Source organism: Mirounga angustirostris, unplaced genomic scaffold (genome assembly GCF_029215605.1).
Source record: "Mirounga angustirostris isolate CCGP_5_RB_7025 unplaced genomic scaffold, mMirAng1.0.hap1 SCAF_11, whole genome shotgun sequence".
NCBI lineage: Eukaryota > Metazoa > Chordata > Mammalia > Carnivora > Phocidae > Mirounga > Mirounga angustirostris.
In genome coordinates, this window is record NW_026991719.1 from 127,122,658 (window position 1) to 127,373,491 (window position 250,834).

Genomic DNA, 250,834 nt, shown 5'->3' on the forward strand with positions numbered 1-250,834 from the left:
CCTACACTTATACCATTTATACAGTGAATTAATCTACAACAAAGGAAGCAAGAATATACAATGGGAGAAAGACAGTCTCTTAATAAATGGTGCTGGGAAAACTGGACAGCTACATGCAAAAGAATGAAACTGGACCATTTTGTTACAATGTACACAAAAATAGATGTAAAATGGACTAAAGACTTTCTTAAATTTTTTTTCAAGCAAAATAGCCTTTATTCAAAAAAATTTTTAAAGATTTTATTTATTTGAGAGAGAGAGAATGAGAGATAGCATGAGAGGGTGGAGGGTGAGAGGGAGAAGCAGACTCACTGCTGAGCAAGGACCCCCATGAGGGACTCCATCCCCGGCCTTCAGGATCATGACCTGAGCTGAAGGTAGTCGCTTAACCAACTGAGCCACCCAGGTGCCCAGTTTTTATTCAAATCTAATGGAAACGGGTCACTATACTTTGCAAGACAGGGAAAAACAAAATTTAAAAAATCATTTTCTTTTCTTTTTTATTATAAAACAATATAATCGCAATACCAGAATATGGAACTCTACAGTTTATTCCCTATGGGTCACTGCAGGTATCAATTTTCCTCGACTGTGTATTCATAACTTTGTTAAGTCCAAAAGTATGAAACCAAAGTGGTAGGAAACTTAAGACTTCACACTTTCACTAAATGGCAAACATCAAAGGGCGTCAATTTGAGGACAAAAATGGCTGAACTCACTGTACCTACCTATGTCAGCATTCCAGCCTGCAAGCCGTCCAAGTTCTGAGCTCCCTGTAGGAAAGGCCAGGCTGAGGCCCGTGGTGGTTTGGATATTCTACTGTGGGCTGTGAGTAAAGGGGGTTTTCAAAGAAAAGATTGTTTTCAGTCGAGCAGGAAGGCCTGGCGCCAGGAGGCTTTACAGAGAGGAAGCACTTAGATTGAACAATTGTAGACACACCATTAGGGGAGTTAAAAATGTACCGCAGTGACATATGTTCTACTTGGATCACTTGTGCTACGGCGACAAAACATGTACAAAAGACTTCTCGGGGAGTTCCAGCTGTGCTCCTAGCCAGTTAGGACCTCGCGTGGGACCTGGATCTAGACCCAGATGGCGATCTGGATGCAGACCTGGATCTGGACTCAGACCGAGACTGTGTTTTTGAAGCTGACTTTGATTTGGAGTGTGATTCTAACAGAGGGTTGGGTTTGGACTTGGAATTGGACCTTAAATTTTTAGTGACAAATTTAATTTATTTAATACATCTAAGATCATTCATATCCTCTGTTTCAGCTTCTGTCCACTTTTGTAGCTTGTATTTTTTTTTTAAAAGATTTTATTTATTTATTCATGAGAGACAGAGAGAGAGAGAGAGAGAAGCAGGCTCCCAAGGAGCAGGGAGCCCGATGCGGGACTCGATCCCAGGACCCTGGGATCATGACCTGAGCCGAAGGCAGACGCTTAACCATCTGAGCCACCCAGGCGCCCTGTAGCTTGTATTTTTTCAGGAATTTGTCCATTTCATCTAAATTTTCAAATATTCTTGCATACAATTATTTACAATATTTACTTATTACATTTTGCCCAAATGATAAGTGGTGATATGCTCTTTTCCATTTCTGATATGGCTGACTTGTTTTCTCTCTTATTTATTTTCTGGATCTGTGTAGCTGGAAGTTTATCATTTCTGTTTGTTGTTTGTTTTCTATTTCATTACTTTATCCTCTTTATAAATTTTCTTTTCTTCTACTTCATGTTTACTTTGTTCTCTTTTTTTTAAAGTTTTTATTTAAATTCCAGTAGCATACAATGTAATTAGTTTCAGGTGTACAATTTAGTGATTCAACACTTCCGTACATCACCCTGTGCTCATCACAGCAAGTGCCCTCCTTAGTCCCCATCACCTAGCTCACCCATCCCCCCCCCCACCTCCCCTCAGGTAACCATCAGTGTGTTCTCTATAGTTAAGAACCTGTTTCTTGGGGGCCCTAGGTGGCTCAGTCATTAAGTGTCTGCCTTTGGCTGGGGTCATGATCCCAGCATCCTAGGATGGAGCCCCGCTTTGGGCTCCCTGCTCCGTGGGAAGCCTGCTCCTCTCTCTCCCACCCCACCTCCTGCTTGTGTTCCCTCTCTCGCTGTGTCTCTCTCTGTCAAATAAATAAATAAAATCTTAAAAAAAAAATCCGTTTCTTGATTTGCCTCCCTCTCTTCCCTCCCCTTTGTTTCTTAAATTCCACATATGAGTGAAATCGTATGGTATTTGTCTTTTTCTGACTGACTTATTTCATTTAGTATTTTTCCTTCCTTTTCTAGCTTATCAATCATTAATTTTAGACATTTTATCTTTTTTCCCCAAATTTAAACCTTTAATTTTTCTTCTAACCTCTGTTATTTTAATTCTACAATTTTTCATATGTTGCATTTTCATTATCATTCAGCTAGAAATATTTTCTAATCTCCCTCATTTATTCTTTCACTCATGATTTATATTTAGAAGTGTGTTTTAAAATTTTCAAATATTAAGATTTTCTTCAGTGTATTATTATTTATTTCTAATTTAATTCCACTATGGCCAGACAACTTCCTCTGTATAATTTCAATCATTTTATATTTATGGAAACATGTCTTATGGCCTAAAATACAGTCTACCCTTGTGAGTGTACCATGTGTACTTTAGAAGAATGATGTGTATTATGCAATTGTTTGGGATAGTGTTTTACAAATATTAAGTCAAGATAGTTGATAGTGTTGCTTATGTTATATATATTTTTACTGATTTCTATTTTTAGTTGAGTCAATTGCTGAAACATGGACAGCAATAAATGGACAATAATTGTGAGGTTGTCCATTTATTGCTGTCAAAGTATATTTCATGCATTTTGAGGCAAATATACATATATCATTATTATGTCTTCCTGATAAATTGCTCCTTTTATCCCTATGAAATGTCCCTCTTTATCTCTGGCATTACTCTTTAACTTGTAGTCTATTTTATCTCATATCAACATAGCCATGCCAGCCCTCTTATGCTTACTGCTTGTATGATACATCTTTTTCCAACCAATTACTTTCAACTTATCTGTATCTTTATATTTAAAATGTGCTGTTTTGAGGTAGGATATAATTATATTTCTTTTACATATGGATAATCTCTGAATTTTAATTGGAGTGTTTAGACCATTATTATTAATATGATTGAGTTTGTTTACCATTGTAATATTTTTACTTTGTCCCCTCTATTTTATTGTTCCTCTGTTTCCTGTCTTCTTTTAGATGTTTGCAATATTTTAAGTATTAAATTTTATTTATGATCTTTTTAGATAATGTGTTTTCTGTGTGTGTATGTGTGTGTTTTATTTTAATGACTTCTCTAGGGATTTAAATATACATTATCAATTTTTCATAGTCCACTTACAGTTAATATTGTACTACTTCTTGGAAAATGTAGACACCTTGGAAACACATAGATCTCTTTACATCTCCTGACTATTCTTTATGTTCTGGTTCTCGTATGTATTAGGACTACATACATTAAAGAACTTTCAAGAAAATGGGTGATGGGTATAAGGAGGGCACTTGTGATGAGCACTACGTGTTATGTGTAAGTGATGAATCACTAAATTCTATTCCTGAAACCAATACTACACTATATGTTAACTATAATTTAAATAAAAACTTGAAAAAGAAAATTATCAATGTTTTAAGTCCTATTTTTCTGGGCTTGCTGTAACTTTTGAGACTAGGGAAAAAACCCAAACTGTAATATTTTAAACATATCATTTGGCTATGTAAATGTCTGCTTAAATGGGACAATGATGAGTTGTCATTACTGTCAAATAAGGTTTTAGTAAATTGCCTTTTTTAGGGGAAATGGATTGAATGATATTAAGGTTATATATATCATTATTTTATCAACTAAGACCTTTAATAAATATATCATTATGATTGATATTGATGAAAATGAATAAAAATGTATTTTTCAAAAAAGTTATAATTTTTGTTTTATTTATTTAAAGATTTATTTATTTACTTTAGAGAGAGAGGATGGGGAGGGGCAGAGGGAGAGGGAGAGAGAAACTCTAAGCAGACCCTGCACTGAGACCTGAAACTGGGCTCGATGTCATGACACTGAGATCACGACCTGAGCCAAAACCAAGTCGGATGCTTAACCTATTCTGCCACACAGGTGCCCCATAATTTGTGTTTTAAGTAGGCATATGTATTTTATTTTATTTTTTCAACTTCTTATTTAAATTCTAGTTAGTTCATATAGTGTACTATTGGCTTCAATACTACACACTAGTGTAGAATTTAAGCATATGTATTTCAAAGAAATTATGAGGGGAAATCATCATTTTATTTAACCACCTATTTACCACTTCTGATGCTCTTGATTTTGTTCTGGAAGATACATGTTTCCCTTCAGCCTCAAGAATTTCTTTTAGCATTTCTTGTAGTGCCGGTCTATGGGGCATGAATTCTCTTAGTTTTCCATTTTTTTAAAATTTCTTTTATTTATTTATTTCCTTATTTTATTTATTTATTTATTATGTTATGTTAATCACCATACATTACATCATTAGTTTTTGATGTAGTCTTCCATGATTCATTGTTTGCATATAACACCCAGTGCTCCCTTCAGTACATGCCCTCTTTAATACCCATCACCAGGCTAACCCATCCCCCCATGGCCCTCCCCTCAGAACCTTCACTTTGTTTCTCAGAGTCCATAGTCTCTTATGGTTCATCTCCCACTCTGATTCCCCACCTTCATTTTTCCCTTCCTACTATCTTCTTCTTTTTTTTTTTTTTTTAAACATATAATGTATTATTTGTTTCAGAGGTACAGGTCTGTGATTCAACAGTCTTACACAATTCACAGCACTCACCATAGCACATACCCTCCCCAGTGTCTATCACCCAGCCACCCCATCCCTCTCATCCCCCACCACTCCAGCAACCCTCAGTTTGTTTCCTGAGATTAAGAATTCCTCATATCACTGAGATCATATGATACATGTCTTTCTCTGATTGACTTATTTCGCTTAGCATAATACCCTCTAGTTCCATCCACATCATTACAAATGGCAAGAATTTGGGTTTTTTTATGGCTGCATAATATTCCATTGTATATATATACCACATCTTCTTTATCCATTCATCTGTCGATGGACATCTTGCCTCTTTCCATAGTTTGGCTATTGTGGACATTGCTGCTATAAACATCAGGGTGCACGTACCCCTTTGGATCACTACATTTGTATCTTTGGGGTAAATACCCAGTAGTGCAATTGCTGGGTCATAGGGTAGCTCTATTTTCAACTTTCTGAGGAACCTCCATACTGTTTTCCAGAGTGGCTGCACCAGCTTGCATGCCCACCAACAGTGTAGGAGGGTTCCCCTTTCTCCACATCCCCGCCAAAATCTGTCATTTCCTGACTTGTTAATTTTAGCCATTCTGACTGGTGTGAGGTGGTATCTCACTGAGGTTTTGATTTGGATTTCCCTGATGCCGAGCGATGTTGAGCACTTTTTCATGTGTCTGTTGGCCATTTGGATGTCTTCTTTGTAGAAATGTCTGTTCATGTCTTCTGCCCATTTCTTGATTGATTATTTGTTCTTTGGGTGTTGAGTTTCATTAAGTTCTTTACAGATTTTAGATACTAGCCCTTTATCTGATGTGTCATTTGCAAATATCTTCTCCCATTCTGTCAGTTGTCTTTTGGTTTTGTTGACTCTTTCCTTTGCTGTGCAAAAGCTTTTTATCTTGATGAAGTCCCAATAGTTCATTTTTGCCCTTGCTTCCCTTGCCTTTGGTGATGTTTCTAGGAAGAAGTTGCTGCAGCAGAGGTCGAAGAGGTTGCTGCCTGTGTTCTCCTTTAGGATTTTGATGGACTCCTGTCTCACATTTAGGTCTTTCAACCATTTTGAGTCTATTTCTGTGTGTGGTGTAAGGAAATGGTCCAGTTTCATTGTTCTGCATGGGGCTGTCCAATTTTCCCAGCACCATTTGTTGAAGAGACTGTCTTTTCCATTGGACATTCTTTCCTGCTTTGTCAAAGATTAGTTGACCATAGAGTTGAGGGTCCATTTCTGGACTCTCTATTCTGTTCCATTGATCTACGTGTCTGTTTTTGTGCCAGTACCATACTGTCTTGATGATGACAGCTTTGTAATAGAGCTTGAAGTCCAGAATTCTGATGCCTCCAGTTTTGGTTTTCTTTTTTCAACATTCCTTTGCCTATTCAGGGTCTTTTCTGGTTCCATACAAATTTTAGGATTGTTTGTTCCACCTCTGTGAAAAATGTTCATGGTATTTTGACAAGGATTTCATTGAATGTATAGATTGCTTTCGGTAGCATAGACATTTTAACGATATTTGTTCTTCTAATCCATGAGCATGGAATATTTTTCCATTTCTTTGTGTGTTCCTTAATTTCTTTCATAAGTGTTCTATAGTTTTCAGAGTACAGGTCCTTTAACTCTTTGGTTAGGTTTATTCTTATGGGTTTTGGTGCAATTTTAAATGGGATTGATTCCTTGATTTCTCTTTCTTCTGCTTCATTGTTAGTGTATAGAAATGCAACTGACTTCTGTGCATTGATTTTATATCCCTAGACTTTGCTGAATTCCTGTATCAATTTTAGCAATTTTGGGGTGGAGTCTTTTGGGTTTTCTACATAGAGTATCATGTTTTCTGCAAAGAGTGAGAGTTTGACTTCTTCTTTGCCAATTTGGATGCCTTTTATTTCTTTTTGTTGTCTGATTGCTGAGGCTAGGACTTCTAATACTATGTGGAACAACAGTGGTGAGAGTGGGAATCTCTGCCGTGCTCCCTGACCATAAGGGTAAAGCTCTCAGTTTTTCCCCATTGAGGATGATATTCACTACTGGTTTTTCCTATATGGCTTTTATAATATTGAAATATGTTCCTTCTATCCCCACACTGTGAAAAGTTTTTTTTTTTAATCAAGAAAGGATGCTGTATTTTGTCAAATGCTTTTTTCTGCATCTATTGAGAAGATCATATGGTTCTTATCCTTTCTTTTACTAATGTGGTGTACCACATTGATTTGTAGATGTTGAACCACACTTGCAGCCCAGGAATAAATCCCACTGGGTCGTGGTGAATAAATCCTTTAATGTACTGTTGGATCCTATTGGCTAATATCTTGGTGAGCATTTTTGCGTCCATGTTTATCAGGGATATTGGTCTGTAATTCTCCTTTTGGTGGGGGGTCTTTGTCTGGTGTTGGGATCAAGGTAGTGTTGGTCTCATAGAATGTGTTTGGAAGTTTTCCTGGCATTTCAGTTTTTTGAAACAGCTTCAGAAGAAAAGGTATTAATTCTTCTTTAAATGTTTGGTAGAATTCCCCTGGGAAGCCATCTGGCCCTGGGCTTTTGTTTGTTGGGAGCTTTTTGATTACTCATTCAATTTCTTTGCTGATTATGGGTCTGTTCAGCTTTTCTATTTCTTCTTGTTTCAGTTTTGGCAGTTTATATGTCTCTAGGAATGCATCCATTTCTTCCAGATTGCCTAATATGTTGGCATATAGTTGCTCATAATATGTTCTTATAATTGTTTGTATTTCTTCAGTGTTGGTTGTGATCTCTCCTCTTTCATTCATGATTTTATCTATTTGAATCTTTTCTCTTTTCTTTTTGATAAGTCTGGCTAGGGGTTTATTGATCTTATTAATTCTTTTAAGGAACTGGCTCCTAGTTTCATTGATCTGTTCTACTGGTTTTTTATGTTTTTTTTTGTTTTGTTTATTTTTTACTTCTATGTCATTGATTTCTGCTCTAATCTGTATTATTTCTTTTCTCCTGCTGGATTTATGCTTTATTTGCTGTTCTTTTTCCAGATCCTTTAGATGTAAGGTTAGGTTGTGTTTTTGAGACTTTTTTGTTTTTTGAAGGTCTGTATTTCTATATAATTCCCTCTTAGGACTGCCATTGCTGCATCCCAAAGGTTTTGAACTGTTGTGTTTTCATTTTTGTTTGTTTCCATTTATTTTAAAAATCTTTAATTTCCTGGTTGACCCATTCATTCTTTAGTAGGATGCTCTTTAACCTCCATGTATTTGTGGTCCTTCCAAATTTTTTCTTATGGTTGACTTCCAGTTTTAAAGCACTGTGGTCTGAAAAGATGCATGGTATTATCTCAATCTTTTGGTACCAGTTGAGACCTGATTTGTGACCCAGTATGTGATCTATTCTGGAGAATGTTCCATGTACACTCAAGAAGAATGTGTATTCTGCTGTTTTAGGATGAAATTCTCTGACTGTATCTGTGAAGTCTATCTGGTCCAGTGTGTCATTCAAAGCCCTTGTTTCCTTGTTGATCTTCTTAGATGATCTGTCCTTTGCTGTGAGTGAGGTGTTAAAGTCCCCTAATCTTATTGTATTATTGTCAATGAGTTTCTTGAATTTTGTTATTAATTTGTTTATATATTTGGCTGCTCCCATGTTAGGGCATAAATATTTACATTTGTTAGAACTTCTTGTTGGATAGACCCTTTAATTATGATATAGTGTTCTTCTTCATCTCTTATTACAGTTTTTGGTTTAAAATCGAGTTTGTCTGCTATAAGGTTTGCCATCCTAGTTCTTTTTTGATGTCCATTGGCATGATAAATGGTTCTCGATCCCTTCACTTTCAATCTGGAGGTGTCTTTGGGTCTAAATTGAGTCTCTTGTAAGCAGCATATCAATAAGTCTTGGGGTTTTTTTTTTGTATCCATTCTGATACCCTATGTCTTTTGATTGGAGCAATTAGTCCATTTACATTCAGAGTAATTATTGAAAGATATGAATTTAGTGCTATTGTATTACCTGTAAAGTCACTGTTCCTATAGATTGTGTCTTTTCCTTTCTGGTCTTTGTTACTTTTGGGCTCTCTCTCCACTCAAAGGATCTTTAATATTTCTTGCAGGGATGGTTTAGTGTTCACAAGTTTCTTAATTTTTTGTTTGTCCTGGAAACAATTTATCTCTCTTTTTATTCTTAATGACAGCTTTGCTGGATAAAGTATTCTTAGTTGCATATTTTCCCCATTTTATCCCATTGAATATATCATGCCAGTCTTTTTTGGCCTGCCAGGTCTCTGTGAACAGGTCTGCTGCCAGGCTTATGTGTCTACCCTTATAGGTTAAGGACCTCTTGTCACAAGATGCTTTCAAGATTTTCTCTTTATCTTTGAAATTTGCAAGCTTCACTATAATATGGCAAGTTGTGACCTATTTTTGTTGATTTTGAGGGAGGTTCTCTGTGCCTCTTGCACTTGAATGCCTGTTTCCTTCCTCAGATTAGGGAAGTTCCCAGCTATAATTTGTTGAAAAAACCTTCTGCCCTTTTCTTCCACTCCTCATCTTCTGGGACCCCTAATATACAGAAATTATTTTGCTTTGTGGAATTGCTGAGTTCTATAAGTCTCCCTTCGTGATCTAATAGTTTTCTTTCTCTCTACTTTTAAGCTTCCTTATTTTCCATTATTTTATCTTCTATATCACTGATTCTCCTGCTTCATTCATCCTCATTTCTATGGTATCCACTTGGGACTGCATCTCAGTAATAGCATTTTTAATTTTGGCTTGACTAGATTTTAGTTCTTTCATCTCTACAGTAAGGGATTTTCTAGTGTCTCCTATACTTTTTTGAAGCCCAGCTAGTATCTTTATAATCGTTTCAAATTCTAGTTCAGACATCTTACCTATATCCATATTGATTAAATTCCTGGCAGTGAGTACCACCTCCTGTTCTTTCTTTTGGGATAAATTTCTCTGTCTTGTCATTTTGTCCAGAAAAGAAAGGAAGAAAAAAAAGAAACAACAACAACAATAAGAAGAAGAACAACAACAAAACTTCAGGTGACATCATTTTAATTAGAATCTCAGAAAGAGAAGAGAAAGGGTGATGCAGAAAAAGTGTTTAAAGAAATGATGACTGAGAACTTTTGAAAATTAATGACAGACACCAAACCACATTTTCATAAACTCAGAGTACTCTAAACAGGAATGAAGATGCTAAGCATATGATATTCAAACAGCTGGAAACAAAAGACAAAGAGAAAATCTTGAAGGCAGAGACAAAAGAATAACAGACTGCCTGTTGGAAACCATGCAAGTCAGGAGACAATAGAGGGATCACTTAAATGTGTAGAAAGAAGAAACTCTTAATCTAGCATTCTTTGCCCAGAAAAAAATTCTTTTAAAAATGAAGGTAAAGGGCGCCTGGGTGGCTCAGTTGGTTAAGCGACTGCCTTTGGCTCAGGTCATGATCCTGGAGTCCTGGGATTGAGTCCCGCATCGGGAGCCCGCTTCTCCCTCTGACCCTCCCCCCTCTCATGTGCTCTCTCTCTTTCATTCTCTCTCTCAAATAAATAAAATCTTAAAAAAAAAAGAAGGTAAAATACTGTATCAGAGAAGCCAAAACTGAGATAATTCATTGTCAGAAGGCCCAGTCTACAAGATAAAAGGAAGTTTTTAATGCAGAAATAATACTGTATCAGATAAACGTGGGACTGACTACATGAGGAAATAAACAATGCTGAAAATGAAATAAAATTTAAAATTGAATTATTTACTCTTTCTTATGTTTATTGGTTTAAATGATAACACCATCTAGGGAAAATAGTAGCAATTTATTATATTTTCATAACATATATAAAAGTGGAAGTTATTCCAACTAAAGCACAAAGGATAAGAAGAACTAAAAATTGGGAATATACTGTTGTAAAGTCTTATACTCCTTGTGAAGTGGGAAAATAATATTTGCTAGTAGACTCTGATTAAAATATGAATATCATACTATGAGTAACCACTAAAAATTTATTAAAATGGAGTATAAATAGTACATCAAGAGGAGATAAAATAGAAGTTTGAGGTGTTCAGCTAAAAGAAGAGAAAGCAGAAAAGGAGGAATAAAGAAACAGAGATGACATAGAACAATTAGAAAACAGCTATCAAGATGGCAGATTTTAATTCAATCGTATCAATAATCACAGTAAGCATTAAATGTGAAAAGTCTAAACATACCAGTTTAAAGGCAGAGAGTGTCATATTGGATTAAAAAAATTCAAGACCCAACTGTATGCTGTTTACAAGAAAACTACTTTAATTATAAAGACATACATAAGTTAAACATAAAAGGATAGAGAAAGATATATAATGCAGACATTAAACAAAACAAAACTATAGTGGTTACACTATCAGACAAAAAAGTCTTCAGAAAAGGAGTATTAACAGGGATATAGAAGGACATTACACATGATGAAGGGATAAATTCTCCAAAAGACATAATCTTAAGTGTTTATACTCTTTACAACAGAGCTTCAGAATCCATAAGGCAAAATCACAAATTACTGTAACTAAAAAAAGTATATAAGTCTACAGTTATAGTTGGAGACTTCAACACTTCTTTTGTAGCAGCTGGTAAGACAAGTAAACAGAAAATCAGTAAGGATATAGAAGACTTGGGGTGCCTGGGTGGCTCAGTCAGTTAAGTTTGGCTCAGGTCATGGTCCCAGGGTCCTGGGATCAAGCCCCACATGGGGCTCCCTGCTCAGCTGGCAGCCTGCTTCTCCCTCTCGCTCTGCCCCTCCCCCGTGCTCATGCTCTCTCTCTCTTTCTCTCTCTCTCAAATACATAAAATCTTTAAAAAAAGAAGACCTGAACAACAAGACTTGGTTTACATTTATAAAACACTCCACCTAACAAAAGCAGAATACAATTTCTTTTCATGTACACATGGAATATTCACCATTATTAATCATACTTTGTGCCATAAAACAAGCCTCAATAAATTTAAGATTATCAGTCATATAATGTTCTTTATAAATAGAAGAAACACTTCTCAACTTATTTTATGAGGCAAGCATTACTCTAATACCAAATCAAAGATATTACAAAAAAGAAACTAGAAGCCAATATTTCTCATAAACATAGATGCAAAAATACTCAAAATATTAGCAAATCAAATCTAACAATGTATAAAATGCATAATATATCATGACCAAGGTGGTAGTGGTTTATTCTAGTAATGAAAGGCTGGTTCGACATTTGAAAATCAATGTAATTCACCATATTAGTAATATAAGAAAAAGTATATGATAATTTAAATAGATGCAGAGAAAGCATCTAAGAAAATTAAGCATCTATTCATGATATTTTAAAAACTCCCAGAAAGCTAGGACTAGAGGGAAACTTCCTTAACATGATAAAGGGGATACAGTCAAAGCTGACAGTTAATACCATACTTAATGATGAGATGGAATGCTTTCTCTGAAAGATGAAAAACAAAGTAGGGAAATACTTTCTTATAATTAATGCTTATTCAACAAAATACTGGAAGTCCCAATCAATGCAATAAGGGAAAACAAAAATAAAATGCATAGAGATTGAAAGAGAATAAATAAAACTATGTACTTTCAGGTGACAATTATTTAATGAAGAAAATACCAAAGAATCTACAAAAAAGATCCTAGACTTAATATGTGAGTTTAGCAAGGTCATAAGATACTAAGTCAGCATAGAAAATTCAATTATATTTCTATAGACAAGAAGTGCACAAATGGGTTTCAAATTTTTTAAAATACCACTTATAATAGCACAAAAATGAAACACTTAGATATAAATCTAATAAAATATGTGCACTGTCTGTATGCTGATAACTAAAAAACATTGCTGAAAGAAATCAAAGAAAGCCTAAATAAATGGAGACCTATACCATATTCAATATTGAAGATTCAATATTGGTAAGATGTCAGCTCTCAATTTGATCTTTAAATTCAATACAATCCCAGAAGTCTTTTTTTGTACATAATAATGAATTTATTCTAAAATTTTCATGGAAAGTGAAAGGAACAAGAATAGCCAAAACAATTTTGAAAAAAAGACAAAGTTGGAGGACCCATGCTATCTGATTTCAAGACATACTATAATGCTACAATAATCAAGATAACTGTAGGTGTTAAGACTGAAAGTATAGACACATAGGTCAACGGAACAGAACAGAGAGCCCAAAAATAAATACATGATTTTTTTAAAAAATGAAAAGAATTCAAAGTATAAGGTGTAGCCCTTTCAAAAATTGGTCCTGGAACAATTGGACATTAATGTGCAAACAAATTCTGTTGTATACCAACTCATAACTTACACAAAAATTAACTTGACAGATTAACAGATGAATGATAAAGAAAATGTGGTATATACATACAATGGAATATTATTTTGCTTTAAAAAGGAAAGAGATCCTGTCACATGCTACAACATGCATGAACCTTGAAGACATCATGCTAAGTGAAATAAGCCAGTTACAGAAGAACAAATATTGCATGATTCCACTTATATGAATTATCTAAAATAATCAAATTAATAGAAGAAAAGAATACAGTAGTGGTTTCTAGGGGCTAGGGGATAAGAAAAATGGAGAGTTGTAATTCAGTAAGTTTCAGTTATCCTAGATGAATACGTTATAGAGATCTGCTATATAACATATTGCCTATAGTTAGCAATATGGTATTGTGCACTTCAAAATTTGTTAAGAGGGTAGATCTCATGTTAAGTATTCTTTTTTGAGTTATTATGTTAAATTAGCCAACATATAGTACATCATTAATTTTTGATGTGGTGTTCAATGATTCATTAGTTGCGTATAACACCCAGTGCTCATCACAACATGTGCCCTCCTTAATACCCATCACCCGGTTACCCCATCCCCTCACACCCCTCCCTTCTGTAACCCTCAGTTTGTGTTAAGTATTCTTACACACACACACACAGAGCACAAGGAAACCATGGGAGGTGTTTGATATGTCTATTACCTTGATCGTGGTGATGGTATCACAGGTGCTTGTATATTCCAAACTCATCAAATTACACACATTAAATATATACGTTCTTTGTATATCAATTATATCTCAATAAATCTGTTAAAAATTGATTCAACACAGATCATAATCTTAATTGTAAAAACCATAAAACTTCTAGAAGAAAACAAGAGAATATCTGTATGGTCTTGAGTCAAGCAGCGTTTTTAGATTTGACATTAAAAGTAAAATCCATTTAAAAAAATAATTAATTACAGGGCACCTGAGTGGCTCAGTTAGTTAAGCATCTACCTTCTGCTGGGGTCATGATCCTGGGGTCCTGGGATCGAGTCCCTCACCGGGCTCCCTGCTCAGCGGGGAATCTGCTTCTCCCTCTCCCTCTGCTGTTCTCTCTCTCTCTGTCAAATAAATAAATAAAATCTTAAAAAAACCATTAATTTGGCTTCATTATAACTTAAAAACCACTTGTACTGCAAAGGACACTGTTAAGAGAAAGAAAGGACAAGGCACAGACTAGGAGAAAGTATCTGCAAATCATTTCTGGCAAAGGACTTATCTAGAATATATAAAGAATTCTCAAAACTCAACATGAGAAAATAAACCAATAAAAGTGATCAAAGTAACTGAACAGACACTTAACCAAAGAAAATATACAGATATCAAATTAACATATGAAAAGAAACATATGATTAATCATTTTGAAAATGCCATTTGAAACCACAATGAGATACCACAGCACATCTATTACAAGGTTTAAAACTTAAAAACCTGGCAATACCAAATTCTGGTGAATATGCAGAGGAAGTGGAATGCTCATACACTGCTGTTGAAAATGCAAATTGGTATAGCCACTTTGGAAAATAATCTGGCAGTTTCTTCTAAAAATATGCCTATCAGGTGATCTGGAAATCCCTGTCCTAGACATTTGCCCAGAAGAAATAACAATTTATGCTCACTCAAAAGCCTGTATGTGATGATTTATAGCAGATTTATTTATAATCACAAAAAAATGGATACAACTTAGCTGTCCTTCAACAAGTAAATTGATTGTGGCACATCTAAAAAATGGAAAACTACTCAGCAATAAAAAGGAATAAACTGTTGATTTATGCAATAATATGGATGACATTCAGTAGCAGCAAGCACACTTAACATTCAGATCTTGGTTTCTAAATACCATTCTCTAATAAAGGAACCAGAGCTACTTGGAAAAATGAGTGATTACTGGGCTGGGGAAGGGAAAATCTAAGATGAGCTTGGAGAATCTTGTAAGGCCCAAAACTAACTGATCAAAAAAGGAGAGATGAAGTCATACTGAAAGGGCAAAGGAGCCAATCTGAATGAGTACTTCACACTTTTATTCCAAAATAATATTTCATTGAATGAATATACAATGTTTTATTTATCCATACATCAATTAATAGACTTTTGTGTTATTTCTTCTTTTTAGCTATTATGCATGATTCTGCTAATATTGTTCTTGTACAAGATTTTGTGTAGACATATGTTTTTATTTCTCTTTGGCATATACCTAGAAGTAGAGCTGATAGGTAATATTTTAATTCTATGTTTAACAATTTGAGGAATGGCCAAACTGTTTTTCAAAGGAGTGGCCACCATTTTACAATCCCACCAGCAGTGTATAAGGGTTGAAATTTCCTCATATTCTTGAAAACTCTTGTTAATGTCTGCATTTATTGTATCTATCCCAGTGGGTATGAAATGGCATCTCTTATATTTTTGCTCTGCATTTCCATAATGACTAATGATGTTGAGCATCTGTGCTTATTATGCATTTGTTTATAATTTTTCTGGAGAAATGTATATTCAGATCCTTTTCCCACTTTTCAATTGGGATATTTATTTTTATATTATTGAGTTGTAAAAGTTCTTCATGTGTTCTGGATAAAAGTCCTTTATCAGGATACATGCAACTCAATGTTTATAGCAGCATTATTAACATTAGTCAAATTATGGAAACAGCCCAAATGTTCATTGACTGATGAATGGACAAAGAAGATGTGGTATACACACACACACACACACGTGTGTGTGTATATATGTACACACACATATATATACAATGGAATATTACTGTCATAAAAAAGAATGAAATCTTGCCTTTTGCAATGACATGGATAGAGCTAGAGAGTATTATATGCTAAGTGAAATAAGTCAGAGAGACAAATACCACATGATTTCACTCACATGTGGAATTTAAAAAACAAAACAAATGAACATACTGGGGGAGAAAGAGAGGCAAACCAAGAAACAAACTCTTAACTATAGAGAACAAACTGATGGTTACTGGAGGGGAGGTGGGTTGGGGGATGGGTTAAACAGATGATGGATATTAAGGAGGGTACTTGTTGTGATGGGCACCAATCGTCGTATGTAAGTGGTGAATCACTAAATTCTACACCTGAAACTAATATTGTGCTGTATGTTAACTGGCTGGAATTTAAATAAAAATTTGGGGGGAAAAAGAATGAAATCTTGCCATTGGCAATGACATGGATGGAGCTAGAGAGTAGTATACTAACTGACATAAGTCACTCAGAAGACAAATATGTGATTTCACTCATATGTGCAATTTAAGAAACAAAACAAATGAGCAAAGGGGGAAAATAAGAAAGAGAGGCAAACCAAGAAACAGACACTTAACTACAGAGAACAAACTAATGGTTACCAGAGGGGAGGTGGATGGGGCATGGGTTAAATAGGTGAAAAGGATTAAAGAGGGCACTTGTGATAAGCACCAGGTATTGTATGGAAATGTTGAATCACTCTTTGTACACCTGAAATTAATATTACATGTATGATAACTAACTAAAATTTAAATTAAAACTTTTTAAAAGTCCCTTATCAGTTCATGATTTGCAAAATTTTCCTCTCATTCTGAGGGTTGTCTTTTCATTTTCTTGACTGTACCATTGACAGCACAAAAAATTTTAATTTTGATAAAGTCCAAATTATCTATTTTTTATTTTGTTACCTGTTTTTTGTCATCAATATAAGAAACCATTGCCTGACCCAAGATAGTAAAGATTACTCTTATATTTTCTTCTAAGATTTTTTCTTTTTTAAAATATTAATTCCAATATAGTTAACATACAGTGTTATATGTTTCATTCTTTTTCATGGCTGAATACTATTCGTGTGTGTGTGTGTGTGTGTGTGTACCACTTCCTCTTTATCCATTCATCTATTGATAAGCACTTAGGCTACTTCCATAATTTGGCTATTGGAAATAATGCTGCTATAAACATCGGGGTGCATGTATCCCTTTGAATTAGTGTTTTTGTATTTTGGGGGTAAGTACCCAGTAATGTGATGGGTGGATCATAGGGTAGTTCTATTTTTAACTTTCTGAGGAACATCCATACTGATTCCCAGAGTGGCTGCACCAGTTTGCATTCCCACTAACAGTGCAAGAATTTCTTTTCCTCCACATCCTCGCCAACACCTGTTTCTTGTGTTGTTGATCATAGCCATTCTGATACGTGTGAGGTGATAGCTCATTGTAGTTTTGATTTGCATTTCCGTAATGGTAAGGGATGTTGAGCATCTCTTCATGTGTCTGTTGACTATCTGTATGTCTTCTTTGAGAAAATCTATGTTTATGGCTTCTGCTCATTTCTAAATTGGATTATTTGTTTTTTGGGTGTTGAGTTTTATAAATTCTTTATATATTTTGGATACTAACCCTTTATCAGATATATCTTTTGCAAATATCTTCTCCTATTCTATAGGTTTTCTTTTCATTTTGTTGATTGTTTTCTTCACTGTGCAGAAGCTTTTTATTTTGATGAAATCCCAATAGTTTATTTTTGCTTTTGTTTCCCTTGCCTCAGGAGACATACCTAGAAAAAAATTGCTACCACCTGTGTTCTCTCCAAGGATTTTTATGGTTTCAGGTTTCACATTTAGGTTTGTAATCCATTTTGAATTTATTTTTTTGTATAGTGTAATAAAGTGGTCCAGTTTCAATTTTTGCATATTTCTGTCCACTTTTCCCAACACAATTTGTTGAAGATACTGTCTTTTTCCCATTGGATATATTTCCTGCTTTGTCAAAGATTACTTGACCATATAATTGTAGGTTCATTTCTGGGTTTTCTGTTCTCTTCCATTGATGTATTTGTTTATTCTTGTGCCAGTACCATACTGTTTTTGTTAATACAGCTTTATAATATAACTTGAAGTCTAAATTTATGATGCCTCCAGCTTTGCTTTTCTTTTTCAAGATTACTTTGGCTATTCAGGGTCTTTTGTGGTTCCATACAAATTCTAGGATGGTTTGTTCTAGTTCTGAGAAAATGTTGTTAGTACTTTGATAGGGATTGTATTAAATGTGTCAATTGCTTTGGGTAATATAGACATTTTAATAATATTTGTTTTTCCAGTCTATGAGTTTGGAAAGTATTTCTTTGTGATGTCTTCAATTTCCTTCATCGGTGTTTCATAGTTTTCAGAGTACAGGTCTTTCACTTGGTTATGTTTATTCCTAGGTATCTTATTATTTTTGGTGCAATTGTAAATGGGATTGATTCCTTAATTTCTCTTTCTGCTGCTTCATGACTGGTGTATAGAAATGCAACAGATTTCTGTACATTGATTTTTGTATCCTGTGACTTTACTGAATTTGTTAATCAGTTCTAGCAGTTTTTTGGTGGAGTCTTTGGGTTTTCTAGATAGAGTCATCTGCAAATTGTGGAAGTTTGACTTCTTCCTTGCTGATTTGGATTCCTTTTATTTCTTTTTGTTCATCTGACTGCTGTGGCTAGGCCTTCCAGTACTATGTTGAATAAAAGTGGTTACTGTGGGTTTTCCATATATGGCCTTTATTATATTGAGGTATGTGTCCTCTATCCCTACTTTGTTGAGGGTTTCATCATGAATGGATGTTGTACTTTGTCTAATGCTTTTTTCTGCATCTATTGAAATGACCACATAGTTCTTACCCTTTCTCTTATTGATGTGATGTATTATGTTAATCGATTTGTGAATATTGAACCACCCTTGCAACCCAGGAAGAAATTCCCCTTGTGTGTGGTGAATGATTTTTTAAATGTATTTGTTGGATTCAGTTTGCTAGTATTTTGTTGAGCATTTTTATACCTATGTTCATCAGGGATATTGGCCCATAGTTCTCTTTTTTACTGGCATCTTTATCTGGTTTTGATATCAGGGTAATAATGCTGGCCTCATAGAATGAGTTTGGGAGTTTTCCTTCCTTGTCTATTTTTTGGCATAGTTTGAGAATAGGTATTAACACTTCTTTAAATGTTTGGTGGAATTCACCTGTGAAGCCATCTGGTCCTAGACTTTTGTTTCTTGGGAGTTTTGGGGTTTTTTTTTTTGTTTTTTGGTTACTAATTTAATTTCTTTGCTGGTCATCAGTTGGCTTAAATTTTGTATTTCTTCCTGTTTCAGGTTTGGTAATTTATATGTTTCTAGCAATTTATCCATTTATTTTAGGTTGTCCAATTTGTTGACATAGTTTTTTAAAATAATATTCTCTTATAATTGTATTTCTGTGGTGTTGGTTGTTATTTCTCATCTCTCATTTGTGATTTTATTTATTTGAGTCCTTTCTCTTTTTTTCTCGATAAATCTGGCTAGAGATTTATCAACCATCTACTGGTTTCATTGATCTGTTCTATTGTTTTTTTTTAATGTCTATACTATTTATTTCTGCTCTTTTCATTATTTCCTTCCTTCTGCTGGCTTTAGGTTTAGTTGTTATTTTTCTAGTTCCTTTAGGTGTAATGTTAGGTTGTTTATTTGTGATTTTTCTTGCTTCTTGAGGTAGGCATGGATTGCCATAAACTTCCCTCTCAGAACCACTTTTGCTGTATCCCAAAGGTTTTGACCATTGTGTTTCTTTTCATTTGTTTCCATGTACTTTTCTATTTTTCTTTTATTTCCTAGTTGACCCATTCACTATTTAGTAGCATGTTATTTAACCTTCCTGTATTTTTTCTTCCCAGATTTTTTCTTGTGGTTGACTTCTAGTTTCATAGCACTGTGATGACAAAAGGTGTATGATATGATTTTCATCTTGAATTTGTTGAGGCTTGTTTTGTGGGCTAATATGTGATCTATTCTGGAGAATGTTTTGTGTATACTTGAAAAGAATGTGTATTCTGGTGTTTTAGGATGGAATGTTCTGAATATATCTGTTAAATCCATCTGTTCAAGAGTGTCATTCAAAGCCACTGTTTATTTGTTTATTTTCTGTTTCAATGATCTGTCCACTGATGTAAGTGGGGCTTTAAAGTCACCTACTATTATTGTATTATTGTCAATTAGTTCTGTTATGTTTGTTATTAATTGCTTTATGTATTTGGGTGCTCCTTTGTTGGGTGCATAATATTTACAATTGTTATATCTTCTTATTGGATTGTCCCCTTTATTATTATGCCATGTCTTTCTTTGTGTCTTGTTATGGTCTTTGTTTTACAGTCTATTTTGTCCAATATAAGTATTGATACCCCAGCTTTCTTTTGATATCCATTTGCATGATAGATCTTCTCCATCTCCTCACTTTTAATCTACAGGTGTCTTTAGGTCTGAAATAAGTCTCTTGTAGGCAACATATAGATGGGTCTTGGTTTTTATCCATTCTGTCACCCTATTTCTTTTGATTGGAGCATTTTGTCCACTTATATTCAAATTAATTATTAATAGATATGTATTTATTGACATTTTATTATTTGTTTTGCAATTTTTTTCTGTATATTTTCTCTGATCCTTCTTGTCTTTCTCTTTCATGGCTTGCTGGTTTTCTTTTGTATTTTATTTGGATTTATTTCTCTTTATTTTTTGCATATTTATTAGTGGTTTTTGATATATGACTACCATTAGGCTTGTATACAACATCTTCTGCATATAAGAGTCTATATTAAGCTGATAGTTATTTAAGTTTGAACACATTCTTACTCCTCTCCTCCCCACATTTTAGGTATATGTTGTCGTATTTTACATCCTTATATTTTGTGAGTTCCTTGATTGATTTTTACAGAGATATTCATTTTTACTGCTTTTGTGTTTCCTACCTTCATACTATCACTTTTGGTCTGTCCTTTCCATTCCAAGACTCCCCTTTAATATTTCTTGCAGAGCTGGTTTAGTGTCCAAAAACTCCTTTAATTTTTATTTGTCTGAAAACTCTTTATCTCTCCTTCTGTACTGAATGATAACCTTTCTGGATAGAGAATTCTTTTCTGTAGATTTTTCCCATTCTGCACTTTGAAAGTATCATGACATTCCCTCTGGCTTGCAAAGTTTCTGCTGAAAAATCCCTTGCTAGCCTTATGGGTTTTACCTTGTAAGTTACTGTCTTCTTTTGTCTTTCTGCTTTTAATTTTTTTTCTTTATCACCATATTTTGCCAATTTAATTACAATACGTCTTGGTGTGTGTCTGCTTTTGTTGATTTTGATGGGGTTCTCTGTGTCTCCTGGGTCTGGATATCTGTTTCCTTCTCCAGATTAGGGAAGTTGTCAGCTATTATTTCTTTAGATAAATGTTCTGCCCCTTTTTCTCTCTCTTCTTCTGGGACTCTTATATTATGAATGTTATTACATTTGGTGGAGTAACTGAGTTCCCTAAGTCTATTCTCATTTTGTGTAATTCTTCTTTCTTTTGTTCAGCTTGATTACTTTCCATTACTATGCTTCTAGGTCATTAATTCATTCCTCTGCTTCTTCCAGCCTGCTGTTCATTCCATCAAGAGTGTTTCTCATTTCACTTATTGAGCCTTTTATCTCTGATATGTTACTCCTTATCTCTTTGTGAAGAGTCTCACTCATGCCTTCCACTCTTTTCTCAAGTCCAGTGAGCATCCTTATGATCATTACTTAATATTCTCTATCAGGCATGTTATTTATATCTGTTTTGCTTAGATCTCTGGCCATGGGCTTGTCCTGTTCTTTCATTTGGGATAAATTTCTTTGTCTTCTCATTTTGTCTAAGTCTCTGTGCCTGTTTCTCTGTTTTAAGAAAGGCAGCTACATCTCCTGTTCTTGAGGGTAAGGACCTTAGGAAGCAGAGGTCCTGTATTGCCCTGCCATGTAGTGTCCTCTGTTCCCCCAGGGCCTGACACTTCCAGGAGTGTCTCCAATGTGTGCTGCACGTGCTGTTTTTTCCTGGATGCTTTATCTTTCAGGCCAGTTGTCTGCAGAGGCTCTCTTTGCCTGTTGTGGGCAGTGTTTGGTCCCTGGCCTGAATGTGGTGCATTTTAACTAGGTGTGTTCTGGTCTGTTTGTGAAACAGACCAGACTGTTGAGACCTGTCACCACCCTGACAGAACTGAGGCTTCACAAAACTCCCAGGTTGGGAGATGTCATGTGAACAGGGGTTTGGGCCAGTCTTCTGGGGGAGGGGGCTTGCCTCCCTCAAACTGGTGTGAGTGTGACTGTGAAGGGTTGTTCCACTGAAGCATGGGAGGTTGGGACTTGGTGTAAGCAAGTTAAGTAATGTCTGCTCTGTGCTCTTTCCTGCAATTGACTCTTTGCTTATGCTGAAGGGTGGAGGAAGGAAATGGTGCCAGCCAGGTTTTTTTTCCCCCAGAGGCATATCTCTGGGATGTGTTCAGAGATGAGCAAATAACCTTCCCACTGTGTGCCCCAGGTGCTCTTCAGATCTGTTTCCATGCTATATTTCCATGGGTTGTTTGCCTGCCCTCTCTCTAAGAGTAGCCCCAGTGCCTTTCAGGCTCTATCCCAGCCATGCTTACTGACCTTTAAAACTCTATGCTTTAAGCCCTGCTGGTTGCAAGAACTCACACAGTTTGGCCCGTCTCACTTTCCAAGCCAATTGCTATGGGTATTTATTTTCTCTGGATGCTCCCCTGCATGCTAGTCAGTCTCTCTCACCCTTCTCTGTGACTGCAGCTCCCTCCCCACTGCAGTGGCCATGATCTGTTTCTCTCCCAAACCTCACCTCTGCACTTTCTACTTTCTTCACTGTGGTCTCTTCTCTACCTATAGTTGTGGAGTTTGTTCTGCCAGTCTTCAGGTCAATTTTTGGTATATTTAGGAGGATTTGATAGTTGTATTTGTAGGACAAGCTGAGCCTACGGTCCTCCTGTTCCACTACCATCTTCACAAGCCAGATTGTCATCTTCTAAGATTTTTATAGTCTGATCTGTTACATCTATGTCTATATTCATTTTGAATTGATTTTCTTGTATGGTATGAGGTAGGGGCACAAATTTATTATATGGATGTGGATATCTTGTTGTCTCAGTACCATTTTTTGTAAACACTATCTTCTCCCATGAAATTGTCCTGACCTTCTGTAGAAAATCAATTGACCATAAATTAAAGAGTTTATTTCTAAGCACTCAATTCTATTCCATTGACCTATTTATTTGTTCCAATGCCAATACTACACTGTTTTGATTACTATAGTTTTGCAGTATATTTTGAATTCACAAAGTTTAAATACTTGTATTTTGTTCTTCCTTCTCAAGACTGTTGTGGCTATTCTGTGCCTCTTGCGTTTTCATATGAATTTTAGGAATTGCTCATCAATTTCTAAAAAAAAAATCCAGTTAGGATTTTGATGGGGATTACATTGAATCTACAAATCAATTCGGGGAGTATTGCCATGTTTACAATCTTTAGTTCTCTGATCCATGAAAATGGAATGTGTTTCCCTTTATTTATTTCTTCTTTAATTTCTTTCAACAATGTTTTATACTTTTCAGTGTATAAGTCTTGTATGTGTTTCATTAAGTTTATTCCTAAGTATTTTATTCTTTTTGATGTTATTGTAAATAAAATTGTTCTTAATTTCATCTTCAAATTGATCATTGCTAGTGTATAGAAATAAAAGTTGTTTTGGTATATTAATTTTGTTTATTAGTTCTAAATATGTGTGTATATGTGCATGTGTGTGTATATTCCTTAGGAATGTTTATATACAAGTTTAGGTCAGCTGTAAATAGATTGTTTTACTTCTTCCTTTCAAATATGGACGACTTTTTTTCCTTGCCTAATTGCCCAAACAGAACCTGTAGTGCAATTTTTTAAAATTTTATTTTATTATGTTATGTTAGTCACCATACAATACATCATTAGTTTTTGATGTTATGATCCATGATTCATTGTTTTCGTATAACATCCAGTACTGCATGCAGTACGTGCCCTCCTTAATACCCATCACCAGGTTAACCCATCCCCCCACCCTGCTCCCCTCTAAAACCCTCAGTTTGTTTCTCAGAGTCCATAGTCTGTCATGGTTCATCTCCCCCTCCGATTTTCCCCCCCTTCATTTTCCCCTTCCTTCTCCTAATGTCCTCCATGCTATTCCTTATGTTCCACAAGTAAGTGAAACCATATGATAATTGACTTTCTCTGCTTGACTTATTTCACTTAGCATAATCTCCTCCAGTCCCATCCATGTTGAGTAAAAGTTGGATATTCATCCTTTCTTATGGCTGAGTAATATTCCATTGTATATATGTAGTGCAATGTTGATTGAATAGAAGTGGTGGGAACAGACATTTTTATCTTATTCCTTGACTTAGAGTAAAAGCTTTCAGTCTTCCACCATTAAGTATGATGTTGAAAGTTGAGTTTCATAAGCTTAAGCTTACCATTAAATGATTAGTCAAGGTCACTTTTTATCCATGCAGTAGCTAAATATATTTGTAGATCAACCACCTGTGCATCTTCCTTAGTTATTGTCTTAGAAGCCCTAAATGTTTTTTGGTGGATAGAGATACAGGACCAGAACTTTTATGCTTAATATTTGGAATTTGGTTCTTTCAGTGAACCAGTGTCATATTGTAAAATTATGCACAATGGCCTCTTGGAATATATTATTAATATTTGGTAACCCTACTGTGATATATATAATGAATAAACATAGGAATATATCTTTCTTTAGATTTTCTGCTGTTTTTTCAAACTTTCAGCCAAGCCTTTTCTTTTTCTTCTCTCTCATTTTAAATATTTTATTAATATTTTTTAAACTTTACATTATAATCAAATTCTTTCCTTTTTACATTTGAAAAACATTGAGCTTATTTTGATTGTCAGAAATCTTGATTACCTTCTTTTAATCTAATTGAGTGAGGCTTTTAAATTTTCTATTTCTGCCTTTGTTTCTGGCTATCTTAAAATAGATTACTAGGAAGTTTTCTGCCTTGATTCTCTTCCAATAAGAACTATGATTTTTGTCCTTAGAGTAGTTTACTTTCTCCTGATTATAAATGAGTGCTTTAGATTTTCAGTGATTTCTTTCATGATGTCTTCATTTTAGCCCACTCTTGTTACATTCTCTTTCTAGGCTGTTTCATAACAGCTTTCTCTAAATTATTTTTTTAAAGATTTTTTCATTGGGGGGGGGCAGAGGGAGAGAATCTTCAAGCAGACCTCCCACTGAGTGCAGAGCCAGATGCAGGGCTCAATCCCACAACCCATTAGATCATGACCTGAGCCAGAACCAAGAGTCAGATGTCCAACTAACTGAGCCACCCAGGTGTCCCCAGCCTTCTCTAATTTAGTTGTATAGGTATAATGTTTTCTTGAATATTGTTGATAATATTATTTAAAACATTTTCTAGAGGGTATTATGCTAAGCTAAAGAAGTCAATCAGAGAAAGACATGTATCATATGATCTCACTGATATGAGGAATTCTTAATCTCAGGAAACAAACAGGGTTGCTGGAGTGGTGGGGGGTGGGAGGGATGGGGTGGCTGGATGATAGGCATTGGGGAGGGTATGTGCTATGGTGAGCGCTGTGAATTGTGTAAGACTAATGAATCCCAGACCTGTACCTCTGAAACAAATAATACATTATATGTTTAAAAAAAAAAAAAGAAGATATTAGGAACGGAAAAATGAAGGGGGGGAATCGGAGGGGGAGACGAACCATAAGAGACTATGGACTCTGAGAAACAAACTGAGGGTTCTAGAGGGGAGGGGGGAGGGGGATGGGCTAGCTTGGTGATGGGTATTAAAGAGGGCACATACTGAATGGAGCACTGGGTGTTATATGCAAACAATGAATCATGGAACATTACATCAAAAACTAATAATGTAATGTATGGTGATTAACATAACATAATAAAATTTAAAAAAATAAAACCTTTTCTAAAATATTGATTTTTTCTTTTACAATGATCTATTTCATAAGAATGTTACTTATAAGATCAATTTCTTTTAAACTTTCAAAAGTTTTCATACATCAAGAAAGGAAGGGTGTTTGTGATTACATAAATGAAGGTAAAATAAAATCTTCAATATTTATTCTTAAATGACCTAGTAGAAAATATTATTCAAAATAATAATATCAACAATATATTGGATGACTATAGCTTATGAATAAGCAATGTTATAAGGCATGGAAGAAAAGACTTATAATTCTTTTGTTATTATAAGTTGGTCACATTGCCTGTGAAGCAGTATAGTATTATTTGAAAGTGGATGTAGATTAATTGTAAATGTATATATATTCTAGGGCAATGACTTAAAATTTTTAATAACTATAATTAATATGTTAAAAGGAAAGAAAATGGAAACATATAAAATGCACAATTGAAACCAAAAAAGCAAAAAAAGAGTGGGAAAGCTAAGGAAACAAAGAAAAAGGACAAAAGATAGAAAACGGTTGCAAATAATGTAGATGTTAATCCACTATATCAATAATGATTTCAAATGTAAATAGTCTAAATGCACCAATTAAAAGGCAGAGACTATCAGAGTGGATAAACAACCAAGACCTAACTATATGCTATCTACAAAAAACCCACTTTAATATAAAGACACAGAGAGATTAAAAGTAAAGGGATGGAGAGTGATATACCATTGCTAATACCAATCAAAAGAAAGCTAGAGTACCTATATGAATTCAGATAAAGCAGATTTCAGAGCAAGGAAACATTTCAGGGATGAAGAGGAGCATTATATGACGATAAAGGGGTTAATGTTCTAAGACACAACAGTCCTTAATGTATATGTGCCTAAAAACAAAGCATAAAATACATGAGGCAAAAACTAATAGAACTGCAAGGAGAAATAGACAAATCCATTTTTATAGTTGGAGACTTCAACATCCCTCTCTCAGAATTTCACAGATCCAGAAGGCAGAAAATCAGTAAATATATAATTAAACTTAATAGCACCATTAATAACTGGATCTGATTGACATTATAAAATGCTTCATTCAGCAACAGCAGACTACTAATTCTTCTTTTTTTTTTAAGAATTTATTTATTTATTTGAGAGAGAGAGAATGAGAGAGAGAGAGCACATGAGAGGGGGGAGGGTCAGAGGGAGAAGCAGAGTCCCTGCCGAGCAGGGAGACCGATGTGGGACTCGATCCAGGGACTCCAGGATCATGACCTGAGCCGAAGGCAGTCGCTTAACCAACTGAGCCACCCAGGCACCCCATAGACTACTAATTCTTCTTAAGCCGATGTGGAATAGTCACCAAGACAAATCACATTCTGGGCCATAAAATATAACTTAATAAATTTAAAAGAAGAAAAATCACATAATGTTTGCCCTTAGACCACAATGGAATTAAATGGACTAGAAAACTTCCAAATATTTGGAGATTAAACAACACACTTCTAAATAACACATGGATGTGAGCTGAAGTCTCAAAAGTAATTAAAAATATTTTGAACTAAATGAAAATGAAAATACAGCTTATCAAAATTTGTGGGATATGGCAAAAGTAGTGCTTAGAGGGAAATTTATAGCATTGAATGCATATATTAGAAAAGAAGAAAGATCTAAAATCAATAATCTAAGCTTCCACCTTAGGAAACTAGAAAAAGAAGAGCAAATTTCATCCAAATGAAGCAGAAGAAATGAAATAAAAATAAGGTAAAAATTAATGAAATTGAAAACAGGAAATTAATAGATTTTAAAAATCAATTAAGAAAACCCCTCTAGCCAGGGTAACTAAGAAAAAAGAAAGAAGACAAAAATTACTAATATCATAAGTGAAAGACGGGCCATCACAACTGATCTTGTGGATGCTAAAAGGATAATAAAGTAATATGAAAAGCTAGCATGCAAATTTGACAACTTAGATTTAATAGACTAATTCCTTAAAAGACACAATATAACAAAACACACAAAGAGAGATAGGTCATTTGAGTAGGCTTATATCTAATTAAAGAAATTGAATCAACAATTAATAAGTCTTCCCAAACAGAAAGCACCTGCCCCAGATGATTTCCCTGGGAAATTCTACCAAACATTTAGGGAAGAAATGATATCAATTGTCTACAACTTTTCCAAAAAATAGAAGAGCTAACACTTCCTAATTCACTCTATAAGTCCAGCATGATCTTAAACACTAAAACCAGACAAAGACATTACTAGGAAGGAAAACCAAAATATGCAACTGGTGATTAACTAAACTCAACATCTGAAACTAATGATACACTCTATGTTAACTAATTAAATTTAAATAAAATAAGATATAAAAAATAAAAATAAATAAAATAGATCTAAACAAACAAACAAATGAACAACAACAACAACAAAAACAATGATTGCTCATGGACATAGATGCAAAAACCCTCAACAAAATACTAGCAAATTCAATGTACAGAAAGAATTATGCACCACAGCCAAGTGGGATTTATTCCAGTTATGCAAGACTGATTCCACATTCAAAATCAACTAATGTTCATCATCAAAGGATAAAAAAGAAAATTATGTGACAACATCAATAAGTGCAGGAAAAGCATTTGACAAAGTCCAGCACCCATTCATGATAAGAACTCTCAACAAATCAGGAATAGGGAGAAAGTTCCTCAACTTTATAAAGAACATCTTTAAAATCCTGTGGCTAACATACTTAATGGTGAGGAACTAGATGCTTTACTACTGAGATAGAGGACAAGATAAGAATACTCCCACTCACCACTCCTCCACCCCTATTCAACATTGTTCTCCAAGTCTTAGCTAATGCAATAAGACAAGAAAAAGAAGTCAAAGATATACAGATTTGGAAGAAGAAATAAAACTGTCTTTATAGATGATATGCCTGTCAATGTAGAAAAATTGACCAAAAAAACAACAAAACAAATAAACAAAACTCCTGGAACTAATAAGAGACTATAGCAAGGTTGCAGGACACAATGTTAATACACAAAAGTCAATTGCTTTCAAATATACCAGAAATGAACAATTATAATATAAAATTTAAAACACAATGCCATTGACATTAGCACAAAAAATGAAATGCTTAGGTATAAACCTTACAAGATATGTACAATATCTATATAAGGACACAGACAAAAATTGCATGATTTAACTTATATGTGGAATCTAAAAAAGTCAAACTCTTAGAAGCAGAGATAGAATGGAGGTTGCCAGGGGCTGGTGGTGGGAGAGATGTTGGTCAAAGGATACAAAGTTTTAGTTATGCAGCATGAATAAATCTCAAGATGTAATGCACAGCATAGTGACAATAGTTAATAATACTGTATGTATACTTGAAATTTGTTAAGAAAGTAGATCTTTTTTCTTTTTCAATTTTCATCTACTCTCTTTTTTATTTTATTATGTTATGTTATTCACCATACATTACATCATTAGTTTTTGATGTAGTCTTCCATGATTCATTGTTTGCATATAACACCCAGTGCTCCATGCAGAATGTGCCCTCTTTAATACCCATCACCAGGCTAACCCATCCCCCCACCCTCCTCCCTTCTAGAACTCTCAGTTTGTTTCTCAGAGTCCATAATCTCTCATGGTTCATCTCCCCCTCCGATTTCCCCCCTTTCATTTTTCCCTTCTTACTATCTTCTTTTTTTTTTTTTTTAACATATAATGTATTATTTGTTTCAGAGGTACAGGTCTGTGATTCAACAGTCTTACACAATTCACAGTGCTCACCATAGCACATACCCTCCGCAGTGTCTATCACCCAGCCACCGCATCCCTCCCACCCCCCACCACTCCAACAACCCTCAGTTTGTTTCCTGAGATTAAGAATTCCTCGTATCAGTGAGATCATATGATACATGTCTTTCTCTGAAAAAAAAAAAAAAAAAAAGAAAGTAGATCTTAAGTATCCTCACCACACACTCACTACTGATGTGAGGTGATGATATGTTAATTAGGTTGATTATGGTAATTACTTCACAATACAACATACATCAAAACATACATTGTACACCTTTAAATACATACAATTTTGGGGCGCCTGGGTGGCTCAGTCGTTGGGTGTCTGCCTTCGGCTCAGGTCATGATACCAGGTCCTGGGATTGAGCCCCACATTGGGCTCCCTGCTTCACAGGGAGCCTGCTTCTCCCTCTCCCACTCCCCCTGCTTGTGTTCCCTCTCTCGCTATGTCTCTCTCTGTCAAATAAACAAATAAAATCTTAAAAAAAAACCATACAATTTTTATTTGTCAATTATGCTTCAATAAAGCTGAGGAAGAAAATAAAAAAACCCTAAATAAATGGGGAGATAGTCCATGTTTATGGATAGGAAGACTTAGTAAGGCTAGTAAGAATTAATCTATAGATTCAGTCAAAACCCCAGTCAAAAATCCCAGCAAGAAGTGAAATAAGTCAAGCAGAGAAAGTCAATTATCATATGGTTTCACTTATTTGTGGAACATAAGGAATAACATGGAGGACATTAGGAGAAGGAAGGGAAAAATGGGGCGGAATTGGAGGGAGAGATGAGCCATGAGAGACTATGGACCTGAGGAACAAACAGGGTTTTGGGGGGGGGGGGATGGGTTAGCCCGGTGATGGGTATTAAGGAGGGTATGTACTGCATGGAGCACTAGGTGTTATACGAAAACAATGGATTGTGGATCACTACATCAAAAACTAATGATGTATTGTATGGTGACTAACATAACATAGTAAAATTAAAAAAAAAAAATCCCAGCAAGTTATTTTGTGGATACTGACAAATTAATTCTAAGGTTTGCACAAAATTTATACCTTCTACAAAAATTAACCCTAAATGGATCATAATTCTAAATTTAAAATACAAAACTATGTAATTTCTGGATGATAACACGGGAGAAAATCTTGGTGACCTTGCAGTTAGTGATAACTTTTTAGACACAATACCAAAAGTGCAATCTGTGAAAAGAAAAGTCAGACTTCATTAAAATTAAAGACTTCTGCTCTGTGAAAGACACTGTTAAAAATAAAAAGATAAGACACAGACTACAAGAAAATATTTGTAAAATACATCATATATTATAAAGGACTTGTAGTCAAAATACACAAAGAACTCTTAAAACTCAACAATAAAGAAACCAAACAACCCAGTTACAAAATAGGCATAGGACCTGAACAGACATCTTACCAAAGAAGATCTACAGATGGCAAATAAGCATACGAAAAGATGTTCAACATCATATATCATTAGGGAATTGAAAATTAAAATGACAATGAGATATCATTACATGCCTATTAGAATGGCTAAAATCCAAAGCACTAACAACACCAAAAATATCAAGAACTCTCATTCATTGCTGGTGGAAATGCAAAATGGTATCACTGCTTTGGACACCAAATAAAACTAAACATACTCTTTCCATATAATCAAGTAATTGTGTCCTTGGTTTTTACCCAACAGAGTTAAAAACTTATATCCACACAAAAACCTGCACACAAATGTTTATAGCACTTTTATGCATAATTGCCAAAAATTGGAAGCAACTAAAATGTCCTTCAATAAGTGAATGTTTAATAAACTGTGGTATATCCAGACAATGGAGTGATTAAAAAGAAATGAGTATAAATCCATGAAAAAACATGGAGGAAACTTAGATGCATATTATTAAGTAAGACAAGTCAGTCTGAAAAAGCTACATACTGTATGATTCCATACTATATGGGGACTATAGTACAGTATATGACATTCTGGGAAAAAGACAAAACTATGGAAATAGTGAAAATATCAGTGGTTGCCAGGGGTTCAGGAAGATGGAAGAGGGATGAATTGGGGGTTCACAGGGTTTTTTGGGGGGCAGTGAAACTATTCTGTATGATACTGTAATGGTGGGAACATGACATTATGCATTTGTCAAAACCCAGAAGTGTACAGCACAAAGAAGGAACCCTAATGTAAACTGTGGACTTTAGTTAAAAATAATATATCAGAATTTGTTCATCAATTACAACAAATGTACCACACTAATGCAAAATGTTAATAATAAGAGAGACTCTCTGTTTCTGTCTCTCTATCTCTCTTTCTCTGTATGTGTGAAGGGGAAAATGAGAATTCTCTGTACTTTCTGTACATTTTTTTCTATAAATCTACAACTGCTCTAAAAACTAGGGTCTAATAAATATTTAAAAATTTATCCAATCTTGGATTAAAGTTTGGAAAATCCTTTTGTCAGCCCAGTTGTAATAGATAAAAATAGGATATCAATAGGTACAAAAGCAAATAAAGCATATATAAAAATTTAAAAAATTAAACTAAATTAAATTCATGAAATACTATGAAAACTCTATCCAAATATAAAGTCAAAATGTAAAAGTCAACTCAAAAGGTTATAAAAAGGACACAATAAAGCAAAAAGAAGAAAATGACAAATATAAAAAGCAAAGTAGGTAAATTATAAAACTGAAAAATTGTAAATAATTCCAAGAAGGTGATCTTAGAAAAAAAGGCAATGAAGTAGAAAAATCTCAGGCAAATATAGTCAATGTAAAACAATTATTGATTATTATCAGTAGTTCCAATTAATTGGAAAGAAGGATAATATAGTAGATACAGAGGGAAAATTACAATATATAAAAATACATACTTTTGAAAATCTCAAAGGGACAATCTTTTGTAAGAATATAAGTTACCTAAATTAAGTAAAGACATATAAAAATGAATAAACCAATAACCAACAAAGAAAAAGGGGACCTGAGCCCTACAAACTTTTGGATAAATTTTAGAAAATGTCAAAGAAACAGTTAATTCAAATCCTATAGAAATTATCCCAGAACACAGGAAAATATTGAAAGATACTTCATTCATTTTATGAAGCTAGCAAAATCCTAACACAGAACACCAAGAAATGTATCACCAATAAGGTTATTATAGATCTATTTTACCTATGGATTTATGTGTTAAAATTATAAATAAATAAAATACTGGCAAGTTGAATTGAATGGTATATTGAAAATAATATGCGAAAATATAGTTATGTTAGAAATCTCCTATCTCAGTCTTTTTTTTTTTTTTTTAAAGATTTTATTTATTTATTTAACAGAGAGAGAGAGCGAGAGCAGGAACACAAGCAGAGGAGTGGGAGAGGGAGAAGCAGGCTTCCCGCAGAGCAGGGAGCCCGATGCGGGGCTCGATCCCAGGACCCTGGGATCATGACCTGAGCCGAAGGCAGATGCCTAACAACTGAGCCACCCAGGCGCCCCTCCTATCTCAGTCTTTTAGTAAGTATGTGCTTCTGGGCTGTGACCTTCACAAGTGCTTCAAGCTAGAATAGGGTATTTATTTTCCCCTACCAGGAAGAATAGAAAATTCTGGAGTTTGGTATTTTCCTTTCCTCAAATCAATTAGACTCTGGTAAAATCCACACTGGTTAGGCTCTGGTAAAGTTGCTTCTCTTTTTAAAAATTTTTATTTAAATTCCAGTTAACATAGAATGTAATATTAGTTTCAAGTGTACAATATAGTGATTCAACACTTTCATACAACACCTGGTGCTCATTACAACAAGTGCACTCCTAGTTCACCCATACCCACCCCCCAGTCTCCCCCTCTGGTAACCATCAGTTTGTTCTCTACAGTTAAGAGTCTGTTTCTTTGTTTGACCCCCTCTCTCTCTATTTTCATTTTACTCATTTGTTTTGTTCCTTAAATTCCACATATGAGTGAAATCATATGGTATTTTTCTTTCTTTGACTGACTTATTTCACTTAGCATTATACTCTCTAGCTTCATCAACATAATTGCAAACAGCAAGATTTCATTTTTTTATGGTTGAGCAACATTCCATTGTGTACATATACTACATCTTCTTTATTCATTCATCAGCCCATGGACACTTGGGCTATTTCCATAATTTGGCTATTGTTGATAATGCTGCTAAAAACACTGGGGTGCATGTATCTCTTCGAATTGGCATTTTTGTATTCTTTGGGTAAATACCTAGTAGTGCAACTGCTGGATTGTAGGGTAGTTCTATTCTTAACTTTTTGAGGAACCTCCATAATTCTTTCCAGAGTGGCTGCACCAGTTTGCATTCCCACCCAAAATGCAAGAGGGTTCCCGTTTCCCACATCCTCGCCAACACCTGTTGTTTCATATGATGTTGATTTCAGCCATTCTGACAGGTATGAGGTGATATCTCAGTGTACTTTTGATATAGTAGTTTCTCTTGAGGACAGAGCTTTGTTAAGGAGAATAGAACACTCTGGGTCTATTTAAAAATCATTAGTTTTCCCCCTCCCTCTGATGGAAACACGAGAGGATTTTTCTTTTTAATATTTTATTTATTTATTTGACAGAGGGAGACACAGCGAGAGAAAGAACACAAGCAGGGGGAGTGGGAGAAGGAGAAGCAGGCTTCCCGCCGAGCAGGGAGCCCGATGTGGGGCTTGATCCCAGGACCCTGGGATCATGACCTGAGCCGAAGGCAGATGCTTAACGACTGAGCCACCCAGGCGCCCCCGGATTTTTCTCTGATCTTTACCATGGTGGGATTCTCAGGGGTAAAACTCTTGAAAGTGTGGAGTCTCCCCTAAGGCTGGACCTCTAGAACTTTTTCATCTCTCAAACTAATCCATGTTTAGTCTCCAACAACCAGCCAATTACCTTGTGTTTCTATCCCATACTGGCTTCAGTGCAGTTTCTGCTCCCACTAAGCTATGATTCTCTATACCCACCTGTCTTCTCTGCTTTTCCAGTTTTTGTGGAGGTGGCTTGCCCTGTGACTTCAATTCTCTGATGGATCTAAGAAGAGTTGTTGATTTTCAGTTTTCAGCATTTGTTTCTGGTTGTGAGAACAGGAATGGTGACTTCCAACCTCTTTACATGTCAGTCCAGAAACCAGGAGTTTTTTATTTAATTTTTATTATTTATTAAATGTAATTATGTTTTAAGAATTGTATCTGCCCAACATATTTAAAGTGAAGTTTAAAATTTTCCAGGTGTTTCCATTTTGTTTTTTATTTTTATTTTAATTAAATTGTGCTCAGAGAATTTGTCCTTTAAGTCCTATTTTTAAAATTTTTGCGTTTGCTTCATAGCACATTATACAATAAATTTTATAACTTTTCTGTAGATCTTTAAAAATAACTTCTAACAATATGCTAAATTTGTTCAACGTTGTTAATTAATTATATTACTCTATGTTCTTATTTATTCATTCAACAAATACTTGTTGGAAATCAATATGATTCAGGCAGTGTGTTAGTTACCTGTGAAACAATGATGAACAAAATAGAAAAAATCTTTGGTTTTGTGAGATTCACAATCTGGAAGTAAGGTGCAGACAATTAAACAGACAACTATAATACAATCTGAAAAGTGCCATAATAAGGATCATATAGAGTTTTATGTAAGAACATAGGAATGACAGATACAGACTAGGGAGTCAGAGACTTTATTGGGAGAAATTATGACCAAAATGAGACCTAAAGGATGAATAGAAGCTAACCAGGAAAAGGGGAATTAAAAAGTGTTTCAAATATGTTTGAAGAACAGGAGGTGATAGTTAGCAATACATTTTTTTAGGAACTTAAAGAATTTCACTGTGATTTGGGACTAGAGGGCAGGGTGGCAAAATGAGACTGGAGAAGGCCCAAATTATGTGAAGACTTTTGCTCATATTAGGGAGTTTGGAATTTGTCCAAAGATAAGTAAAGAGCCATTGAAAAAATTTAAGCTGGTGAATGATGTGATTTTAACTGTGTATTAGAAAGATTCTCTATTGAAGTCTTAGCTACAGCAATCAGACAACAACAACAACAAAATAAAAAGCATCCAGATTGGCAAGGAAGAAGTCAAACTTCCACTATTTGCAGATGACATGATACTCTATATAGAAAACCAGAAAGACTCTACCAAAAGCCTGCTAGAACTGATACACAAATTCAGTAAAGTCACAGGATACAAAAATCAATGTACAGAAATATGTTGCATTTCTATATACCAATCATGAAGCAGCAGGAAGAGAAATCAAGGAATTAATCTTTTACAATTACACCAAAAATAATAAGATACCTAGGAATGAAAGAAATTGAAGATGACACAAAGAAATGGAAAGGCATTCTATGCTCAAGGATCAAAAGAACAAATATTGCTAAAATGTCTGTATTACCCAAAGCAATCTACACATTTAATGCAATCTCTATCAAAATACCAACAGCATTTTCCACAGAGCTAGAACAAACCATCCTAAAATTTATATGGAACCACAGAAGACCCCGAATATACAAAGCAACCTTGAAAAAGAAAATTGAAACTGGAGGCATCATGATTTTGGACTTCAAGTTACATTGCAAAGCTGTAGTGATCAAGACAGTATGGTTCTGGCACAAAAATAGGCACATAGATCAATGGAACAAAATAGAAAACCCAGAAATAAACACATAACTGTATGGTCAATTAATCTTCAACAAAGCAGGAAAAACTATCCGATGGAAAAAAGAGTCTCTTCAACAAATGGTGTTGGGAAAACTGGACAACAACGTGCAAAAGAATGAAACTGGACCACTTTGTTACACCATACAGAAAAACAAATTCAAAATGGATTAAAGACCTAAATGTGAGACAGAAAACCATTAAAATCCTAGAGGAGAATACAAGCAGTAATCTCTTTGACATTGGCCATGGCCACTTCTTTCTAGATATGTCTCCTGAGGCAAGGGAAGCAAAAGCTAAAATAAACTATTAGGAGTACATCACAATAAAAAGCTCTGCACAGTTGCAAATGATATAGCCAATAAAAGGTTAGTATAGAAAATATATAAAGAACTTGTAAGACCCAACACACAAAAACCAAATAATCCAGTTAAAAAATGGGCAGAAGACATGAATAGACATTTTTCGAAAGAAGTCATACAGATGGCCAACAGACACATGAAAAGATGCTTAATGTCATTCATCAGCAGGGAACTATAAATCAAAACTACAATGAGATACCATCCCACACCTGTCAGAATGGCTAAAATCAACAACACAGGAAACAACCAGTGTTGGTGAGGATGTGGAGAAAGGGGAACCCTCTCACACTATTGCTGGAAATGCAAACTGGTGCAGCCACTCTGGAAAACAGTATGGAGGTTCAAGAGTTAAGAATAGAACTACCTTATCATCCAGCAACTGTACTACTAGGTATTTACCCAAAGGATGCAAAAATACTAATTCGAAGGGATACATGCACCCTGATGTTTATAGCAGCATTATCAACCATAACTAAATTATGGAAAGAGCCCAAATGCCCATTGGTAGATGAATGGATAAATAAAATGTGCCATATATATATATATCTATATATCTATGTATATATATATATCTCAATATAATATTCCATTATATATATTATTCAGCCATCAAAGAGAATGAAATCTTGCCATTTGCAAGATGTGGATAAAGCTAGAGAGTATTATGCTAAGTGAAATAAGTCAGCCAGAGAAAGAAATATACCATATGATTTCACTCATATGTGGAATTTAAGAAACAAAAGAAATGATCATAGGGGAAAGAAAGAGAGAGGCCAACCAAGAAACAGACTCATAACTATAGAGAACAAAGTGATGTCAGCAGAGGGGAGGTGGGTGGGGGGGATGGGTGAAATAGGGGATGGAGATTAAGGAGTGCACTTGTTGTGATGGGAATTAAGGAGTGTACTTGTTGTGATGAGCACCAGGTATTTTATGTAAGTGTTGAATCACTAAATTGTACACCTGAAACTAACATTACACTGTATGTTACCTAACTGGAATTTTAAATAAAAACTAAAAAAAAAATGAAGATTCTCTGCCTTCAAAATGGAGAATGAATTGGAGTAGGAAAATATAGGATGTATTTAACCCTAGATTATTACCACTTCCGGTTTTATTTTTTAATTCAATTTGAATTCTCCAAGTAATATGTAAAACTATCCTCTCACCTTAGACAAAAATTGATTCAAAATATATCATAGACTTATATATAAAATGTAAGACTGTAGAAGTTTTAGAAAGGTAACAGAATAAAATCTTTGGGACCTAGAAATAGACGAAGCATTCTCAGACATGATAGCAAAAGCACAATCCATAAAAGAAAAAAATGGATAAATTGGACCTCATCAAAATTAAAACTTTTGCACTGTGAAAATAATGTTAAGAGGAAAACTCAGGGTGCAGATTGGAAGAAAATATTTGCAAACCACATATCTGACAAAGGACCTGTATCTACAATGTATAAAGTGTGCTCAAAACTCAACAGTAAAAACAGTTAATCCAATTGGAAAATGGTTAAAAGACATGAACAGACATTTCACCAAAGAGGATGAATAATATACAGATGACAAATAAGCACATGAAAAGAGGTTCACTATTTTTTTAAAATTTTATTTTATTATGTTATGTTAATTACCATACATTACATCATTAGTTTTTGATGTAGTGTTCCATGATTCATTGTTTGCGTATAACACCCAGTGCTCCATTCAATATGTGCCCTCTTTAATACTCACCACCAGGCTAACCCATTACCCCACCCCCCTCCCCTCTAGAACCCTCAGTTTGTTTCTCAGAGTCCATAGTCTCTTATAGTTCGTCTCCCCCTCCGATCTCCCCCCCATTCATTTTTCCCTTCCTGCTATCTTCTTTTTTTTTAAACATATTTGTTTCAGAGGTACAGGTCTGGGATTCATCAGTCTTACACAATTCACAGCACTCACCATAGCACATACCCTCCCCAATGTCTATCACCCAGCCACCCCATCCCTCCCACCCCCCACCACTCCAGCAACCCTCAGCTTCTTTCCGGAGATTAAGAATTCCTCATATCAGTGAGATCATATGATACACGTCTTTCTCTGATTGACTTATTTAGCTTAGCATAATACCCTCTAGTTCCAACCACATCATTGCAAATGGCAAGATTTTGGGTTTTTTGATGGCTGCATAATATTCCATTGTAGATATATACCACATCTTCTTTATCCATTCATCTGTTGATGGACATCTTGGCTCTTTCCATAGTTTGGCTATTGTGAACATTGCTGCTATAAATATTGGGGTGCATGTACCCCTTCAGATCCCTACATTTGTATCTTTGGTGTAAGTACCCAGTAGTGCAATTGCTGGGTCATAGGGTAGCTCTATTTTCAACTTTCTGAGGAACCTCCATATTGTTTTCCAGAGTGGCCGCACCAGCTTGCATTCCCACCAACAGTGTAGGAGGGTTCCCCTTTAAGAGGGTCACTATTATTAGCTGTAAGGGCAATGCAAATTCAGACCACAATGCAATATCATCACAGACCTATTATAATAGTCAAATGAAAAATAGTGATAATACCAGATGCTAGTGATGATACACAGAAACTGAATGTCTAATACATTTCTGGTGTGAATGCCAAATAGTAAAGGTTCTATGAAAAACATTGTTGTGGTTTTTTATAAACATTCAATTACCATAAAACCTAGCATTTACACTCCTGGACATTCAACCAAAGAAATGAATACTTATATTCATATAAAAACCTGTGCATGAATGTTAATAATAATAAATAAAAATAGAAAAATACTGGCAACAACTCAAATGCTGTTCAACATGTGAATGGTTGAACAAGCTATTTTACATCCATACTATGGAATACTACTCAGCAATAAATATGAAAAAGCCAATTCCAAAATGTTACATACTGTCTGGTTCCATTTATATAACATTCTCAAAATTACTAAACTACAGAAATAAAGAACAGATTAGTGGTTGCCAGGGGACAAGGATGGAGGTGGGGTGTGGTAGGGGGTGAGTGAGAATACAAATAGGTAGCACAGAGGAGTTCCTTTATGGTGATGGAACAGCTCTGTATCTTGATTGTGTTGATCGTTACACAAAACTACTCATGGAATTAAATTGCATAGAACCAACACACACACAGAGATGCAGATTTTAAAATAGTGAAAACTGAATAAATTCTGTGGTCTAACAGTAGTTTACCAATGTCAAATTCCTGGTTTTGATATTATACTAAATTATATAAGATGTCACCATTGGGGAAGCTGGGATAAGTGTTCACAAAATTTTATAGACTATTTTTGTAGCTTCCTATTTCAAAATAAGTTTTAAAAAAATACTTTCCTAGATTGTGAAGAAACACTTAAGAAAATTAATAACAAAAACCTTGAATTCAATCCTCAGTTGTGACATGTATTATTTTTTTCTCAAGACAAACTACTGTGTTCTAACTGTAACTGCTTCAAATTATTTTGGTCATAAAGAGAACTGAACAAAAAAACTGCATTGATCAATGCAAATGCATCAAAAAATGTATAACTCCTCTTTTAAAATATCACCACAATCTGAGGTATATTTTGGATTATTTCTCTTCTGAAAGTCAATTTGATTTTTAAAAACAGTTATGCATCATCAGAGTCTTATACTTGTGAATAAAGCACATTGGAACATATAATTTAGGTCAGACATAAGATGTATCTTTGGAACAGTAAGACTATTTTCTTTTGTATTTCCTACCTTGTCACTTAAGGCAATAAAGACAAGTCCAAATATGCTTCAAATAATAGCAACTTGTGAGAATGTCAGGTCTGGAGACACCTGTGGTGGGGTGGGATCTCATGGGGCCAGGAGACATGAGATTTGGTTTGTTATCTCCGCCCTTCTTAACTATAGGATTTTAGGCAAGCCATTTAATCTCTTTTAGCTTTATTTTCCCTCTTTATAAAACTGGGGTCATTTTTCTTGTTCTGCTTACTTAAGAGGGCTGTTATGAAGATTGTGAGAGAATATAAATGCAAGCAATTTGTAAAACTGTAATGTGATATAGAAATATAAGGTGTCACTAAGGGTAGTATTATATTAAAGGTATACCGACTTAAAAAAAAAGAATTAAGAAATCACATAAGTCTAAAATCTCTTTGGGTCACTATTTCCGATTACATTCACTTCTCCTCCACCCCAGAAGTCACTACTGCTATAAATTTAGTATGTACCATTTCATAATTCTTTTTTATTTTATGCACACATATATGTACTTATAAAAATATATGTAAATATGTAGTATTATTTTTGCATGCTTTCTACATAAATGTTATCATACAGTGTGTGTCATTCTGTAGCCTGCTTTTTTCAGTCAATGTTATATCTTAAAGATATATTCATATTGATACATACAGCTTTAATAAATTTATTGTGACTGTGGCATTCCATTTGATATACAATTTTTATTTAACTATTTCTCTATTATTGGACATTCAGGCTGTTTTCAAATTTTTGCAGTATTGTAGAAAATATTCTTGTACGTCTCCTCATACACATGTATGTTTTTCTCTGGGGAAGAAATAAAATTAATGTGTCATAGATTAACGTTTTGAACTTTACTACAACTACCAGATTATACTCCAAAGTTGCTGTACCAATTTATACCTCTATCATTTCCCCACACCTTTACTAAAATTAGATCTTCTCTTCCAAACTGTAACCTATAAAAAAAATCAATCCACCTTATGGCAGTCTCAGCGTGGTGTCATGTTCAAATAAACACTTGTCTAAAATCCAAAAAGAAAATAAAATAATTACATTTTATTTTTGCCTCTTAAAATACTTTTTACAACACACAGCAAACTATCTTTAAAAAATAATTTTCACCCATTTACTTGCCAAAATCTCCACTCATCATGGCATAGTAGATACTCCAATCTCTCTCTCTCTCAAAATTACCTAAAACACTGATATCCAGCCCAAGTTAATTTTTTCTTCTTTTAGTAATTGTCTACTCTTTCCAATATAAATCAAACAAATCCTGGTTTGTTTCATTTCTCTCTCTTAACCATTATCCCGATCTTTGGAACAAAGTCCAAGAACAGAGTGTGTAAGGGCAGAATTCTCTTAAGTGGATGTGTGGAGTGTAAGTTGTAAGTACTTTTATTTTAATTCTTTTTCCTATCAGACAAGCTAGAGCAAAGTGCAAGACTGGTTTTAAGTTTGAACTTTAAGCAGGAAGAATGTCTTCCCACAAGATGGGGTTTTTAAATTCCTCTTTTATTTACACAGTACACAGAAAAACGTAGGTCCTGAAGAAAAAAAAACATAGCTCCCAGGGAGATAACAGATAAGAAGCACTCAGATCAGAACAGCTGCATCAGGAAGTATTAATAAAACTCTTTCTAGTTATGATTACTCTGCTCATACAATTTCCGTTTCAATAATTCTGAGCCCTTCAGCAGGGCTTGTGGTATTTCCATGATTGGTTAACAAATATTTCTAGAGTTCTTCTTGTGTGCAAAGTCCAATATTGTCTAGTTGTGAGAGAGGTGGAGCAAGCAAGGAGACACATGGTGTCTGTTCTTAGGGACCTTTTAGTTTAGTTTCAGAGTGTCATTGTGGCATTGTGGTTAAGCATACAAACTCTGAGGTCAAACTGCATGGGTGACATGACTTTATCACCTATTTGTGTGACCTTGGGTAAATAATTTTAGCTCTCTGAGTCTCAATTTCCTTATTTATAAAAGTAATAATAGTACCTTATCTCACAGATCTATTCTGAGAGAAACAGTTTTTCCTGGTATATCTTATGTGAAAGGAAAACAAAAACATATCTATCTTTTCTTTGATTCTCACTCATTCTTCTATCTGGGAAATGCAAATCAAAACCACAATGAGATACCATTTTACACCGACTAGGATGGCCATAACAAATTTTTTTAATGGAAAATAACAAGTGGTGAGGCTGTGGAGAAATTGGACCCCTTGTTCATTGCTGGTGGGAATGTAAAATGGTTCAGCCCCGGTGAAAAAGTTTGACAATTCCTCAAAATGTTAAACATAGAATTACCATATGACACGGCAATTGCACTCCTAAGTATATACACAAAAGAAGGGAAAACAGGTTTTCAAGCAAAATCGTGTACACCAAATTTCATAGGATTCCTATTTATAGTATCCAAAAGTGGAGGACAACTTAAATGTCTATGAATAGATGAATGGATGAAGACAATGTGGTCTGTTCATACAATAGCGTATTATTCAGCTTTAAAAAGGAATGAAAATCTGACACATGTTACAATATGGATGAACCTTGAAAGCATTATGGTAAATAAGTCAGACACAAAAGGACAAATATTTCATGTTTCAATTTATATTATATGTTTTATATATTTACATTATATTAAGAAAAAGATGTGTTTGCATAGCCCAATTTTCTCTTCTCTTCTTGGGAGCTGGACTGCCCACAGAAATAATGCAACACAGCAAGGTATGCAATTTAGTGTAGCCCAGTGCCTTTGGCAAGAGAGGGGTATAGAGAGGAGAAAAAAGAGAGAAGAGAGCCTAACACTCAAGGTATCTTGCCACTCTGGGACTTTGGAGGTAAACCGACCTATTAAACCAGGTAGAGGTCTGGGAAAATTGTTTGAATATTCAAAAAGCATAATTCAAGGCAACTCTGAAACTCTGGTGGTTTGTGTGCATGCGTGTGTGTGTGTGTGTGTGTATTCCTACTGTAAAAATTCTGGCCAAATGTTATGAATAAGCAAGAGTGTTGGAGATAGAAGAACAGCATGAACAGGTAACATCTTATCATAATACTGTGCTCTTGCAAGGTCAGGCACAATATTATCTGGAAGATCTAAGTTAATTTGTGTGAAAAGAAGCCAACCTGCCACAGTAACAGGCAAGAAGTGGTTAATCAGCAACCAAAGGGCTCTTGCTTCCTAGGGCAATTGAGGTGACATTTCCCTTCAACATTCCTGCCATCTATATCTCTGCAAAGTGTGGTATTGGTTTCACTTCAGATTCCAAGGGGAAGGGACCTTTCCTAGCAAATGCATTTTAAAATGTTTCTCTCGGTGTCATGTTGTACAGAAAAACACTAATCCCACAGAGAGAATTAGCCACACACACACACACACACACACACTCACACACACACACCAAACAGAAGAAAAAAGTCCGACATGAGCACAGACCCAGAACACTGAAGTCAGAGACAGAGCCACAACCTCACACAACCATTGCTCACACTGTAGAGGGAAACAAAGTCTTCCACAGAAACCTGCTGCACCACTCTCAGCAATGGACTCTTTTGGCTTGGCCTGGGCCATTCTCTTGTGGATTGTTTCATAGCAGCCTTTCCAAGTAATGCCTAGATTTTCAGGCTGCCTCAATTCATTGGATTGGGCCTTGGGGGCTTTTTTTGATGTGCATCTGATCAAATTGTATTCTAGGAAAACATGGATCAAGGAAGACTAGAATGGTAAAGTACTGACTGCAAAACTCCTTTACTAACTTCCAATAATGTATGAATTCATGTCTAAGGAACACAGAAACACCTTAAATTCCTAGTCTCTTGCCACCACTCAAACATTGCTTATGGAGAACAGAGAGATCCAATGCAACTCCAGTCTCAGGAAGAGCTCTAGAGAAAACCATTTTTGTCTAAGCTGGAGAAACTCACCTCATCCAAGACCAACTTTAATTCCCTAAATTTTGTTTAAATCAAAGAATAGGCAACTAGAAGGGATAAGCTACTTGGTGTTCCATAGATTGGTTTTCTTGGAGAGTGGTAAGGGTCTTTCACCTATTACCTAATTGTTTCTGTCAGTAAGGATGCATCAGAGACCCTGTTGTAATAAAGTTACACCACTACTGAGGAACCCATGAAACGGGGTTGGTACAAGGAGCATCATGAAGCATAGCTATTGAGAGCCACTGACAACTTTTTAACGGTGTGGCTGTATTATGCTATAAGCGAAACAAGTCAGAGAAAGACAAATACCATATGATTTCAATCATATGTGGAATTTAAGAAACAAAACTGATGAACATAGGGGAAGGGAAGGAAAAACAAAAGAAGATTAAATTAGAGAGGGAGGCAACCCATGAGAGACTCTTAACTCTAGGGGACAAACTGAGGGTTGCTGGAGGGGAGGTGGGTAGAGGGATAGGGTAACTGGGTGATGGGCATTAAGGAAGGCACTTGATGGAATGAGCACTGGATATTGTATACAACGGATGAATCACTAAATTATACCTATGCAACTAATAATACACTAAATGTTAACTAATTTGAATTTAAATAAAATCTTAAAAAAATAAAGGTGTGACTGTAAGCAATCAACAGGAATAACAAAAACTTCCAGTCAGCAGGGATCACCTGTGAGAGCAGCAACTAAATGTTCAGGCTTGGGAGACCTTACTATACTAACATACCTGGCCTTGTCTTCCAAACAAAAATCATCCTTGACATCAGAATTGACTACTAATATATCAGTAGACTTCTAATTGAACAGATAAAACAATTTGGCCTTGAGCAATTTTCTAACCTCATTGAGCATCAATTTTCCCATCTGAATATAAGAGTGTTTACCGTTTAAGTTTTTTGTGAAGCTTAATTGCGATAAAATATGTAATTAACCTTGCATAATGCTTGGTACATAGTAAGCACCAAAGGTTATTAATATTATTTTCACTAGCAAATTTAGTAAGGCTGAAGGCTCTGAAACACTGGGTAGGAATTTGAGCCAGCCATAGAGACCTTGAATTGTAACCTGGCCTTCAGATTCCTCATCAGGAGGGTGGGACCAGGAATAAGAGCGTTGCACTTGGCACAAGTCCAAACTGCATGACTGCACAAACACTGTAACTGTTCTGTATTCAGACACATTTGAAAGGATTTTTCCAGCATAAATTTCTAAATGTGCTGCTTGTTTTGTAATTCAATCTAGGGCAGCAGCAGCAGTGCTATATCATTATTTACATTTCTGCCTTTCAGTCTTGGACCCAAGATATTTGCAGCAGTATGAATTGGCTCATAACAAAATTCTTCTCTTCAAAAAGCATTTCACATTACTTTCTCTCATACCTGTAAGCAAAGAAATATTAATAATCTTTTACATTGATTTGTTTCTGGGACATTTGGTCAAAAATAATTTATAGAAATGAACTGGTTTAGACACTATGGGGAATTTGACATTAAATTCTTCCTATTGCTTTGATTTTAAGAAATTATTTCAGTAGAGAAGAGCTTCATTAGCAACATGTTTCTAATATTTCTTTTAATATTGTTCTAATATAGTTTCTAATATTGTTATTGCATTTTTTTCATTTTAATGAACAAAAGACAATACAAAGGCTTTCTAAACAATCGGAAAATCTCCTCACCTTAAATTAACTTTTCTATTTTCTAGGATTTCGTATCTCCAATAATAACTTGGATATTGGTTAATCTTCAATTTATAATTGTACAGAGGAGAAAAATATTTTTACTTATGTATTTGTCAAGCCTTAAGAGGGTTCCAATAGTGACCAGTTACTTTTCACTCTACCCTGTTGTGTTTAGAGTATTGCATTCTCTAACATTAATAAATAACTACACATTTGCATTAGTCTTTCTTCACTAAGATGCCCTCAAGTTCTGGAAGGACTAACCGGGTTGATCTATAATGGACTGTTGTATAACCCCAATGAATGAACTCTTGCAGAACCTGCAACTAATTCTAGACTAGAAGCATGGGAATAGTTTTTGAGGGATGGATGATTGGCCATAATTTTGTAAGAAGGCTGCTGGAAACGTTCAGTTTACATACAAAGTTTCCAGGTACTATATTTCTGTATTTTTACTTATTTTTCATTTACTGCTTTGAATTCTTCATTGTCTCCTTTTGGCTCCAAGCTGTGGATCTGGGATCATATGTATCTCTAAACAAACTTTTAGCCCTTAAGTGCCCACAGGATTGCATCCTTTCTGAAGCATAACAGAATTTTTCTCTAAATTAAAGGGAAATCACATTTAATGGCTCTTGATTCAAAATTAATTTTCTTTCCTTAGATGCCTAAATTACCCCAGTGCATAATTACAGAATCTTGCTTTGAAAAGGGCCCTAGCGTTTAATCTAATTGTCAGCTCTTTGCAGGATTCATTATTACAGAATCAATGGTAGTTTGTAAATCAGACTCTAATTGAGTACTTACCTGATAAGGAAGACTACTTTATTAGTTGTTAGAAAAATATTTCTTAAAATAAGACCCACCTCCCTAAATTTTCTTTGAGGAAAGGTTTATAGTCCAATATAAGATTTCCCTATTTTCATTTAAAATGTTGTACTATCAAAAGGTACATTTATCTCTAAATGGATCAAATATGGCATATTTTAACAGGAAGTATTCATAGTGGTTCTATCTCCATTAATCCATATTCCAAAATATTGTCTAGTCTTTAAAGCTACCAGCCCTGATGCAGCATCCCAAATATCAGTGCCAAAACCAGAAGTGCATTCTCCTATTACATTAATAATATTTTACAGTATGGTGGCAGGAAATGCACTTTCAGTTCGCTGGCTATAGCTATTATACTATGTGGAAACAACTGCCTGGAAGTCAGCCAGGTCCCTTGGCATAAAGGCCAACCCTGAGTAAGGCAAAGGTAATACAAGAAGGGAAACTATGCCACCACACCGAAAGCATTTTTGAGACATTCTAAAGCAGGGCTTCTCAAATCTTTGTGGTGGACCTTTTTAAAAAATTATTATTCCAATCTGCCATAGACTTTTGTGAAATAGGAAATCATGCACTTGAATGTAGCAGCAATGTCAAAATGCTCTAAAAATTTCTAAATACTTTCCATTAGCATATTTGATTAATATACTTATGCTTGTATGATTTGTATATTTATCATATTTATCAGGGATTGACAACAGTTTTAGGACTGGTATTAGTCTGTGGAACACACGCTGAGTAAGAAAGGCTGAGAATTACATTTGGCAACCTAATCCTTTCAGCATAGTTCGAGTGACATGCTAATTCAAGCAACCCTGCTGCTGGTAAGCACCAAATGTGTGTGTGTTAAATACAAATGAGTGGCCAAGCTTAAGGATATAGTAAATACTTGGTTATGCTGAGCCTATCAGTGAAACCAATTGCCATTTATAAATCATGTTTGAAGTAGTTTAATTATGAAATCTTGGCTAATCATATGTGTAAGGGAAAATATGTTTGCCTGGTGGTAGGTTATATCAAACATCATTTTTTCAATTAGGTAATCACCAGAAATAGAGTTCAGGAAGTGGCATGGCCACAAAGACAAAAGAGAGACCACCCAAAAAGTAAGTTTTCCAGAACTCTGGAATAACCTTAGGTCAGAAGTAGCAAAAAGTAGAAGGGAATGGGCCATAAAATGATAGATGGTATATTTAATTAAAGAACTGAGGAATAGTTACATGATTTGCCTTCCTCTGTCACTGGTGTTTGCTTCAGGATGAAAACTTTTTTATTTTTTTTTTTTAAAGATTTTATTTATTTGAGAGAGAGAGAATGAGAGACAGAGAGCATGAGAGGGAGGAGGGTCAGAGGGAGAAGCAGACTCCCTGCCGAGCAGGGAGCCCGATGCGGGACTCGATCCCGGGACTCCAGGATCATGACCTGAGCCGAAGGCAGTCGCTTAACCAACTGAGCCACCCAGGCGCCCAGGATGAAAACTTTTTTAAATGAAGAAGTCTGACATTGAAGGCTATCAGGTTGGGCATTAGGGCTGATGAGCAGGGCAGTACTTCATGGAGTGTCTGCTACATGGAATCACAAGACTGATTAGAAGCTAATCATCTACCATGAAGGGGAAATCCTGGTTTTCCCCAGCTCCCATGTACAATGAACTAGGGATATAGAAATCAGATTCTGTATTAACTGCTAAGGGAATAAAGATTTTCACATCTATAGAGAATATGAATTCCAGCTACAAACACTTTTTAATCTAGGTCTTCATTTATAAATATAGACAGGCAACCAAGATTCACCAAATATTTACTGAAAAGTAAAAACACTGAAGGGAGTCACCAGACTCAACCAACTTAGTAACTAATGTCCAAGAAATAGTAAATGGAGAAAACAGAAAAGAACTATAAATATGCTTAAATAGTATTTAGAGAAAGATTCATCACCCTCGGAATACATCATTAAATAATTCACATTCATAAAATAAAAATCAGCTCCTGTTCAAAAAAGGGAAATAATCAAGGTTCTTACTTGTTTTTTTAATATTTTATTTATTTATTTGATAGAGAAAGACAGAGAGCAAGCACAACCAGACGGATCAGCAGGCAAAGGGAGAGGGAGAAACAGGATCCCGGCTGAGCAGAGAGCCCGACGTGGGGTTCGATCCCAAGACCCTAGGATCATGACCTGAGCTGAAGGTAGACCCTTAACTGACTGAGCCACCCAGGTGCCCCTGGGGTTCTTATTTGTAAATAATATAATCCATATAAGTTTGTCTAAGAATAAGAAAATATTTATTGAGTGGCTACTATGTGCCAACTACTCTTTTAGACATTGGAGATAGGAGATACAGCAGCAAGTAAAACAAAGTCCCTTTCTTATAGAGCTTGTATTTCAGTGAAAGTCCAGAGACTGCAAAATTATATGGTTCAAGGGGATCCTTGGTGGCACAGTCAGTTAAGCATCTGACTCTTGGTTTTGGCTCAGGTCCTGATCTCAGGGTAGTGAGATTGAGCCTTGCGTCGGGCTCCGCTTAAGTTTCTCTCTCCTTCTGCTCCTCCCTCCCTCAAATGAATAGATAAATCTTTTTTTCAAAGAGCATATGACTCAGGTAGCGATATCAAGCAGAGTAAGGGACACAGCAAATGACAGGGGCATATGTATGTGTGTCTGTGACTATGTGAGCACATTGTGCGTGCTATTGTAGAGGCCAGCCAGAATAGGCCTCTCTGATAAGGTAATATTTGAGCCAGGAATTAAAGAAAGTGATAAGGTGAGCCAAGAGGATAGAAGAAGGATGTTCTAAGCAGAAGAAGTGTCTAGGGGTTTTTTGATTAATAGTAAGGAGACCAGTGTGGCTTCGGCACACTGAATAAAGAGTGGTGGAAGTTGAAATGAAAGCAATAGGAGCAGGCCCAGTTATATAGGATTTTGTAACTCATTGTATTTTGGCTTTCATCATGAGATATATGGAAAGCCATTGTGTGGTTACTAGCGGAAGACTGACATAATCTGACTTACATTTTAACAGTCTCACTTTGGTGGCTGTGTAGACAATAGGCTAGAAGGAACAAAAGTGTAGGTAGGGAGACCAATTAGCAGGTTATTAGAGTGATACGGAAATGAGATGATTGTGGCTTAGAGCAGGGTGTTATCAGTGGGAATGAGGATATATGGTCAGAATCTGGGTATATTTAAAAGGAAATATGGACAGGATTTGGTGATGGATTAAATTTGGTGCATGAGAGAGAGAAGACAAGAATAACTCCAATATTTTTGCCTGAGGAACTAGAATAACTAAGGTACTATTTATTATAATGGAGAAAACTGCAGGAGAACCAGTTACTTTTTTTTAAAAAGATTTTTATTTATATATTTGACACAGAGAGAGACAGTGAGAGAGGGAACACAAGCAAGGGGAGTGTGAGAGGGGAAGCAGGCTTCCCGCTGATCAGGAAGCCCGATGCGGGGCTCGATCCCAGGACCCTGGGATCATGACCTGAGCCAAAGGCAGCTGCTTTAACCACAGCCACCCAGGCGTCCCAGAGAACCAGCTTATTTTTGTTGGAGAATGAAGAGCTGAGGTTTTGGACGTGTTAAGTAGGAGACATCTATTGAACATCCAAGTGGAGACATTGAGTAGGCAGTGGGTTATATTATTCCGAAGTTCAGAGGAGGAATCAAAGCTATAGATATTAATTTGACAGCCGTCTCTATATAGAGCCGTCTCTATATATTAAAGCCATGAGACTGGATGATAACAGCTAAGGAATGAGTGTGGACAGAAATGAGAAGAGGACCAAGGACTTAGTCTTGTGTTACTTCAGTATTTTGCAGCTGGGGGCTAAAATATCATTAGAGAATATGGAGAAGAAATAACCAGTGAGATAGGAGGAGAAGTATAAAGAGGTATCCTGGAGGCCAAATAAATGAAGTGTTCCAAGAAGGAGAGAGTAATTGACGATGTAAATAATACTGACAGGTCGGGGCGCCTGGGTGGCTCAGTCGTTAAGCGCCTGCCTTCGGCTCAGGTCATGATCCCAGGGTCCTGGGATTGAGTCCCACATCGGGCTCCCTGCTCTGCGGGAAGCCTGCTTCTCCCTCTCCTACTCCCCCTGCTTGTGTTCCTGCTCTCGCTATGTCTCTCTCTGTCAAATAAATAAATAAAATCTTAAAAAAAAAAAATACTGACAGGTCAACTAAGATGAAGACTAATAATTAACCTTCAATATTAGCAATATGGAGGTCATTGGTAAAATTAGGGGTAATTTGTTAAATAGGGTTATCTGTTAAGTGTGAGAATGGAAAACTAGAGATTGAGGGCTTTTTAAAAAAAGCTTTTATTTTAATTCCAGTTAGTTAACATAGAGTGTTACAGTAGTTTCAGTTGTACAATTTAGTGATTCAACATTTACAAAAAGCACCTGGTGCTCATGACAAGTGCACTTCTTAATCCCCATCACCTATTTCACCCTTCCCCCCACCTATCTCCCCTATGGTGACCATCAATTTGTTCTCTATGATTACAAGTCTGTTTCTTGGTTTATCTCTCTTTTTTTCCTTTCCCCCTCTTTGTTTTGTGTCTTAAATTCCATATATGAGTGAACTCATATGGTATTCTCTGACTGACTTATTTCACTCAGCATTATTCTCTCTAGCTCCATCCATGTCGTTGCAAATGGCAAGATTTCATTCTTTTTATGGCTGAATAATATTCCATTGTGTATATATATATCACATCTTTTCTTTCCTCATATCTTGGAGTAGCATTCAGTGTAGGGCTGGAATAAGGGTAAGGGTTAGGGTTAGGGCTGTGGTGAGGGTATGAGCCTATTGTACTGAAGTTCAAAGACCTCTACAGAGGGTTAAGTTTAGGGCAAGGTTATGGTCATGGTGAGGGCTTAGGGTTAGGGGTTAGTGGTTATCATTAGGGTTAGGGTTAGGGTTTGGTTTAGGATTAGGTTTTCAATTAGAAGAATACTCTCTACCTCCATCCATGTCTTGCACAGGACAAGATTTCCTTCTTTGTGGCTGAGTAATATACCATAGTATATACACACCAAATCTTTTCTTTCCTCAGATCTTGGAGTAGGGCTTGACATATGGTTGGAATAAGGGTCAGGGTTAGGTTTAGGGTCAGTGTGAGGGTGTGGGAAAATTGTCCTGCTTTTCAGAGACTTCTCCAGAGAATAAAACCTCAGTCATCTTTGGGGTGAGAATAAACATGGCAACCATCCACCCAGCTGAGGTAAAGATGGAATTTGGTATTCTAAATACTCTTTAAGTGCATATTCAATTGGTCCTTCTCTTTTGATCTCTATGTTCACACTCATTTTCAGAAATACTACAAATTCTTTAAGTTTTTATTTAACATATAGTGTAATATTAGATACAGTGATTCAATACTTCCATACAACACCTGATGCTAATCATAACAAGTGCCCTCCTCAGTCCCTATCACCTATGTAACTCATCCCCCCCCACCCCTCTCCCCTCTGGTAATTATCAGTGTGGTCTCCACAGTTAACAGTATGTTTCTTGGTTTGCCTCTGTTACTTTTTTTCCCCATTTGCTGGCTTGTTTTGTTTCTTAAATTCCACATATGAGTGAAATCATATGTCATTTGTCTTTCTTTAACAGACCTATTTTCCTTCAAATAATACTCTCTAGCTCCACCTATGTCATTGCAAATGGCAAGATTTCATTCTCCTTTGTAGCTGAGTAATATTCTGTTATATATATATGTATGTATATATATATACAACATTTCTTTATCCATCCATCAATTAATGGACACTTGGGGTGCTTCCATATCTTGGCTATTGTAAATAATGCTGCTCTTAACATAGGGGTGCATGCATTCCTTTGAATTAGTGTTTTTGTATTCTGTGGGTAAATATCCAAGTGCAATTGCTGGATCATAGAGTAGTTCTATTTTTAACTTTCTGAGGTAACTCCATACTGTTTTCCAGAGTGGCCATACCAGTTTGCATTTCCACCAACAGTGCAAGAGGGTTCCCCTTTATCCGCATCCCCGCCAACATCTGTCGTTTCCTGACTTGTTAATTTTAGCCATTCTGACAGCTATGTTGATTTTAGCCATTCTGACAGCTGTGATGGGATATCTCATTGCATATCTATTGCATTTACCTGATGGTAAATGATGATGGACATCTTTTCACGTGTCTGTTGGCCATCTGGATGTCTTTGTAGAAATGTCTGTTCATATCCTCTGCCATTTTTTAATTGGATTATTCATTTTTGGGTGTTGGCTGGGTAATTTGTTTCTTGGGTGTTGAGTTTGATAAATTCTTTATACATTTTGGATACTAACCCTTCATTGGATATGTCATTTGCAAATATCTTCTTCCATTCTTTAGGTTGCCTTTTTGTTTTCTTGATTGTTTCCTTTGCTGTGCAAAAGCTTTTTATTTTGATGAAGTCTCAATAGTTTATTTTTGGTTTTGTTTAAACACCCTTGACTCAGGAGACATATCTACAAAGAAGTTCCTATGGCTGATGTCAAAGAAATTGCTGCCTTTGTTCTCTTCTAGAATTTTTATGGTTTCACATTTAGGTTTTTAATCACTTTCCATTTGTTTTTGTGTGTGGTGTAACAAAGTGGTCCAGCTTCATTCTTTTGCAGGTAACTGTCCAGTTTTCCCAACACTATTTGTTGAAAAGACTGTCTTTTTCCAATTGGATATTCTTTCCTGCTTTGTCAAAGATTAATTTGCTATATAAATGTGGGTCTATTTCTGGGATTTCTATTGATGTATGTGTCTTGTTTTTGTGCCAGTACCATACAGTTTTTGGCATTATAGGTTTGTAGGGGTCTTTGTGGTTCCATACAAATTTTAAGATGTGTGAAAAATGCTGTTGGTATTTTGATAGGGATTGCATTAAATGTGTAGATTGCTTTGGATACTATAAACATTTTAACAATATTTGTTTTTCCAATCCATGAGTATGGAATGTCTTTCCATTTCTTTATGATGTCTTCAATTTCTTTCCTCAGTGCTTTATAGTTTTCACTTGAATTTATTCCTAGGTATCTTACTATTTTTGGTGCAATTGTAAATGGGATTGATTCCTTAATTTTTCTTTCTGCTGCCTCATGATTGGTGTACAGAAATGCAACAGATTTCTATACATTGATTTTATATCCTGCAACTTAACTGAATTCATTGATCAGTTCTAGCACTTTTTTGGTGAAGTCTTTTGGGTTTTCTATATAGAGTATCATTTCATCTGCAAATAGTGAAAGTTTGAATTCTTCCTTGTTGATTTGGATGCCTTTTATTTCTCTTTGTTCCTCTGATTGCTGTGGCTAGGCCTTCCAGTACTATGTTGAATAAAAATGGTGAGAGTGGACATCCTTGTCTTGTTCCTGACCTTAGGAGACAAGTTCTCAGTTTTTCCCCATTGAGGATGATGGTTGCTGTGGGTTTTTCATATATGGCCTCATTATGTTGAGGTATGTTTACTCTATCTTTATTTTGTTGAGGGTTTTTATCAAGAATGGATAATGTACTGTGACTAATGTTTTTTCTGCCTCTATTGAAATAATCATATGGTTCTAATTTTTCCTCTTGTTGATGTGGTGTATTGCATTAGTTGATTTGTGAATATTGAAACACACTTGCAGCCCAGGAAAAAAATCCCACTTGATCATGGTGAATGATTCTCTTAATGTAGAGTTTAATTCGTTTTGCTAAATTTTATTGAGAATTTTCCCCCCTTCATTTTTCCCTTCCTGCTATCTTTTTTTTTTTTTTAACATATAATGTATTATTTGTTTCAGAGGTACAGGTCTGTGATTCAACAGTCTTACACAATTCACAGCGCTCACCATAGCACATACCCTCCCCAATGTCTATCACCCAGCCACACCGTCCCTCCCACCCCCCACCACTCCAGCAACCCTCAGTTTGTTTCCTGAGATTAAGAATTCCTCATATCAGTGAGGTCATATGATACATGTCTTTCTCTGATTGACTTATTTAGCTCAGCATAATACCCTCCAGTTCCATCCACATCGTTGCAAATGGCAAGATTTCATTCCTCTTGATGGCTGCATAATATTCCATTGTATATATATACCACATCTTCTTTATCCATTCATCTGTCGATGGACATCTTGCCTCTTTCCATAGTTTGGCTATTGTGGACATTGCTGCTATAAACATCAGGGTGTATGTACCCTTTCAGATCCCTACATTTGTATCTTTGGGGTAAATACCCAGTAGTACAATTGCTGGGTTGTAGGGTAGCTCTATTTTCAACTTTTTGAGGAACCTCCATACTATTTTCCAGAGTGGCTGCACCAGCTTGCATTCCCACCAACAGTGTAGGAGGGTTCCCCTTTCTCTGCATCCCCACCAATATCTGTTGTTTCCTGACTTGTTAATTTTAGCCATTCTATCTGCTGTGAGGTGGTATCTCATTGAGGTTTTGATCTGGATTTCCCTGATGCCGAGCGATGTTGAGCACTTTTTCATGTGTCTGTTGGCCATTTGGATGTCTTCTTTGGAAAAATGTCTGTTCATGTCTTCTGCCCATTTCTTGATTGGATCATTTGTTCTTTGAGTGTTGAGTTTGGTAAGTTCTTTATAGATTTTGGATACTAGCCCTTTATCTGATATGTCATTTGCAAATATCTTCTCCCATTCTGTCAGTTGTCTTTTGGTTTTGTTGACTGTTTCTTTTGCTGTGCAAAAGCTTTTTATCTTGATGAAGCCCCAATAGTTCATTTTTGCCCTTGCTTCCCTTGCCTTTGGTGATGTATCTAGGAAGAATTGCTGCAGCTGAGGTTGAAGAGGTTGCTGCCTGTGTTCTTTAGGATTTTGATGGACTCCTGTCTCACATTTAGGTCTTTCAACCATTTTGAACAACAGTCTTTTCAACAAATAGTGTTGGGAAAACTGGACAGCAACATGCAGAAGAATGAAACTGGACCACTTTATTACACCATGCATGAAAAATAAACTCAAAGTAGTTTTTCATAATATTCTCATAATTGTATTTTTGTGGTGTTGGTGATTATTTATCCTCTCTCTTTTTGGTGATTTTATTTATTTGATTCCTTTCTGTGTTTTGTGTGTGTGTGTGTGTGTGTGTGTGTGATAAGTCTGACTAAAGGTTTATAAGTTCTGCTGATTTTTTCAAAGAACCCCATGTCCTGGTTTCATTGATCTGTTCTATTGTTTGTTTTGTTTTGTTTTAGTTTCTATATCATTTATTTCTGCTCTTTATTGTTTCCTTTCTTGTGGTGAATTTGGGTTCTTTGTTGTTCTTTTTCTAGTCCCTTTAGGTGCAATGTGAGGTTGTTTATTTGTGATTTTTCTTGATTCTTTAGGTAGTCATGTATTTCTGTAAACTTCCCTCTTAGAACGTTTTTGCTGAATCCCAAAGGTTTGGGACCATTATGTTTTCATTTTCATTCATTTCCATGTATTTTTTTATTTCTTCTTTTATTTCCTGGTTCAGCCATTCATTGTTTAGTGACATGCTGTTTAACCTCCATGTATTTGTGATCTTTCCAGACTTTTTCTTGTGGTTGACTTCTGGTTAATAGCATTGTGGTCACAAAAGGTGCATGGCATGATTTTGATCTTCTTGAATTTGTTGAGGCTTGTTTTGTGGGCTAGCATTTGATCTATTCTGGGGAATGTTCCATGTGCAGTTGAAAAGAATGTGTATTCTGTTTTAGGATGGAATGTTCTGAATATATCTGTTAAATCCATCTGTTCAAGTGTGTCATTCAAAGCCATTGTTTCCTTGTTGATTTTCTGTTTAGATGATCTGTCCATTGATGTAAGTGGGGTGTTAAAGTCCCCTACTATTTTTTCATTATTATTATTAGTTCCTTTGTATTTGTTTTAATTGTATTATGTATTTGTTGCTCCTATGTTAAGTGCATAAATATTTATAATTGTTATATCTTCTGTTATATATCTTTTATCCCCTTTATTATTATATGGTGTCCTTCTTTGTCTCCTATTACAGTCTTTGTTTTAAAGTCTGTTTTTTCCAAAATTATTATTGCTACTCTGATTTTCTTTTGACATCCATTGAATAGTAAATATTTCTTCTTCATCTCACTCTGATTCTGCAGGTGTCTTTAGGTTTAATGGATAAAGAAGATGTGGTAAATATATACAATGGATTATAACTCAGCCATCAAAAAGGATGCAATCTTACTATTTACAATAATGTGGATGGAACTGAAGGATATTATGCTAAGCAAAATAAGTCAATCAGAGAAAGACAACTATCATATAGTTTCACTCACAGTGGAATTTAAGAAACAAAACAGAGGATCGTAGGGGAAGGGAGGAAAAAATAAAATAAGACAAAATCAGGGAGAGAGACAAACCATAAGAGATTCTTAACTATAGGAAACGAAATGAGGGTTGCTGGAGGGGAGGTTGGTGAGGGGATGGGGTAACTGGGTGATGGGGAGGGCACATGATGTAATGAGAACTGGGTGTTATAAGCAACTGATGAATAACTGAACTCTGCATCTGAAACTAATGATATACTACATGTTAACTAAATTTAAATAAAGTGAGATATTAAAAAAAGAAAATGAATCTCTTGTAGGCAGCAATATCTTTTCTTATTCATTCTGTCACCCTATGTCTTCTGTTTGGAGTGTTTAGTCCATTTACTTTCAGAGTAATTATTGATAGATATGTATTTAGTGCCATTTCTTATTTGTTTTGTGGTTGTTTCTGAAGATTTTCTCTGATCCTTTCTTGTCTTTCTGATTTGCTGATTTTCTTTAGTGATATATTTTTATTTCCTTCTCTTCATTCTTCACATATTTATTAGTGGTTTTTGATATATGGTTACCATTAGGTTTGTATATAACATCTTATGCATATAGCAGAAGTCTATATTAAGTTGATGGTCATTTAAGTTGAACCCTTTCTCTTTTCTCCTCCCCATGTTTTAGGTATATGTTGTTAATTTTATATTCTTTATTGTGTGAGTTCCTTGACTGATTTTTTTTGCAGAAATATTCATGTTCACTGCTTTGTATTTCCTACCTCTACATTGTCATTTTTGGTATCTCCTTTCCACTCAAAGAGTCCCTTTAATATTTTTTGCAGAGCTGTTTAGTGGTCATGAACTCCTTTAGTTTTTGTTTGGGAAACTCTTTATCTCTTATTCTATTCTGAATGATAGCCTTGCTGTATACAGTATTCTTGGTTACAGATTTTTTCATTTAGCATTGTGCTACTCCCATCTGCCTTGCAAAGTTTCTGTCAAAAAATCTCCTATAAGCCTCATGAGTTTTCCTTTGTAAATTATTGTCTTCTTTGCCGCTTTAAAATTTTTGTCTTTACCACTATATTTTGCCAATTTAATTACAATATGTCTTGGTGTGCATCTGCTTTTCTTGATTTTGATTTCTCTGTGCCTCCTGGATCTGGGTATTTGTTTTCTTCCCCAGATGAGGGAAGTTGTCAGCTATTATTTCTTCAACTAGTCTACTCCCTTTTCTCTCTCTTCTGGGACTCCTATATTGTGAAAATTATTAAATTTGATGGAATCACTGAGTTCCCTGTCTATTCTCATTTTGTGCAATTCTTTATCCTCTCTTTTGTTCAGCTCCATTACTTTCCATTACTCTGTCCTCTAGGTCACTAATTCATTGCTCTGCTTCTTCTAGCCTTCTGTTCATTCCCTCTTGTGTTTCTTATTTTGTTTATTGATGTGTTATTCCTTATCTCTGTTTTAAGGGTCTTACTGATGTTTTCCACTCTTTTCTCACATCCAGTGGGTGTCTTTATGATCATTACTTTAAATTCTCTATCAGGCATGTTACTTATATCTGTTTCACTTAGATCTCTGGCGGTGGTCTAATTCTGTTCTTTCATTTGGGATAAATTTCTCTGTGTTCTCATTTTGTCAAAGCCTCTGTGCCTGTTTCTCTGTGTTAAGAAAGTCAGCTAAATCTCTTGCTCTTGAGAGTAATGGCCTTATGAAGAAGAGGTCCTATAGTACCCTACCATGTAGTGTTCCCTGTTCTCCAGGGTCTGGAGCTTCTGACTGTCTCCAATGTGTGCTGCATGTGCTCTGCTGCTTTGTTCTGAATGTTTTCCCTCAGGCCAGTCATCTGCAGAGGATGTCTTTGACTGCTGTGGGCAGTGTTTGGTTCCTGGCCTGAATGTGGTGCATTTTAACTAGGTGTGTTCTGGTCTTTTTGTGAATTGAGACCTGTTGCCACCACCACTGGACTGAGGCTCCACAAAACTCTTAAACAGGAGATGTAGCATGAACAGGGGTCTGGGCCAGTCTTGGGGAGGGGGCCTACATGCTGGGACTGAGGCAAGCTAACTGGGAGAGGTGGTTCCATGGGAGCCCAGGGATTGTGTAGGTGAGGCTTGGTGTAAGCAAGTTAGTAGTGTCAGTGCTGCCCTGGTTCCCACAGGTGGCCCTGCCTATGCTTATGCTGAGGGGTAAGAGATGGAAATGGTGCTGGCTAGCCTTTGTCCCCAGAGGGGTCTCTCCTAAATGCTGCCTTTCTGGGATGTGCTCCAAGATGTGCAAATTACCTCCCCACTGTGTCCTTGTGCTCTTCAGGTGAGCTGCTTCCCTTGTCTGCTCTCCAAGAACAGCATAATACCCTCAGGGTTCTATCCTAGACAAGCCTGCTGACCTTTAAAACTCAGGGCTTTAAGCTCAGCTCATTGCAAGAACTCATGAAATTCTATCACTTTCCAAGCCAATTGCTATGGGGATTCATTTTCCCTATGTGCTTCCCTGTGTGCTAGTCTGTCACTAAACCTTCATGATTACAGCTCCTTCACCCACTGTAGTGGCCATGATCCGTTTTTCTCCCAAACCATGTCTCTGCACTTCCTACTTTTTTGGTATGGCCTCTTCTCTACCTTTCATCATGGAGTTTGTTCTGCCAGTGTTCAGGTCAATTTCTGGGATATTTGGGATGATTTGATAGTTATCCAGTTGTATTCATGGGATGAGGTGAGACTAGGATCCTCCTACTCCATTGCTACCTTCCCACACCCCCTAGATATTGGAAGTTTAAGGAGAGAGTAGATGGTATACAATAGTCATCTAGAGAACGTGTTATGAAAATGTCATAGCATTCCCAGGCAGTGCTAAAGGCCCTCTGAGGTTAATAGTCATGAATTTGAAGATGAAAATTAAATGGAGATCAAACCAGTTAAAATGAAAACAGAGAAAGTGAAGAATTGGGTTTAAGCGGGTTTGGGATTTTTTTTTCTGGAGAGTATAATGAATGGAAAGAAGAGCAAAGGAGTTAATGGTATATGCCTGGGAGTTATTGTAATAGTGGACCATGAAATATAAAATTATAAAAAGGAAAGTAGTAGTAAAAGGTCAATGGATTGGAGTTCCCAGAAAGGTCAAGAAAATATTGAAATTGGGACATTACAAGGAGTGAGCAAAAAAGAAAAGGGAAAATGGCTTGAGAAGGAGGATGTTAAAATTGAGACTATATACATAGTGCAGTTATTTATTAAAGGAAAGCAGGAAAACCAATTTTGAGGCTCAGTTTCCAGAAACAATTGCCCAGGGCCAATGCCACAGAACTGGTCTGATTCGAAAAACTGTTGCTACTGCATTATATGCCAACAAATTGACTTTACTGCAACAGCTACTGCTGCCAGTACTGATGTCACTACTTTATTAAGAACTTGACCTTGCAATCTCTGCCATCCTTCAAAGCCAAGTTCCTTCACTGCTATCTATTCCAGCAAAATAGAAACCACACAGTACCACGTTATTCATGTCTGCAATTCCAAATCAAATTCTCATGCTAGGGCATCTGATTGGTAGACACTAAGTCATATTCTTACATCTTAGTTTCAACACAGACAAGAAGTTTGAGTTTTGACTTTTACATTTGATAGGTAAATATTATAATGCAAGAATTTCCCAAATATCAAAAGGCCATTCATGATATGTTGGTCAGACACAATATGACAAAATTTTACTATAGATATTTTTAGAAATTAAAAACATAATTGTCAAAAATTTACCCATTGCTAAAGGAGTGAGTATTCATGCAACTAAAACTAGAGTTATACTTTAGTTGAAGATTGAACACAGAGATTCTCCCAAGATGCAACACAAAAAGCAAAAAGTGAAAAGATAAGAAAAATTCAGAGACATGCAGATCTTTCTGAGAATCCCAATATTTATTTAATGAGAGCTTCAGAAAGGACAGCAAGGGAACAGAAGGGAAGATAAAGGAGAGACAGATAGGCAGACAGAAAGAAAAGGAAAGAAAGGAGAGGAGAGGAGAAGAGACGGGAGGGGAAGGGAGGGGAAAGGAAGGGAGGGGAGAGGAAGGGAGGGGAGGGAAGGGAAGGAAGGGGAGGGAAGGGAAGGAGAGGAGACGAGAGGAAAGGAAAGGAAAGGAAAAGAGAGAGAGGAAGGAAAGAAGGAAGAAGAAGGAATCAAAGAAATGCTGTACTAAAATGTCCTTAAATTGAAGAATAACTTATATCTTTATAAGTCATTATATAAGACTTTAAATCTTAGGATAAGATTTAAAGAGTCCACCAAAGGGACTCTGGTGAAGACGGTGGAGTAGGAAGATCCTGAGCTTACCTTGTCCCATGGATACAACTAGATAACACAGCATCAGTGTAACTAACCCAGAAAATGACCCAAAGACTGGCAGAACAGACTCTCCACAGCTAAATGTAGAGATGAGGCCACATCAAAGAGTGTAGGAAGGGCAGAGATACAGTCAGGAGCTAAATAGATCCTCGACTGCCCACAGGAAGGAGGATGCTTCAGGCATAGAGAGGGGACAAAAACACCCTCACTCCAGGCACCCCAGGCTTGGGGAACCCACAGGGGGAAGATGAATCCCCATAACATTTGGCTTTGAAAATCAGAGGGGCCAAATTTCAGGAGTTCTTATAGTTAGTGGGGTTTAACACCTGGAACTTTAAAAATCAGTGGGCTTTGCTCTGGGAGAGCTGAGAGGGTGATAGGAAATTGAGTCCCCACCCTTAAAGAGATAGCACAACAGACAGGCCTGATAGATATATCACAGAAGCAGCAGTTTGAAAAACACCTGGGGTGTATAGGAAGGAGATTTATTTACTAATTTCAGAGCATGTGCTGAAGGAGCAGGGATCACTGGGAAACTTGTTCAGGAACAAAGGAGCTGTCAGTGCCATTTCCTTCTCCAGTCCCCTGCCTTGACACAGGCACACCTGCAGGAACCAGCACAGTGCCAACACTCACTACCTAACTTGCTAACTGTGTACCCTACTCCCATGTTCTCTTGTGGACATGCTCCCTCTGGCCCCATGTTTTCTAAAGCTGTTCTAGTTCCCCTCACACAGCAAATTTGCACAAACCTTGCTAACACCATATGTCCTGCCCATGTGCATGATTCTGTGGATCTGCCCCCTCCAACTTGGCCTGCCTTGGTTCCCAGTGGCTGCAGGTCCCATCCCACAACAGACTGCAATAAACCTTGATGGCACCATGTGCCCCACCCCCATGTTCTCCTGCAGACCTGTCCCCTCTAATATGCCCTTGGCCAGAGCCCATCCAAAGCAGTGTCACAAGCCTGGGGTGTGCAAGCAGCCCTGACAGGGGCCAGCATCATGCCAAAGTGACTCCTACCCTGGGGAGAAGGGAAGATAATCACACACACTAGACTGCAGCTCAAGCAGTGGGCTAGGGGCAGACATCTGACTGCAGGCCCTGGCCACCAACAAAAGCTTCTCAGAGAAAATTCCCTGCAATTCAGTACTGTTGCTTCTATAGCAAATGCCTGGTCTGACTAAACTCAAGCCCAAGGCAACCCCAGACTGGCCCATAAACAACATGGGGACCAAACCCTGTCCACAACAAGCAATGAGAGCCATTTCAGATGGCTGGACTAAAGGCAAATGTAGCTCAGCCACGACAGTAGGGCACACTCAACACACATAGTAGATATTCCTGAAGCACCAGGTTCTTCCGAGCACTACACTGCAAGACACTACAGGATCTTTTCTCCATAAGGTCACTACTTTCTAGAGCAGGAGATGTCGTTGACTTTCTGAACACATAGAAACAGACACAGAGAGTTAAACAAAATGAGGAGACAGAGGAATATGTTCCAAATGAAAGAACAGGACAAAATCACAGCAAGAGAGCTAAACAAAACCAAGATAAGTAATGGAGAATTTAAAGTAATGATCATAATGATACTCACTGGACTTAAGAAAAGAGTGGAGGACTTCAGTGAGACCCTTAACAAAGAGATAGAAAATATAAAAAAGGAAATAATCAAAGATGAAGAACTCAATAACTGAAATTAAAATTAGATGGAATAAATAGTAGACTAGAGGAAGCAGAAGAATGGATCAGTGACCTGAAGGACAGAGTAATGGAAAGCAACCATGCTGAACAGAAGAGAGAAAAATAAATAAAAAATGAAAACAGACAGGAAATTCAGTGTCACCATCAAGCATAATAATACTCAATTATACAGATCTCAGGAGAAGAGAGAGAAAAGAGAGCAGAAATTTTATTTGAAGAAATAATGTCTGGAAACTTCTTGAATCTGAGGAAAGAAACAAAAATCGAGATCCAGGAGTCACAGAGAGTCCCCAAGGAAATCAACCCAAGGAGGTCCACACTAAGACACATAGTAATTAAAATGGGAAAAAGTAATGATAGAGAGAATTTTAAAAGCAGCAATAGAAAAGAAGATAGTTACATACAAAAACCCCATAAGGCTGTAAGCTGATTTTTCACCAAAACTTTGCAGGCCAGAGGGAATGGCATGACATATTAAAAGTGCTGAAAGAGAAAAATCTGCAGCCAAGAATACTTTATCCAGCAAGGCTATCATTCAGAATAGAAGGAGGGATAGAGTTTCCCAAACAAACAAAAACAAAAGGAGTTCATGACCACCAAACCAGCTCTACAAGAAATGTAAAAGTGGACTCCTTGAGTGGAAAGAAAAAACCATAAGTAGGAGTAAGAAAAGAAAGAAGCACAAAAACAATAAAAATAAGTATATCTATAAAAATAAGTCAAGGGATTCACAAAATTATAAGATGTAAAATATGATACCATATACCTAACATGTGGAGGTGGGGAGAGGAGTAAATAGTGGGTTCACACTTAAGCAACCATCAATTTAACATAGACTGCTATATGCATAAGATGTTACATGCAAACATAATGGTAACCACAAGTCAAAAACCAGTAATAGATATGCAAAAAATAAAGAGAAAGAAATTCAAGTGTGTCACTAAAGAAAGCCAACAAACTGTGAGAAGAGAGAATAGGAGAAGAAAGGAGCAGAGAACTACAAAAACAATCACAAAACAAGAAACAAAATGCCAATAAATACATACCTATCAATAATTACTTTAAATATAAATGGACTAAACACTACAATCAAAACACATGGGGTGACAGAATGGATAAAAAAGCAAGACCCATCTATAAGCTGCCTACAAGAGACCCATTTTATTTTATTTTATTTTTTATTTTATTTTATTTATTTTTTACAAGAGACTTATTTTAAATTATTTTTAAAGATTTATTTATTTGAGAGAGAGAAAGAGTGGGGAGGGGGCAGAGGGAGAGAATCTTCAAGCAGATTCCCCACTGAGCATGGAGCCTGAGGTGGGTCTCAATCCCAAGACCCATGAGATCATGACCTAAGCCAAAACCAAGAACTGAATGCTTAACTGACTGACCCACATAGGCACCCTGAGACCCATTTTAGAACTAAAGACATCTGCAGATTGAAAGCGAAGGGATGAAAAGCATATTACACAAATGGAAGTGAAAAGAAAGCTGGGGCAGCAATACTTATATTGGAGAAAACAGGCTTTAAAAAAAAGACTGTAACAAGAGACAAAGAAGGTCATTATATAATCATAAAGGGGACAATCCCCCAAAAAATAATTGTAAATATGAAGCCAACATGGGAGCACCCAAATACATAAAGCAGTTAATAACAAGCATAAGGGAACTAATTGATAGTAATACAATAGTAGTAGGGACCTTGAACACCCCATTTACATCAATGGACAGATCGTCCAATCAGAAAATCAACAAGGAAAAGTGGCTTTGAATGAAACATTGGACCAGATGGGTCTAACATATATTCAGAACAGTCCATCCTAAAACAGCAGAATATACATTCTTTTCAATTGCACATGGAGCATTCTCCATAATAGGTCACACATTCGGCCACAAAACAAGTCTCAGCAAACACAAAAGGATGAAAGTCATACCATGCATCTATTCATCACAATGCTATGAAACTAGAAATCAACCACATGAAAATATCTGGAAAGAACACAAATACCTGGCTGTTAAGTAACATGTTACTAAACAGTGAATGGGTTAAACAAGATCTCAGAGAAGTAATCAAAAATTGCTGGAGACAAATGAAAATAAAAACACAACAGTCCAAAATCTTTGGGATGCAGCAAAAGCAATTCTAAGAGGGAAGTTTAAAGCAATCCAGGCCTACCTCAAGAAGCAAGAAAAATCTCAAAAGGCTGAATCTTACACCTAAAGTAGCTAGAAAAAGAAGAACAAACAAAACCCCAAAACAAGTAGAAGGAAGAAAATACTGAAGATTGGAGCAGAAATAAATGATATAGAAAGTAAAAAAGCAATAGAACAGATCAATGAAACCAGGAGCTGGTTCTTTGAAAAGATCAAAAAAATCGATAAACCTTTAAGCAGACTCATTAAAAAAAGGGACAGGACTCAAATAAACAAAATCAGAAATGAAAGAGGAGAAATAAAAACCAACACCACAGAAACACAAAGGATTATGAGAATATTATGAAAAATTATATGCCAAAAAATTGGGCAACCTAGAAGAAATGGATAAATTCCTGGAAACATATAACCTCTCAAACTAAATCAGGAAGAAATAGAAAATTTGAACACACAGATTACCAGCAATAAAATTGAATAAGTAATTAAAGAACTCCCAACAAACAAAAGTCCAGGACCAGATGGCTTCACAAGGGAATTCTACTAAACATTTACAGAAGAATTAACACCTATTCTACTGAAACTTTTCCAAAAAATAAAAGAGGAAGGAAAGCTTTCAAATTTATTCTATGAGGCCATCATTACCCTGATACCAAAACCAGATAAAGACACTACAAAAAAAGAGAACTACAAGCCAATATCTCTGATGAACATAGATGCAAAAGTCCTCAACAAAATATCAGCAAACTGAATCCAACAATACATTAAAAAAATCATTCACCATGATCAAGTAGGATCTATTCCTGTGATACAAGTCTGGTTCAATATTCGCAAATCAATCAATGTGATAGATTACATCAACAAGAGAAACCATATTATCATTTCAAAGGATGCAGAAAAAAGCATTAGACAAAGTACAACGTCCATTCATGATAAAAACCCCCAACAAGGTAGGCTTAGAGGAAACATACCTCAACATCATAAAGGCCATATGTGAAAAACCTACAACTAACATCATACTCAATTGTGAAAACCTGAGAACTTCGCCCCTAAGGTCAGGAACAAGACAAAGATGTCCACTATCATCACTTTTAATCAACATAGTACTGGAAATCCTAGACACAGCAATCAGACAACAAAAAGAAATAAAAGGCATCCAAACTGGTAAGGAAGACATACAATTTCACCCTTTGCAAATGACGTGATATTCTATATAGAAAACCCTAAAGACTCCACCAAAAAACTACTAGAACTAATAAATGAACTCAGAAGATCGTGGGATACAAAATCAATATTCAGAAATCCATTGCATTTCTATTCACTAATAATGAAGTAGCAGAAAGAAATTAAGGAATCAATCCCATTTACAATTGCACCAAAAATAATAAAATACCTAGGAATAAACTTAACCAAGGAGGTGCAAGACCTGTAGTCTGAAAGCTATAAAACTTTGATGAAAAGAATTGGACACAAATGGAAAGATATTCCATGCCAATTGATGGAAGAATAAATATTGTTAAAATGCCCATACTACCCAAAGCAATCTACAGATTTAAATGATTTCTATAAAAATAACAATGCGTTTTTCACAGAGATAGAAAAACAACCCTAAAGTTTGTATGGAAGCACAAAAGATCCTGAATAGCCAAAGCAACCTTGAAAAAGAAGAACAAAACTGGAGGGATCACAATCCCAGATTTCAAGATATACTACAAAGTTGTAGTAATGAAAACAGTATGGCAGTGGCACAAAAAAGGACAGATTAATGGAATAGAATACAAAGTTCGTCAGTAAACCTAAGATTATATGGTTAATTAGTCTTCAACAAAGGAGGCAAGAATATGCACAAAAAAGACAGTCTCTTCAACCAATGCTGTTGGGAAAACTGGACAGCTACATGTAAAACAATAAAACTGGACTGCTTTCTTACACCATACACAAAAATAAACTCAAAACAGATCAAGGAACTAAATGTGAGACCTGAAACCATAAGAATCCTGGACAAGATCACAGGCAGTAATTTCTCTGATATCAGCCATAGGAACATTTTTCTAGATATGTCTCCTGAGGCAAAGGAAACAAAAACAAAAAAGCAAAATTAAGTATTGGGACTACATCAAAATAAAAAGCTTCTGTACAGTGAAGGAAACAATCAACAAAACTAAAAGCCTACTGAATGGGAGAAAATATTTGCAAATGATATATGTAATAACTGGTTAGTATCCAATATTTATAAAGAACTTATACAACTCAACACCCCAAAAACAAATAATCCAATTTAAAAATGGGCAGAGGACCATGAATAAACATTTCTCCAAAGGAAACATACAGGTGGCCAACAGACATACGAAAAGATGCTCAACATTATTCATTATCAGGGAAATGCAAATCAAAACCACCATGAGATATCACCTCACACCTGTCAGAATGGTGAAAATAAAAAACACAAGACAATAGGAATATGGGGAAAAGAGCACTTCCAAAGACGATCTCCAAATGGTCAAAAAGGCATACAAAAAGTGCTTATAAGCAAAAGTAACACTGCCACGAGATACCGTCACATGCATACTACAATGTTTACAAGGAAGAAGACAGGCCAAGTGTTGGAAATAACGTGAAGCAACTAGAAAGAACTCTTAACATTGTTAATGGGAGAATCAATTAGTACAACCACTTTGGAAAATTGTCAGTGGTAGCCATAAGTTTGAACATGTGTATACCTTAAGCACCAGTGATTTTGAGTAAGCTTCTGTTTACTTACAGCTAAAATGAAGACAGTATTTCACAAAGTTATTGTAAGTATAAAATTAAAAGTGTTTATATTTAAAAAATTAAAAAAACCACAAGAAACAAATGTTGGCAAGGATGGTGAAACCCTCCTGTGCTGTTAGTGGGAATGCAAACTGGTGAAGCTACTCTGGAGAACAGTATGGAGGTTCCTCAAAAAATAAAAAATAGAATTACCACATGATCTAGTAATTCTCCTACTGGTTATTTACCCAAAGAATATGAAAACAGTAATTCAAGAAGATATATGCACCCCTATGTTTATTGCAGTATTATTTGCAATAGCCAAATTATGGAAGCCGCCTAGTGTCCATTGATAGATGAATGGATAAAGAAGATGTGGCATATATATATACAATGGAATATTATTCAGCCATAAACAAGAATGAAATCTTCCTATTTGCAACACAGTGAATGGATTTAGAGAGTATAGTGCTAAGTGAAATATTCAGTGAAATACAAATACTATATGATTTCACTCAAATGTGGAATTTAAGAAAGAAAACAAACAAGCAAAGGAAAAAGAGATAAACCAAAAAACAGACTGTTAGCTATAGAGAGCAAACTCATACTTACCAGAGGGTGGAGTGGGGGAGGGGAAATGGGTGAAATAGGTGAAGGGGATTAAGAATACACTTAGCATGGTGAGCACTGAGAAATGTATAGAATTGCTGAATCACTACATGGTATACCAGAAACTAATATAACACTGTATACTACAATTAAAATTTTTAAAATATATTAAATAAATACACAGTCCACCAAGTCTCAAGAAGGAAGAATGGTAAGAATGGCACATATCTAGATAGATCTTAGTAAAAAATTTAAATTCTAAAGTCAAAGAAAATATTCTCTTCAAGTCATCTTTGTGTAGTACATAAACTACACATTCCTATGGTATAGCTCTGCCTGATCACTAACTCATCCATACAGCAAAATAAATTCAAATGGACTGAAGATTATCAAAAAATATGAAATCATCCAAATATAAAATTACTAGAAGAAAATATGGGGAGATATGCTGCAAAACCGAGAAGTCATAATCCCATAACAAAAAAAGATCAATCAGTTTGACTACATAACAATTTAAAATATTTGCAAAACATGAATTTATAAATGAAGTTAAAAAGCCAATGGGAAACTGATAAAAATGTATCTTTATGCTAAAGGCCTAATTGCCTTAATATTTATATATTAATATTTAAATGTATATATTAAGTTCTTATAGGTCCATAATGAAAACACAACTCAATAGAAAAATGGACAAATAATATGCAAATGCAGTTCTCAGATTGAGAAATATGATTAGCCAATATTTATGTGAAAATATGTTGACTCTTACTGTTTTTAAAAATTCACAATATCATTTTTATTTTTCAGATGGAAAAATGTCAAGAAATGTGATATACTTTGTTAGCAAGAATGTTAGAAAAAGAGCATTCTTCTAAACTCTTGGTGGCAGTGTAAATTGGTGCCAGTTTTTTGGAGAACAATTTGGTAATATTAAGTAAAATTAAAATACATGTATTCTTTGTCCCAGCATTTTTCACGTTAGAAATTTATCCTACAAATAGACTAGCACAAATATCCAAAAATATATATAAAGGTATTTATTGCAGTGTTGTCTGTAATACAAAAAATCCTGAAAACATTCTAAACGTCTATCAGTCAGAGATTACATTTTAATATAAATGAAATCATACAATATGTGGTCTTTTACTTCTGGTTTCTTTCATTTATTGTGACTTTTAAAGGTTCATCCACATTGTCGCATGAATAAGTACCACATTCCTTTTTGTGGCTAAACAATATTCCGTTGTGTGGATATACAACATTTAATTTATCCAGTCATCAGGTTGTGGACATTTGGGTTGTTTCTACCTTTGGCTATTCTAAATTATGCTGCTATTAATATTTGTATACAGGTTTTTGCGTGGATGTAGGTTTTCAATTCTTTTGGATATATATTTAGAAATAGAATTTCTATATCATAGAAGTTCATTTTAACATTTTGAGTTTCAAACTGTTTTTCAAAGTGGACCATTTTACAATCTTGCCATCAGTATATGAAGCTTCCAATTTCTCCATATCCCTGTCAACACTTGTTATTGTCTGTTGTTTTGATTTTAACCATCCTAGTTGGTAAGAGGAGGTAATTAATTGTGTTTTGCTTTGCACTTTCCTAATAACCAATGATGTTGAGCATCTTTTCATGCACACATTCACTATTTGTATGTCTTCTTTGGAGAACTGTCTATTCAAATCCTTTGCCCATTTTTCAATCTAGTTACTCGTTTTTGTTGTTGAGTTTAAAGATTTCTTTATCTATTGTGGATGCAAGTTCCTTATCAGATACATGATTTGAGAACATTTTATCCCATTCTGTGTGTTGTATTTTTAGTTTCTTGACGATATGTTTGTTAGCAAAAAAAGTTTTGATTTTGGAGAAGTGCAATGTATCTATTTTTTCTTTTGTCATTTGTGCTTTTGTTGTTGTATCTAAGGAAGTTTTGCATAATCTGAGGTCATAAAGATTTACTCCTATGCTTATTTCTAAGAATGTTGCTTGTAGTTTTGGCTCATACATTGTGTTGATAATCCATTTTGAGTTGATTTGTGTATATGGTTTGAAGTAGAGGTCTAACTTCATTCTTTTGCATGTAACTATTTGGTTGTCCCAGTGCAATTTGTTGAAAAGACTATTCTTTTCCCCCATTAAATTGTCCTGACCCTCTTATAGAAAATCAATTAACCATAATTGTAAGAGGTTATTTCTGGACTCCCAATTCTACTGCATTGATGTATATGTCTATTCTTATGCCTGTACTACACTGTCTTGATTCCTACAGTTTTGTAGTAAGTTTTGAAGTTAGAAAGATTGAGTACTCCTATTTTGTCCTTTTCAAGATTGTTTTTGCTATTCTGTGTCCCCTTGAATTTCCATATAAATTTTTGGATTCATCAACTTCTGCAAAAAATCCAGCTAGGATTTTGATAGGGGTTGTGTTGAATCTGTTGGGGAGTACTGCCATCTTAATAAGACTAACAAGTCTGATAAGAAGACTTATTAAATCTTCTGATCCATGAACACGGAATGCCCCTCTATTTATTTAGGTCTCCTTCAACTTTTTTCAACAATATTTTGTATTTTCCAGTGTATAAGTCTTGCACTTTTTTTTTTAAAGATTTTATTTATTTATTTGAGAGAGAGAGAATGAGAGAGAGCATGAGAGGGAGGAGGGTCAGAGGGAGAAGCAGACTCCCTGCCGAGCAGGGAGCCTGACGAGGGACTCGATCCCGGGACTCCAGGATCATGACCTGAGCTGAAGGCAGTCGCTTAACCAACTGAGCCACCCAGGCGCCCTGAAGTCTTGCACTTCTTTTGTTAAATTTAATCCTAAGTATTTTATCCTTTATGATGCTATTGTAAATGAAATTGTTTTCTTAATTTCATTTTCAGATTCTTCATAGCTAGTGTATAGAAATACAATTTATTTTTGTATACTGATCTTGTATCTTGTCATCTAGCTGAATGTGTGTGTACCTTTGTGTGTGTGTGTGTGTGTGTTTTAGATAAAGAAATTGCTCAGGAAGTCTGTTACAAATAATAATCACAGGCTGTTGGGTAATAGTAGTGGAGAAAAGCAAGTCATTTGTATTGTTGAATTGTAATCCATTGTATGGATATAACCACTCCACCACTCATCCCCTGTAATTGGTGCAGAATTTGCAATAAAACTGTAAAAATTGTTTGGGTCCTGATGAACTCACATAGTCTAACTGGAGAGTAAAGAGATTATCAATGCCTAAGATTCAGAATTAGTAAAAAAGTGAAAGCAAAGTCCTTTCTAATTCATTCCTGCTTAACTCCAGTTTCTCTGAATTCCTTCACATTTTGCTTTAGTAAAAGCAAAAGTTAAAAAGAGTACAATCTTCTCAGTTAGCTGAAAGCTACTTTAGATGCAGTTACTCTTCCCATCCTTCCTTCCCTCTTTATTTGCTTCCCTTGCTCCCTCTTTATTTACAAGGCATGCAACAGACATCAGTCCTACTCTAGAGAAACAGTATGGTGTGGAAGTTAAGTGCATAAGCTCTGGAATCAGACTGCCTGCGTTTAAATCTCATTTATGCTATATTTTTGCTGTTTGACCTAAGGTAACTTACCTTTAGTTCTCTTGACCTCAGTTGCCCCATCTTAAAATGGAGATGATTTTGGTGCCCCAACTTGGAGAATTTTTTTTTAGGATTTTATTTATTTATTTGAGAGAGAGAGAGAGAGTGTGAGTGGGAAGGAGAGGGAGAGAGAATCTGAAGCAGACTCTACACTGAGCACAGAGCCTGACATGGGGCTCAATCCCAAGACCTCAAGATCACGACCTGAACTGAAACCAAGAGTCAGACACTTAACCAACTGAGCCACCCAGGTGCCCCTGATTCAACAATTCTGTACATTACTTAGTGCTCACCATGATAACTGTACTCTTTTTTTTTTTTAAATTTTATTATGTTATGTTAGTCACCATACAGTACATCATTCGTTTTTGATGTAGTGTTCCATGATTCACTGTGTGCCTATAACACCCAGTGCTCCATGCACTACATGCCCTCTTTAATACCCATCACCAGGCTAACCCATCCCCCCAAGCCTCCTCCCTTCTGAAACCCTCAGTTTGTTTCCCAGAGTCCATAGTCTCTCATGGTTTGTCTCCCTGAGGAATATATGTATAAAGTATTTAGAATAGTAACAATACACTGTTAATGCTCAATAGATGCTAGCATTTCATTAATGTTACATGTCAGTTTGCACATAAGGAGACAGACATAGTTATCTCCAGGCTGGGAATATTTAAAAATGAGTAAACAAAATATCCCATTTTAGCCTTAGGGCATCTGTATTCTCTTGACCTATTGAGGGAGGAGATTCCTAAAAGATTCTTTCTTGGGGGGCGCCTGGGTGGCTCAGTCGTTAAGCGTCTGCCTTCGGCTCAGGTCATGATCCCAGGGTCCTGGGATCGAGCCCCGCATCGGGCTCCCTGCTCAGTGGGAAGCCTGCTTCTTCCTCTCCCGCTCCCCCTGCTTGTGTTCCCTCTCTCGCTGTGTCTCTCTCTGTCAAATAAATAAATAAAATCTTAAAAAAAAAGAGAAAAGATTCTTTCTTAAAAAAACTGGAGACATGAAGAGGAAAATGCCCAGAGGAGATAGTGAAGGACACCAAGAAAGCAGAGAAGAGGGATAGGAAAGAGAAGAAAGTTAGAAACAAAAGAAACCAAGGAGGCCAGATAGAGGAAAGAAGGTAGTTGGGGAGAGGGAATAGAACAAGAATAAGGTTCATGAGGTTGGGGGGGGTGGAGAGAGAGAGAGAGAGAGAGAGAGAGAGAGAGAAGGGAGGCCGACCTTGTAATACAGAGCTAAGAGCTTTATTGAAGTTTAACAGAAAAGAAACCTTGTTTGAAAGGAAGAGACTGGCTATATTTAGTACTGGGTAGGATGTCAGTTCTGAAAATAAACTGCTCCCAGAACCAAATGTAATCCTCTGTGCTGTTGTCACCTGCAGCAGGCTGGCCTCCCTTCCAGGGGAATGAGGAACATGGACACATCAGCTACCTTAGAGTTCCTGACATTGACAAGGACTTGCTTTGCTCCATTATCAAGTTTTAAAACTTCTGATTAATGTGGGGAAAAAAGTAGTATAGGTGGAGAAAGTGAAATGTATGTTAGTATATATGTGGGGCAAGGAAGTGTCCTGCTAAATAAACCAAACACCATGTGGCCAGATGCTTAATACAACATTTGCTACTTCCATGGTACAATCCCAATACATGAATGTGAGCCCTGGGGCCCAGGAGGAAGTGTGATAGGCCATAGAGAAGGATACACCTGAGGTACACTATAAGTGGCATAGAGATAAGTCCTGTGGCGATATCATGCATATACAACTTAGGGAGCTCACATAGGGCATGCAGACAGGCCAAGGTCAGGCTACATTAGGAAAAGACAGAGACCTAAAGTACTTTTACACACACACACACACACACACACACACACACACTGTGTTGGGAAAGTATAGGTGATGCCTTTCACTGAAATGGAAAAAACAAAACAAAACAGGATAAAACAGGTATTTCAATGGGAGAAGATGTACTTTTTTTAAGAGCAAACTCTACCCCCAACATGGGGCTCAACCTCACAACCCCAAGATCAAGAGTCACATGCTCTACAGACTGAACCAGGCAGGTGCCCCTGTGGAAGAAAATACCACCAGAGTTCCAGGATTCTAAGTTTCAATTCTATCTTCTCATCACTTCCACTGTTACCCCTCTCTAGTCTGGACTGTTTCAGCAGCCTCTTAGCTTGCACCCTAAGCCCCTCTCCTGAATATGTACTCCACAAGGCAGCCAGAGAGATCGTTTTAAAATTACAAGTCAGATTATTTCAACTCCTCTGGATCCGGCCCTCTTCTACCTCTCCGGTTTCCTTTGCTACCAGTATCCCCTCACTTCTTGCAGTCTAGGCATGCCGACCTTCTTGCTCTTCCTAGAACATTCCAAGCACATTCTGGCCTTGGGATTTGCATTTACACTACCCTCCATGCGGGAGATGCTGTGCCCATATAACCAAATGGCTTTTTTTCTCACTTTGTTTGAGAATCAGCTCAAATGTCACCTAATGAGAGAGACTTTCCATGACGCCATACATGAACTAGCAACCCCCTTACTTTATATCACGTTTGTTGGAAAAAGAAAGATGATGGGTGGAAATGTCTGGTAAGCTGTTAGATATCTGGGTCTAGAGTTCACCTAGGAGGTCTGGACCAGATTTGGGAGTATTCATCACTGCAGGCAAGGATAATAGTGTTTGATAATGGTCTAGAGGTAAGGGAAAACATGGTGTATTCAAGGACCATGTGTGAGTTTTTGAAAATGCAGATTTGTTGGTCTCACCCAAGATCTTTTGAATAAGATCTCTGGAGGTGAGACTTGGGAATATGTACCTTGGTAAAGTTCCACATATTATACTGATGTGCAGCCATGGTTAAGAACCACTGCTTGAAAGATACATGCACCTGCACCAAATATACTGATAATCTCCACAATGCCAAACCAGTGGATATTTTATCTCATTTGACAACTCTGTTGGAATTGATAGTTGATCACTCAACTTCAAACACTATACTTCCTTGGTTTCCAGGCATCATACTCTGATTCTCCTGCCACATGTCTGACCATCCCTTCTCAGTCTATTTTATGGACTTCTTTCCTGCCAATCCCTTATATATCTGTGATCTCCATGGTTTTGACTTCCATTCTGTCATTCTAACATTCCAAACACTCCTACTAGGCTCATCCATTCACATGACTTAAATCTGTGTACTACCAGTACCCATATTTCCATTCCTGATCCATATCTTCTCTTTTTCAAATTTTTATTTAAATTCTAGTTAGTTAATATACAGTGTAATATATTAGTTTCAAGTGTAGGATTTATTGATTCATTACTTGCATACAACACCCAGTGCTAGTAACAACAAATGTCCTCTTTAATCTTCATCACCCATTTAACCCATCCCCTCACCCACCTCCCCTCCAAGCAATCCTCAGTTTATTCTCCATAGTTAAGAGTCTGTTTTATGGTTTGCCTCTCTCTTTTCTCCCCTCTATGTTCATCTGTTACATTTCTTAAATTCCACATATAAATGAAATCATATGATATTTGTCTTTCTCTGGCTGACTTACTTTGTTTAGCATAATACACTCAACTCCATCCATGTTGTTGCAAATGGCATATTTCATCTTCTTTGTGGCTGAATAATATTCCATTCCATTGCCTTTCATCCATTTTAGTTTATTTTTGTGTATGCTGTAAGAAAGTTGTCCAGTTTCACTCTTTTGCATGTGGCTGTCCAGTTTTCCCAACACCACTTGTTGAAGGAACTGGGTTTTTTTTCCATTGGATATTCTTTCCTACTTTTGTGAAGATTAGTTGAATATATATATATATATATATATATATATATATATATATATATATATATATACCACAACTTCTTTATCCATTCATCAGTCAATGGATATTTGGGCTCTTTCCATAATTTGGCTATTGTTGATAATGCTTCTATAAACATCAGGGTGCATGTACCCCTTTGAATCTGTATTTTTGTATCCTTTGGGTAAATAAGTAGTAGTGCAATTGCTGGGTTGTAGGGTAGTTCTATTTTTAACTTTTTGAGGAACCTCCATACTGGTTTCCAGAGTGGCTGCCCCAGTTTGCATTCCCACCAACAATGTAAGAGGGTTCCCCTTTCTCCACAACGTTGCCAACATCTATTGTTTCCTGTGTTGTTGATTTTATCCATTCTGACGGGTGTGAGGTGATATCTCATCGTGGTTTTGATTTGTATTTCTCTGATGATGAGTGATGTTGAATATCTTTCCATGTGTCTGTATTAGCCATCTGGATGTCTTCTTTGGAAAAATGTCTACTCATGTCTTCTGCCCATTTTTTTAACTGGATTATTTGTTTTTTGGGTGTTGAGTTGCATAAGTTCTTTATATTTTGGATAACAACCCTTTATCAGGTATGTCGTTTACAAATATCTTTTCCCATTCTGTAGGTTGCCTTTTACTTTTGTTGATTGTTTCCTTCACTGTGTAGAAGCTTTTTATCTTGATGAAATCCCAATAGTTTATTTTTGCTTTCATTTCACTTGCCTCAGAAGACATATCTAGTAAGAAGTTGCTACAGTCACTGTCAAAGATGTTTCTGCCTTTGTTCTTCTGTAGGATTTTTATGGTTTCCTGTCTCACATTTAGGTCTTTCATCCACTTTTAGTTTATTTTTGTGTATGGCATAAGAAAGTGGTCCAGGGCGCCTGGGGGGCTCAGATGGTTAGGCGTCTGCCTTCGGCTCAGGTCATGATCCCAGGGTCCTGGGATCGAGTCCCGCATCGGGCTCTCTGCTCCTTGGGAGCCTGCTTCTCCCTCTGCCTCTCTCTCTGTCTCTCATGAATAAATAGATAAAATTTTTAAGAAAAAAAAAAAAGAAAGTGGTCCAGTTTCACTCTTTTGCATGTGGCTCTCCAGTTTTCCCAACACCATTTGTTAAAGTGACTGTCTTTTTTCCATTGGATATTCTTTCCTGCTTTGTTGAAGATTAGTTGACAATATAGTTATGGGTTCATTTCCTGGTTTTGTATTCTGGTCCATTGACCTTTGTGTCTATTTTGTGCCAGTACCATACTGTCTTGATCACTACAGCTTTGTAATCTAACTTGGAGCTCAGAACTGTGATGCCCCCAGCATTCTTTCTCTTTTTCAAGATTGCTTTGGCTAGTCAGAGATCAATGAAACCAGGAGCTGGTTCTTGGAAAAAATTAATAAAATTGATAAACCCCTAGCCAGGTTTATCAAAAAGAAAAAAGAAAGGACCCAAATAAATAAAATCACAAATGAGAGAGGAGAAACAGTAACCAACACCACAAAAATACAAACAATTATAAGAGAGTATTATGAAAAATTATATGCCAACAAATTGGACAACTTGGAAGAAATGGATAAATTCCTAGAAACATATTAACTAGCAAAACTGAAGCAGGAAGAAATAGAAAACTTGAACAGACCAATAACCAGCAAAGAAATTGAATCCATAATAAAAAATTTCCCAACAAAAAAGTTCAGGGCCAGATGGATTCCCAGGGGAATTCTACCAGACCTTTAAAGAGTTAATGCCTATTCTTAAACTGTTCCAAAAAATAGAAATGGAAGAAAAACTTCCAAACTCATTCTAGGAGTCCAGCATTACCTTATTCTGAAACTAAACAAAGACTCCAATAAGAAAAGAGAACTACAGGCCAATATCCCTGATGAACATGGCTGCAAAAATTCTCAACAAAATACTAGCAAATCGGATTCAACAGTACATTAAAAGAATCATTCATCACGTTTAAGTAGGGTTTGTTCCTGGGTTGCAAAGGTGGTTCAATATTCACAAATTAATCAACATGATATACCACATTAGTAAAATAAAGGATAAGAACCATATGATCCTCTCAATAGATGCAGAAAAAGCATTTGACAAAGTACAACATCCATTTTTGATAAAAACCCTCAACAAAGTAGAGATAGAGGAAACATACTCGTGAACATCATAAAGGCCATATACAAAAAACTCACAGCTAATATCATCCTCAATGGGAAAAACTAAGAGATTTTCCCCTATGGTCAGGAACAAGACAGGGATGTCCACTCTGGCCACTGTTATTTAACATAATACTGGAAATCCTAGTCTCAAAGATCAGACAACCAAAAGAAATAAAAGGCATTTGAATTGGCAAGGAAGAATTCAAACTTTCACTATTTGCAGACAACATGATACTCTATGTAGAAAAACCTGAAAGACTCCTCCAAAAAACTGCTAGAACTGATACACAAATTCAGTAAACCTGCAGGATACACAATCAATGTACAGAAATCTGTTGCATTTCTATACACAAATCATGAAGCAGCAGAAAGAGAAATCAAGGAATTGAGCCCATTTACAATTGCACCCAAAACCATAAGATACCTAGGAATAAACCTAACCAAAGACATAAAAGATCTGTACTCTGAAAACTATAGAACACTTACGAAAGAAACTGAAGATAACACAAAGAAGTGGAAAAACATTCCATGCTCATGGATTGGAAGAACAAATATTGTTAAAATGTTTATATTACCCAAAGCAATGTACACATTTAATGCAATCCCTACCAAAATACCAACAGCATTTTTCACAGAGCTGGAACAAACAATCCTAAAATTCATATCAAACTGATCCATATCTTCTCATAAAGTCAAAACCCACGTATAATTTTGCCTGGATTACCATTTATATACTACATGGGCACCTCAAACCCAACATTCTCAAACCCAATTTTTTAATATTCCTTCCATATTTCAGTATATGGCATGATTAATACCTCATATCTAATAAGTCACTAAGTCTTGTTTATTCTATATTCTGCATATCATCCACTTTTCTTCATCCACACTGACCCTACCTTGATTCAGGCCACAATTATCTCTCATTTGATTTAGTGACAGATTGTATTGCAGTTTATATGTTTACATGTCCATTTATTCTATCAGACTGTGAGTAATGAGAGGCTAAGACCACTCATTTATTCATTCAACCAGTATGTATTCATCTTTGTATCTTTCATATCAAGTATATTCCCTGACAGTAAGTAGATGCTCAGTATATGTTTGTTTTATTGATTTACGTTGAAACTTACTATGTTACAGATGAGAAAAAATGGTGAAGATGAAAATAGGTGAAAGCCACACTGCCAAAGCCACACAGATTAAGATACTAAAATCTACATTTCCTTACTCTTAGTCCAGTTTTCTTTCCACAGAATGACTTTGTCCCTACCTCCTACCCTTCTATGCTCTCCTAAATTATTTTTTTCTCTCTGACTTTTCTATACCATTCTCTCATTATTGGTCATATTGCTCCTATATTTGTTTGCCAGCTTCTATGGGAAAAATCATTATCACCATCCCTATAGGCTTTTTGGTTAAGAATCTGTATTTCCTTGGCATTGTTTACTTCTTTTGGCATCATCACTGCTGAATCAGGATGACCATAGGTCAGCTTTTCATCTGACATTTCTAAAGATTTCCTCTTGACTTCAGTAGAGTATGGATAAAACTGGCCTTATATAGGAACTTGCAGGCTCTCAAATGGATTTAGTGGCAGTCTGGGAAAAACAGAATGAGGAAAAACTTCCAGAATTTGTGTAGAATACGTGTTTTATGTAGACAAATTAAGAGAGTATGGATTATAATTATAGGTGACAGAAATTGATATTTTATTGGGTTTATGGATGAAGATTCTGATAATGATTATTTTAGACACTGTATTGGACTATCATACAAATTGGTTTTTTTATGTATAATCTATTTCCACTTGCTACAATTTAGTAAAAACTAAGTAAGAAACCTAAATAAGCTCAGTACATTCTAGGAATATGAAGAGAATATGTGGGTGGTGCCTTCTAGAGAAAATTTCTGCTCCTAACTTGTTCAAGCTATGAGTATAGGGGACCCTTTTAGAATGGCTTATAAAACATACTGTTTTCACATCTTTGTATCTTCATTAGTTCTTATATCTGCTTGTAATTGTTTTCATTCATTCTTTCATTTATCAAATATTTCCTGAGCATCTACTCTGTGCCAGGCATTATGCTGAGTTTGGGAGATTCAGTGATGGTTCTTTTTGCAGTTCATTCTGTCATCCCCCTCTTACCTCTTGGCTTTTGCACACATGCTATTCCCTCTGGCTCTAATGTCCTTCTCATCCTTCAAATTTATATTTAAATATCACCTTTTCTAGGAAGCATTCAATAACCCCCTCAATATTGGATTAGATGTATTTCCTCTCTACTCCCTTCCATAGCACTTATTCTTTATTACATTTGTCTGTTTGCTACCTTTCCTACCAAATTCTGAGCCCCTTGAGACCAGGGATTCATTGATTAATTATAATTAATTAATAGCATATATAATCTAGTATCTATATTAATAACATAGAATTTATTTTTATATATTAATTTATTACTATATTATTATACTGTGAGCCTATATTAAGGCAACAATGAAAATAACTGAGATTATTCAACCTTCTCACCTCTTAGGATGATACCCATAAAAAATAATAATTAGGTTAATGATCATTCATTCAACAATGCCTTCTATGGGCCACTCACTAAGTGCTGATTATTCAACAGCTAAATTTCCTACTCTTGTGGAGTTGATGACACTCAAGTGGGTAGGGAAAGATGTTTGTTCTGTGTCAGATACTGTTCTAAGCATTTAACATGTTCTAACCCATTTAATTCTCACAACAACCCTATGAGGTATATTTGTAAGTTGTACTGATCTTACAAATGAGAAACCAAGGCCCAAAGAGATTAAGTAACTTGGCCAAGGATATATAGCTGGCAAGTGGCTGATCTGGAATTCGACTCAGGTTGACTCATTTCAGAGTTTACACTCTTAATCACTACACCACAGAACCCTCTCATCTGCAAATCTCTTCAAGGATTTTTGCTCTAACTTTTCCAAATTACTTGATATCCCTGAATATTCCATGTCATTATATACTCTTTTGCCCACCAAAACACCAGTTTAGGTAACTGTCCTCTTCTTTATCACCCTTAATTATAATTGTCTGTCCCCCATTCTAGACAGTGATCTCTTTGAGGGTAGATATAACATTTATCATATTTGTCTTCACTGTTGTATCCCCAGGGCCCAGCACACTGGTCACTCAATTAATGCCTATTAAATGAATAAATAACTGACTCTTAGAAATCAACATAAATATGTTTATTTGTGCTTTAAGCTGTTGTGTTTCTGAAAGATTATTTGCAGTTTTATGATTTTTGAAAAGATACTGGCATAGTACAATTATATACAGAAATTGATGTTGAGACATTACAAAATTCACTATGTGATGTCTGACAACTTGTTTTACAAACTTGTTAGAATCAGTGTATTTCAGGAAACATGCTTTCTTAGCTCTTTAGTTAATGGTGTGCTTTTCAGGAAACACATTTAGACATATTCATTGAATTGTCTAAGATCATACAGCTAGTTAGTGACAGTGTTGGCCTAGAGCAAACACAGGTCTCCTGTCTCCCAATCCAATGTTTTTTTTCTCTTTATAGACACCTTGCTGACATTAACGCAAATCCAGTTGAATTTGGAAATACTGTCTTAGCACAGATCAACCCGCCTATTTCTTTTTTTTTTTTAAGATTTTATTTTTTTATTTTTTAGAGAGCGAGCGAGAGAGAAACAGCATGAGAGGGGAGAGGGTCAGAGGGAGAAGCAGGCTCCCCGCTGAGCCGGGAGCCCGATGTGGGACTCGATCCCAGGACCCTGGGATCATGACCTGAGCCGAAGGCAGACGCTTAACCATCTGAGCCACCCAGGCGCCCTCAACCCACCTATTTCTAAAAGCCAGTAATTTCAAAAAATAAATAAGTAACCTTGAAGAACACCAGAAAAATCACTCTGCCCTCCAAATATCTTCCTTACTACTATGTTTTAGAAATCTCTAAGTTATAGTTTTATAATTAATTAAACACACCCTTCCATACTTAGAGCAAACTGGTTGTCCAAATCATTTCTGATAAGACAATTAAGTCAAAAAGATTTTGAAAGAAGGTAAAGTATCTAACAAAGTCTACTGAATAACCAGGACAGAACATAGATGAGAGTGTTATAGGAGTTACAAATGTAGAAATAAGTTCGGGTATTAGTAAAAACTATCATAGAGCTTTAGAACAGAAAGGAGCCTTAGAGCCAGGGAAGTATTCACAGAAGAATTAGGACCCCAAAGTAGAAAATGAATAAATATACACAAGTCATGTGAAGGATACATATGGAAAGCTGGATTGGTATCTTAGAAGAGTCAAACACTCAACTTATCTTATGTTGAAAGGTATGTTGAGAAGTGGAATGTATAGAGTCAGAATAACTTGATTGACAGGCAAAGCAATTTAAACTTAATGCTCTAGGAATTAGAAAGAAGTTTTTGAACAAAGGAATAAAGTATGAAAATAAGCCACATTTAAGAAAGATATATTTGGCATATATCTGCTCAAATTTAAAAATGGAGCTTAAAAAAATAAAAGGATTTCAAATTGAAATCATCTCTCCCTCTCCTATGGGCTTCATTAGGGTGAGAACAATTTCTTAATTTTCTTAATGTTCATATTTACTGTTCATTGAACACTTACTATATGCCAGACACATGATAAGACTTTCAAATGCAAGACCTTATTCAATCTATAGGAAATAGCACAATTCTGTGATGTGGGGACTATTGTTACCTTCATTTTATAGATGAATGGAGGAAACTGGTTCAGAGACGTGAATTGAGATGTCCAAAGTCAGATAGCTCATAAATTTAGGAGCAAAAATTTGAACCCTGATTTGTTTGACCCAAATCTAGTTAGTTCAGTACTTGGCACATAGTTGATGTGCAATAAATACCTGTTGAAAAAATGGGTGAATGAATATATCAGTAAATCTTTCCTCTTCTGCAGATAAAACTACAGATTAGCTTTAATGTTTTTCATGATCTTGATAAGCTCAAGTCAATATTAAGAGTAAAGAAGATGTTTGAGCCATAAAAGAGAAGAATTTACATAGGCAAATCTCTTGACTCTAGAAATTCTGATTAGGAAGAGAACTGGATTTGCTTAGAAATTATATAGACACACACACGCGTATGTATGTACGTATATGTGTGTGTATACACTATACGTACCTACCCATCAACAAAAGAGTTTGGAGCACCTTTGACACACACATACACATATGAGCATGCAGACCCACACAACCATATATATTTTTAATCCCATGCTTTCTTTTGTTTTCTTAATCCTCCTGAGAGGGTGTAAATAATAGAATGTCAGAGCTAGAAGGGATCTTAGCAATTACCTAATCAGATCTTCTCATGTAAATGTAGAAATTGAGGCACTAGAGGGAGAGTAAATTACAAAGGTCACACAAGGAGTTAGAGTAAGATTAAGAATCTCAGTTTCGTGACTCACACAGGTTTGTTTTACTCAGAACTGTCACCATTTACCATCTCATTTTTATAGATGGGGTAAGCAAGGCATCCTAAGAATGTTGATGATCAAGCTCTTGCTACTTGTCCATTGAAGCAGGACTTGAAATCAGATCTCTTTTATTTTAAATATGAGACTTGTTTTCATGCAAGTGCTTCTGTTTGGATGCCCAAAAGGAAGACCCATTTCTACTTAATTAGTGGACTGAGGATAATTTACAGAAAACTTTGTCCTTCATTTTAAGAGAAAATGTCCAAAGCTGCTTTATTTTCAGAAGACTGGCAGTCCTAAGGAGGCTGCATGAAGGCAGGGATTCTGTCTTCCTTATTGAATCCACAATACCTAGTACAACAGAAGGCACAAAAAAATTTTTGTTGATTATATGGCATACTAAAGGCAGAAAGGGAAAGTAAGTTGGGTAATGGTTTCCCAATGGATGATGGATGGACAATCATTATTCGTGCTGAAAAAGTGGGAATGAATGCGGGTAAGAGTGGGAGAAACCCTTAAACAAAGGAGAAGCTCTATCTGATAGAAGCTGCAAGGGCTGAGTGGTTTGGTAGGACTGTGATCGGCAGAGATATTTAAATGAGGCCTCCTTAAAATTGTTACTTTCCACCCCACCCCCATTCCCCTTTAAATTTTGTTTCAGTCATTACCCAAGGACCGGATACAGAGATTCCTATGGGGAGTTCTAATGGGTCGATTCAATTTCAACTGGATGACGCCACTTAGCTAAGCATTAAGAGCTACAGCTCCGGGAAAGCAAACGACACAGAGAAAGAGAGAGAAAGAAATTATAACAAGGAGCAATAAATCCCTTTCCTCCCATCCTCCCCTATAATCCATTCACAAGACCTTCAGAAATCATGTACATTCACAAAACAGCCAGCTAGCTGAGCTGAACACACTGCAATTTCACTCCCCTCCCCCCGTCTCTGCAGATTATATACCAACACACCCTGAGCTATATAAATAATCACACACTAGCGGTATCTATTGCTCTGTTGAGATACCCTGTGTCTACAACTGCAGTTTCTGCTGCTTCGGTTCATCCGTCAGATTGGAGGAGACAGAGGCGGAGGCGGAGGCGGAGGCAAAAGAGAAAGAGGGGAAGGAGGTAAAGAAGGAAGAAGGGGAGGAGGGAAGGGGGAGGGAAGAGGAGGGGAAGGAAAACGCTGAAGGAGGAGGGGGAAAAGAAAGAGGAGGAGGAGGAGAAGGGGAGGAGAAAGAGGCGGAGGAGGAGGGGGAGGAGAAATAGAAGAAGGAGGAGGAGAAAGAAGAGGAGGAGGAGGAGAAAGAGGAGGAGGAGATGAACAACTTACCCTGCTGAGCTTTCTTTGGGGAATACGTGCATCAAGATTTAGATCTGCATGTAAAATCTATACAAAGTATCTGCCACTACAGGTCTGACTCTCCTCCCCACCCCACCCCCCGCACCACCGTTTTTTTTTTTTTTTTTTTCTTTCCGTTTTCTGTGCTGTGTCAGAAAGACCGACACAGAACTATCTCTGTTTCTGGCTCCACTGCCAGTGAAGGAGTTTTCATTCAGACTTTCCGAAGAGAGGTGGAGAAACCTAAAGACTCAGGAGAAGAAGAGGTCTTTTGAGCCAAATGGGGCATTAGTTCTTCTGCTTTCCTCAGCATGGATAAACCTTTTCCTCAAGGTAAGCCATAGAGATTAGCTCTTAAAGACCCTAGAATTCTTTCTATGCAATGCATAGATTGCCATTCATTCCGGCCATCGTGTGTGTGTGTGTGTGTGTGTGTGCGCGCGCGCGTCTGTGTGCGCGCGCGCGCGCGCGTGTGTGTGCACGCGTACAAGAGCAAACGCATGGGTAAAATAAAATGAAAACCATTTAAATTTGATTTAAATGAATCAGCTTTTGCAGAAAACTATCCGTATTGGAAATTTATAAATCAAAATGGAACTTCAAAATAACCCTTTTGTAGCCAAATGTCAATTTAATTTTTAGCTTGTTGACCTTTAAACGCATTTTGGTTCTTGCCTAAGCCCCTTATAGCGCAGCCTAACCACCCAAGCTGAGGACGTAGGGAGAGCCCGTGCTGAGGCCAGTCTGGCTGCCCAGCGGGCATCCTGTCAGCGTGGGGCTAGTCTGCTATTGGCTCACAAGTCTGGGCTGTGCATCGTTCAGATTTCATCACATCACCTTGCCCTGGGTAGAAATGGCGCAAGCTGACACGGCATAACCCCCTACTTACATTGAGTCAGAGCAGTGATTTAGAAATCTCTGGATCCATGCCTGGGTGTGTGTGCACATGTCTCTGTGTGGCATACGGAAATTTTGTCAAAAGTGAGAACCTGTGAGCATGTCCAGTTAGCCAATAGGCATTTGATAGGACCTAGTACAGTGGCTTACACTCCCTTCCATTCCTCTAGCTAATTATAATTAGCATTCACCTCTGCATGTTGCAAACCAAGTTGGATGAACAGAAAACAGACCTTGAACTCTTAAACAGAAAATCTATTTTGAAATGCAAACTATTGTTTCTTTTCTGGGTACATTAAAACCTCATTGTAACATAATGTGCTATTACATGAATTTGGATATACCAGGTGTTAAATCATGTTCCCAACAAGTCAGCTGCATACATACATACCAATAAGGCACAGACTAGCATTTTATCCACAAGGAAGTATTAGTCTTCTTCCCTGTACCTCTAAATAAACATGTACTAAGACCTTATTCTATGCATTTTTGTTTCTTTGTGTTCTGTTTTTAGGTCTTTCTAGCTGTGAAACAATCTAGATAGTGATCTGAGTGCCTTGGATTTGGAAGGTTTTTATTCAGAGTTGAGGAGTTGGGTAGTGAGGAATTAAAAAACCTGAAGGAAGGAGACTAATTCTTCCTGAAAGACTTTTTGAGACAGAGACATGCAACCAACAAACCCAGCATAAAAAAACTTAGAGCCTCAGAACAAGAAAGGGCTTTAAAAGCCCTCCTTTAGTGCCCCTCATTTTGTAGATAAACTGAGGCTTGGGATAGAAGTCATTTGCCCACAGTCACACAATAAAGTAGCTAACACTAGAACTTAAAATTCTTGTATCTTGTAAAAGGATATGGTGTTTAAAGAAAGATTCCTGCTTCTTAAGTGAACAACTAGCATTTTCTTCAGGATTAGAAGTGTGTGAATTCATTTGATATTACAACTTTTCCCTGTAGTGCTCATCACTAAAACACCTATATCTTTAAAAATGCAAGGTCTTAAAGCTGCTAGACTCTCTAGTTTGAAATAAACTGCTCTGAGTCTTAATGAAACTATTAAAGTAATGAATACTGCTAGGGTAGCAAAGTGACAAGTTAAGAGTTAAATGTGGTGAGAACCTGGCAGCTCCAGCAAGATGTATGTGGTAGGAGGGAGGCCCAGTCAGTGGCTGAGAGGTTAGTAATGTAAACTATATACAACTTGGTATTTGTAAGGGGGGAGTGCTTTGATAGAGATGCAAATGCTTTTGCACAGAGAGGGATTTTTGGAGAGCAGACTTTGGAACAGTAGAACTAAGAAAACATATAAAGCCATAGCAGAAATTCCCCCTATGTTTGCTTTCAGTTATTCTGAGAAGGAGTGTATATAACAGCAGAGCACAGAAAAAAGTAACACACCCCAGAGCTGTTACACAGTAAGGTACAAAACAGCATTGAACCCATGGGAGTGGGAGAAAACAGGAGCCAAGCTCTCCTTCTCTCCCCTCCCTTCTTTGAAATTGAGGTTGAGTCATATTGTATCAGAAAGGATTTACCAGAGAAATCAGAACTGTCTGAGGGTGTTAGCATAGTAGGGCTTTAGATAGGGAAGTTTTCAACTTTAGTCTCAACATGGCAGATTTTAGGTTCCAGGGAGTAAATACATTTTCCTTTCATTAACGAACAACATTTCTTGAATAGATTTAGCTCTCTAGTCCCTAAGTTGGCATAAGAAAAGAAATTTCTGTTTAGGTTGAACAGAAAATTTCAGGGCTACAGAAAAACTGTTGAGAAAGCTAGGAGCACCTGGCCAGAGGAACTGAGATGGGAGTGGGTTTACAATGCATCATTCATTACTGCAGAGGCACTACGTGACAGAAATCACTAGATCCCACCAATGTGCAGCCAAGACTTGTAATCACCTTGGCTCCTATTTAATAATATGTGATATGCAGATTCTCTCTCTCATTGAATAGAATATGGAACTGACCAACAGCACAGTTTCTTAACTGTTTTTGTTCACAATGAATGGCCCTTTAATGAGTGGATTTCTGAATCATAAACATGCAGTAGTAGTTTTTCATCTCATCTATGTAGCAGCTCTTGCCTGTTTGCTTCTCAATCTTTCCCCCTCTTACCTTTCTGTACAGTATCTACTTCAGTTCGTCCTGTTAGCCGGATCGGATCGGCAAACATTTTATTCTCATTCAATACTGCTTTATCCTTCTCTACACTCTGATTTTGCCCAGGTCCTCCTTCCCACTGTATTGCAGATTTTCCACAGTCCATTCTAATAAAAGATTTTGCAGGTCAGGAGGTCATCCTGTTAAGCCCCTTGTAAACAAGACAGTAGTACCTCATCATCCCAGACCAATGCCCAAAGCTTCCTTTAATTATACAACCCAGCAGCTCAACTTTTCAGTCTCACAGCAATCTAATCAATATCCAGATACACCTTCTCAACTTAAGCACCATATACCCTTCTGCTGCCAAGACAGAATCCCCTTTGAACATGGTTCTGAGTCATTTCTATTATGACCTAGATTCCTCCAAGCTTAGCTTTTCAACCTTCTGGGCATGTCCCTGAGATACCTAGTGATATCTTTGGAATCCCATAGGATTATCTTTTGTAACTTTGAGACCTTGTATGCCTTCCTTTGAGTTATTGATTCTTGGAATTTCCAATATGTTTTGAATCTAATTTCCTTTGGGAAATCAATTAGTCTAAAATGCATCCAGTGTGTTTGTTACTGTTCTTATAGTATAAAGGACACAAGGGGCCCCATGCATTCTTTATCTGATCAATGGGGAATAAATCCATTTCTTATAAATTTGTCAAAAGACTCTTCCTGATGCAAAGTATCTACATGCACATACCCTGCAAGTCAGCTGAACAATGTGTCTTTGTTTATTTTTTTAAGATTTTATTTATTTATTTATTTGTCAGAGAGAGATTGAGCACAAGCAGGGGGAGCGGCAGGCAGAGGAAGAAGCAGGCTCCCCGCTGAGCAAGGAGCCCCATGTGGGGCTCTCTGGGATCTTGACCTGAGCCAAAGGCAGACCTTTAACCGGCTGAGCCACCCAGATGTCCCGTGTTTTTGTTTATTTAGGTGTTCGAATGAAAACTACTTTTTCCTTTCCAGTGCTGAGATTGTGAATCTTAGCAAAGTACAGTAAAGGTAGATGTGGGAGGCTTCAGGGGCCTGAGTCCAAGTAAATAAAAGAGACATAAATTTTGCTTTTGAATGCCAAAATGAAAAAGGGCATGTTCCTTAGTTCACCCTCAAGGATTGGAGATATAGAGGTGTAGATGAAGAGAAATTTTTGTCAAATTGTGTAGTTATAGAATTATAGAACATAATGGGGTAGGGTCCCTCAAAATCACCTAGTATACCCCTATAATTATATAGATAGTGAAATTGAGGCCCACACAAACAAGTGATTTGACAAAAGTTTCATAGATATTCGAGCCTTAGAATGTCCGTAGTGTTTATTTGCATTCTCTTGTGTTGCATTAAATAACACCAAAACAACCAGCTAAAAAGTGAAATTATAGTCAGACTGGTTCTTTTCTGTGATGTGCCAGAAAAGTTATTTTTAACCAAATTAAATCTTCTTTTCAAAAAGCGAACAGATGTAAATTCAACTAAACAGGTTTGCATGGGGATATAGCCTCAAAAGGCAATGAGTCTGGTCATATTATTAGCCACTGAGTCCTTTATGAACGGCATCCTTATTTTTCCTGTTATCGAGCTTTGGGCGCATTTCAGTGTCGTGTTTGCTTGCTTATGGAAACCTAATCAAGCACTATCCTCTTTCACTTGTTCATTTCTATTACTCATTCAAGCTTTGCATTCCATACAGTAGTGTGAGTAATCGATCTATTTTGAGGAGGCCTGAAATATGATGGATTTCAAATACATACTTTATTCGTGCTAGTGTTTCCTAGGTCCTAATGCCTCCAGAATGACTCTTGGCTTTGTGCTTAGGTTTTCTTGTGTACACTTTTTTGGCCGTTCAGTCTTCCAGGTGGTGTAATACAGTGATCTACTGTTTGTATAATATTTTCCTCATGGTCACCATTATCAGTATTAGGCTCCATCAGATCCTTCAGGGAATGACCACCCAGCTCTTCCTGATTGTGGTATGACAGAGACATAAGCATATGCTTTCTAGATATTCAACTTGGTTTAAATAGGTACAGTTACAGGTGGTATTTCAAAAAATTCAGGGATCATCTTATATGGTCCCCCCATCCCCAGTGTTCCTCACACATATATAAAAGTTTGATTCTGGAGCCACACTGCCAGTTAGAAAGAATTATCTCCTCAATAAGTTAAAGTAGACCAAAGGTGAGGAGAACTGCAAGATGATTAGTCTCGACTTCCATCTGCTTTGGGGAAGTTTTTTTCCTATTATTCTACAGAGAGCCTCTTGCCTGCCTGTATTCATTGAATCAAGCAATTCCTTGCTCATCTGTTTATTATGCGTATCAGAAATTTCACTGAAAGGAGAATATTTATATACCATCAATCAAATATATATATATATATATATATGTACATTGTATATATGTCTCACACACATACACATGCAACTTCTCATGGAAGACCTTTGAGGCTTTTTCTCTTACATTAGCATCACTTCAGGCTGTAGCCTTTGCATTTGAGATTAGCTTCCATTTTTATTAGAATTTTGATGCTCAAGGCCTAGATTCCTCTGTTAGCAAGCATCTGAATGAGCTAGCTTCTCCTGTGACCCTAGTCATATGATGAAATACAAAAGGAATCAATGATGTGAGCTTTGCTCCCAGAGTGCTTTATAGTCTGGATGGGTTGACCAGATTTGCCTGTGAAGATAGTGGATAAGGTCAATTACAGAATGAAGGTGTAACAGGAAGACTACCCTAAAGTAACTGAAGGTAGTGGTAGAGATAGGGCTGGAGCCTTGTTAGTTCCCTGCAAAGTAGTCATGTGTGTGTCTTCTCATGTATTGTTTCTATTTCTTCTCTCCTAGGATTTTCTGATGTGCCCTAAGGTCCATGTAACTACAAGGGCTATTTATCACCACAAGTGCCACCCTGACCCCAAACCACTCAGAACTCAAGAATCAAAGCAAAATGGACGCCGCAGTGACAGATGATTTCCAACAAATTCTCCCTATTGAACAACTGCGCTCTACTCATGCTAGCAATGATTATGTGGAACGGCCTCCAGTGCCCTGTAAACAAGCCCTCTCCAGCCCCTCCCTTATAGTGCAAACCCACAAATCTGATTGGTCGCTGGCTACCATGCCTACTGCTCTTCCCCGCAGTCTCAGCCAGTGCCATCAACTGCAGCCCTTGCCGCAGCATCTGAGCCAATCTAGCATCGCCAGCTCAATGTCCCATAGCACCACTGCCTCTGATCAAAGGCTCTTGGGCAGCATTACGCCCTCACCTTCAGGCCAGTCCATCATCCGAACGCAGCCTGGAGCAGGGGCCCACCCGAAGGCTGATGGTGCTCTGAAGGGAGAAGCTGAGCAATCTGCTGTGCACCCCAGTGAGCACCTCTTCATTTGCGAGGAGTGTGGGCGCTGCAAATGTGTCCTCTGCGCAGCAGCTCGTCCTCTCCCCTCCTGCTGGCTGTGCAACCAGCGGTGCCTTTGCTCTGCTGAGAGCCTCCTCGATTATGGCACTTGTCTCTGCTGTGTTAAGGGTCTCTTCTACCACTGCTCCACTGATGATGAAGACAACTGCGCTGATGAGCCCTGCTCCTGTGGGCCTAGCTCTTGCTTTGTCCGCTGGGCAGCCATGAGTCTCATCTCCCTCTTCCTCCCTTGCCTCTGCTGCTACCTGCCTACCCGTGGATGCCTCCATCTGTGCCAGCAGGGCTATGATAGCCTCAGGCGACCAGGCTGCCGCTGTAAGAGGCACACCAACACTGTGTGCAGAAAAATCTCTTCCGGTAGTGCAGCATTCCCCAAGGCCCAGGAAAAGTCCGTATGACCTTCCCACCACATGGATCCAGAGCTTTCTCCTTCTAACTCCCAGTAGTAAAGTGTAGGCCTCATCTTTGAAGACGGGGAGAAGGAGGAAAGCAGCCAAAGTTAAGGCCTCACCAGTTTTGCTCCTGCAGTGTCAGGGGAATGGCCAAGTCCATCCTGGTGCAGGATGCCTTGTTCTTTCTCACAGTATCTATCCCACTCCTCTTCCACCTTTGTACACCTTGCCATTGTAGCCCTGTGGCTGTCATGGCAAATTCAGGTGATATATAGGCATGAGATTCGGACACTGAGGACTGACAGAGCCAGCAACGTGGAGGTCTAGGGGCTTCGCAGCAGAATGCCTCTTGATGCAGGCTCTGAGCGTCACTCTACTTTCCACAGGCCTTTGGAAACTGTCTTCTGAGATGGTTTTCACAGGTCCACGTGGAACAGTGTTCAATGTTCCAGGGAATCTGACCCCTTCTCCCTCTTTACTGCCCTTCTCTTCTTTAGTCTTTTTCTCCCTCTCTCCTCTTCTTCTTTGTTCCTTTCCCCTTCATTCCCACCCGATTTTTATTTTTCCTCTCTTTTCTTTCTCTCTCCCTTCCTTCCACTCCTTTCCTCTCTCTCTTTCCGACTAACCCATTCTCTGCTCATATCTCTATCTTGTTTGATCGGTCTTTGCCTCTCTCTGCCTGTCCTTCTTTCTCTACTCTGTCCAGAAGTGCTGTTTTTCCATAGGTGTTTCCTTTGACGCCAAACTTTGCCATGCTACACTACTTACTAAATTTTATTAAGGGAAACGGATTACTGTAATGAACTGATCACGAGCAATAGTCTATATCCTGACGTGTGTGTGTGCATTCATAACCACACTCACCTGTTTGTGAGCATATGAGGCAAAACTTATCTTACATTTCCAGGTTTCACTAGTTGGAGTTTTACTCCCTTTCCCAATCATCAACTTATAGTACTGACAGATTCCACTAGCATGCGGAGTAGGATAGTAAATCAGGATGCTCATAACTTTGTATGTCTGACCCAAGTGCCAAAGGCAGACGTGCTTTATAGCTAAATGAACAAAACAAGGGATACTATAGAGGTCTGTTCTCTCTTAGAAGCTAACTGCCCTGAGACTGCATGGCTCAGGCCTTAATTATGGACATAAAAAGTCATAAAACTTTAGAGCTGGAAAGAATCTTAATTGTTAATCTAGTTCAATGCCCTTATTTTGCAGCTGGGAAAACTGAGGCCTGGAGATAGGAAGGGATTTTCCCAAGGCCACACACTGAGTTCATAGCAGGGTTGGGACTGGAATATAAGCCTTCTGACTCCTAGTTCAGTATTCCCTAGCCTACATCACATCAGGTCATGGGACTTTTCTCCTAGGACTCTATTAACAGTGACAGAAAGCCATTGCCATTCAATTTTTCTGGAACCATGCCAAGTTAGGGTGGTGGTCTTTATGCCGTGCACGGTGGGTAGCTACTTAACTATCAGGTGTTGGGGCTCCACCAGTGGACATCACCTTTGGCTCTGTCACTTGTAGAAGCTCAAGTGTGGAAAACAAAGCAAAGCAAAACAAAAACAAGGAACCCCTAACCAAGCTGTATCTTCGCCTTCTCTTTGCTACACATGTTGTGCTCACTCCTGGCTTTGTCTGCAATGGCAATTGCCTGAGAACCGAAATTTCAGCAACAGTGGAAACCTGAGCTGAAAGACATATGAAGCAGAGAACTGACTGTGTTGTGAATCCACTTCAACGGGAAAAGGCTGCAGTGGGGATGGCAGGCTCCTAAAGACAGCTGTTAAAAGACACAAGAGTTAGATCCAGTTTCCCTCTGTAAGCGGATCCAAAATTCACCAAGGAATTCAGAGATTGAGGGCACTTGCTTGAAATCAAGGTGCTCCAACTTAGTTTAAGACTTCCAGACTCTAACTTTATATATCATCTCTTTTAAAGCGTGCATGGATGTGTATTGCCGAGTGGAGAGGTGGGGAGAAATGTAGAGTCATACACAGGGGGAAGAAGAAGGGAACATCCACATCCCTTTGTTGGATATATGCTATAGAAGGATGTGCCACTTACTTTTTGTTGGTTCTGAATCTTCCTGAAGTGTACTGACATTTGGGCTGCACACAGGCCCATGCTTTCACTTTCGCCTCCTCTTCTAGAATCGCTTTGCTCTATTTTTGTATATACAAATATGTTATGATGATTACTAATAATGTTAATGATATTGCTGCAAATGGTGCCATATATAAGGTTTGGCTTCTTGGAACATTATAAACCCAAACCAATACCTGTAACCTCTTAAGTTGCTTTCAGATCCTTCCATTTTAAGTAAGTTCTTAAAATCTTACAAGTCTGCCTGATTGAACTTTGACTTACCTATTCCTAAAAGCTGTGCCCAGTTCTCTGGGTCCGGCTGGATGGTGACGAGTAGCAACACACACTTCTCCCCGCTTATGCCTGAAATTTGCTTAGAGCTGAGATATATAAGGATTCTATGACACTAGTGCATTGTTCCTGGAGCTAAAGTTATTCTATGGATGTTTGCTTATTAGTTTCAGGGCCCCAAACAACACAAGTCCCTCTTCCTCGATAGTTCCTTGATATCCCAATCCTGCAGTCCTTACTCAGGCAAATTGTGCACTGCCAGAGGGGCCCTGGGCTCTGCCATACACCCAGAAGAGCTCTTCTCAGTGTATTTCTAAATGGCCTTACACTTGGTAGAAGAAACTGAAGGGTTACTCAAATGCAATTGCAATCTGCAATCTGCTGCTGAGTCAGGGCTTTCACTTGTGTCCAAGTTGGCCTGATACGGGCTGCATCTGGTTTACGTATAGATGGGTCCTGTTGGGGTATGTGTACAGATGTGTGAGTGTGCATATGTACCCTTCTGTGAAATTTTATATATATATATATATATACATATATATATATACACACACACATATATGTATATATGTGTGTGTGTATATATATATGTGTGTGTGTGTGTAAATATATATATTCACACATCTCTATATATTTTAATGTATTGCACATGTATATTTAAAATATATATGAAAGAACTCTAAATCCTGCAGAAAGCCTCTGTTTTCATTATTTTTCTACCTTGTGTCATGTACTGTATAAACAGGAATATTTAGAGGGTGTTTCCTGCTTCGCATTTTTTTGCAGTTAAGTCATCTGTTACCCCCTACTTCTACTACTTTCCATATATTGGTTCCCTGATACATTTCACATGGCTTAGTCAAGAGTTTTCCTTTGATTCCAGCCCATCTTCCCTCATCACGATGGCTATAATAAATATAGTGAACATTTATATAGTGCTTACTATGTGCTAAGCACTATTTTAAGCACATTGCCTATATTAGCTCATTTCATTCTCACGTTAACTTTAAGATGTAGGTACAGTTACAATTGCCATTTTTCATATGAGAAAACTGAAGCACAGAGAGGTTAATTGACTTGCCAAAAGTAACAAAGCTTGTAAGTGAAGGAGCTAATATTTGAACCTAGGCTGTCTGAGTCCGAAGTCCATGCTCCAGAGGTAGGTATAGAAGTCTGGAATATAATGTAAACCCTTCTGGTATAACAAGCCTCAAACAGTGAATAGTCCTTTGCCTAACTCCAGTTTATCTGTAGCCTAGGAGTAGAAACAAATGTGCTCCTATGTTAGGAGTGAAGCAATAGTTACAGACATCATATCTTAGCTGTCTTGGCTCCCAAGATGGTGGCATTACAAACTTCTCCACTACTCCCTCTGAAAACATGTTTGCAGCCAGTTGCCACTTCTCAGACAGTTTACAGTGCAGAACTAGTAGAGAAATATTTTCACTGTGCAGGAGAAGGTAAGAGTTAAGAGTGTAACTTTTTCTTTATAGGCCCAGGAAAACTAATTTGATTTGTTTCTGCAGAAAGTAGAACTAAAACTATTTTTGGAATTTGAGATCAGTTGGAACTGTTAACATTTAAGTTCATTGATTATACTGAGTGTATTCTTCTGATTCAAATGTAAGCAATCCACTGATGACCATTGTTCAGTTTAATTTCTTACCTTTTCCCGTCTCCTCCTTCATACTGGCAATTCTTTATATCCTGATACTATTTCAGAGCCAGAAAGAATCTCTTAAAGAGCATCTATTCCAACGTCAACATTGTATAGTTGGGAGAAAAAGATGCACGGAGAGGGAATGTGACCTGTCCAAAGTCACATAGTTCTGAATTTGGGTGGAATTATGACCTATTTCCAGATATCTGGGTTTCTTAGAAAATAGAACTTGAAGCAAAAGCTTATGTGCAATCCCAAGGAAGTAAGAGTAAGGAAAAAGAGTAGTGAAGTAGGGAAGGAAGGAGAGCAAACATAAAAGAATGTATCATTGTGTTGGCTACAATCTGTTTCATGACAAGCTAATTTCTCAGTTTCTTATGACAGGCCATATTGCATCTCCATATAGGTCATCTGGGGGAAGAATGGAGAAGAATTTATCTCCTGCCTACTATCTCATTAGTCAAATACCTTCCCTGTGGAATATTAACTCCCCTACACTTCTGGGCAGTACATGTGTAGATGCCCAAGCATGTACCTTGGCATCTCACACCTCAGAAGCAAGGGCTAGCATAGTGGCTCCGCTACACACAAGGCAAGTGTGTGGATATAGGAAGACGTATGAACTTGAGAACCTATGTATTCTTTGACTTGCTTTGAAGGGCTTCCTTCTGCATGGAAATGAAGTCCCTGTTTCAACTAGAGGAGTAGCAAAGTCTCAAAATACCCTTCTTCTTACCGTAAGAAGAAACTTTATCTTACTGAACTCTTCAAAAAGCATGTCTAATCCAGTGCATGTACATGAATGCCCTTATAATCATTTAGGCTTCATCAGCATAATAGCAAGAAAACTGGCCAAGTTAATAAATTCAGGAAAAAATGGCTAAGCAAGTTATTTTGCAACATAAAAATGAAACATTCCGTTGGTCAACTGAATCTTTTTCTATTTCAGCCACTAATTACGATGATATCACATAGACACATTCTAAGTGCTATACTATCATTTATTCTCATAAACAATAGTTCCCCCGTGCCCTATAGACCATTCTTACATGAAGTCAAAGCATCTAGTCAATAAAAACATCCCATTGGTATGGTTTCATATCTATGGACAATGTCATAAAAGCATTGAATGCATTTCACTGATTGAATTCTTGCCTTTTTCATGTAAAAAAAGATGACCATAGGAAAATTCTGAAAAATTTTCCAGGTAAATAATGAAATCATGCTATCACTACAAACAATACAGCAAAACTCTCCTTTAATGACATCTACTTTACTGAGTCCAGTACTGAGTCCATCTACTTATTTCTCAGTTCTCATGTACCTGAGTTACTAGCACCAATTGACATAGTTGTTCATTCTGTCCTCCTAAAAACACTTTTATCACTTGGCTTCCAGGATACCACATTCTTCTGGTTTTCCTCCTACTTCACTGTCTGCTCCTCCTCTGTATTCTCTGCTGGACCCCCTCACTTTCTTCACCTCTTCATACTCAAGTATCCCAGCAATTGTTCTTTGAAATATGCTCTTTGGCTACCGTTTCCATGATGAGTTTCAAAATTATATCTCCAGCCTGGACTACTTTCTTAAACTTCCCACTCATATATCCAACTGCCTGTTTCACATCTCTACTCTGATATCTAGTAGGAATTTCAAACATAACATGTTCAAACAAAGCTCTTAATCTTTCTCTCCTCAAACCTGACCTTTGCAGCATTTCCTATCTTTTTTAATGCCAATTCCAAATTTCTAGTTGCTCAGATAAAAAACTGTACTTACCCACTAGGCATTTTATCAGTTACAAATGTAGCTAAAATTCTGAACCTCCAAATCCTCAATTAGCCTTCTACTCTGATGATTTAGCATATGGTCATTAGTACCTCTTTGAACCTTTGGCCTAAGGTTTGATAAGACTAAAATCCTTGGTCCCTTTATCCTAATTTAGGCCCACATCCTTATCTTGACCCTCACGCTGATCGACACACTACCAGTGTTGCTATTTTCAAAGGCCAGAATGACAAGACACACAGCCCTCAAGGGAAGACATCTTGAGAACGACACCGTTCATTGTTTCGGGATCTTGAGATCGCAATCAAAGTTATATATGTTACTCCCAAATGTATTTACTGGCCAGTCTCCTAGAAAAGTAGTAATCTTGACCCACAAGTTGTCATTCTCCAATCATTCAGGCAATTCTTTTGACTATACCATATAATTGTCATGTTTCTGATGGTAAAAGCCACAGATGACAAAGATCTGAAAGTCTCCAAGTCCTTTAGCAACTAACAAACACTGCTGATGCAGGTTACTAAGGAAAGAAAACAGAGACAGTCACTTAGGCAAACACACTAGTTTTATTAATCTAGGGCTTTAACTTCAAGTCACCTGTATGTTTTCCTTCTGTGAAAAGATGAGGTGAACTATACAAGCATTCTGAAGGTTCATTTTGAACATATGTTCTAAGGCTTAAACTAAAGGGACACTGAATGACTCACTTGGCCCTTTTCTCTTAGGTCCATGCTTTGATCTTAGCTTTCAAAGTCTTACCACTCTGATGACAAAAACAAAACAAAACAAAACAAAAAACAAACAAACAAAAAACTGAAAAGGAAATCCAAGGAAAAGAATATTAATTTTTATAATATCAGAGATTAGTTGGTAACAATTTTACTCTATGAAAGGGACCTTTTCCAATGGGAGTGAAGGCCTCCCAAGTAGAAGTCTCCAGCTATATTAATACATGAGCTATATTAAAGGAAAGAAAGAAAAAGTAGTGAGGAGTAATACTAAATGTGGGTTGAGAAATTTTTTTAAAAGGTTAAGAAAACGAGCCATATGAAAGAAAAAAGCTCTGTAATCAGTTTGTTTCTCTCATCTAAAACTCCATTTCACCAGCTTCTTGAACTCCTTTTTGTCTTTGACCTTTATCAACACTCTTCTTTCTTTTTCAAGCTCCTATAGCACATCTGCTGGAATGATTCCTGTGTGTGTGTGTGTGTGTGTGTGAGAGAGAGAGAGAGAGAGAGAGAGAGGAGAGAGAGGGAGAGAGAGATGTGGATGGAGCCTTGAGCTCTCCCCTAGAGGTTCAAAGTTAAGAGTATGCCCATAACACTCTCAGCCTTTCAAACTCCCTTCTAGGACATGTCCCAGAGTTCCTGGATCTTACACTAAATGTCGAGCTTTCTTTCCTTCAGAAATACCAGACTGGATTTGTGGCTTTCTCTGGATTGGCTTCTTTTCAGTCAACATGGTGTTGTGGAAATCACAGTACCCTGAGACCAATTAAATCAAAATCTTTGGAGGTAGGGCTGAAGAATGGATTTTTTTTAATTTCCTGGATGATTATAATATGCAAACAGGGTTGAGAAAGCCTAATCACTTCATTCTACAAATGCAGATACTGAAGCTCAGAGAGGGGAAGTGACTTAATCATAACCACATAGTGAGTTAGAAACAAAGTTAGGAGTTATAAAAACCCAGGTCTCCTGACTTTTAGGCCAGAGGTCTTATCTTCATACTACACTGCTTCTCTTTCTCTGCTGTGCTTTCTGGACCTTTGTTTTTCTCATTTGTAAAATGAAGATAATAAATCCTAGAGATATTGTGAGAGTCATTAAAACAGACACATTTCTAATGTACAAGGTTCTGCACAAATATGGAGGAATGTTACACTTGAGGGAATTAATATACAACACATATGTGAAGCTGAGTCTATAAAATAACACAATGAAAGTAGTTTCCTATTTTATCTTATTTTTTGAAGATATTTATTTAATTTAATTGAATAACAGAACATTATTTCTGAGAGTATGTAAGATAGATATTCATGATAATGTGTGAAATAAAGCTATAAAACTAAAATACAAAAAGAGTCTGGTATAATCTAATGGAATTTTTACCATCCGCCATGATAGAGAATTATGCACATTAGATTTAAAAGTAACCAAACGCGTATTTTATTAAATATATATTACTGGGAGTAGTCTTTCCTCCTAATGTATACTTAAGTCTCTGAAATAGATGGCAGGCCACATTTTACTGTTGGGCAGAGTCACTGCTCATGTGTGACATACCCTCTTGCTTTCCTATTTTAATCAGTCAATTATTTGGGTATTGTGTATTGTGTCTACCTAATAACATATATCAAGAAGGACCCCTTGTGTGGGTTGTGTGTACCTTTAACCTTAACTTGGTGTCAGTGACAAGAAATTCAGAGTTGATGAGAGAGGTCAATCTTTTCTTTCTCTTTCCCTCACTGCAATTGGAATTTAAAAAAATATAAAAGTAATGAGATATCTGGGCTTCTTATAGTCAGTCAACTACAACATGGCCTTAGGACTGAACTAGCCCAGGGTTTCTATGGGACTTGTAGATTCGATTCCTGAGGACTGTTAGGGGTTTGGAGGGAAGGGATTTAAAAAAAAAAAAAAAAGTGTCTCTTCTGAAAGGCAGGATGCATGGAAAGGCAAGGGGAGGGCTTCTAATTAGGAGGAGCTCCTGCTAAAGAAGCAAGACAGGAGGGAAGAGGTTTTCTGATTTGGCTGATCTGAGGAAGTAGATTATTTGGCAGTCTAGTATCCCCAGAATGATCTGTAACCACAAAGAACACATTTTCTGAATTCCAGGGCCCCAGAACAGAATTCTAGATCCATTCTTGTTTTATCCATCCCAGATATTAGGAATTTCCAAAGGGGGCCACTTCTATTCCCCTAGGAGTCATACATCTGGCTACTTGTTTATTTGGTAAAAATGGAATTCTGTACCATTTATAAAATGGACCTCTTGTGTCTTCCTTATTTTGAAAGTATAATGCACATTCCTAATTCATCATTCATTTTTGCCAATGATTTTTAAGTATTTATTTGAAAGTTATTTTTAAATACAAAAATATATTTATTTAACAAAGCACTCCTTCATCCTTTTATTTCAGCCATCCTAATAAATTAAAAACAAGCCATGATTAAAGTAGGTATTTCTATATGTCACATTACAAACTAGTTTTAAAAATCTACTTAGTAGGGATGCCTGGGTGGCTCAGTCGGTTAAAAGTCTGCCTTCTGCTCAAGTTATGATCTCAGGGTCCTGAGATTGAGTCACACATCAGGCTTCCCTGCTCGGCAGGGAGCCTGCATCTCCTTCTCCCTCTCCCTCTGTTTCTCTCTCTCTCTCTCTCAAATAAAAGTAAAAAATCTTTAAAAAAATCTACTTAGTATATATATCATCATTTCATCTTGAAATGCCTCCTTTTTAAGGGGGAGGCAGAGAGACAAGGAATTTAAAAGAATCAAGAGGCCTAAAAGTATAGTGATGGTTGCTTATAATCCAGACCTGCCTCAGGGAGGGGTTACCTTTCAGGTAATTAAGAGATGACGACCTATGCTTAGGAAAACTTGGGTTGTTAGAAGCCATGTTTCAGGGGTATGATTTCCTAGAAAATATGACCCAAAAAGCTCCTTGCTGATGAAGTGCTTGTATTTTGCCTGACAACAATTAACACAATAACCTAGGATGAGCTGCATAAAATAGCATGTGGACAGAGTGAGCAAGCAGACTATCTCTAGTTCTAATGAATGGTCAAATTTGATTGTGCATTAATAGTAGGAACATTGAAATCTATTTCAAGAGAACTTCAAATAAACAGAATGGAGATTGGACCTGAGGGGAATAAAGGGTAATTACTCCATAAAAGACTAGAGCATAAGCTAAGCAACATTAAATTTAGAATCAGAAGATAAAAGTAATAAGACACAAGACAGTATGAGATGAGAGAAGACAACCTTGATGAATTTCACCCAAAGAATGATAGGTTGCTCCACTCTGTGTTAGGCACCTTTGGTAGGTTACTTAGGCTTTCTGTGCCTGGTTTTGAACCCAGAAACTGTGACTCTAAATATTTTGTGCTCTTAACTCCTATAATCTACTTCTTTTCAGTATAAAAATGGCTATATGAGTAGAGTCATAGGACGTCCCCATTTGCCTGGGACAATCTCAGTTGATACCTGTTTCCCAGAATATTTAATAGTGCCTTCTTATATTCTGAGAACTTATCCTGAAATAACTTGGATGTAATATGTAAGAGTATGCTTAATCAGCTAACTTTGATAAAATCATTGCATAAAAAGAGTTCTGGATAATTTCAGTGTTGGCCCATTGCTCCTATTATCCTCAAACACCATCCAAAATTGATCTCCTCCTGCCCCCCTTTCTAAAGCCCTTCTTACCCAGCTTGCATTTCCTGGTCCATCATAGCACCTTTCACCTTTTTTCTCCCTAGCACACTTGCTTTAAAAAAATCTAAACCTAAGTTCATTAAAACCACTTGTTCCACATTTTCATCTAAAGAGGAATGTGGTTGGAGAAAAATACACAACCACAAATTTCAAGTGAGCCCACAGTGCCACCAGACATTTCTACTTTATTTCTCTCTTCAGTTTATTTTCCAAATTTCAAAAAGGCTATCTCATACTTCTCTCATCACACGTCAAATACCACCACCTCCTTCATACCTTCACTCTGTTTATGACGTTGCCACATATCATTTAGAAAATAGAGGCATTCTCTCCCAAACCTTCTCCAGCCAGGCTTTTTGAACCAGTCCTCCACTGAAATGGCTTTTATTGATGTCACCAATGATTCTACCTTTCTAAATCCAATGGTAAATTCTCAGTCTTCATCTTACTCAACTTGTCAGCAGCACTTGTCCCAGCTGATCATGCCCTCTATCCTAACTTACATTCCCCCAAAAGCCTAGCAGAGCCTGAGATAAGGACTTGCATGCAGTTAGTTTATTTGAGGGACTGATTCAGGAAACAGGAAAGGGGACCAAGAAGAATGAATCAGGAAAGGAGGCACTATCAATTCAAGGGTATGTTATTAGTCTGTTTACCACTGTAGGCAACTGTGAATTATTCCCACTGAGGACTCCCTTTGGAACTGTATAGATGAGCTTTAGAATTCTCCATCAGACATAAAATAGAGGAGTGTTTATCCATCATATTTTATCTCCCATTGACCAAGGGTAATCTGAGAGAGTATTAACTCACTGGCACTGGTAGGTTTGTTCATGAACTAGAATCACTGAGCAGGCCCCCGCAGTTGTTCTACCTGGTGATAGCAGAGAAGCCACAAGGCAGGAAGAAATAGTATAAGAAACAGCTGAATGAGGTAGCATCAACTTGCCCCTGCATACAGCTGCTACAGCAATGGCCTGAAAAAGGTGGTCCAGGAGCATGTGACGTGGGGCATAAAAGACGTTCAACACACCCTCCTTCTCGAAATATATTCTTTACTTGTCATCCCACAATGACACCCTCCTAGTCTTCTTCCTGCCTCAATGATCTCTCCTTTTCCAAGTCCTTTTATGGTTCTTCTTCATCTCTCTGAACTCTAAATATTAGAGTGCCAAAAATTTCAGTTCTTAATCTTCTTCTCTTCTCTATCTACACTCGCTTTCTTGGTGATCTCATCTAGTCTCCTGCATCTAAGCACCATTTTTATATACTCATAGTTCCCAAACTTATATCTCTAGCCCTGAGCTCTCCCCCGAATTCCAGACTGCTTTCTTAAAATCTCCACTTAAAAGTTTAATAATAATATAAAACAACATATTTAGGTGATAAATGATTTCTATACTCTTGAAAATCGCTTCTCTCTCAGTTTCCCCCATCTCGGTAAATTATGACTCCATTCTCCCAATGACTCAAGCCAACCACTTTGAGGTATCCTTGACTCCTACCTTTTCCTCATATCAGTTGTCCAACAAATCCTGTTAGCTCTACCCTCAAAATAAATCCAGAATTTGACCACTTCTCTCTATTATCACTGCTACTACCTGGTCTCATCCACCCTTATCTCCTCCCTTGATAACTGCGGCAGCTCCTTGATTCTACTCTTGACCCCTCCCCAAAGTCTAATCCCAACAGAGAAATCAGAGTGATTGTTCTAAAACTGAAGGCTGGATCTTGTCATTCTCCTGCATAAAATCCTCCAGTGATCGTCCCATTCACTTAGAATCAGATTCATAATTTCTATCATGGTTATAAAGCCCTACTTTTCTCCTGGTATCTATATGGCCCAGTCCCTAGCTTAAATCAGGAGTCCACTCAAATCTCACTTCCTCAAGGAGGACTTCCCTGACCATCTTAAATCGGCATTGCTCACCATTCTATCCTCATTTTGCTTCATTTCCCCCCCCCATAGGATTTCTTACTACCTCATTATTATATTTTATTGTTGAATGAATAAATAAATGGATATCATGGTAGTTAAGTTGGAGCAGCCTTTCTTTTTTTATTTTTGTAAGGTTATTTTTAAAATTTTTTAAAGTTTTTATTTGAATTCCAGTTAGTTAACATACAGTGTAATATTAGTTTCTGGTGTATAACTTAGTGATTGAACACTTCCATACAACACTGGGTACTCATCACAACAAGTGCCCTCCTTAGTCCCGATCACCTATGTAACTCACCCCCCACCTCCCTTTGGTAACCATCAGTGTGTTCTCTAAAGTTAAAAGTCTGTTTCTTGGTTGGCCTCTCTGTTCCTTTTTTTTTTCTTCCATCTGTTCATGGGTTTTGCTTCTCAAATTCCACATATGTGTGAAATCATATTTATCTTTCTCTGACTGACTTATTTCACTTAGAATAATACTCTCTAGCTCCATCCACGTCATTGTAAATGGCAAGATTTCGTTCTTTTTTGTGGCTGAGTAATATTCCATTGTACATATATACCAATTTTTGTTCCCCTTCAGGTCTAGTATTAGGGTTCAATTTAGGGCCAGAATAATGGCTTGGGTTAGGATTTGGGCTACTGTGAGGGTATATGCCTATTATCCTACAGTTCAGATACCTCCCCAGACAGATAAATTTAGGATTAGATTTAGGGTTAGGGGTTAGGGTTAGGATTAGGTTTTCATTTAAAATAATGCTTTCTAGCCTCATCCGTGTCATTGCTCATGGCAAGATTTCATTCTTTTTTATGGCTGAGTAATATTCCTTTGTATATATGCCAGATCTTTTTTTTTTTTCCCTCTCGGATCCAGGATTAGGGTTTGGTTTAGGGGAAGAACACAGGTTAGGGTTAGGGTTGGGGCCAGGGTGATGGTATGTGCCTATTTCCTGCAGTTCAGAGACCTCTGCAGAGGGATAAGTTTAGGGTTAGGGTTATGGTAGGGCTAGGTTCAGGGGTTAAGGGTTAGTGGTTATGGTTATGGTTATAGTTAAGGTTTGGGTTCAGATTAGGTTTAGAGCTAGGGTTAGGGTGAGGGTGAGTGTATATGCCTTGTATTCTGCAGTTCAGAAACCTCTCCAGAGAATAAAACCTCAGACTTCTGTTGGTTTGAGCATAAACATGGCAACCATATTCTGGCTGAAGTAAAGAGGGAAATTGACACTATAAATACTCTCACCTGGATATTCAATTGGTCCTTCTTTTTCAATCTCTATCTTTGCACCCATTTTCAGAAATACTACAAATTCTTATTTTAAGTTTTAATTTTCATTCCAGTTGGTGGACATATAGTGTAATATTAAATTCTAGTGTGCAATATAGTGATTACACAATTCCATATAACACCCACTGCTCATCACAAGTGCCCATCTTAATCTCCATCACTTATTTCACCCATCCCCCACCTATCTCCCCTCTGGTAATCATCAGTATGTTCTCTATATTTAAGTCTGTTTCTTGGTTGGTCTCTCTCTTTTCCCCCCCATGATCGTTTGTTTTGTTTCTTAAATTTCACATATGAGTGAAATCATATGGGCAATATTTATCAAAGTCAACAAATATTGACAAATGTGCCTGTGTGCCACACATTGCTTTATGTATTATTCCACTGTGTTCTCTCCCAAAACTCTTCCCTTGCCCTTCTATTTTATTTTTCCACTTCTGGAACTAACACCCTGAAATTACACTGCTTCCCCTTCAGCACTTTCTAGTGGTTGCTGTTTATTCTCCCATATATGACTTCACTTCGTTCACAATGCAGCCTAGACTCCAGGGAGATTAAGATTTGAGTATTCTCTTCATAAAAAGTGTTGGTTGAAATTGTGTGGGTGTATGATCTCTCTCTGGCAGAAAGTATACACTGGAGAAATGCAGAACACTAATAGAATCTTTCCTTTAAAGTGATGACTATTGTAATTAGAGAAAAGAAAGAGACTTCTACTGGTAAGAGTTCCAGTTACTAACAAATTACTCCAATTACTAACAAAGGCAGGTTTACCGGGCCTCTTTAAAGTATTTCTATAAATGTATGTTTGGAAATAACTATGGTATAAAAATAATACATACCAATTGTCAAAAATCCTCTATGTTGCAAGTATAAAATCTAATTTTCATAACAACTTTATGATATAGATTTTTTTATCACTATTGACAACAGATATGGAAACTGAGGCTTTGGAAAGTTAAGTGATTTCTATAAGGCAATACAGTTAACAAGGTTTTTTCTAGATTTATTGAGGTACAATTGATAAATAAAAATTGTATAATTCAGTGTAGACAATGTAATGTTTTGATATATGCATATATTGTGACATTAGTACCACAGTCAAGCTAATTAACATAGCCATCACCTCACATAGTTTTTGTTTTTTATTTAAATTCAATTTACTTAACATACAGTGTATTATTAGTTTCAGAGGTGATTTAGTGGTTCATCAGTTGCATATAACACCCAGTGCTCGTTACATTAAGTGCCCTCCTCGATGCCCATCACCCAGTTACCCCATCCCCCCACCTCTCCCCTCCAGTAACCCTCAGTTTGTTTCCCATAGTTAAGAGTCTCTTGTGGTCGGTCTCTTTCTCTGTTTTCATCTTATTTTTCCTCCCCTTCCCCTATGTTCATCTCTTTTGTTTCTTAAATTCCACATGAGTGAAACCATATCTTTGTCTTTCTCTGACTGACTTATTTTGTTTAGCATAATACCCTCTAGTTCCATCCACATCATTGCAAATGGCAAAATGTCATTCTTTTTTGATGGCTGAGTAATATTCCATTGTATAAATATACCACATCTTCTTCCATCGACAGATGAATGGATAAAGAAGATGTGGTATATATATACAATGGAATATTATGCAGCCATCAAAAGGAATGAGATCTTGCCATTTCAACGATGTGGATGGAACTGGAGGGTATTATGTTGAGTGAAATAAGTCAAACAGACAAAGACATGTATCATATGACCTCACTGATATGAGGAATTCTTAATTGCAGGAAACAAACTGAGGGTTGCTGGAGTGGGGGGTGGGGTGGGAGGGATGGGGTGACTGGGCAATAGACACTGGGGAGGGTATGTGCTCTGGTAAGCGCTGTGAATTGTGCAAGACTGTTGAATCTCAGATCTGTACCTCTGAAACAAATAATGCAATATATGTTAAGAAAAAAAAAAGAAGAAGAAGAAGAAGAAGGTAGCGGGAGGGGAAGAATGAAGTGGGGGAAATCGGAGGGGTAGACGAACCATGGGAGACGATGGACTCTGAAAAACAAACTGAGGGTTCTAGAGGGGAGGGGGGTGGGAGGATGGGTTAGCCTGGTAGTGGGTATTGAGGAGGGCACATTCTGCATGGAGCACTGGGTGTTATGCACAAACAATGAGTCATGGAACACTTCATCTAAAACTAATGATGTAATGTATGGGGATTAACATAAGAATAAAAAAATAAATAAATATACCACATCTTCTTTATCCATTCATCTGTCAGTGGACATCTGGGCTCTTTCCATATTTTGGCTATTGTGGACATTGCTGCTATACATTGGGGAGCATGTGCCCCTTCAAATCAGTATGTTTGTATCCTTTGGATAAATACCTAATAGTGCAATTCTTGGGTAGTAGGGTAGTTCTATTTTTAACTTTTTGAGGAAATTTCATACTGTCTTCCAGAGTGGTTGCACCAGTTTGCATTCCTAGAAACAGTGTAAGAGGTTTCCCCTTTTTCCACATCCTTGCCAACATCTGTTGTTTCCTGAGTTTTTAATTTTAGCCATTCTGACTGGTGACCTCACATTGTGTGTGTGTACGTGTGTGTGTGTGTGTGTGTGTGTGTGTGGTGGGAGCACCTGAGATCTAGTCTCAGCAATTTCAAGTATACAATATAGTATTAACTTACATTGTTATACATTAGAGCTCTAGAACTTATTCATACCACATAACTGAAATTTTGTACCCTTCAAATTCCCCATTTCCTCCACCTACCAGCATCTGGCAATTACCATTTTACTACCTGCTTATATGAGTTTGACTTTTTTATATTCCACCTATGAGATCAGGCAGTATTTGTCTTTCTGTGTCTGGCTTACTTTACTTAGCATAAGGACCTCCAGATTCATCAATGTTGTCACAAATGGCAAACTTTCCTTCTTTTTTAAGGGTGACTAATATTCATATATATATATAAATTTTCTTTATCCATTAATCCACCAATGGACACTTAAGTTGTTTCCATATCTTGGCTACTATATGAATAACCCTGCAATAAACATGGGAGTGCAAATATCTCTTTGAGATACTGATTTCATTTCCTTCAGATATGTACCCAGAAGCAAGATTCCTGGATCTTATGGTAGTTTCATTTTTAATTTTTTTGAGGAACCTCCATACTGTTTCCATAGTGGCTGTACCAATTTACATTTCCACCAACAATATACAAAGGTTCCCAATTCTGCACAGTTGATCAACGTTTATTATCTTTCATGATTTTGATAATGGACATTCTAACAGGTGTGAGGTGATACTTCATTGTAGTTTTGATTTGTATTTTCCTGATGATTAGTGATGTTAAACGCTTTTTCATATACTTTTTGGACATTTTTATGTTTTCTTGGGAGAAATGTCTATTTAGGTCCTCTGCCCATTTCTTAATCAGGTTATTTGGGGACTTTATTGTTTTGTTTTGTCTTGTTTTGTTTTTTTGCTATTGAGTAGTGAGTTCCTTATGTATTTTGGATTTTAACCCTTATCAAATGAATAGTTTGCAAATATTTTCTCCATTCCATAGGCTGTCTTTCACTCTGTTGATGGTTTCCTTTGCTGTACAGATTTTTAGTTTGATACAATCCCACTTATCTCTCTTTGCTTACATTGCTTGTGCTTTGGATGTCATATACAAAAAAATCACATTAAGTTTCTGGCTGATTTGCTTGTCTGTTGCTTGCCACAACCAGTATCAAGATCTCGAGCTAGCTGTTATGCTGGCCTTTCCTGTTAGTTTGTCATTGAGATTGTTCTTGTTTTCAACAATACCAGTCATGGCTTTTTCTATGCCCAACTCTAACTCAGGACCACTTCCTCCAGCAGTGAAGTTGCTGGTCCTTATGACTTACCTCATCTCTGGAGAATTACCATGGCATGGAGCTGGAGGTGGGTATAGGAGCAGTTCCAGACTAAAATGACACAAACTTTCATCATTCTTATTGAGGTTTAGTAGTTTTTCTTGAATAGACTCTTCTCAATTTGTTTTACATGTTTGGCTAGTTTACAGATTTCTGTAATCTTAGTTTTTGAAACTTTTGTCTAGTTTTATTGGGGTTTTTTTGGTGAAGTGGACTTGCCCACGTCCTCACTCAGAATTTCTGGAAGTCCTGCCCTAGATCATTGATTTTTTTTTTTTTTTGCTGTTTTGGGATGAAGTGTTTTATAAATGTTAATTGAACCATTATTAGTGTTTAGTGTTGTTCAAGTCTTCTTTATCCTTACTGATTTTCTGTGTACCTATTTTATCATTTACTAAAAGAAGTATGTTGATATTTCCAATTCTAATTGTACTATATTTCTCCTCTCATTTATGTCAGAGTTTGCTTTATGTATATTCAATGTCTGTTTTTAGTCATATACACAGTTAAGATTGTTATGTCTTCTTGCAGAATTGACTCCTTTACCATTATGTGGTATCCTGTTCATCCCTGATAATATATCTCATTTTGAAGTCTACTTCATCTGATATTAATATAGCTATTCAATCTTTCTTTTGTATAGTATTTGCATAGTGAATTTTTCTATATCCTTTTAACCTATGGCTTTAAATCTAAGGTTGTTTTCTTGTAGGCACATATAGTTCTTATATAGGCATATATAGGTATTTTATTGTAATATTTTTTTAATTGTATTTTTTAAGCCATTTACATTTAATGTAATAATGTGGTTGATGTAATTCTACGTTCTCACTCTTTGTTTTTAATTTGTTCTATCAATTATTTATCCCTTTTTGTCTTTTTTTCCTTCTTTTGTGTTGAGAGGTTTTTTTTTTATTGTTTTGCAATTTATTTCCTTCATTGCCTTATTAGCTTTACCTCTTAATTTTTTTTTTAACCATTTGCCCTAGGGTTGACAATATACATCTTTGACTTATCAGTCTGCCTTTAAATGCATTACACTTTCAGGTTCAGGATAAGAACTTTACAACAACAAACTTCCATTATCCTCCTCTCATCATTAGCGTTATTGTTGTCATAGACTATAATTCCAAAATACATTATTAGTATTTCTAAACAATTAAAATTTATTTTTAATCTATAAAGCTCAATTTATGCTTTTTGATGTACAATTCTTTGAGTTTTGACAATTGCATCAAACTGTATAACCACCACCATGATCAGGATATTGAACTGCATAACCACCACCATAATCAGGATACCCCTAAAACTCTTTCATGCAAATCCTTTGTAGGTAACTCATGTCTGCATCCCCAGACCCTGGCAACCACTGGTTCGATTTCTGTCTCTATAGTTAAGAGTTTCATGAATGTCATATAAACAGAATCATGCAGTATGTAGGCTTTTGAGTCTGGCTTCTTTAACTTGACATAATATATTTGAGATTCATCTATGTTTTTGTATGTTTCACTAGTTTGTTTCTACTGTATTCACTTGCAATTTGAAGGACATTTTAATTGTTCCCAATTTTCGGCAATTGAATAAAGTTGCTCTCCATATCCATATGCAGGTATTTATGTAAATAATATGTTTTTATTTCTAATGAGCAAATACTTATTAATGGGATTCTAGGTCATATAATAAGAAGTGTATGTTTAACTTTATAAGAAAATTTCAAACTGTTTTCCAAAGTGGCTGTACCATCACTCACCAGGAATATGTCAGAATTTCAATTGCTCCAAATCTGCATCAGCACTTGGTACTGTTACTTAAAAAATTTTTTTAGCTACTCTAATCAGTGTGTTAGTCCTGTCTCATTGTGATTTTCATTGTATGCATGTTTTTCTTTTTTTTTTTTTAGATTTTTATTTATTTATTTGAGAGAGAGAAATAGAGAGAGATTGAGAGAACAAGTGGGAGGAAGGACAGAGGGATCATGACCCAAGCTGAAGGCAGACACTTAACCAACTGAACCACCCAGGTGCTATGTATGCATGTTTTTCTTCAAACTATTGAGCATATTATAATATTTATCATACTTGTTCAAGGTATTTGCCTACTGATTACATTATCTCGAATATTTCTGTGACTGTTTCTATTCTACAGTTTTCCTCCTGGTATGAGTAACATTTGCATGCCTAATAATTTTTCATTGACTATGAGAATATTTTTGAACAATGGACTTCATTGTCTTTTTTAAAGAGTGTTAAAGTTTGATAAACTTTTGTGTCAAGGTGATTTCTTGAGATTTCTTTTTTTAAGTTCTGCCAGAGAAAGTCTAGATAGCTTTTTCTTTATGGCTAATTTACTAAGGTGTGACTCTTTTTGGGGTTTCTACTGAATGTCTAACATTTATCAGAGGTATTTTTACTCTGGTTGGTCGGAACTCACATAGCTCTCAGTTCTGTGTGAGCTCTGGGTAGTTGTTATTTGATTTGTGTTGTGGGGGTTTCGTCATATACATGTGTGGATTGATGTTTAACCAAAGACTTACGAAGACCCCTATACAAATATCTGGAGAGGTTTTCCTGACTAATTCTCCCCTCCTCAGTTCTCCACCCCCAAAGTTCTAACATCCCAAGCATCCTCAAACTCAATTCTCTGTCCTGTCAACTCAGACTGATGTGTTCTGCTTGGTATTCTCCCAGCACCATGGTCCAGAAGGTGTCTCCAAGCACAAAATCCTAATAGGACCCACTTTATTTGTTTTCCTTGTTTTAGAGGTCACAATCCTTTGCTCTTGTTTTCCAAAGTCTGAAAACTGTCATTGCATATATATTTGTCCACCTTTTTCATTGTTTATAGTGGGAAGATAATTTCAAATGTTAAGGTTTGAGTTTGGATCTCAGACATTTTCTTTTTTCTATACTCATACCTTAGGTGATATTATCCAATCTTATTGCTTTATATAATATTTATATCTTGACACATCTCCAAAATTTATTTTCCAGCCTGGACTTCTCTCAAATCCAGATGTATATAGTCAACTGGCATATTCACTTGAATGTTTAATGGACATCTGAAGCTTCACATATTTAAAACTAAAGTCTTGAGGAGAGAAAGGGAAGTGAGTGAGGAGCTGCCACTAGTCTTGCCAGCTCCCTGTCCTTGGACTCACTCCAACAGATAAAAACCCAGAGAATAAAGAAGAAGCATAAATTCAAACAAGTAGCTGAGGCATATGAGGTGTTATGAGATGCTAAAAAACAGGACACCTAAGACAAATACAGCAAAGAAGGATTAAATGATGGAGGTGGAGGTGGAGCTCATTTTGACAATCCGTTTGAGTTTGGCTTCACATTCTGTTGCTTAGATGACATTCTCAGGGAATTTTTTGGTGGAAGACGTCTGTTTTCATTAGACTTCTTCGAAGACCTATTTGAGGACTTTTTTGGGAGTCTAAGAGGCCCCCCGTGGAAGCAGGAGCCAAGGAACAGGATCACTTTTCTCTGCCTTCAGTGGATTTCTGTCTTCTGGAGAGGGTTTTCATCTTTTAATACAGAATTTACTTCCCTCAGGTTACCAGATCATGGCCTCACTTCATTCTTTTCCATGGCATTTGGTGGTAGTGGGATGGGCAACCTCAAATCTATATCAACTTCACTAAAATGGTTAACGGCAGAAAAATCACTACAAAGAGAATTATTGAGTGGTGAAGAAAGAGTAGAAGTTGAAGAAAACAGCTAAGTCCTTAATGATAAATGGTAAGGAGCAGCTGCTACACTTGGATAACAAGCAACTCGATGCACATATGTCTGAGAGTTACAGAAGGGAGGGAGTGGGGGGATGGGGTAAGTGGGTGATGGGTATTAAGGAGAGCACGTGTGGTGATGAGCACTGGGTGTTATACACAACTAATGAATCGTTGAACACTACATCAAAAACTAATGATGCATTACATGTTGGCTAATTGAACATAATAAAAAAAAATCAATGCACACGTGTGACAGAAATGTTACCTATAACCAGCACCATTGAGGATTAACAGGAACATTTTTTTTTGAAGATTTCAAACGACCTCCACTTTCAGCATAACTGTAACTAATCTCAAGTATTTATACACATTGGAGCCCTATTTGTCAGAAACTTTTGAATTTATTGTTAGGACCACATAGTAGGACATTAATTTGGGGGGATTTTGTTTTTTTGGTTTTGTTGAGGTTTTTTTTATTGTTGCTTTTTGCTTTTGTCTTTAAAATTGTTGTAAATCTCTGTATGCACTTTGCTTTTTATTAAACATAATCCAAGGTGGCCATGATTCTTACACTAACACCAGCATGGACCTGCTTTTCCGTTGTGTTTCAAATGTGGCCCAAGTAGTCAGCCTGCTGTGAAGTTAACATTGCCAGGATGAATCTTCCACAAAAATAATTTCAATTTTTATCAGTATTTAATAACGAGAGATATTAATGCATTAATGGTAATAGATTTTTCATTTAATATAAATTGAGGATGCTTTTCTAGTTGTGAATGAATGATGACAATTTAGTAAGTTTTTTAAAAATATTTTATTTATTTGACAGATAGAGACACAGTGAGAGAGGGAACACAAGCAGGGGGAGTGGGAGAGGGAGAAGCAGGCTTCCCGCTGAGCAGGGAGCCCAATGGATGCGGGGCTCCATCCCAGGACCCTGGGACCATGACCCGAGCTGAAGCCAGACGCTTGACAACTGAGCCACCCAGGTGCCCCAGACAATTTAGTAAGTTTTAAAAATTGTTTAAATATGTAACATCAAGCTTAGGTTTAAAAAAGTAAAGCTGGTAAACTGGATCTTTGTCATTTGCTTAAAAAAATGCAAAGGTGTTTGGTGCAAAAAACCAAACCAAAACAAAACAAAAAACTCAAAAAACCCTAAAGTCTTCATTCCTTTATCCTTTCTTTCCAAACCTTCTTCTATACCAGTGTCCATTTACATAAGTGACAACTCCATTATTCTAGTTGTTATGTCCATCCTTGAGTCTTTTCTTTTTCTAACACCCCACATGTTAGAACTTCTATCAAGAAGTTCTTTTGGCTATGCTCCTCAAAATATATAGAGAATACAACCCCCTTTTATGACCTGAACTCCTACTACCCCATCAAAGCTTGCATTATCTCTCACCTATATTACCTTAATAGCCTCCTAACAGATTTTCTTGCTTCTGTTACTGTACTCCCCACATTCTATCTCCTCAGAAAAACCAGAGTGGTTCTGTTAAACGATAAGTGAGATAACGTCATATCTCATCTCAAAATCTGTAATAGCTTCCCAGATCATTTTCTTTCCTTGATCATTCCACCTTAGCAGGGCCAGGACTAGAGTGAGGCAAAAGAGGAACCGAATGCACAAAATTTAAGGAAGCATTCATTCTCAGGGTCGTGTGAGTGCTTAACCCTTGTCCTGGCCCTGTACTCTAGCCATATCAACTTCCTTGCTGTCCTTCAAAAATCCCAAGAATGTTTTGGCCTTGGGTCCTTTGCATTTGATGTGCCCACTGCTTTGAATATATTCTTCCGCCCAGTACTTGCATGTTTTGCTTGAGCTCTTCATTCAGGTTGCTATGAAAATCGCCTTGTCAATGAGGCTCTACCTCACACTCTCACTCTGTTATTCTGTCCCTTTATGTCTCTCTAGTTTTCTTCTTAGCACTTACCACCACTTAATACATTATATCTTTATTCATTTACTGCCTATATCTACTACAAGAATATAAGCTCAATGAAAACAGAAATTTTGTTTTATTTTGTGCTGTGTCCCCAGGAATTGGAATAGTGCCTGGTCCATGGTAAGCATTCCATAAATTATTTGTTGAATGAATGAATATGCACAGCCTCTTATTTTTTACCTCTTTTCATTTCATTCCTTGCAAACAACACATGCTTAGATGATTTGTTACTCAATTTTACAGCCTTTGTCTTTTAAAGACATAACTGAGATTATCCATATTTTGTATAATATTTGATACACTTTATTTAATTTCTTACATATTATTTAATACACGTTATTTAATAAATGTTATCTATTTTACATTGTTTTGCCCAAGTTTGCTAATTTGATCAAGCTATTAATTCAGTCTTTCCTTTGTTAATTTGTGAGCTCTAATATGCCTTACCATTTCATTAATTGTTACCTCAACTTTCAAACACATTTGCCTCCGCTATTATTTGAAAACATGATTTCTTCCCTATTAAGATTTCAGCTACTCCAATATTTTTATTTAGAATATTTTCTTATTTATTTGGAATACTTTCACTTTTTTCCCTCTACTAAATTCATACTTTTTCTAATAAGATCTTTAGAATGTGTTTACTTCTCTGTTTGCACTCCTTTTTTATCCACAACTCTTATTTTTCGTAGATGAGGTAGTACTTTTAGTTCTAGACATAGAAATACGGAACTTCTATTTTGAAAGTCCTTATTTAACATTTATATTACCCATTTCTAGATAGTCTATTATTATCCACTTACATTAACTACTATATTTCATATGCAGACTTTTTTTTTTCCTCTTCAGGGATTATTCCCCTATTGTTTGATTAATTTGGTTACTATGTTTTTTTCTCCTGGAGCTGAAATTATTCACATATTTGGCTTCCTGCATCTATATATCAATGTAGATCCATGCCACAGAGCTTTTTGATATTGATCCCTGGGCACTTGTGTAGCTCACAGTGTAAAAAGCCCAGCACCAATTCTTTTTATTATAATTATCACAGTATCAAAAACTCCATTTGTCTCCAGGCTATAGGTGTCATTTGATCCAGGTGAGGCAGATAATTCAGAGTTAGTAGAGGAAAAGTGAGCTTTGTTCAGATATTCATCTTTCTAGAGGGTAGGTTTTAAATGGTAGTTCACTTGGGAGAGCATTGTTTTCTTCTAAAAGTGTGGAGAGATAACATATTTTTCTTCTCTTTCCCTATTTCTTCCTCATTTTTGTTTGTAATGGTAAGGGTACTTTCAGCTAGGTGTACTCAGAAACTTTGGCCTTCTCTCCTGCCACTTCTTTTGTATACTCTTCCCCCAAAAACTGAATAAATAAGTGTGGTTTGAGGCATACTCTTCTTTAGAAGAGGCTAAGCTATTTCTTAACCAGAGCTATTCTTTGTTTTTTTTATCTGTTCATTCATTTAAAAATATTAAGTACCTATTCTGTGCCAAACACTGTTCTAAGTGAGTTAGACATATACAGTCTCTACCCTCATGAAACCTACATTCTATTGTGAAGAAATAATCACAAGTTAATTTCATATAGCTATAAATGAGATAAGGAAATTGTGGGATGGTGGGGAGTACTGGGATAAGAATGTGAATCAATAATATCTTGGAAAGGAAGGTTTGAGTAAAGAAGCCTGGGGAAAAAAATCAAGGGAAAACTTTTGATAGTAGAAATCCTTGTCTACCACTACACAAAGGTAGGAAAAACACACAGGGCTTGCTCTTTTTCAGAACTTCATGTCAAATTATAAAAACAATTTGTGGCTTAGAAATATATAATCAGGAATAAGTTATATACTCCTGACCAGGTAGAATAAAATCTCATACCAACAATTTAACAAATTTCAGAAGAACCCCGGAGTTCCAACTAAAGCTGTGCACAAATCTTAACTGAGCTTCCCATTTATATTCACCTGCCCCCAAACTTAGAAATGAAAATTCATGGGCCCCTCCTCAGACCTAGGAATTTGTATTTTAACAAGCCCTCCAAGTGACCCTTAGCTAAGATAAAGTTTGATAAATGCAAATTTAGAGCATAATATATAGGTAGAAAGAACCTTAAGTTGCCAACATTTTATTAGTGCAAAAAAGGAGGTCTAGAATAGGTAGGATCACCCATGTTAACATATAAGCAAGCTGAAAAGAAATACCATAGCCAATATTCAAACACACTAGGGGAAAAGTAGTCAAAAGAACTAAATCTGGAAGAAAATATATAACAAATACTGAAAGTCACCCCTCATCTTCCTCAAGTAATAAAATTCCTGTGTTATGTCTGGGCATATGGTTGCACAGTTAGAAAATGACATTGCTCAGCCTTTGTTACGGCTAGATGTGGCCATATAATTAAGTTCTGGCCAATAAGATGTGGGAAAAAGTAATATGCTTCACTTTCAGATCCTCCTCTTGAAAGGAATGAGTATGCTCACCTTACCTTTCCCCTTCTTACTGGCTGTAGATATGAAAATGGTAAGTAGAGAAGCCTGCTTAGACACAGACATTGAAACTACACAGTTTGTCCTACCAGCCACATACCACCTTACCTCTGAACTATAATGTGAAATAGGATAAAATCGTATCTTGTTTGAGCTACTGTATCTTGGGGTCTCTTTGTTACAGCAGTTTTGAATATACCCTAATAAATACACTGCATGAATCCGATAAAACAAGAACTGAAAGACAAATGATAAAACAACAAAATAAGATGAAAAGGTAGAGTGTAGAACTCAGGAATCAAATCAAAGATCAAAACAATACTATTGGGGCACCTGGGTGGCTCAGTTGGTTAAGCAGCTGCCTTCGGGTCAGGTTATGATCCCAGGGTCCTGGGATCGAGCCCCACGTCGGGCTCCCTGCTCAGCGGGGAGCCTGCTTCTCCCTCTCCCTCTGCCTGCCCCTCTGCCTACTTGTGCTCTCTCTGTCAAATAAATAAATAAAATCTTTTAAAAAATACTATTGTAGAATTAATAATTAGGAAATTGAAAAGAATAAAAAAGATGGGTTAAAATATTGTTATTAATATAAAGAAATGTCTGAGATATATTTACTCAAGAAATACTTGTGTAGCAGCTACTTTTTTCCACAGTGTTCTAGGTACAAATAATTGGGGGAAAGAGTTTACATAGGTTGTATTTCAAACAAAGGAAACATTATGAGTGAAAACCTTGAGGCCGAAAAGAGATTGGTGTTTTTATTCATAATAGAAATGAAGTTGGTGCAGCTAAAGCCATATGAACAAGGGGCCAGAATTGTATGGGATTAAGTTGGAAAGTTTGAGAAGGACAAGATTATGCAGGGCCTCTATGGACCATGGTAAGAACTTCAATTCTATTCTAGGCTAATTGGGAGGCCACTGGGATATTTAAGGTGGTGGACAAGCATGATCTAATTTTGTATTTTGAAGCTAGCTGTTATATGAAGGATAGATTACAAGGGGATAAGAATGGGAGCAGGGAAACCCACTGCTCACTTTCCCTCCAATAACAACTCTAAGGCAAGTAATAATGATGGTCCAAACTAGGAAATGCCAATGAGTAAATACCTAAGTGATGTTTCACAAAGATTGTGTGTGTAGATATGAGCTCAGACAAAAAGTCTGATCTGAAGATAAAAAATTGGAAGTCTTCAGCACATAGTTGCTGATTGAAGGCATAGGACCAAATGAAATCAGGTGGAGCTGAAATGTAGAATAAGAAGGTAAGAGAATTCAAGCCCAAGCTCTGAGGGACTCTCAACATTTATAATGGGGAGAGGGGGAGAAATTTCCAAGTAATATTGAAAGAGGGAATTCAGAGGGGTAGGAAGAAAGTAAGAAGAGTGTGGTGCCATGGAAGGTAGAAGAGTGTGTTTCACTAAGTAAAATGTTGCATGGAAAGGTCAAATGAGATGAGGACTGAACAGTGTTTATTGAATTTAGCTATAAAAAAGTTTTTAATGGGAACTCTCTTAGATTGCAGATGGTTAAAGAGTAAGAGACAGGTATATAAGTGTTTTTAATGATGACTGCCAGACTGTAGCTCCTAGGAGAAACCATAGCTTACTTTTTTCTCTCCTGTCCCCTTTCTTTTTTCAAACATAATGTCCAGGTCTAGGGAAAACAGTCTAAGTCAGCATAGCTGTAGGTACTGAGCAATGTTTTTCTTCCTTGATTCCATTTCTATGGCATTGGGAGATGTGGCCTTTCATGTTATTGGAAGGTAACATCAGAGGTTCTGGTTTGGGCTTGGAAGGAAGCCACTTAAGTCTTTAGGCTAAAAGAGAGAGGGAGGGAGGGAGAGCAGAGAGAGAGAGAGAGAGAGAAACAGAGAGAGAATTTTTCTATGTGACTCACACCAGCCTACTAGAGTTTTTATTTAATATTTGGTTCCAAGGTCAAAATATAATCTCAATAGATCCTTTTAACATCTCCCCATTTCATCTTCTTACATGACCAAGCTACCAACTTGAATTGCAGATCCTTTGACAGCCTGTCTTGTTCCCAAACCTGTGCTTGTACTTTTATATTGAAATCTTTTTGATATTCATATACCTCTCATCTATGGTAATAGAGTCATAACTTTAAACTTCAATCCTATGGTTGTCACCCTCCTGCTGACAAACTCCCCCAAGAAATTGACCATGTACCTGGGCCAATTTGTATAGTTTGTTAACACTTTCCCAATATCAGGCTCTGTTCAACTACCTGACTGAAATTTCACGTGTCATGTGCATTGAATCTGCTATTTAGTACTCGCCTTATGTTAATGAGCATGTCTAGGCTTCTGTTATCAGTCCTTCCCAATGTGATCTGTACAGTCATTGACCAATGTGTTAAGTTTTAGCCTCATTTCTCATACTTATAGAGAAAAGTAATAACCAATTGTGGTTCCAATTGGCTTCTTGAAGAATAAAATGATCTAATTTTGAAAGGAGCTCATGGGTTCTTCTCTTTTAAATATATTTGTCCGTAGTGTTTCCTCAGGTCAATACTAACATCTCTACCATTTGCTTATTGTAATAAGATTTCACTGAGTTTACTTTTGTGGCTACCCAGATTTGGGGAGAAGACCTTTTTCCCTTCACAAAATGACCTAATAGCTTAATATTTTTATACAGTTCTTATTTACATACAATAAAGTTCATCCATTTTAAGTGTACAGTCAGATGAATTTTGATAATTGTATACAATTGTGTAACTACCACACACATAGCCAGGTTCGGGAACCACTGCTACCTCTATCTACATTCAGACTATTTTTAGTAATTTTCTCAGGTAGTTTTTATAAACACTCCAGTCTGAGCACCACTGACATATTTATTATTGTTGCTTGGCCCAGGGTTACTTTGAATCCGATCCCCTTTCTCCCTTTTTCTTTCATAGACTGTTGATATGATGTGGAGGAGTTGGTTTCCCAGCATGCACAGATAGCTGACTTTTATTTTTCTTCTGATATTACCACATGCAGAGCCATGCATTCAACTGGTGGACTCAGAGAATGGAAATTGTCATTCTGTTTGGCTTAGCATATTAATGAGGCTTAGTGCTTCCACAAATGCATGTCCTGAAGTTCAATGCCAAAGAGAAATGCTTTTTGTCTAAACCACTGTTTGTAATTCGGTGGCTATAGGTACCACTGTGGCCTGATACTCCAGATATCAGGAATGCACCTATAGTAGGTAAAGAGGTATAAAGGTGATGAGGAAAACGATTACTTTTCATTTTAATAGAAAGCAATGACTTTAGAATTAGACGTTCAAAATTTATGTCCTGAGTTTCTGCACCAACATGATACAGAATAAAACAATGTGGGCCAGAAATTTTCTATGAGATGCACTGTTTAGTATCATTATATTCTTCTCCCAGTATTCTCTATGGAGGTATAGAGTGGGTGAGTAGTAAGTTAGAATCATTTTCCATAATAAAAAGCATTCTGAGAATGAAGAATACTTATGCATTAGAGCCATGGGATCTAATCCTGATTTTGCTACTAACTCTGTTCTAACGCACTTTCCCCATTTTACAATAAGGACGATAAATTAAATAATCTCTGAGGACCCTTCTAGCTCTGAAATTCAATGAAGCTGTAATTCTCACCACTTTTCTCCTCCCAAACTGTGGGGAGAGAGAGATGTGTTGGATTGCTTTTACTCTTTCAGCTTAACAATTAGCTCTTCAGTTGATTAATGCTCTGCTGGCAACAACAGCATCTTAGTGAAGATGATTTAGTATTTCAGCAATTGCTAGATGCTTATAAATGTGCCAGCTTGGTGTATTGAAATTAGTGAGGTTTCTAAAGGTATTTCAAACTGGCTTTAATTAATTAAATGCTGGATAGATGCAGTCCAAGGTTAACCACTTAATAAATTGGCAACCAAATAAAAAATTGAATCAAACATTTTGAGCAGTTTACTGGAAAAGATCTGGGCTTTCCACCAAGAGATTCTGTAGCAATGCTGGCAGCAGGGTGGGCCATTTTTAAGCTCCTGACTCATTGTCACTATACCCTTTCACCCAGGATTGAATCCTTCCCCACAAAAAAAAACTGCACAGTGTCACTTGATTGGTAGCAACAATGTCTGTGTTTGTGTCCACAGACTAAAAGAAAGTCCCCACATGAAATGTTAATAGTTGAGACAAAAGCCATCTTTAATTCACTGTGTATTTGCACATAAGAATATTGTAAATGGTGATAATTCTTATGTATGTAGAAAAGTTCCTTGCTATTTCTCTGAACTCGTATTTAAGTTGAAGACTAGAAAAAGGGATCATAAAGTAAGATAATATGATCCTGTTTGGAAGACTGTAGAGAGTGTTAAGATGTTAAAGATCTGAAAATGAGAATTAAGGGTTGCCCATGCACCTACTAAGAGATTAATTCAGGGAAATTTCTGTTTTCTGAGAAACTAAAGGAATAGATATTATCACTCAGGTTGTCAGGAAGCTGTATTTAAAAAAACCTGAGCATTTTGTTAAGTTATAAAACCAAGAAACACATTAAGCAGCTACTTCGTGCTCAACTCTGTGCTGAATGCTATGGAAAACATGAGAAAGAAATGAGATTCCTACCTGAGAGTACTTACAAAGACAGCATAATATAATGGAAAGAGTTCAGGACAGAAAATCAGAAGTCTTGGATTCCACCAGCTTACTCTGTGACTTTGGTAAGGGACTTCTCTCCAAGTTTCAGATTCCCAGATCATTGAAATAGAATTCAATGTGATAATATGTGGCAGTACCTCAGAAATTATGAAGAGCTAATCACATGTGGTCAATGACAATACAGTTGCTAATGACTGGAGGTAATAATGATATAGTAAAAACAAACAAACAAACAAAAAAAAACCCCAGACACTCTGATAGACAAATCTGGGTTAGAATCCTGTCCTTGTCATTTACTGTGTGGCCTTGGGAAAGTTACTTAAACTCTATAAGCCTCAGTTCCCCATTTGTAAAATTAGGATAATGATAACAATAAAAACTTACCACATAATATTGTTGCCTATCACATAGCAGGTATTTGGTAACGGTAGCCTTTATTACTCATCAAAATAAATACAGTTAAGGGCACCTGGGTGGCTCAGTCAGTTAAGTGACTGCCTTCAGCTCAGGTCATGATCTCAGGGTCCTGAGATCAAGCCCTGCATCAGGCTCCCTGCTCAGCGGGGAGCCTGCTTCTCCCTCTCCCTCTGCGGCTTCCCCCTACTTGTGCTCTCTCTCTCTCTTTCTCTCTGTCAAAAAAAAAAAAAAATCTAAAAAAATAAAAAAAAATAAATACAATTAAGTAGGAAACTGTATTGTATAAGCTGTAAAGGCAATGGAAATTTAAAATTCCATGTCAAAATATACTGTGAACAAAGCTACCATGACAGCTGAAATACCTGTGAGTATCCCTTTTTAGAAATTTTACATAATGATTTTGTATTCTTTGGGTAAATACCCAGTAGCATGATTGCTGGATGATAAGGTAGTTCTATTTTTACCTTTTTGAGGAAACTCCATATTGTTTTCCACAGAACCGCAAGAGGTTCTCCTTTCTCCCCATCCTCACCAACATCTGCTGTTTCTTGTGTTGTTGACTTAAGCCATTCTGACAGGTGTGAAGGGATACCTCATTGCAGCTTTTATTTGCATTTCCCTGAAAGTAAGTGATGATGAGCATCTTTTCATGTGTCTATTGACCATCTGGATGTCCTCTTTGGAGAAATGTCTGTTCACGTCTTCTGCCCATTTTTTAATTGGGTTATTTGTTTTTTGGGTGTTGAGTTTTGTAAGTTCTTCATATATTTTGGATACTAACCTTTTATCAGATAAGTAATTTGCAAATATTTTCTCCCATTCTGTAGGTTACCTTTTAGTTTTGTTGATTGTTTCCTTCACTGTGAAGAAGCTGTTTATTTTGATGAAATCCCAATAGTTTATTTTTACTTTTCTTTCTCTTACCTTAGGAGACATATCTAGGGATACATGCAACCCCTATGTTTATAGCAGCATTATTTACAATAGCCAAAATATGGAAGCACCCCAAGTGTCCATCAATAGATGAGTGGATAAAGAATGAAATCTTGCCATTTGCAAGGACATGGATAGATCTATAGAGTATTATAATATTCTAAGGGAAATAGAGAAAGACAAATACCATATGATTCCACTCATGTGTGGAATTTGAGAAACAAAACAAAGGCTCAAAGGGGAAGAAAAAGAAACAGAGAGGCGAACCAAGAAATGGGCTTTCAACTATAGAGAACAAACTGATGGTTACCAGAGGGGAGGTAGGTGGAGGGTTGAGTTACATAAGTGATGGGGATTAAGGAGTGCACTTGTTGTGATGAGCACAGGGTGATGTATGGAAATTTTGAATCACTAAATTGTACACCTGAAACTAATATAACACTGTATGTTAGCTAAAAACTTATAAAACCTAAAAAATAAAAAGAAATTTTATATAATGAAAAAAGGCCTTTAAAAGAAAACTATGTTTGTATGTTTTAAGAAATTATGTGAGATTAACCCAGGCAGAAGCAATGGAGATAGATATGAGAGTTGTTGAGGAGTTAAAATCTATGAGTTAATAACTCACTGGTGAGTGAAAACATGACAAGTGAGGGAAGGTGACTCTCAAGTTTTTGGTTTGAGTGATTGGATAGATGATGGTACCTGTTCATTCAACAAAAATTTACTGATGTCTACTATATACCAGGTCCTAGAAATAGGGCAGTAAGCTAAACAGACATAGTTCTTGTCCACATGTATGTTACAATCTAGTGGAGGAAACAGGATATAAACAAAATATACCAAAAAAGTAGTTCTAAACCATGTTAGGTGTTAAGTAAGAAAAGTACAGAATGCTATCTCAAAGTATGCCAGGGAAACATAATGAATGCAAAAGGATAAGGTTTTGAGTGAAAGACAAAATTATGACCTCATTTTTTGAACACGTTAAGTTTTGGAGTATCAGTGGGAAACATAGTTGAAGATATCCAGATGTCATGTAAAGATAATAGATTTAGAACTCAGAGTAGATCTGGGTAGCAGATATTAAAAGAAAATTTATTCAGATGGTGACTGAAGTTATAAAATTCCATGAAGTCACCTAAAAACAACATACAGAGCAGGGGCCCCCAGAGGGGTGTTTGTGTGTGTGTGTGTGCACGTGCAAATATGTGTATGTGTGTGTGTGCATGTGCAGTCTTGTTTTCAATTGGATTTGAATGTCTTCCGTTGGGGCACACACTCTATACTTCAAACACAGTCCATATCATTCCTTATTTTCTTATACCTGAACAACTTCAATTTCATAAATATATTTTACCTATTTGGCCTCTGGAAACATTTGAGTTTTCATTTCAGGTAGAATAAAAAGGAGTGGACTTCCTAACATTTAACATTTAAAACAAATACTAACCTACCAAATATGTTAAATATTATTTGTAAATTATCATACAAAAAAGCACTTTTTTTCTATTTTGATGTAAAGTTCTACGAATTTTAGCATATGTATTGATACATGTAACCACCCTCACGATCTGGGCACAGAACAGTTTCAAGAGCCAAAAATAGCTACCTCATTCTACCACTTTATAGTCATCTCTCCCTCCACCCATAAACCCTGACAATCTGTTCTCCATCCTTTATAGTCTTGCCTTTTTCAGAATGCAATATAAATGAAATAATGCAATATGTAGCCCTTTGAGAGTGGCTTCTTTCATGCAGCATCATGTCTTTCTTCGAGAGTCATCCAAATTGTTCTGTATAACAATAATTTGTTCTTTTTATTCTGAGTAGTATTCTATTGTATGAGTGTACTACAGTTTGTTCAGTGTTTGCCCATGGAATGACGTTTAGATTCTTTCCAGTTTTGGACAATTATAAATACAGCTGATATACACATTGCTGCTTAGACATAAGTTTTCATTTCTCTGGAGTAGAGACTCAGGATTGAGATTGCTAGGTCATATGGAAAGTCTATGTTTGACTTCACAGGAAACTTCCAAACCATTTTCCAGAGTGACTGTCACATTTTTGTTCCTTCTAGTAATGTATGAGAGTCCCATTTGCCCATATCCTTGTCAATGCTTGGTAGTATCAATATTTATTCAAATTTCTTTTTTGTTATAAAAGTAAAGGATGCATGAGTTGATTTTTTTAAGGAAATACACCAGAAAGGCAAAAAAATGTAAAATAAAATCCTCCATTGCTTCTCCTCCTAGCCAGGATAAACCTATTGGTTTCAAGTGTATCTTTTCAGAAGTATTTAACTTATTTATAAGTATATATGGACATATACAACTATCCTTGTGCTGCTTTTTAAAATTCAAATGGACAAAGATATCAGACAAGAAATACTTACCTATACCTTGATGATAGGTAATATATTGCTTTGTCAGGAAAATGCCTTCAAAAAAAAAAAACTATATTGTAATGCTTTGGTAAGAGTGAATTGTTACAACCATTCCTATTTCCATGAATTCATCCTTACTCTAAATGGGGATTTAAGAATACAGTAAGAATAAACTAAATGTTTATAGCAGTTTGCCAGTTTGACATCTAATTGCCAAAATTGGAAACAAGCTACGTGACCTCCAGCTGTACATCCATCAATGGAATACTACTTAGCCATTCAAAGGAACACACTTCTGATAACGTACAGAAACATGGAGGAATCTCAAATGCATTATGCTAAATAAAAATAATTTGTTTAGCTGACTCAAGAGTTACATAGTGTCTGATTCTGTTTATATGACATTCTGAAAGTGGCAAACTATAGGGATGCAAAAAAATTCAGTGAAGGGTTTTGTACTCCAGGGATTGAGTATGGGGAGTAAAGATAATGACAAAAGGGACATAAGTGAATTTGGGAGAATGATGGCACTGTATTATACTTTGATTTGGTGCATATTTCAAAATGTAAAAATAATGACTTGCATTCTATGTAAATTATACCTCAATAAAAAACAAATACCACCACCAAATAAATAAATAAAATTCAAATGTATTATAAGTGAATATGGCTCTGTACATAAATGTACATTGTACATTAACATCTACAATCCACTTTGAGACAATTTTTTTGTAAGGTGTAAGGTTAAGGTTGAGGGTGTTTTTGTTTTATTTTGTTTGCATACTGATGTTCAATTGTTGCAACACAATTTGCTGAAAAAACTATCTTTACTAAATTGAATTGCTTTTGCACCTTGGCCAAAAATCACTTGGCCACATTTGTGTGGGCATATTTCTTTTTTTTAATTTAACACTTTGTTTTTTTATTTAACTTTTTATTTTTATTCTGGTTAGTTAACATACAGTGTTATATTAATTTCAGGAGTATAATATAGTAATTTAACACTTCCATATATCACCCCATGCTCATCACAACAAATGCACTCCTCAATTCCCATTACCTATTTCCCCCATCCCCCACCCATCTCCCCCCTGGTAACCATCAGTGTGTTCTCTATAAATAAGAGTCTGAAAACAATGAATCATGGATCACTACATCAAAAACTAATGATGTATTGTATGGTGACTAACAGAACATAATAAAATAAAATTTAAAAAAAGAGTCTGTTTCTTGGTTTACCTTTCTCCCTTTTTTCCCCCTTTGACCCTTTGTTTTGTTTCTTAAATTCCACATATGAGTGAAATCATTGGTATTTGTCTTTCTCTGCTTTATTTCACTTAGCGTAAATATTCTCTAGCTCCAGCAATGTTGTTGCAAATGGCAAGATTTCATTCTTTTGTTTGGCAGAATAATACACACACACACACACACACACATGTATGTATACCATGTCTTCATGTCTTCTTTGTCCATTCGTCTATTGATGGACACTTGGGCTGCTTCCATATCTTGGCTATTGTAAATAATGTGGCTATAAACATAAGGGTGCATGTACACCTTTGAATTTGTATTCTTGTATTTTTGGGTAAATACCCAGTAGTGTGATTGCTGGATTATAAGGTAGTTCTATTTTTAACTTTTTGAGGAATCTCCATACTGTTTTCCACAGAGCCTGCACCAGTTTGCATTCCCACCAATGATACACAAGGGTTCTTCTTTCTCCATATCCTCGCAATCACCCGTTTTTTTCTTGTGTTGTTGATTTTAGCTATTCTGACAGGTGTGAGGTGATATCTCATTGTACTTTTGATTTGCATTTCCCTGATGAAAAATGATGATGAGCATCTTTTCATGTGCCTGTTGGCCATCTGTATGTCTTCTTTGGAAATATATCTATTCATGTCTTCTGCCCATTTTTTAAATTGGATTATTCATTTTGGAGGTGTTGAGATTTATAAGTTCTTTATATATTTTGGATACTAACCCTTTATCATATATGTCACTTGCAAATATCTTCTCCCATTCCTTAGGTTGCCTTTTAGTTATGTTGATTATTTCATTCACTGTACAGAAGCTTTTTATTTTGATGTTGTCACAATAGTTTATTTTTAATTTTTTTCCTTGCCTCAGGAGACATACCTAGAAAGAAGTTGTTATGGCTCATGTCAAAGAGGTTACTGCCTGTGTTCTCCTCTAGGATTGTTATGGTTTCAAGCTTCATGTTTGGTCTTTAATCCATTTTGAATTTATTTTTGTGTATAACAAAGTGGTCCAGTTTCATTCTTTTGCATATTGCTGTCCAGTTTTCCCAACACCATTTGTTGAAGAGACTTTCTTTTTCCCATTGAATATTCTTTCCTGTTTTGTTGAAAATTAATTGACCATATAATTGTGGGTTCATTTGGGGGTTTTCTAGTCTGTTCCATTGATCTCTGTGTCTATTTTGTGCCAGTACCATACTGTTTTGATGATTGTAGCTTTGTAATATAACCTGAAGTCAGGAATTATTTTGCCTCCAGCTTTTCTTTTTCTTTTCAAGATTGCTTTGGCTATTTGGGGTCTTTTGTGGTTCCATACAAATTTTAGGATGGTTTGTTCTAGCTCTGTGAAAAATGCTAGTGGTATTTCGATAGGGATTGCATTAAATCTGTAGATTGCTTTGAGTAGTATAGACATTTTAACAACATTTGTTCTTCCAATCCATGAGCATGGAATGCCTTTTCAATTCTTTGTGATGTCTTCAATTTCTTTCCTCAGCCCTTCATAGTTTTCAGAATACAGGTCTTTCACCTCTTTGACTAGATTTATTCCTAGGTATCTTATTGTTTTTGGTGCAATTGTAAATGGGATTGATTCCTTAATTTCTCTTTCTTCTGCTTCATTATTGGTGTATAGAAATGCAAAAGATTTCTGTACATTGGTTTTGTATCCTGCAAATTTACTGAATTTGTGTATCAGTTCTAGCAGCTTTTGGTGGAGTCTTTTGGGATTTCCATATAGAGTATCAAGTCATTTGCAAATAGGGACAGTTTCACTTCTTCCTTGCTGATTTGGATGCCTTTTATTTCTTTTTGTTGTCTGACTGCTGTGGCTAGGACTTTCACTACTATGTTGAATAAAAGCAGTGAATGTGGACATCCCTATCTTGTTCCTGACCATAGAGGAAAAGCTCTCAGTTTTTCCCCATTGAGGATGATATTAGCTGTGGGTCTTTCATATGTGACCTTTACTATGTTGAGGTATGTTCACTTTAAACCTACTTTGTTGAGGGTTTTTATTGAGAATGGATGTATTTTGTCAAAGGCTTTTTCTGCATCTATTGAAAGGATCATATGGTTCTTTTCTTTTATTGATATGATGCGTCATGTTGATTGATTTGCCAATATTGAACCACACTTGCAGCCCAAGAATAAATCCCACTTGATCGTGATGAATGATTTTTTTAAATATATCATTGGATTTAGTTCGCTAGTATTTTATTGAGAGCTTTGTTTGCACCTATGTTCATCAGGGATATTGGCTTGTAGTTCTCTTTTTAGTGGTGTCATTGTACGGTTTTGCTATCAGGGTAATGCTGGTATCATAGAATGAAGTTGAAAGTTTTCTTTCCTTTTCTATTTTTTGGAATAGTTTAAGAAGAATAGGTATTAGCTCTTCTTCAAATGTTTGGTAGAATTTACCTGTAAAACCATCTGGCCCTGGACTTTTGTTTGTTGGTAGTTTTTGATTACTGATTCAATTTCTTTGATGGTTATTGGTCTGTTCAATTTTTCTGTTTCTTCTTGATTCAGTTTGGGAGGTTATATACTTCTAGGAATTTACCCATTTGTTCTAGGTTGTCCAATTTGTTGGCATATAATTTTTCAAAATATTCTTTTATAATTGTTTGTATTTCTGTAGTGTTGGTTATTTCTCCTCCCTCATTTATTATTTTATTTATTTAGGTGCTTTCTTTTTTCTTTTTGATAAGTCTGGCTAGAGGCTTATCAATTTTATTAATTTTTTCAAAGAACCAGCTCCTGGTTTCATTGATCTGTCCTATTGTTTTTTGTTCGTTGTTGTTTTTGTTTTTTTAGTTTCTATCTCGCTTATTTCTGCTCTGATCTTCATTATTTCCTTCCTTCTGCTGGCGTTAGGCTTAATTTATTGTCTTTTCTAGCTTCTTTAGGTGTAAGGTTAGGTTGTTTATTTGAGATTTTTCTTACTTCTAGAAGTAGGTCTGTATTGCTATATACTTCTTTCTAATGATTGCTTTTGCTGCATCCCAAAGGTTTTGGACTGTTGTGTCTTCATTTTCATTTGCTTCCATGTGTTTTGTTTTTTTTTTTTTAATTTCTTCTTTGATTTCTTGGTTGACCCATTCATTCTTTAGTAGGATGTTGTTTAACCTCCATGTATTTGTGGTCTTTCTAGATTTTTTCTTTTGTTGGCTTTTAGTTTGATAGGGTTGTGGTGAGAAAAGGTGCATGGTATGATTTCATTCTTTTTGTATTTGTTGAGGCCTGTTTTGTGATCTAATACATGATCTATTCTGGAGAATGTTCTGTGTGCACCTGAAAAGAATGTGTATTCTGCTGTTTTAGGATGGAATGTTCTGAATATATCTGTTCAACCCATCTGTTCCAGTGTGTCATTCAAAGCCATTGTTTCCTTGTTGATCTTCTGTTTAGATGATCTGTCCATTGATGTAAGTGGGGTGTTAAAGTCCCCTACTATTATTCTATTATTATCAATGAGTTCCTTTATGTTTGTTGTTAATTGTTTTATATATTTTGGTGCTCCTGTGTTGGGTGCATAAATATTTACAATTGGTATATCTTCTTGTTGGATTGTCCCCTTTATTGTGGTATAATGCCCTTCATCTCTTGTTACAGTCTTTGTTTTAAAGTCTAGCTTGTTCAATACAAGTATTGCTACTTACACTTACTGGTGTGGGCTGAGGTTTGTGCTAATCTTCTGGGGGAGGGGCCTGCCATACTGGGACTGAGGCAAGTGTGATTGAGAAGGGCAGTCCAGCCAGAGTGCAGGGGTGTGGGGCCTTGTGTAAGCAAGTCAGGTAGCCAGGGTCAGTACTGTGCTGCTTCCTGCAGGTTGCTCTGTGTTTATGCTGAGGGGCCCGGAGGAAAAAGGCTCCAAACAGCTCTTTTGTTCCTGGAGAGGTGTCTCTGTGAATGCTGCCTCTCAGGGACACCCGAGAAGAGCTGATAATCTCCCCACTGTGTGCCCCAGGTGTTCTTCAGATTGCTGTTTCCACACTGTCTGCCCCCCCCCCCCCCCCCCCCCCGCCCCGGGTTGTTTGCCTGCCTTCTCTCCAAGAGCAGCACAGTGCCCTCTGGGCTATTTCCCAGCCAAGCCTGCTGACCTTTAAAACTCCAGGCTTTAAGCTCTGCTGGTTGCAAGAACCCTTGAAATTCAGCCCCTCCGGATTTCCAAGCCAACGCTTTGGGGAGTTCTTGTGTGTTCCTCCGTGTGCTCCTCTTTGTCTCACCTTTCTCCATAAAAATGGCTTCTTCCCCTCCACAGCAGCCGTAGTACATTTCTTCCCTAACCACATCTCCCTAATTACTACCTTCTTCAGTGTGGCCTCTTCTCTCCCTTTGGTTATGGAGTTCGTTCTGTCAGTCTTCAGGTTGATTTCCGGGGTATTTAAGATGATTTGATAGTTATCTAGTTGCGTTCATAGGATGAAGTGAGCCTAGGGTCCTTCTAGGGGACCCTAACCCCAACTCTCTCTGTTTCTTCCAGCCTGCTGTTCATTCCATCAAGGGTGTTGCTCATTTCATTTATTGAGCCCTTTATTTCTGGTATGTTATTCCTTATATCTGTGTTAATGGTCTCACTGAAGTCCTCCACTCTTTTCTCGAGTCCAGTAAGTATTCTTATGATCATTGTTTTAAACTCTCCATCAGACATGTTACTTATATCTGTTTTGCTTAGATCTCTGGCCATGGCTTTGTCATATTCTTTCATATCGGATAAATTTCTCTGTGTTCTCATTTTGTCTAAGTCTCTGTGCCTGTTTTTCTGTGTTAGGAAAGTCAGCTAAGTCTTCTGTTCTTGAGAGTAATGGCCTTATGAAGAAGAGGTCCTGTAGTGCCTTGCACTGCAGTGTCCCCTCCTCCCCACAGCCTGGCACTTCTGGAATGCCTCCACTGTGTGCTGCATGTGCTCTGCTCTTGAGTACTGGCCACTTTAGACCAGTCATCTGCATAGGCTCTCTTTGCCTGTTGTGGGCAGTGTTTGGCCCCTGACCTCAATGCAGTGTGTGTGTGTGTGTGTGTGTGTGTGCGTTTAAAGATTTTTTTTTTTATTTATTTGACAGAGATAGACAGCAGAGAGGGAACACAAGCAGGCAGAGTGAGAGGGAGAAGCAGGCTTCCTGCCAAGCAGGGAGCCCAATGCAGAGCTCGATCCCAGGACCCTGGGATCATGACCCGAGCCTAAGGCAGATGCCCAACAACTGAGCCACCCAGGTGCCCCTAAACGCACTGTGTTTTAACTAGGTGTGCACTGGCCTGCTTGTGAAATGAGACCTGCTGCCACCAGAACCAAGGCTCTGCAAAACTCCCAGGTGGGAGGCAAAGTTTTCCTTAATTAGCAATAATCGCGCCTCGGATAAACCTCATACTGCCACTGCGCAAAGCTTCAGGTGGGAGACAAAGTATTGGCAGGAGTTTGGGCCAGTCTTCTTGGGGAGGGGTCTCACTGCATTGGGACTGAAGCAAATGTGACTGGGAGGGGCAGTTCCAGAGGAGCATGTGGGGGGGGGGGCAGGTCTTGGTGTAAGCAAGTTAGGTAGTGAGTGTCTGCTCTGTGCTGGTTCCCACCAGTGTGCTTATGCTGAGAGGAGGGAGTGGGAAATGGAACTGGCCAGTTCCTTTGTTCCCAGAGGGGTCTCTCTGTAAATGGCTACCTTTATGGGATATGCTCTGAAATGAGCAAATAACCTCCCCACTGTGTGCCCCAGGCACTCTTCAGATCACTATTTCCATGCTGTACGTTCCTGGGAGGTTTGCCTGCCTTCTCTCCAATAGCAACCCCAATGCCCTCTGGGCTCTATCTTTAAAACTCCAGACTTTAAGCCATGCTGGTTGCAAGAACTCATGAAATTCAGGCCCTCTCTCTTTCCAAGCCAATTGCTGTGGGGATTCATTTTCCCTGTGCACTCCCCTGTGTGCTAGTCTGTTTCTTGCCCTTCTCTGTGACTGGGTCTCTCTCCCCACCATAGTGACCATGATCTGTTTCTCTCCCAAACTGTGTCTTTCCCCATTTCCTACTTTCCTGATGTGACCTCTTCTCTACCTTTAGTTGTGGAGTTTGTTCTTCCAAACTTCTGGTTGATTTCTGGGGTATTTAGGATGATTGATAATTATCTAATTGTATTCATGGGACAAGGCAAGACTAGGATCCTCCTACTCTGCTGCCATTTTCCCCTCTCTCTGGGCATATTTCTGGGCTCATTATTTTGCTCCATTGATCTATATGTCTATCCCTTTGCTAATGACATATTGTTTTGATTAGCATAGCTTTACAGTAATTCTTAAAATAAGGTAGTGTGATTGCTCCAACTTGATTATTCTTTTCAAAATTGCTTTAGCTAGGGGTGCCTGGGTGGTTCAGTCAGTTAAGCATCTGATTCTTGGTTTTAGTTCAGGTCTTGATCTCATGGGTCATGACATTGAGCCCTGTGTCAGGCTCTGCTCTTAGCAGGTCTACTTTGATATTCTCTCCCTCTGCCCCTCCTCCCACTTGTGCTCTCTCTCTCTCAAATAAATAAATAAAATCTTTTTAAAAAATTGTTTTAGCTATTCTATTTTGTTTGTTTCCCTTATAAATTTTAGCATCAACTTATTTATATCTACAGAAACAAATCTTGCTGAGATTTAGATAAGAATTGCATTAAATTGGGGCACCTGGGTGGCTCAGTTGTTGAGCATCTGCCTTTGGCTTGGGTCATTACCCTGGGGTCCTGGTATCGAGCCCAGCGTCGGGCTCCCTGCTTGGCAGGAAGCCTGCTTCTCCCTCTCCCACTCCCCCTGCTTGTGTTCCCTCTCTCACTGTGTCTCTCTCTGTCAAATAAATAAATAAAATCTTTAAAAAAAGAATTGCATTAAATTTATAATTAATTTTGAATATAATTTATATTTTTATATGCTGAACCTTCCAATCCATGAATATGGCATATTTATTTTTAGGTGTATTTAGGTCTTCTTTTAATTCTTTCATGAGCATTTTATAGTTTTCAGCATACAGATCTTATACATGCTTTGTTAGATTTATACTTAAGTATTTCACTTTTGGAGGGTTATTGTAAATGTATTATTTTTAGATTTTTTTCATTCCCAAATGTACACTAATAGTATATAGAAATATGATATATTTTTGTTGTTATTGACCTTATATCCTTTGATCTTGCTAAACTCACTTATTAGTTCTGTATGGTTTTTGGAGATTATGTTCATATATCACTGAATTCAACTTGCTAATACTTTGTGTTGAATTTTGCATCTATGGTCCCAAGAGATATTGGTTTATCATTTCTCGTAAATTTTTGCAATGTCTTTGTCTGGTTTTGATATCAGAGTAGCATTGGCCTCATAGAATAAGCTGGTAAGTATGCCTTTCTCTTCAATTTTGGTTAAGAGTTTGTGTAGAACAAACATTTCTTTCCTAAATGGCAGAATTCATCAGTGACAATCTGAGCCTGGTATATGTCTGTATGGGGGAGTTCATTATAAATTAAAAATATAAGGATATTCAAGCGATCTATTTTTTTTTTTGTCACACAAAGGAAACTTTATTTGTAGCAAATAAGGAGATCACGGGAATAACTTCAAAGTGGTGACTCCCCAAATGGGGGTGAGTGAGTTTCTTTTATTTAAGGATAGGATGAATACTCAGAAAAGGAAGTTTTGTCATCACATGTAGAGGTGGGTATAAAGCAACTGATGCTTACTTAGGAAACATGCTTATACATGTACTGTATGTTATGTTAATGAGGTTTATGTTCCTCCTTGAGTGGAGATTTTAACATTATTATGAGGTAAACGTGACTATTGGACACTCCATGCTCTCTCTGCACAGGTGTGAGGGGATGGTTGAGCTCAAACTGGGTTTAGGCTGGCTGGAGCTCTTCCTGTTGTTTGCCTCTAAAAGATAAGGTTAACATTCCTGTGAAGAAGAAGAGAGGGTCATTGGGGACCTTTCTGATGACAGTTTTAACCTCATTGACCCCATGGGGCATGGTTTCAATCTCCCCTAGATTTATGATCATTCCTCAGTTTTGAAGGAATTGGGACAATGACCACTCTGGCTATGTCCTGCTAAAATGGAATGAAGTTTTGGAGTTTGAGGAATAAAACAACTTTGCACTTTGTTGGAAATCTACCCTGGTACTTGGCTAGCAGTGTACATTTTGCATGGCCAAAATATTTGGAAAGCACATTTCATTATTACATATAACCCAAATTTTACTAGTCCTTGTAACATTGATTTAATCCTTTGGGGATTCCAGAAAAAGGGTCCAGTGTTTAGTATGATTAACTTGTTCCCAGTATAATGTAGTTCTCTGACTTAATTTATCATAACTGGGGGTTATCTATAAGAATCTGTCTCATATCTGGAATAAATTTCTATCAAAAGTTCTTGTGGTGTGGTTACAGATTAACATTTTCTCTTTTGACAAGATTTTTCTTAGAAAAACAACATAGATCAACATTCTTTTCTCTTAGCTGGAACTTAACTGTTCTGTTCTGGACCATAGGTGAGAAATTTGCTCCATATCTTATGAACTGGTCTTAGTCTTGAAAATAGGTTAGTTTAACAGTTGTCTCATTTCAGGAGGCAGTCTTGCAGGTGGGCTCTCAAAATTAGGTCTATATTGTGCAAGCAATTAGGTAATTAATGAGACATTTCTATGGAAACAAAAGAAATACACAGATTAATGACTGGAGCAAATTATAAACCCAGTGTCTGAGTCCTGAGTGTTGCCAGTGAAATATTTCTAGATGTTGGGTTGGAAGCATCCTCAGTGGGAGTGGGAGCAGGCAGTGGCAATCTGATGGATTGTTTCTGGTTTGAACTTATTTGAACTCAAATGTCTCTAGTGATCTGAGTGGCCAATACAACAATAGGCATGAAGATTGTGTAAACACAGGGTGTCTGGGTGGCTCAGTCGGTTAAGTGACCAAGTCTTGATTTCAGCTCCGGTTGTGAGCTCAGGCTCCATGTTGGAGCAGTCTGCTTGAGATTCTCTCTCTCCTTCTGCCCCTCCCCCCAGGTCTGCACTCTCTCTCTCTCTCAAATAAATAAATAAAATCGTAATAAAAAAGATTGTGTAAACATGGGCCAGTGAGGCAATTTCTCTGAAGTTTACCTTAAGGTGTCTAGCTTCAGTTTTCAGGGCTTCAGGAAAAAGGGCAGTTTTAGGTCTCAGTGATTCCAAATCAAGAGAATGAAAGAAAATTGGAAACTTTAGTTTGGAGAGTCATAGCCAGATATTCAAGGAAACCAGAAGAATTCGGGATCCAGCCCAGTTTTATAGGAAACAACAAACAGTCAAAGATAATTAATCAGAACTAGAATCTAACACCTACAAAGATGTGTTATTGAAACAATTTTTCTCTAAAATCACACTCATTTCTGTCAAAGATAGCCAAATTAAGGCTAATTTTGTTTGTAAAACAAATCCAGTTTTAACAGATTTTACCTAACTATTTACATACGTGTAGCAAGAATAGTGATTGGCCATATAGGTTTCCTTAAATCTACTTTGCTGGAACTTTTCATAAGGAATTTTAGATTGAACTTTTAATAGCCTCTCAAGGCTAAGAAGCCAAGCCACATACTTGCCATCAGACTCACCTGCAATACCTGTAAATTTGGGTTACTTCTTCTTTTCCTGAGGTCCCCAAAACATCCTGAGGTTCCTGCACCTGCCAAAAAGTGACATTCTTTACTCACATGATAAAGTTGCTGGGAACTCTGTAAGCAAGGTATCAAGCCAACATCTCCAAGGGGCTTTATTGGCTTCCTAAAGTCAACCTTAGTTCTTTAAAGCTGTCTGGTCATATCTGAATCTATGTAAGTCTTTCTCAAATATGACATTCCAGTCAAAGTCTTGGTAATATAACCAGTGTTTCCAATGGTGTTCTGCTCAAGGAAAGCAGATTCTTATTGAACATACGCAAATAACTACAATTGCCATGAAAGAAAGAATACTCAATGAGAGTTTCTGAATTTTGGAGGGTTCAGGTAGGGAGAAAAGATAAATGTTCCAATTTGTTCACAAAGGAATATTTTACCAAATTTCTGTAAGTCGTAGATAGCTTAAGAGAAAATGTTTGTTTTTTAAATCTAGAAGAACAAATATTAGAGAACCAGCAATGTTTTATACAAAAGTGATAAGAACTATAGTCATCTTTCTCAAATCATTTAGTCCCATGTTACTAATTCTGTTTGAATGCAGTTTTTTCATTAGTTCCAGAAATTCTTACTCAGTTTAGTTATACAATTCTAAGGGGATGAAAAACCTGTATTTGTTGAAAGTCCTTCTCATGAATCTCCTTGAAGCTGAAACATTTTTGCAAGAGCATGAGAACAATAACTGTTAATGACAAAAGATTCAAAAATGGACATGGTTAAAGATCTGATGAGAATTCATTATAGTGTAGTTGACAATGAAATTCAGTTATTTTTGTGACACACATTTTAATAATTAGAATTTTAAGTGATGACATTATATCAGTACATATTAAAACTTCAGGAATTTCACATACTTTCTGGAACTGTTACAGCATTTACCCATACAATATAACCTATGAAGGCTTATCATCATTTGTTTGACAATGCTTGTCATGTAAATTAACATACCAAATAAACAAGTCTGATTATTCAGAAAGACTTCATTTAGAATTTGAATTTCTGGGAAATTTGTTAAAAAAAACCCAGAAGGTTTTAAAGCACATACCTAAGTAGGATCACAGATCACTATAAAATTTAATATTTTATTATCTATTTAACCAAGGTGGTGACAAGAGATTCCAAAGGCAAATATAGAGGGTTATACAGGTATTAGAGAAACTTAGCTCCTTTAATATTGAGAAGATTCAGGTTTTTTTTTTAAGTAATCAAGGACCTGTTTCCAATGACTCAGGTTGCTACTGTCTCCTTTGTCTGGGATTGTAAAGGAAGAAAGAGAGAAGTACAAGGACCAAGTATCCAGGGTGGAGATTTAAACAGGGAACAACAACAGTGTCTGGCATGCCTCACAAACACACCAAACAACCAGGTGAGGCAGAGATTTTTCTTTCAACCTCCCAGATTCTAAACTAGTCTCTGTTGGACCATTCCTTGTTTTGCCAGGCTGGGGCATCCAAGCCTCTGAATGGTCAGGTTGTGTGATCCTTCATCATAGGCTCAACTCGAATAAGTATTCAATCCCCCAGAGTACTCTGTTATTCTGGCTTGCCTAGACTTTGTGAGACAACTCTAGTTTTCCTCTAAAAGCTGTGCTATAAACCCAGCGTAACTTATCCCAACTGCGATCCTTTTGAGTAAAAAATACTCAAAGTGGCCTTTGGATTTCAGGTGAGGTCAGAACACTGGGCCAGTGTTCACAAGCACCAAGGTGAGTCCTCCAAGGAGTTGACACCAGGCCCTGGTAGCTTAACCCAGGTAACTAGAGGGCAGAACTTCAGAAGGACAAGTGTCCCATCTGAGTCACCAAATTTGTAATTGAACTAATATGAGTTTGCTCCTTGGTGAGTTACAGATAGAGACTACACCAGGTGGAGTTGTCACACGAAAGAAACTTTATTTGCAGCAAATAAGGAGATCACGGGGAATAACTTTCAAAGCCATGACTCCTCAAGTGATTTATTACTTCTTGAGTGAACCTTTTTTTTCAATTGGGAGAGGCCATCTATGATAGGACCTGAGTATCCCTTCAAGTTCTTGTTGGGTATGCCAAGAATACAAGGCCCTGAACACTCTTTGCCTTGGTCATTTCTCAGTGTTGTGTTTTCAGTGAGCAGCCTAGAAGGATGAGGTAATGTCTGTCCCTTAGACAAAGAGCAGTGGTTCACTATAAAAATGGCAAATACCCTAATCTCAGTGTTTCTGTCCTGTAATGCAGCCCATAGAATGTGTATCTATCTAGGAGTCTCATGTTTTCTGCCAGCATTCATGAACTAGCAATAGTAATAATAATAGTAAATCTCAATTAGCTTGTAAGCAGGGTAAAATTCTAGACCCTCACAGTTCCTGATAGTTTTGGCAATGAGGATGGGTGTGTGCTGTGATATGGGATATGAGATTCCCCAGTATGAAATAGAGAAAGAATGCTTTCTCCCCAGTGATGAGAGGGCCAATGTGGAAATAAGGGTTCTCCACTGCTCTATCTGTTAATGAGACCAGGAATTAGAAAAAGCCTTGTTAAAAAAAAAAAAAAGAAGATATTAGGAAGGGAAAAATGAAGGGGGGGGCAGAAATCAGAGGGGGAGATGAACCATGAGAGACTATGGACTCTGAGAAACAAACTGAGGGTTCTAGAGGGGAGGGGGTGGGGGGATGGGTTAGCCTGGTGATGGGTATTAAAGAGGGCACGTATTGAATGGAGCACTGGGTGTTATACGCAAACAATGAATCATGGAACACTACATCAAAAACTAATGATGTAATGTACGGTGATTAACATAACATAATAAAATTAAATTTAAAAAAAGAAAAAGCCACTTCAAAGGTGTTTTGATTGCTGTTGAATCTCCTCTGGGTGGGAGTTTGTAGGGATGTTATCATGACAATGGGGCAGCAAGCCCTGGGACTCCAACCAAAATGCAATGAATGTTGTGACTGCTGAGTCAAAAGGCCTCCCATAAGGATATAGTGTCAGCATTGAGAATATAGAGCTTTGAGTGGAGCAAAACATTAGAAGTTCACTTGTTGAGCTTGAGCAGGTATTCACTTGAAAACAAAAGTAAATGTAAAGAAATTTCTTTCTCACTCTACACCCCCTGATCACTCTCTTCCATCCCAATCTCAAGTGATTTAGGAAACAAAAACAAAAACAAAAACAAATATACTGGGGAATTTGTGGGGAGAGGAGGCACTCAAACTTTTATAACTGTTAGATATAAGCACCCAAGTCACCATCTTATCTGGTCCTGTGGGGTTTAAAAACATTGAGGATTACAGGGAAAACATGCAGCAGCATTTGTGGGGGCAAAAAGGTAGCAACTGGGCCTGGGCCCTTGCTGATCTATAGGAGGTTCATGGAGAAGAGACAGCACCAACTCTGGGTTAAGGAGCCAAAGGGAAAAAAGCCTCCCTGCAGCTCAGCTTTATAAAAGATATCGACAAAAATATTGCAGCATGCATCATATCTAAAAATAAGAGAATGGATACTTTCTTCTAGGATCATGAACAAGGCAAGATTGCCAACTCTCAAAATTTGTATTCAACATAGTACTGGAAATCCTAGTCAGTAGGTAAGGGAAGAAAAAGAAATAATAGGTACTGATTGCAAAGGTAGAAGTAAACCCTTTATTCACAAATGACATGATCATGTATGCATAAGATTTTAAGGAATCTATATAAAAAGCTATTTGAACCAGTAAGGTCACAAGACATAATGTCAATATACAAAAATCAATTGTATTTCTATGTACTAAGCAATAAACAATTGGAAATTGAAATTTTAAAATGTCATTTACAGAAGTATATAAAAACACTAAACATGGATGGGTCAATTGAATAAAATATGTGCAATACCTATACACCAAAAAATACAAAACATTGTTGAGATGAATAAACAGAGAGATATACCATGGTCATGTATTGGAATGTTCGATGTTTTTTAGATGTTGTGTTAATTTTCTATTGTGTGAGAAATTGCCACAAACTCAATGACTTAAAATGACACAAACTTATTATCTCATATTTATGTGAATCTGGAGTTGAGGCACAAGTTAGTTGGATCCTCTCTGTTCAGGGTCTCGCTAGGCTGGCTGAAATCAAGGTGTTGGCCAGGGCTGTGATCTCATCTGAGGTTCAGGGTCCTCTTCCAAGCTCATTGGTTATTGGAGAATTTAGTTCCTTGCAGTTGTAGGACTGAGGATCAGAGAAAGAGTTGCTGATAGGTCCTCTGAAGCACTAGAGCAAATGGGTAAGTTGGAGCTTTTCAGGGTAATCTAAAAATCCAATTACAGCAAGCAATTAAAGTAGGACTGATGGGGTTTTGGAATATAGGTCAGGTTCAGTGGAGTGAGGTCCGGAGCCGACGGCCAAGAAAGAATTCTTGAGACGTCTTTGATGCAAAAAGGTGGCTTATTAAAGCACGGGGACAGGACCCGTGGGCAGAAAGAGCTGCCCCAGGTTTGTGAGGGGTGGCTGATTACATATTTGGGAGTTGGGGAAGGTAAGGAAAAGGGAGGTTTCAAAAGGATTTTCACAAGTTAAAGAAGACTCAGAGGATACCAGAAGCCTTGCCATTGTTAAGTTAAGGTTGTTTTTCCCTCTAGCAAGGCATTAACATTAAGATTGTTGGGAACTTCCAGGAGGAACATTATACTCTGCCCACTTCAAGTATCTGTTACTGGGCTGCAGGTTATAAGGACACTTAATTGTATCTACATTTCCTTCTGGAAGCTAGGTTATTGATAGAAATACTTTGTTCTTATAAATTGCTAAGACTCTTGTAAACTGAGGGAGACTCGTGTCTTGCAGGATTGTGATCTCTATAAGTTAACTGTTTTTCCTTTCCTTAGCTTTAGGGCTGCCAGGAGTGCCTGAGGAATGTCACATATATCCCCCCTGGGGGGTGGGTGGGTTGTGAGGTGTCAGCTTCTGCTTTGTCCTCAGCTAGCCCTGTGCTCCCTCATCAGGACTATGAAGTAGAAGCTTATGTAGAGGTCTATGGAAAGCTGTTGCCTTTGTGTAAGCTGTCTTTTCTTTGGGGCTTAGTATCTGATGGTATATCTGGGGCCACTGTTGGTCAGCAGGGTCAGCAGTTGGAAAGAAGAGATAGATGCTGAGCAGAGGAGAGCAATGACAAACTGGAATCTCCAAGGCACCTCTGCTTTTGTCTATCACCATATCAACAACAGATTTGTATTTTTCAAAGATGGTTGCAACAATATTCCATCCTATATGCTCTTCTGCAATATGACTTTGCCACTCCCCCATCAGGAAGTACAGTCTAGTTCTCACCCCATTGAATCTGGGCCCTATCTGTGACTATTTTGACTGAAAGAATATGGTGTAAGCGAAACGATGGCAGTTCTAGGCACAGTACTTACCTGGCATAAAACTTCTGATTCCTGCCTCTTGGAACACTCACTATTGATACAGTCCCTTGTGGAGCTTCCATACTATAGAAGCCCAAGCCATATTGTGAGGCCATATATAGTCCACAGCTCCAGCTAAGTTCCCAGGCAACAGCTAACCATGTGCATAAACCATCTTGGATGTCCAGCTGAGTTGATTTTTAAGATAAATCCAGCACCAGATACCATCTGAATGAAGTTGTGAAACCCCAAGTGAGTACGACTCAGCTGATCCCAGTCAACTCACAGAACAATAAGAGAGAATAATAATTTTTTCAGCCACTAAGATTGGGGATGATTTGTTATGTAATAATAGATAATCAGAACACCATCTGATCATGAAGACTCTCCAAGAATTATAGCCATTGTTTCACTTCTACCTCCTAAATCTCATGCAGATTCCTTTAATGTGGAACCATTCATATAAAGGGTTTCTAGGAAATGTAGTTTCAAGCTCAAATAAGTTGACAATAGAACACCCGGTATATTTGGCTTAGTTGTGTAACTTTGGCTATTAGAATATGAATTGACATGACATAAGCAGAGGGTTTAAATGTATCTGCTTTGTGTTGGCTTTTTCTTCTACTTTTGCTATCTGCCATGAGAAGAACCTGCCTTGGATAACCTCTGGTGTGGTCCTACAATGATAGGTGAAGACCTGAATCCAACTCTGGGTCTACAGTTGAACTAGCCAATCCCAGCAAGGCTCAGCAGAACCACAAAGAAGTAGCAGACTTGTGAACAAGAAATAAATATTTGTTGTAAGCCACTGAGATTTTGAAGCTGTTTGTTGCATGGCATTATTTCAGGCAATAACCATCTATTATAACTAGTAAATAAATGGAAAGAACCAAACCTTTTTTCTGCCTTTCTTGATGAAAGTCCTTCAAGGTAACCCAACAGTTGATGTAGAAAAGTTCTTCTTTACAGAAGAATCCCAACTTATAAATGCAGGAAGAATGATGGGATATCACCATTTTGAAACATATAATGAAATGATAGTTCTAAGCAGAGATCATCAAGAACTGCAAAAATTATTAGGTGAAAAGTGTTTGGGTAAGTTTAAAATAGATTGATCAGGCTGTCAACACATAAACAATTTAATCAGTGTTTACACTGCAAAAAAAGAGAGACAACCAAATATTATGTCTCCTGATGTGATGCAATAGAAAATACAAACAACACCACTTATAGCTTATTCTTGTTAAAAGTTGAATCTAAATCTGATAAACCTCTATACCTAGCTACAGGAAATACAAGAGTCAGAGGAACTGGTGACTGGTGGTACCAGTTAATGAGTTGGGAACCCTGGAAGAAGTTAAATGACACCATGGGGAGGAGCATTTAGCAAAACCCAGAGTGTGGGAAATTTTCTAGGACAAACAACTGATTTCTTCCACAAATACACTGAGAGGAAGGAGAAGAGAAATATAATCTATAGATTAAAAATATTAGAGACATAGTAATCAAGTTTGACTTATGTACATTGGTTGGATCCTAATTCAAACAAACCAATTGAAAAATAATGTGGGAGAAAACTAGAGAAATTTAGACACAATATTTGGTGACATTAAGGAATAGCTGTTATCCTTAGATGTGATAATATATTTAGATGCAACTAGGGGATAGTTGTTATCTTTACATGTGGTATTGTGATTATGTTTAAAAATGAGTCCTTATCTTTTTGAGATATATACTGAAATGTTTATAGATAAAATGATGTATCTTGGTCTTGTTTCAAAATGGAGGGCTGTGGGTGGGGGTATAGATGAAACAAGAATGGCTAAGAACCTGGGGTTTTGGCTGGAGCAATTGGGTGCATGGTGGTACAGTTAGTGAGATAGGAAAGTCAGAGAGAGAAACAGGTTTTGATTGGGACAAAGGGATTGGCAGATCAGCAGTTCTCTTTTTGATACATTAGATTTGAAATGCCTATTAGAAGTAGTAGGAGTAGAGACATTAAGCAGTAGTAGAGATATCAAGTAGTAGAGATATCAAGAAGTAGTAGAAGTAGAGATATCAAGCAGATATGAGAGTCATATGCTCCCTGAGAGGTCATGCTGGAGATGTAATTTTGGTGTCTCCAGATTGTGTAGTTTATACTCTCCCTATGTGAACTCATCCATCCACATGTCTTTAATACTTCCTAGATTAGGTAGGAGCTATTCTGTTTTTTACAGTTTCTACCATTCCTACAGGGAGTGCCAGTGTGTTCAGCCATTTTGGATAAATTAACAGTATGTATTAAAATTAAAATGCACATCCTCAATGACCAATTCCACTTCTCTGTATCTACCCTAGAGTTACATTTGTACATGAGCAAAAGCAAACATGACAAGAATACTCCCATTTATTTGTAATGGCAAAAATCTGAAACATTCCAAATGTCCACTGACAGGGGAATGGCTAAATTAAAAATATTTTCACACTATGGAATATTATGCAACAGTTAAAAAGAAAGTAGGATATCTCTGTGTATTGTAATGAAAAGATCTTCAAGGTATATTGTTGAATAAAAAATGCAAGTTGCACAGGAATACTTCTATGTTGATAACTTTAAAAAACTATGTGTGTATATGTGCATGTGTATATACATATAGTTACATATATGTATTCAAATTTAAAAGTATTTCAAATACTATACAACAAACAGATAACATTGGCTCTATCTGGGTAGGATACTAATGTGGGTGGCTGGTAAAGAGAACTTTTAGCTTTATCAGTAATGTTTTCATTTTATAATAAAAAGATATTTACATATTACTTGCAAATTTATCTTTTATCTAATATAAAAGAGTAAAGCAATTACATGTAACTATCTGCAATCAAGTAATAGCAAATGACATAGTGAAGTGGCTAGGAACAGGGGCTTTGGAGTGCAACCTCCTGGGTTTACATCCTGGCTCTGCAATTTAGTAGCTGTGTCTGAGCAGGATGGATAAATTCTCCATGCTTCTAGTTCCTTATTTTTATTATTTTATTTTTTTAAAGATTTATTTATTTATTTATTTGACAGAAAGAGAGGGAGAGAGAGCGCACACCAGCAGGGGGAGCTGTAGGCAGAGGGAGAGGGAGAAGTAGGCGCCCCGCCAAGCAGGGAGCCCAACGCTGGGCTTGATCCCAAGACCCCGAAATCACGACCTGACCCTAAGGCAGATGCTTAACCAACTGAGCCACCCAGGTGCCCCTATTTCCTTATTTTTAAAATGGAGATAACAATAGTACTTGTTTCAGGGCGCCTGGGTGGCTTGGTGGGTTAGGCGTCTACCTTCAGCTCAGGTCGGGATCTCAGGGTCCTGGGATCAAGCCCCATGTTGGGGTCCCTGCTCCGTGGGGAGTCTGCTTCTCCCTCTCCCTCAGCCCCTCCCCCTCTCTCATGTGTGCACTCTCTCTCTCTCAAATAGATAAATAAAATCTTTAAAAAAAACAATAGTACTTGTTTCAGGGTTGTGTTAAAATAATATATGAAAGAGGCTTATAAGACTGCCTAGCACATAGTCAGTGATCAATAAATCTCTGCCATTTTTATTATTTCAAAATTTTATTCATTTATTAAATTCAAGTATAATTAATATACAGTGTTAGTTTCAGGTATAAATGTAATCATTCAACAATTCTATAATTATTCAGTGCTCATCATGATAAGTGTACTCTTAATCCCCTTCATCTATTTCACCATCAGGGAAATGGAAATCAAAACCACAATGAGGTATCACCTCATCCCTGTCAGAATGGCTCAAATCAAAAACACAAGAAACAACCAATGTTGGCAAGGATGTGCAGAAAAGGGAACCTTCTTGCACCATTGGTGGGAATGCAAGCTGATGCAGCTACTATGGAAAACAGTATGGAGGTTCCTTAAAAAATTAAAAATAGAACTACCATATGATCCAGTAATTACACTACTGGGTATTTACCCAAAGAAAATGAAAACACTAACTTGAAAAGATATATGCACCTTATATTTATTGCAGCATTATTTACAATAGGGAAGATATGGAAGTAACCCAAGTGTCCATCCATAGATAAATGGGTAAAGATGTGGTATATACATATATATACAATAGAATATTACCCAACCATAAAAAAGAATGAAATCTTGTCATTTGCAACAACATGGATGGATCTAGAGGGTATAATGCTAAATGAAATAAGTCACTCTGAGAAAGACAAATACCCTATGACTTCACTCATATGTGGAATTTAAGAAACAAAACAAATGAGCAAAGAATTATTGTTATTATTTCCATTTCTTAATAGACTTCTGGTTTGGTATATTAAGGGTATCTGGATATTATTCTTGTGAGTGAGATGGTGAAATGTGGGCTGAATGGTATTGTTAGGATATTCATAGCAGATTCATTCATTAAATATTTTGCATACCTATTATGTGCAATTATGTCCAATGTGTTTTCATTCATAGATGGCTTTCTGCTTGGAAAGGCATGATGTGGTACTATTCAATAGTTTTATCAAAAATTTGAGAAGAGGTATGCCTGGGTGACTCAGTTGGTTAAGCATCTGTCTTCAGCTCAGGTCATGATCCCAGGGTACTGGGATCAGTCCCACATCAGGCTCCTTGCTCAGCAGGGAGCCTGCTTCTCCTTCTGCCTGCCACTCCCCATGCTTGTGCTCTCTCTTTCTCTCTGACAAATAAATAAATACAATCTTTAAAAATTTTAAGAAGAAAGAAAGAAAAAAGAAGGTGCAAATTACATAAATCTTCAAGGGAATACGAATTCCACAGATAACATGCGGGGTTGAATCCAGTAAGATGAAAGTATTTTTTTCATAAAGTAAGATAATCTTAAATTAGATCTTAAAGTTTCCTTCATCCAGCCACTCCATGCTATAATATTCCTACAAGTATCCTAAATAAGAATCATTGTACTTCTTAAGCGTTGTTTTGAACAGAGGACTCATTATTTCATGAAGAAGACTGTTCAATTGTTGAACAGCTAGGACTGTATCTTATGTTGATCCTAAATCATCAACTCAGCAACTTTAAGAGGTGGCTCATTTTCCTATGGTAGCTACACAAATCAATTCTCTTTTATCTTTTACATGGCAACTTTTTGAATATTTGTAGACAGTGATCCTGCCACCCTAGAATCATTTCTTCTTCAGGCTAAAAATTCCTGAACTTATTTGATTTTCTATCACCCTCCTTATCCTTTGGACTAATTCCAGTTCAGTGGTGTTCTACTTAAAGTGTAGGACTTAGTATTTTTGTTGCTGGGAGAATATATCTGCTATTGCCAATTCTCCACTTTTGTACGTAACAGAGAGATAATCTGGAGCAGTTGTTCTTCTAATGACCTCATATAATTAACCCTTCTGGTGTCTAATTAAAAATAAACATATATCAGGGTCTCTATGTTTCCCTGTGGAACTGTTCTAATTCATCTTTGTCCTCTGGTTACTATTTTACATAAGATAACCATAGGGCAGTTAATTTTGGAAACACATATGATAGAAACTTGTAGTTCAGTTTTTTCTCTTAATGTACTTTCAATCAGTCCTTCCAGTTATACTCAGTGATAATTTTCTTATATCTGTTTATTCTTCCATCCATAACCCTACATAGGAAATACTGAAAAGTAAATCTTAAAATGACATGGCCTAGAGCATTACCCTGATATCAAAACCAGACAGACTGTACAAAAGAGAAAAAAAAGAAAAATACAGGCCAATATCACTGATAAAGATAGATGCAAAATCCCCAACAAAATATTAGCAAACTGAATTCAATAATACATTAAAAGGATCATTCACCATGGTCAAGTGAGATTTATTCCAAAGATGCAAGAGTGGTTCAATATTTTCAAATCAATCAATGTGATATGTCACATTAACAGAAGGAAGGATTTAAACAATATGATCATCTTAATAGATGCAGAAAAAGCATTTACCAAAATACAACATCTGTTCATGATAAAAAAAAAACCTCTTAAAAAATGGAGTTAGAGGAAACACACCTCAACATAATGAAGGCCATATATGGCAAACCCATGGCTGATATACTCAATGGTGAAAAAATGAGCTTTTCCTCTAAGATCAGGACCTCTGAGATGTCCACTCTGGCCACTTTTATTCAACTTAGCACTGGAAGTCCTAGCTGCAGCAATCATACAAGAAAAAGAAATTTCTAAAAAGTCCAAAATGGGCAAGGAAGAAATAAAACTGTCACTGTCTGCAGATGACATGATACTATTAGTAGAAAACTCTAAAGACTCCATCAAGAAACCATTAGAACATGTAAATGAATTCAGTAAAGTTGCAGCATGCAAAATTAACATACAAAAATCTGTTGCATTTCTATACACTAATAATGAAGTAGCAGAAAGAGACATTAAGAAAACAATCCTGCTTACAATTGCACCAAAGAGGATAAAGTATTTAGGAATAATTTAATCTAGGAGGTGAAAGACCTATTACTCTGAAAATCATAAGACATTGATGAAAGAAATTGAGGACAATACAAATAAATGGAAAGATATACCATGCTCATGGATTGGCAGAATTAATATAATTTAAATGTTTATATTACCCAAAGCAATCTACAGATTCAATGCAATTCCTATCAAAATACCAACAGCATTTGTCACAGAACTGGAACAAATAATTCTAAAATTTTTATGGAATCACAGAAGACCTCAAATGGCTAAGTAATCTTGAGAAAGAACAAAACCGGAGATATCACAATCCCAGATTTCAAGATACGCTACCAAGCTATAATAATCAAAACAGTATGGTATGAGCACAAAAATAGACACATAGATCAATAGAACAGGATAAAGAGCCAAGATATAAACCCATGTTTATGTGTTCGGTTAATCTATGACAGAGGAGGCAAGAATATACAATGGGAAAAGACATTGTTTTCAATAAATGGTGGTGGGAAACTGGACAACTACACAAAAGAATGAAACTAGACCACGGTCTTACACTATACACAAAAATAAACTCAAAATGAATTAAAGACCTAAATGTGAGACCTGAAACCCTAAAACTCCTGAAAGAAAACAGGCAGTAATCTCTTGGATATCAGTCTTAGCAATATATTTATGGCTATGTCTCCTCAGGCAAAGGAAACAAAAGCAAAACATGAACTATTGGGACTACACCAAAATAAAAAGCTTTTGCACAACAAAGGAAACCACAGACAAAACAAAAAGGCAATGTATTGAATGGGAGGAGATATTTGCAAATGATATATCCAATAAGAGGTTAATCTCCAAAATATATAAAGAACTTACACAACTCAAAGCCAAAAAAATAAACAAAAACAAATAATCTGATTAAAAATGAGTAGAGGGCTTGAATAGACATTTTTCCAAAGAAGACATACAGATGGCCAACAGACACATGAAAAGAGGCTCACCATTACTAACCATCAAGTAAATGCAAACCAAAACCACAATGAGATATTGCCTCACACTTGTCAGAATGGCTAGTATCAAAAAGACAAGAAATAACAAGTATTGGCAAGGATATGGAAAAAAGGAACCCTTGTACACTACTGGTGGAAAAGTAAATCGGTACAGCCACTGTGGAAAACAGCATGGAGTTTCCTAAAAAAATTAAAAATAGAAATAACACATGATTTAGTAATTCCACTACTGGGTATTTACACAAAGAAAATGAAAACTGATTTGAAAAGATATATGCACCCTTATGTTTATTTATTATAGCATTATTTACAACAGAGAAGATATGGAAGCAAGCCAAGTGTCCATCCATAGATGAATGGATAAAGAATATGAATGGATAAGGAGATACACACAATGGAATATTACTCAGCCATAAAAATGAAATCCTACCATTTGCAACAACATGGATGGATTTAAAGGGTATTATGCTAAGTGGAATAAACCAGATAGAGAAAGACAAATACCATGTGATTTCACTTATATGTGGAAACAAAAAAAACAAAACAAAAAAAACCCTAGACTCTTAAATACATAGAACAAACTGATGGTTGCCAGAGGGGAGGTGGGTGAGGGGATGGTTGAAATATATAAAGGGGTTTAAGAGGTACAAACTTCCAGTTACAAAATAAATAAGTCATGGAGATGAAAAGTACAGCATAAGGAATACAATCAATGATATTTTAATAATGTTGTATGGTGGGGTGCTTGGGTGGCTCAGTCAGTTAAGTATCTGCTTTCAACTCAGGTCATGATCCCAGTGTCCTGGCATCGAGCCCTACATCAGGCTCCCTGCTCAGTGGGGAGCCTGCTTCTCCCTCTACTGTTCTCTCTGCTTGCACTCTCTCTCTCTCTCTCTGTCAAATAAGTAAGTAAATAAAAGTCTTTTAAAAAAAAACCCCTCAGATTAAAAAAAATAATGTATGGTGACTACACTTATTATCGTGAATTTTGAGTAATATATAGAATTGTTAAATCAATACATTGTACACCTGAAGCTAATATAAAATTGTATGTCAATTATATTTCAATTAAAAATGACATGGCCTATGTTATTCCCATCCTCAGGTCTACCCACGTTTCCCCTCTGTAGCCAGGTAACAGATATTTTCCTCAACCAGAGAAAATCTTGGCCTACTCTCTCTCAGAAATAAGAGAAATCCTAGGGAGGCCACATCAGCATACCTGAGTCTATATCTTTAGGCTCTTATTGACCCTGTGGTTGTCAAGTTCTGACTCTTAGCACAGAATTTGCTCTTTTATTAGGATCACTGAGTTCAGAGCTGTTTTGTTCTCCTGGCACTTTAAGGTAAGTCTCAGTGGATTCCCATTAGATTGAGTAACTTTCAAACATTGGGGCTCCATCCTTGGATCTCTTCCCTGTCTACACTTACTTTCCTCTATCAACCAGTTTTGTAGTGTTAAATACCATATATATGTTGGTAATACAAAATGTGTATATCCTGTTCAAATCTCCCTGTTGAATTCTGACATCCATGTTGTGAGATTCATCCTATGGCTGACTCCCTTTAAAGTCATAAGATGGCTGATGGCACACATTGGAACTACATTCTTCCTTGTTCCTATCTAGTGAAAAATAGACTGCATTGCTTCCCACAGTCAAAATGTTATTTATTTTTAAGGCTTTTTCTATAACAGATTTCCATTATCATGTACTTTTCTCTTTTAATCTGTTAATATGGTGAATTACTTTTATATATGTTCTAATATTAAACCACTCCTGCCTCTCTAGCATAAGACCAACCATTGTATTCAATTATTAATATTTCATGTAGGATTTAACATTTATAATTATAAATGAAACTGAAAAGTCATTTTCCTTTTATATAATGTGTTTGTCTCTTTGGTTCTATGATTATGCTGTCTTCAAAGATAAGTTATGAAGTATTCTTTTTTATCTGTTGCTTGGGAGAGTTTGATTAAAATTAGGATGATCATCTTGAAATTTAGTCAAACTTGCCTGTGAAACCATCTGGACCAGGTATTTTCATTGGAGGAATATTTTTAAAGTACTGCTTTATTTCATGATTCTAGGACTATTCAAAATTATTTTCTTTTTAGGTCAGTATTGGTTAGTTTAGGTCAAACTTCTTGTGATGTTGATATCTTCTATACTCTTCTGGATTATTTTTGTCTCCTTGATCTTACACTAATTGAAAGAAATGTATTAAAATCCCCATGCAGTAGATTTATCAACTTCTTTCTGTAATCCTACCAATTAAAAAAACTCTTCTTTTTGGCTAAGTTCTAAACACTTGATGCTATTATTATTGACTTTTAAGAATTTTAACAATGTATATGTAACCTTCAAATTGGCACATTTTGATCACTTACCCTTTAATTGTACATGGAAGTTAATTCAGAGAAATCCCAGTTATGCAGTTGGCCCATAACATAGGCAGACTCAATGACACACATGCAATTGGGCAGTTAGTTCATAATTATTTCTAATTGTTGAAGCTTGCTGCAGGTACAGTTCATGTCTAGTACTCCTCTATTACTGCATATTCCTGCATTTAAATGGTGGATTTAAAATAATGATAGTACAGGGCGCCTGGGTGGCTCAGTTGGTTAAGCGACTGCCTTCGGCTCAGGTCATGATCCCGGAGTCCCTGGATCGAGTCCCGCATCGGGCTCCCTGCTCGGCAGGGAGTCTGCTTCTCCCTCTGACCCTCCCCCCTCTCATGTGCTCTCTCTCATTCTCTCTCTCACAAATAAATAAATAAAATCTTTAAAAAAAATAATGATAGTACAGTGGTTGTAAAGATTAAGAAAAAACCCTTGAGTTACTTCATTTCCATCATTCTGTTTGATCACTTGGGGTTTTTGTTTTGAACTCTGTTACTAGTGTAAGAGAGTATGAACTGAAAGATACAATATTTTTGTGTCATAGTGAAAATTTTAATTCACACATGAAATATTTTGCTCATTTTGAATAAAGTGCTTAAAATTGAAATTTAGTCCTTTTAAGATATTGTTTTTAAACTAAAAAAGAAACCAAAAAAATAAGGATGAAACCAAGAAGATTTTTACTTATTATTACATGATTATCATTGAAAATAATTTTGCCATATGAAGGAAGAGAACACTAAAAAAATGATCTGCTCCAGTAATAAATACACTAGGTATGCCACTGTTAGGCAATTTGCTCATTCACTTTATAGGCTCTTAGAATTTTGTCTTTAAGATATTCCAAAATTTCAGGGTGCCTGGGCAGCTCAGTCAGTTAAGCATCTGACTCTTGATTTTGGCTCAGGTCATGATCTCAGGGTCCTGGGATTGAGCACTAGGACAGGCTCTGCACTCAGCAGGGAGTCTGTTTCTCCCTCTGCCCCTCCCCCTGCGCACTCTCTCTCTCTCTCAAATAAATAAAATCTTAAAAAAGAGAGAGAGAAATTCCAAGATTTCACTATCACTAGGTGTGGGTTTTTCCCTATTTATCCTTAAGAGCACTATCAGTAAGAAATGTTGTTTATCTTTAATTCTGGAAAGTTTATCTACATTCTTTCTTTAAATTTTTCTCTTTTGTATTTTAATTTTCTTCTTCATTTCTGGGACTCCCATTACTCAGATATTTTACTTCTATTACACATACTTCCAAGGTTTTCTTTTACATTTTCTTTTTGATTGAAAAATGTCTTCAATCTAGTTTTATAATTTGTTAATCCATTCCTTAGCTGTATCCATTCTCCTATTTATCCCAAATGTTATACTGTTTTTTATTTATCTTAGATATTGTATTCTTTTTTATACAAAGTACTTCTGCTTTGTTCTTTTTTGTAATGTTTTAACCACCTTTAATCACTAAGATATACTTTATATACAGTAAACGTACCCATTATAGTTTGGTGAGTTTTGACAAATGTATATAAACATGTAACTACCATCAATATCAAGATGTTGAACTTCTTTTTTTTTTTTAAAGATTTTATTTATTTGAGAGACAGAATGAGAGAGAGAGAGCACATGAGAGGGGGGAGGGTCAGAGGGAGAAGCAGACTCCCCGCTGAGCAGGGAGCCCGGTGCGGGACTCGATCCTGGGACTCCAGGATCATGACCTGAGCCAAAGGCAGTCACTTAACCAACTGAGCCACCCAGGCGCCCAAGATGTTGAACTTCTTATGGAAGTTCACCCATGAAAGTATTCTTACCCATGACAGTAATTCCATCACCCATGAACGTAGTCTCAAGCCCCTCCCCCAACCCTCAAGTCCATCTGCTTTCTGTCACTGTAGTTTACAATTGAATTTCATAAAAATGGATTCAGACAAAATGTACCCTGTGGTGTCTGGCTTCTTTCAATTAGCAGACAGTTTTTGAGATTCATTTATGTTGTTTCAGGTATCAGTAGTTTATTTATTTATTTATTTTTATTACTGGGTAGTATTCCATTGTATGGAAGTAATACTTTGTTTATTCATCTGTTGATGGGAACTTTGATTGTTCCCAGGTTAGGCCTACTAACTACTAAGCTGATATGAATATTCAAGTACAAGCCTTCTTATGGAAATATCTTTGTATTTATTGGATAAATACCTAGGAATGGAATTACAGGGTTGTATGGAATGCATATGTTTAGTTTTATAAGAAACTGTTGAACTGTTTCCTGCAGTGGTTGTACCATTTACTGGTCTTACCAATAAGATGTGAGAGTTTCAGTTTCTCCACATCCTTACCAATACAGGGTATTATTACATCCTTTAATTTTGGCCGTTCTAGTGGGTATACATTAGTATCACTTTGTGATTTTATTTGTATTTTCCTGTTGACTAGTTTTGCTGAGGATCATTTCATGTGCTTATTGGCTTATATATCTTCTTTTATAAAATGCTTGTTCAAATTTTTGGCCCACTTTTTCTGTAGGTTGTTTTCCTTTTATTATTATTATTAAGTTTGAGACTTCTTTGTATATTGTCAATACAAAACCTTTTCAGATATGTTTTGCAAACATTTTTTCACAATCTGTTACTTGTCTTATTTTAACAGTATATTTTGAAGAATAAAAGTTTTAAACTTTGGAGAACTCCAGTTAATCAGTGGTTTTTGTTTTTTTTTTTTTTTTTTTTGGTATATGGATATCTAGTTGTTCCAGCTCACCTGCTTTAAAGATTTTCTTTTCTCCATTTAATTATTTGGCACCTTTGTCAAAGATCAATGACCTATAATTGTGTGGGTCTATTTCTGGATGCTCTATTCTGTTCCATTGATCTAAATGAATGTCTTTTTGCCAACATCAAATTATCTTGATTTCGGCAGCTTTGTATTAAGTCTTAAAATCAGGTAAATTTTGTTATTTTAGAAATTTTTTTTCAGCATTTAGATTGTTTGCATTTCCATATAAATTTTAGTATCAGTTTGTAAATACCTTTTAAAAACCTGTTGGGAGGGGCGCCTGGGTGGCTCAGTTGGTTAAGCAACTGCCTTCGGCTCAGGTCATGATCCTGGAGTCCCAGGATCGAGTCCTGCATCGGGCTCCCTGCTCAGCGGGGAGTCTGCTTCTCCCTCTGACCCTCCTCCCTCTCATGCTCTCTGTCTCATTCTCTCTCAAATAAATAAATAAAATCTTAAAAAAAAAAAACCTGTTGGGATACTGATTGTTTGAGTTACATTTGTGAATTAATATGAAGAAAATTGACACTTTGACACAACTGAGTCTTCCGATCTATGAATATGATGTATCTCTCCATTTATTTTTCTTCAAATTTTGTCAGCAAAATTTGAAGTTTTAAATGTACAGGCTTGCACATATTTTGTTAAATGTAACATTAAATAATTAATGTTTTGGGATGCTATTTTGAATGTAAATGCTTTTTTATGTCAACATGCAATTGTTATTTGTTGGTTTATAGAAATACAACTGACTTTTGTATATTGATCTTATATCTCATGATCTTGCTCATTTGTGTATTTAACAGTTCTCTTGGAGATTTATTAGGATTTTCCATATATACAATAATGTCACTTGTGTCTACCAATGGTATTGGTTTCTCCTTTCTATCTTTATGTCTTTTATTTTTTATACTGACTTTATTGCAATGGCTCAGGCCCCCAGTACAGTGTTGAAAAGAAATGGCAAGAATGGACATCCTTAGTTTGTTCTCAATTTTAAGAGTAAAACAATAGGGCTTTTTTATTTTTAATTTTTAAATTTTTTCGTAGATGCCCTTTATCAGTTTAAGGAAGTAACCTTCAGGTTTGTTTTTTCTTTATAATGAATTAGTCTTGATTTTTTAAAATGCTTTTTCCAAATCTATTAAGATGATCATATGGCTTTTATTCTTTATTCTGTTTATGGTGAATTACAACAATTGATTTTCTTTTTTAAAAGTTTTTATTTAAATTCCAGTTAGTTAACATACAGTGTAATATTAGTTTCAGGCGTACAATTTAGTGATTCAACACTTCTATGTAACAGCTGGTGCTCATCACAAGTGCACTCCTTAATCACCATAACCTATTTAATCCATCCCCCCACCCACCTCCCCTCTGGTAACCATCAGTTTGTTCTCTATACTTAAGAGTCTTTCTTGGTTTGCCTCTCTCTTCTTATTCCCCTAGTTTGTTTTACAACAATTTATTTTCAAATGTTAATACAACCTTGCATACCCAGAATAAATCCGACTTGGATGTAATGCATTATCCTTTATATATATTGCTGGATCCACTTTGATAGTATTTTGTTAAGTATGTTTATATCTTTGTTGATAAGGGATGTTCTGTAGCTTTCTCTTTTTGCAGTATCTTAGTCTGGTTTTAATATTAGGATAATGCTGGCCTAAATATTACTTGAGAAATGTTCTCTCTTCTAATTTCTGAAAGAGTTTGTGTAAGGTTGATATTATTTCTTCCTTAAATGTTTCATAGAATTCATCAGTGAAACCATCTGTCCTGTAGTATTTTATCTTTTGAAATTTATTTTCCGTTATTAAAATTTTTATTTTATTTTTTATTAACATATACTGTATTATTAGTTTCAGAGGTAGAGTTCAGTGATTCATCAGTTACATACAACACCCAGTGCTCATTACTTCAAGTGCCCTCCTTAATGCCCATCACCCAGTTACCCCATATCCCCACCCACCTCCCCTTCAGTAACCCTCAGTTTGTTTTCTATAGTGAAGAGTCTCTTATGGTTTGTTTCCCTTTATGTTTTCATTTTATTTTATTTTTCCTTCCCCTCCCCAATGTTCATCTGTTTTGTTTTTTAAATTCCACATATGAGCAAAATCATATGGTATTTATCTTTCTCTGACTGACTTATTTCTTTTAGCATAACACCCTCCAGTTCCATCCACATCATTGCAAAGGGCAAGATTTCATTCTTTTTAATGGCTGAGTAATATTCCATTATATATATACCACAACTTCTTTATCCATGCATCTGTCGGTGGACATCTGGGCTCTTTCCATATTTTGGCTATTGTGGACATTGTTGCTTATAAACATTGGGGGTGCATGTGCCCCTTCAAATCACTGTTTGTATCCTTTGGATAAATACCTAATAGTGCAATGACTGGGTCATAGGGTAGCTCTATTTTTAACTTTTTGAGGAACCTCCATACTGTTTTCCATAGTGGCTGCACCAGTTTGCATTCTCACCAACAGTGTAAGAGATTTCCCCTTTTTTCCACATCCTTGCCAACATCTGTTGTTTCCTGACTTATTAATCTTAGCCACTCTGACTGGTGTGAGATGGCATCTCATTGTGGTTTTGATTTGTATTTCCCTGATGCCCAGGGATATTGAGCATTTTTTCACATGCCTGTTGGCCATTTGTATGTCTTCTTTGGAGAAATGTCTGTCCATGTCTTCTGCCCATTTCTTGACTGGATTTTTTGTTTTTTGGGTGTTGAGTTTAATAAGTTCTTTATAGATTTTGGATACTAGCCCTTTATCTGATAAGACATTTGCAAATATCTTCTCCCATTCTGTAGGTTGCCTTTTAGTTTTGTTGACTGTTTCCTTTGCTGTGCAAAAGCGTTTTACCTTGATGAAGTCCCAATAGTTCATTTTTGGTTTTGTTTCCCTTGTCTTTGGAGACATATCTAGCAAGAAGTGGCTGTGGTCAAGGTCAAAGAGGTTGCTGCCTGTGTTCTCCTCTAGGAGTATTTTAAATTCAATGTCTTTATGAAATATAAACTTATTCGGATTTTCTATTTTTTTAGTCAACTTCAAAATTTGATTTTTCAAGGATTTTGTCAATTTCATCTAAGCTGTAAAGTCTTTTGGCATGAAATTATTCATAATATTTCCCTACTAACCTTTCATATATGTAGTATCTGCAGTGACATTCCCTCTTTCATTCCTGCTAGTTCTAATTTGTATCTTCTCCCTTTTTATCTTATCATTATTACTTAAGGCTTATGAATCTTTTCAAATAACCAGATCTTGATCTTACTGATTTCCTCTATTGTTTTTCTGATTTCAATTTCATTGATTCCCCTTCTCTGTTCTATTTCTACTAATTAAGGTAGAAGCTTAGATTGTTGATTTGAATACTCTTCTTCTAATATAATGAGGACCTTAAGTTATTTCCCTAAAGCACTGCTTTAGCTACAACACACAAATTTTGGTATGCCATGTTTTCATTTTCATTTAGTTGAAAAGTTTCTAATTTAACTTATGATTTCTTCTTTGACCCATGTGTTATATATAAATATCTTTTTAATTCCAAACATTCAGGAATCTTTGAGATATCTTATAGCTATAGATTCCTAATTTAATTCCACTGTGCATCATAATTTGCATGATTTCACTCTTACTAAAGTTATTGAGACTAGTTTTGTGGCCCACAATATCGCTATTTTGATAAATGTTCCATGTACTATTTTATGTGATATTAATATAGGTACTCCAGCTTTCTTTGATTTTTTATATTGTATACTGCTTGTTACATATTTCCTTTTAACCAATCTGTGTCTTTATAATAAAGTGAGACTCATAGACAACATATAGTTGTGTCTTGGTTTAAACCCAAGCAGAGAAAATGATTCTTTCCTTTTTTTCTTCTTCTTTTTTGTAATATAGAAACTCTTATTTGAAAGTCAAAGTAAGTGAAGTCAAATGAGTATATTTTCCAAGATGAGTCAACACTGCCTGACCCAGCAGGATTTGAAAAGCTGCAGTAGGAAATAAGGAAGAATTAGAAGTATTTCTGGGCATTTTGACATTGAATGAATAATGCATGACTTTTAAGCAGTAGATAATGCAAATTAAAAATTTTGAGTCGGAAGCTCAGGTACACTTTATAATAGGATTGTAATAGAAAATGAAGAATAGGTCTAAGTCATAGACATGGTTGAAATATGTATATCCCTCAGTTTTATGCTTCAGTATAACAGAGTAAAGACAGTGATCTACAATGAAAAATAATTTGAAACAGTTATATTTGTCAGTGGAATAGACTGTAGTACATTGATATGTATTATTTTTTTCTAGCAGTTTTATAATATTCCAGGTAGGGAGGGCACAATAATTAACAATACAAGTATTATCCCTGCCCTCATAAAGTTCGTATTTTAGTAGAAGAAAGAAAGAAATATGCAATTAAATAATTATATGGTATTGAACAATTACATGTAATTACTAGTAGTGAGAGCACTGAATGCTAAAGAAGTGTATAACGAAGGACATAATCTAGTGTTCAGGGGACCAGAACCAAAGTGGATAGTTAAGAGATCTAAAGAATGAGGAGTAAGCTATGTGAAGGGGGTTGGTTTGATAGACTAAGATAGATATGGGCAAATGCCTGAGGCAGGAGATAGCTTGGAATGTTTAAGAAAATGAAAGAAGCCTAGTATACCTGGAGTAAAGTGAGGGGAAGGAAGTAGGATATGTGACAGGAGAGAAGCAGGCAGTGACCTGGCAATATTAACTTTGATTTAGTAATTAGGGAACTGCAAAAAGCAATGGAAATCAAAGCAATGACATAATCAAATTTGTATTTAAAAATTTTTTACTCTTTGCTATGTGGAGAAAATATTGGAGTGGAAACAAGATATTTTTTATAAGATTTTATTTATTTGAGAGAGAGAGAGAGAGTGCACAGAAGCAGGAGGAGCAGCAGAGGGAGAGGGAGAAGCAGGCACCCCTAAACAAAAGATTTTATAAGGAAATTAGCTAAGAAGCTATTGAAACACTACAATCTGGCATTGTTAATAGCTTTGTGGTCAGTAAGTTATGGTTGTAGAGATGTAGAAAAGCTAATCAATTGGAGAGATTTTAAGAAAGTAGAATCAGGGTGCCTGGGTGGCTCAGTCGTTAAGTGTCTGCCTTTGGCTCAGGTCATGATCCCAGGGTCCTGGGATCGAGCCCCGCATTGGGCTCCCTGCTCAGTGGGAAGTCTGCTTCTCCCTCTCCCACTCCCCCTGCTTGTGTTCCCTCTCTCGCTGTGTCTCTCTCTGTCAAATAAATAAATAAAATCTTAAAAAAAAAAAAGAAAGGAGAATCAACCAGACATTTTGATTCATTGTATATATGGGTTGAAGGAGAAGATAAGATCAATTCATAAGCTTATGGCTTGAGTAGCTGAGTGGACAGTATTAGCATATTTGAGTCTGAGACCCCCAGAAGATGAGCAGTTTTGAGGGGAAAAAAGATAATTAGTTCACGTTTGAGTATACTGAACTTGAGGTAACTAAGATATATGCAGATATAGAATATGCAGTTGGATATAGTCTTCAGTTAGAAAAATGGTGGATGCTGGAGATACAATTGTGGGATTCATCAGCATATTGATGGTGGTTGGTCATAAGAATGGATAACAGACATTTTCTAGGTAAAGTGTGTAGAATTGAAAAGCAAAGGGCCCAGGAAGAGTCCTGAATATCCAACACTGAAGGGCCATGTTGAGGAGAAGGACCCAGAAAAAGAGACTGGGAAGTAGCCACATAAATAGGAGGGAGACCAGGAAAATACAGCTTAATGGAAGCCAAGGTAGAAAAGAACTTTAAGGAAAGAAGGGTCAATTGTGCTGAAAGCTATTGATAGATCTGATAAAATGAAAATGCATGTTTAATTTTTATATACACATTCTAAGTGGATAGAATTAGCAAATAAGGTGTTGTAGCGTGCAAAGAACATGATGTTTGATTGAGACAAACCTGGTTTTAAATCCACAGGAAAGTAATGTCAGCAACGTGGTAGAATAGGAGTTTTAGCCCTCATCTCCCACAAAGAAACAGATTTTGACAACCACCCATGGATGAGGTACAGAAATCCACAGAGATGGGCGCCTGGGTGGCTCAGTCGTTAAGCATCTGCCTTCGGCTCAGGTCATGATCCCAGGGTCCTGGGATCGAGTTCCACATCGGGCTCCTTGTTCGGCAGGAAGCCTGCTTCTCCTTCTCCCACTCCCCCTGCTTGTGTTCCTGCTCTCGCTATCTCTCTCTCTGTCAAATAAATAAATAAAATCTTTAAAAAAAAAAAAAAAAGAAATCCACAGAGAGGTTCTAGCACTTCATTGGAGCTAAAAAGTCTGAGAATAGACTCATTGAAGATGATAAACAAGAGCCGTTTCACTTTACCTATGTAACCTCTCCCCAAAGGCAGCATAGCTCAGTGCCAAGAGAGATCCCCACAGCCTGTGATTTCTCCCATGGGGGAAAGTGAGTATCTGACTTCCTTAGCTGCTCCATTCTCATCCTACCCATGACACTTAGGAGATTGGCACAGCTGAGTAGTCAGGGGGCAGCAAGGAGCAGGGAAAAGGGGTGGGGACTCAGAATAACTGGAGGTTTGAAGTCAACAAAGAGTCATGGATTCTACTACTCACTTTGCATAATCTGCCAAGAGGCCCACTCATAAACCTTGTATGATACATCACCTGCAGTCTCTCCCAATTACTCTGCAAGTGACCCCTAGATCTCCATGCATCCCTCACCCCTTTGGAGCTGGTGCCTGCCCCCCTCCCCACACTCCCACAAAATACACATGCAAGCCTCTATAGCTTGTGCACAAGCACATACAGGTGGCTCAACTCTGCTGGGTTGGGAGAAGGCACATAACCTTGAATGTTTCAGGGCACTGCCTAGGGAAAATAAATGGGAGGCTCTCAGCACATGGCCTGGCTTTGTAGGATTGAGAAAGTGCATACAGTCCTAAAATTACCCCCAAGAGGGAACAAGAGGAGTGGAGTGGGTACATCCATAGCAAATGTCTGAGAGACCCCCAGAGTGCCTAGCTAGGCTGACTGGTGAAGATCTTTCTCTCTCAGAGCTAATCAGTAAAGACCAGAAGGGGTGATTGCTTTAAATGCAAAGATGGCAATGAAAGAATTCAAGGAATATGAAAAATCAAGGAAACATAACACTATTAAAGGAGTGTAATAATTTCCCAGTAATCAACCCCCCAAACATGGAGATCTATAGTCTAACAAATAATTCAAAAAGGAAGGTCGGAAAGCTTTAAGAAAACAGGCAATGCAATTAAATCTGGAAAACAATTCATGAACAAAAGAATTTCAACAAAGAAAATGAAATCATTAAAAAAGAACCAAATAAATTCTGGAGCTGAAGAGTATGATGAAAGAAATGAAAGATGCAATAGAGCTTCAACAGTAGACTTGTCAAATGGAAGAAAGAATTTGTGAACTTAGATAATTTGAAATTATCCAATCAAGGGGAAAAAAGAATGAAGAAGAGTAAAGGAAGCCTATTGGTTTTATAGGGCACTATCAAATGAATATATGCATTATGTGACTCAAAAAAGAAGAGAGAAAAGACCAGAGGTTTATTTAAGAAATAATGGCAGAAAACTTCCCAAATTATGGGAGTAACATGGACATCCAAATGCATGAAGCTCAAATAGTCAAATAGAATCAACCCAAAGAAGATTAAACTGAGACACATAATAACCAAATTCTCAAAACTCAAAGAGAAAAAGAAATTTAAAAGCAATAAAGGAAAAGCAACTCATCACATACAGAAGAAACCCCATTAGGCTATCAGTGGATATCTCAGCAGAAACCTTACTGACCAGGAAAGAGTGAGATGATATGTTCAAAATGCTGAAAGAAAAAAACCCTGCCAAACAAGAATAGTATACCTAGCAAAGATGTCCTTCAGAAATGGAGAGATAAAAACTTTCTCAGAAAAACAAAAATTGAGGGAGTTCTTCACCACTAGACCTGCCTCACAAGAAATGCTAAGGGGAGTTCCTTCAGTTGGAATGAAAGGACGCTAATTAATAATATGAAAACATATAAAAGTATAACTCAATGGTAAGGGCAAGTATACAGTCAAATCAGAATTATCTAATACTATAATGGTGGTGCTTAAATGACTTTTAATTCTAGTATAACAGTTAAAAGACAAAGGTATTAAAAATAACGAGAGCTACAATAATTTGATAATGAACACACATTATAAAAAGATATAAACTGTGACATCAGTAACATAAAATGTGAGGTAGAAGTAAAAGATAGAGTTTTTGTATGCAATCGAAGTAAAGTTCTTATCAGCTTAAAACAGACTATAAGCTATTTTATGTAATCCTAATACTAACCACAAGGAAAACACTTCTAGTAGATACACAAAAGATAAAGAGAAAGGAATCAAAGAATACCACTATAAAAAAGCAATCAAATCACAAAGGAAGACAGCAAGAGAGGAAGAAAAGAAAAAAAGGAAATATAAAGCCATCATAAGACAATTAACAAAATGGCAAAAGTAAGTCCTTACCTATCAATAATTACTTTAAATCTAAATTGATTACTTCTGGGGCAGAGGTCACCAGCAGCCTTGGCTTGGCCTGGGCTTTGGTCTGTGAAGCAGGTTTGCAGTCGATGAGGACCCTCTTCCAGGCAGTGAGCAGCAAGAAGGTCCATTCCACCAACTTCAACTGCTTGGTGATTGTGTGGATGTTCTGTTCAGAGAAAGCATTGCCTGATTATGTACGGTGACCACCTCATGGTCCAGGAAATGCTCATTGCCTTGCCTCTCACATCCAGGCCAGGGCTGCGGCAGGTGCTGGTACCAGGCACTGACAGTGCAGAAGAGACCAACAAGCAGATTTTAGCTTGGGATTGCTAGGACACTTCCCTAGGGCCACAGAGCAAAAAAAATAAAAAGACAGAGAGAGCAAGCAAGCGAGCAAGTGTGAGACAGAGCCATATGACTACTAATCCAACCAACATTTCTAGGACAAAACACATTCAGAGAGGGGTCTGGACAAACTTGAATTTATTTCACTTTCTTACCATCACTCCCTGCCGAACTTGTTTGAATTTGGCTTCTCCCACCATTCACTCAAGGTACCTTTTACTCTTATTAACCAAATCCAGTGCTTTTTCTCAGTCATCTTTCTATCTCAGTAGCATCTGCCACTTTTACTTCACTCCCTTGTGGAAGTTCTCTTCCTCTTGGGTTTTTTTTCTTCTCTTAACCATAAAAGTGTACTACTCTAATCCTTCATTTTCTTCTCTATTTCTGGGGTATCTCATTCTCTATCATAACTTGAACTACCCTCTTGGGTTAAATCCTACATTTCTGTTTGGCTTTAATCTCAATTACTGTGGTATAGTCAGATTACCTACTCCCAATTTCCTCCAAATCCTACCAACATTCTTTGTCCAAAATAGAATTGATCATCTTACATGCACATATACTTGCCTCGACCCCTGACTTCCCCATTCCTTTTAAAGGCACTTCATCTGCTTAGCCACCTAAGCTGGAAACCACAGCATTATCTCTGGTTCTGCCCTCTCCCTTTCCCTGCATATCCAATAAGTAAGTTCAGAATATTCTGTCTTAAACAAAAGCTTCTGAAATGTTCTCTCCATTCCCATTCACTGTATTGTTGTATTCTCCCACCCAGTCTCCTTTTCTCTGATCATTTTTGCTGCTGTTTAATTTTATCTTTCAAAGCACATCACTGGTTTTATGTATCTGTACTACTTGTTTCACATTGTGCCTAATGTGTTTTTCATACTGGGTTACCACCAATTTAGTGTGAATCATGAAATCAATTTAGGGGGTTAAATCAGCCTTTAAAAAACAGAGTAAAATAGAATAAAAAGTATCCGAGTGCATGGCACAGAGAATGGGAAGCATTCTTTTAAGGAATTTAAGTTTTCAGCATATAATCATGAATATACATATAAAATATAAAGTATGTGTATGTGTGTGTATACTTGGTTGCAATATAGAATTACTTCTTACCATGGGTTGTAGGAAAAAAATGGTTGATGGCTACTGGTTTAGAGAACTTCAAAATGCTCAGCCAGGCAATCAATGATCTCTAGACACTGGCCATTGTGTACTTTGTCAAACAAATACATTTTCCATGACTTTGCTACAGCATTACTGTACTGCTTCTCTGCCTGAAAGGGTGCTACCTTCAAGAGCCAGTTTTACCCCTCCCCCTTTAAAAAAGAAACTACCAAAAAACAAACAAAAAAAACTATCAGAAGGCAGTATAGTGTAGTAAAGAGCCAGAATTTCTGGGGTTGAAATCCTAGCTTTGCCTGTAAGTAGCTCTGTGACTGTGGAAAAATTACTTAGTCTCTCAGTGCCTGTTTCCTCATTTATAAAATGGGTATGATAGTACCTATCTCCTAGGACTGCTGAGAGGATTAAATGAGTTGATATCTGTAAAGTGCCTAGAACACTACCAGGAACACAGTAAGTGTTGTCTGAGAGGCCTTATGCTATAGTTGACAGCCTAGATTTGAGTTCCCCGGCTGCATGCTTAATTAGCTGTTATTTCTAGCCAGACTGTACTGCTCTCCTCATCTGTAAAAATGGGGATGGTTCAAACATTGCTGCAAAAATAGACTGAATGCTGGCACTGTGAACTTGAGGATCAGGCTGTTTTCTCTATGTCCCCAGCACTTTGCATAGTGCCTGATACACAGTGTGCAATAAACATTTGTTGAATTTACAAATTAAAAAAATCTAAATTGATTAAATTTTTTCAATCAAAAGACAGAGTGCTTGAAAGGCTTTTTAAAAACCCACACGATCTAACTATAAGAGAATCACTTCAACTTTAAGGACACACACAGGCTGAAAGTGAAAAGATGGAAAAAGATACTCCATGAAAATAACCAAAGGAGAGCAGGGATGGCTATACTCGTATCAGAAAAATAGACTTTAGGTCAAAAACTGTCAGAAGAGACATCATTATATAATGATAAAGGTGTAAATTCATCAAGAGGATATAGCAATTGTAAATAAAAATAAGTATCCCAACACTGGAGCACCTAAATATGTAAGGAAAATATTAACAAATGGAGAAATAGTAATAATAAAATAATAGTAGGAGACTTCAAGGAGACTTCACTTTGAACAATAGATAGATCATCCAGATAGGAAATGGATAAGGACACAGAACACTTGAATAACACTATAGACCAAATAGACCTAACAGATATATACAAATCATTCTATCCCTGGCAGAAGACATATTCTTCTCAAGTGTACATGGAACATTGTCCAGAATAGATCATATGTTGGGTCACAAAACAAGTTTTAATAAAATTAAGCAGATTAAAATCATATCAGTACCTTTCCAACTATAATGATAAGAAACTATAAATCAATAATGAGAGGAAAACTGAAAAATTCACAAATATGTGGAAATTAAGCTACACATCTTAAACAACCAAAGGGTCAAAGAATTTAAGTGGGAAATCAAAAAAATATCAAGACAAATGAAAACGGAAACACAAAATACCAAACTTATGGGATGCAGCAACAGCAGTTCTAGGAAAGAAGTTTACAGTGATAAGTGCCTACATTAAGAAAAAAACCTCAAATAAATGACCTAATTTACTCCTCAAGGAGCCAGAAAAAGAACAAACTAAGCCCAAAGTTAGCAGAAGGAAGGAAATAATAAAGATTAGAGCAGAAATAGATGAAATAGATTAGAAAACAATAAAAATAATCAATAAAACTAGGAGTTGTTTTTTGAAAAGATAAACAAAATTAGCAAGCCTTTAGCCAGACTACCAAGAACACAAGAGATTAGATTCAAATATATAGAATTATAAATGAAAGAGTAGACATTATAATTGATACTACAGAAATACAAAGGATCATATTGGACTACTATGAACAATTACAGGCCAACACATTTGATAGCCTAGAATAAATGGATAAATTCCTAGGAACATACAACCTGCCAAGACTGAATCATGAAGAAATAGAAAATCTGAAGAGACCAATAATGAATAAGGAGATTGAATCAATAATCAAAATCTCCCAACAAATAAAGTCCAAGATTAGATGGCTTTTACTGGTATATTCCACCAAACGTTCAGGAAGAATTAGCACCAATCCTTCTCAATCTCTTCCAAAAAAATTGAAGAGGATGGAACACAGCCAAACTCATTTTATGAGGCCAGCATTACTCTAATAGCAAAGCCAGACAAGGACACTACAAGAAAAGAAAATTACAGGCCAATATCCCTGATGAACATAGATGCAAAAACTCTCAAAAAATACTAGCAAAATGAATTCAATAGCATATTTAAAAGATCCTATACCATGATCAAGTGGGATCGATCCCTCTCATGCAAGATGGTTCAACATATGCAAATCAATAAACGCAATACAGCATAGTAACAGAATGAAGAGTACATGATCATCTCAATAGATATAGAAAAAAAGCATTTGACAAAATTAAACATCCTTTCACAACAAAAACTCTTAATAAATTAGGTATCAAAGGAATGTATATTGGGGGAGGTCACTGAGAGGGTGTGACCACTGGCTGACCCATGAGCTGGATCCCAGCGATCAAAGGGTCCCCATCCCCTCCCCAGTCCTTTGAATGTGCATTCTGCTCGCCTTCCTTGCTCCCAGAAGCTGTCCTAAAGACACAGCCTTGAGACAGTGATATGGTATTGAGACCATCTGGACAGTATATGTGACTGAACCCAGTTAAGGCATCTATATAAAATTTTAAGATTTGGCAGGTGCATGAGGAGATCTACTCATCTTGTGGCCACTTCAGACAAGCCTCCTATGTAGTTTCCCTTGCTTATTAAATCTGCCACATACCAATCTGGAGTGGTCTGCCTCTTTCTTTGGTCTCTCCCTGCCCTCTGCATATAGGGGCTGGTTTCAGATTAAGTTCCTGAGGTTGTGAACCAACAATGTACTTCAACATAATAAAGGGTGTATATGACAAGCCCATAATTAATATCATAGTCAACAGTAAAATAGTCAAAAGCTGAACACTTTTCCTCTAAGATCAGGAAGAAGACAAGGATGTGCACTCTCTCCACTTTAATTCAACATAGTATTGGAAGACTTTGCCAGAGCAATTAGGCAAGAAAAAGAAATGGAAGGCATCCAAATAAGGTAGAAGTAAAAATATACTTTTTTGTAGATGACATGATTTTATATATAGAAAACCCACAGATGCCACTGAAAGAACTAAACAATGAATTCAGTAAAGTTTCAGGATACATTGACACAAAAATCAGTTGCACTTCTATACGCAACCAAATATCCCAAAAGGAAATTAAGAAAACAATCCCACTTGCAATAGTATCAAAAAGAACACCTAGGAATAAATTTAACAAAGGAGTTAAATGATCTGTACACTGAAAACTATAAAACACTGATGAAAGAAATTGAAGAGGACATAAACACTGATGAAAGAAATTGAAGAGGACAAAAAATCCTGTGTCCATGATTGGAAGAATTAATATTGTTAAAATGTCCACACTACCTGAAGCCATATACAGATTCAATGCAATCCCTATGAAAATTTCAATGACATTTTTCATAGAAATAGAAAAAACAATCCTAAAATTAATATGGAACTACAAGAGACCCTGAATAGCCAAAACAAGCTTGAACAAGAAGAACAAAGATGGAGGCATCACACGTCCTACTTTTGAAAGGTATTACAAAGCTACAGTAATCAAAACAGTAAGATACTGACATAAAAGCAGACATCTGTATCAATGGAGCAGAATAGAGATCCCAAAAATAAATCCATACATCTACAGTCAATTGATCTTTGACAAGGGTTCAAAAACACACAATGAGAAAAAATAATCTCTTCAATAAATGAAGCTGAGAAAACTGGATATCCACATGCAGAATAATGAAATTGGACCCTTATCTCCTACTATATACAATAATTAACCCAAACTGGATTAAAGACTGAAACATAAGATCTGAAATCATGAAACTACTAGAAGAAAACATAGAGCAAAAATTTCTTGACATTGGTCTGTGCAATGATTTTTTTGGACATGACCCTGTATTAGTCAGGGTTCTCCAGAGAAACAGAACCAGTAGGATAGATAATGATATAGATATAGATACAGATGATATAGATTTACATATAGATTACAGATATAGATATATGAGGAGGTTGCTTATAGGAATTGACTCATGTAGTTATGGAGATGAAGAAGTCCTATAATCTGATGTCTACAAGCTGGAGAACCAGGAATGCCAGTGGTAAAATTCAGTCCATGTCTGAAGGCCTGAGAACCAGGGGAGCCAATCGTGTAACTCCCAGTCTGACACTGAAGGCCAGAGAATCAAGGGGCCACTGTTATAAGTCCTGGAGTCCAAAGACCCAAGAACCAGGAGCCCCAATGTCCAAGGGCAGGAAAAGATGGGCATCTCAGCTTGAGGAGAAAGAGAATTTGCCCTTCTGGTTCCACTTGGGCCCTCAGAAGATCAGATGTTCCCCTCCCTCATTGTTGAGGCCAGATCTCTTTACTCAAGTCTGTTGAGTCAAATACTCATCTTTTCTACAAACACTCTCACAGCCAGAAATGATTTACCAGCTAGCTGGGTATTCCTTAGTCCAGTCAAGTTAGCAGATAAAATGAACTATCACAGACCCCCAAAACAAAGGCAACAAAAGCAAAATCGACAAGTCAAATTGCATCAAACCAAAAAGTTTCTGCAAAGCAAAGGAAATAATCAACAGAGTATATAACCTATGGAATGGGGAAAAAAAATATTTACAAACCATACATCTAACGAAGTGTTAATATCCAAAATATATAAGAAACTCAAACAACTCAATAGCAAAAAAAAAAAATACAAATAACCAGATTAAAAGCAAGCTAAAGAACTAAATACACATTTCTCCAAAGAAGATACATAAACAACAAGTATATAAAGAGGCACTTATATCAGTAATCATCACGGAAATGCAAATCAAAACCAGTGTGGTACCAGCATAAAGACAGACATATAGACCAATGGAATAGGATAAAGAGCCCAGAAATAAACTCTCATGCATATGGTCAAATGATTTTTTACAAGGATATCAAAACTATTTAATGGGATAGGACAGTCTGTTAAATAAATGGTGCTAGGAAAACTAAATATCCACATGCAAAAGAATGAAGCTGGATCCTAACACTATATACAAAATTAACTCAAAATAGATTAAATATCTAAATGTAAGACATTACTATAAAACTCTTAGAAAAAAACATAGGGGAAAAGTTTCATGACATTGGATTTGACAATGATTTCTTGGATATGACACCAAAGACATACACAAAGAGGAAAAAAAACCAGACAAATCAGACTTTATGAAAATTTAAAATTCTGTGCATCAAAAGACAGTATCAACAGAGTAAAAGGGTAACTCACAGAATGGGAGAAAATATTTGGCAAATTATATATCTGATAAGGGATCAATATCCAGAATATATAGAGAATGTCTAAAACTCAGCAACATCAACAACAAACAACCTGATACAAAAATGGGTAAAGTCCTTGCACAGACACTTTATCTAAAGAAGATATACCAAATGGCCAATATGAACATGAAAAAATGTTCAACATCTTTTGAAATGCAAATCAAAACTCACACCCATTATGATGACTAATATCAGAAAAACAGAAAATAAGTGTTGGCAAGGATGTGCAGAAATTGGAATCCTGTGCATGGTTGATGGGAGTGTAAAATGAAACTACCACTGGGAAAACAATATGGCAATTCCTCAAAAAATTAAAAATAGCAGTACATTACCCAGCAATTCCACTTTGGGTTATACTCAAAAGAACTGAAAGCAAACAAAGTCTCGAAGAGATGGTTGTATACCAATGCTCATAGCAGTATTATTCACAATAGCTAAAATGTGTAAGCAAACCAAGTGTCAATTGACAGATAAGTGGATAAACAAAATGTGATATATCTATATCTATCATCTATGGCACTGTTGTAGTGGAAGTCTCTCTGTCAGTCTACCTATTGCACTGTTGTAGTAGAGGTCCTAGCCAGAGCAATCAGGCAACAAAAAGAAATAAAAGGCATCAGAATCAGAAAGGAAGAAGTAAAAATTCTCTATTTTCAGGTGGCATGATTTTATATATAAAAATCCTAAATACTTTACAAAAAACTATTAGATCTAATCAACAAATTCAAGGGTCCAAAAACATAAAATACTTGGGAATACATTTAACTGAGGAGGCAAAAGATCTCTACACTGAAAACTAAGACACTGATGAAAGAAACTGAAGAAGACACAAATAAATGGAAAGATATCCCATGTTCATGAATGGAAAGATTTAATATTGTTAAAATATTCATAATACCCAAATCCATCTATAGATTCAATGCAATCTCTATCAAGATTTCAATGGCATTTTTTATAGAAATAAAAAAAATCCTGAAATTCATTTGGAACCACAAAAGACCCCAAACAGACCAGAAAATCCTGAGAAAAAAACGAAGTGGGAGGCATCACACTTCCTGATTTCAAACAATCTTACAATGATATAATCAAAACAGTATGGTAGTGGCACAAAACAGACACAGGCCAATGGAACATAATTAAGATTCTAGAAATACACGCCTGCATATATGGTCTACTAACATTTGACAAGGGAGTCAATAATACTAAATGGAGAAAAGACAGTCTCTTCAATAAATGGTGCTGGGAAAGTTGGATATTCTCATATAAAAGAATGAAACTATAGTCCTACCTTACACCCACTCATAAAAAATAACCCAAAATGGATTAAAGACTTAAATGTAAGACCTGAAACCATAAAACTCCTAGAAGAAAACAAAGGGGAAAAGCTCCTTGAACTTGATTTTGGCAATGATTTTCTGGGTATGACACCTAAAGCACAAGCAACAAAATAAACAATTAAGACTGCATCAAACTAAGAAGCTTCTGCACAGCAAAAGAAATGATGGACAAATGAAAATGCAACTTATGGAGGGCGCCTGGGTGGCTCAGTTGGTTAAGCGACTGCCTTCGGCTCAGGTCATGATCCTGGAGTCCCAGGATCAAGTCCCGCATCGGGCTCCCTGCTCGGCAGGGAGTCTGCTTCTCCCTCTGACCCTCCTCCCTCTCATGCTCTCTGTCTCTCATTCTCTCTGTCTCAAATAAATAAATAAATAAAAATAAAATCTTTAAAAAAAAAAAGAAAAGAAAATGCAACTTATGGAATGGGAGAAAATGTTTGAAAACCACACATCTGATAAGAGGTTATCATCAAAAATATATGAGTAATTCATACAAACCAATGACAAAAACCCCACAAATAATCCAAATAAAAATGGGCAGAGGAACTCCACAAATGTTTTTCCAAAGAAGATACTCAAATGGCCAACAGGTACATGAAATAACCAACATCACTAATCATCAAGAAAATGCTAATCAAAACTACAATAAGATTTCACTTCATTTCATCTCATACATGTTAGAATGGTTATCATAGAAAGATAATACCAAGTGCTGGCAAGGATATGGAGAAAATGTGCACTGTTGGTGGGAATATATATTGTAGTCACTATGGAAAACAGTATGGAGGTTCCTCAAAAAATTAAAAATAGAGCCATATGATCCAGCAGTTCTACTTCTGAGTATGTACCCAAAGGAAACAAATCACTAACTTAAAAGATAGATGCACCCCCATGTTCATTGCAGCATTATTTACAATAGCCAAGACATGGAATCAAACTAAGGTATCATCAGTGGATTAATGGAAAAGTAAATGTGGTGCATACATACAAAATGGAATATTATTCAGCCATAAAAAGAAGGACATCTTGCCATTTGCAACAACATGTACGGATCTTGAGGGCATTATGTTAAGTAAATAAGTCAGACAGTGAAAGACAAATACTGTATGATCTCACTTATATGTGGAATCTAAAAACAAACAAACAAACAAACAAATAAACAAACTCCTATAGAACAGACTCATGGTTGCCAGAGGTGGGGAATAGGGGTAGGCTGCAAAGGTGAAGGTAGTCAAAAGGTACAAACTGCCAATTATAAAATATAAGTCGTGGGGATATAATGTACAACATAGCATAGTGACCATAGTTAATAATACTGTATTGTATATTTGAATGCTGCTCAGAGAATAGATCTTTTTTTTTTAAGATTTTATGTATTTATTTGACAGAGAGAGAGACAGCGACAGAGGGAACACAAGCGGGGGGAGTGGGAGAGGGAGAAGTAGGCTCCCCACGGAGCAGGGAGCCCGATGTGGGGCTTGATCCCAGGACCCTGGGATCATGACCTGAGCCAAAGGCAGACGCTTAACAACTAAGCCACCCAGGTGCCCCGAGAGAATAGATCTTAAAAGTTCTCCAAACTGAGGGTTGATGGAGGGAGGTGAGTGGGGGATGGGCTAAATGGGCAATGGGTATTAAGGAAGGACTTGTTATGATGACCACTGGGTGTTATATGTAAGTGATGAATCACTAAATGCTATTCCTGAAACCAATATTAGTCTATGTTAACTAACTAGAATTTAAATAAAAATTTGAAACAAACCAAAAAAGTTCTCATCACAAAAAAAAATGTAACTATGTGTGGTTATGGATGTAGACTTACTGTGGTAATCATTTCATGATATATACAAATATCAAATCATTATGTTGTACAACTGGAACAATATGTCAATTATTATATGTCAAACAAAAAGAAAACACTACCATGCACATACATACAAAGTCCTCATTATCTAAGGACAACTAGTACTTAAAATGATACCTGAAGAGAATCAACCTAAAAGGGTAACAAAATTTCATCACAAATGGAAAAAACAAGGTTTGTTTAGGATTTCATCTATGAAAATAAAACCAAAAATTGTGAAAATATGCTTGTTAATCTCATATTTAAAAGATTTTAGGTTTTGATTGCAGTTATGCACTAATTTTTAGAACGGACAAAGAATGAAATAATTGGGGGATTTGGGGCATTGCTCCAATAAAAGTATTACATGATACAGTATCCTTCACCACATTTTTTTATTCTCCTAGCATAAAAAGGGTTATTTTTGCCCAAACATTTGAACAATTCATTTCTTCTAAAGATCCCCTCATCAGTTTGATATCAAAACCCATATCACTCATCATCCATGTAGATTTTCATCACTTCAATTAAGTGATCTAATTCATGTATCAGTGCCTATGGTATGTTGAAGCAGTTATCCAACACCACTTTCAACTTTACGAAATCTTATATCTTGTGCAACAATTATAATTTTACCTTGCGATTAATTTGTAATTTTGGCACTGTTAGCATTCATTAGTCAACAAAGGACCAATGATGTGATGGATGATATAGAGGCTATTGCTAAACAGGGAGGGATTTTGAGGAGAAATAATTTTATAAGTGATCAATTTATTGGTGATCTTATCCATGGTATAATGAATTTTGCTTTCCTATACAACCTCATAAAATATAAGCACTCAGGAAAAGTGTAATGTAATTCTACACACATACATATACACATCTATACATGTATATATAATCTTGTGAGATATATATCCTAAACGGTAGGATTAAAGCTAATTTTTATATTTTCCTTATTACCTACCTGCATTTTCTGATTTTTCTATTACTGATCATACATGATTTGTGTAACTAAAAAAAAACCTGTATGATTTATCAAATGAAAGTAAGCTTTGAATAATATTTGAAAATAATGAGGTTTAAGGCTTTGTCTAGTCACATATTTTGTTTGCATTGGTTTTACAAACTGGCAACTGAAATTAGGCCTTGATAGTTGTATATCCTAGAGTCATTAAGCCCAGAATTATAGGGTACCACTTGCTAGGGATAGTAAACAGACCTGAAACTACAGAATGAAAGATTTGGGTTTTATTTACTAAATAACATTCTGACAGTTTGTGTTGTTAACTTTGGTAGGCATTACTACAAATTGAAAAATTTGATTCTAGTTTAGGATTAAATCTGATCCTAGGGCGCCTGGGTGGCTCAGTTGGTTAAGCAACTGCCTTCGGCTCAGGTCATGATCCTGGAGTCCCGGGATCAAGTCCCACATCGGGCTCCCTGCTCAGCGGGGGTCTGCTTCTCCCTCTGACCCTCTTCCTTCTCGTGCTCTCTGTCTCTCATTCTCTCTCTCTCAAATAAATAAATAAAATCTTTAAAAAAAAAAATCTGATCCTAATTTGAGATTGAGGGATTAAATAAATAGTTTTTCATAGTCTTTTCCAGTATTTTCTAAGCTTATCAGCATCACCTAGGTCCCTTGCTACAAATACAGATCCTCTTCTTCTGCTCTTAAAAATGTGACTTTATAGGCCAGGAATCTATATTAACAGCTAACACCCTCAGGTGATTCTGATGTAGCCCTATACATATATTGGTGTTAAGGAATCAGTGTTTTAGTCCAATGGTTCGGGGACGAAATCACCAAACTCTTGGTGAATGGACATTTACATTCACTTCTTTATGATCCTATAATGAAGAGAATGTCTTAGGGTATGGCCTTCCTTGGGTAATACAAACATGGTGCAATTTCTATTTGTATCATATCAATGCCAGCACCTGCCAACCAAGAGAAAGCAAATGATCCTCAGTATCAAGTATCAAACATTAGAATGCAGCAAAATTTGAAAGAGAAAGGCATTACAACACAACACATACCCTCCCCAGATGAGCACTGGGTATTATATAAGACTGATGAGTCACAGACCTGTACCCCTTAAACAAATAATACATTATATACTAATTAATTGAATTTAAATTAAAAAAAGAAAAAATGTAAATAAAATAAAATGAAAAAAGAAAGAGAAAAGCAATCACTTAAAGCAAACTTTTCAATAGATTTCAATACAGCAAAATCATAAAAATCTCTCTTAAAGATCAGCTAATACAACTTCATAATTTTACAGATGAAAGTCACAAAGGTGAAGTCATATGAATTGTATTAAAACCAGAATTGTGACAAAATTCAGGACACAATGACTCTTACACTTGCATGCTTTTAATGAATCAATTATGTATATTAATTGAATTCCTTGAGAGCATGTATTTCTAGTACTTAGCATACTTCTTGGCACATGATGCCTCAGTAAAAGTTTGTTAAAGTGTTCTGTTTAATTTTAGGAGGTCAAAACAAAAGTCATGGTGATAACTTGTAACAAAAATTCTGTTTAGAGTATTTGAAAGCTGTGAATACATATGCAACACAAAGAAAATCAAGGGATATATAATATATATATATCTTTTAGGCACGGAAGCCCAGGAGGCAGGAACAGAAATGGAGGAGGACTAGGGAAGCAAATAGGTTGTGTACTGACCTGGGGACTGCTCGATTTAGGCAATCAACACCAACTGCCCACCCCTCCTTTTGTTCCCTCTTAAAGAGCTTCTGAAATTTACACAAGAGGGGCAGACAGGAAGCCAAGACCTCCATAGGCAAACCTTGGCCCCACTCAGTTTCTGTGCTGTTTGGAGCCTCCGTTTCCTTGTCTGGAAAATGAGGTTGACAATAATAATAATTAGTTCACAGCATTACTGTGGTGATTAAGTGCAGTAATATATATTTACCATAGAATATTATTTGGTACCAGAGAAGTGCTAGCTCTTCTTCTTAGTATGGATTCTTTCAACAAACTGTAATTGAGCACCAACTCTATGCCACCTTGAGGAGATACAACAATGGACAAGAGCAATAAAGTTCCTTCCTGTATGAAATTTATATGTTCTATTACTGAATAAAATTAAATGGGGCAGACAATAAACAAGGAAACATTGAAAAATTATTTTGAGCATATATTCTGTAAAGAAAACAAAACAGAAAAATGTTTAGTGATCAGTGGTCATGGAGAGTCCATCTGAGGAGGGACCATATAAGCTGGGACCTGAATTACAAGAAAGATATGTGCACAGATCTGGAGGTTCAGCATTCAGTGCTGAGTAAACAGCTGGTACAAAAACTCAAAGGTGAGAACATACTTGATCTGTTCCAAGGTAGAACTCATGCACCTGCAATATGATCATGCCTTGGAGATGTATTTCTACCCCTGCACATGTGAAGATAATTTATATGGGCATCTTCATCCTCACCAAGTAAGAGTTGGAGAATAAGGAAGAAGTAGCTACATGTCCTGGATGTTCTGGCATTATAAAATGGACAAAGGTCAGTTTACGTGTAGAGAAACAATCCTAGTCCCTTCCACCAATGAATGATTAGTTAAACGCTGAAGGCTTGAGGAGTCAAAATCCTGAACAACTGGGAATGAGCCAAGGTGGAAAAAACCAAATGCCAAGTTACAGGCCTCTTCCCTAGGGACACCAGGTTTGTGGTTAGCTATTCTATTAGAATGTAGATTCTCTACATCATATTAGAAACAAGCGAAAAGATGTGACATACTTGGATTTTATGTTTAGAATTTTGAACTGGAAGTGTTCTTAATTTTCCATCAGAATTTTAAAGGAGGATAATTTCCAATCAGTGTTTTATTTCCCTCCATTTGATCATTTTTATGCCTTAAACCTAATCACCCGCTATCTGATAGCAGCAGTATCTATCTCAAAGTTATTAGTATCCCTTTTTTTGATTTGGTTATGAAGATAATTCAAACTAACCCTTCTTGTAATTTGACATCACCTTTGCTTTAGAAACTTTAAAGCTTAAGAAAATGAGTCGTCTTGTTAGTGTTGCACTTCCATGTTCTGTACCAAACCTCAGGCTTGCCCTCGGTTTGGTCCTTTTTAGAATGTTCATGTTCTGTGAAGCAGGTCTTTTCTGTTACATACCATTTAGTGTTAGTCATGCTATTAAAGAGAAAATTTAGATAATTTAGTGGAGAAAATTTCTCCAGAACTAAAATTTCATGCATAAAAGTAAAAAAGTGAAATGGTTACCAAATTTGGAATTTCCTTATGAATACTCTGTATGTTTCTTGAAAAACTGGGAAAAGATAAAAGTCAAACAGCCAAGGGAAGCAAAATTGATAACAGAATGAGAAGAATAATATATACCAACTTAGTAAATAAAATGCTTAAGTAATTTTGCCAGACCAGGGCAGATATTTCTATATATGGATGCTCAGTGGTTTTTAGAAAGGGCTAATGAAATTGCTCTCTAGATGGGAGTTGATGTCAACTCTTCATGACTGGCAACAATGTTCCCAGCATTTTCACACTATCATATCACATCACCTAAAAAATAAAGGATCTCTAAAGTAACTGCTGAAGATTGTCTTGAAAATAAGAGGCCAAATCTGAGTAGATGCGCTCATGGGGTACATCTAATGAACCTCTATAATCTGCAACCAAACTAGAGGCACACTATGCCAGAAGAATGTTGTCCTGGAGAAAAATAAATATATAAAGAGAGATGGGTCATCAGCTTTCCTTTGTTACAATGCTGGGAGAAGCAAGAAATTAGATTCACTTATATGGAGATTTGAAAACCCCCTTTGTATATGTAAATTTCCTGTGTGTATATAAAGTTAACAAAAATGCACTGACATCTGGTAGGTTGTTTGGGAAATGGCTCCTGCAATTAAAGAGAAAAATGGCTTACCAGAAAACATTCTATTACTGATAGCTGCACATAGACACTGGAGGTTTAAATTAAAACAAGTCTATAGGGTTTTTTTCCTACAAGTACCATGGCTATGCGTAGCTATTAGACTGAGAAACAATAAATCATCAAAAGCTGGATGCTGAAAGTGTTTGGTACATTATGAGAAGCATTGTCCTACTGCAGATGTAAATAAATGGCATGTTTATAATGAGAAATTTCATTGCTGTGTGGGAAAGACACCTCAGAATTGCTTTGCCAAAGCTGGTGTTGGAATCATTGATGGCTCAGAGAAACAGAGCAGGATAAGTGATGACTCTGACTGGAATTGAGCCACAAAGAAAAAATGAACTCTCCCATGCTCAAATGCCAATGATTGTGTAGATATTGATAATGTGTTAGCTCCCTCTGCTGATTGTGAATTTCAAAGGAGAACAGGCACTCTTGAGGCAGGTCTATTCTGAACACAGAACAAGAAGAAAATTTGCCCAAGGCCAAATATCCAGGAGAAAAGAAGCATAAACAGCACTGGTGATCAGTGATAGAATGCAACAATGTGCATGATTTTGATGCCAACGCAACAGTCACTGGATTTGTTTGTGAATCACAAAATAACACATCGGGATCCAATCCTGTTAAATGGAATGTAAAACCAGGGTCTCCTAGATAAGATTAGAGCTCTGTGTAATATATGTATCTTGTTTTAGCCCAACAGACATTTCTGGAGCATCTAGTACATGAGAGCTGGTTTGTAATCCAGACTCCATCGTTTCTTAGTTTTGTAATCTTTGTCAAGACCAGAAGATTTCTAATGTATACAATTAGGAGACTGGATTAGGTTATCTAAACCATCAGTTCTATAATTCCAGGCTTGGTAGCTGCAGGAACTGAAATGGAAATTGAAGCCTTTACTCCATACGCTCAAACTATCTAAAATCATGCATTATAAAAAAGAGATTCCATTCTTCAGTAACTTGATGAATTAGTAACAGAATTTCTGAATTTGAAAACTATAAAATTATAAAGCCACCTATTTAAATGGTTCTGTATGCACGTTAGTATACACATCCAGAAGTATTTTTCTTGGAAACTACCCAACATATTTTTAAAACTGTAGATATTAATTTATTACCAGGATAGACGGTGTATAGGCATGCTAAATAAAGCTAATTAAAAAAAAAAACAAAACCTTACATCAGATCATATCACTGCTCTGCTCTAACCTCTCTAAAGATTTTCTGTTACACTTAGAATAAAATCCAAATTCCTTCTGGCTTCCACAGCCTTGCAAGACCCTCTGGCCATAAGATAAGACATAATAGAACTCCAAGCAGAGAGAGTTGGTGCAAAGATCATAAAATGGGAAGGAGCTCACAATATTTAAAGACCAGAAAGAAACGTGGTGTGATCTCTCCTCCTACCACTCTTCTCTCACTTCTACTACCTTCCAGTCACTCTGGCTTAATTCTGTTCTCTCTTATCTTCTTGTGGCTGATTCCTTCTTGACATTCAGATTTCAGCTTAAATGTTACCTCCTGAGAGAGACCTTCCCTGATTTCCCAATGTAAAGGGTTTTGCTAGAAATACAAGTTTTGGAGCACAGATATGTTACTTTAGGAGAGAACATGGAGTAAGAAGAGAGGCTTTGATAGAGCCCTAAAATCTCTAAATTGAGGCAACATTTAGGGTTCACAGAGCTCTTAACTCAGGACTGTCTAGCTCCAGAACTCATTCTCTAAGGTACTATTCCCTCTCACAAAGAATAGGTACTGAATAAAATTAATACTAATACGAAAATTAAACCCTTACAGACGGTGGATAAAGGTGAAAAAAGAAGCATATACTTTGATGTAAAATGAAGAAGTGATATTTGAGATAGGCATTGAAAAATAAGTAAGATTTAGACAGGAGAGGCAGCATGTGCAAAGGCGTTGAGACATGAAAGAGCATGGTACTGAAGTGTTAGCTCCATGTAGGCAAGGGCATTGTCTGTCTTTTTCACTGCTATATCTCCAGGATATATAATAGGCCTGGCTCATAGTAGACACTTAGTACATATTAGTGGAAGGAATGGATGGATGGATGGATGAATGAATGAATGCCACCACAGAGAAGCAGGGTTGAACACAGAGTGTGTTGGTGAGAGAGACAGAATATGAAGCAGGAGAGGTAGAGGGAGGCCAGATCATGGAGGGCCTTGAATTCTCTGTTAAGAATCTTAGACCTTATCCCCTATATAATGTGGAGCCAATGAAGGTTTTAAGTAGGATTTCAAAGTGATCAGATTTTGTTTTAAATAGAATAATCTCAAGTGACAAGAAGGGGTGGGTGGGGAGATGGTGAAGGAGATACTATAGGTACAGACATTATTTCTGATTTCTAGTGCCCTGATCATTGTAGTCATGAGTTTCTTAATGTACTTCAATTTGTCTCTAGCCCACCCAGAGCCGATAACAATAACTAAGGTATGGTATAGTCTGCACATATTAGATTAGAACCATGTGTATAGTGCCTCATGACCAGTACTACATTTTTGACATGCTTGGAAAAATACAGAGGAATGGAGTAGAGGTAATTTGCACAAACTATCTCACCATTTCCCATTTTTCCTTTTCTTTCGCCCTGAATATAAACTAAATAAAAGTAAATGTTAGTTATCGTTATGTAAGACCAAATGAAGGAGAACCAATGACAAACACAGTGCTTGTTTGATAAATACTTATTGTCCTCAAGTGCTTACTCTCTGCCTGGCACTACTGTTCACTGAGGTGGGATTAGAGAAGGAAGAACAGGTTATGGGAGAGGGGAGAGTAGAAATGTACTAGGTCATCTGAGGACTACATTAAGTTTTAAGTGCTTGAAAGAGATGCCCAGCTGTCATTAGATATTTCAGTCTGGGTTACAGGAGTCTTTTCTGGGCTTCCTATATGTGGGAATCCTCAGCATAGAGATGACAACCAAATCAGTGGGAGTGGTAAGATCACCCAAGAAACGTGTGAGCATAGGGCAGAGCACTATGGATCGTGAACATTTCAAAGGAAAATGAGGAGCTGCCATAAAAGTGGGAGGGGAATGAGGAATGTGCACCATCTTAGAGATAAAAGAATAGAAAGTGCTATGAAGTGAATGTTTGTGTCCCTCCCCACAATTTATATATTGGAGTCCTGCTCCTCAATGTGATGGTAGTTGGAGGTGGTGCCTTTCTGAGTTAATTAGGCCAGGAGGGTGGAGCCCTCATGAATGAGATTGCTGCCCTTATAAGAGATGTGTGAGAGCTGATATCTCTCCATCATGTGAAGATACAGCAAGAAGATAGCAGTTTGCAAGTCAGCAAGCAGGTTCCCACCAGAACTCAACCATACCGGCATTCTTGTCTGAAACTTCCCAGCCTCCAGAACTGTAAAAAATGAATTTCTGTTGTTTAAGCCATCCAGTTTGTGATATTTTGTTAAGGCGGCCCATACTAAGAGGATTTAAAGAAGAGGAAAACAATCAACGTAAAATCCTGCAAGTTTGAAGTATGGTAATTGTTTTAGCAACACAGTTGATAATTTTGACTGGAAAAGAGAGGTGGGAAAAAGACTACAGGTTAAGTTTGTGTGGTGACAGGTTTGGGGGGTGTGAAATTGAGAAAGGTGACTTTGGAAGGTTTTAGATGAGAGCAATTCTGCCAATCTTTAAATGCTGATAATAAGCAGCGAGTAAGCAGGGAGCCATTTGAGTCATGAGACAGAAGGGTTCATCAGTGGGGCTAGACTCAGTTGGCAAGAGGGAATAGGAATGTAAAGGGGACGGGGCGGGGGGAGCTTATATCACATGAGAGGAGGAGAAGGAGGAGGTATTATTATTATTATTATTATTATTATTATTATTATTATTGCAAAAGAATGGGAGAAAGGATTGTTCAGGGGTCTAAGGAGGTTAGGAGATTTCGTGGCGAAAGTAGAGAGTTCCTGTGACACGAATTCTACTTTGTGAAATAACAGGAGACGTTACCTTCTGAGACTAAGCACGGAGATGGCGGGGCAAGCTTCGCTCTTCATTTATCCCTACCGACTCAATGCTGGTGAACTCTTTGTGGCCCTGCATCCTTCCTTTTGCCGGAGGAACAGCGCTTGATGTTGTTTACCACAAGTTATTGACTGTGTGACAGACTGGGCGATATGCCAGTTGGACTACCACTCCCAGAATGCAGTGCGGCTACTGGGAAGTGCCGGGGCTGGGAACGCAGCAGGCCCCGCCCTACAGCGCACTCCCCATTGGAGGAGCGCTCACATTCCCAGGAGGCCGCGCGCGGGCGGGGCGCTTTACGCGGAAGCCGGTGGCGTCCGGTCCCAGCCTCCTCTGGGAGCGGGCAGTCGGCGGCCCGGCTCAGACTTGCGCCCCTCGGTTCTGAGCCCACGCGCTTTCAGGGGGTGCACGGACAGGTAAGTGGAACGGGGCGCGCTCGGCAGAAGGCGGGGAGACGACGGCGGAGGGAGGGCAGAGGGGTGGTCGAGAGGGTGCTGGGGTGGAGCGAGGAGGCAGTGCAAGGGTGACTTGGGCTTCTCTGGTGTCGACGGTGCGAATTGTCGGGCAGGTTCAATTTTGGCGAACTGCGTTTTGTGCCGCTGATAAAGAGTGTCAGAATGCGTCACTGAAGTTGTTGTTACAGGAGGGCGAAATGTTAACTTTCCTTCAATTCGCATTTTGCAGGACCTTTCTTTAGCGTTTGAGATTCAATCTTGAGATTTGAGTCTTCTAAAAACTAGTCTCTGCGCCCTTGTTTTGATGACGTCACTTTGTGCTTCACCTACTTCTGTGCTCCTTCGTGGGTTTGTACACCTCCGCGTGCCCTTTCTTCACCGCCCATTGTTTCATTCCTCTTCTGCCTCAGTTCGGATAGGGACTCATTATCTCTACCCAGACCTATTTTCACAGCGTCGACTTGTATTTTACTGTTATAACTGGCCAATATTTAACAAACTCTGACCATGTACTAGACTCTTTGGTAAATGTCTTACATCTCCCTCTCCTGTAACCCCCACAAATGAGCAATTGTCAAGTCCTTTTCTTTCTCTTATTAATTGCGCTCAACTACCTGTACCTCCATTGTCCCACCCTCGATCCCAGAGACATGTGTTCCCTTTGAATAGCTGTGGCTGAGAGCAGACTCACTCATATATTTAATAAATATTTATTGAACAGCTAATATGTGCTAGAGACTCTTCTAAGTTCAAGGGATATAGCTAGAAACAAGACCTAGGAGATCGCTACTCTTAGTAGCTTAGATGTTTGTATGTGTGTGTTGGCAAACAGGAATAATCCAGATGATGTGATGTGATGTGGTGGTTAATGCAAAGTAGAACAGGTGGTTGACTTGACGGGGTAGGCTCCTATCCTGAGAAAGTCAGAGGGATTGCGTTGGGTCTCAGAACATCACCATAAAAGAGTATTTGTAACACCAACAAGAATACAAGAAGTCTGTAACCAGACTTCAGGCTTTTCATAAACATCTCTTCTTTTCCTCTGTCATATCAATATTTGTTCTTCATTCTTCTGTCTCCTCCAAGGTTATTACATCAGAACTGGTGGTTTATCTGTCGTTGGTTTATTTCCTCCTAAGACCCAGACAGAAAGTTGGGGATTAGATTAGATTAAAGCAGCTCAACTGCTTTATCTTAATTAAGGAGATAGTTTAGTAATCAAAATATCCTTCTTCCTAGGTCCTACTGAATATAAAGTTATCTGTTGTTTAAACCAAAACATGCTCAGTATTCATTCATTTATTTAACAAATATTTGAGGGAAAATTATATGCCAGGCACTGTGCTGGGCACTGGAAAGCTAGTGAGGATAAAATAGACCTTGACCTCTCTTCCAGAGAAATAATTGTAAGTAGTATGTAGAGGAAACTCCTAATACATAGGCTGATGCCTGCATTTTTTCTTCACCCAGGGTGAGATAATCACAAACCTTTAAGAAGTCTGAATAACTTTGTACATTTTTAGATTATTCACTGGTTACACTTCATTGCACTTATTTGCTTATGTCTGTGTTTCCCATTGTACTATGGCTCCCTTGAGTATAGAGGTCCTTTCTTACTGGCCTTGGTATCTCCAGTGTCTACTACTTTGGCTGTCATATAGTAAATCCTGGAAAAATATGTGTTGAACTGAAATAGAAAAACGATTTGATCCAATCCATTAATTATTTCATTTACACAAGGCCTTCTTTATAAAATGTCATTGTACTTATCCCTAAAACTTCTCATTCATCAAATGTGGACCAGTCTATCTCATCAGGCTAGTTTACCTTCCCTAGTTTGTTCTCACTTCTATGCCTTCTCTTGTTCCATAGCTCTCCCATAAAATGTGTTCCCATCTCTTCGTGAGCACTTCTTATGCCCCCTTCTCATTTAATTTAATGGGCCAATTTAATAGTATATAAGGGTGGAAACAATCTAATTTCCATTGTGTATTTCCTGTGAAACATTCTGCTAATGAACTGTTGCAAGGATTAACATAATACATTCCTTTGCAATAATATAAATAATGAGACAGAATGCATTCTTTTGATTTTGCATTGACTATTACCATGTGCTATGTGAGAAGTTAATTCTTCCACCTTTTTTTTCTGTTTGAACAGTTGCACAACCTTTATTCATACAACACATTATAGTGTCATTTGGTTTCCACTTGGTAGAGACACATCTTTAAATATTATTTTCTCCTTAGCCTGAGATAATTTTTATTTTGTCACTCTGTTGTTTTCAGAATGTAAGTTTCAATTCTTCAAATGAAAGGTTTTTATTATGCAGATATCATTCAACTGTAAATTGTTACTGCAAAAGATAAATTTTGTCTTTATAACTGATTAAAAAACACAACAGGAACACAAGAGTGTTGGAGTCATGATTGTCATTATGATTTTAGGATATGCCAGCCTAAGAGCAGCCAGACATGCTTCCAAGACATTAAAAATTAGGCACTGTCATTTTAGAGAATTTCTTGGCTTTTAGGCCTTCATAATGCAAATGCAGCATGGAATTGTGTGCCATCACTCATTTATAAGGTATATGTGTAGATCCAGAATATTAACATACATTTTTTAATGCTATCAAAATAAAAATATAGAATTAAAAAAAATCCTCAGAATACACAGACTCGAATGTGAGAAAAACTGACTTGGCCTTTTTATTCAGTTCCCTAAAACCATCTTTACCCTCTACTTGAAGATGCCTCCACTGAGGAGCAGTGTTTTCATTGTTGCTGTTATATTTGCAATTTGTTTTTTATTTTTATTTTTATGTATTGTTTTCTAGAGAGGGGCATGGGGAGTGGGAAGCAATTTTTTTAAGATTTATTTATTTATTTGAGAGAGAGTGTGTGTGGGAGGGCAAGGGTAGAGGAAGAGAGAGTCTTAAGCAGACTCTGCGCTGATTGTGGAGCCCGAAATGGGGCTAAATCTCATGACCCTGAGATCACACCCGAGCTGAAACCAAGAGTTGGATGCTTAACCAGCTGGGCCACCCAGGGGCCCTGAGCAATTTGTTTATAACACAGGTAATCCCTTACTTATAAATGGATATATTTTGAAAATTACTTTTTAAGATTTTTTGAAACTTGATGCCTTTTTCATTATAAATAATGCTATTCAGGGCATTTCCGTTATTATGCCAATTGGTAACATCTTAATCTTTAATGGACTTAAAGATCTTCACCACAATTTAATAATTCCTCTGTAAAAAACTACATCTAGAATTCTCAGTAGGATTCCCCCATAGCATTTTTTTTTTTTTGAATCCCGGCAACTGAAACAAAAATGTCCTTTCCTTGGAATCTTCTAGGCAGTAGAAACAGGCCTTTCTAACTCCAAGCTGTTGGAGATTGCCCTTCTGGCCCATCTCTTTAAGGACAGGCCTCTAATGGGAGTAAGGAAAGACTGATGTGAATATAGAGAGAGGGAAGAGTAAGAATGATTTGGGAGGAACAGTGAGTTTCTAAGATGTTTTGTGTCCTCAAAAAAGATATGTTGCATCTTGACCAGTGGTACCTGTGAATGTGACTTTATTTGGAAATAAGGGTTTTTGCAGGTATAGTTAAGATGTAAGTTAAAATGAGGTCATAGCGGAGTGGGTGTCCTAATAAGAGAAAAGACCCAGAGACTGCTATGTGAAGACATGGACACACATGAAGAATACCATATGACTATGGAGGCAGAGATTGAAGTGCTGCAGCTGAAACCCAAGGAATGCCAAGGATTGTCAGCAGACTACCAGAAGCTAGGGAGAGATAAGAAAGGATTGTCCCCTAATAGATTTCTGAGGGAGCCTGGCCCTGCCAACATCTTGATTTCAATAAATTTCTGTTGTTCTAAACCTTTGTGGCTTTTGATACTTTGTCAAGGCAGCCACAGGAAACTCATACAGGATTCTTAGCAGGAAGGAAGTAGAACTGGGATAACGGCTGTGGGACCAAGCAAGGCATGAATAAGAGAATGGAGGAACAGTGTTGAGACAGGGCTTTCCTTTATATTTCATTATTGGGTTTTTTTTCCTTCTCTTTTCCCTCTGGTTTATCTTTTTCATTCTTTTTTTCTTGCATATTACATTTATATAGCACTTTATGGTTTATTAGACATTCACATACTGCTAGTAATTAGCAGAACCAGGTTTTCTCACTTTAAATGCAGTTTTCATTCATAGTTTCTATTATCCCAATATTCATTAAGACATTAGATTCAAGTAATGGGGATTAAGGAATACCCTTGTGAGCACCAGCTGTTGTATGGAAGTGTTGAATCACTAAATTATAAACCTGAAACTAATTTTACACTGTTAACTGGAATTTAAATAAAAACTTAAAAAGACATTACAGATTCTATTGCAAGAGAGTTACAGTGGTGGCAGATGAGACTTGATAATAGGTGAGGTTTTTAACAGTCCAGAAGAGAGTAAGAAATTGCTGTTATTGATGTCTGAGAAGAAAGTGTCTGTTGCTATGTACCTGATGTTTAACAGACATTTTTTAATTGGGGACTGATTTTCTTGAACAAAACACTGCTTCCCTGTAACATATATCTGTTGTTCCAAGTCCAAATAATGCACTCCCTGTTCTAGGTGACTGTACTTCATGTAAAATTGAAGGCTGTTGTCACGTTCCCTCTAAATCTTCTCTTTTTAATATTAAATATTTCTAGTGTCTCTAGTCATTCTTCAAATGATAGAATGTCCAGGTCTCTGTCCAGGTCTCTTACCCATCCAGTCTTGAAATACTGTACCCAGACTTGAACTCAGTATTCCACATATATTCTAACCAGCAGAGAGTATAATGGTAATAGTAGTTAAAAAGATCAAGACACCCTGTTTTTAAATGTAATTTAGGATTATGTAAGCATTTTAAGCAATTACCTAATGTCAGTTCATAATGAACTTATGGTCCACTAAGACGCTAGATTTTTTTTTTTTTTTTTTTTTTTTTTTTTGTATTGTTGCCAGTTCAGTTTTCTTCTTGAAGCTACTAAGGGATTGAAGCTGCTACTTTTTCATTTGTTTCAGGGACCATGTAATTTCTCATCTCGGTTTCTCTTTGTGTTATTGTTCCACTCTACTGCGTATCTGTTGACTAACCAATAACTTCCTTCTTTATAAAATTTCAGTGGCTCTTTATAGTCTTCTACTGTGCATCAGTAAACACAGGTAGGAGCTGACATTTGTTCCTTCTTGAAGCTTGCTTTCCCTTTGGCTTCCAGGCCACCACACACTTCTGGCTTTCCTCTCATTTCTCAGTCTTCTTTGTGGGTCTCTTTTCATCTACCTTTCCCTCAACTATTTGTTGTGCCTTGGGTTTTGTCTTTGGCTTTCTCTTAACTTTGGTTGTGCCCTGATTTTTTTTTTTCTATATGCAATATGTCTTCAACAAATAGATGATGTTTAAAATGACAGGTGTAGATGAGCTCTTCTTGGGATGAGAGAGCATAGAACCAAGACCCATGGAAAGTCAACATTTGGAAGTCAGCTAGAGGAGGAGGGCTCATCAAGAAAACAAGAAGCAGCCAGATATGTGGGAGTGTTTCAAGAAGGAGGGTTAGTCAACGATGTCGACTCTTCCTAAGAGGTCAGGTAAGTGAGAATAGAGAAGTGTCCACTGAATTTTGTAGCATAGAGACTGTTGATGATCTTAGCAAGCATGGTTTTGTGGACTGTTGAGGGCAAAACCCAGTAAGTTGAAGAGTTAAAAAGAAGTAGAGGGGCGCCTGGGTGGCTCAGTCATTAAGCGTCTGCCTTCGGCTCAGGTCATGATCCCAGGGTCCTGGGATCGAGCCCTGCATCAGGCTGCCTGCTCTGCGGGAAGCCTACTTCTCCCTCTCCCACTCCCCCTGCTTGTGTTCCCTCTCTCGCTGTCTCTCTCTCTGTCAAATAAATAAAAATTTAAAAAAGAAAGTATGAGGGCAGAATAAATTATTTAAAAAAAAAAGAAGTAGAGAAGCAGAGATGGTGTATAGATTATGATATTAAGAAATGGAGCAGTACCTGGAGCATGTTATAGGGTCAGCTGAGGCTTTTAAGATTGAGAGATATGATGTATGAGAAAGTGATTTGGAAATTGTAACTTACTACGTATGTATAGAGAGAAATCCAGAAAGAAGATGGCTAAGGACACAACCCTGAGGAATACCCTCATTTAGAGAGTGAAGAAGAGACCCTGAGAGGTGTTCAGCTCAGGACACAGATGAGCGCTTCTGCTCTATGTGTAGTTTTTCAGTGCTGGGATTCCAAGAAGGAATCTCTGGATTCCCCGACTTCAAGCACTTTATGGTCTGTTGCTGTGTTTCACAAAATATGGTTAAGTGAATGACCTGCATCTAGATAGGCTTGTCTTAAGTATGTTATTCCAGGGTCTTACCTCAAGCCTACTGAATCAGAATTTTAGGTGATGATGCCAAGAATTTGAGTTTTTAACAGTGACTGTCACTCTTCCACCCAAGATAACTCATTCACCTACAGTTTAAGAACCACTGGCCTGTTGGATGAAACTGAACATGTTAACAAATAATAGTAAGTTGAAGAGTTAGTAGAAGAATAGGAAGGTACTTGGACATCTCTTTTTATAAATTTATTCCATTAGATAAAAGAAATGGGGCTGTTAGGTGAAAAAAATAGTACAAATTCATTAACATGAGAAAAAGAGACTTAAACTCGTGTTGTATTTTTTTAAGAAATGTTTTGTTTATGAAGGATCTTAACATAATTTAGAGAACCATTCCTCTTGTGGAAGGTTTGGGTTCTTTTCAGTTTGTTTCTATTATGGATAATGCCTTTATAGTAGAGGCAGTATGTACTATAGGGATAGAATTACAGGTTCTAGAACCATACTGCCTGGGTTTGAATCCCAACTCTTATTATTTACTAGCTCTGTAATTTTGGGCAAACTTTGTAAGTCATCTATGCTGCAGTTTGCTCATTTTAGTATAAGTATCATAATAGTGTATAATTTAATTGATGTAAGTATTGAGTGAGTTAATAGTTGTAAAGAGCTTAAAATGGTGCCTGGTACACAGTAAGCACTTAATAAATATGGGCTATTAATACTGTTAATATGTATCTTTCTGAATCTAGAGTCAAATTTCTGTTGAACTATTAGGATAAATTTTCAGGATGGGATTATTGCATATGTGGAATTAAGAAACAAAACAAAAAGACAAACAAAAAACAGACTCTTAAATACAGGGAACAAACTGGTGGTTGACAGAGGGGAGGTGGAGGGGATGGGTGAAATAGATAAAGGAGATTAAGAGTACACTTATGGTGATGAGCACTGAGTAATGCGTAGAATTGTTGAATCATTATATTGTGTACCTGAAACTCATATAGCACTGTATGTTAATTATGCTTCAATAAAAAAAGGATGAACCACCTCTTATGTCCCTTTACTATTTATGGTAATTGCTTTTCAAATGGTGATATCCAATTATGCTGTATAATTTGTAAATGCACCCTATCTATCAGTGTGTATGTGACATATACATTACAGTGTATACACACACGTGTGTACATATTTGGTGTGTCTCTATATATGTATGCATATCAACATGTTTTAGGGTTGTAAGCTTGTACAAGACTGTGACCTTTGTGTTAAGCCTGTTATTAAGTGTCTTACATTAATATTATAGCCCCTTGGTCAATACTGTTTCCAGGTCCACAAACAAATGGAAGGATATTCTGTGCTCATGGATTGGAAGAACTAGTATTTTTGAAATGTCCATACTACCTAAAGCAATTTTCAGATTCAGTGCAATCCGTATCAAAATACCAATAGCATTTTTCACAGAACTAGAACAAATAATCCTAACATTTATATGGAACCACAAAAGACCCTGAATAGCCAAAGCAATCCTGAGAAATAAGAACAAAGCTGAAGGTATCACAGTCCCAGATTTCAAGATATATTAGAAAGCTATAGGAAGCAAAACAGTATGGTGCTGGCATAAAAACAGACACGTAGATCAGTGGAACAGAATAGAGAGCCCAGAAATAAACCCACAATTATATGGTCCATTAATCTTCAACAAAAGAGGCAAGAATATACAACAGGGAATAGACGGTCTCTTCAACAAATGATGTTGGGAAAACTGGACCATGGTCTTACACCATACACAAACTCAAAATGGATTAAATACCTAAATGTGGAACACAAAACCATAAAACTCCTAGAAGAAAAGTAGGCAGTAATTTCCTTGACATAGGCCTTAGCAACATTTTTCTAGATATGTCTCCTGAGGCAAGGGAAACAAAAGCAAAAATAAACTATTGGGAATACATCAAAATTAAAAGCTTTTGCACAGCAAAGGAAACCACCAACAAAACTAAAAGGCAACCTATTGAATGGGAAAAGATATTTGCAAATGATATGTTCATAAGCGATTAGTATCTAGAATATATAAAGAACTTAACACCAAAACCCCCCGATAATCACTTAAAAAAGTGGGCACAGGACCCAAATAGACATTTTTCCAAAGAGGGTATACAGATGGCCAACAGACACATGAAAAGAGGCTCACCATCATTAATTAACCATCAGGGAAATGCAAATCAAAACTACAATGAGATATTGCCTCACACTTGTCAGAATGGCTAGTATCAAAAAGACAAGAAATAAGTATTGGCAGGGCTGTGTAAAAAAGGGAACCCTTGTGCACTGGTGGTGGGAATGTAAATTGGTGCAACCACTGTGGAAAGCAGTATGGAGGTTCCTCAAAAAATTGAAGATAGAAATACCATATGATTCAGTAATTCCACTACTGGGTATTTACTCAAAGAACTAAAAAACACTAATTTGAAAGGATATATGTACCCCTATGTTTATTGCAGCATTATTTACAATAACTAAGATATAGAGGTGACCCAAGTGTCCATTGATAGATGAATAGATAAGATATACACCATATATACATGCACCATATTTTCTTTATCCATATATCCATATCCATCTTCTTTATCCATATATACACATATATATATATGGATATATACACACACCATGGAATATTATTACTCAGCCATGAAAAAGAATGAGCCTCTTGCCATTTGCAACAACATGGATGGACTTAGAAGGTATTATGGTAAGTGAGAAAGAGACAAATACTGTATAATTTCACTTATATGTGGAATCTAAAAAAACAAATACATTAAAAAAACCAAAAAGCAGAATCAGACTTATAAATACAGAGAACAAACTGATGGTTGACAGAGGGAAGGGGGATGGGCAAAAAGGGGTGAAGGGGAGTGGGAGATACAGGCATCCATTCATGGAATGAATAAGTCATGGGAATAAAAGGTACACCATAGGGGATAAAGTCAAAGTGTTGTAATAGTTTCGCATGGTGACAGATGGTAGCTACACCTGTGGTAAGCATAGCATAAACTGTAGACTTGTCAGATCACTGTGTTGTATACCTGAAACTAATGTAACGTGTGTCAAATATACTTCAATTAAAAAATAAATGAATATTGAAAAAAATACTCTCTTCAGGTAGACGTTGGTAAATGATAGTTTTCTTTTGAAAGATCATGTCAAAGAAATATCCTAATTTTTTGTGTCTTTTTTCCTTTTGATAGATTGAAGCCATGGCCATTCTTTTTGCAGTTGTTGCCAGGGGAACGACTATCCTTGCCAAACATGCTTGGTGTGGAGGAAACTTCCTGGAGGTGACAGAGCAGATTCTGGCTAAGATACCTTCTGAAAATAACAAACTAACGTACTCACATGGCAAGTGAGTTCTGCTCTGCATGGGAAGAGGGTGAAAGAAGTGAACTGTATTATAATCAGAACAACAGAAAACAGGGTTCTTGGTAGATAATTTAAATAAGCTGACAGAACAGTAATCTTTACCAGCTTAGATAATGGTCTGGTTCTATTCATTATAAATTTGAATTTAAATTATTTTTATCATCAAAGTGATATTAATATTTTAAAGATATGGTAATGTTACTTATAAAAAATGACTTTGCTATAGAGCTCTAGGATATGTGCAACATGATACAGATAAAAGATATAATATTCCTTTGTTCATTCAGTAAATATTTACTGAGCACTTGACTATTGCTAGGCACTGTGCTTGGTGCTGGGGATGCAACAAGAAATTACACAGTATTTGCCCTCATAGAGGTTACAGTTTAATGGAGGAGACAGTCAAGTCCATAGATAACTATAGTAGATGGTGGAAGGTAGTGGATAGGAGGATGGCATTCTAGCTAGAAGGAATAGCTGGTAGAGAAGTATGGAGTTATAAGTTCATAGCACATGTTTAGGGAACTGCAGGTGGTATTCTGTGACTGGTACCCAGCATGGTGAAAATAAAGCTAGAGAGATAGGTAAAAGAGAAATCATATAGGGTCTCATAGGCCATATTAAGAGATTGATTTTACCCTGTGGACAGTGGGAAGGCACTGAAGGTTTTCAGCTGGGGTGTGACATGGTCAGCTTTTGCTTTAGAAAGATCGCTCTGGTGGCTGATTGGAGAATGGATTAGGAGGGCATAGGTGGGAAATCTTAGTAATCAGATAAAAAGTACCTCAACCTTCCTCATCAATACTTAAAAAACTTTTGTCATTTAACCCATCCTAATTTCCTTAGTTCCTATCTCAGAAGGAGGTCCTTACTACTTTCCAGAGCTAGCTCTTTGTATAATTTAGGACCTACTCTAGTCTAAACTACTGTAAGAGAGATACCCAAACTACAGTGTTACTTAAATGAGATAGCCCAGAGATGAGTACTTCCAGGCTGGTGGGGTGGCTCTGTCATTTTCGGTTAGTGTCTTCAGTTAGCTCTGGCCAAGGCAGTTCCTTTAGTTCTTGTTAACATCCTGTGCTCAGTAATTTTAAGGGCAAAGCCCAGAAGTAGGGTGACATTTTATTGTTCAGAAGTTTTGGGTTATGTTTTATTTTTCTCTACATAGTTATGTAGCTAACCTAGCTGGAAGGGAGGCTAGATTTTGTCATTTATAGCTGTGCAGCTGTATGTTCAGGTAAAATTCTATTACATTAGAAGAAGTTATAGGATATTAGGAGACAACTTGCAATCTTCCATTCTACTCTTTTGGGCCACTCAGATATCTGGGTGTACTCTTCTTCCCAAAGAGCACATATCCTCTCTGCAGGAGATGGCTCCAAAAACTCATCTGGTCACTGTCTAGTTCAGAGAGTCTGGGTGACACACAGTCTTCTCCATCAGGCCCAGGGGTGGCTTTTGTGACTTACCATAAACTAGAGAAGTGACATGTTCTTCCTGCTCCCCCTGTCCCACACATTAGACAATGGTAGAAGTAGAACAACATCATCAACGTCGAAGTTACAAATTCACATTTAGAGAAGAGAAGGATGAGAAACACATAGAAGTCACTGCTTCCTCGCAGTGTTCCAGTAACTACTTCACAGCAATTTCAAAGATTCCCTATTCTGACCCTGGAGTGGTTAGTGGTTCTGGTTCATTGGAGGAACTCCCTTGTCTTTTCTCCCTGAATCCTGGTTTTGTTCTCCAGGAGGCTCTTCCTTGTCCATTATCACCTGGCCACACCAAAAATGTGTGTCATCTTTTGGAACTGTACAGGTTTTGTAGTCTGCTGCCTGCTGGTATGGTTTAGAGGTCCAGACGTTGTCTTAGGGGTCAAATGATCCCAGCTTCTTGTGAGTATGGCTTTATAGTGTTTTCAAAAACTTATTAGACTTACGGTCTCTGTGTTCCTATTCAGTTCCCAGGAAAATGCCCAGGGAAAGCACATTCAGTCCTTTTAGAGGCAAGACTGGGAAGTGGGGATATACCTTCCACTCACATTTTATCAGCCAAAATTAGTCACGTAGCCGTATCTAGCTACAAGGGAAGCTAGAGTATGTAATCCAGTAAAAATGTGGTTATAGTACAAGAAGGCAACATTGTCCATCTGTTGTGCCTCTCCACTTGTATCCTGATCCAGTCCTGCCCAGTATCCTCTGGAGTGAGGTTCCAGCACTCAGTTTTTCCTTTTAACATTCTGCCTTCGTTTCTTTCCTATAATCATATTCCATCATCTTGATTAAAAATATCCATTATTGTACACTGAAAGAAAAAGTCCATGTTACTGTAAGACAACCATTTCCCCCTGAAATTTGATCTTCCTCTTGCTGTTTCTCTCTTCTTTAACAACATCACCAGCCATTCAGTTGGCTAAGCCTAACACTGAAGAATCATATTTGACTTTCTCACCAAATCCTTGCCATTCTCCTACAAGAGATTTTTCAATCCATTGCCTATCCTCTATCCCCACTTGTCAAAGTGTTTAGTTTAGGCCTTTATTGGTTTTCATTTTTAATAACCTCCTCATAACTTGTTTTTCAGCTTCTAGTTGTTCCTTCCTTAAATTTGTATTTCACGCTCCTATGATTACACTTTCTTGCTTAAAACCCATTACTTAAAAAATAAATAAAACCCATTACTTTGGGGCGCCTGGGTGGCTCAGTCATTAAGTCTCTGCCTTCGGCTCACGTCATGGTCCCAGGGTCCTGGGATCGAGCCCTGTATCTGGCTCCCTGCTCAACGGGAAGCCTGCTTCTCCTTCTCCCACTCCCCCTGCTTGTGTTCCCTCTCTGCTGTCTCTCTCTGTCAAATAAATAAATAAAAATCTTTAAAAAAAAAAAAAAAGTAAAACCCATTACTTTTAGAGTAAAGCCCAAACTCTACCTTCATAAGTTTGTCCATTCCTGACCTTTCTGCCCTTATCTCTATAGGAGTCCTTGCCGTTCTCTGACCTAGCTGTGTTATTTCAAGCTTCGTTACATCTTTTTTTCATGCTTTTGAACTTTCTCTCCCCTCCCAGCCCAGTGGTAAACTTTTGCTCATTTTATAGGTCCCAAATGAGATACTTTCTTCATCATTATTTAATCCTTCTAAAAGGGCAATTCTGATCACGTCCCTTTTATTCAGCAGTTACTCTGTGCACTCAGGGTGAAGTTTCTTGGTGACTTGGAAGACTCTTCAGTATCTGCCTCTGCTTCCTTCTCTAGCCTCATATCTCACTACTTTAGCCTTCGGTTTTGTTCTCCTGCCATACTTAGCTATTTGCATTTCAGTGCTGGGTTCTTTCTCTTTCTATTTGCAGTAGCTATTACCTTTTACTTGAATATGTTTTTCTTTTTAAAAATCTGACTTTGCCTTTCTGAGCTTAGATATTTTCTTTTCTAGAAACCCTGAACTCCAAGACCAGGCCAGGTGCCCCCTTTTTGCTTGTCTCCATAGTATCATTTGTTTATTCATACTGTAGCACTTAGCACACTGTAGTATAATTGCAATCTTTACTTTTTGTCTCTGTCATCTGACTGTAGGCTGCTTGGTGGCAGGGACCATACATTGTAACTTTTTGTGGTCTTCACACTAAGTTACTCCCTAGGGTACAAATTTTCTGGAGAAAATGATGACTTCCATTTTGGACACTGTGTTTAAGTTATCTATGCTATGTCCAGTTGGATGTGTCTAGTAGACAGTAGTGTATGTAGGCCTGGAGCTCAGGAAGTAAATCAGATCTAGGTTTGGGAATTATCATCATAATTGTGGTAGCTGAAAACAACAGCAAGACATGACAGTGGATGCCACCGTCCAGGGACTGTGTGTGAGAAGAGCAGAGAGCTGAGGATGTTGGAAAACGTCAATAGAGAGGGAAAGAGACTGCCACATTAACCAAGCAAGCCTGGTGCTGGGAAATCTAGTGGAGAGAAAACACTTTTCAGAAGAAGGAAGTGGTCAATAGTATCATGTTTCAGAGAGGGCCACTGGATATGGCGACGTGGAAGTTATTGGTGGAATTGATGTGAACAGTTTTAGAGTAGTGGAGGAAGACATTTTGCCTGAGTTACCATACCTCCTTGTAATTCATATCAAGCCTTTATGTGAACATTAAAAGTATAATTCAACAGGTACTCTTATCTATCCACTTGCCCAAGGTAGAAATCTGGGAGGCAAAATTGAGTTTCCCTCTGCTTCATTTCCAGTAGCCAGTTACCAAGTTCTGTTCTATGTCTCCTGCCTTTTCTTTTTCATTGCCCGTAGTACTTGAGTTTATTTCCCTCTTCATTTGCTTACCTGCTGTACTACAGTACTCTCCTATCTGGTTCTTCTTTTTTTTTTTTTAAAGATTTTATTTATTTATTTGACAGAGAGAGACACAGTGAGAGAGGGAACACATGCAGGGGGAGTGGGAGAGGGAGAAGCAGGCTTCCCGTGGAGCAGGGAGCCTGATGTAGGGCTTGATCCCAGGACCCTGGGATCATGACCTTAGCCAAAGGCAGGCAGACGCTTAATGACTGAGCCACCCAGGCGCCTCTCTCTGGTCCTTCTTTCAGTGAGTTTTCCATGCTCTAGCCAAAACATCCTTTTGCATGACAAATCTTACTACACACTCTTCAGGCTAAAACCTTTTGATGCTTGTTCATTTTTCTTAGGATAGTGCATAGTGAGGTTTTAACATCTTACTTAACCTGGTATTTGCTTACTTCTCCAGCCTCATCTGTGCAGGTAATTTGTTTTTTCCTTCTATTTCACTTTCTAGTCATGTGAACTCATTTGACTGTACTAAAGCCATTATGTGCTTTTTTTTTTTTTTTTTAAATCTCCAGGCCTTTATGCTTGTTGGTTTTTCACTCTGGAACCCTCTTTGTCTCCTCTTTACCTTGCCATCTTTTACTTATTCTTCAGGTCTTGACTCAGACATCACTTGCTCCAGGATGTCTTTCCCATTACCCTTTGCTAAACTCTGTTAGGTGTCTCCTTTATGTTGCCAGAGCACCATACTGCCTTTTACTCCTCATCCTGTTTTACCGTGCCGCTCAGTAATTCCCTGCACTGTGATCTTTGTGAAGGCAGGGACTGATGGTTTTGCTTATTTGTATCCTCAGCACCCAACCCAGTAACTGGCTCAAAGTAGATGTCAAACAGTTGTTAATGTTGAGCATTTGGTACAAAAAGTGATTGCTCTGAGATTTTAAAAGAAGGCAAGGAAGATGTATGGCTCATTGGAGGTTAATCTTAATTATGTGTCCCTCCTAAGATGTCATCTCTTGTTGAGGCCCTAAGAGTCCAATTATGCTTTTACAGCTACCATTTTAATGGGTAATGTGCATACCGTTGTGCTACATAGTTAGGGTAGAGACTTTATTTTAATGTTTTATTTATTCTTATCAGTTTGACTTGAGAGAAACAGGTGTATAGGGGAGGGGGAGAGGGAGAATAGATAGTATCTGTAAATGATATGGTCACATTGGTGGTACTAAATTTGCTTATACATAGATAGAAGATGGAAGTGAAAGCGATATTGCTCATAACCACAATAAATTTTATATCTTTTATTCTACAGTTATTTGTTTCATTACATCTGCCAAGATAGGATTGTATATCTTTGTATCACTGATGATGTAAGTAACTTGAAGACATGTTGCTATTTAACTATGTGTACTGTTAATAAAGTCAGTTCTTAATTATCTGTATCTTTAGTAGGTAAAGGTGATGTGATTATAACTGTCCATAGCTGGAAATTTTTTCTATACTTTGCATTTGTCATATGGAGCAGCAAATGACAAGAAGAGTTGATGTCTGGATATATGCAAATCAGCTCAGTTTTGGTAGAGTTTTAGCTTAACTAACCTCTTGCAACTTCTGCATTTCTCCCATTGTGTAGTGAGAATTGGTCTTCATCATCATGACCCTTTGATATCAAATCCTCAAAATTTATTTATCTGAAATATTAAATAGGTTATTTTATTCAATACTGAATTTTTTTATTTGAATCCAATTAGCCAACATATAGTACATCATTAGTTTTAGATATAATGTTCAATGATTCATTAGTTGCGTATAACACCCAGTGCTCATGTGAATAGTGAATTTTTTAATGTATAATGACCTTTGGAAAACAAAATCACAATACGTCATGATCCCCTTTGTAAACCTGTAGTTCACATTGGTAGGTGGTTTTTTGAGTATTTACAGGTTCTAGACCAAAATGCTCAGTAACTTAACAATGCCATCAAGGTCATTTCTCTCCTCTGTTATCTTTAGCGTCAGCTTCTTCCTAGTCCATTCCCCTATGGTTGCATGGAGCCACATGCTTTTTTATTTGTGTCCAGAGGAACTGTGTGTTCCCAAATCTCTTATTGTAAGAATGAGGAAAGTTCTCAGAAGCACACGCTCTTCTCCCCCTCTTTCAAAGTGAACTTCTTTTCATGTCTTATTGGCTAGGACTAGGTTACATACTTATTTCTAAATTGATCAATGACAAGAGGCGTGGAATTGGCATGATTGCCATAGGTCAGGGTTTTTAACCTTTATTGTGTCACAGACCCCTTTGACACTCATGGGCCCCTCCCAGGATGTTTTTAAATGTATGAAATACATGATTATAAACAAAACCAATTATACTGAAATACAGTATTCAGAGTATTTTAAAAATTGATATAGTAATATATATGATTTTTATGAATTCATTAAGTAACAAGATCTAGTCATAGGTCTGATAACTAATAATAATTTTGAAGTGATGAGTATAAATGATATTTTGAGATATCTATAACTGATGGTATGTGAAAAAAAGATTTCTATTGGTGACAGTCACAGGTACTGTTTGGTACTATTCTGGTTTGTTACCTACAGTCAGATTTGAAACTTAAGTTAAAACTTAATGTGGTTTATTTTCTATCCAAGTGCATGGACCCCTTGAATTTGGACCACTGATGCCAGTGTAAGAACCCTTAGCTTAGACTAATCATCTTGGGTGACATGGAGATGAGTGTCAACTATAGTGATCATCACAGTGATTTTTATCCTTAGTTTCAGAGTGTTTTCTAAAATTATTTTAAAAGTTCAGCTATATCTGAAATGACTGATGTGAAAAGGCTTGGAATAGATAAGAAATATGACTAAATTTGGGTTCATCAGAGTTGAGTTTTCTATTTCTTGACTGGGACCAGACAAGAGTACATGACTTGATCTTTTCAAGTATACCATCACTATTAAAAAAAACTCAATTCAAAGTAGTGTTATTTTTGTGTGTGAAAGACTGTACTATTATTATGGATTTATTAAGCATCTTCTTGTGCTGGGCCTTCTAATAGATCCTGTGAAAGATATGGAGGAAGTAATACCCAATTCTTACTCTCAAGAAACTAACCTAGATACTGTTATCTTTAGTTGGCAGTAGTCAAATAAATATATTTGGATTGGACTCTCAGTTCTTTCTTTTATTAGTCGTTTGACCTTCAGCAAGTTACCTTTTAAGAGCCTTTGTTCTCTTATTGTAAAATGAGGTCAGTGCTAGTTCCTCCTCATGGAATCATTGCTTAGTAAATGTTAGCTGTTCTTATGGTTGTTGTTAATCATCCATATCATCTTTGTTTATTTTCTAATGTGGACTCTGTGTTGGTCTCTTTTCAGGATTTTGAACGTTCTCGAGCATTTAATTTTCTGAATGAGATAAAGAAGAGGTTCCAGACTACATATGGTTCGAGAGCACAGACAGCACTCCCATATGCCATGAATAGCGAGTTCTCAAGTGTCTTGGCTGCACAGTTGGTAAGGTCTTTTTCAGGATATAGTATTTTGATTCATATCTTCTTTATTACTTTCAGGCACTTTGAATATAGGGGACTCTGACCTGCAAATATATTTTTCTGATTGTGCTATTAAATGGCAACGTAATAAAACTTCCCAGATAGAAAAATTTTAAATAATCAGTGATACTCTCTATATAGTGTTCAAAGTATCTAGGAATGGGGAAAAACATTAAAGATCATCTACTTGAGCTACCCATCTAATGCATAAATCCACTCAGTATGCCAAATGGCCTCTTAACTTGTACATTAACCTTCTACCCTCCCATGAGGCAATTGTAATTTTTTTTTGAGTGAGAGAGGGTGCATGCCTGCCTGCGTGGCAGGGAAGGAAGGCGAGAGTGAGGGAGGGGCAGAGAGAGACTTTCAGGCAGGCTCCACACTCAGCATGGAGCCCAATGCAGGGCTCAATCTCACAACCCTGAGTTCATGACCTGAGCTGGAAATTAAGTCAGATGCCTAATGACTGAGCCGCCCAGGCACCCCAAGGCAACTGTAATTTTTGAACAGCTTAACTTAGTCATTTGAAAGTCTGCTCATCTATGTGAATACCAAACTGTCAGCTCAGTGAAGTTTTGCATACATATATACCTATGAAATAACACCCTTTTCAAAATACATCTCCATGACCCTAAAAGTTCCTGATGTCCCTTTGCAGTCAATCCCCTCCCCAACACTCTGCCCCAGGCAACCTCTGCTCTCTTTTCTGTCACTATGAATTAGTTTTGTCCTTTCTAGAATTTCCTATAAATGGAATTATGCATTACATACTCCTTTGTGTCCTGGATGCTCTGTGTAAGGCTTTTGATATTCATGTTGTGTAAATCAGTAGTTCCCTTTTTTTGCTGAGTAGTGTTGTGTGCATATACCACAATTTGTAATAAATTATCAAACTTTTTTCCTAAGTGGTTGTACCATTTATATTCCCACCAGCAGTTCTAGTGTTTCTACATTCTTGCCAATGCTTGTTATGGTCTATCTTTTTAATTTTAGTCATCCTAGTGGGTGTGTAGTGATATCTCATTGTGGTTTTAATTTGCATTTCCATGATGACTAATGATGTTGAGACCTTTAAAAATGCTTCCCTTTTAGCGGTGAAACTATCTGAGTGCAAAGACATATGTTCTATCTATGATTGTATCGTGAATGAGAAACAAAAGCATTATTGTGATTGAATACTTTTCACTTCTTTAAGTGTTCTTTTTAGTACTTTTTGAGTGTTACACTTCTAAATATGCATTCTTCGGGGGATGAAGTTCCTTTAAATAGTTATAAATCTTTATTCAGTCAGTTTGTTTGTTTCATACTTCCCACTAGAAAACATTCATACATGTGATACTGTGTAAAACATCACCAACCAAAAATATACCAATATATAGTCAAAGGTAACAGGTGAGCTGGCAGCAAAACTTTCAACTTAACCAGTTTGTCATTGGCTCTGTATCTATGTGTGACCCTCTGAACAAGTCTGTGCCAGGATTGTCATTTACAGATGGAGATAATAATAAGAGCATCTTCATCATGGAGTTTTTGGGTAGATTAAATAATGTCCTCTCTTTGAAGCATTTAGCACAGTGAAGTGACTAGAATATTGTATATTAAGGACTTCATGGATAGCTATGGATAATAATTTCAAAATACATACAATTATCAATGCTTAGATTTCTAGATCCTATAAGAAGCCAATGAAAATAGGATGCATACTCTGATCCCAACAGATAGAAGAATAGATGCTCAGAAGGTGGGCCAGCCTCTCCTCATCATACCCAAGAATTGGGGAACAATTTAGTGTGCTTTTCCCTGTCTTGTTTTCTCCATCTATGGTCTTCTTTTCTCCTTTCTTGTCTGAGCACAGATTATATAACCCTGTACTTCTGCCCTAAGAGTCTCAGGTATATATATTGATAAAATACATTTACCTTTATTTTATGCTGCCTATATTTTTCCCTAGGCCTAATAACAATTTTTTTTAAAGATTTTATTTATTTATTTGACAGAGAGAGATACAGTGAGAGAGGGAACACAAGCAGGGGGAGTGGGAGAGGGAGAAGCAGGCTTCCCGCTGAGCAGGGAGCCCGATGCAGGGCTCGATCCCAGGACCCTGGGATCATGACCTGAGCCGAAGGCAGACGCTTAATGACTGAGCCACCCAGGTGCCCCCTGGTAACAATTTTTAAATGAAATGGCATGTATCTTTTATATCAATACAGGCATAATTTAATAGCATTCCTCAGTGTCATTCCTTTTCTTTTTGTTTTCCTATTGTAAGGTCTGGATAAGTTAAATCTTGTTTTCTTATAGAAGCATCACTCTGAGAATAAGGGCATAGACAAAGTGGTGGAGACTCAAGCCCAAGTGGATGAACTGAAAGGAATCATGGTCAGAAACATAGGTATGTTTCATGGCATAGTCCACATGCATATGGGCAAAAATGGTAATTGATTACTTGATTGGGGTCAAATTATTCTAGAAAGGCTGAAATAGTACTTCCTGAATCTTACTTTTGGAAACTATCAGCTGAGATATGGATGTTGCCTACCTATGATACGGTCTCCTGTATGAATGTTTATTTCTTAGTACTTATGACTGTTCTTCATTCTAATTTGTTAGTTGGCTTAGCAAGAATAATTTGAGATTCTTGCAACAGTTCCGCAATTAAGAATAATTTAGTCAGTTTTGGCTGGAGATACCCAGATAGCTGATGTTATCAGTAGATACTTAAAGTTTAACTTTTTGACCTCCTCAGAAAGTTTGTAACACTTGATTGAGAGAAAGAAAGAATTGGTCCAAAAAAACTGTTGTACTTTTCAAAGAATGAACTATGATATAAATTCTGTCAGCCTATGTTTTGTCAAGCTATTTAAGCACACTAAAATAATCCAGAGAAATGCATCAAGTTTATTTTTTAATTGATTATGCAATTGTATTTAGATTTAGGATGATGCTAATTTTTTAAAATCATTGGTTCTCAAAATGTAGTCCCTGGGCCAGCAGCATCAGCATCCTTTGGGAACCTGTTAGAAATGCAAGTTTTCAGGACCCACCCCAGAGCTATCGAATCAGAAACTCTGTGAGTGGGACCCAGCAATCTGTGTTTTCACAAGCCCTCCAGAGGATTTGAATGCATATTCAAGTTTGAGAACCACTCTTTCTAAGGGGAATATCTCAGACAATAACTTGTATAAAATTGAATGAAAATGATATTGTTTTATAAGATATTTAATTGAGACATTGTCAAATTTCATAAATGTCAATTTACTTATAATCTTGGATTTACTATTTGAATTACTTGTACATTTATTGTTAGCACAGGTACAAGCTGTAAAGACATTTTAGAAAAAAAAATACTCTTGATCCCAGCATCCTAAAGACTCATTTCCATTTTTTCTTTTAAGGTTTTTATCCATATATATACGTATTATAATAATCGCACATATTCAGTTTTGTTGAGGCAGTACAATATAGTGACCAAGATTTAGAGTCATATGTGCCTGAGTTTGAGTCATGATTTCACTTCCAACCTGCTGTTAGCCCTTGGTCATCCTCAAACTTCTCTGAGCTTTGTTTCCTAATCTGCAAAAAGGAGATGGTAGAACCTAAGGTTACCAGGATAAAGGAGATAATGTATGTAAAGCATCTTGTACAGTGCCTAGCACATAGTAAGAGCTGAATTATCGTTAGCTATCATTAATCTACTTTATGCTCATACAGTATTTCATTGGGTTATATTATAGGTTAGAATCATGTCCTAATTTTGGACACTTCGGTTCTTTAGAGCAGTGTTACTCAGAGTACTGTTTTACAACCAGATAAAGAGCTTGCGCCAGCATGTAAGTCAGTGCTGTGCTTCCTTCATTGAGAACATCTTATTATGAATATGTCAGTTGTGTGCTTAGAGACTCAGTTGAAGCAATAATAAACACTCTTAGGTAGCACCGATTTAGAGGTTTGTGTTACAATAACAGTACTGCTCTAAATGGTTTTGTGCCTATTTTTCTTATTTTCTTGAAATTAAGTCCCAGGAATGAGATTAAAAATCAAAAGGGAGAAACTTTTTTTTTAATGTTTACTTTCATTCCAGTTAGTTAACATGCAGTGTAATAATAGTTTCAGATGTACAATATAGTGATTTAGCAGTTCCATACTGCACACAGTGCTCACCACAACAGCTGTCTTCCTTAATCCCCATTACCTATGTAACTCATTCTCCCACCCCACCTCCCCCTCTGGTAACCATCACTGTTTTCTCTCTGTGTTTTTTAAAGATTTTATTTATTTATTTAACAGAGAGAGAGCGTGCACACACAAGCAGGGGGAGCAGCAGAGGGAGAAGGAGGCTTCCCGCTGAGCAGGGAACCCGATGCAGGGCTCAATCCCAGGACCCTGAGATCATGACCCGAGCTGAAAGCAGCCGCTTAACCAATGGAGCCACCCAGGCGCCCCTTATTTTTAATTTTTTGAGGAACCTTCATACTATTTTCCATAGTGGCTGAACCAATTTATATTCCCACCAACAGTGCATAAGGGTTTCCTTCTCTCCAAACCCTCACCAACACTTGTGATTTCTTGTCTTGATGATAGCTGTTCGAACAGGTGTGATATCTACAATATCTCATTGTGGTTTTGATTTGCCTGTCCCTGATGATTAGTGATGTTGAGCATCTTTTCATGTGTCTGTTGGCCATCTAGATGTCTTCTTTGGAAAAGTGTCTATTCAGTTCCTCTGCCTGTTTTTGATAGTTTTTTTATTTGTTAACTGAGTTGTATGGATTCCTTATTTTAGATATTAACCCCTTATCTAGTATATGGTTTGTAAATATTTTCTCCCATTCTGTAGGTTACCTTTTCATTTTGTCGATTGTTTATTTTGCTGTCCAGAAGCTTTTTAGTTTGATGTAGTTCCACTTGTTGAGTTTTGCTTAAAGACCAGTGAGAAAAAACCTTCTTCCCTATGTTTTCTTCTAGGAATTTAATCGTTTTAGTCTTTGAATTTAAGTCTTTAATCCATTTCAAGTTATTTTGGGGGAGCTGTTGTAAGGGATCCAATTTTAGATTCTTTCACGTGGTTATCCAGTTTTCCCAGCACTGTTTGTTGAAGAGACTGTTTTTTCCCTAGTGAGTAAAGTTCTTGGCTCCCTTGTAAAATCTTGGTCAACTGTATATGTGGGAGTTTGTTTCTGGGATCTCTATTCTGTTCCATTGGTTCATGTGTCTATGTTTATGCCAGTACCATACTGTTTTAATTACTATAGCTTTATAGTATAGTTTGAAATCAGGAACTGTGACACCTCTGGCTTTGTTCTTTCTCAGAATTGCTTTATTTGTTTGGGGTCTTTTATGGTTCCATAGAAATTTTAGGATTGTTTTTTCTATTTCTGTGAAAAATGCCATTGGAATTTTGAAAGACATTGCATTGAATCTGTAGATGGCTTTGGGTAGTATGGCCATTTTAACGATATTAGTTCTTCTGATCCATGAACATGGGATATATTTACATTTGTTGTGTCTTTAGTTTCTTTCATCAGTGTCTTGTAGTCTTCGTTGCAGAGATCTTTCACCTCCTTAGTTAAATTTATTCGTAAGTATTTTATTATTTTTGATGGTATCGTGATTGGGATAGTTTTCATTATTACTTTTTTGGATATTTTATTGTTAGTATATAGAAATTTAACTGATTTCTGTATGTTGATTTTATATCCTACAACTTTATTGCATTTGTTGATTAGTTCAATTTTTGGTTGAGTCTAGGATTTTCTGTATATATTATCATATCATCTGCAAATGATGCCAGTTTTACTTCTTCCTTTTCTATTTTGATGCCTATTATTTAATTGTCTTGTCTGATTGCTCTACTTAGGCCTTCCAGTACTATATGAGTAACAGTGGTGAGAGTGGGGATCTTTGTCTTGTTCCTGATCTTAGAGGAAAAGCTTTTATTATTTCACCATTGAGTATGATGTTACCTTTGGGTTTGTCATATATGGCCTTTATTATGCTGAAATATGTCCTTATATACTCAGTTTGTTGAAGTTTTTTATGATGAAATGATGCTATGTTTTGTAAAATGTTTTTTCTGCATCTATTGATTTGATTACAAGTTTTTATCTTCCATTATATTAATGTGGTGTATCACATGTACTGAGTTGTATATGTGGAACCATTCTTATATGCCAGGGATAAATCCCACTTGGTCATGGTATATGATCATTTTTATGTGGTGTTGAATTCAATTTGCTAATATTTTTTTGAGAATTTTTGCATCTGTGTTCATCAGGGATATTGGTCTATAGTTTTCTTGTTGTGTCCTTATCTGGATTTGGTTTCAGGGTAATGCTGGCCTTGTAAAATGAGTTTGGAAGTATTTCCTCCTCTTTGGTTTTTTTTGGAAGAGTTTGGGAAGGTTTGGCATTAATTTTGCTTTAAATGTTTGGTATAATTCACCAATGAAGCCATCTGGTTTTGGGTTTTTCTTTGTTAGGAGGTTTTTGGGTACAGATTCAATCTCCTTACTCATTATTGGAATGTTCAGAATTTCTATTACTTCATGATTCTGTCTTGGTAGGTTATATGTTTCTAGGACTATATCCATTTCTTCTTTATTCAGTTTGTTGTCATGTATTATTCAAAAGAGTCTCTTATGATCCTATGTATTTCTGTAGTATCAGTTCTAATGTCTCCTCTTTCGTTTCTGATTATATTTGAATCTTCTTTTTTTCTTTCATCTAGCTAGAGGTTTGTCAATTTTATTATTTAAAAAAAAAAACAGCCATTAGTTTTGTTGATCTTTTCTATTTTTCTGGTTTCTATTTCATTAATTTCCACTTTGGTCTTTGTTTCCTTCCTTCCACTAACTTTGGGCTTAATTTGTTCTTCTGTTTCTAGTTCCTTGAAGGTTCAAGTTAGGCTGTTTATTTGAGGTCTTTGTTTTCTTAACATATGCATTTATCACTATAACCTCTTGCAGAACTGCTTTTGTAGCATCCTGTGTGTTTTGGTGTGTTGTGTTTCTGTTTTCATTTGTTTCAGTTATTTTTTTATTTTCCTTTTGATTTTTTTCTTTAACCCATTGGTTGTTCAGGAATGTGTTGTTTAGTTTCCACATATTTATAGATTTTCCAGCTTTCCTCTTGTTGATTTCTAATATCATACTACTGTGGTTAGAAAAGGTACTTGGTATGATTTCAGTCTTCCTAAATTTGTTAAGACTTGTTTTGTGTCCTATCATATGATGTATCCTGGAGAATGTTCCTTGTGCACTTGAGAAGAATGTATATTCTGCTGCTGTTGGATGGAATGTTCTGTGTATTGCCTGTTATGACCACTTGTATGGTTTAAGTCATGTTTCCTTATTGATTTCTGTCTGGATGATCTAGCCATTGTTAGAAAGGGGTGTACTGAAGTCACCTACTATTATTGTATTATTATCTGTTTCTTCCTTCAGATCTGCTTGTATTAAGATACTTAGGTGCTCTGGGGCGCCTGGGTGGCTCAGTCATTAAGCGTCTGCCTTCTGCTCAGGTCATGATCTCAGGGTCCTGGGATCGAGCCCCGCATCGGGTTCCCTGCTGTGCAGGAAGCCTGCTTCTCCCTCTCCCCCTCCCCCTGCTTGTGTTCCCTCTCTCGCTGTGTCTCTCTCTTGTCAAATAAATAAATAAAATCTTAAAAAAAAAAAGATACTTAGGTGCTCTGATATTGTGTACGTATATATATTTTTTTCAAAGATTTATTTTAATTTTAGAGAGAAAGAGAGTATGCCAGTGGGGGAGGGGCAGAGGGAGAGGGAGAGAAAGAATCCCAAGCAGACTCCTCGCTAAGCACTATGTGGGGCTCCATCCCATGACCCTGAGATCATGAACTGAACTGAAATCAAGAGTCGGACACTTAACCAGCTGAGCCGCCCACACCCCTGTGTGCATATATATTTAAAATTGTTATACCTTTTTAATGAATTGACTACTTTATTATTATGTAATGACTGTATTTATCTTTTTTTTTTTTTTTTTTTTTTTTTTACAGTTTTTGGTGTATAGTCTTATTTTATCTCCACTTTCTTTTGGTTTCCACCTGCATGGAATATCTTTTTCCATCCCTTCACTTTAAGCCTATGTGTGTATTTAAATCTGCAGTGAGTCTCATGTAAGCAGCATATTGTTGGATCTTGTTTTTTTTATCCATCCAGCCACTCTGTGCCTTTTGATTGGTGAACTTATTAGAGTAATTTTTGAAATGTAAAGACTTACTATACTAATTCCATCTTATTCATTGCTTTCTGGATGTTTTGTAATTTCATCGTTCCTTTTCCCTTCCATTTCTGCCTACCTTTTTATTTTTTTCCTTTAATGTATTTATTATTTTTCCCCTAGAATATGTATATGTATGTATGTGTCTGTGTATCCCAGAAAATATATGTAATTTTTAATTGAGATATAGTTGACACACCATATTATTATTAGTTTCAGGTGTACAGCATAGTGATTTGACAATTATACACATTAGGAAATGCTCACCACAATAAGTGTAGTTACCATCTCTCACCATAGAAAGTTATTATGAGGGGGTGCCTGGGTGGCTCAGTCGTTAAGCGTCTGCCTTCGGCTCAGGTCATAATCCCAGGGTCCTGGGATTGAGCCCCACATCGGGCTCCCTGCTCAGCGGGGAGCCTGCTTCTCCCTCTACCCCTCCCCCTGCTTGTGTTCCTGCTCTCTCTGTCTCTCTCTGTCAAATAAATAAATTAAAACATTAAAAAAAAAGTTATATTATGATATTATTAACTATATTCCCTATGTTGTACTTTTCATCCCTGTTAACTTATTTATTTTATAACTGGAAGTTTGCCCCTCTTAATCCACTTCACCTATTTCACCTATCCCCCAACCCCCTCCCCTCTGGCAACCACCAGTTCTCATTATTTATGCATCTGTTTCTGTTTTTGTTTCTTAGATTCCACGTATAAGTGAAATCATATGGTATTTGCTTTCTCTATCTGACTTACTTCATTTAGCATAATACCCTCTAGGTCTATCTGTATTGTCCCAAATGTCTGCCTACCTTTTAAAATTGGTGATGTTTTGGGATTGTGTGTTCCATTTCCTGTTTCTGTATCTTTTGTGAACCTACTCTAGGTTTTTGCTTTTCAGTTACCATGGGGCTTACATAAACCATCTTATAGATAAAATAGTCCATTTTAAGGTGATAGCAACTTTTCATACAAAAACTCCACATATTTTACTCCCCTGTTACACTCTTGGTGTCACAGTTTACCTTTTTCTATTGTCTGTTTGTTAAAATTTATAGTAGCTATAGTTATTTCTAATACTCTTTATCTTTAACCTTTATACTATATTTAAGTGTTTAACACACCATCCTATTACAGAATTAGTTTTGTAAATTTGTATATTTAACCTCTACCAGTGTATTATATACTTTTCTATGTTTTCATGTCACTAATTAGTGTCTTTTCCTTTTAGCATTTCTTGCATGGCAAGTCTAGTGGTAATGAACTCCCTTAACTTTTATTTGTCTGAGAATATATTTATTTCTCCTTCATATTTGAAGGATAACTTTGTCATATAGACTATTCTTGGCTGGCAATTTTTTCTTTCAACACTTTGGATGTGTTATTCCACATTCGTTGCTGGCCTTTAGGGTCTCTGCTGCAAATCCACTCATAGCCTAATAGGAATTTCTTTGTAGGTTACAGTCTTGTTTTTCCTCTGGCTGCTTTTAAGAGTCTCCCTTTATCTTTGATTTTTGACCATTTTCTTATAATGTATCTTAAGAAGGTCTTTTTGCATTGAGATAATAAGGTGATCTCTTACCTTTATGAACTTAGATGTCCAGGTCTCTCTCCAGGTTTAGGAAGTTTTCCACTATTATTTGTTTAAATAAGCTTTCTGTCTTGTTCCCTCTCTTATCTCCTTCTGGAACCCCAATTCTAATATTTGTACGTTTGATGGAGTCCCATTGATCATATAGGCTTTTTGGGTTTTTCATTATTTTCTCTTTGTTGTCCTCTGGGTTGTTTCAGAGTTCCTATCCTCTAGCTCACTTATTATGTCTTCCATTTGGATTACTTTGAGGTAGATGTTTTCTATTGAATTTTTCATCTCATTCATTCTTCAGCTCCAGAATTTGTTTGATTCTTTGTTATGATCTCTATCTCTGTTAAATTTCAGATTTTGTTCATATAGTGCTTTCCTGATTTTGTTGATCGTTTTTCTGTGGAGTTTTTTTTGCAGCTTGTTGAGTTTTTCAAAACAGTTATTTTGAATTCTTTATTAGCTAGATTGCAAAATTTCACACTTTTGATTTCAGTTATTGGAGAATGATTGTTACCATACAGTGTTGACATATTTCCTTGATTCTTGATGTTCCTTGAACTTCTGTGTTGCTGCTTTCCCTTTTGATGTGTAGTAGACACCTCCTAAAATCTTTCCTAGTTACCCTCAGGTAGGAAATAGCATTTGTGGTTCTGCTATCTGGGGTTCTCTCCATCCTTGTCTGGATGCTCCTGCTCCGTGCTTCTTACTCATTCTTGTGGCAGAGTTCTTAACTTTTATGTCTTCTCTGATCTTACAACTTACCATGCTGGCTGCTGGAAACCTCTTTTTTTTTTTTTCCAGAAGATGACATTACAGCTCAAGTTTATGGTTTCTCCCTTGCCCACAGACCCTGGTCTGATATTCTGAGAGCACTACTTTTAACTGGAGCTCACTCTTGCCACTGCACTTAGGAGCATGCATAAGGAGCTGGCCGCAGAGTAGGAGGAGGTGACTGTGGGACTGGTGAGGGAATCATTGAGTAAGGGTCTCCCAGAGGCTTGTGGGTGGACTTCCTGCTTAAGCCCTGAGCACAGCTATCAGGGAGTATGTTCTTTTAATATCCTGTGACATTTTTATTGGCCTCTTTCCTGATCTCCTCCCTGCCCCCAGTCTTAGAGGTCCTGCCTCTGTACCCTGGGTGCTGCTGGAGAGAAATGGGTTTCTCCAGTAGCTTGTCACATAGGTGGAGTAGCCAGGCACTCACTCACTGTTCTCCCTTTCCCCTGGGGGAGAGACTGCCACCAGCAAATCGAACTGTGCTCCTGTGTGATGCCCAATGCTCCTGTGTATGAGGTGGTCCTGCTGGAGTGCTTCCTGGTGCCCATTGAGAGCACTGAGCAGGCCTCAGGACTGCTCTTTGTGCCAAATAGTCCATCGTGGGCAGGCAGCCTCAAGGCCGTCACTGCAGGCAGCAAGTGAAGGCCATACCCTGCCAGACTGTGGGGGCTGGGAGGTGGTCATTTTTTTGGGGGAAAAAAAACTTAGTTCAGCCCTATGCTCTGTCACCTTGGGCAACGGTCAGTGCTGGAAAAGTTCCTCTTACCCTCTCCAGTGCATCTAAATTCATATCTATATTTTATGCTCCAGTGCCATGCTGAAGTCTCCTCTTGGCAAGGCTAGCCTTCTACAAATTCTCTCTCATCCATGAGTACCTGCCTAAATCAGTACTCTTCAAATTTTCCCCAGCTGCGACCAAGAGGGCTATGGAAGCAACACTGATCATGTTGGTTCCACAGCCTATACTTAGGTTTGTCTGCCTGTTACCGATGCGCAGGTGCATGAGACCCCCTCAGGTCCTTTGGCCTATGGTGCTGGATCCCACAGGTCCCACAGAGGCACTTTTTTTGTGGATGGATGCCTTAATTAGTTTTTTAAAAGGGGGGGGCAAAATGGAGGGATGTCTTACAGTGCCATGATGCTGACATCACCCCACTTCTTGTTATATTGTGATAGTCTTGACCCCTGTTGCAGTAGTCTAGAGTAGGAAGAATAAAATCTTCCTTATCATTTTTGGCAAGTGTCAGAATAATTTCCCTTTAATAGTATCTCTCTTCCAACATCCTTCTTGCCTTGTTTCCAAGTATTATATTTTTTAATGCTATTGTAAATGCAATTTTTCTCTCTCATTTTTGGATTTTTCATTGCTAATGTATAGAAATACAGTTGATTTTTTGCATATTGTGCAACGTTATTGAACATTTTTTTATTAATTCTAATAGCATTTTAGTGAGTTCTTTATGATTTTCTATATACAGGGTGTTAGATTCTGCCAGGTACTTTTTTTGCATCTATTGAAATGTTTGTGTGGATTTTGTCCTTTATTCTGTTAATACAGTATATTATATATTTTGGTTTTTGGATATTAAATCAACCTTGCATTTCTGAAATAAATGCCACTTCGTCATGTTGTAAATCCCTTTAATATATTGCTGGATTACATCTAAAATATTACTGAGGTTTTATGTCTATATTCATGAGATATTGATCTGTTTTTCTCTTGTGATGTCTTATTCTTATTTAAATTCAATTAACATACAGTGTATTAGTTTCAGAGGTAGAGTTCAGTGATTCATCAGTTGTAAAAAACACCCAGTGCTCGTTACATCACGTGCCCTCCTTAATGCCCATCACCCTATTACCCCATCCCCCACCCCCTCCCCTCCAGCAACCTTCAGTTTGTTTCCTAGAGTTAAGAGTCTCTTACTTATGGTTTGTCTTCCTCTCTGATTTTATCTTGTTTTATTTTTCCCTCCCTTCCTCCATGTTCCTCTGTTTTGTTTCTCAAATTCCACATATGAATGAAATCATATGATAATTGTCTTTCTCTGACTGACTTATTTTGCCTAGCATAATACCCTCTAGTTCCATCCACATCATTGCAAATGGCAAGATTTCATTTTTTTGATGGCTGAGTAATGCTCCGTTGTGTGTGTGTGTATACATTACCACATCTTTATTCGTTCATCTGTCGATGGACATCTGAGCTCTTTCCATAGTTTGGCTATTGTGGATATTGCTGCTGTAAACATTTGGGTGTGGTGCCTCTTCGGATCACTATATTTGTATCTTTGGGGTAAATACCTTGTAGTGCAGTTACTGGGTCATAGGGTAGCTCTATTTTTAACTTTTTGAGGAACCTCCATACTGTTTTCCAGAGTGGCTGTACCAGCTTGCATTCCCACCAACAGTGTAAGAGGGTTCCCCTTTCTCCACATCCTTGCCAACATTTGTTGTTTCCTGACTTGTTAATTTTAGCCATTCTGACTGGTGTGAGGTGGTATCTCATTGTGGTTTTGACTTGTATTTCCCTGATGCTGAGTGATGTTGAGCATTTTTTCATGTGCTTTTTGACCATTTGTATGTCTTTGGAGAAATGTCTGCCCATGTCTTCTGCCCATTTTTTGACTGGATTATTTGCTTTCTGGTTGTTGAGTTTGATAAGTTCTTTATAGATTTTGAATACTAACCCTTTATCTGATAAGACATTTGCAAATATCTTTTCCCATTCTGGTAGGTTGTCTTTTGGTTTTGTCGACTTTCCTTTGCTGTGCAAAAGCTTTTTATCTTGATGAGGTCACAATAGCTCATTTTTGCCTTTGTTTCCCTTGCCTTTGGAGATGTGTCTAGCAAGAAGTAGCTGCGACTGAGGTCAAAGAGGTTGTTGCCTGTGTTCTCTTCTAGGATTTTGATGGTGTCCTGTCTCACATTTGGGTCTTTCATCCATTTAGAGTTTATTTTTTGTGTACGGTGTAAGAAAATTCTTCTACTTGTGGCTGTCCAGTTTTCCCAGCACTATTTGGTGAAGAGACTTGTCTATTTTTCCATTGGATATTCTTTCCTGCTTTGTGAAAGATTAGTTGACCATAGAGTTGAGTATCCATTTCTGGGTTCTTTATCCTGTTTCATTGATCTATGTGTCTGTTTTTTTGCCAGTATCATACTGTCTTGATTACAGCTTCAGTAGAGCTTGAAGTCCAAAATTGTGATGCCACCAGCTTTGGTTTTCTTTTTCAACCTTACTTCAGCTATTCAGGGTCTTTTCTGGTTCCATACAAATTTTAGTATTATTTGTTCTAGCTCTGTGAAAAATGATGATGGTATTTTGATAGGGATTGCATTGAATATATAGATTGCTCTGGGAAGCATAGACATTTTAACAATATTTGTTCTTCCAATCCATGAACATGGAATGTTTTTCCATTTCTTTGTGTCTTCCTCAATTTCTTTCATGAGTTTTATACTTTTCAGAGTACCGATCCTTTACCTCTCTGGGTAGGTTTATTCCTGGGTATCTTATGGTGTTTGGTGCAACTGTAAATGGGATTGATTCCTTAATTTCTCTGTCTTCTGTCTCATGGTTAGTGTATAGAAATGCAACTGATTTCTGTGCATTGATTTTGTATCCTGCAACTTTGCTGAATTCCTGTATGAGTTCTAGCAATTTTGGGGTGGAGTCTTTTGGGTTTTCCACATGGAGTATCATGTCATCTGTGAAGAGTGAGAGTTTGGCTTCTTCTTTGTCGATTTGGATGCCTTTCATTTCTTTTTGTTGTCTGATTGGTGAGCCTGGGACTTTTAGCATTATGTTGAACAACAGTGGTGAGAGTGGGCATCCCTGTTGTGTTCCTGACCTTAGGGGAAAAGCTCTCAATTTTTGCCCATTGAGAATGATATTCTCTGTGGGCTTTTCATATATGGCTTTTATGATATTGTGGTATGTTCCTTCTATCCCTACACTGTGAAGAGTTTTAATCAAGAAAGGATGCTGTACTTTGTCAAATGCTTTTTCTGCATCTATTGAGAGGCTCAAATTGTTCTTGTCCTATCTTTTATTAATGTAGTGTATCACATTGATTTGCAGATGCTGAACCACGCTTGCAGCCCAGGAATAAATTCCACTTGGTCATGGTGAATAATCCTTTTAATGTATTGTTGGATCCTATTGGCTAGTATCTTGGTGAGAATTTTGGCGTCCATGTTCATCAGGGATATTGGTCTGTAATTCTCCTTTTTGGTGGGATCTTTGGTTTTGGGATCAGGGAAATGCTGGCCTCTAGAGTTTGGAAGTTTTCCTTCATTTCTATTTTTTGAAACAACTTCAGAAGAATAGGCATTAATTCTTCTTTAAATGTTTGGCCATCTGGCCCTAGACTCTTGTTTTTTGGGAGATTTTTGATTACTGATTCAATTTCTTTGCTGGTTATGGGTCTGTTCAGGTTTTTATTTCTTCCTGGTTCGGTTTTGGTAGTTTATATTTCTAGGAAAGTATCCATTTCTTCCATTTGCCTAATTTGTTGGCAGATAGTTGCTCATAATATGTTCTTATAATTGTATTTCTTGTGTGTTGGTTATGATCTCTCCTCTTTCATTCGATTTTATTAATTTGGGTCCTTTCTTTTTTCTTTTTGGTAAGTCTGGCCAGGGGTTTATCGATCTTTCTTTCAGAGAACCAGCTCCTAGTTTCATTGATCTGTTCTGCTATTCTTTTGGTTTCTATTTCATTGATTTCTGCTCTGATCTTTATTAAATCTCATCTCTTGCTTGGTTTAAGCTTTATGTGCTGTTCTTTCTCCAGCTCCTTTAGGTGTAGGGTTAGGTTGTACATGTGAGACTTTCCCTGTTTCTTGAGAAAGGCTTGTATTGCTATGTACTTCCTTCTTAGGACCACCATTGCTGTATGCCAAAGGTTTTGAATAGTTGTGTTTTCATTTTCATTTGTTTCCATGCATTTTTTAAATTCTTGTTTAATTTTCTGGTTGTGACCCATTCATTCTTTAGTTGGATGCTCTTTAGCCTCCATGTATTTGAGTCCTTTCCGACTTTCCTCTGGTGATTGAGTTCTAGTTTCAAAGCATTGTGGTCTGAAAATATGCAAGGAATAATCCCAGTCTTTTGGTACCAGTTGAGACCTGATTTGTGAGCCAGTATGTGTTCTATTCTGGAGAATGTTCCATGGGCACTCGAGAAGAATGTGTATGCTCTTGCTTTAGGAGGCAATGTTCTGAATATATCTGTGAAGTCCATCTGGTCCAGTATGTCATTCAAAGTCCTTGTTTCCTTGTTGATCTTCTGCTTAGATGATCTGTCCATTGCTGTAAGTGGGGTGTTAAAGTCCCTACTCTTACTGTGTTATTGTGAATAAGTTTCTTGAATTTTGTTATTAATTGTTTTATATAATTGGCTGCTCCCAAGTCAGGAGGATAAATATTTACAATTGTTAGCTCTTCTTGTTGCATAGAACCTTTAAGTATGATATAGTGTCCTTCCTCATCTCTTATTAGAGTCTTTGGTTTAAAATCTTATTTGTCTGAAAGAAGGATTACTTTTTTTTCCATCTCCATTATAGCATGATAAATGGTTCTCCACCTCCTCACTTTCAATCTGGAGGTGTCTTTGGGTCTAAAATGAGTCTCTTGTAGACAGCATATCGACGGGTCTTATTTTTTATCCAATCTGCTACCCTTTGTCTTTTGATTGGAGCATTTTAGCCCATTTACATTCAGAGTAACTACTGAAAGATATGAATTTAGTGCCATTGTATTACCTGTAAAGTCACTGTTACTGTATATTGTCTGTTCCTTTCTGGTCTGTGTTACTTTTAGGCTCTGTCTTTGCTTACAGGATCCCTTTTAATATTTCTTGCAGGGCTGGTTTAGTGATCACGAATTCTTTTAGTTTCTGTTTTTCCTGGAAGCTCTTCATCTCTCCTATTCTTTTTTTTTTTTTAAGATTTATTTATTTATTTGAGAGAGCAAGAATGAGAGAGAGAGAGTACATGAGAGGGGGGAGGGTCAGAGGGAGAAGCAGGCTCCTCGCTGAGCAGGGAGCCCGATGCAGGACTCAATCCAGGGACTCCAGGATCATGACCTGAGCCGAAGGCAGTCGCTTAACCAACAGAGCCACCCAGACGCCCTTTTTTTTTTTTTTTTTTTTAAGATTTTATTTATTTATTTGACAGAGACACAGCAAGAGAGGGAACACAGGCAGGGGGAGTGGAAGAGGGAGAAGCAGGCTTCCCGTGGAGCAGGGAGCCTGATGCGGGGCTCGATCCCAGGACCGTGGGATCATGACCTGAGTCGAAGGCAGACGCTTAATGACTGAGCCACCCAGGCGCCCCTCTCTCCTTTCTGAATGACAGCCTTGCTGGATAAAGTATTCTTGGCTGCATGTTTTTCTCATTTAGCACCCTGAATATATCATGCCAGTCCTTTCTGGCCTGCCAGGTCTCTGTGGCTAGGTCTGCTGCCAGCCTTATGTGTCTACCTCTGTAGGTTAAGGACCTATTTATTGTCCTGAGCTGCTTTCAGGATTTTCTCTTTGTCTCTGAAATTTGCAGCCTTCACTATTCTATGTCGAGGTGTTGACCTATTTTTATTGATTTTGAGAGGGTTTCTCTGTGCCTCCTGGACTTGGATGCCTGTTTCCTTCCAGATTAGGGAAGTTCTCAGCTATAATTTGCTCAAATATACCTTCTGCCACCCCCTTCCTCTTCCTCTGGAACCCTAATTATTCTAATATTGTTTCACTTTATGGTATTGCTGATCTTTTGACTTCTCCCGTTGTGATCCAGTAGTTGTTTCTTTCTTTACCTCAGTTTCTTTATTCTCCATCGTTTTATCTTCCATCACTGATTCTGTCTTCTGCCTTGTTTATCCTAGTAGTTAGAGCCTCCATTTTTTATTGATTCTCATTAATAGCCTTTTTTATTTTGACTTGATTAGATTTTAGTTTTTTTATTTCTCCAGAAAGGGGTTCTCTAGTGTCTTCTATGCTTTTTTCAAGCTCAGCTAGTATCTTTATAATCGTTATTTTGAATTCTAGCTCTGACATTTTATAATATCCATATTTGTTAAGTCTCTGGCAGTTAGTACTGCCTCTTGTTCTTTTTTCTGGGGTGAGTTTTTTTGTCTTGTCATTTTGTCCAAAGAAGAATAGATGGATGAGAGAACAAAATACAAAAATATCAACCATGACCCCAGCAAAATATACAGTAAACAAATCAGAAGAGATCAGTAACCAAAAAAGAAAAAAAGGAAAACAGAAAGAGAATATGATCAAAGAGGTGGACAGAACAGGGTAACACACTAGGTCCTCGGTGTATTTTGGTCTTTTAGAAGAAACTAGATCCTAAATGATAAAGGAAGAAAAACTTCTATATATACAAAAATATAATTGAATATGATGAAAGGAAGCCAAAAATGAAGAATATATATAGATAGATAAAATATAAACGTAAAAATAAAATTAAAAAAGACTTAAAAAAGAGTTGATAACATAAGAAACTAGTTGAAAAGTAAAAAAAAAGAAAGAAAAGAAATTTTAAACTGAAAGACTAAAGAATCATGAGAAAAAAATCTCAAAATCTATATACTATTTTTCCCTAGTTCTGGAGTTTTGCAGTTCTGTGTGATCTGTAAACTTGGTATTAGCCAGATGTTCCTGCTGGTCTTCTGTGGGGGGGCCAGTTTTGCTAATTCTCAGGTGTCTTTGCCTGGGCCGAGTTGCACCACCCTTGCCAGGGCTTAGTGTGAGCTGCTCCAGATTGCTCTATGTGGCTTTTGTTCCCTGAAGGCCTTCCATGTCACTTTAGAGGATGAAAATAAAAATGGTGGCGTCCAGTTCTCCAGCCCCAGAGCTGAATGATCCCAGCCCCCACTCTTCATTATGCCCTCAGGGAAAAGCAGTCAATCAGTTTTGTCTCCCTGGTTTCCATCCACACTCTGTTCACCCAGCCTGTGACCAAGCGTTTTTATCTCAGGCACCGACCCCTTTTTGGGTCTCCAAATCCTGCAGATTCCTGTGGCACTCACCCATGCCGGTCCTCCCTGGGGGAAGGAGGAGGGTCTTGCTGTGGTTCTGCTGCTTGCTGGGCCCCTGCTCGAAGAGCAGTCACCTGATCGTGTCGTGGTTGCTGGTTTATGGCAAAACTGAGCTGAAAGCCCACTCATAGGCTCACTGATTGCAGCCGGCTTCCCTGCTCTAATGCTTGCAATCTCTGCCGCACTCAGGCACCCCCGTTCTTTCTGTGACCCCGGGGATCCTGAGACCACACTGCCCCACCTGGGATTCTGCCCTACTTCACCACCTGAGTGCGTTTCAGGCAGGGAAGTCCTTCACTGGAGCAGATTTCTAGAAGTTCCAATTTTGCAGTCCACTGCTATATCACTTTCAGGTAGCTCGCTGATTGAGGCTCCCTCCCCCCACAGCTTATTTTCCTTTATGTTGGTTCATATTCACTTCTCCATACCTCCTACCTTGCAAAAAGTGGTTGTTTTTCTATTTGTAGAATTGCAGTGATCCTTTCCTTAGATCTCAGATGAGTTCACAGGTGTTCAGAATGATTTGACAGCTATCTAGCTGAATTCCAGGGACAAGATAAAACTAGGATATGCTACTCCTCTGCCATCTTCCTCCTTCTCAGCCTCTTGTGCTGTGGTTATCTGATTTTGATATCAGTAAAACTGGCCTCATAGGATGAGTTGAGAAGTGTTCCCTCCACTTCTATTTTGGAAGAGTTTTTGAAAAATTGGTATTAATTCTTCTTGAAATGTTTGGTAGAATTCACCTTTGAAGTGATATGGACATGGGCTTCTCCTTCTGCAAAGTTTAAAAATTACAGATTCAGAGCTTCCAGTCCAACATGGTGACGTAGGGGAGGATCCTGATCTCACCTCCTCCATGGAACACACCGAATTACACCTATTTACAGAGCAGTTCCTCCTGAGGAGGAACTGAGGGCCACCTGAACAGCTTCCACACAACAAAAGATAGAATAGCAAAACAACAGCAGGAGAGATGGAGACACAGTAATGCAGGGAACCCCTACCCCAGATGCTGCGAACTGCAGTGGTAAGAGATAGTACTGAGGGACTGGGAGCACAGTCATCTGTCCTTGGGCACAGGAGAAAAGCCATGGTTTAAAAGAGAAACTAGCTCATAAAATAGAACTAGAACTCCAGCAAACAACAGAATAGCTGGTGGAACTCTCCGGGTCAGAGGGACTGGTGAGCGACATGGTTTGTGCTCCCCCTTCCCCTTGAAAGCACTGACCCGAGCAGTCTGGACACCATAGCCAGTTTGAGGTTTCAGTGAGCCCCAGGTCCCTTACCTCATATCCGCCCTGAACTCCTGGGGCACAGAAAAAACACAGTTTAAAAGATCAATTAGCATATAAAAGAGCCAGCACTAGAACTCCACCAAATGGTGAGGGAGCTGCTGGAACACTCTCTGGATGGGAGAGGCTGACAGCCATGGTCTATTCTCTCCATTCCCACCTTGAAAGCACAGACCAGTACACAGTCTTGGCATCAAAATTGGTCTGCTTTGCCTCAGTGAGCCCAAGGCCAGCCCCAGCCGTCCCACCAAGGTGGCCACAGAGCAGTGCACGCTGGGATACCCCCGGTTAGTGCTCAGTACAGCTCCAGCCATTGTGCCAAGGTGACACAGGTGCAAGGCACCCAGAACACTCCAGGATCACAACACTTTGGCTTCAGATGCCTTGCTAGGGAGCCTCCAATGCAGAGTGCTCTGGAACCTCCTGTCTGATGTCTGCTTTAGATCCAGCTGCCCCACCAAGGCACCCCTGTGTGGAGCACCCCATAACATCCCTGTCCATGCCAGCCTCAGCTCCATTCACCTGGGCAAGGCATCCACTACGTCAAGCACCCCAGGACACCCCAGCTTGCACCCACTTCAGCTTCAGCTGTCCTGCCAGGGCACACTTCGTGGGGAGAGCCTAGGGACCACACCAGTCCATGTCCACTTCAGCTTTAGCCATCCTGTCAGGATGCCCCCTGCATGGAACACCCCAAGACCCCCTGACACGTACCCTACCTTGGCTCCAGTTGCCCTTCCAGTGTACCCTCTGTGAAGAGTCCTGGAACATCCTGGTTTATATCCACTTCAGCTTCAGCTATCCAGCCAAGATGTCTTCTGTGCATAGATGTCCAGGACCCCCCAGCTTGCATCCATTTCAACTTCAGCTAATCCTGTCAGGGCACCTTCTGTATGGAGAGCCCAGGGACCTTCCGGCCCACACACAGCCTCAGCTCCAGCCACCTTGCCAGGGCACCCCCATATGGAAAACTTGAACTACCCTGGATAGCACCCACCTGCTGTGTGGAGAGCCCAGGGACCATACTGACCTGTACCTACTTCAAGCTTTAGCTTTCCTGCCAGGGCGCCCACTCTGTGGAGAGCCCTGGGACCCCCAACCCATGCCGGCCACAGCTCCAGCCGGCCAGCAGGAATCACCAAGCATACACAGTCTACACGGGACAACCAGACACAAGACCATTCCTTCAATTTTAGAAGTAGCTGTTCTGCCTAATGCATAGAAACAAACATAGTTAAACTAAATGGGGGAAATAAGGCAACATGCTCCAAAAGAAACAAGACAAAACATCAGTAAGATAATGAAATGGAGATAAACAACATACCTGATAAAACATTTAGAGTAATGATTGTAAAGATGCTCACCGGTCTGACGATAAGAGTGGAAGAACTCAGTGAAAGCTTTAATAAAGATATATAAAATATAAAAAAGAACCAATCAGAGGTGAAGAATACAGTAACTGCAATAAAAAATACCCTAGGGGGAATCAACAGATTAGTGGATGCAGAAGAACATATCAGTGATCTGGAAGACAGGGTAATGGAAAGCACCTAAAGCAAATAGCAAAAAGAGAAAAGAATAATTTGAAAACGTGGGGATAGGTTAAGGGATCTCTTGGAGACATCAAGCAAGCACATGTTCACGTTATAGGGATCCCAGAAGAAGAAGAAGAGAGAAAGGGACAGGAAACTTACTTGAGGAAATAATAGTTGGAAACTTCAGTAACCTAGGGAAGGAAATAGACATCCCGTTTCAGGAAGCACCAGAGAATTCCAAACAGAATGAACTGAATGAGGTCCACACCATGACACAAAGTAGTTAAAATGTCAAAGATTAAAGATAAAGAGAGAACTTTAAAAGCAACATGATGGAAGCAAAAACTTACCTACAAGGGAAACCCTATTTTTCAGGAGAAACTTTGCAGGCCAGAAGGGAGTGAAATGGTATATTAAAAGTGCTGAAAGGAAACCAAAAACCTACAATCAAGAATACTCTATCTGTCAAGGTTATCATTAATAATCGAGGAGAGATAAAGAATTTCCCAGACAAATAAAAGTTAAAATGAGTTTATCACCACTAAACCAGGCTTACAAAAACTGTTAAAGGGACTTCTCTAAGTGGAAAAGGCCAGAAGTAGACATAAGAAAATTATGAATAAAAAGATGTGAAATATGGCAGCATATACATAAAATGTGGAGGAGGAGTTAAAAAATGGTTTTTTTTAGAAAGTGTTTGAACCTAGATGACCGTCAACTTAATATAGACTGTTATATACTTAGGATGTTACCTCATGGTAACCACAAACTCAGAACCTGTAAGAGATACACAAAAAATAGAAAGCCACACATAACAGTACAGAAACTCCTCAATGACAGAGAAGGAGCGAGAAAAGAAGAAAGGAACAGAGAACTACAAAATCAACCAGAAAACAATTAACAAAATGGCAATAAGTATATAGCTATGAATAATTACTTTAATTATAAATGGCCTACGTGCTCCAATCAAAAGATATACGGTGGCAGAATGGATTAAAAAGAACACAAGACCCATTTTTATGCTGCCAACCAGAGACTCACCTCAGATCTAAAGACACATACAGTCTGAAAGGATGAGAAAACATTTACCATGAAAATGGAAGTGGGGGAAAAACGTCCTGGCTAACAATACTTATATCAGGCAAAATAGGCTTTAAAACAAAGACTGGCAGAACAAACTCCACAACTAAAGGCAGAGAAGAGACCACATTGAAGACGGTAGTAAGAGGGGAGATGTGGTGGGGCGTGAAATGGACTACAGCAATCTGTGGTGGGTAGGGAAGGGAGCCATGGGTGAAGCAGAGAGAAAAATAGACTATCACACCGGGAACCCTGCATGGGGAAGACGAATCCACATAACATTTGGCTTTGAAAGCTAGAAGGGCCGAATTTCATGAGTTCTCATAACCGTGAGACTTAAGGCCTGGAATTTTAAAAATTGGGGCTCAGTTCTGGAAGAGCCTGGAGGGTAAGAGTAAACTGAGTCCCCCACCCTTAAAGAGACAACACAGTGAACAGCCTGTGGAGATACAGCATAGAAGCAGCAGTTTGGAAAATGCATGGGACACATGGGAGGAAGAGTAGTCTACTCATTTCAGAGTGTGTCCCATGAAGCAGGGATGGCTGACAGACTTTTCCAGGAACAAAGTAGCTTGCAGGCATCATCTTCCATCCCCACACCCCAGCATAAACAAATGAGAACAGTCTTTGGGAACTCAATGACTCCATCAAGCATAATACTCACATTAAAGGGATCCCAGAAGAAGGTGTAGAAAATGTATCTGAAGAAATAATAGCTGAAAACTTTTCCTAATCTGGGAAAGGAACCATCCAGATGCAGGAAGCAGAGAGGTCCCCCGAAAAAATCATCCCAAGGAGGTCCACACCAAGATACATAGTAACTAAAATGGCAGAAAGTAGTGATAAAGAGAATTTTAAAAGCAGCAGAACAGAAGACAGTGACACACAAGGGAAACCCCATAAGTGTATCATCTAATTTTTCAGCTGAAACTTGCAGGCCAGATGGGAATGGCATGATAAATTCGAAGGGCTGAAAAGAAAAAATCTGCAGCCTAGAATGCTCTGTTTAGCAAGGCTATCATTCGGACTAGGAGAGAGAAAGTTTCCCAGAAACAAAAGCTGAAGAAGTTCATGACCACTAAACCAGCCCTATAGGAAATATTAAAGTGGACTCTGAGTGGAAAGGAAAGACCATAATTAACAGTAGGAAAAGTAGGAAACCAAAAGCAGTACAAATAAGTATATCTGTAAAAATCAGTCAAGAGATTCACAAAAGGATGTAAAATATGACATTATATACGTAAAGCATGGAGGAGGGAAGAGGAGTGGAGAATGGGTTCACACTTAAATGACCATCAACCTCATATAGACTGCTATATGCAGAAGATATTATATACAAACCTAATGGCACAAATCAAAAACCAGTAATAGATATGCAAAGAATAAAGAGAAAGGAATGCAAGTATATCACTAAGGAAAGCCAACAAACTATGAAAGAAGAGAGGATCAGAGAACTAGAAAAACAACCATAAAACAAGTACCAAAATGGCAATAAGTACATATCTATCAGTGATTACTTTTAATGTAAATGGACTAAACATTCCAATCAAAAGATATAGGGAGACAGAGTGGTTAATAAAATAAGAACCATCTGTATGCTGCCTGTAAGAGACTCATTTCAGACCTAAAGATACGTGCATACTGAAAGTGAGGGGATGGAGCAACATTTATCATGCAAATGGATGTCTAAAGAAAGCCAGAATAGTAATAATTATATCAGAAAAACTAGACTTTAAAGCAAAGACTGTAACAAGAGACAAAGAAGGACACAATATAATAATAGAGGGGAAAACCCAATAAGAAGATATAACAATTATAAACATTTATGCACCCAACATGGGAGCACCCGAATACATAAAACATAAAGGAACTAATTGGTAGTAATACAACATGCCACTCACATCAATGGACATCATCATTCAGAAAGTCAACAAGGAAACCATGGCTTTGAATGACACACTGCAACAAATGGATTTAACAGATATATTCAGAACATACCATCCGAAAACAGCAGAATACACATTCTTTTCAAGTGCACAGGGAACGTTCTCCAGAATAGATCACATATTAGGTCACAAAACAAGTCTCAACAAATGAAAAAAGATCGGAGTCATACCTTGTATCTTTTTTGACCACAAGGCTATGGAACTAGAAGTCAACCACAAGAAAAAAATCTGCAAAGACCACAGATATATGGAGGTTAAATGACATGCTACTAAATAATAAATGGGTCAACCAAGAAGTCAAAGACGAAATCAGAAATTACATGGAGAGAAATGCAAATGAAAATAAAAGGGTCCATAATCTTTGGGATGCAGTAAAAGCAGTTCTCAGAGGGAATTTTATAGCAATATAGGCCTACCTCAAGAAGCAAAAAAATCTCAAGTAAACAACCTAACCTTACACCTAAAGGAGCTAGTGAGAGAGCAAACAAAACCCAAAACCTGCAGAAGGAAGGAAATAAGGATTAGAGCAGAAATAAATGAAGTGAAAAGTTAAAAAAAACAACAACCAGTAGAACAAATCAAAGACACAAGCAGTTTCTTGGAAAATATCAGAGAGAGAGAGAGCGCAAATAATTCAGAAATGAAGGAGGAGAAATAACAACTGGCACCACAGAAATACAAATAATTGTAAGAGAATATTATGAAAAATTATATGCCAACAAACTGGGCAATCTGGAAGAAATGGACAAATTCCTAGAAACAACCTACCAAAATTGAAGCAGAAAGAAATTGAAAATTTGAACAGATCAGTTACCAACAATGAAGTTGAATCAGTAATGAAAAAACTCCCAACAGACAAAAGTCCAGGACCAGACAGCTTCACAGGGGACTTTGTACCAAACATTTAAGGAAGAGTTAATACCTATTCTTCTCAAACTTTTCCAAAACATAAAACAGGAAGGAAAGTTTCCAAATTCATTCTCTGAGGCCAGAATTACCCTGATACCAAAACCAGATAAACACACCACAAAAGAGAACTACAGACCAATATCTCTCATGGACATAGATAAAAAAGTCCTCAACAAAATACTAGCAAACCAAATCCAACAATACATTAAAGAAATCATTCACCACACACAAGTGGGATTTATTCCTGGGCTGCAAGGGTCGCTCAGTATTCACAAATCAGTTAATGTGCTACATCCTATCAAGAGGAGAAAAGATAAAAATAATGTTATCATTTCAAAGGATGCAGAAAAAGCATTTGAAAAATAACATCCATTCATGATAAAAACCCCCGACAAAGTAGTTTTAGAGGGAACATACTTCAACATTCTAAAGGCCTTATGCTCACAGGTAGCATCATCCTCAATGGGGAAAAATTGAGAGCTTTACCACTAAGGTCAGGAATAAAACAAGAATGTCCACTTTTGCCACTTTTATTCAACATAGTACTGGAAGTCCTCGACAAAGCAATCAGACAACAAAAAGAAATAAAAGGCATCCAAATTAGTAAGGAAGAATCCAAACTTTCAGTCTTTGCAAATGGCATAATACTATATAAAGGAAACCCTAAAGACTCCACCAGAAAACCAGTAGAAATGATAAATGAATTGAGTAAAGTTGCAAGATACAAAATCGATGTATAGAAATCTCTTGCCTTTCTATACATTAATATTGAAGCAGCAGAAAGAGAACTTAAGAAAACAATCCTTTTTACAATTGCACCAAACATAATAAAATTCCTAGGAATAAACTGAACCAAAGAGGTGAAAGACCTGTACTCTGAAAACTGTAAAACATTGAAAGAAATTGAAGATGACACAAAGAAATTGAAAGACATTCCATGCTTATGGATTGGAAGAAGAAATACTGTTAAAATGTCTATAATACCCAAAGCAATCTACAGAATTAATGCAATCCCTATCAAAATACCAAAAGCATTTTTCACAGGAGTAGAACAACCAGTCCTAAAATTTGTATGGAATCACAAAAGACCCTGAATAACCAAAGTAATCTTGAAAAATAAAAACAAAACTGGAGGTATCTCAATTCCAGACTTCAAGATATATTACAGAGCTATAGTGATCAAAACAGTATGGTACTGCCACAAAAATAGACATATAGATCAATGGAACAGAATGGAGAGCCCAGAAATAAACCCACAATTATGTGGTCAAATAATCTTTGGCAAAGGAGGCAAGAATATGCAATGGAGAAAAAGTCTCTTTGACAAGTGGTGGGAAAACTGGACCTCTTCCTTACACTATACACAAAAGTAAGCTCAAAATGGATTGAGTTAAATGTGAGACCTGAAACTATAAAAATCGTAGAGAAGAGCACAGGCAGTATGTTCTTTGACATTGACTGTAGCAACATCCTTCTAGATAATGTCTCCTGAGGCAAGGGAAACAAAAGCAAAAATAAACTATCGAGACTTCATCAAAATAAAAAGCTTCTGCCCTGAGAAGGAAAGAACAAAACTAAAAGACCGCTTACTGAATGGAAGAAGATCTTTGCAAATGACATATCTGTTAAAGGGTTTGTTCCAAAATATATTAAAGAACTTCTAGAACTCAACACCAAAAAACCCTAAGTATTAAAAAACGGGCAGAAGACATGAACAGACATTTTTCTAAAGAAGACATCCAGATGGCCAACAGACACCTGAAATGATCTCAACATCATTGATCATCAGGGAAATGTGAATCAAAATTACAGTGGGATTATCACCTAACACAAGTCAGAATGGTTAAAATAAAAAAAAAACACAAAGTGTTGGATGAGGATGTGGATAAAGAGGAAGCCTTTTGCACTCTTGGTGGGAATGCAAACTGGTGCAGCCACTGTGGAAAACACTATGGAGGATTCTCAAAAAGTTAAAAATAGAACTATCCTATTATTCTTAATTGCACTACTGTGTATTTACCTAAAGAATATAAAGCACCAGTTTAAAGGGATATATACATGCCTGTGTTTATAGCAGCATTATTTACAATAGCCAAACTATGAAAGCAGCCTAAGTGTCCATCAATAGATGAATGGATAAAGGTGTTACACACACACACACACACACACACAGAGGAATATTATTCAGCCATAAAAAATGCAGTTTTACCATTTGCAATAACATGGATCAATCTAGAGAGTATAATGCTAAGCAAAATATGCCAGAGAAGGACAGATACCATATGATTTCACTCATATGTGGAATTAATAAACAAAACAAATGAACAAAGGGAAAAAAGGAGATAAACCAAAAAACATACTCTTAACTATAGTGAACAGATGACTACTACTAGGGAGGTGGATGATGGGGTGTGAATCAGGTGAAGGGGATTAAGAGTATAATATCTTTTTTTAAAAAAGATTTTATTTATTCATTTGAGACACAGAGATATGGAGAGAGAAAGAGCATGAGCAGAGGGAGAGGCAGAGGGAGAGGCAGAAGCAGGCTTCCTGTTGAGCCAGGAGCCCGATGCGGGGTTCGATCCCAGGACCCTGGGATCAGGACCTGAGCCGAAGGTGGATGCTTAACCATCTGAGCCACCCAGGTGCCCCGAGTGTAATTGTCTTGATGAGCACTGAGTAATATATGGAACTGTTGAAACACTGTATTGTACGCCTGAAACTTATAACACTGTATTATCTATACTGGAATTAAATTTTTTTTTAATTTAAAAGAATAAAAAGAGAGGACTGAAATAAATAAAATCCGAAATGAAAAAATAACTGACACCACAGTAATAAAAAGATTACAGTAGAGTACTACAAAAAAATATATGCCTAGAAATTGGACAACCTAGAAGAAATGGGTAAATTGTAAATATTTTGTTTTTAAAGATTTTATTTATTTGAGAGAGAGAGAGAGCATGAGAGGGGTGAGGGGCAGAGGGAAAAGCAGACTCCCTGCTGAGCAGGGAGCCCAATGCGGGACTCGATCCTGGGACTCCAGGATCATGACCTGAGCTGAAGGCAGTCTCTTAAGCAACTGAGCCACCCAGGTTCCCAGAAATGGGTAAATTCTAGAAACATATTACAAAATTCCAAAACTGAGTTAGGAAGAAATAGAAAATCTGAACAGACCAATTACTAGTAACAAAATTGAATCAGTAATCAGAAACCTACCAAAAATGAAAAATTCAGGATCAGATGAATTCTACCAAACATTTAAAGAAGAGTTAATACCCATTCTCTTCCAACTATTCCAAAAAATAGAAGAGGAAGGAACTCCAAATACATTCTACGAGGCCAGCATTACCCTGATACCAAAACCAAAGACATCAGAAAAATAGAAAACAGATCAGTATCTCTGATGAATATAGATTCAGAAATCCTCAACAAAATATTAGTAAACCATATCCAACAATACATTAAAAGGATCATTACCACGATCAAGTGGGATTGATCCTGGAGATGCAAGGATGGTAGTATATTTATAAATCAGTGTGATACACCACATCAATAAAACAAAGGATAAAAATCATATGGTTATTTCAAAAGAGGCAGGAAAAGCATTTGACAAAATTCAATATCCATTCACTATAAAACTGAAACAGTGGTTTTAGAGGGAACATACCTCAAATAAAGGCATATATGACAAATCCATAGCTAACATCATGCTCACTGGTGAAAATTGCAGCACTTTAAGATCAGGAACAAGACAGGAACGTCCACTCTCACCACCTTTTTTTAAAGATTTATTTATTTTAGAGATCGAGAGAGAGAAGGGTCGGAGGCAGAGGGAGAATCTAAAGCAGACTCAGCACTGAGCACAGAACCCGATGTGGGGCTTGATCTAACAAATAAAGGCATATATGACAATCCTATGGCTAACATCGTGCTCACTGGTGAAAATTGCAGCACTTTAAGATCAGGAACAAGACAAGAACCTCCACTCTCACCACCTTTTTTTAAAGATTTATTTATTTTAGAGATCGAGAGAAGGGGCAGAGGGAGAATCTAAAGCTTCTCAGCACTGAGCACAGAACCCGATGTGGGGCTTGATCTAATAAGTAAAGGCATATATGACAATCCCATAGCTAACATCATGCTCACTGGTGAAAATCGCAGCACTTTAAGATCAGAAACAAGACAGGAACCTCCACTCTCATACCTTTTTTTAAAGATTTATTTTAGAGATCGAGAGAAGGGGCAGAGGCAGAGGGAGAATCTAAAGCAGACTCAGCACAGAAACCAATGTGGGGCTTGATCTCATGACCCTGATATCAAGACCTAAGCTGAAACCAAAAGTTGGACGCTTAACGGACTGTGCCACCCTGGTGCCCCCACTCTCACCACTTTTATTCAACAGACTACTGCAATCAAATAACAAAAAAAAATATGAGGCATCCATATTGGTAAGGAAGAAGTCAAGCTGTGTCTATTTGCAGATGACGTGATACTATACATAGAAAACCCTAAGGACTCCAACAAAATGTACTAGAAGTAATACAGTAAAATTGTCAGAATACAAAATTAGTACTCAGAAGTCAGTAGTGTGTCTATATGCTTATAACTAAAGTAACAAAGAAATTAAGAAAACAATTTCATTTGCAGTTGTGCCAAAAAAAAAAAAAATACCTAGGAATAAACTTGCCCAAGGAGGTGAAAAACTTGTACTCTGAAAACTATAAAACATTTCTGAAAGAAATTGAAGACAACATAAGCAAACAAAGATATTATTCCCTGCTTATGGATTGGAAGAATTAATATTGTTAAAATGTCCATACTACTCAAAGCAATCTACAGATTCAGTACAATCCCTATCAAAATACCAATAGTATTTTTCACAGAATTAGAACAAGTGATACTAAAATTTGTATGGAACTACAAAAGACTGAATAGCCAAAGCAATCTTAAGAAGTGCAAAGGTGGAGGTATCACAATCCCAGATTTCAAGATATATTATAAAGCTATAGTAATCAAAACAGCATGATACTGGCACAAAAATAGACACACAGATCAATGGAACAAAATAGCTCAGAAATAAACCCACACTTATGTGATCAGTTAGTGACAGAAGAGGCTGGAACATACAATGAAGAAAAGAGTGTCTCTTCAAGAAATGGTGTTGGGAAAAGTGGACAAGTACATACATGGAAAAGAATGAAACTGGACCACATTTTTTTTAAATCATACATAAAAAGTAAACTCAAAGACTAAAGAACTCAATGTGAGACCTGAAACCATAAAAATCCTAGAAGAAAGCACCGGCAGTAATTTCTTTGACATTGGCCTTAGCAACATTTTTCTAGATATGTCTCCTGAGGCAAGGGAAAACAAAAGCAAAAATAAACTATTGGGACTATATCAAAATAAAAAGTTTTTGCACAGTGAAGGAAACCATCAACAAAACTAAAAGGCAACCTACAGAATGGGAGAAGAATTTTGCAGATGATATCTGATAAGTGCTTAATATCTAAAATATACAAAGAATTTATATAACTCAACACCAAGAAAACAAATAGTCTGAGTAAAAAATGGGCATAAGACATGAGCAGACATTTTTCCAAAGAAGACATCGAGATGGCCAACAAACCCATGAAAAGATGCTCAACATCACTCATCATCAGGGAAATGCAAATCAAAACTGCAATGAGAGATCACCATACACTGATGAGAATGGCTAATATCAAAAGGACAAGAAATAGCAAGTATCTGTGAGGATGTGGAGAAAAACCCTCATGCAGCATTTGTGGGTATGTAAACTGATACAGCTATTGTCCAAACTATGGAGGTTCCTAAGAGAAAAAAATATGGAAATACCATATGATGCAATAATTGCACTACAGGGTATTTGCCCAAAGGAAATGAAAGCACTAATTGGAAAAGATATATTCATACTTATGTTTATTGCAGCATTATTTACAATAGGAAAGATACAGAAGCAACCTAAGTGTCTATTGATAGATGAATGGATAAAGATGTGGTATGTACATATAATGGAATATTATGCAGCTATAAAGATGATCTCTTGCCATTTGTGACTACATGGATGGACCTAGAGAGTATTATGCTAGGCGAAATAAGTCAGTTAGAAAAAGACAAATACCATTCCATATATGATTTCAGTCATCTATGGAATCTGAACAACAAACGAATATACAAAAAAAAGCAGAGGAGCGCCTGAGTGGCTCAGTAGGTTAAGTGTCTGCCTTCAGCTCAGGTCATGTTCTTGGGGTCCTGGGATTGAGCCCCGCATCGGGCTCCCTGCTCAGCGGGGAGTCTGCTTCTCCCTCCCTCTCTACCCCTCCCCCCCACTTATGCTCTCTGTCTCTCTCAAAATCTTTTTTGCTTTTTTTTGAAAAGATTTTATTTATTTATTTGACAGAGACACAGCGAGAGAGGGAACACAAGCATGGGGAGTGGGAGAGGGAGAAGCAGACTCCTTGCGGAGCAGGGAGCCCAGTGTGGGGCTCGATCCCAAGACGGACCCTGGGATCATGACCTGAGCCAAAGGCAGACGCTTAACGACTGAGCCACCAGGCGCCCCCTAAAATCTTCTTTTCACAAAAATCAGAAATAGACCCATAAGTACAGAGAACAAATGTTTGCCAGATGGGAAGGTGGTGGGGGATGGACAAAATGGGTGAAGGAGAGGGGGAGATACAGGCTTTCAGTTATGAAAATTAATACGTTACAAGGGTGAAAGGTAGAGATAGTCAATGATAGCATAATATGGTGACAGATGTTAGCTACATTTGTGGTAGGCATAGCATAACATAGAGAAGTTGAATCACTGTGTGGTATACCCGAAACTAATGTAACATTGTGTGTCAACTATACTCAAATCTTAAAAATTATAATTATTCAATCTATTTGTTGTAATTATTCAGATTTCCTATTTCTTCTTGAGTCTGTTTTGGTGGTTTATGTCTTTCTAGGAATTTATCCATTTCATCTAAGTTATCTAATGCATTGTCATACTCTTGTTAATAGTATTCTCTTAGGACCCTTTCATTTCTGTGAAGTTGATAGTGATTATTTCAGTAATTTGAATTGTCTGTCTTTTTTTCTTGGTCAGTTTATGCAAGGTTTTATCAATTTTGTTGATCTTTCCCAAAACCTATTTCTGGTTTCATTTATTTTTCTCTGGTGTTTTCTGTTCTGTATTTAATTTTTTCTGCTCTGATTTTTATTTCCTTCTTTCTGTTAGCTTTGGATTTAATATGTTCTTTTTCCAATTCATTAAGGTAGAAAGTTATTAGTATGAAATCTTTTTTTTTTCTTAGCGTGCTCAGGCTACTATAAAAAATTACTGTAGACTGGATAGTTTAACAGAAATTCATTTTCTAACAATTCTGGAGGCTTGAAGTCCAAGATCAAGGTGCCTGCCTAGCTAGATTCTGGTGAGAACTCTCTTCCCAGATTGCAGAAGGCCCCTCTCACTATGTCCTCACATGGTAGAAAGTAAGACAAAGTAAGCTCTCTGGTGTCTCTTCTTACTAGTACACTAATTTCACCATAAGCCATCATGGCGTCATCTAAACCTAATGATACCTTAAAGTCTCCCATCTCCAAATACCATCACGTTAGCGGTTAGGGCTTCAATATATGAATTTCAGAGGGATACAATTCAGTCTGTAACATCTTTCTTCTCTTTAATGTAGGTGTTTACTGCTATAAATTTCCTTCTATGCACTGCTTTTGCTTTATCCCATAAGTTTTCGTTCTGCTACTGATTTCCAGTATCATTCCATTGCTAAGTCCAATAGCTGAGCCCCCCACCACCACCCAAAGTAAGTTTCTAACAACTCTGCTCTTTTTCCTGTATATTGATTACTGTTTCCTGTTTTTTTTGCCATATCTCATAATTTTTTGTTGAAAACTAGATGTTTTAGGTAATGTATTATAGCAACTCTGGGTACTGATTCCCATCCTCCGGGGTTTGTTGTTTGGTTATTTGCTTAGTGACTGGGCTGGACTTTTTCTTTGAACTTTAGTTTTCCCACAGTGTGCAGTCTCTAATGTCATTTCTCAGAGGGATAGCCTTGAGCATGTGTAGTCACACTGGAGTGACACAACTCTGAGTGTCTCTTTTCCTAATCTCCCTGTCAAGCTTCTAGTGCTTGTCTGCCTCTGTTGGTGTCACACCCAGATGTTAGCCTCCACTAACTGTATTTTTTGGTAACAGTTCCCCCAGACATAAATTGATCCAGTGTAATCTAATAGAGCTTCTAATAGAACTTCTGCCCTATGTGTAGGGTTAGGTGAAGGAAAGGAACCTCAGACCTATCGGGCATGCCTTGTGGGAATAGAGCTTCTGCATCATGGAGCTAGGGGTAGGATGGGATGGGAGGAGGAATGTTAATGACTTTCCCCTGCTGGGGAGAAAGCATAGCTTTTGACTGAGACCTGGAGGGAAAGAGCCTCCAGGCTTTAGTTGCCTGGAGTAGAGTTTCTGTCTCAGCTGAGGGATGGAGCAGGTCATGGCTTAAATGCCATAGATTCACTGTTCTTACAAGAATTAGATAATTTTTTTATATATGTTTCTCCATTTGCTGTATGCCCTTAGGATATTCATAGTTTTCAGAGACTTTAAATGTTGATGGCTTCTGTTTTTATAATTTTTCAAGTTACAGTTGTTTTGTTGGAGAGAGGGTCTGTAGAACTCGTCATACTATAATTCTGTAAGTGTCCAACTCTCACTCATTTTGAGGGCTCCATTTTTTAAAACTCTCAGATCATACCCTTAATTTAGGCTTTGCAAACTATAATCCTTGGATCAAATCTGCATAAAGTTTCATTGGAATACCGTGATGCCCATTTATTTTCATATTGTCTATGTTTAACAGAGTTGAGTAATTACGACAGAGACCATTTGGCCCAGGAAGCCTAAAATATTCAGTATCTGGCCTTTTACAGAAAAAAAATGCCAACCCCTACTTTAGTTGATTAGCTTTACTAAAGTCTTTTATTACTTAAAGATAAAAGTGCTTCTGTAGTAAATATGAGTTGTCAAGAATACCAACTATAATTAAAATCAGATTTGGCTTAAAGATAAAAATAGCAGATTTGTAATATAAACATATTTTCTGGTTTTTCCAACATTTTCAGATCTGGTAGCTCAGCGAGGAGAAAGATTGGAATTATTGATAGATAAAACAGAAAATCTTGTGGATTCGGTAAGTATGGGATATGGTAATATTTTTCAGCATCTAAATAAAGTAGAGAAACTGGTTGATGACTAACATAATAGGGAGACATGTTAAATTTAATAATTTACAGGGTTTTTTCCTTTCTAACTCCATGATGTGATTATGTTGTGATGATAAGGGTAACAATGCGGCATAGAATAAAAGCCACAACCCATTAGAAACCATTAATGAAATTTTGGTTTGGAAAACATACTCAATATACATAAACAATTTTTTAAAGCTGTAGATTAATGCCTTTATAGTCTGCATATACCATTTGTTTCTGTACCAAAGTTTTGTGATACATGAAACAAATGTGCAGGCCAGTTGTGATCCAGTATGAATCCTGAAAACTGGACAATTCAGTCACTTTCTTGCTTACCATGATAGCTTGAGCCTTCATTGTATCAAGCAAGAGTCAAATTGGGAAGGGCCAATGAGCCTTAAAAGAGTCAGTATGTCCCTGTGACCTACTTACGCTACAGTTGTGTGTGTCTTTGCATTTTCCATCTGGATAGTGGCTGGGGGTTTTCAGGAAAGATGATAGATATATAGTGAATAGATGTGACTAGATGGAGGGCAGAGATCAGTGAAATTCTAGGTCTACACAATTTGAAATTTAAATGCAGAGTAGTTTACACCGTGAAATGGTTTAGTAAGTCATCATGTTTATTCCTACCAGCAGCTAGATTGTAGTGGTTAGGAGCACAAGCTCTACAGTCAGGCTGCCTGGGATTGATTCCCCTCTCTGCCACTTAGTAGTTGTGCAACCTTAGACAAGTTACTTGACCTCTCTGTGCCTCAGGAATCATTGTCTGTAAAATGGAGCTATATGTCATTAAATCAGATAATGCACGCAAAGTGCCTAACACGGTGTCTTGTGCATAGTAAGAGCTATTTCAGTGTTTATTGTTATTGTTAGTTTTATAGGGACATGTATTAACAGTAGTTTTTAGGAGGATAATAGTTTTAAGTCAAAGCACATGGTAACTGGAGGAAGGGTGGTACCATACAGCAAGTCAAAATACCAGGTTTTTATAATGGCTCACTTTGTAACCCATTGCTATGGGGCAAAGAAGTATCTGATCTCAGATCTGCAGATCAAATTCTTAATCGAAGATTACTCTGTTTAGCTAGAATGGTCTTGTATTTAGCCTGTAATTTCCAAATAAGTCTTTAATTTTGTTGACTATGTGACCCAGAATAACAAAAGGTACTAATTAATTAACAGATGTCTCTCTTTGTGGAGGCATAACATATGTAGAATAAGGTGCAGCAAGTGTACCATTTAGTTATTTTTTACACATATGTCTATATGCATGTAACCGCCACTTAGGTCAAGAAAAAAAAAACATTTCGAGTACTGCAGAAAGCTGCCTCATGCTCCTTCCTGTTAATAATCCCCAACAGAGGTAACCATTTTATGACTTACATTACCCTAGATGATATTTTGTTTGTTCTTAAAGGTATAGAAATGGATTCATCTGTTATATACTAGCTTCTCTCTGGCCTCTTTCACTATTATATCTATGAGATTCATTCATATTGTTCAATATGGTAATAGTTTATTTTGTTGTTTTGTACTATTCAGTTGTATAAGTCTGCCTACTACAATTTGTTTATCCATGCTCCCCTGTTGGGAATCCATTCTAATTCCAGATTCTGTAGAATTATCTGTTGATCTATTGATCTGGTCATTTTTTTCAGTCTTTTTTTCTTCTGTGTTTCATTTAGGATAGCTTCTGTTAGTTTTATTTTGTGGTTTGTAATCTGCTGTTATTCCCACCTCATATATTTTTCATCTCTACAAGCTTGATTTGGTTCTTTTTTATATCTTCCACATGTCTCCTTTACATGTGCGTATTTCCCTCTGCCTTCTTGAATATATGAAGTATGTGTACAATTGAACTGTTTATTCCACTTTTGGTGAACTTGGGCATACAGCTCTGTTGGATATATACCTAGGAGTGGAATTGCTGGGCTGTTAGGGAATTTTGTTGTTTGGTTGCTTTAAACTCTTTGTGTCTGGTGGGAATGGTTCAGTAGATATTGAGAAGTCAGTGTTGCAAAAGAAAATGAGTAACTGAAGGAGCAAAGTTCCTTGGGTTTTGGGCCTCATACAAGTAAATACATATCTTCTTATGGAAATTGAGCAGATTTTTATGGCTCAAAAATCCCAGGATTATATTGGGTAGAACAGGCAAATGTGTTTGCAACCAACTGGCTTAGAGGGAACCTTTCTTCCTGGAAGCATAAAGAGGAAAAGGCTTTCACACTAGCAGGAAGAGCCATTTGTGATTCTTGACACCACATGCATTACTTCGGTGGACAAGAAAAAGGGGAGAAGCTTTTCCAGTGGGCTTGTACTGCTTACCATACACCTGACCAAGTCCTGCTTCTGAGAACTAGTGATTATGAATGGCTAGTCTCGACCTGTGAAGACAGTAATGAATTCATGATTCAACATGATTAATGAAAGTAAAAGTTTTACAGGTATTACTATGAATCGGTTATGTAGTCAGTGCCAGGGATCAAATAAATCTTTTTTTTTTTTTCCTAGTCTGTCACCTTCAAAACAACCAGCAGAAATCTTGCACGAGCCATGTGTATGAAGAATCTCAAACTCACTATCATCATCATCATCGTATCAGTTGTAAGTTTTTGTTATTTTAGTGTGTTATTTTATTTTTCAATCTTTAAGAAACTGGATGCTGGAATTCTTTCTCAATGATTAGCTGTCCTGTGAAATCACTCCAAAATATTGTACTTAAACTCCATCTTCCTAAATGTTTATATGTAAGGAATCAGGCAAGGCATTCCAAATATTCCTGGATATTGAATGTTTCTGTCATCCCGTTTGAAATGGGATTCTTTTAAAATTACATTTTGTAATTCCATATTTTCTAATTATATTTCTATTTTCTAGCTGATTGCATTCTCTGTTTCTTTATTTCTGTTTTTTTTCTAACTGATCTGTTTTTGTGTCTGGCAACTTTGTATAACTCTTATTGGTTGTAATAGTTTGTCAGTTTATTCTTCTGTATTCTGATTCTTCTGTCAGGAGTCAGCAAACGTTCTGTAAAGTGCCAGATAATAAATATTTTATGCTTTTCAGGCTGCATGTAGTCTCTGTCACATATCCTTTTTTTTTAAACCTTTAAAAATATAAAAACCATTCTTAGCTCACAAGCCATGGGCTGTCATTTGCCTACTCGTGCTATAGGTAAATTATGTTACCGTCTGTTAATAATTTCAATGTTATCAAATTTATATACACACGTTCTATATAATTCTGCATAACTATATATAGGTATGTATATGTATATATAATTTGCAGTTACTAGCAATGTTGAACAACTGTGGTGCCAGTGGGCATCTTTATTTAGTTCCCGGTTTTAAGTGGAATGCTTCCAATATTTCATTTGTAAGAGTGATACGTAGAGGCGCCGAGGTGGCTTCGTCAGTTAAGCATCTGCCTTTGGCTCAGGGCATTTGGAGCCTCCCTCGCGTAGGGCTCTCTTCTCCCTCTACCCTGCTCCCCCACTCGTGTTCTCTGTCTCTCAAATAAATAAAATCTTTTTTAAAAGGAGTGATATGTATTACGAATTCTTGTTGGATTTTTATCATCAAAGGTAACTTTATTTTTGTTTCTAGATTGCCTGAAGTTTTAGTCATGAATAGGCATTTAATTTTGGGAAATAATATTTCTCTTCCCAATGAGTTGACAATATGACTATCTGCATTTAATAGTAATGTATAGAATTACAGTAATAAATGTACTTATAACTATCCTTTCATTTCTGGGATAAATACTAAGTGGCCATTATGTAATATTCTTTTAATGCATCATGAGTTCAATTTCCTAATGTCTATTTAGTAGTTCTCATGTTTATAAATGTAAATGAGTCTGTATGCTGTTCTCCTTTTGTAACTCCTATGTAAACAGATATTGGACCTCTTTGAACTATCCTGAATGTCTGATAGCCTTTTTAATATGCATTACATTTGAGAGAATTACTTAGCTCACTCTTGCCTGCAAGCTAATTTTCTTTTCAGCTCAATTCATCTTATGTATTCATTTTTCATAGATATGCTTTAAATTTCTAAGAACTCTTATTATTCTTAATGTAACCTTTTTTTTCGTGGAGTTCTCCTTGTTAACAGATGTAGCCTCTCTTTGAATTTCTCTGGATATATGTTAAGGATACATCACAGGGAATTAGCTTATGTGATGGTGGGAGTTGGCTTGGCAAGTTCAAAATCCTTAGGGCAGGCTGTCAGGAAGGGCAGTCTGGACTGCTGGGGCAAGAGCAAAGGCATAATTCATAGACATAATTTCTTCTTCATCAAGGAAACTTCAGCTCTGCCCTTAAGGACTTCTAACTGAATCAGGCTAATTTGGATTATATAAGATAATCTGCTTTACTTGAAGGCAACTGATTTATGGGCTTTAATCACATCTTCAAAATACAGTAACACCTAGGTTAGTGTTTAATTGGGTAACTCTGTACTATAGCTAGCCAAGCTGACACAAATAAAACTGATCTGGGAGAAATATAGTTATGTTTATCTATAATGGGTTTATTATTTTTGTTTTTAAATGAATTATATAGGTATTTTTAAAGCTTTATTTCTAATATGGTAAGTGTTGATAATTATAATCCCCCTATGTAAGAGCTATTTGGAGTCCTCAGTGATTTTTGAGAGTGTGAATAGGTCCTGAACCAAAAGTTTGAGAGCTGCTGCTCTACAGAGGGTGGGAGGGAGATGCTTTACTTTGGGGGTAGTTTATGGCTGGGTGAAGCAGCCTTTCTCCCTATCCTCTTGCCATTTGCAGAAGCCCAAAGTTAACTGTGTGCGGATACCTCTGACTCAGCTCCACTTTTCCTTGACCCCTGTTGAAAGACCTCCACCTTAGATAGCTGCATTTACCTAACAGAGAAGAGCAGCCATCAATATGTTGATGTTATACTAGAAATTGTGCCAGAGCCTGGAATGTCACATTGCTCAGGATACTCAGGTGGCACATTCTAGGCTCCTCAGCTTAGCTTCTTCCTTCTACTTGGGTCTGCAAATTTACAATGATTTATAAAGCTGGATTATTGTTAAATTCAGATTGTATTTATTGATTACTTACTACATACATAGCACTGCTCTTAATGCAGTATCAGTCTCTCCCAAAAGCTGTTGTTGCCTAATATATTGTACTTCAGCTTTAAAAATCCTTGTATTTCAGCTGTGGTAAATAGTCAACTTCATGTCATACTGGAATATCTGTGTACGTGTGTGTGTGTGTGTGTTTGTATGTGTACCTGTGAGTAGTTTATTCGTTAAGAACCAGAATTTGCTGTAAACCACCCCCTCCCTCACATTTGTAGAGAAGTAAGGCAAAAGCACTCTGCTGACTTTCGGGAGCAAGCATGGAATTCATAAATGTGTTTTTTTTCTTAGCATTGAGTAATGAAATCAGCCCATTAAAGATATCAAAAAAGTTGTAATTTAAAGCAAGACAAATGATGAAATCAATGCAGTGATCCTAATGTTTAAAATAAATCTGTTTTTTGGAATTTAGTAATGTGAACAAGCGTATACTATTAAAAATACACTTCAGGGGCTGCTGGGTGGCTCAGTCGGTTAAGCGTATCTTAGGTCATGATCCCAGGGTCCTGGGATCGAGTCCCACATTGGGCTCCCTGCTCTGCGGGGAGCCTGCTTCTCCCTTGGGCTCTGCCCCGCCCCCTGATTGTGTTCTCTCTCTTTCTCTCCCTCAAATAAATAAAATCTTTAAATATAGATTGTATATATATGTATATATAAACACTTCAAAAATCCAATACAATTAAAAAGTTAATCCATCTATAATAGGACCAGCATTTTTACTGTGTTACTTGTATCATCAGCTTTCTTTTGATTTGGTTATTGTAATTATCATGTCATTATTCACCAAAAGGTTCATAGCAACATTCTTGCTCATAGGCGATATAGAGCAGAGTCTCTACTCAGACTTTTAAATATTTCTAATCATCCTAATAATGAAAAGTGACACGTGTGTAAAACCTAAACATATGCTTCATAATAAAATTATACATCAGGAGAATTAAGATAATTTGTGATTTTGATAATTAATGATGTCTCAATAAGAATTGTTCATAGAGCTTGATTCTGCCTGGTTTCCAGTGAAGAGAAACAACCCCACTGCTTTCTCTCCCAATGAAGAACGTATACTAGAATTCAAATGTGTGAGAGTTGTATCAGAAAGGATCCCTTTAACTCCACTTCTGCCTTTGAAAATACTTGATTGGTGTATTATATTATTACACAACTACTACTGTAATGGAATCAGTATCTGTTAATAGGTTTTTACTATGCTTTATGTATTATTTATGAGCCTATGATAGATTCAAGAAAATAAAATTGCCTTCCTTCTCCCTCTAGGTGTTCATCTATATCATCGTGTCACCTCTCTGTGGTGGATTTACATGGCCAAGCTGTGTGAAGAAATAAAAAAAAAGTTGTCATTAACCAAGGAAATGAGACAACAAGGAGTTAAGAGCAATCCATGTGATTCAAGCCTTTTAATACTGACAGATGGTGTCTGCCAGTCTCTTCAACCCTCTTCTATTTCCTTTTTTTTTAATCCTGTTGTACGCTTCCAGATTTATCTTTGTCCAGTTTATTCCAGTGCACTTCAGATTTAACCATTTATTGCAGCAGTAGCCTTAAAAAGGCTTTTGTTTCTTTAGTTTGTTAATTAGAGTCATCTATTTAGAGAAACGTTTTTGTTTGTAATTGCACATAGCTGTCACCAAGGTAGAAACCACAAGTCTTATGAGCTGTCTACTAAGACTTTGGATGAACTTTGTATTTGCACACAAAAGTATTCCAGAGACAGCATTGCTAATATCTCGTCTTAATATCTTTTGCTATTGAAGAGTTTTAGGTGCTTGAAAACAATTTAAATGGAGAATCGTTATTTGGGGAATTGTAATTAATTTGTTGGTGCTGCTTGTTTCTAGGAGCCCATGCAGGTAAAGTTTTAAACATTTTCTGTCAGTCATATGGGGAACATTTTGCTAGCCCATTAGAAATACACAGAATTAACTTTGTCCTTCTAGTATTCACTTCCAGGAAGAAAGGTTTGACCTTTCACAAACCTTGCAGAGCATGATATCCTCTCTTTCCTCATTGCAGTTGATTTGAAAAGATGATGGTTTAAATATTGAAGGTTGTGGTTTTTTATATACTTCTTTCTTTTTGGTGGATATTTAGAGCAATTGTATAGTTAATAGAATGGGTAGTGGAGAAGGTGGAGAGGCAAATTCTTCTGGCTCCCCAGAGAAAAATAAGAGAACCACGGTGGATGTACTAGTGTTTTAGGTATATAAGGGAGAGATAGTATGGGGAATTTTTTCCAGTCTGGGAAAAGCCCAAACTGAATATAGTGAACAGTCAACTCTAGGGTTTGGGTTTGAGTTCTGTTGAATAATAGTTTTAGTATCTTTTATGGATTAATAAATTCTGTAATCTAGTTTTGAAGAATTTTTTTGTGAAACTTGAGAATAGACAGTATGATATATATATAGAGAGAGAAATAATACCAGACAGTTTACCATCCATTTAACTGCAGTGTGGGAAAACTGGAGTGTAATCATTCTGCTTTGGCTACACTGGCATCTGTTACCTATTACGTACTTGTGGTGTGTATCTGAAAGGACATTTGCTGCCCTAAATCATTTATTTATCAATAAATGCCAGTAAATGGAAATTATATTACATTTGACTATTTTCCAAATGAACAAAGTAGTCTATAAAACTTAGCCACCTGTGTAATCCTAGTCATGTGCCTTGAATATATATCTGTCTCATAATCTGGCTCATGCTATCTGTTCTTCCATCTAAACGTTCCGATTCATGCTACCAGATTCATTTATTTGACATATACTTTAGGCCCACTAGAACTCTTCTTGGTGATCACACATGGCGCAAATGTTTCTTGGTCTTCTTTATCAACACTAATGCCTTTTAATTATATCAGCATTTCCTATTGGAAAACACATTTGTTCCAGGAAAACATTTGGCATTCCTGAATAATAATTTCCAAATGTCTTTAATCCAAAGAAAAAGACTTAAAGCTTATTTCCCTTTCTTATACACACCTGAATAAAAATGATGTGCATGTTTTAGGGATAAATTACTTAACTGTTCATTGGTCTATTTATAAGAATGCTTTTTAAAGCACATATCTTGTTTTAAATGACGCACAAACTGAAGGCATTAATAAAATTTAAGAGTAATGTAATGAGCTTTAGAATTTCCTCCTGGAATCTAATTTCTTCTGATGACATTTTGCCATAGTTTACTTACACTAAGAATACATTAAGAAGTGTGACCTGGGGAGGAATTAAGATGGAGGAGGAGAGAGACCTTATACTTGCCTCATCCCTTGAACACAGCTAGATAAATATCACATCATTCTGAATACCCAAGAAATCAATCTGAGAACTGAGAGAATAAGACTGCACAAATAGCGGGAGAAAAAAGGCCACACCATGGGCGGTAGAAGGTGTGGAGACATGATTTGGGGGACAAAAGAATTTCAGGTCCTGTGAAGGAGAGAGAGTCCTGATCAGGGAGAGTAGAGGGAAGAGAGAGCAGTACACAGAGCATTGCACAAGACACACACTTCCCCAAAACCATTGATGGAAAGCAAGAGGGGCTGATTATTGCAAGTTTTTATAAGCAGCAGAGCTCAAAGTGTGAAGTTTTAGAAGTCTGTGCCATCGCTGGGGTCATGCCTGGCAGGCTTAGCAGTGCTCCTGTGGGGAAGGAGGGTAGAGGCTTGAGTGGATATCATAGCCCGAGGATCCCCTGGGTCACACCAGGAGAGACCATTCCTCTTCTTGGAAGTGCATTTGGGAGAGGTGGCATGGCCTATCTGGGGACAAAAGAGCTGGTGGGCACCATTGAGCTGCCCCGTTCATTAGCATAGGAGTAGAGGCACATGCTGAGGGCAGCTAACCTGGACACCAGCTTTTTGCTGTATTTTGCCATAAACTCCAAACCCCTGTGCATTTGTGTGACTGCCATGGGACAACCTGCACAGCCACAGCATGGTGAGAATCTCATCCAGAGGATGAGCACGGGTCTGTGAAACCCAGCTGGTGAACCTGAGACAAAACAGGAACACTGTGCTGCCAAGTGGGCAGACACTTTGGATGCAGGGTGAAGGCAGGGATCTGAGAGTAGGCTGATGCCATGTTTACCCCCACCCATCAGCACAGAAGGACTTCAGTGAGCAACACAGCATTCACAGTGGAGGCTTGAGCCACTTACACCAAGCCCTGTCCCTCCTCCCCCACACACTCCACAGGTGCTTTTTTACTAGGGCAAGTGTACCTGAGAGAGCAGCAGTGGGCCCCTCCCCCAGAAGACCAGCACAACTCTCCTTCCACACCATATGCACCAAGTCTACTGACCATAGAGTGTTACAAAACTTCAGCTCTAGGGGAAATAAGATCTAGCCTCTTAACAAGCAGACCAAAACACACCTAATTAAAACTTGCTATACAACTGACAAGGTGCAAACACTCCCCACTGCAGCCAAGGAGAAATTCTGCAGAGAACTGACCTGAGCGAAAGAGCAGCTAAAACACAACAGCAGAGTGCACACAGCATAAAGCAGAAACCTTTCCTGAAGCATCAAGCCTTGAACAGTATATGACCTCTTCTTAATATAGCCATTACTTTCAGGAGCAGGAAACATAATAGGCTTTCCTAACACACGAAAGAAGAGACCCAGACAAGATGCCAAGATAGAGGAATTCTTCCCAAAAGAAAGAACAAGAGGTACAGCCAGGGATCTAGTCAAAACAGTTATAAGTAATATGCCTGAACCAGAATTTAAAACAACAATTATATGGATACTAGCTGGACTTGAGAAAAGCATAGAAGACAGTTATCATAGAGTTAAAAGACCTGAAAACTGATCAGGCCGAAATAAAAAATGCTATGACCAAGATGCAACACTGACGGATGTAATGACCACAAGGATGGAAGTATCAGAGGAATGAATAAGTAATAGATACAATTACGGAAAATAATGAGGTTGACAAGAGGAGGGAAAGAAAAATACTGGATTATAAATGTAGACCTAGGGAACTCAGTGACTCAATAAAGCATAGTATTTGTATTACAGGAGTCCCAGAAGAAGAGAGGGGAAAAGGGGGCAGAAGGTTTATTTGAGCAAATTACAGCAAAAAAAAACTTGCCTAAGTTGTGGAAGGAAGTAGACATCCAAATCCAGGAGGAACAAAGAAGTCCCATCAAAATCGACAAAAGCAGGCTAACACCAAGACATATCATAGTAAAATTAGCAAAATACAGAGGTAAGGAAAGAATCCTGAAAGTAGCAAGGGAAAGCTACAGGGGAAGACAAATAAGGTAACAGGAGATCTCTCCACAGAAACTTGACAGGCCAGAAGGGAGTGGCATGGATATATTCAACATGCAGAATGGGAAAAATATGCAGCCAAGAATACTTTATCCACAAAGCTGTCATTCAGAATAGAAGGAGAACTAGTCTCCCAGACAAAAACTAAAAGAGTTCATGAGCACTAAACAAGCTTCCAAGGAATACTAAAGGGGGACTCTTTGGGAAAGAAAAACCAAAAGCAACAAAGACTGGATGCCTGACTAGTTTTTAGGTCTTTTATCTCTGTGGTCTTTTCTCAAGTCCAGCTAGTATCCATATAATTGTTGTTTTAAATTCTGGTTCAGGCGTATTACTTACACCTCTTTTGAATAGATCCCTGCCTGTAATCTCTTGTTTTTCTTTTGGGAAGAATTCCTCCATCTTGGCATCTTGTCTGGATCTCTTCTTTTGTGTGTTAGGAAAGCCTATTATGTTTCTTGCTCCTGAAAGTCATGGCAGTCAATAAAACTAAAAGGCAGCCTACATAATGAGAGAAGATATTTGCAAATGACATATCTGATAAAGGGTATCCCAAATCTATAAAAAACTTACCAAACTCAACACCTAAAAACAAATAATCCAGTTAAGAAATGGACAGAAGACATAAACATTTTTTCCAAAGAAGACATCTAGATGGCTAGATGAGGAACAGAGAAAAATCTTTGGAAACAATGACTTTATAGGTAATAAAATGGCATTAAATTCGTATCTATCAATAACCACTGGGGCGCCTGCGTGGCTAAGTCATTAAGTGTCTGCCTTTGGCTCAGGTCATGATTCCGGGGTCCTTGGATTGAGCCCCACATTGGGCTCCCTGCTCGGTGAGAAGCCTGCTTCTCCCTCTCCCACTTACCCTGCTTGTGTTCCATGTCTCGCTGTGTCTCTCTCTGTCAAATAAATAAATAATCTTAAAAAAAAATCACTCTGAAAGTAAATGGACTAAATGCTCCAATTAAAAGACATAGGATATCAAAATGGGTTAAAAAAAAAAAGGCCCATCTATATGCTGCCTTTCAAGAGACTCATTTTAAACCTAAAGACACCTGTAGATTAAAAGTGAGGGGATGGAGAAATGCTAATGGACATCAAAAGAAAGCTAGCCATACTTATATCAGACAAATTAGATTTTAAACCAAAGACCATAACGAGATGAAGAAGGGCACTATATCATAATAAAGGGGACTGACTGTCCAACAAAGAAGATACAATTGTAAATATTTATGCTCCCAACTTGGAGCACCCAAATATATAAGTCAATAACAAACATGAAGAAACTCATTGAGAACAATACAGTAATAGTAGGGGACTCTAACAACCCCCTTTCAGCAATGGACAGATCATCTAAGGAGAAAGTCAAGAAAGAAACAATGACTTTGAATTAGACACTGGATCAGATGGACTTAATAGATATGTTCAGAACCTTTCATTGTAAAGCAGCAGAATACATGTGCATTCTTTTCGAGTGCACATGGAATGTTCTCCAGAATAGATAATATAGTGAGTGACAAATCAGGCCTGAACAAGATTGAGATCATACCATACATATTTTCAGACCACAACACTATGAAACTTGAAGTCAACCACAAGAAAAAATTTGGAAATACCAGAAATACTGGTTTATTGAAAGAATTAATAAAATTGATAAACCCCTAGCCAGACTTACCAAAAAGAGAAAGATCCCAAATAGATAAAATCATGAGTGAAAGAGGAGAGATCACAACCAAGACCACCGAAAATCAAATAATTATGAAAAACTATTTGCCAACAGATTGGGCATTCTGGAAGAAATGGATAAATTCCTACAAACATATAAACTACCAAAACTAAAATAGGAAGAAATAGAAAACTTGAATAGACCTATAACCAGCAAATAAATTGAATCTGTAATAAAAAATCTCCCAACAAAGAAAAGTCCAGGGCCAGATGGCTTCCCAGGGGAATTCTACCAGACATTTAAAGAGTTAATACCAATTATCAAACTGTTTCAAAAAATAGAAATGGGAGGGAAACTTCCAAACTCATTCTACAGGCCAGCATTACCTTGATTCCAAAACCAAAGACCCCACTAAAAAGGAGAATTACAGGCAATATCCCTGATGAACATGGATGCCAAAATTCTCAACAAGACACTAGCAAATTGAATCCAACAGTACATTAAAAGTATTATTCACCATGATCAAGTAGACTTTATTCCTGGGTTGCAGGGGTGGTTCAATATTGAGAAAGTAATGTGATATACCACATTAGTAAAAGAAAGGATAAGAACCATATGATCCTCTCAATAGATGCAGAAAAAGCATCTGGCAAAGCACAGCACCCTTCTTGATAAAAACCGTCAGCAAAGTAGGGATAGAGGGAACCTACCTCAACGTAATAAAGACCATGTACAAAAGATCCATGGGTGACATCATCCTCAATGGAGAAAAACCGAGAGCTTTTCTCTATGGTCAGGAACAAGACAGAGATGTCCACTCTCAGCATTGTTATTTAACATAGTACTGAAAGTCCTAGCCTCAGCAATCAGACAACCATAAGAAAAGGTGTCCAAATCAGCAAGGAAGAAGTCATTCACTATTTGCAGAAGTCATGATACTCTATATAGAAAACCAGAAAGACTCCTCAAAAAAAATTGCTAGAACTGATACATGAATTCAGTAAAGTCACAGGATACAAAAAGCAACATACAGAAATCTGTTGCATTTCTATCCATCAATAATGAAGGAGCAGAAAGAGAAATTAAGAAAGCAATCCCATTTATAGTCACACCAAAACCAATCAGATACCTAAGAATAAACGTAACCGAAGAGGTGGAAGAACTGTACCCTGAAAATTAGTTTCCAGTAGAAAAAAAACCCAAAAACTTATAAAACACTGATGTAAGAAATTGAAGATGAAGGATAGCAATGGAAAGGCATTCTATGCTCATGGATTGGAAGAACAAACATTGTTAAAATTTCCATACTATCCAAAGCAATCTACACATGTAATGCAATCCCTATCAAAATACCACCAGCATTTCTCACAGAGCTAGAACAAACCATCCTAAGATTTGTATGGAACTACAAAAGACCCCGAATAGCCAAGCAATCTTGAAAAAGAAAAGCAAAGGTGGAGGCATCATGATTTTGGACTTCAAGCTATATTACAAAACTGTAGTCATCAAGACAGTATGGTATTCACACAAAATAGACACATAGATCAATGGAACAGAATAGAACACCCAGAAATGGATCCACAACTCTATTGTCAACTAATCTTCGACAAAGCAGAAAAGAATATCCAATGGAAAAAAAGACAGTCTCTCCAACAAATGGTGTTGGGAAAAGTGGACAAAAAAATGCAGAAGAATGAAGCTGGACATATTGAAGCTCAATAATGAAATTGAGACTCAAAGAAATGACCAATGCAGTCAGTTTTTATACTTTTTGGACAAAAGGAAAGTAAACTTGTGAGGAATTCACAGGACAAAGAAAATGTAACCTTGGGAGTTTCAATTTGTAAGGAATTCTAGGAATTTAGGCTGGGGTAGTAAATAAGTAAAAAAACTAAGAATGGTTGTTCAAATAGGCTTCTTGGCTCTAAATTTCCCATCACAGATGATAAGGAAGTCTCTTAACCTCCTCGTACAGGGAGATCTTCACATGGGATATTTATTTCCTGCTTCCAGGGGGACTTGTAGGGGGGAGTCTGAGTGTCTTTCTTGCATAGGCTGTCTCTTAAGTAACTGTTATTCAAAATGATCAATGTGCCACTTTGGCCTGCTCTTGGCCCCTACACCATCCTGTGATACTCCCACATCCTAAATAATTTAAGTAGATTATGATTACTGTTTGGGATGTCAAATGTGTGGATTTTGACAGATGTATAGTGGCAGGTATAAATCATTAAAATATCATGGAATACTTGAAATCCCCCATCCTTTGATCCTGTTATCATGTCTATTGTTTTGCCTTTTCCAGAATGTCTTATAAATGGTGTCATACAGTGTGTAACTTTTTCAGACTGGATTCTTTCACTTACCAAAATACATGTAAGATTCATCCATGTCATTGTATGGGGTGATGGTTCACTGCTTTTTATTGCTGAATAGATAAACAGGAGAAAAACAGAAGTTTAATAACATGCATAGGTCCTGTTTACATGGAAGATACCCAGGAAAACAGAGTAACTCCCTGAAATGGTCAGCCATCTCCCTAAATGCCATCTTCAGCTAAATACACAAACATTTTGGGCGGTGGGAAGCCCAGTTAAGGGACATTATCAGGCCAAGCAGAGCAAAGGAGGGTATGGTTGTTACACAGATTCAAGTCTGTGCCTTCTCCTTTGATAAGAATGTGTTGAGATTTAGTCATTCTTCTGTTCCTGTTACAGAGAGGGAGACAGTCTTACAAACGGAGCTTTCCTTTATAAGTGTACATTTCAGTCACCAAATGGCAACCTCTGCTCAGTTTTCAGAGATTCTTCTGTATCTGCTGTTACTTAAAAATGATCAGCCGCAAATAATCCTTGCACCAAAGAGGCATATTTGGGGTGGCATATTCTGCTTCTTTCATATGAATGCACTCCAGTTTGCTTATGGATTCATCTACTGAAGTACAACCTGATTTCTGTCAGATTTTAAGCACTAGATACAGAGCTGCTGTGTGTAAGCTTGCAAGTTTTTGTTTGGAAATAGCTTTTCAAAGCAGTTGTCTAAATACCAGAAACACGATTGTTGGTTCCTAAAGGTGAGACTTATTTAACTTTGGAAAAAACTGCCAAACTGTCTTCTGAAGTGGCAGTTGGTACATTCTCCCGATGTGAAGTACAGTTGCTGTCATGTGTCATCTTCCAGCAATTGTTATTCTTGTTGTTTTGTAGTTTAGCATTTCTAATAGGTGTGCAGTGCTATCTCACTGTTGTTTAAATTTGTAATTCACTAATGATAATGGACGTTGAGCATATTTTGTGTGCTTTTTATTATGTGTATATCTTCTTTGTCCTGGCATCTATTCAAATATTTACCCATTATTGATTAGGTTATTTGCTTTTTGTTGAGTTCTGAGAATTTTTTGTATATTTTGAAAGAAATACTTTATGAGATATGTGCTTTGCAAATATTTTCTCCCAGTGTGTGGCTTGTCTTTTAGTTTTCTGAGCAAGGTCTTTC

The 250,834-nt window shown here is 37.1% G+C and overlaps 2 protein-coding genes, 2 long non-coding RNA genes and 1 pseudogene across 6 annotated transcripts; 3 read left to right on the forward strand and 2 right to left on the reverse strand.

The window, feature by feature from the left end:
* Window positions 1-14,065: 14,065 nt before the first annotated feature.
* Window positions 14,066-182,671, reverse strand: LOC123851199 (uncharacterized). 2 transcript variants are annotated; one of them, XR_010406293.1, is made up of 4 exons: window positions 182,469-182,671; window positions 136,824-136,894; window positions 125,970-126,014; window positions 14,066-14,208 (listed from the first exon to the last, which is right to left on the reverse strand). It is a non-coding gene; the product is annotated as an uncharacterized LOC123851199 (long non-coding RNA). The 2 variants fall into 2 exon arrangements; XR_008506873.2 differs by lacking the exons at window positions 14,066-14,208; window positions 125,970-126,014 and adding an exon at window positions 134,696-135,131.
* LOC135361983 (uncharacterized) lies at window positions 81,747-85,068 on the reverse strand. The gene is made up of 2 exons (XR_010406292.1): window positions 84,494-85,068; window positions 81,747-84,176 (listed from the first exon to the last, which is right to left on the reverse strand). It is a non-coding gene; the product is annotated as an uncharacterized LOC135361983 (long non-coding RNA).
* SPRY3 (sprouty RTK signaling antagonist 3) lies at window positions 85,137-95,162 on the forward strand. Its single transcript, XM_045884819.3, has 2 exons — window positions 85,137-85,501; window positions 91,058-95,162. The coding sequence occupies exon 2, from the start codon at window positions 91,161-91,163 to the stop codon at window positions 92,025-92,027; it is 867 nt and encodes a 288-aa protein (XP_045740775.1). The 5' UTR covers window positions 85,137-85,501; window positions 91,058-91,160; the 3' UTR covers window positions 92,028-95,162.
* On the forward strand, window positions 95,746-113,781 carry LOC135361987 (dnaJ homolog subfamily B member 6-like; annotated as a pseudogene).
* A 94-nt stretch (window positions 182,672-182,765) lies between the features above and the next one.
* On the forward strand, window positions 182,766-243,249 carry VAMP7 (vesicle associated membrane protein 7). 2 transcript variants are annotated; one of them, XM_064574796.1, is made up of 9 exons: window positions 182,776-182,899; window positions 188,397-188,573; window positions 192,570-192,724; window positions 198,332-198,389; window positions 200,404-200,541; window positions 202,881-202,971; window positions 235,135-235,202; window positions 237,775-237,867; window positions 241,650-243,249. In XM_064574796.1, the coding sequence occupies exons 3-9, from the start codon at window positions 192,579-192,581 to the stop codon at window positions 241,716-241,718; spliced, it is 663 nt and encodes a 220-aa protein (XP_064430866.1). In that variant the 5' UTR covers window positions 182,776-182,899; window positions 188,397-188,573; window positions 192,570-192,578; the 3' UTR covers window positions 241,719-243,249. The 2 variants fall into 2 exon arrangements, with proteins under 2 accessions (XP_045740799.1, XP_064430866.1); XM_045884843.3 differs by lacking the exon at window positions 188,397-188,573 and having other exon boundaries at window positions 182,766-182,899.
* The last annotated feature ends 7,585 nt before the right edge of the window (window positions 243,250-250,834 follow it).

Bases quoted from the DNA above. Each gene is read 5' to 3' on its own strand.
- SPRY3 (XM_045884819.3), top strand. From the start codon at position 91,161: ATGGACGCCGCAGTGACAGATGATTTCCAACAAATTCTCCCTATTGAA.
- VAMP7 (XM_045884843.3), top strand. From the start codon at position 192,579: ATGGCCATTCTTTTTGCAGTTGTTGCCAGGGGAACGACTATCCTTGCC. The intron at 198,390-200,403 runs GTAAGTAACTTG...GTCTCTTTTCAG, and splicing joins ATCTTTGTATCACTGATGAT to GATTTTGAACGTTCTCGAGC. The intron at 237,868-241,649 runs GTAAGTTTTTGT...TTCTCCCTCTAG, and splicing joins TCATCATCATCGTATCAGTT to GTGTTCATCTATATCATCGT.